The 288,358-nt window shown below is 40.1% G+C and overlaps 13 protein-coding genes across 41 annotated transcripts in view; 6 read left to right on the plus strand and 7 right to left on the minus strand.

Moving 5' to 3' along the window:
* The window catches only part of osr2 (odd-skipped related transciption factor 2), a 6,761-nt gene extending 3,439 nt beyond the window's left edge, over nt 1-3,322 (minus strand). The window contains exons 1-2 of one of the 6 annotated variants that reach the window (XM_034698813.1): nt 3,237-3,300; nt 2,742-2,813 (exon numbers count right to left, since the gene is read on the minus strand). The gene's annotated coding sequence lies outside the window, so the exon portion shown is untranslated. Of the gene's footprint in view, nt 1-246; nt 519-2,741; nt 2,814-3,236 lie in introns of those variants that run through there. The other 5 variants (XM_034698812.1, XM_034698815.1, XM_034698814.1 and 2 more) reach the window with 5 other exon arrangements.
* Nucleotides 3,323-45,873: 42,551 nt separating this feature from the next.
* LOC117823321 (potassium voltage-gated channel subfamily S member 2-like) lies at nt 45,874-53,052 on the minus strand. Of its 3 annotated transcripts, XM_034698470.1 has the most exons (4): nt 52,633-52,950; nt 49,596-49,671; nt 49,395-49,512; nt 45,874-47,768 (listed from the first exon to the last, which is right to left on the minus strand). In XM_034698470.1, exon 4 carries the CDS (start codon nt 47,764-47,766, stop codon nt 46,327-46,329), a length of 1,440 nt encoding a protein of 479 aa, XP_034554361.1. In that variant the 5' UTR covers nt 47,767-47,768; nt 49,395-49,512; nt 49,596-49,671; nt 52,633-52,950; the 3' UTR covers nt 45,874-46,326. The 3 variants fall into 3 exon arrangements, with proteins under 3 accessions (XP_034554361.1, XP_034554359.1, XP_034554360.1); XM_034698468.1 differs by lacking the exon at nt 49,596-49,671 and having other exon boundaries at nt 52,633-52,954; XM_034698469.1 differs by lacking the exons at nt 49,395-49,512; nt 49,596-49,671 and having other exon boundaries at nt 52,633-53,052.
* On the plus strand, nt 52,519-63,474 carry LOC117823322 (NIPA-like protein 2). Of its 2 annotated transcripts, none has more exons than XM_034698472.1 (11): nt 52,519-52,598; nt 57,285-57,353; nt 57,782-57,950; nt 60,561-60,620; nt 60,973-61,094; nt 61,319-61,415; nt 61,627-61,762; nt 62,009-62,097; nt 62,732-62,795; nt 62,883-62,980; nt 63,132-63,474. In XM_034698472.1, exons 3-11 carry the CDS (start codon nt 57,839-57,841, stop codon nt 63,236-63,238), a joined length of 885 nt encoding a protein of 294 aa, XP_034554363.1. In that variant the 5' UTR covers nt 52,519-52,598; nt 57,285-57,353; nt 57,782-57,838; the 3' UTR covers nt 63,239-63,474. The 2 variants fall into 2 exon arrangements, with proteins under 2 accessions (XP_034554363.1, XP_034554362.1); XM_034698471.1 differs by lacking the exon at nt 52,519-52,598 and adding an exon at nt 53,057-53,421.
* A 1,806-nt stretch (nt 63,475-65,280) lies between these two features.
* On the minus strand, nt 65,281-76,650 carry pop1 (POP1 homolog, ribonuclease P/MRP subunit). 2 transcript variants are annotated; one of them, XM_034697839.1, is made up of 16 exons: nt 76,462-76,650; nt 76,186-76,297; nt 74,816-74,956; nt 74,464-74,639; nt 73,569-73,820; nt 73,389-73,476; nt 73,107-73,285; nt 72,759-73,015; nt 72,592-72,685; nt 72,401-72,506; nt 70,684-70,803; nt 68,121-68,242; nt 67,834-68,025; nt 67,599-67,753; nt 67,268-67,483; nt 65,281-66,255 (listed from the first exon to the last, which is right to left on the minus strand). In XM_034697839.1, exons 1-16 carry the CDS (start codon nt 76,495-76,497, stop codon nt 65,559-65,561), a joined length of 2,943 nt encoding a protein of 980 aa, XP_034553730.1. In that variant the 5' UTR covers nt 76,498-76,650; the 3' UTR covers nt 65,281-65,558. The 2 variants fall into 2 exon arrangements, with proteins under 2 accessions (XP_034553730.1, XP_034553729.1); XM_034697838.1 differs by having other exon boundaries at nt 72,401-72,509; nt 76,462-76,649.
* Nucleotides 76,651-78,503: 1,853 nt separating this feature from the next.
* On the minus strand, nt 78,504-87,178 carry LOC117822654 (cytadherence high molecular weight protein 3-like). Its single transcript, XM_034697501.1, has 4 exons — nt 86,386-87,178; nt 82,579-84,012; nt 80,862-80,930; nt 78,504-80,323 (listed from the first exon to the last, which is right to left on the minus strand). Exons 1-3 carry the CDS (start codon nt 86,471-86,473, stop codon nt 80,866-80,868), a joined length of 1,587 nt encoding a protein of 528 aa, XP_034553392.1. The 5' UTR covers nt 86,474-87,178; the 3' UTR covers nt 78,504-80,323; nt 80,862-80,865.
* Nucleotides 87,179-90,645: 3,467 nt separating this feature from the next.
* On the minus strand, nt 90,646-129,927 carry ubr5 (ubiquitin protein ligase E3 component n-recognin 5). Of its 16 annotated transcripts, none has more exons than XM_034698404.1 (60): nt 129,825-129,927; nt 129,654-129,742; nt 122,836-122,880; nt 122,629-122,710; nt 120,115-120,191; nt 119,017-119,136; nt 117,982-118,276; nt 117,332-117,491; nt 117,090-117,239; nt 116,093-116,286; nt 115,750-115,866; nt 115,537-115,647; nt 115,230-115,384; nt 114,283-114,400; nt 114,004-114,188; nt 113,664-113,773; nt 110,600-110,712; nt 110,281-110,427; nt 110,045-110,156; nt 109,789-109,943; nt 109,504-109,701; nt 109,140-109,350; nt 108,681-108,807; nt 108,112-108,263; nt 107,401-107,496; nt 106,727-106,853; nt 106,489-106,586; nt 106,207-106,364; nt 105,580-105,671; nt 105,331-105,477; nt 105,096-105,214; nt 104,843-104,969; nt 104,259-104,388; nt 103,852-104,012; nt 103,495-103,734; nt 102,854-102,977; nt 101,507-101,618; nt 100,445-100,576; nt 100,057-100,089; nt 99,231-99,488; nt 98,860-99,128; nt 98,255-98,466; nt 97,678-97,911; nt 96,992-97,065; nt 96,719-96,891; nt 96,370-96,519; nt 95,838-96,055; nt 94,932-95,052; nt 94,478-94,850; nt 94,227-94,314; nt 93,992-94,136; nt 93,654-93,784; nt 93,458-93,518; nt 93,134-93,312; nt 92,914-92,998; nt 92,674-92,829; nt 92,416-92,529; nt 92,169-92,313; nt 91,937-92,022; nt 90,654-91,385 (listed from the first exon to the last, which is right to left on the minus strand). In XM_034698404.1, the coding sequence occupies exons 2-60, from the start codon at nt 129,713-129,715 to the stop codon at nt 91,173-91,175; spliced, it is 8,577 nt and encodes a 2,858-aa protein (XP_034554295.1). In that variant the 5' UTR covers nt 129,716-129,742; nt 129,825-129,927; the 3' UTR covers nt 90,654-91,172. The 16 variants fall into 16 exon arrangements, with proteins under 16 accessions (XP_034554292.1, XP_034554306.1, XP_034554307.1 ...); XM_034698400.1 differs by having other exon boundaries at nt 116,093-116,304; XM_034698401.1 differs by having other exon boundaries at nt 90,646-91,385; nt 116,093-116,304; nt 129,654-129,910.
* Nucleotides 129,928-134,698: 4,771 nt separating this feature from the next.
* Nucleotides 134,699-136,973, minus strand: LOC117823016 (tumor necrosis factor receptor superfamily member 6B-like). Its single transcript, XM_034698036.1, has 5 exons — nt 136,864-136,973; nt 135,870-136,251; nt 135,391-135,570; nt 135,213-135,294; nt 134,699-135,128 (listed from the first exon to the last, which is right to left on the minus strand). Exons 1-5 carry the CDS (start codon nt 136,879-136,881, stop codon nt 134,858-134,860), a joined length of 933 nt encoding a protein of 310 aa, XP_034553927.1. The 5' UTR covers nt 136,882-136,973; the 3' UTR covers nt 134,699-134,857.
* Nucleotides 136,974-140,270: 3,297 nt separating this feature from the next.
* LOC117823099 (tumor necrosis factor receptor superfamily member 11B-like) lies at nt 140,271-163,460 on the minus strand. Its single transcript, XM_034698164.1, is given in 7 exon segments — nt 140,271-141,442; nt 141,445-141,483; nt 141,572-141,796; nt 147,065-147,259; nt 153,677-153,821; nt 154,453-154,680; nt 163,398-163,460. Coding segments are annotated over 7 exon segments (1,233 nt in total). The 5' UTR covers nt 163,446-163,460; the 3' UTR covers nt 140,271-141,089.
* Nucleotides 163,461-216,437: 52,977 nt separating this feature from the next.
* colec10 (collectin sub-family member 10 (C-type lectin)) lies at nt 216,438-226,981 on the plus strand. The gene is made up of 7 exons (XM_034698108.1): nt 216,438-216,640; nt 218,869-218,940; nt 222,345-222,416; nt 224,829-224,882; nt 226,040-226,135; nt 226,255-226,466; nt 226,612-226,981. The coding sequence occupies exons 1-7, from the start codon at nt 216,541-216,543 to the stop codon at nt 226,870-226,872; spliced, it is 867 nt and encodes a 288-aa protein (XP_034553999.1). The 5' UTR covers nt 216,438-216,540; the 3' UTR covers nt 226,873-226,981.
* Nucleotides 226,982-228,947: 1,966 nt separating this feature from the next.
* LOC117823062 (CD209 antigen-like protein D) lies at nt 228,948-231,207 on the plus strand. The gene is made up of 4 exons (XM_034698107.1): nt 228,948-229,187; nt 229,428-229,496; nt 229,588-230,223; nt 230,600-231,207. The coding sequence occupies exons 1-4, from the start codon at nt 229,094-229,096 to the stop codon at nt 230,977-230,979; spliced, it is 1,179 nt and encodes a 392-aa protein (XP_034553998.1). The 5' UTR covers nt 228,948-229,093; the 3' UTR covers nt 230,980-231,207.
* A 3,801-nt stretch (nt 231,208-235,008) lies between these two features.
* On the plus strand, nt 235,009-238,383 carry LOC117823013 (C-type lectin domain family 4 member M-like). Its single transcript, XM_034698032.1, has 4 exons — nt 235,009-235,259; nt 235,450-235,518; nt 235,755-236,444; nt 237,585-238,383. Exons 1-4 carry the CDS (start codon nt 235,154-235,156, stop codon nt 237,989-237,991), a joined length of 1,272 nt encoding a protein of 423 aa, XP_034553923.1. The 5' UTR covers nt 235,009-235,153; the 3' UTR covers nt 237,992-238,383.
* A 1,323-nt stretch (nt 238,384-239,706) lies between these two features.
* On the plus strand, nt 239,707-247,126 carry mal2 (mal, T cell differentiation protein 2). The gene is made up of 4 exons (XM_034697861.1): nt 239,707-240,021; nt 240,975-241,145; nt 244,387-244,587; nt 245,881-247,126. The coding sequence occupies exons 1-4, from the start codon at nt 239,905-239,907 to the stop codon at nt 245,950-245,952; spliced, it is 561 nt and encodes a 186-aa protein (XP_034553752.1). The 5' UTR covers nt 239,707-239,904; the 3' UTR covers nt 245,953-247,126.
* A 4,337-nt stretch (nt 247,127-251,463) lies between these two features.
* LOC117823248 (protein MTSS 1-like) overlaps nt 251,464-288,358 on the plus strand; it is a 49,480-nt gene continuing 12,585 nt past the window's right edge. For 3 of the 5 annotated variants that reach the window (XM_034698364.1, XM_034698366.1, XM_034698368.1), the window contains exons 1-7: nt 251,464-251,966; nt 254,566-254,627; nt 259,906-259,979; nt 283,111-283,195; nt 284,660-284,751; nt 284,956-285,030; nt 286,275-286,286. In XM_034698364.1, the coding sequence (XP_034554255.1) occupies nt 251,895-251,966; nt 254,566-254,627; nt 259,906-259,979; nt 283,111-283,195; nt 284,660-284,751; nt 284,956-285,030; nt 286,275-286,286 (472 nt within the window). In that variant the 5' untranslated portion in view covers nt 251,464-251,894. The remainder of the gene's footprint in view (nt 251,967-254,565; nt 254,628-259,905; nt 259,980-283,110; nt 283,196-284,659; nt 284,752-284,955; nt 285,031-286,274; nt 286,287-288,358) is intronic. The other 2 variants (XM_034698365.1, XM_034698369.1) reach the window with 1 other exon arrangement.

The raw sequence follows: 288,358 nt of genomic DNA on the forward strand, positions 1-288,358 counted from the left end.
CGGTGTGGGCCCAAAGAAGAGATATCAGAAGTGGGTGAACTATGACCCCAAGCTTGCGATCACCATAAAGCAATGATCGCCCCTTTATTCGTGAAAGTTTACCACTTTACCAACACTGATCAATTTAAGAGTGAAAGACGCATTTTTCCTCAAATACTAAAGTTTTACAAGTTTACAAGTGAGCTGATAGATGCTGGTTTCCCTCCTGCATAAGACTAACTTAAACCCTGCCAAACAGAATCTTACCCCAATAAAAAGCTCCCCAATGTCCTGGAGAATGTCAGTAATCCACAGTAACTCTGGAGGCGACAAGCTCAAATAAAGGTCTTTCAAGTTCCAAGTCCAGTAAACTTTCATGTGGCCATGTAGTCAACTCTGAGGCTCTCGAAGCTTTGCAGAGAAGTGACAAGTTGGGAGAAGTTGTGGAAGGAGGCGAAGAAGTTCGGAGGAGAGACAGCAGCAATGTGGGAGTCCCGTCTGTTGCTGGGGCTGGAAGTGTGCGTAATGCGCACCGGTGCTGCACTTTTCAGGGCTCCAGGGCTCAGAGGCTCTCAGCCCGCCCTCCGACACGCCTCCACCCCCTCTTGTATCATTAACTTCAATGCTCCTCTTCTGTTTATTTGTGTTTGGATAGCAACTAGGGCTACAGACCATCGTAGAAGAGCGTCTTCAGCTCAACCCGCTCTCCTCTGACACCTCTCATATACGATAAAGCCAGGGCTGATATTCTTCTGGAGTCATGATTGGAAGCGCAGGAGGAAACCCTGGTCGTTTTTCCCCTCGTTTTACACCACGCTTTTGAAAACGTGCTTTTGGATACTTGAGCAGCTTACAAGATTTTTTTTTGAAACCATAGACCCCGTTTGCGAAAATGGGAGGCACATGCAAGAGTCACCACATTCAATCTCTAATTTCTGTGCGGAAAGAGTAAAAAAAATTCTGAGGTTTGTGAGTGAAAAAAAAAACATCTTGTGATCAGCGGCACGGCGAACAAATCCAAACTTAACAGCTGACACAACTTCTATTCTTCAAGCAATGGGCGTCACTTGTTTCCTTGGGTACAGAATTTATGTACATGTACACACTTTCATTTATGCACTTTTTAACAGCAGCAGGAAATACATATTTCATTTCAGATTTCAAGGATAATATAATGCATTTTTTCATTTTAATGTTATTGTATTTTTGTATAAATAACCCGTATGACCTGACAGAACAAACAGTTAGCCTACTTTGCTGTAATAGATAAAAGAGTGCAATAAAACAGCCCAATTTGAACTGTCAATTACATGAGGAACTATGCTGTTTAGATCCGCCTAGATCAATAACGTACACTTTAACAAGCTGATTCAGTGTTCAGTGTTCAGCCTCACTCTAATCTGTTTGAAGAGTTCATAAAGAATGACAGAGTAAGTGAGATTTATTACACTGATCTCTTTTTAGAATGCAGATGTAAAAAAATATACACTTTACAGAATGAATCAAAAGTTTCCGTACGGCTCTTTGTCTTGCGCAGTGTTTACGCACAACATACTGCACTGCAACAGGTTGTTACAAAGAGAAGATATTTTGTTTGGTGAACCTCCCGTCAAAGTGCAAGTCGTAGAAACAAAATCAGATTATTTATTAAATAAAAAAGAGAATTGGCTTTTAAATTAAGGGAGAACTTCCTTGATTTGGTGAAATGCCCTGATAAAACGTATCCGTGAAGTTATCAATATATATTGTTGTCTAAATGTCTTGTAATTTGACTATTCATTAGTTTTAACACACAAGTATATTTTTTATATTGTCCAGTACAGCAGGGCTGACAGGTCTTTTATTTACTGTAGTTCTTGTCTTTGGCTTCCTATAGTTTGCGTTAAGGCTGCAGGTCTGCAGCGCCGTCTATTGGGGCTTTAACAAAACAACAATCTGTTTCCTCTTCTCTTGAAATGACAGAACTCTGTCTAAGAGCAGCTTTGTTTTTAAATTAGGTACATCACTATATGACTAGTTCTCTTGAAACAATTTATATATTGAATTTTACTCATCTGAAAAAGCTAAACAGACAAATAACAACTTCAAATAAACCTCATAAAAATCAGTTCTTGTGCTTCTGACTTTAAACCTTTAGATGAGTATGAGGCCTAACCAAAAATGCAAAAGGCAATCTAGATCCAAATCCATCATGAGGCAGACGAACACCAGAGTAAATTACTAAGAAGATATGACTCCCCCCCCCCCCCCCCCCCCCCCTCACACTGCCTGATTTCGTGTTTATCTTCTGCAGCATCATCCAGTGACAAAAAACGAACAGTTTCTGAACGATCAGATTTTCTGTTGCGGAGGTGATGCCATCGTGTCAACATAATTTATTGTAAAAATCCACAGAAGGCAGATTCGTTTACTTTTGTTTGGTGGAAAAGGGCCTCTGAATCAGCAAGTGTGATTTTAAATATCTGTGTATCTGGTCTATTACATTAGTTTTATACATGCAGCTGAAATCCCTATAAATTTCACTTAGTGAGAAACATTTTAAGCGAGGCAAACAGACTGATTTGTAGAGCTTACAGCTGCTGCAGAACATGCAAATTCTGTAACACGAAGGGTAATGCTTTGGTAAAAGTTGAAAAATATCCTAGGCTAATTATATATTTTTTCTCAGCTCCATGCTGGTAGATTTGACTGTTAATCTTATCTAACAGAGAATAATAAAAGTAGTGCTGTTCCCTGCAGCCGCCACCTCTCTTTGTGATTACCTTCCTTCCACGGTTTATCTGTGCTGCAGCGCGACGCTGCTGCCAAGCCTGCACATAATGGCCGACACTCCCCTTCCAATGTCATCAAGAGATAGAGGAGAAGACCGGAAGAAATGCAAACAGAAGAATGATCAAGTTCCCATTAGAAAATGTGATATGTTAAAAGAATGCATGTTTGTAGAACACTCCTTGACATTGATTTTGATATGAAAAAGGTTTTTGATGTGAATTAAAAATGTTTAAAAGTGTAAACAGTTAGCTGTTGGTCCCATTTAGGCCTTCAACTTCAATAACGTGACAAAATCACAGCAGTGATAAATTGTTCACGAGGTCTATTCTGAGGATCAGATATTTATTTTTGTTTAAAATGACTAAACCCTCAGTTTACATGTAAATTTAGATACACGTGTCTATATATTTAAAACTGACTGAGATAATTTCAGCTGAAACATGCACACTATGAACAGAGTAAATCAAGTAACACCTCGCTATTACCTTCAACACTCACATATAGAGTCCTCGATGAAGAACCAAGAGCTGCTGGCCTGTTCTGGAACCAGACTAGGTCTGCTTGTCTGTCTGTGTCGCTGTCTGTGTGCATGATGTCAGACAGGATGTCAGGTCCATACAGTAAGAACAGGGGGAGGTAAACCTGTCACTCTTACCTACCTGCTGTGGTTTCTAAGCCCCCACATCCCCACCTACACTTTCTTCTTCCTGTCCCAGCAGCAGCTCTCAGGATGGGTGTTTTTCACTCAAAAGACCCTCATACAGTCACATTTTCCCCACATCACACTCTTTTACTAGAAAATGTGCACTTCTAGAAAAGGGGGTTAAGCCTCGCACGCCCTATACAGTGAAACACAGCTACACACATTATATAAAATTATAGTGTCTTGATTTTTAGTGTTTCATTTGAAAGATGTGGAAACGAAACATTGCAAGGACTTTTTTAAGCATGCAGGATTTAAATATTTTATTTGATCTAGAATTAATTTGAGAAAGCAGTTTCTATCATGAATAATAAATAATGACAAATAAATAAATTATGATGAATTGGTTCATTTTTTTTTTAAATAGGAAAGTGTCATATAACTCCTCATGCAGCATTGTTGTTAATACTAATACAAACTTCAACAGGTTATCTTTCAACAGTATTCAGCTCCTTTCATGCCATTGAAAAACACATACAAACTGTTTATGAATTAAAGTAATTAAAGTAACTGTGTCCCAGTCATATGTGTGCTTTTATGATTATGTGCTGTGAAAACATGATCAGATTTCTACCACATGAAATAAGAAAATTTAAAATCTGTTGTAAAGTTAATTTTAATAATTTATCTGAAGACTTTTTATAGCCAGCAAAGTTATAATGATGTCAGTGCTGGAGGTTGCATCTAGCCAAGGAATACTGATGATTAACTCATTTTAAAAATCATAATAATCAAAAGAAAATATCCTTAAAGTGACACATACTTTACCATTTCAGATAAATGGATACATGTTTAATGAATAAAAAACTCTGACACGCTGCACTTAGAAACTAGACTAAGATGACCTTTAGAACAACATCAGGTTCTTCGACATGGTATTACATACTATTGTTCAGCATGCTCAGTCCTTTCACTTTACTGTACAAGATTGCCCCCTATTGGTTAACCCTGGAATTACTATTGAAGTATAATTCCATGTTGCAGCAACATAAGCTGAATTATTATCAGTTTTAAAAGGAGGAAGATGAATATTCATGATGGGATATTAAGATGTATATAGGAGATGTCACTTTTATGAAATACAGAAAATCCTTATTGTTTTTGAGCTCTAATGAAGTAAAAAATATCTTTTCTGGATAAGTATAATATCTTACATTCATTCAAGACTTTATACATGAGGAGAAACTCCCACAGCATTTGTTTGAGTAGGAATGTGGGACTTGCAGAGTTTTGGGTATATACAATGTATTTCTATGATCTCCAGCACAACCTCTCCACCATCTGGTGTCCATTGCCACTATCTTCACTGGTCTCCTGCCATCTGTTTAACAGCGCACGGCACCTCTGCGTGACCAAATGCTTTTGCTCTCCGCAACGTCATCCACTTTGCCAGAGAGGCATAGAGAGGAAAACCGCCGTGATATCGTGCTCCTTCAACCAATAAAACCCACCAGTTAATACTGCTCAAGCTCAGCACCAAATCCCATTTGTCAGCAAATAGCTTTCCCTGTCTGTGCTGGCCAGGCGCTTCTGTACAGCTCCCTGTCATTAACATGACATCTTTAGTTACTTGTTGTCTGCATGATTCTATGCAGAGTGAAGACACACTGAAGACAAGGACCGGAGAGGTGGGTCTGTATTAGATCAGAAATGTGTCTGATAAGATCTGTGTTGAATCATCAGCTGGTTTAATTGATAGCTAAGTAGTCTCAAATAAACATTAGAAAATCCACATTAACTAGAGGGTCAATCAGACCCTTCATCAGCACTTTTCCTTAAGTTGCTTTGTTAATAAACACAAAAGGTTGGCTATCTGGAATTTTAAGACAAGGGATTGTAAAAAGGAGGCCTCACTCCATAAAAAAAAAGCTGTTTAAAATGTTCTGCTGTGCCTGTTCGGTAAAGATATCGTGGAAAGTGAAAAACAAAGATAAAGATGAGGATTAGAGCAAGCCAAATCCCTTCTCAAGCCACAAACTGTGCATGTATGTATGTGTATATATGCTTCTGTAGAGTTGGAGGAACTTCATACAAAAAGCTTAGGTCAGAGAGTATTGTCCTGCAAGCTTTTATCAAACTGTCTCAAACATGCTCTCTTTGCTATGAGCATCCTGCATTTTTATATTATTACATGTGCTTGTCATGAAAATGGTATTTTCCTAAAGTATGTTCTGAAGCTATTCATGGCTGAGCTGCAATAGGCATGACCTTTTTTGCAGTCGGGCAGGGATTCTCTGGATTCAGCTGCTCTGCTGATGTGAGGGCTGTGTTCTTTTCGAAAAGATGCCCTATACCCAGTTACCCTCCACACACTGCACCATGGCTGTTTTGCCTGTTGTCTCACTTAGCTCTGATTTAAATCCTTTTCAAATAATAACCATAATGCTGTGTTTTTCCTTCTGCAAGCAAAGGCCCTGGCTTAACTTTTTCACATACATTGGTAAGAGTTTTCTTTTGGTAGTAGTTTAATCTTTATGAGGCTAAAATAAATACTTTTACATATTTTTGAAACACATTTAAACTTGACAAGAGTGTGAAGAAACATGTCTCAAGCAGAAATCTAGTCTGGTTAAATGCATGATGAGATGATAAGTGACATGTCAGGCAGGCAGGCAGGCAGGGTACTGAGGAGAATTTGGATTGTAATAACAACGTATGATATTACACATCACAATAAAGTGAGATGTCCGACAGCATCCCAGGTGTGTGCCAGCATGTCGGCCCCCTCATCCTGGTTCACTATCCTCTGGGCCTGCTTCCTGATCTCTATAGCTTCCTTTATCCAACGCTGGTATCTGCTGCTCTCTGAGTGGATGACCTCGGCCTTTTCCTGATCCATGATGTGATTTTCTCTCTTGCAGCCATTTTTATGTTTTCTTGGTCCGCTTTTTGCTTTATTGCACATGTGTGGGCTCCAGATGTTTCTTCACACTCTTTTCTAAGTCCCCTTCTCGTGTACCAAACATCCAAGATGTCTGAGACGCTAGAAACATAATGTTCAGTAAAAGTCATAAAGATAATGTGATTTATAGTTCTAGTCAGAGATTTAAGGTATACTAATATATGATACAACAGGACAGGACATGTTTTAATATTAAACATGACACAAGCTATAGATGTAAATATAATAAAACATTAAACTTGATGATAATAAAAACTCATGCATTAATAATCCTTCTCAGTTATTACTTTGACCTACAAGAAGAGTTTAGCAGCGATACCTGCAGAAGCCCAACACTCTGTTTTTCTAATTCTATTATTTCAGAGTTTGATTCAGATATAGACAATTTTATTTACCACAGAAGGCAACAGATTTCCAGATTCACATCTCCAAAATAATTATTAAAATAGTAGAAACATTCAAAAATACCAGATGACCAGTGAAAATGTCAGCCAGGCTTTACACAGCGAGAAAACATTCTATATTTTCTATGAACAGATGTTTCATTAGGTGCAAGACCTCTTGAACTATGCAGCTGTGAAGCATGATCTTATTCCTGGTGCTGCTAAAGCTCCCTTTTCTTTTTAGCATTCAACATGTAATAAAACAGACAAAAAGATAAGGGCCTCTGTGACAACGTGTCTATCATATTCTTGTCTTTAACTTGATGCTGTATATTTATCTGATGACCTATGTAACCATACTCATAAACATCATAAAATGTTCATCTGGAATAAAACAAATGTTTAGCTGCATATCGGATAGCAAATTGTTGTGGGTTGTGGGGAAGTTTATTATCATTCAGATTGGATATTAGAAAATAAACAAATATTCATCAGCCTTCAGAGCAATAGTAGCGAGTAACAAGAACATTGATATGGATGTAGTGGAGTCAAAAATGCAGTATTTGTCTTTTAAATGCAGTGGAGTAAAAGTAATAAGTTTCCCCGAGAGATAATACTCAAATTAAGTACAGACACTCCAAAAATACTACCCACCACTGCTACCGATCCACATATACATAATAATAAATAACAAACACAACTAACTACAGTATTTAGACATCAACATATCAGCGACAACACATCAACAAATGTGAACAAGAGCAATATGAAAGGTTGCTCGGGACCTGCTGTGATGAGCTAGATCAAGTTGGAAACAACTCAAAGGAAGAAAAAGTCAAGATACTGGCAAGTATTCTTATTTGTTCAGTGATTGTGGAGATATATTCATGAAGTATGAATACTGACAACATAACAATATCTTACACACTATGCCTCAAAGTTTGGCCATCGTAGTTCCACAGGCGTCAGGTGCTGTTACTGTGTGTAAGGTAGGGTTAAATGTGTAGTGGTGGTTGCTCTTGGATGCATTGCCAGGACATCAGTGGTGGATAAAAGACGAGAGAGGGGAAGGCCGAGTCAAAGGGTGTTTAATCATTGTAGGAAAGCAATGGTAAAATTACTCCTTTCTATTTTATGACTCAAAAGCTTCAGTAGTTACCCACTCGTAAATTGTAAGTGGTAAGTAAGTAAACTTGTGTAGAAAGCTCCCATAAAATGCTCATTTAAAGTTTAGAGGTTTAGTATTAAGAATAAACTCTTAATTTATCTCAGCCTGCCAGTGAAACCTGTGAGATTTCGGGTACTGTCTTTTTAAAGCTGAAGCCTTCCAATCTGGTGTTTTAGCAACATGACGATACAGATGACTATGATTTTGTGACGTCCTGGTATTTGAAGCAACGTGCAGACTGAGCTCTGAAGACTGAGGGTTCACTCAGACATACATTAACTTTCTGATTTAAAACTTTATTTAAACTTTATTTAAAAGAACAAACAGAGAGGAAAAAAAACATTCACAATATGTCAATTAGTGAGCTAAGCGGTGCAATAGAGTAGACTTGTGACCCTGAAAACAGCCAGGTTAGCTATTTCCCCTTGTTTATTGTCGTTGAGCTAAGGTTAGCTTGTTGGTAGCTGGCTCTAGCTTTGATTTAATGTACAAACGTAAAGGTCAGTGGGCTGTTCGACCAGTTCTGTGTAAGTTGTGTCTTAAGTTAGGGTGCAAAGTCCTCACTAAACCATAGCTTGAAACTAGTTAGTGTTTCAAGCGGGCACTCATGATTATAGAAAGTGTTGTGTTAAGAGCTGTCAATCATGATGTCACATCCCCTTTTAAAAGAATAGTTGAAGTTTTGGCGTCACTTTTGTGGAGCTGTCATGTTGCCCCTCTTTTTAGACAGTCTATAGGTGGCATCATAAAAGACTGTGGGCTGGAATCTAACCTTGTTGCTCCTCCCCCTTTTATTTTCCTCAAGCTTTTCAAAACAAAACAAACAAACAAAATCAAATCATGTTTCTGTTGGATCTCTGCTATGTTTGCATATTTTTTTCTGGCCACACATGCATGCATACAAACTTTAAGGCATTTGTAGCATGCACAAACTCACACACTATATTAATGCTAAGGTACACAGGTGCAGTCTCTGGGGAGTTGTTTTTGCTCTCCCATCAGTCCCTCGTAAACACTTCTCCTCCAGCCCTGTAAACCACAATCTGTTACAGATGCAATCACAGGATACATGTTCAAATCCTGTGGCCAGGGAAAAGCTGGACCACCACCAGGAATATATTGTAAGCTTCTGCATCCATACAGTCATTCAGTCAACACAGTCATACAGTCTCAGGAAATTTTGAGTTATAAATGTCTACTTAGAGTTTCTAAAATGTATTAACGCTTTTAATAGGGTTTTAAGCCGTTTACGACGTATTGGTGAGAATGGAGTTATTGGTCAAGGGGGGCTCTCGGGCAGCTGTGGATGTTGGCAGGTTGCATAGCTTCACCAAACTGGTCCTAGGGAGGTCCCAATGACCTGTTTTATACCAACACTGGTGTTTTGTCGTAAAACTGAGAGGAAGTCAAGTCACAATTCAAGTATTTGTTTGAAGCTGAAAAAGGATGAAGAAAAACCCTCTTGTGGCAAGGCCATGTGAATATTGTGTGCAACTGCGTCTGGTGGGAGTGGAAGTGCACAGAAAAACAGGCTACTTCATCTTTACATTGACTTTAAATTGGTGCCCAGGTTCTGGTAAAACCCTTGTGATACCACAGAGGAAAGAAAGCCACGTTCCCCTCTTAAGCGTCTCCTGTAATCTTTGAATGCTGTAATTGGACGTAAAGGGGCTTGCAGAGGGAGGTGTGATGCAGTGTTAACACTGCTCACAAATCACATTTTTCTCACCTCTCAGGGCTGAAACCCTGGCTCTGGCATCCCTTGCTTCACATCTCCAATTGCTGCTGCGTTTAAAATGAACGGTGTCCTGAATGAGATGGGTGCAGAAACCTTTCAGAGTGGAGCAGTGGGTCAGCCTTGAATTTTAGATGTCACTATGACATAAAAATGTCTCTGCATTTGCAGTTTGCGTCAGAGTGATGGATGGTATAACGGTGTTCCAGGATTATGTTTTATAAAACTAAAAGGGCCCCAGGGCTGGTCTGGGGAGCACATAATCCAAGTCAAAGTGCTGGGCTGGATGAACTGAGGCTTTATTATTAAACACCTATGAGAGTGCCTAGAGCTTGTGGAGGTCCTTGCACATTCAACTTAAAGCTCTCTGGTGGCTCTTATCACACGTCCTTGCCATTTGGGCATGAAATTAAAATGCTGCTAAAGATTCCTTTTATGACAAGCATTAAATTACTAAATTACTATGCACTGATGCAATTTGAAAGAACATATTTTGACACCTTTTAAATGTGCAGTCATGTTCCTTTCTTTCTCCTATCTTTGAAGTCGTTTTGAGCTTCCTTCCAGTGAGTGAGTTTGAACTTCAAGCAGAGAGAATTGAAAAAGGTAATACTCTTGGCAACGTGTTCAAGATTTGATGGTACAATTGAGAATTGGCTATAAATGAAGCAGTATTGATTTCACATGTGGAGTAGCACTACCAGGGCTCAGGCAGGAGAGGAGGAGAGGAACATAGTCCTTGAGATGTGCATAGGGGGGCTTTCTGGAGGCTCTAGCAGCACAGGGCTTTGTTCAGCTGCTCTGGGAACCTTTACAAAATACTGTTTAAGTTTCATAATCACAGTTATTTTGACTTGCCTGATTTATTAAACTCAGGTAATGCCCTTAGTGGATGTTATGTTGGTTTAAACATTGACATAAAATGCTGGTTCCATGTTATAATGAAGGATGAGCTCATACAGGGAAAACGTTTGTAGCATCTGGCACAGTAGATTTGGTGCTACATGATGACCTGTGCATGTCAGTCTGAAACCAGTTGTAAGGCTTTACTCTAACTATACTGATGTAACTCTTTCTGTTCGTTCCTAAAGTCTGAGCCATTTGGTCTCCTCCTAACCGCTCGATATTTTCATATAACCTGATCTGATTTTATGTACACCAATATCTTTTGCATTTAAAGCCTTTCAGCATATTTTAAAACGTTGCAGACAGTTTGGTTGAGTGTCCTAAATCTTATTTGTAGCATGTAGTTTTTGGAATAATGGAGACATCAAGAAACATGCAAACAGTAGAGATGTGATGTGACTCAGGCATTTAATTTCAGGAAGGTGAACATTGGATTTTGGAGGATTCAGCATTACACAAAAGTAATCTGATTAGATAAGAAGCATTCCTTGCGTGCCGATATGGAGAAAAACATCATTGGGACATTTGGATATGAACCTCTGCCTCAGCTTAGTGTTGTTGATGCTGTTAATTATACCTGAAGCAGAGAGTATATGTCTTGATTGATCAAGCTGGTTCTTTAGAATCGGACAGGGCATCATAGCAAATGTGAACAGACTCTGATATCACTGATTGACAATGTACAGATGGATATAAAGAATTCTAAATAGCTGAAGAGAAGTAGGAGGGTAGTACATTTTTGGTTTCCTTCTTGGATAGTGACTGATTGCTTGGCCCTTTGCTAATATTTAAGGGAAGGACTCTGTTGCTTGTAAAAGGGGGCTCCTGTGGTTTATAGTGATTCAAGGCAGTTCAAGTTGGCTTGGGGATCTGTATTTGTCCAGGTGCTGTGAGCTTAGGCTCAGCCTCAGTTAGCCAAACTCTGCTTACTGGAAAATAGGGACGTCCTGATTATAAATACTCAACCATCCCTGACCCTGACCCCTTTGTGGTGTCCCTTGTCTCGTAGGTTCCTCTGAGTCACTGCTGTAGACGGCCTGCTGCTGTGGACAGTCCAGACTCCAACTGCAACTGACGAGCCAGTGGCCACAACTACCGCTATCCGTCTCACCACTATCATCTCTCTGTCTTCATCTCCCTCTATCCCTCTCTTCAACATGGTCTCAGCAGATGTGTGACTAACATGAGTCTGGTCCGGCTGGAGGTTTCTGCCTGTTAAAGGAAGTTTGTCCTTCTACTGTAACTTGCTAAATGCTGCAAAGTGCTCTACTCATGGTGGATTAAGATGAGATCAGACAAGTCCTGTCTGTAAGATGGGACTGGATCTTATCCTGTCTTGATGTTGGGTCTTTGTTAATTATAGAACATAGAGTACGGTCTAGACCTTCTCTGTTTCTAAAGAGTCTGAGGATAACATTTGTTGTGAATTGGCTCTATATAAATAAAGATTGATTGATTTACTTTGAAGATTGAATTACTTTTTGATGGTAGTTACTAGTTACTGTAAATAATTACTTATTTTTAGAAGCATGCATATCTCTGGTGACAGGGATGTTGATGTTGGAAGTCCTGCCTCTTCATGATTTTGATTGGTCAGTGAGGGAAAAAGTGACATTGGTTAGCGTAGCAGTGTTCCAAATTGGAGCTCTGTGAGTGCAATGCCAAAAAACAGATGACACCAAGGCTGTTTTGAGTTTAGGATGCTGTGCTTTGAAAACACTGAACTGCACTGGTTTTGTATAGAAAATAGGCACTGCCAGCATCACTTCCTCCCAAGTGATATTCCTTAAACAGTCAACAGATGCTGTCAAGGGTACCACAAACAGGAAGCAGAAACAAATGCTCCTCATTACAGAGCTGACTTCAACCCAGTTGCCCAGTAACAAGTAACAACTAGATCAATGTCTGTGACTGAACAGCTGGAGATAAGATGATCCTCTCTGGCTTCACTTGCACTCAAATCCAATTCCCTTTTGCTTTGATTGAAAAATGATACACTCTGGCAGCAATTGTTGTACCAAAACATGAGGGATACCCTTTAAAAGAAACTGTGCTGAAGGGTTTGTCAAGGCCACCAATGTAGCTGCAGGTACCTAACACTAACTTGAGTTAGTGTTAGGTACTCAGGCCACTATCATTTTCACTATCCTCTGCAAGGTTGCACAGACTTGAGGGATACTGACACTCCCACATGACTTTGATTAATCTAATCAAGAAAGACCACATCCAAAGTGGATGTATTTTAGTGAAACTGAACAGTTACAGTGTTAATCTTGAGCAATGGAGGATAATTTACACACGCTATGAAACTTCAAGCCCTTTATTCTCGTTGGCCATAAGACCATCAGTTATGCTTCCTGAAAGAATTCAAATTCTGTCTTCTATCTTTCCAGCTGGTTTCCACTTTCCTGTTCTGTATTAGCATTCATTACCTCAACTACATTTGTCCTTATCTTTGAAGTGCTGCAGGTTCATTCATTCATCCATTGTGTTTTAAGTCACATTTAGAAAAACCCAACATTTTTCCCAGATCTGATTGGAATCACAGAACAGTACGTCATGTCCACTTGGGTTAATTTATTAGGCCGTGAAACCAACATGAGCAATGTTCCTAAACCCAAATCAAGAGTCAGACAGTAGGGGTCTCCGGGGATGACTTGGAGCCCCTCTGGAAAGAAGGGAAGTGAAGCACAAACCTTAAAGTTCAGGAGCTGGAGCTTTGTGTGTTTACCTTTCAGATTTTACAAGTGATGTCAACACATTGTAAAAGGATACAGTTCTCGGTGGCTTGGCTCTTTGTTGCGATTTGAGAGAATAAACAGAGGCTAAGTGTATGGAGGGAAATGGAGGACTGTGTATCTGGTGGGTAGGTAAAAGGGGGCTCCTGTGGTTCATAGTGATTCCAGGCAGTTGAAGTGGGCAGTGGGGATCTGTAATTGTCCAGGTGCTCTGAGCTCAGGCTCAGCCTCTGTTAGCCAAACTCTGCTTACTGGAAAAGAGGGACGTCCTGCCTATAAATATTCAACCATCCCTGACCCTAATCCCTTTGTGGTGTCCAGGACTTCAGAATCAACAAAAACACCCTGGCCCTTTATTGTATGTCTTTAAGAGTGTGAGCTTTCTCTTTGGAATGAAATATAGAGTTAATCACATTATTGACTTCAGTGCCTGTCCTTAGCTTTACCTTATAAAACACATCTTACTCCAGCTGCTTTGGAACTTTATAAATATCCTGCTTCCACCCAAGATCCCCGCTTGCTTTCTTCTGCTCGACTGTTCTGCGTAACTCTACAGGTCATTGTGGTATTGCAATAGAAAATTCCTAAGTCAAAGCAGTGTTGTGTGATGTAAGAGTAGCTTTATGTGTAAAGGCAATGGAACAGCTTATGTTTTATGTGAGCTCTCTTGGCTCGGACAGCTGCATGGTTGCTGGGGCTGTGTTAACCCACTGCGCTGGGGGTCCCAGTCTGCACTGAAAGTGTAAGTTGAGCTAAGCATTTCCAGCCCAGCTGCAAAGTCCGGACTCCTACTCTCGGTATGTAGAAACTGTAAAAAATACTGAGACTCCAGACTGCATTTCTCTGCATCTTCTTAGCTGACTGCAACAGATGAAGCTGAATACACCAACAAAGCAGACAGATGGAATAATGTACCAAGCATTTATGTCTTTTTGTTGACTCTCCTGATGAGACCTTCATTGCCTTGCTTTGTTGCTCCCTCTTTTGTTTCAAGTCTACAATGGACTTTTATTAGCTTTTCCCTAGCCTCAAAGAACTTGGCCGGGGCAGGTCCTCCCAGGCACTTTCCCACTAATGAAGTGCACATTCTGCCAGAGCTCTTGGCTGAGCGCTGTTCCTTGGAAATCCCTTAATGGGAATTTCCCCTTCTTCAATGCATCCCTGCCTGCCTTGGTTTATGCCATTCTGGTTTGTGTGACTCCCTCCTGATCTGCCAGGGGACGTTTGATTCATAAACCCTCTCATCAGGGCCGGTTCTAGCCTGTCAAGTTAGTGAGGGCTGGTGAAAATTTTCGTTGGGCAACTTGGGCGGCAGAACTGGACAAGTGTCAAATTCCCCCAATTCCCCCTGCCAATAAGTAATCGTTAATCAGTATTAACTAATCCCATTAACACACCGCAGGCACAGCACCAGGGTCAGTTCCGGGGTTAAGTGTCTTGCTTAAGTGACACCTCGGCATGTAGATAGCAGGACTTGGGATCAAATGCCAAACCTTTCTATTCGCCTAGCCACAGATATATCACCAAGGTTATAGAATACTATCTCTCTGTGATGCCTATCAATTACGCCCTGAGCTCCCTTGTCTTGTAGGTTCCTCTGGATCTCTGCTGTAGACGGCCTGCTGCTGTTGACGTGCCAGACTCCAGCAGCTACAACTACTACTATCCGTCTCACCACAATTATCTCTCCCTCTATTCCTCTTTCCAACCCCAACAGTCTTAGCAGATGTGTGTCTAACATGAGTCTGGTCCTGCTCGAGGTTTCTGCCTGTTAAAGGAAGTTTGTCCTTGCCACTGTAACTTGCTAAATGCTGCAAAGTGCTCTGCTCATGGTGGATTCAGATGAGATCAGACTGAGTCCTGTCTGTAAGATGGGACTGGATCTAATCCTGTCTTGATGATGGGTCTTTGTTAATGATAGGACATAGAGTACTGTACTGTCTAGACCTGCTCTGTTGAGTCCTAATATAACAGTTGTTGTGATCTGGTGCCGAGGAGGTAGGGCAGTGTGGAGGGTCTGGAGGCCGGTTATGAGTTTCCCTTATTATCAGAATTTAGAAACAGTAGCTCACCGATACTTCCTCAGCTTTCGTCCCTGCTCTGTTACATTTTCCTTTCCTTCCCATGAGGTGGACTGAGACCATCATCGCCCTTAGCTGTTGCCAGTCTCGCTCTCTACACCTGTTTGCCTTTGTTTAATGAAAGCCAAGGAAGGAGTAGGTGTCTCCGTATGGAATAAGGTTCACAGGCTGGCACACTCTGTGATATTGGTGTTTGAACTGTGAAGAGAAATCTACATGCGAGTGTGTGTGTGTGTGTGTGTGTGTGTGTGTGTGTGTGTGTGTGTGTGTGTGTGTGTGTGTGTGTGTGTGTGTGTGTGTGTGTGTGTGTGTGTGTGTGTGTGTCAATGAGTCAAGAAAACTGAAAAGAAGCTATGATAGATGAAGTGATTTTCAACATGACAGCTTGATCCATACAACTAAAATGAAGTCAGACCACCGGTGACAGCACCTGTGACTGAAGGGAAATTAAATGTGACTAACTTATTTTTATTCAGTGAGGAGCATCCCAGTATGTAATAATTTGGAGTGTTTGAAATATAATCCTTGGATGTTTTTGATGCTTTGCCCAATAAGGATGACATAATCTACATTCTCTAATCAACCTTGAAAGGCCCGACTCTATCTGCACTTTATGAGGAAAACCTACAGGGAGAAAAAGCTGGGAATATTCTCTGAGACAGAAAAGGTCATGTGAAACTGTCTGCTTTCAGCCTGGCTGGATGTTTGACGGTGAGCTTCGATTCCACTGGGCTTTCCTGTCTCTGAAAGTCAATGTAATAAAAACAGGACTTCTTTAGAGAGTATGTCATAAGACCCCTGTCCACTGTGGTTTTACTGCTGCTGGGTCAACCTTTCTGATACAAAACTAAGGACTGGGAGTAGTAAAATTAGGAAGTGCTTATTTCCATAAGTTTTGTTCATATTTGAATAAAAGTATTGGAGCAGGAGATTCTCTAAAACATGTTACTCATGGGAGTTAATCGTGTCAGATTTTAGGTGTACCTTCCCGTTTCTTTAGGTTTAAGGACTCTATTGTATCCTGTGGAGTGATGGCTGTGCTTTTTATGTTTAATCTGAGTTATAAGATACCAAGCTGACAGCATTAAACCAAGAGTGCCTAAATATCATGAGCAATTCATATGTGACAATCACACCGACAAATACAAGAGGAAGAAAACACGTCTTAAATTGTGTTCATTATTACAATTTAACCACAGCATTGCTCTTCTGTCGAACGGGACACAATAAGATCTGTCATAGTCTTTCTCTTCATCTACCTCTAAAGATTTTTATTGGTTTTAGTTTTTATTTCTTGGGAAATAAAATACTTTGGTTTAAGTGCTAGCATGGCTTTACAAAGTTCATTTCAGTAAGTGTAATGAAAAGTGAATGTTTCTGTTGTGAGTTTTGAACATTTTTCGTATTTCTCACCCAACTACCTTTCATAATAAGACACAATCAGGTCGAATGTTGTTGTTTTTTACTAAATACTTTTTAAGTATTTAAAAACAAGGATGCTACTTTGAGAGACAAATTGTCTCTAACTGTTCTAAATGTATTAGGGACTCAATCAGTTTACATCAAATCAAACCCAATTGAATTGTATGGAATTGAAACTCATACAATAGTGTTCTGTCTTAATTCAAGAAACTTAACAAGTAATTTTTTCTTGCACCTTCGCAGACATTTTTACTAATTTTAATCAATTCTGTTCTATTTTTGGCTCTTAAGATAAGACGTTTACCCAGACTTGTCTGGTGTATGTGGCTTATATTAAGTCTAAGACCTTTTTTATTTATTAGAATTTTGACAAAAACACTTGCTTAGTTTTAGATTAAAGGTCTCTATTAGTATTGGTTTTGGGCTTTCTAGCTATAATGGATAATTTGATTCATACCCATCAGAGCTCATGAGGAGACATTTCACAGGTATGTTGGTAGAAGTGCGTATTTGTTTACAAGGGGAATGAAACACCATGACAAGTTGTGCAAAGGGCAACACTTCAGCCAGGAGCAGCCTAGTGTAGAATCAGTAATTACATGCGTACATACAAAATCCCTGTAAAGAGGGCCAAGAGAGAACACATGTTTGTTTGCAACAGCAGAAGGGTCACAAACAGAAAGAGTAAATGACAGTAAGCTTTGCATGACAGACATCAAAAGTGACATCACATTGCTACTTGTATTTAGCAGTGCAGCTGCAGTTCATCATTATGCTGGAGTATCACCCCAGTGTTTATAGGTTTATAGGACCCACTCTCATCCTTCACATGATGACAGAGTGCTCATGTAAATCTGAATCTCTTCTATCACCAGTAGTGCTGTTCTGTTGCTGATCTTGACCTTTGACCTCCCTGTGTGGGAGGCCAGGACGTTAGGGGATTCCCCCCCTTGTTGCTATGTCTAACTATTATCTTTAGACATCAGAGATAAAAAAGGCTTAAAAAACTAAAAAAAACATTTAAAATCTATCAAATTTCCTTTCACTGCACTCAAAGATATCAGATTCACTCAAAGCATTTATATCCAGAGCTTGTGGGTCCATCTCTTGGTTTCAAACTACAGAACTGCGTGCAGGCTTGGCCTGCTGCTAATGCTGGCTGGGTGGTCTGTGGTCTATGGAGTACGAGCCCCTTATTACCCACCTGGCTGCATTGTTTTACTTTTTGGACACTTTGACATTTCTGCTAAGCACTTGATGATTTAATGAGATCCATAAAAATTGCAGGGCTGTGACCCTCGAAAACCAACTGGCTCGGATTGACTTATTAGGAAGAAGGTAGGGTTATTACAACATATTGAATTTTGTGTGGCTGCAACATGTATATAGAACGATAAACCATTTTAAACCTCAGCTTTATCACATGTTACAGAAATTATTTGGAAAGAACAGGAGGTAAGAGGGAATTTTTTTCCCGATCTGCAGCCAAGGAATCTGCAAAATTCATCATAATTTTTCTGTTAAGGCACTTAACAGGTTCACTCCTGTTCATGCCCAGCCTCCACTGACCTATTTGAAATCTTTTCTTTACACCAGCGACCCTGTTTGATCTTGTGGCTGTTTCCTTTGTAAGATGTCATGTTGAGCTCAAAGTCACTTTTAGCTGCTTAAGAGATCCTATCCAAATTCCTGAGCAATGGCAATTATTTGTGTTCTGGAAACACCTGAATAGGGATGAAGGAAATGACGCTGTAACTTATTAAAAGTGGATGTTTTTCATCTAAACATTAATGGGTATGACGAGCATGAGAAACACAGCTTAATCAGACAATTCAGTATGGGAAAAACTGTTTCACAAAGATCTTATGAATAAGTTGAAGTGATAAACAAATGACGATGATGGGGTTTAAATGCGGCCCTTCTTCATGTGGTCAGGGCAGTTGTTCTCTGTGCTTACTGTTCTTTGCAATCCATATGCAATCACTAAAACACTCCCAGCATGAGCTTTTTTATTAGACCACATTAAATAAACAGACCCACTGAGTGTTTTAAATAGATGCAATTTGCTGCTTTGCTCCTTTCCAAGCTGCATCTTGTGTTCAGCCTGTTGTAGGTTAATTTGCCAAATCAACTAAAAAACAGAGATATCTAATGGAAAACACTGCGCTGGCATTCAAACAGCATACCAGTGGTTGTCTGAAGAATGCGGGCCCTTTCATGTGGTGATTGCATGGGTTTAGTTTGAAATGTAGTTTCCGTTAAAAGCAGCTTCTTTTCAGTTGTGTGTTTTCCTTATGTTATCTCTATTTCCTTTCACTTGTTGTGTGTATTTTTCCACAGTGCAAGCCAAAATGCATTCATTATATGATATGAACAGTGCCTTAACATACCTTTTTTTCACCACATATTGATAGTTTCTGTTCAATCCTTGTGTTGCTCCCTCCAATACTATGCCAGAGTCACAAGGTCTTGATTAAAAAACAGGGTTACTTTATTCTCAGGCCAACCTGTGAGACTGTGGAGAGACAGAGAAATTAAATAACAACAAATAAAATTGAATTATTGTTTTTACAAATGTAGCTTCCAAGCTATACAACAAAACTTCAATAAAGCAGTGCAGGCACATTAAAATACAAATAATATAATAAATTAGCCGTTCTAGTGTTTAGGCTAGGAATCTACATTTCAAGACAAGGCAACAAACAAACTTAAGAGTTTGTTTCTTAACATAACAATCATTAATAAGAATGAAGAACTTGTGGTGTACATATAAATGAGGGTTATTGCTGACTTTTTGGCCAGGCCACAAATTCCTCGCTCTGCACTCCGTATGCCTATCTTTGTCACACTTATTTGTAACACAAGTATAACATGAATTTACTCTCTCAAGGTTTTTGGAGGGAAGGAAATAGCAGGCTGAATGTAAACAAGATTAGCTTCCTCCTCATGCGGATCAGTCAGCTGCTGCTTCCTCACTGGGCCATAAATCTGCGGGGCGACCCTGCTGTGACATCTCGCCGTGTGCTGGAGAGAGAGATGTCAACTCTGACTCTGTCACTGTCTGGCAGTTCTGTTACAGATCTGTTACAAGTAGTACTCTGACATCTGACTCCAGAGGATGTGTGTTAAAACTGTAAATTATTCCACATTATGATTCATTGTAAAGCTGCCGTTTTAGCTGCCGTGTACGCATTGGTGCCAAATGTGGCTTTGTGATTCCTTTATCTTCTCTATCATGTGTCTTTCATCCTTCCATCCTTTGACCTGGAGTTTAAACCGCTTCATTTAACTTCTTGCCATATACTGACATTAATGACATATAAATAACATGAACAATATTAATACTAATGGCCTTGGGATTGCTTACCCTCCATCCTATGCTGTACTTACATGAGTAATCCCAGAACAGTGTTTTTGGTTTGCTCAACTGAGGGTGAACTATCATATTTTTTAAATGTACTGAAATAAAGTTAACGTCATTAATATGGAAGTGGTAGTGGAGTAATTTATTTTAGCCCTGGACTGCATTATCATTATCATTATTATTTTTATTATTATTTTATTATTTTATTTTTTTATTATCATTTTTATTATTTTTATCATTATTATCTAAACCATTGTTTTAACATGTATTTATTTATCTTATTTATTTATTGTGTTCATCTTATCTCGTTAACTCTACCTTATTTTTAACTTGTATTTCCACTCTTACTCATTTTATTAATTTTACTGTGTTGATTTTCTTTTCTTTTTTAAGTATTTCTTTTTTTTTTAAATCATGCCTTCTTTAATTTTACCATTGCTGCTGTTTTCTTATTGTCTGTTACTCTGTGAAGCACTTTGGGCTACAAGTTTTTATGTATGAAAGGTGCTATATAAATAAAGTTGAGTTGAGATTTGAGTTGAGAAGTGTATTTTTGTTTGGCCTCTAGGCTCTGAACCTCATTACTCTTCGCAGGCTAACTTAAATACAGAAATTGAGGAGTAATGAGATAGGACTAACCCTGATCAGAGCCTACAGGTGGATGCTGGGGAGCAGGGCAGCAGTAGCACTAGCTTCAATAGAATGCTGAATGAGATGATGTTTGGTCAGCTGATAGAGATGATGACACTATGAATCAGTGTGGCCCGAGTATCCTGCCTGAACTAGCTTGCAGGCGGTGCTGAGAAACCTTGGATGCCAACATGTTAATAGTGAAAAGGTTGTTTTATTTTAGAGATATTTAGGTGGAAGAATGGGAAAAATGATCATGGTGACATTTTACTTTGGTTTAACTTATTTTTCCCACTCTCAAAATATTCCCTCAGCAGTCGAAGAGAACACGACTTTGAGCAGAAATCAAACTCAGTCTTTGCATGGTCTCTTTCTAGACACAGCATCTTGATTTGATAATGTCATCAGCCATTGGACTGTTTGTGCGCCATGCCTTTACAGCATGCAAGCAGTGTCTTGTCAAAGTCTCTATGAAACTTTTAAAACCCATTTGATTAGACTTGCTTATGGTTCATCCTCTGCTTTGCCTGTGTTTCTTGTATCTGCTTTGCAAGGCCCTTTGTAATCTGCTAGATACATTAACATACTATAATTATTATTGTTGTTTTTGTTGATAACAATGGCACCACCCATCAAATCTCCTTTCCATCCTTTGTTCCAAAGTGTTTCTCCCTGCAGTCGCCCTCTCTCGTTCTCAGTGGGTGTCCCACCGGGAATTCGATTAGCACATTGGGTCGGCCACTCGGTGCCCTCTGTTTAAAAGGATTTGATGCAGGCTAATTGGTATAACATGGCTGGAAATGTTGACCTTGGTTTTTCAAAACAAGGTTTCAATTAACTTGTAATAAGGCCAAGCAGCCAGGCCCTTGACGTATCCTTCACATGCAGAAGGAAATGTGAAACATGCCTCAGTTGATGGTTGGCTTTTCTCTACTCTTATTAATGACTTGCAGGGTAAGCAAGTGGGAGCAGTAAAACATTTTAGAGAGTACCATGACCTCACCCGCAGCAGCAGAACAAAAGCTACCTGACAGGGAGATGTGTCAAACTCTCTTCCCTTAACTCTGCAAAATAAGGGAATTCACTTCTGACTTTAACTTACATTTTAAATAAATCTAAAACACACACACACACAGCTGTGTTGGACTTGTGTTCTTTTGGCTCAGACTCGTAGTCCTAATTACTTTCATAAAGTTTATATTTTGTGTTACATTGTGTACTGACTGTAGATCTTCATGCCACTTATCCAGAAGGACTCAGAAGGTTGGCTTGAGTTCTACATTTGGTACAGGAACTAAACTTAGCAGCCTGATTAGAGACAGAGTGAAGTGAAATTGAACTGGATAAAGATGGACCTGTTTTCTCTGCTGAGTCAGCAGTGTTTTGCGCCACAGGACATTATCTGACCTGTGTTGAATTATTGTTAATTCGAAAGGAAAGGCATATCTGCGGGCTGCTCCGCTGACAGGAAGACATGTCGATGACAAAATGGGGAGATGGACTCGGTAGATTAAACTGGATCTCAATGAAATGGGCGGCACATTTTCCCTCCTTTTCATGTCACTGGGGTATTATCAAGTTGACAGTTTTGTGTGTTTGGCTTCTTCTTCTTTTTCTCCCTTCCTCCTCTTCAACTTCCTCCCTAATTCTTCCTTCCCGCTATTTCGAATGATCATGAGTCCAAAGAATGTCTTTCTGCAAGTGTTTAACACACTGGTCTTTGAAGCACGGTCCAAGTGGCTGCTTTGTCTGTGCTTTGTTGTTCTAAATGCAAGCTGTATTAAATCACCTCAGAGCCATGGCCTGTGTGTTTCATCTTCTCCAAAACTCAATCTACATTCTCAAGCAGAAAGTTCTGTTCTGCAGAGCTTCCGCTGTGTACCAATGTTTTTTTTCTTTAAGAGAAACTGATCTCTGAAAGCAGAAAAAAAAGCTAGCTAGCTTGAGTCAGCAGTTGATAGAAAGAGAGCAAGATGCATTATTATATCTTCAAATGTAAAACGCTCCTTCTTTTTCGGCTTTTGCAACATGTGATCAATGATGCAGGATGCAAAATAGTTACATTGGACTTCTGAAAAGATGCTTCTGATGCAAACAATTTTTATGAACTTGTTTTTTTGCTTGCGGTTCCCAGAGTGCGTCTTGAAATGGATAAAAAGAGTTTTAGATACGCTGCTCCTGCAGCCTGGAACCTGCTGCAGGAGAGCCTGGGTTTGAGGGAGCTTGTCTCTTTAAATGTTTTTAAAAGCAGACTGAAGGCTCTTGAGGCAAAATGCATCAGCTTGTAGATGCTTTGACTGATTACTTTTGTTTATGAAATCCATGATATGTTGTCCTGTTTTAGAATTCAGTGTTGTTTGTCTGTTACGTTGCTGGAACATACTGCTGCCAGGACACACTTGTAAAGAGATTCTAAGTCTCAATGTGTTTTTCCTGGTTAAACAAATTTATATAAATAAATAAATGAACAAGTCAAACCAAGAGAATTCACACTGAGGACATGAAGGATCGTTTTGCACATAACCACAAAAGATCACAGTTTAACAGCGCAGATAGTTGCATAAATGAAATGCAGAGTGGCAAATGTTTGCATGTGATTCTCTTTAAAGTCAGTGTTTTCAAAGATAGTGAAGTGATGAACACTACAGAGGCCATGCAGTAAAACCCAACAGAGGAAACAAACCTTTCATTTACAGTTGGGAATTAAACAGAAGTTTATGAGTAGAGTTTTATTGCCATGCTGCATGCATGCAGGCCCACATTTCAAAAGAGGTTAGACGTGAGGTAGATTGTCTGGTGTAATGTTTGAATCATGCATGTCAAAGGCTTCGAACAATCCTGAGTGAACAAAGTTGAATCTGCTGCAATAATAATCCAGTAACTTTCAGACAAAAAAGGAACATGAATACATGGTTAAAGAAAAGTTTACTCAACTGTTCTTGTTTCTTTTAACTTGTCTTTCAACTGGTCAGAAAAGAGGAATGTTTTCATGTAACAAAGTAGTTATTTTCCACGTCCTCTCGCTCCATATTCTTATTACAGATAGGGAAGAAAAAAACTACTGCAGATAACTATCTTGACTATAAAAAAGCTCACCTCCAATTGCCTGTGGTCTGGGGAAAGATGAGCTCCTCTTATCAGCTAACTTAGTGCTTAGCCTTCACCTCTGCCTTATACAGACTGGTATCTGCCTTTTGTTAAATGGCTACCCCAATTTTATGGATTTATCACCCTTTGTGTGTGTCTCCTCACCTGTGATAGCGTTCAAAGGTGCATCCACCCTAAGATAACAGTTTACAGTAGTTAATTGGTGATTAAACGGGTAGATGCCCTTGTAAAACGTCGCTACCTGTGTTGTGGCGTTTTAAAAATGTTTTTAAAGATGTAAAACATTTCATTGCATTTTAAAGTAAACTTGTGCTTCTTTAAACGTGTTTATAGGCTTCCTGGCAATAATAAAAAGAAACTGTAAATCAGGAAGCAGATGATCTGTCGGCCTGGTTGAGAGTGCACAACATCAAGAAACACAAAGAGATTTCTCTATTTCTACTCTTCTTTCAAACTTAAGAAGAACTACTTTACGGATGTTTTTGTTTAAACATTACACGAGGCCAGGTGAGCCGTTTCCTCCTGTTTCAAGTCTTTATCACAATCAGTTGCTGGCTGTAGTCCCATACTGTATGAAATGATATGATAGTGATATCAGTATTCTAGTCCAATTCTTTGCCAGAATACTAACACATTCTAAACACATTTTTAGGCACAGTTTTCCTCTCTTTTAAAAGGTTTGGACTATAAGCAAGCAAAACTGGGCAAGTCAGTTAAATACTTTAAATTTCCCATCATTCCCTTGATTATAAGTTTTGTGGGAAAGCTGTAAAAAATCAAAGAAGTGCAGATGTTACAGTATGTGTTTGGAGCGCTAACTGGGTTTCTGTGCAGAAATCTGAGCTGGTGATAATGATGGCTAACAAAGATTATAAAGGAAGTGCACTGTGTTCTTTGGTACAGGTTACCAAATGTGGCATCTTCATCTGTTTTAATAACACCACAAAATCATCACCTTTAAATTGTGTGAAACTTCTGAGTTGCAGGTGTCAGCTTGTCCCTAAGACACCCCCACTGATCCATCACCCCTGCCTGTTCCCTCCATGCCTCTCTCTCTCCTTACCTCTCCTTCTCTCCCCTCTCTGTCCAATATTTATGGCTGATGGCAGATAAGATTATTCCAGCTTCGAACCTCTCAGTGCCAGCTGCTTCAGACCTTTGCTCACAATAAAGCCTAAGATGTGTTCCAGGCAGGGGGAAGATTGTTTTATTTGAAGCTCATCCTACGTCTCTATTGATAAGAGAGTGAAGAGCAAAAAGAAAGACACCATTAGCTTTGGCTCAGGGTACTAACAACTCTTATCTTGGGGATTTTTTTCGACACATCTAAAACGTTTGTTTTGAGCAGAGACTGAAGGCTGGGTCTGAGATGATGAGGAGGAGGAGGAGGAGGAGGAGGAGGAGGAGGAGGAGGAGGAGGAGGAATAGGAGGAAAAACAAAGATCATTTTCTGTTAGACAATAAGGATGTGCTATATGCATATACAAGTTTATTCAAGAGGATTCAAAGAAAGGCAGGACCCATTTATACTCAATATATCAACAACACACACCTTGGATGCATGGACAGTCAGGAAAGGACAACAGTGCTGTTAGAATCTTCATCCATTTCGTCAGGTTTGTCAATATTTGACAAATATAATTTATCCTGCTGCACACATCTCAGCCCAATCTCTTGTATTTTCACCCGCTTCCATCTAAACAACTTGAATCACATTGACATCCTGTGGAGGGTGCATGTCTGACCACTTAAAACCAGCCAGGTCATTTCCAAGAGTGACCTCAGCAGCCTCCCCAGCATGCATGGACATGCACCCATGCACACTTGACTGACTCAAAACAGAGAATCAGCCTGAGCAGGAGAGCAGATCTAACTCATACCGAGACTTGTTGCATGGTCATCTGTGTCTGTTTCGCCTAAAAATAGTCGATCTAATGAAATGAAAGAATCCAGGGAGCAAGTGTCCCTCAAGAGTCTCAAAGGCACTAGTTGCTTCCTCCTTGATTAGTAGTATCCACCCTCTCAATGTGATGTGTTACAACTCAGTCATCAGCTCATATCACTGCTCCAGAAACACGTTTTACCAGTTGCTCATTCAACAAAGCAAAAAACGCGAAACAGGCTTCTTAAACTGCCAAAGAATTTTGAGTTTTCGACATTAGATTCATCACACCGACGACTTGAGTTACTAACAGGGTCACATGCAAACTCTAGATAAGACTGCTCCTCATCTGTTTCTCCATTCCTGAATCATTGCGGATATGCTTCTGGAACCATTTTGTTGGCTTTAAGAACAGCTGATTTGACTTTTGAATAATTTAAACTGTCTGTAAGAGAGAGAGCTGAGTAGGCTCCCTGAGCTTTTCCTGTTAGTAAACATTGCAACCTTACAGACCGGTCCTCATCAGGCCTCCTTCTCAAATCTGCAATCCTTACAAGGAGAGGAAGAGCTTCAGGGTCCTTGTCATAAAATTTTGGAATGAGGCCTGAGTTACCAATCACATCAAAAGAGTCATGAGGGGAATAATTGCCTTTAAGAGAGACACTATTTAATCTAGACTTGGCTTCCCCTGTTTGATTAGATGTCGTTTTTCCTTTTTCCAAACTAAGTTTTACCTGCTGAGTTTAATTTTTTTATTTCCTCAAAAGCCAAGTCCTTCTTACAAGTGACATGAGCAGAGATACATAGTTATTGGACATGTTCCTGTGTGCTCCAGAAACTGACCTGTGCACACAAGAAAATTACTTGTGGAAACAAGATACTAGTGCATGCTCATGAGAAAGTTCCCCGTGAGCTCGAGAAAATTTCCCATGCGCACAAGATACCAGGAGTGCACTGGAGATAAACCAGTGCATCCCTGTCTTCCTGTTTCAATCTAAAAAATGACAGTACGGGAGTTAGCTGAGCTGTATTTCAACCTTAGGCTTCATTATAAGGATATTATGGCTTTGCTTGTACATCATCTCCACTTTATTGTCTCAGAAAGACACCTAAAAGAGATTGCGTGCACGAGAAACCTATCTTTTTGTTTTTTCTGTCCATGTGACCTTAGAGGCTCCGTACCTCCTCAGCTTCTGATTTTATTTCCTCAATCTCAGCTTGGTGTTTCAGTTTTTCCTGTTTATTGCAATCAGCAACTTTTCTTTTTGCAGTTCAAATATACCTGTGCCAGTGACAGCAGAGAAATAGTGGAAGCCCATAAGAAACTGACTCTATCATCACCAGCATTTATACGATTCTGGCAGACTATATGCCGTAGAATGTGATGAGACATGGTGGATGTCTTGCATCGCCTCAGCAGAAATGTCGGAAAAATAGGGGAAATTACAGACTTCCTTTACCCTTTGCAATTGAACCACACCAAACACTGACACCACGGGGTAATTCACAAACTACCAGAGGTCCCCTGGTAATACTTATTCCATGTGAAAAGTAGTCAATGAAACTCAAATGAGAAACATTGCTAAAACTAACAGGAAACAAATAGCTGAAGCTTCTAATTTCAAACCAGCATGTCGGTGCTTATGAAGACTTAACATGGCCAGTAAATAGTAAACCAAACCAAACACACACACACGTCTCTCCAAACAATGCCCTAATAAAGGCCAGGTGCACTGATTTAATGAAAGAGAATCCCTTTGACCTCAACAAGGAAACCCTATCCCTTCAGTAACATCAACGAGGCACAAACATTAAACTAAACCAATCTAAACATACTACAATTCATTTGTTTGGACAAGCTCCTGATTTGTAATGACCGGATTAAAGGATGTATGGCAAATAAAGGAAGAAACACCAAAGCTATACTGAAGTCCACTGATTTATTTACTTACATATACATTGATAAAGAGATGTTAATATCAGTGGTTGAAGTGGGTGGGTGTGAAAGGTGTAGTGTGCAGGTGTTGGTGAGGAGGATAAAGAGGAGATACAAAACAAGGTGCATGCAGAAAGGATTAGGGAGTGGCAGCTTTATATTGACTTAGAGCACTGAGTCCAGGTTCTCCCTGCCAGGCCAATTGGACAGCCATGACTACCAATTACATCAACCTGAAACACGGAAATAGTTTTTAATATTTGAAAAGATTTTGAAAAAGTTTATAATCCCTAAGTGGCCAAGGAAAATCTGTTCCTGCACACTTAAGAACACACTGTGGCAGATGCACAGAAAAGAAAACACAGATAATCATGACGGCTTGAGCTATGAGCTTCTGCAATAAAAAATCCCTCTGCATTGTTCGTGTCCAGAAAAGTCAGTGGTAGTTGTCTGTAATCATCAAACATTTTTTATCACATCTCTCGTTTTGTTGTCCTCAACGAGAGTTCATTCAGATAACACAAGCATTCAGAAGCAATATGAGGCAATGCGTGGTTGTGGATGTTGTCAGTCTTATCAAGGGCTGGGCTATTTGCTGAATGAGATGGGTGTGTTTTTTTTATTTTTACCATATTATCTGCAGCAGAGGGTGAGGGAAACAATACAGTGGTGCCCTCTGATTCTTAAGTGAGTCAAATAAAACAACACAGAACAAAACAAATGAAATGAAATAAAAGGGTTTAAAATGAAATAAAATGATGTCAAATTGTATGAAATGAAAAAGAAACAAAACTTAAAACGGTGGTGAGGCTTTATCAGAGAAATTCTTCTTTTATTGACTCTTTTTTTACATTCTTTCAGTTGACTTTTGCACTTCAGAAACTAAAATAAAAGAAGTTTCTAGAAAACTCTGGAGTTTTTTGTTTTGTTTATTTGTTATTACTTTTTAATTGAATTGAATTGAATTGAATTGAATTAATTTAATTTGATTGATTTGATTTGATTTGATTTTGATTAATTCAATTTAATGACATTTAATTCATTTTCTATTTTAAATTGTTCATTTATTTGTATTTAAGTAATTTATTTATTTAGTTATTGTTGCTCTAATTTATCTTGTTATTGTTTTATAATATATTATGATATAATTTTCATACTTTTATTAGGTATTGATATTTATTTGTTTTGATATAGAATCATGATTATAAAGTCCAATAATCATTTAACCAAAAGTTATAAATGAGACCTGAATGTATACCTGGAATATATTTAACCTAACTGCACAATAAAAAGATATTGAGAAAATAAATAAATAAATAAACAAAATAAAAAATAAAAATAATAATGCTGATTTAAATATGATAAAGGATACACTTATTCTAAATGATTGTTTTAATAAATAATTACATCTGTTACAATCATAAATTCTTGTTTGGATGCTGATTAATGTGATCAAATAAGGGTTTTCAGTGTATGATAAAAATGTTCATTCTTGTCATTTGTCTCTGAGCAAAAGTTCTCGTTACAGCTTAATGGTAAATGGACTTGTACTTATATAGCGCTTTCCTAGTCTTTCTGACCACACAAAGCGCTTTAATAAAATTATGCAAATACCATCTTGAATTAAATGTATAAACACAAAAGTTTGCTGTGTTTAAAGACACAGATCTTCCTGTTGTTGTGCTGTGTCAGTGTTGTCCAGGTGTATTTGTCTACATCCAGCAGAAAGCTCTCTGTGTAAACTTGTTGTGTAAACAGTTCCTTGTCTTGTCTTTACCTGCACTGTCTATCGTCTGTGGCTCCTCCTATATAACTCATCCTACCAGAGGAGTGTGTGTGGCAGCCTTTGTGTACCTCTCTGTGTTTGTATTAGCATATGTCTAAGTGCACATATGCAAGTGCACGATAGGGGAATAACTCAAAGTCATATTGCCTATGAGAGAGATAGAAACATGCATTCTTCCTTGGCGATTGAACCTCATAAGCTTGTGGCATAACAGCTGTCATTTTGACCTTACAAACAGAACTGGTCAGGAGCATAAAAATGAGCTGATCTGCACAGATGCTTGTGATAAGATAATGATAAGGACGCTATCTGGCCTCCACATCGATAAATTGACCATGACATATCATATTCACCATCTCGTGTGTCCTCTGGTGCCATGCTGATGACTGCAGTTAAAAGGTCCATTAGAGCAATGAGGCCTGCAGGTAAACTGAACGATGGACAAAGAGGCTTAAGAATATGATGTGCATCATGTTTAAGTACTCTAAGATGAAGCTATAGCTCTCAACATTGATTGTGGTGTGATAAAGACAGTTGTTATCTATAACTCCCTAATCCTTTGCATGTCAGGGACTGTTTTAACGACAGAGGACTTTTTCTTTTACAAAACATTTAAACATCTATCCATCATATTTTATTGATCTGTTTTAAATGTGTTGTTTTTACTTAATTGACCATAATATTTTTTTTAAATATGTAATGCAGCTCCCTATGGTATGGTTTCCTTATCTTTCCATTCTGCCAGTGCCATTACCAACATCAACACAGACTGCTCAGTACAAAGGTGAATTGTTTATTGGTGCCATTCTCCATCTTCTGGAAGTCACAGACGACTATATAATGAAAGCCTGACATCGGGTTTTTTTAATCTATCAGGGGGTCCTGATAGCTGGCTACCAACCCTGTTCGGAAATCTCTTATCATTTGAGATAAGGGAGAGAGTGCTGCACAGGCTCAAAGGGTATTTGAAGCAGAGCTCATGACATTCACTAAAAATCTCTGCTGCTTCGTTACCTGGATTAAAAACCTGGATTGAAAACCAAATTAACATGTTTATTATGCATGTGTAAGAGTTTTCTCATTGGATAGTTTGATATTTATTGGAATAGAAAACTATGTTTTTATAAATGCATTTACATCTTGAAAAAGCAGCCTGACTCCCAAGTGTGTCTGATTTGAGAGTCATTCAGTCAATCAGGATTTAGTCGTCTTTGCTGATTTTTTTCATCAGGATTTGTTCATAGTGTACTTGTCCTAACTTTGATCTCAAACATGGACTGAATCACTTAAACCATGAGTGATCATTGATTACACAGACAGGAACGTGCATGAAAAATACAGGCCAAGTTGTGTGCAGGGTTGCCACCTTCAGTCTGGAAAAATGAAGGCCAACCTTCCCAGCAACCCTAAGTCCTGGGTGCATGAATGATGCAAGGCTACTGGAAGCTCCTGCAAAAGTGAAACCTCATTTGCTGTTAGGTGAAGTTTAATAAGCAAATTTTTCTTTAATTTATCTATAACATTATTTTCTACGGTCAACACTAATGCAAAGAAAGAAAAAAAAGTGGAGATCAAATACTTTGGGGTAAATGGTTTAAATAGTAAATGGTAATATATTAAAGGTATAGTTATCTTTTTTAAGTAGCGTTGTATGAGATACTTATAAATTGTGAGTGTATTACCCACAGAGGAAGCTGGTCGGATTGGCCTCTTTGTCTGGAGAACCAGAACATGAGCAAGGCTATCAACGGCTGCAGAGGGGGTCATCGGACGGATCCATCTTGCAAAGCTTTAGGCTCATGCACTTGTTCCCAGCCGGATAATACTGAAACCAATAAGAGGCATTTTAGGAGAATAGGTGGTAGCTACTCGTGCAGCTAGTTGTGGTGTAAGAAATAGCTGCCCGTGAAGCCTTTGGTCTGCCTTGCAGGTTAATGTTCACATGCCTGTGCTACTGCACATTGCGTTAGACAACCTAAAATCAACTTCATCTACATTTCTAGATCAAATTACTGTCAAAGTGCGCCACGCTGCAAAATGCCATCACACACGTCACTAGTTTTCACAAAGAGTTAGAAGTTGGGTTCACTGGGAGTGATGGGTGCAAATACCCAGCTCAAAGAAGTTTGAGATGTACTTGACAATGGGGTGGACTTTGCTGATTCCATCAAGAACCAAAGGTCCCCTGTGTTTTAAGGTGTATGCTAAGGTCCAGAGCATTTTATGTTCCCATCAAATTAATGGAGCCATTTATAACTGTTAGAGCATAAAGACTGAACTTTAATCATCAGATATCATACATTATTTTTTAATAGCCCCCCAGTTTTTACAGGGTGAAGCTTGAGCTCGTGTCAGCTCAGCTAACAACTTCAATCACTCAGTTGTTGCAGAGTGTCAGCTTATCCAAAGCCTATGTTGAGCCTCTGTTTGTGTTCTGGCTAGACATCGTCTATAATTAGCGTTGATTAGTTAAATACCTTTGCTATTTCAGTCTCTGCTGCTCAGCCACCCATCCTACCAGGCTCAGCCAAGCTGCCCTCAGCCACCCTGCCACATGGGTGACATTCTTTAGAGGTGTCTGTCAGGGGACAGGGCTACTACTAGGCCGAAGGGAGCAGACATGCATGTCAAGTTTAAATAACGTATATATATCATGTAGAAATTAAAATTCTAACATTCTCCAGGCGTTAAAGAAGTGGTGCTGGCGTTCTACAACCTCTGAAGGCTATCCACATCGACTGGACCTCACCAAATGATGAAAAAGCCTGTCTGTCTGGTGATGTCGATTTGTCAATGCTCAAGCTGTATTTCCCTGAAAACCAACCAAGACTTAAGAGACAGTGTCAGCAAAGCTTAGTCTTTAACCTGGGTGTTTAATTTATTTTTTTTGGAACTGCTGTCTAACTGGAACTTCAGACAATGCACCATAAATTGTTAACACAGTACGCGCATGAAGACAGTTTTTCTAGCCCTCGTAGGATGTTTTATGACTTTCTCAAGCATTCAATTTCTGTCGACAAGAACACAAAATAAAATGTTTGTTAAGGATACTTCCCTGATGCCTCCCTTTAGAGGTGTTCTGAGCACGTCCTACAAGGAGAAGGCCTCGGGGTAGACCCAGAACTCATTGGAGGGATTATATATCTCACCTGGTCTGGGATCACCTCAGGATTCCCCAGGAGGAGCTGGAAAGTGTTGCCCGGGGAGAGACATGTCTGGGTCGATCTGCTTGGCCTCTGTGACCCGACCTCAGATAAACTGAAGTAAATGGATGGATGGATGGAAACCTGAATTTCATCTTAGTTCCACTTCTCAGCTTCTCAACTTTCCTGTTTCATTAAGAAGACTGTATTTGATTGATTTAGGTTTGATGTAAATGTCAACGTGATCACTCCAGGATAGTCAGAGGGTTGTTGGTTTCCTTGTCTTCAGATTTTATAAGCAGCTCAGAATCTATCCTCTTCATGGATGACATTATTCACAGCCTTAATCACATGCTTTGTTTGGAGGTGGTGCTCTAAAGGGGAAGAATTAAAAAGTGTTTAAGATACATACACCAATCAGCCATGACATTGTGACCACTGACAGGTGAACATTGATCATCATCTTGTTACAATGGCACCTCTCAGTGGGTGGGATGTAGACACCCGATGGTGTACGCAGCAAATATTTAAGATATTTGACTTTCTTTTTTCTGGAGTAAGTAGATGAGCGTGTAAGGTTTTCAAGTTGTCTTAATTCATTATTCTTTCCTGATTGCCAATCTATAAAAACACATTCAAGATTCAAAAACAATGTGAGGATGAAGAAGATGTTCATGTGGTATTTGATGAAAAACAGCCCCGACAGTTAAAGGTAGCATTGTCATATTACAGCAGTGGGTCTTTGAGGGTTAAGCAGTTCAAGGAAGATAAAGACTCAGAAGTAATAGCCTCTCTCTGATGCCCTTTTGTGGGAGGAAATGTAATGAAGGAGGCTACATTGGTAGCAGATGGGGCAGTTTCCAAGATCTCAGCCATGGTAGAAATACCTGACTCCCCCAAACACACACGTTAAAGTCATAAACACCTCACCCCTTAACATTTTTTCACTAGATATGAGAGATCATGAATCGAGGAGTGTATATTTCCCTAGAATCTTAGCCATTTACTTCCTCTTCTTCTTTTTAATCTGGTTTAAAGTGCTCCAAGTCCTCCTGTCTTCTCTATTTTTCTTTTAGGCAGCCTGTTTTCAGGATTCCCATCATCCACCAGTGGATACCGATGCTGGAGCTGCAGGCTGACAGATGTGATATCTTGTTGAGAAAGATTCTGGTAGAAAATAGGTTGCTGCTTACTTCTTTTTTTATAAGATGTAGTGTGTTTGTGAATCTTTGAGCAGCAGGGTCAAGGTTGTGTATGAAAGGTGTGCTTATGGAAGAGAGTGAGAAGTTATTTGACTTTTCTGTGCGTGTGTGGGAGGATGTGTTCAAGTATGTGAGCAAGGCTGGCTGTGTGTGGGTGGTTCAGCTGAATTTTGGGTGGTTGAGTTAGAAGACAGTAATAAATTACATCACCTTAAGGCCTGTTGATTCAATCTTCAATCATTTTTATTGATGAAGTGTTTGACTGAGATACCTGAGTCAAGAACAGCTCCAAGATCATTATAGAATTAGTTTAAGACATGGTGGAGGCTGGTTGCAAAGAGTGGAGGGAGGCTGAAAACCTGTTACAGAAGATGAAATTACACTGAGGATAGATGGGATGCTGGTAGAGAGGATGTGCAGTTTTAACTTACTTTAAGTCTTCCTGTTCCATTAAAGTTACTAACCATAGACCTTTCGGGAGTCTCTGAGCTCCCTTGTCTTGTAGGTTTGCCCTGGATCTCTGCCACAGACAGCCTACTGTTATCATCTCTCTCTCTTCATCTCCCTCTATCCCTCTTTCCAACACGGTCTCAGCAGATGTGTGTCTAACATGAGTCTGGTCCTGCTGGAGGTTTCTGCCTATTAAAGGAAGTTTTTCCTTGCCACTGTAACTTGCTAAATGCTGCAGAGTGCTCTGCTCATGGTGGATTAAGATGAGATCAGACTGAGTCCTGTTTGTAAGATGGGACTAGATCTTATCCTGTCTTGATGTTGGGTCTTTGTTAATAATAGAACATAGAGTATGGTCAACCATAGCAAACCTGCTCTGTTTGGAAGAGTCTTCAGATAACATTTGTTGTGATTTGGCGCTATATAAATAAAGATTGATTGATTAAGTACCTGTATATCTGTCACGGACCACTCACAGTGACAGTGGGGTGAAAATGGTGAGATAGTGTCTCCATCACTTCATCTTATTGGCTGCTACTTTCTTGCATTTGACCCTGAGTAAACAGCACCTTTCCCCCATTTGTAACCACTCTCCCTCCTCCTGCGTTCTTGTTCTGTCTCACTGTCTTACACCCCATTCACTCCTTTCCTTTCCCCGTCCTGACCCCCCCTGTCAGTCCTACTACTTCTTTACTGTTGGGAATGTTAAACATGTAACCCTGTCGATGACCTCTCTGGGAAGTCGTAAATTTACTGATGAGAGATAGTAGTATCAACACTGAGAAAGCTAGATAATGAGCAACCAATCTCTTGTTCCCACCATTTAAACTACTTCATTGACATAAAATTAACTTTAATTAAAACTGTTACATCAGATTTAACTGCAATGGTCCTGGAAAAATTCTCTGACTTAAAGTTCAATAAAGCACTTTGGTCACAGCTAGAGCAGTTTTGAAGACAGAAAGGTCATCTTGGGCCTACATGGATGCTGTAAGCTCGGGCAGTTTTTTAAATATATTTGTCAGACAATGATTTTCAATCGGAAATGATGTGGCTTTGTCAAAGAAACAGTCATTTTTCGTCTTTTTGAAGAAGTTGTGCGTAACAATTCAAAATAAAAGGACAGCAAGCCCCTATATCTTATTTTGCAGCTTTCCCATAAGCTTCAGGATACTCCCTGTTATGGAAGCCCTGAGAGGACATGAATAAATACATTTTATTTTCTCAGTTTTCCCAAGATAACAAGTTAATTTCACTTGTTTTCTCAAGATCGCAACTTATTTTTCTCGTTATCTCAAGATAATAAGCATTTTTTCTCGAGATAACGTGAAAAATAAGTAGAGACAACTGAGAAAATAAAATGTATTCAATCATGTTATTTTAGGGCTTCCGTACTAAACATGAAAAGAGCACATTTATTCATTTCAATTAAATTCAAACCCTTTATTCATGCTCAAAAAGACATTGAGGTTTCCCTCATTTCCAATTTCGTCAAGATTTATACATATGGTAACCAAGTAACTTCAGGTAATGGAAAGGCCTGTTATCAGTTTCTTTAATTATTTTGTTAATTTGTTTTTGTCACAAACATTGTAGAGAACATTTTGCCTCAGTAAGGAATAAAAATACATTTTGTTACGAGACATTTATCTCACAGGTTGAAGATCAAAAACACAAAAAACACAAAAAAAGAGCTTCGTTCTCTGTATAAAAAGAGATGAATGGTCCCATTATCACGAGAAAAAAAAGTTGAGATATTGATATTAAAAGCTTTGGTTTCTAGAGATAATGGAGTAAATAAAATGTATTGAATCATGTCCTTTAAGGGCTTTCGTACCCTGACAAATTTCATAAGACTATGTATTCAATTATAGCAACTACATATGGGGCATTGACATCATGGGTTAAATTTTCTTTATTATTATTATTATTATTATTATTATTATTATTATTATTATTATTGTTTATTTTTCCCTTCTGTATTTGTATAAGGTAATTTTTTTTCTCACACATGCTGTTGCTGTTTGTGTTGATCATTATATTCTATTTGTATTAACCTCTATACAAATATCAATAAAGTACAAATTTGATCACAAAAAAAAATTATGTAGCCAAAGGCATTTTTCAAATTTATTTTGGCCCCCGTGACCAAACGGGCAAGAGTTGGGATTTCTCATTACCCTTTTGTGATGGAGATAGGCTAACAACAAATAATAGTGAATAAAAGGCAGGAAAAAACATCCTGTGGGCTGGACCTGGCTCCCGGCCTTTATGAAAATATGGTTGATTTAATAGTATTTGTAAAAGCTAAATATTATTTTACAATTACTAACAGTTTTACATGAATGCTCTTCAATATGAACCTGTTTTAATAGAGTTAAAACTGCTAATGACTCAAAGAGTGAAGGCACCTTCAAACCTTGTAGGTCTGCTGATGTTCTTTCCACTGATCTAGACAGATCACTTGCTAACCCCGACAGATAATCTCATTTAGCAAAGCACATTGTATAAATACTTTTTTGCATGTAGTATACGTCTGTGTGTGAGAGTGCTGATATATTTAGATGGCATGAGACTCTGAAAAATGTAGACAGGCCTGTACGTAACACAGTGGCAAGCCCTCTTGACAGTCCAACCTTTCAAGCACCCATATATCACATCCAAGCGCGTTCCCCGTTTGCTCTCAGATTATGATGTCAGATCTGATAACTGAGATGGGATTAAGCAGGGTGAAGGAAAAAGAGATGCCTGTCCCTCCTCATTTGATTCCCTTTTATATCCTATCCTTTCACCCTCGTGTCTGCTTGTGCTGGCAGGACTGCAGCATTATAGACCAAAACATTTAAACTCATCTCCACTATACCCGACTCCATCAGCCACTGACGGACAGTGAAAATCCCCAGGACACCCTTCATTTTCCCTCCCCCGCTCCTCCTTGTTTTGATTGGAGCTGATGTCATTCCACACATATTTTCACAAATTAGGGGGCTAAACGTTATGGGGCCTTCTCCCCTCACTTTGTATTGGCATGTTGTGCCAGCCAGACAGGAGCTTAATCTGTACTATCAAAGTTTGGCTGTTGGCTATAGGATACAGCGGCCTCCGTCAGAACTCATCCGCTAGCCGGGCTGGAATTTGAACTGACAGAAAGTTCAGCAGCAGTGGACGCTGGGTAGGATTGTTACAAATGACTGGTTTAAGTGAGTTCAGGGAAAGGAAGTCTGAGGGATGACACAGGCATCTGATTTATTTAGGGGGTGGAGGATATACTATTATGAAATGGTAAGATTACCCTGGATTAAGTAGTTGATGTGCTGCAGGCTCTTGGCTGCCTGGAAACCAGTCGGAAACAGTAAAGTATAGTCATCCTGCATCTTGCCACAACCTATTTATGTTAACGTGCTTATTGTAGGGAGTTGAACATAGTTGAACGAGGGTAAGAAGGGGTTCGTAATGCAAGACATTTCATCTGACACATTCTTTTGGTCCCATGAAAGACCGTAGTTGTAGTAATCTTCAATATTGACTTTGTCATTTTTACAGCTCCTCTCGATGGTTCTCATGAACGTCCTGCCAAGAGAGCCTCATAGGAGGCCATACAGTTAATGGTTTCAGACTTTTACTCTCAGTGCCCTACTGCATCGGTGCCAGAACTGCCTGCGTGTGTGTGTGTGTGAGTGTTGGAAATAGCTGCCTCAGTTATTATCAGAGTAATCCTGAAATTGGAGACAGTATTAGAGTTGGGCATGTCATTCAAAGGCAAGATTACACTGTGTATTGACTACCGTCGCTTTCAATTAGACAAAACATTTCCTCAAAGCCTTGCAGATCACTTGGACTAACATGCTCCTTTTTGGATGTTCACCACAGACACACTGCTGTTGCAGCGTGAATGAGATCTCTATGTGATTCTAAGAATATGGCTTTGTCCTCCCTAACCTCCACATTTCTTCCTGCGCAATGCTTTTCCCTCCTTTCTCGTCCTCACCTTTGGCCCCAGCTGTTGTTTTCCCATGAATCCTTGTGTAATGGGTGTGAATATTAGCCCAGTCGGCCCAGTGTCGGGTGACAGTGTGGTCAGCTTTGGGCTGTGGGAGACTGTGGGCCTGTCACTGTGGCCCCTCCAGACTCTGCTGATGGAGTCATTTGTTTTTGCACATTAATTTAATTCTGTCCCCAGACCAGGGTCGGACACCTGCTTTCCATTGCACTGCAGAAACGGGGGCAGGGATAGAGGGGATGGGGAGGGAAGAGGGCAGGATGGGCCACCTGTTATTACAATAGAGCATCCAGATAAACACACACATGCAGATACATACACATTTATCGATTTTGATGAAACAATAAATTATGTGAACTTTTTATGTTCATTTAGCTGCCCAGACTCACATATTTGACTATAACCTTTCATTTAAACACAGCTCTAGAAAGCGGATGGATTTTACTGTAATGACACGGTTCAGCTCTCTCCCACTTGAAGAATTATGTCCCTGATTTCTGCTGGTAGAAGTAAGTCGACCTCTGACACAACTCGATTGTTTCGACCTGCTCACCCATGTGAAGCTATCAGGCTGTGTGGGAGGGTTCAGTGTTACAGCACACTGCCCCCCTGTGCTCAACATGTCTCCATACCAGCACATTGGGGCTGATATTAGATAACTTTTAAATGACTGACAGTTCACTGTTCAAGCTGTACAGTTTCCCCCGTTTGAAAATACTTCACGAGAGCCCTTCAGTCTGGACTTTACTTTAGGAGGACCTATAATCAGCTTCAGCAGTGAATTGTACTGTGAAAAACACGGGCACTGTAATTGAAATGGATTCAGTCTGCCTGCTTGTTTCTTTCGTGACTTAAGCTAAATAGGAAACTAAAAGCAGCCCACACTGCAATCAGCTGACTTGCTACTAGGACAGACTCAATCAATGCCTACCTGCCTGCCTGCCATCCAGATGTTATCTCTGCTTTTTTTAAGAAAGCTGTCCTAAAAGTTCAGTTTGCAAACCAAAGCTTCTGCTGGAAATGACAATTAAGAGGTAATACAGATCTGGTCTCTGCTGCACTGGGTTTTGAGATTGCATGATTAAGACCTTGAGTAGCATGAAATGGTTTCCCTTCACTCCCTCCCTTCCTTGTTTCTTCATCCACACACCTGATCTCTCTCTCTCTCTCTCAACCCTTCAGGGGTAAACTGGAGTTCATAACTACTGCAATGCCATGTGAGTGTAATTGATTGCTGCTCTCTCTCTGCTATTGCCGGCAGATTGTGTGTCAGCGGCAAATCTTCAGTGATCACAAATTAATTTCAGGCTGAGCTGATCGGAGTAGGTCAGAAACTCAAATACAGAGAGGGCCGGATACACAAACTGGATCTAAGTTAAGAAACAAATGGGGTCAACATTTAGGACACTGACTGAAATAGACCATGTTTTGATCATAGACCATGAACTTCACTTCTCCCTAGAGAAGGATTTTAAAAAGGGAGACACATCAGCAACATTATTTGTTCAGTCTTCTCTCTATCTGCAGTTTTACTGACACCAGGGAAGAAAAATATCCATGAGGTTGAACCAGTGTGACAAAGAAACTTTAGAGGGTGGCAGAAACAAAAGCTGATTTAATCTGAAGATATCTAGTACTGCAGCATAGAGGTAAAAAGAGCAGGACGTTGACTACCTGCTATATCAGCAGCAGCCTGAAGCTTGTGTCCAAAAACAGCTAAGGTCTAAAGTCAGAACATTGAATCATTATCTAACTTAAGTATTTCTATAAAAGAGGAGTACACAACATTGGGAATCCATGAAGGTATCAAGAACAAAAATATTGATTCATTTTATGTTCTTGATTTAAAAATGCTTCAGTGGGGTTGGTCTCAAGGCCTCTTCAGGTGCAGTTCTAATTATGAGCACTAGATGTGAGTGTTGCTCTAGCTGTATCCTCTTGCTTCTTTACCCTTTGAGTTTGAGGTGGAGTTGAGACCTGTGTTCAAGTTGTGCAACAGAAAAGTGTTCCTGTCAAGTTTAAATGCCCTCTTTACAAACAGTGTATCCTCATAAGCACCTGATACATGCAAGAAGAAAAGTACTTGATCCATAGCTTCTCAAATTAATCAAATCATGTCCTCTCATGCACATTACTCCTATGCAAAAGTGTCTCAATGACAGTTACTCAATGCTCATTGTCTAGCTTGAGGGAGAGAGACACAGGAATAACATAACAGATAACTTAGACAACAGCTTTTCAGTAACATTAGCTAACTGATGCAAGCTGTCGCACAAAGCTATCTGTCAAGCTACAAATGTAATGAAACTGAAATGCAAACGTTTTCTTGGCTTCAGATAAGCTGCATTCGGAAGCTCTCCAACACGAAGCAGCTCTTTGACTAAAAATAAGATTTACACCCAAACTGAACTCATAAATCTTGGAAACTACTTGAGTGGATGTTCTCTTGAAAGACTTGAATCTTTCCCGTTGGAGATAACTCGCTTCATCAAGTGAAAAGACAACCAGACAAGCTGGCGAAGATGCAGGTGGTGGTGTGAGAAAGGACAAAGGTGAGGGAGATTTATTTGACCAGATTTTGTTATGCTGCAAAACAAAAGTTTGTGGTATTTTTTTAATAGAACAACAACAACAACAACAACAATCTGTATAATAATATCTTTATGCCAGGATGCTGGGGAGTGAGACACATTTGGGGGGGGGGGTTCTGAAAGTTATCCCAAAGGAATAACAGCGCATATCACAAGTATAATAATGAGAAAGAAACAACCAAAAGAAAACTGGGGCAAGGCAAACTCACCCCCCCGCTGCAGCTGACCAGAAAGCAAACTCTCAGGGAGACCCTGGAAAAACTACTTAAGGAAACTCTAAGACAGCCCTGGGGCTTTAAGGGTGAACAGAAAATGTTTTGGTGAAAAATAGGCCCAGCAAAAACCGACTACTTTACTATAGAAACTGGAAACTGCTTTCAAACCTGCAGAAAAAGGTCTTTGCAGTTTATACTGACACACTTCGATTGTTCATACACACAGAGGGAACTGCTCACTGTCTCTGAAGGTGAGACAATGAGTCAGCACAGAGCACTGACACTCACAGGTATATATAAGATACTCACACCTGGTCTCAATCAGGACCAATCAGCCACACACACACCTGACTCTGCTCCGGGATGATTCCCCCACCAAGTAGCCAGAGTGAGGCTGTATTCGAAACCGCCTACTATACTAGCAGTACGTACTGATTTGGCCAAAATTTTGTATGTAGAAAGTAGCATGTGAACAAGTGCAAAATCTGCAGTATGCCAAAACTACCCAGAGGTCTTACTGATTGAGGAACATTTCTCAGTCTGCAGTGGACCAGTCTCCCTCACGTACTGTTTCCCAACTCAGTCGAGGCAGATGGCTGTCTAACATGAGTCTGGTTCTGCCTGAGGTTTCTGCCTGTTAAAAGGACGTTTTGTCCTCGCCACTGTAACTAGTTTAATATTGCGATGTGCAATGCTCATGATGGATTAAGGTGGGATTGAAGTTGGGTCTCTGTTCATAATTTGACATAGAGTGGTCTAGACCTCCCATGTTTGTAAAAGTGTCTTGTAATAAAATTTGTTGTAATTTGGTGCAATACAAATAAAGATTGATTGATTGATAATGCACAGCGATAACGTTATGCTTTTTTTAAAATTCTTTTTTGACAGGGGGGTCAGCATCCTGCAGACCAGATCGAACAGAACAGTCATACTACAGACTAAAGTCAAATGCAGTATGTAGTAGGCAGTACCTGCTGCCTAATACATTCGTAAGTAGTAGGCCGTTTCGAAAACAGCCAAGAAGTAGCCAGAGTGTGTGTCCCTCACAATTACTTTGATCAAGGCCTCCTCTAAAGATGTTAGCCATTCTGGTTTGATTTTTACAACAATATCTTGAAGATCTGCTTTGTGTATTTAAAATTAATCAAGCTTTAATTTTCAATGAAAAGCAATGGTAGCTTTTGCAGGTGGTATGGTAGCAAACAGCTGTCATTATCCGAAAGAAGTCCTTGTGTCTTCCTCAATTTCACACTCATTTTGAAATGAAGAGAGCTGCTTTGTTACAAAACAATCCTCATTTCTAAGCAAATGGAAAAGACGTTGCTGGTGTTGATAGGACAGAAGCAATGCACCATTTTCAGCAAAACTAAATGAGAACTGACTATTAGAACCTGAGTCTTGAACAACCCTGTCTTGTTTACTCACATAAACCAACAAACAACCTGACCTCACTCAACAGATTTCCTCAACGTCCCTAAGGAGCTATTGTTGAGAGAGAGACTGGAAAGAAAACAAGACTACAGGCAAATCTAGTCAAATAAAGGCAGAAGAAGATTGAAAGGTCAATCAGAGAGACACATGAAGAAGAAGCAAAGAGGGGAGAGGGAGCAGAACGGGAGTCAGTCACAGAAACACGTTGAGGAGCTGGAACAAACACAAGAAAAGTATTGGAGGTGAAGAATGGGAAATAAAATTGGCTACGTTGGTGTAGTTATTCATGTTGAACCAGGTGAATCACTACAACCCTCCTCTAACCTCCTCTGCTAAAAATGTACACTGTTGCTCCTGATAAAACAAACAGGTCTTAGGAAAACAACTTGTGTAACACACGAGAAAGACTTCAATCTAAAACTGACTGAAATCATGTGAACAGTAGGAGGGATGTGGGATGGAAGGAGCATTCTGTATAGGCAGACTTCATAACGTCTTAATGTATCAGATACTGCTGCATGAGCTTCCTGCTTTGTGCTCTGAAGCAACTTTAACAATTGGACACATTAGGATAATCAATATGACACAATGATTGTTATTTCCTGTGAGGAATAGTCAGCCGCCTCTTTACAGATAAGACATCAGTAACTCCTTTGTACGACACTTCACTGCAAAGAAGCTGGTCTCGTTGTAATAGTTATTGATAAGGTGATAGTCTAAGGATTGATTGCAGTTGGTGGCACTTTCTTCATTCTTCCTGATCAGCTGCTGGTAGTAGTTATTTTTTTTTTGGGCACTTTCTGCTTTCTCAACTGTAAGTTAGCTCAGCAGTGTTTGATCATGAGCATTAAGAATTCTTGATATTATATCTAGATGCATCCAACATTGAGTTTTTCGCTGATGATTAGGCTTGTTCTGTTTTACCTACCACCGTTTTGTGTTGAAAATATAAATCTTATCATCAGAGGGGCTGTATGCTAAGAAAACTACAAACACAATCGTAATGCATTGTTCTTTATGTGATTCATGGAGTGAAGGACCCGGTCCTTAGGCTGCAAACTGCTCCCTGAATACCAAGCTGAAAAAATCACATCAACAAGTTGGTTCACGAGCAAGGACAATACCATCAACAGGATGTAATTTGACAATGACTAATTGATTTAATTGGAATACAGATTGTTGAATTTCTTGCTGTAGCTCCTGGGCATGATGAACCCCCCTTAAGAGCCCTATGGATAGTATGAAAGAAAGAAATAGGAATAAAAGGGTGGGAGGGCGGGATGTGAAATCTGAAAATTTATAAGAATCTGAAGAGGTGTGATTGAGGTGTGATCCTGCTCCTGAAACTTTGCCATATAGCACCACTTAATATTGGAGGTGATGAATACCTGTACCCATGCAAAGTACCATTGATGTTTATCTGAATGTAGTGCTGTAACATGAAGGGACTCAAATGATTCTCATGTTTCTTTCATTATCTATCTCCACATTTATAAAAGGGCCATGGCTATGCATAGGTTTTCATGCAAGTCTTGTCAAAAGTAGGATCTAATATAGAACGATTTGTGTAGTGGATGGTCCCCTTAATGTAGAATCCTGCTGCATGCTTTGATATATCATTATGAAACATATAAACCAGCCACTTGTTTTTTTATTTAATGTGTTTATATCAGGAAAAGGATTACTGTATGTATGTTTTTTTGTTGTTTCCTGCTGTTTCATGGAGGATCCCTATCTCTGTCCTGTTGTTTTATATTGAGTGGGCAGTGTGCAGCTGAGAGTGTAAGGCTAGTGTGTATGGGTTTTGGTGGGCGGTAGCTCCGTTATACTGTATGTGTAGGCAGACAGGTTTGATACAATAACTTCTAGAATAAAATGTTAACCAGGATTTCCTCTCATGATGTTTCTTCACATGTATATAAAAATGTGTCAAATAAATCAACAGAGAGACACATCACATTCATAAGATGACAGACAAACCATGGGGGGATGTTTTTTTACTTTAATAAGGATAACTTGATAAGTTCTCAATACTTTTAAATGTTTTGGGATGTTTATATGTTTAAAAATGTTTTTCTTGCACAAAGACTTTAAAATTAACTGTTTTAGATGTATTATATTCGGCAGGTTTGTGATAGGTCTTGTTGTGTATTTTTTAAGAATTTCTTGGTAAGAGATTCAGTATCAGTATTGAGATTGGTGTTAAAAGTACCAATATCATATCACATTTTAAAAGTCTGGTATTACCCTTCACTATGCCATCCCATCTGTTTCCCACTCTGGCTTACAGAGGCTTGGTGACACCTCATGGACTCTTTAGCAAACTGCACTTGACACGGGCATGTCATGTGACTGAGTAGCTGCCGAATGAATTAGGGTTATTCATCATCACCATGAATTGTGCTTCATTATTATTGGTGTTTTTATTTTTTTTAACTTTTAATTTAACAAATAATATTGTGTGATTAAAGTAATATTAAAACTTAAAAATATTAAAGTAATATTATGATGATTTAAATTTTATATTATGTTAATACTTTTATTTGTACAGTTATATTAATATTTCAATGATTTTAATGTTATGAGAATATTAATAATAAAAAAAAAAATAAATAAAATAAAATAATACTATAAAATTAATATTTTTTTTACATAAATTAATATCATCATAATTGTACACCTATACTAATTTGAATATTATACTAATTTTGATTTTGTGATAATAATATTAAAATAATTTAGTTTATAATAATAATAATAATAATAATAATAATAGTAAAATTAAATAAATAACAACAATAATAATAACATAACATTCATATTGTTTTTATAATAATTGTAATACTATGATAATTTAGATATTAATCATGACATTCTTATTATTTTTGGCTGTATCTTTTCTTTATTGGAAAAAAAACATTTTTGAATAATACAATTTAAGACATTATACCTGCTTAACAATGGCATGATAGCATTATATTTGTGAGCTAATGACACTCAAACCATTGCTGTGGAGCCACGGGTATATCTGTGAGTGATTATTCTAGTTTAATAAATGTATTCTAAGATGTTCTTTTATAGTTATAATTCCATGTTGTTTTTTTCACGCCAGCTAATCATCTCTTACGTGAAGATTTTCAAATGGAGGCATAAATAAACATCAATCGCAAAACCTACACTCTGAATTTGCATCAGATTTGAGGGATGCTTTGCAACACAATCAATGAAGTGTGAGATTACTTTTTTAGATGTTCACAGATCAGTGATATTTTAAAGTATTTTGTTTGTCACCAATAAAAATACCACTTTCGTTTTCAGGCTGACTCATCTGTCAATCAGTCAGACACAGTGTTGTGTATTTTGTTTAATACAGTTTGCTTTAGCAACAGATCTGGAGGGATCTTGTCACAAGATAACATTAACACATCAAAACTGTTCAAAAGAGATACAGCTGGAGCTACTTTCAGACAGTGGATCGTAACATTTACAGCTGGAGAGTCGACGACAGCATCACACCACCGAGCACTGCAAACAACAACAGATTTCTCTGTCTTTTTCATCTTATGTTGCCAAACTTTGGTCTATGTAGATGTGGTTATATCATATTCAGACTTCAGAACAATTGCTCACTTTCTTGTTGTTACTGATACGAAGATTAACAGGTTATTGCACCGAGCTACATAGCTGCAAATGGTCAGACATCAGCGGCAAACTGGCCCTGTCATCCAGAGGTTTAAACACTCTGGACACTCATGCAGCTACATGTCCTCAGGTGTTGCCTCTACTTGCTAAAAATGTTTCAGTGTAATGATTCATTCAGGCTGTGTTCACTGGGGGAACTACGACTCATGTTTGACAAGCTCACCATGAGGGATTTGACTTTCTGTGCATAATAGTTCCTCAGGTTGACTGAGGGCACCTCTTTTATCCCCTCATTGAAGTCACAGCTTCGCATTACGATCTCCAGCTGCTTTTGTCTTTTGTAGAAGAGAGAGAATTTATTAAAAATAAGTGTGATTGGAAGCACAACAACTAAGATCCCAGCAAGGATGCATGCTGAGGCGGTGAGCTTGCCCGCTATGGACATTGGTACAACATCTCCGTACCCGACGGTGGTCATGCTGACAGTGGCCCACCACCAGCAGGCTGGGATGGTGGAGAGATCCTCACTGTCCTCTTTCTCCACTGTGTAGGCAACAACAGAGAAAAAAGATACCCCTACGGCCAGGTAGAGAAGCAACAGGCCCACTTCCTTGTAGCTGTTTTTAAGGGTGGCCCCGAGGGAGCGCAACCCCGTAGAGTGACGAGCCAGCTTCAGGATGCGGAAAATCCTCATAAGCCTCAGCACTTGAGCAACACGTCCAAGGTTGGCAAGTGCAGGACTGCTCACAACCACCAGGTTTATAAGAAGTGTCAGGTAGAAAGGAAGTATGGACACCAGGTCTATCAAATTCAACGGATGCTCGAAGAAATGAAGAACATCTGGTGCTACCGCAAATCTGGCAACCAGCTCCAGAGTGAACCAGCCAATGCCAAAGTGCTCTACAGTCTCGAAACGGGGGTCCTCTGTGGGCTGCCCCTCACTGTCTAACAGACTGTACTCTGCCATGCTGTTCATGCACATACTGGTGATGGAGCCAAGCACCACCAGGATGGAGAGGATGCTGATGATGCGGCTGGCCACGGAGTAACCAGGGTTGTCAAGCATTAACCAAACACGCCTCCGTGTGCTTCCGAGGAGCTGTTTATCAAACTTGTTTGCATCACTGTAAAACACCAACAGCTCATCAAAAGAGGAAGTGGTGCTCCCCTCGTCACTCCTGTCATCCCAATCCTTCCTGTCCTGGTCCATTTTCTTATCGTGGTAGACGCTGCTGCAACACGAGTCAATGAACAACTCATTGATGCCCCAGTACTCAATCTCCTGACTGAATGAGAAGATGCACAGCTCGGCCATGACGTGCAGCCTGCCTGTGTTGTAGAAATTCAATACGTAGGGGAAGAGCGCAGGGTTCCTGTCAAAGTAAAACTCTTTCTCTGTGTCATCGTAATCGTCGCACAGCTCCAGAATGGACTCTTTGGTCTGACACTGGAGTAAACGTGCGAGCCTCGTGTCAGGGAACCGAGAGAGGGTGTCGGACTGGAGGCGCTTCTTGAAGCCTCCGACATTGATGCAGATGGCAGCACTATCTTCTGTGTGAGCCGCACCACGCGGTTTTCGGAGGGCCTGACCTGTCATGACTGGACGCATGAAAACACAGACAGAGCCAACAGTCACAATTGCACTGAGAGAGAGAGAGGGAGGAGGGGCGAATGGAAACAGAAAGTGAACCCAAAACAGACAGACACATTTAAAGAAAAAATAAAAGAAGAATTAGAACAAAACATCAAAATTAGTATTGTCATACTTTTTAAATTAAAGACCAATCGAGGCCTTTTAGAAGATCAGTTTCCCTTGATAGACAATAACATAAAGAGTAGTGGAAAATAAGACATAGAAAAAGAGTAGGCGAGACCAGGGTTGGTTGTCTCGGGTTGGTTGTCATTGTTGTGGAAAATGATAGCTTTAATTAAGCTTATTTTTTGCAAGTGGTTAAGGTCGTGTGGTAGCTAGCATAATCTGATAGTCAAGAGATCAGTGGGGATGGTTCTCTCTCTGCTCTGGGGGTTGGCCTTCACACAGTTAGAAAATGCTGTCTTTTTCACTCAGCTACCTCTGGTCATGCTGCCCTCAAAAATCTGATTCACCCCAAATCCTAAGCTATGACTGGCTACTTGCCTCGTCAGCAGCAGGACTTACATCCAAATTTAGATTGACTTCAACATATCCGGGACTCTGAGTAATGCATTTTATCATTGAGTTATTTGTAGAAGTAAAACATGTCTGGCATGTTTTGATATTTATGACTATATATGTTTTATTTAAGTTCATAGATATGTATTTATGCAAATTGAGCAAACATGAATATACAATAAGTTTGTAATAAATAAGGCCTTACATGATTCATTTAAAATTGAAGCATATATATACATTTCCAATAATGTATAGCAAATGTGTCTGTATATGCATATTACAATTAAAGAAGTTTATCCAATAATGTACTTATATTAAGTTAAGTGAATGGTAATTTAAGTAAGAGTTAAATAAATATGTTTTAAGTAAATACACTGCTATGAAGCTTGTTATATGATTACATTTTAGCATATCTCTTAAAAGTATATCAAACATATTTTATTTACACAATTATTTTAAATTATGTTGAAATACAGAAGAATGTACCTTTAATCTCTTTTAATGCAGACTTCCAGAATACAAAATGTACTTAATACATACCTTGTGAACTTTAAGTATATCTTTAAAGCAATCGAATGCACTTTTTTAACCTTGGTTACCTTTTGCAGCACTAAATACTTTCATTTACTTAATTCAAGAGGTTCATTTTCAAAAAATAAGCATAAGCACTGAATAGATGGAAAGTTTTCTTTAGCAATCTCTAGTTTAAGCAACAAAATCGTTATCTGAAATCACTTTTTTATATTAAATTGTATTAAATAATATTGACAAGGAAATGTAAAATGCATGGTTAAACACATTTGGTGTATTTGATGATTAAACACTTGCTGTTAAAATAACTTGTAAGAGTGAATGCTTCCTTCTGGTTTGGGAATGACTGCTACATGATGCATTGACCATTAGAAATCTGCACGAGAAAAAGCGACCCCAACCCCGGTCTCCCCTACTTACTTCAGCGCGTGTCTAAATCACCCACGTCTGTCAGGAGAACTCTGTCATCAAGTTCATCCATAGCATGTTGCAGTCATACGGCCAAGTTCTGACACTACGTCAGATGCAAAGACCTGGCTTACCCCTGGAATCCAAGCAGGTTCGTCTTCTGAAGGTAGGAGGAATCCTCCATAGGGAGTCGGCACGAAGAAGAGGAGGATGCCCGCTGCGAGTCGGCGCAAATACGATGTTTCCAGCAGACTGAAATAAACTGACGATCCTTACAAAGGGATTTTTTTCCACAGGCAGATAAATTGACGTCCCCTCCTCCTAATAAGACCTACCCGAAGCACTCCTTGAAGCTGCAGTCCTACACTCCTCTTTCATCTCTCCTTCTGCTACATGTATTATTCGTTACATCTATAACAGTAGATCATAAGAGCCAAAGATGAGCCGTGCGTTCCTTTGCTTCTGCAAGGAGACTCTTCCGTCTATCCCCTTTCTTCTTTCTGTCTGTTGCTGCGCAGCAACACGTAGCTCCCCCTCTGCACCGCCCTCCCAAAGAGATCTCAGCATCACGGTGATACAAGGGAAGCACCTCACCGCACCTCACCTACCAACCCTCCCAAAGCAGCACGAGCACTGGGCGTACGTCTGGCAACTATAAACTATGATGCGTTTCAAGTGTCACTGTGCAACAACAGCTTCTCCTCAAATACCTCAGATCTGTGGGCTTAATACTGACAGTATGATATATTTTAAATCTCTATTGTTATACCATGAAATGTGATCATACCATACAGTTCCATTTGATTATAAAAGGATAAAAATGGCATCACTTAAAGGGGTACTCCATCAGCCATGATTAGTGCTCCTCTAACCTGAGCACATGTAGCCTCTTTCTTTAGTTGGTTAAAATTGTGCCTCCCCCAATTTGTGATGTAGTAAATAACCCTTGCAAGTTTGCAGTGTTTTTAGTAACAAGGGAACACATTTATACATAATAAATGATTAAGTAATGCATGACTCATTATTATTCAATGTTTGAATTAATGTGGGATGTATCATTACGTCATGATGCTCAACTTATGATAAGTCAGTGTGATCTTTATTCAGTGAGTTTGACACACACACACACACATGGAGGCCCTAGTTTCGAATAGTGAATGTGCTTGTAGCAGAGATCAGGTGAAGTGATTGTTAATTTATGGTAGCTCGCTAATTTTATTTGACCATGAATATTCCCATTGAGATACAGAGTCTCTTTTACGAGGGAGCCAAGACAGCAGCACAAAAAGTTTCATAAAGAGAGCAAGACAAAACAACAACACATAACTATTACGTCAATTAATAAATTAGCAGTGTTAAGCAGTTAAACAAGGGCACAATCTGATCAGATTATTCTTAATCCTGGTTTTAAAATCCTCCAAACAAATTAAACAATCCAGTTTTAGGTGAGCTTAAAGCTCAGACCAGGATGAGGGAGCAAAAACATTAAAAGCACTTTCACCAAAAATAGAGCGAATCTGAGGAATGACAGAGAGAAGTGGCCATGGGACCGAAGATTACAGCCACTGACAACTTTAAGTGTCAATGAAGACCATAAATAAGACGGCAGATCATGGAGTATGGCCTTATAGAGAAATACCAAAGCTTCATTCTTCTGTTGTGTAAGGAAGACATGACAACCTTTTTTATACAATATACAAGGATGTGTGTGAAATCCTAAGCCAGAATGTTTGCCTTGGTTAGCTCGCCGCCTACGTATGCCCATTTAACTTTTTTCAGAGCAACACTGACTATTTTTCTAAGGTATTCAGAGAGGGAGGGAGTGTCTTCCTCGGAGAGGAGGTGCTATTGCAGTATTAGAATAATACAACAACCAAGCTAATGGCAGAAACTGCTAATTTACTTCCTAAATTCCGTAAACTTGCAACTCTAAAATCTACACCAAAACAACCTAAAGCTAGCAGAACAATCCTAATAAACACAGCAACACTACAATATTACTCAAGTCAAAGTTGCAATTCTCAGAGTCCACTTGACTCCCAACAGTTTGCCGAACCAGCTGATGGAAGTACAGGGTTTGGTGATGAAAGCCTGCACCACATTTGTCACCAGCCACAAGATCAGCCAATAAAAAAAATAACTTGCAGTAGCCTGTTTCAACCTGTAGAGGGCAGCATCTTCAGCTGCTTTAATGAATTATTCTATATTTAGAGAATGCTTTTTGATGGGCATGCCATTACATGTTTTAAATGAAATCCTATTAATTAAAATCCTTTTTAAATTTTGAACACTTTTGATCACAAAGTAAGTTTTACTGATCTCCAAACTACCAAATCACCTGGAGATTTTTTTTTTCAACTGTTTAACCCAAACTGTTGTCAGAAACACCACAGTTACATTCAGTATTATCAAAATTGTGCATAAATGACACTATTTTAAGGGGACACAGTAATGACATGCCTTAAAGCTGCTGTGAGGAACTTTTGATTTATGTCAATTTTGGTGCCCCATTGTGGACAAAATGATACCGCTTATCTCTTGTTCTGTACATGCAAAAGTAGTGTTTTCAACAAAAACCTCACCCTGCTGTATTTTAACAGCCAGATTTAACACTTAATGTGATTATGTGCCATGAAAACAGCCGAAAAAGGATGTTTCTAAAGGCAAATGTCAATCATGTGGTCTCTGACACCTACCCCCTCTGAGTGGTTTATGGCATTAAAAATGACAACAGAGAAGGTATCAGTGTTGTTGTTTATGGTTTTGTTTGCTTTTGAAGATCATAAAGAGGCATCAATGTTGGTTTCAGTCTGTTTCTCAGCTGGTGAAAAACTCCTCATAGTGCCTTTAAGTCTGCTTCAGTGCTTATGTATGCTTAATTTCTAGTGGTATCCTATAACTACATAAAGAAAAAGTAACCAATATATAGTTTTTCACAATAGCTGAGTTAAATCATCACTGATGATTGAATTAAGGTGCATAGTGCAGCAGACTGGAACAGCTCAGATGTAATCTCTCTGCCTCTTCCTTTTTCCTTCTCTGACTCTCTCCCCTGCATTGTGTTCTTTCTTTCCAATTGTCTCCAAACAGTAGAAAAGAAGGAAATGATTAAAACTGCACAAGTGCATGTGTCCCTTTTTCCTCCGAAATCGAATAGGGTTCCAGTGTCAAGTCAGTTGCATGCTCTACATGATGTTTTAGGTGCACGTTTTGGTATTTAAAGCGATAGCTATGCTTCAAACATGTGCGTAAAACTGACTTGACGCGCGCACTTCGACCTAATTCTGACTTCGGAGCAACAGATGAGGAAACGTATTTGATTTTCGGCAGCCTGTTTGGTAAGTTATTATTAATGGTTTTGCAAACACTCACCAGCAGCATTACAAACTTCCTCTCCTGTAATGAAAGCCCTCATCCCTCTGTGTGGTGCAGCTGCATCCGGCATGCAACAGGTGACCTCAGGTGAAATCATGTGACATCCATCTCGTTTTATCCAAAGTGTAATTGCTTGCATGTTATCTTGTTTTCATTGATAGTGGCAAAAAACAAGTCTTCATACCTGCCCCTTTAAAATAATATTAAATAACGGACTTGAATAAGGAGCAAAGGGGCAGGGGCTCCCCGGTCTGTTTCTTGGGTATAATGGTCACAGGCAGGAACCAGGAAAGGATCTGACCCTCTGGTTTCTGCCGTACTTCCTACCCAAATGCAGACACACCTTGGTCAGATAACTCTTTTTCTGTCCATCAAACAAGCTACTGATATTTCAAACCCACACACGCACACGCTCCTCACACAATCACACAAGCACCGATGCGCATGTAAACATGGGCTGTGCAACACAAAACTATACGCTACCCCGGATGTGCCTTTAACTCCTTAATTACCAGTTTTCCCAGCCAGCACAGACTCCTGATCCGCCTTGCGCACTGGCGACACTGCCCCTCTGAATAAGTAGAATAAACTTGAGCGGCGAGGACGGTGGATGCATGGAATGGGGTGAGGTGAAGAAGTGAAGGAAGACGAGAAGACAGGGAAGGCTGTGATGTAGAGAGTGTTTTTTTCTCACTTAAGGGAAACATGGAGACTATAAGTCCTCCTATCACGGCTCTTAATGTGTCCCCTGCGTATCGAGCTGAGATTCTTGAGAATCCACTCCAGGTAGGACTACCTTTGTTTAACTTTGTGAGTTTGCTTAGAGGAAAGAAATAAAGAACATTTACGTGAGTGTCTCGCGGGGTTTGTGTAATGTGGCTAAGACGAATTATGGAATAGGTTTGTGCATAGGCTATAAATCATGAACACACATGTGGGATACAAAACAAATACACTTTTATACTTTGATTAGATGATTTAAAGAACTTGCTTCTATTACAGTCTTTTCCTTAGTGTGGGAAAAAGTAAAAATATAGTTTAATATCAACATCTGTAGATAATTTAAACACAAACGAAGATCATTGCATCAAAGATAACAGGAGAAAAATAGTAATATACTTACTTTATGTATGGATGGATGTATGGATGGATGTATGGATGTATAAAAGGAAGACTGGTCTAACTGGTTCAGCTTTTCGGTTTCACTCAGATAAATTAGAAAAGTTTTGATGATTTTGATCTGCCTTTATTTTTTTTTTACTTTGCAGCAACTTCATAATCTATATTCCTATTTGGAGCAGGAAGTTACACACTAAGTGCTACTCGCATTATTTCTAAGAGTTGTTTGAGTTGGTCAAAGACAAACAAACAAACAAACAAACAAACAAACTTGGAAGCCAGAATATGGTAGCCTCCAAAGCTTTATGAGCAAACTCTTAGGAGCAAAGTTTTTTTTAAATTGAACATGTTATCTGCCAAAGTCTCTCTCCTATTATGTATTCATCAATCCTTTGCTCTCCCACTTTTACACAAACACATATTTTCCTGAAGCTCACTTTTCTTTCCGTGTCTATCTCACATCCTGTCATGTTTCTTCTTTTGACAATACCAAGGGACAGGGGGGGCATAGAGAGACGTACAGCGCAACAGAGGAGGGATGAGAGGCGTGAATAATGACTAATGGCTCAGTGGTGGGTTGTGAGAGAATAGATCTACTGTAAGAGTGGTGAACAGCAGGCTCATGGTCCCGGCTCCTTTCTCTGTCCGATGCTGGCCGAGATTCCAGAGAACATCCTTAGCATACGGTGGGCGATAATTGTCTGTCTGAGAAAGTTTGTGCAGCTGCAAATAAAAGATGTGGAGACTTTCTGAGTGAATGTTTTGTTCTGAACAACACTTTGTAAGTCTGCACAACAATTATGTCTGTAGAGCAGGTGATGGTTCATATTGTGCAGTTCCCCAGATGATAAATGTAACATTTATATCATTGTGCCCCAAAAAAATAATGGCAACTTTGCCGATAATTTAAGTATGGTTTAACTGAAAAGATTTACAGGTAAACTGAAAACCCAAACAAATGAGTGATGTCCTAAATCTAATGTTCTTTTAGTCATACAGTTGTTCGACTCGTGTTATTTCTACACCACACTTCAAATCCAAACAGCTTCACAGCTTTTTTCCCATTTCAAGAAGGAACAGACCCTCATTGTCAGAGGAGACAAAGGAGCATGCTGTTTATCTGTCGATAGGTCAATGTCATAACAAAGAGGCGGACTATCAGTGATGTCAGTCCCTCTGTTAGCTTTAAAACTTGTTTAAGATCTGTTGCTTCTGTTTTTGTTTTACTTCCAGACAACAGGTTTCCAACTTAGTCTCTTATTCTGGATTTTGTCTTGGTTTAATTCCACCTTTGTAACAAAAAAAAAGTGATTAGGTGTCTAGATAGGAAACTCTCAACAGCAGATGTTGCAGCCAGAAACACAAGTGGACATTGGAGTGTTTAACTTGTCCGAACTCATTTATATATTTAACACAGACAGATTACTGTCTCTGAATTCTTTCTGTCCTTTTTCCTACTACAGATTTCTTGATAGCTCTTTTTCACAAAACAAAGAAACAACAACTCTTCTTCTATACAAACTTCCTTGTGCTTGTTCCACCTGCTCCGACTCACAGGCACTACCCTGTGGGCTAGATCATGCAGTGCATCCAATCTTCACCATCAACAGCTTCAATAATAATGCAGTAAATTATAAACACATAGTGACATAGTTAGTCCTTTTAAGACTTTTAGAATAAAACAATCTTAATCAATAATCTCAATTGATCTCTCACATAGACTTCCTCAAACACTCTCTCTCTCTCTCACACACACACACACACACACACACACACACACACACACACACACACACACACACACACACACACACACACACACACACACACACACACACACACACACACATACACACACATATGCACTTAAAGCAACAACACTGTTTCCAAACATTTTTGAAGTGAAAGATCTGCACTGAAAGTGTACTTAAATAAAACAAAAGAAGTGGTAATTAATCCTAATATAAAATAAGTATAAGAAGTACACATAATGGTATGGTCCTTCAGAGGTTTTGAACGTACTGCAGGTCCTCATTTGTTATTGATTTGGAGCTTTTGGCCTGTACGGGACTGAAACAGGAGTCTCACTGAGGTTGAACAGGTGTGTAAGAGGTAGCGGTGAGGGTTGTGACTTATTGTTTTTCTGGCTGCAACATCTGCTGCAGAGGTTTTCTTAGCTACTCAAGAAAAAAGTTAAGAATAACCACTTTCATTTGCACTGATATTTAACTGAGAAGTGGGAGAGCTGCTGTGCATCTCTGAGTAGTGGATTCTGAATTCACCTATGCACCCATGTTATTTTACTTTAGACCCTCTTTTGTTGGTCTATGACACAGTCCCTCTTCTGCCTCCTCATAAAAGCTAACAGTGTGCCTGACCACACCTCATGTTTAAACCGACATGTGCACGGATGCGTACATCGGTAGAGGGCGTAAAAATTACGGCTGCTTCAGGTGGAAAATAATGACACTTGACATGTGCACACTTTATATAGTGTGTTATGTCACATGTAAACATAAATAGCTGATGCTGATTAACCAGAAAGTAGTTCTCAAGTACATATAGGAGTACATGCTGTGTAATGCATCACTGAGAGAGGAGGAGTACAGGGAGCTGAGTGGTGTGACATCTCTCGGTTTCTCTTGAGTAAACTGTGTAATGTTTGATGAGTGAGCCAACGACACTCCCAGCTTTCCCTTCCTTGACTGCTTTGTTTGTTCTTCCTGTGACAGGAAAACTCCATTAGTCTGTCTCTCTGTTTGCTTCTCTCCCTCTCTTTTCTCACTTACTCTCTCCCACACTGTCCTCTGTATATTTGCTATTTGTTCCTACACACATACACACATATCCTGGGTCTCCCACAGATGATGCTATACCTGTGGCAGGGAGGTGGAGATAGGGTGATTTAGCCCTCTCCTACTGCTAAGTATTTTATGGTGTGTTCACAAACACAGGGGCGTATCACACCCCGCCTCCTACTGTTTATCTTTTCCTGTGTATGTCTGATCTTTGTACAGTAATCATCAGCTGCATCACTTGATATACTATAACCACAACAGGTAATCTGTGTGAACCATAGACTGTACAAAACATGAACGTGGTCTCAGTGACGTCACCCAATTTGTTTCTGAGGAGGCATTTGAAGTTTAAGTAGCTGTCACCATATTGAATTTACTGACTCAGCAACCAGAACAAAAACTCGGCTAAACAACAGCAGACACGTCAGCTCTATCATGGTGTTAGCTAATTCTAACAAACTCCACCAAAGCACTATTCTAGGTATCAAATATTTCTGTAATTTCTGCATAGCTGTTGAAAACTTTATATTTTGAAACTCTATTACAGCCTCTGTTACACAGGAGGACATTAACACATAGCTTTGCTTTTGAAGACAGTAAAAATGGAACGAAGATCTCTGTGTGTGTCATGAGATAGATGTGAAAGCTGGAGGGAGATTTGCAAGGAAATCAAGGCTTTTAGATCCAGAGTGTCACTAACCCGTGTGCCTTTTTTACCTCTCGTTCCCACAGACCTATCTTCTGGGAATCATCATCTCCATATGCGGGAATGTCCTCATCAGCATTTCTCTCAACATTCAGGTAGGTAGCTGTGCAGTCCAACTGTACTGCAGACACTGACAGACACACCCTGCCTGTAAAGACTCACTATTCGGCTCCTCAAGAAATTAATTTGGACTGTTTGCACTCTCTTTTTGCAGTTTCTACACACTCAGAGTTAAAAGTTTAGTAAAGAGCTAATAACCATATTTGTAGCTGCTAGGAAAATATGAAGTTAGTATTTTTGTTTGCCCTGTACCATGCACCTTACTGAATTTCTTATTCGGGACATCCTTCAGATTGAATACTGAGCAGCAGTGCATGCCATGGCGGCTTTAGAGTTTTGTTAAAGCCTCTTAAATGATATATTATACCTTAAATAATTTTACTTTGTTGTACTAAGGTCATATATTTGCATGTTAACAGCTGTAGAGGTATCTGTGTTTTATGTGCCCCTCTCCTCCTGACAGAAATATGCGCACGTCCGCCAGGCTCAGCGTTGCTCTAAGCCCTACTACACCTCCCTCATGTGGTGGAGCGGCGTGGTTCTCATGGGTATCGGAGAGATGGGGAACTTTGCTGCCTACGGCTTTGCCCCAGCATCACTCATAGCCCCGCTGGGCTGTGTGGCTGTGATAGGTAAGGCTAATGGGTGGGTCTTAACCTTATTCAATGGAGGTGCTAAAAAAAACCTTCAAAACCATTGTTTTCAGGTGAACCTGTCATGAAGTAAGACATTTTTATCAGCAAATAAAAACAAAGCCTGCCTGATGGGTAAACACTCTTAACACAAGTTAATTATTAAAGAGGTTTAATTCCCCCCACACATAACTCACCACGCTGGAGCTGGTAGTGAGTCATTTGTATTAATGACTCTCACATCTCAAAAGCAGGGGAGAGGTTTAAATGAAATATTGAACAAAATCACATAACAGGACAACAACATAGTAACCTGTAGAGAGCAGTAAGGCCAAGGCGTGCCCTTAAAGCTGTTGAATAGAGCTGAAGGACAAAATGTGCAGGTTGCTCTCTACCATGACCCGATCCCTCATCCTGCATGGACTCAGACACAAACAAATACATGCAGACCCTGGAATTTAATGTTAAACCCTGACCTTTTCTGCGAATAGTGAAGCTTAGAGGCTGTTCACACATCACTTCAACGTGTGGCGTTTTGAATCAGTACACCTGTGTCCAGCTTGAAGTAGGAACGTTCACACCTTGCATTGACAAAGGCCAGTGACCACATGTAATGGGATCTGACTTTAGAGCTGCAGATGCACGTTTGCACAGATCCCTATCCGCCTTCATTACACTTCAGAAAACATTAAATTATGATCACTTTTTTGCTGTCATGCTTCACTTTCTCTGACGTGCTGTTCAAGCAACAGAGCGGAGCAGGTGGCAGACTGAAGTGAAGTTTGTTATCTACAGCTCATGTCTCTCTCTCTCTCTGGTCTCCCTCCTCCCTCTGCCTGCTGCACACCTGAGTGATATTAGTAGTTAGCACTCCTCTGATATTAGCACTGAGCTAGGAGGAAGGGATTTAGAGAGGCAGAGGGGGTTGAGGCTGGCTCTTCTTTTTCCCCAAGCAGGCTCTTTTTCCCCGACATGTTTTAGATTGTTGGGTTTAGTTGCTGTTTCAGTTTGGGCTAATTGAGACTACTGCTAGTCTAGTTATTGGTCTTTCATTTTCTTAGGTTTCGTCACTGATCTTCAGTTAGAGGTTAGGGGGAGACGCTTGGAGTGGCTCAGCACCTTCCCATCCCCTTTGGTTTCCCTTGTTTTCCTATTTTTGTTTCTTGAACATTTCTGGGGGGTTAAATCTTTATATCTTCTGTCACATCCCTTTTATAAGTTTTGGTCTCCACTTTTCTTCTTGCCGGGCTCTCCTCCTGTTATCCACAACGTTTAGAGGCATTGATTGTGCATCATATCAGTATGTGCATTGGCAATCACGCCACTTTTTCCGTGACAGACAGAGCATGAAAGACAGACACAGAGGAGTTATATCTGCTCGTCTACTCTCATTAACATGAAACACTTAAACAAACTCGCTGATCACATCTGTTCCTATGTCTTCTCCTACTCTTTCCTCCTCAGTGTGGGATTGTCTCAGACTGAAAGATGAAATCCAGTCTTTCTCACTGAATAAATTAGACAAACATTAAATCAGCATATCTCTTATTTTCTGTACATCCAGCTCTAACATATAGACATTTCGGAAAAGCATAAAGAATGATAAAAAAACATGCTTTTCATGAAACTCAGCAGAGCAAAGACATGCACGGAAGCCCAATTAAAAAACAGTCCTGCAAGATGGTCTGTTACTCCACGTGACTGTTCCCTTGGAGAGTAAAGGTAAAGGAGACAGTTCTTATTATGGCCCAGGAGACATGAGCGAACTCACTGTCAGACCAATGCAGCCAAATGCCTCCCATATCACCTCTCTGTGTGTGAACTGACCAGATCTCAGCATTCATGAGCATTCACACCTGTAGTCAAAGCTTGGCACCCAGATCGCCCTTTGTGGAGGCTCAAGGATGGGGGGGTGCTAACAGCCGAGGGCAATGGGTGAAGAAAAAAAAAGGCAAATGGTTGGGTGGATAGAAGAGATGAGGTTTGATATTAAAAGAGTGGATGGTAGAGAGGACAATAATAGCTTTAACTTAATGATGTGGTTATGTGGTCTCAATTAATTTAATTAATTTTTTTATGCTTCAAGGCTGGTCTACAGACCATGTCAAGTATTTTGTCCATATATGTGAACTTTCTTATAATATATATTAGCTCAACCTTGCTGTGTACATTACTGAGTGCTTCATTGTGTGTGTACCTGAATATTATGGTATATACATAAAATGTAAAATCGGATCACTCCTTATCCATGAATACAGCAACAACTGTAGTCTGTTTACTACGCAGCTGATGCTATTATCTTTACAAAATATTCAGTGAAGTGTCTGACCTTACGAGAGACCAAACCTAATTAAAAGATTGACAAAAAAATGCCTTAACACAGATTATGTTTTTATTTTTCAAGAGCCAAGCACTGATCAATATATTTTTGTGAACAAGAACAAAAATCAGGATTTTTCAATCTACAAATTCTTGCTGGATCTGATTGTCTTCAAACTATTGTCTGAGGACAGACATGCTGTATTTCAGATAATAATTAATTGACAGAGTAATGGTTACGCTAGGTTTTGTTGGTGGTTAAACTAACAGAAATATGTTTTTAATTTGCAGCCAGTGCCATCATATCTGTGGTTTTCCTCAAGGAGACGGTGCGGCCATCTGACATTGTTGGTAAGCAGGAATACTCACACAGTCCCAGAGGATAAAATGTTCTTTCAATTTCTCTCTCTCACTTTCTTTGTCTGTATAAATGTATTAAATAGTCTGTACACGATCTACAGCTGTGAATTTGTGGATTGAGAATGTTGGGCTGAAATTCTCTAAATCCAAATATGCAGTATTTTAATACGATGATTTATTCTCTGTGTATTATTTATTGACATGTTTAAATGCATAGTTTCAGTTTAGTCAACTTTTATTTTGACTACGCAGCAACAGCAATTGTTCCAATTCAAGATAAATGAAAAGTCAATAAATCCCTCAAACCTCAATCTATCCACTCTCACCTCTCCTGATGTCATAGGTGGCACCCTGGCAATAACAGGAACATATGTTCTGGTGACCTTTGCTCCTCACACCTCCACAAACATCACAGCTCAACTGGTCCAGTACTACGCTATGAGCTGGCACTTTTTGCTCTACATGGTATGTAGCTTTTTAAAACTCTGTGGCCCAGATCTAGTAATATAAATGTGTGTAAGTAGATGATGTTGCTTCAATTTTTGGCTCTAATGTTTTTGTTCTTACTGTCACAGTGTTGAACCTCGGTCAGTGTTGGGCAGTAACAGTGCTACAGATTGTGACTTTAGATGAACTACCCAGGTCAAAGAAGTGCACTAATGATTTGTGCAATCTTTTTCTCTCAACAGTTTGTAGAAATTGTCCTCTTTTGCATTCTGCTCTATCTGTACAAGAGGAGGAAAGTGAAGCACATTGTGATTGTCATGCTGCTGGTCGCCCTGCTGGGTAGGAACAAATGGGAGACGTCCCGCTGATGATTTTTTAATTAAACAAGCTCACTCAGAATTTTCTGTTGCCTGACTACCAAAAGAGGAGCCAGTCTCTGTATCAGTTTAGGTAGCAGCTAAGTGAAGCAGGAGGAGTGACATAATCTACTGAAACATACAAGTAAGCAATTAAAAACCCCCACATGTATTCTTCTTCTGTGTTCCTGCAGCCTCTCTAACAGTGATCTCAGTCAAAGCTGTGTCAGGGATGATCACTGAGACAGTGAAAGGCCAGCTGCAGCTCGTCTACCCCATCTTTTATGTCATGCTTGTCATCATGGTTGCCTCCTGTGCCTTCCAGATCAAGTTAGTCAAGGTCTTCTTTCTACTTTGATGTACCTCCTTTCTTTTTACAGCTATAATCTCTCATGTTCGCCACACAAAAAGGTTTGCTTTCCAGTTCCTAAGCAAGCATGGGGAATCATTATTGTGCATTGTGACATTATACCTGCAGTGCACTTAGTAAAGTGTGGAAAAGGCTGCTACATAATGTCTTTATAACCAAAGGCATGCTTAACATATCTCTTTAAACTTCCTTTCTCCTCTTCATAGATTTCTCAACCAGGCAATGAAAATGTTCGATGCCACAGAAGTAGTTCCTGTCAACTTTGTATTTTTTACCGCAAGTGCCATCGTCGCAGGTATGTTAACTCTAATCAATCAATCAATCTTTATTTATATCGCATCAAATCCCAACAAACGTTACCTGAAGACTCTTTCCAAACAGAGCGGGTCTAGACCGTACTCAATGTTCAATTATTAACAAAGACCCAACATCAAGACAGGATAAGATCCAGTCCCATCTTACAGACAGAACTCAGTCTGATCTCATCTTAATCCACCATGAGCAGAGCACTTTGCAGCATTTAGCAAGTTACAGTGGCAAGGACAAACTTCCTTTAACAGGCAGAAACCTCGAGCAGGACCAGACTCATGTTAGACACACATCTGCTGAGATGTTGTTGGGGTTGGAAAGAGGGATAGAGGGAGATGAAGAGAGAGAGGGAAGTTATGAGGGTGGTTTTTCAGGGGACTGGGATCCTCTGTGGGTACTACACTTACTTTTGGAGACAGTTTTTTTTTAAGTTTTTCAAAATAAATCTGCCTTCTTGACTATCCTTGCTAGAATTAAACTGTCCAATTCATAATCACAGACTTTCCTTGATTGGTCCTGGATGATTTGTGTTTAGGATTTGCTGGGCAAACAAAGCATGTGAGATAATCTATATAGTCTGTTTTTCTATGAAATCTGAAATGTCCTTTCTTTTTATGCAGGAATAATATTTTACCAGGAGTTTGAAGACTTGGCTTTACTTAACATTTTTATGTTTCTATTTGGGTACGTATTCTTAAACACTGAGAAATGTCACTTGATATGTGGTAATTATGAGAACAGGGTATCATGTCTCACTTTAATCTCTTCCAGTTGTCTTCTGTCCTTCCTTGGAGTTTTCCTGATAGCCAGAAACAGGCCAAAAATAAAGCAGCAAGATCGAAACTTTATTGCGATGGATAAAATCCCTGGTACGTTTCTGATAAGCTTACTTTACAATCAGTGTGTATAATATGTGTTGACCCGTTCTTATGTATTATGGTGTCAGTAGCAGTTACTGTAGAAGTGTGCAGGCAGTGGATTGACTAAAAAAGTGTTAACTGAAGCTGTCTGTGTTCACAGGGAGAAGGCACACGGACACTGTGCAGCCTGAGGCGAAGACTTCAACATACGGATCACTGGCAGCAAAACTCATATGCAACAGATCCGACCAAACAGCTGATTCATAGGAGCAGATCAGTCTGCTGGGACTGTACATTTGTGGATTAAGTCTTCTAAAGGTTCTTCTTTTATGTCTTGATGTATTTTCATGTTAAAAACTGGCATCAAGTCAAGCTAGTGCCAGCAGAGCAGCAGCATTGATCACCATATTTGTGTTTGATTTTCATTATCCTGGAACAATTTCACTGTTTCTTGTTTAACTGTATTTACAGCAGGGTTGACAATAAAATATGAGAAAAACTGATTTAAGATTCAACACCTCAGAATCATAGTGTTGCATATTATACCAACTGTGGGCTGTTTCAAGGGTTATTTTTGAAATTACCTACAATGCTAGTAGTACATTCTGATTTGACGAAAATTCAGTATGTAGTATGCAGCGTAACAAAGGAGCGAAATCTACAGTATGCCAAAACTACCTGAATGTACGGATTCTCACGTACAGTTTCCCACAATGCACAGCGCTAACGTCCTTCTTCTTTTCTTTTTAAGACGTGTGGCACTCAGTTTTTAGGTGCATTACTGCCACCTACTGAGTTGGACTGTGGACTAGACAGTTAATGGCCCGTTACATTTACAGTGAAGTAATACAAAATAAATATAGGTGAATCTTGTCACCTCCAGGAATTACAGAGGTGAAAAACATCTCTCAGGTAACTGTCCATGTCTGTGAAAATCATTAGGTTAAATATAAACCACTTTTTAACTTTATAAATTACAGGTGGATGCTTAAGAAGCAGTTTCGCTATCAGCTTGGCCGTTGTTCACAACTTTCCAAACCAAAAATCCAGTGACGCCTGACCCAGCATGCTGCATAACAGATCCCACAGAACAGTCATACTACATACTAGCTTCAAACACTATATGCAATATGCAGGACTTACTGCATGCATTCTACATTTGTAGGTGGTATGTAGCAGGCGGTTACAAAAACGTCGCGAGAAACTAAAGCAGGGTCCCGAGATGTCTTCCAGAATTGTATTTTATTTTTCGAAGTAATATAAAATTGCATATTTGACCAATTATTGTAAAATATCGACAAAAGTAGTAGCTAAATTTGAAATACAACCTTGCAAATAAAAAAATTAATTTGTTTTCGGGTTAGTTCACAAAAGCATCAGTAACAGCAGGTTCATTCATTCAGCACAGGAAACACAGCCACATGTGCACGTAGGTAGACTCATTTTCCACAGACCTGCTAAATGAAGTATGAAGCATCACTTTGAGGGACAGTGGGGGGTTCGCAAGTCTTTGGCACCTATAGAATATTTTGAGGGTAGCAGGGTGCAGTGGCGGTTCTGGGGAGGGGCCAACAGGGGCCAGTGCCCCTGTAAAACTGAACCTGGACCCCCCTGTGCTCCCCCCTCCATACCAAAATAATATTATACAATAAAAAAAGCTTCGGTATCGTGCCGATGTGACAGGCGGAACACATGCATGTGGCACTTGGTTCCAGTCCCTTAGAGCGCTAAGGGACTCATGCTGAGTGTAAACAGCCAAACAGCTGCTGTCAGTCTGCATTTTATTATAGTACACAGTAATATATACTGTATGTCTAGTATATAGGGATGCACTGATGTTTTGCCACTTTGTTCTCAGCCGGTCCTCGCCCTTCTCAGTCTTTTTTGTCAGGGTTGAATGTGTACCTCTGACAAAACCCTTGGCCCCAGCCTGGCCCCCCCAGTAAGATTGGTCTAGAACTGCTACTGGCAGGGTGAAAAGTTTGGTAATCCCTGGTCTAGGCCACTGTGAATATCAGCTTCCATATGAGATGCATGTTGTGTTTCATTAATCAATTGATTAAATTTGTCTATGTGATTAGTTGAGGATGAACAAGAACAAACTTCGAGGTAGATTGCAGAGTGATGCATTCCTGCATGAAACTCAAAATATCAGAGGAGCATGATGAAAAAACAAAACACAATTTGCAAAGCCTGCCCGCCTCTTTGAGCTCTCTCTGCCGCTTGTGATGGGATGTTCGGCAAACAACTCCGTTGGGGTGACAGTCTGAAAGGGTTTCATCGTCAGCCACAGATTCAATGACAACAGATAGAAACTCGAACACATTTATTCAACTGAAAATGATCAAACTCATCATTAATCTAACTGATCCCTTCGAGAAGCATCTTTTATAATTCAGTCCAACACTGGAGTAGATGAAGGCACAATTCAAACTGGCACTTATTGATCACTTACTGATTTATATATCATATAACTTAGAGAGAGTGCCAGACCTTAACGGAACAGAAGTAGAGTCAATCTTTCTCACCTTAGCTTGAAATAAGTGCTGTTTGGAAGAATTGATTTGCATATGTTTAGATGTTTCAATCAGACCTCGATGGTCATTTTCACAAAACGGTAGTGCAGGGAGGTAGGATTGCGGAGGAGCAAGATTCCTCGGTGTTCCATTCGCTGATTGGCAAGAGTTTTAAGGAGTCCAGTAACACTGACAAACCCGAGCGCCTCCCCACAGCCTACAGACAGAGAGAAGTCACCCTGAGTGACCCAGCCTAGAGTCACACGGGAGCAGTGGGAGGTGACACTAGGCAGAGGTTCTGGCCACAGCCCAAAGATGAGGTCCGGAGAAGACTGGGAGGAGGGTTTTGGCTCTTCAGAAGGAGTGGGATTTGGTTCAGAGGCAGAGAGGAGGTGTGACATATCAGGCTCATTTTTCTCTGAAGGCAAAGAGGATTTAGTGGCTTTCTTGGAGCCCTTCTTTACGCGTTTCATCCTGCTTTTGAAGTGGTCTCTGTGCAAAGGCTCCTGGGGGCCGCTGCTGTCTCGTCCTTTATCCAGGAGCTGCAGGTCCTCTGCTGTTGGCACGCAAACCATCGCATGAAGCTCTGGTTTGCCCTTGGAGAGCATCATGAGACGCACCCACACCAGGCTCATCCTGTGTGCCGTGAGAAATGATGTCACAGCAGCGGGGTTGAGTGGTGGCTGAGTCCCAACACGGCAAAACCTTTGGCCTTTGGCTGTTGTCGGTCTGCACCAACCGGAGAGCAGCCTCAGTGATTTTCTATTCCTGGAAGGCACAAAATCAGCAAATATCCATGTATGTCATTTTATCAATAACTACAAAATAAACATGCATTTATATTGATCCTGATCATGCAGGTCTGCTCATCATACCTAAAGTCTCTAAAAGTAGTATGGGAGGTGGGCCTTCAGTTATCAGGCCCTTCTCCTTTGGAATCATCTACCAGTCAGGGTCCGGGAGGCAGACTGCTGCTGCAGACTAAGTTTGTCTTGGGAACTGACACACTTGGATCCCCTTTCTTTCCCTCCCTCTCCTCTGTCTGCCTGTCACTTACTTCGACTCTCCTCGTCCCATTGAAGTTACTAACCATAGACCTTTCTGGAGTTCCTGAGACACAACATTCTGATTCTGATACAATGGTGTTAGATCACACAAAGCAAGCTAGTCCCTCGTCCTCTCCCCAAAGCACAGACTACACGAGCTTCAGAACTGGATCTCAATCAAATCGAGATTGTGGGGCCTGCTGGACAACCGAGTCATTTCCATGGAGGCCCGCTTTACAACTTACAGGAGTTAAACGTCTTGGTGCCATACACAATAGCACAGCTTCAGAGCTCTGTGAGTTCATGTTTGTCAGGTGAGGGCTGTGTTGTGCAAGTTCACACTAAAATAAACTAGTTCAAAGTTCAGTTCATACAGACTAAACTGAACTACAATACACCAGGAAAGTCCCCTACAATAAAATGGCTAACGGTAAAGAAACATTGAACAAACACTAAAGTGAACTATTCATTCTCAAAAAGCTACACGTCCCTTAAACCAGACCAGTTTTTTAGCCCGTTGAGATCTGTCCTGATTCATTCACCTTCAAATGCTCACAGCATCTGGCTTCACGGGTAATGCATCTGGTTTGCTGGACACATAAGCCATTGCGGATGCCTGCTAGGTGCTGTGTATCTGACTTCGGCTATAGTAAATACAGCACACAGCAACTCTTGATACCTCTTGTGGCTAATGGCTGTGATTCAGAAACCTGTGTATTAAAGAAGACAATCACCTCAGTACACTGACGCAGCTGAAAGCCTTTGTTGCAGTGACGTCTCTATGCGGTGTCATCTCCTCCTCTGTTGTAGTCTCAGTGTGGCTGTCTTCCTTCTTTCCCTCTTCTTCTGTTGATATAAGCTCCCACTCCTCCGCCAGCTGCTGCCAGGGGCATCGGAAAGGAGCCAGACAGCCTTGTTTAATGAAATTGGTCCTTTTGGCAGGTGGACGCCTATAGAGAAAAAACACAGGGTTAAATCTCTGCCAAACTACTGCAGCAAGTCTGTCAATATTTTGAACAAAACATGACTGCTGACAAGCTCATCATCGCTCGGTTTTCAGCTGACCTCTTGAACTTCCCAAGCAGCTCTGCCTCCTGCTCGTCCTGAAGGAGAACACCTGAAGGGCAGTCTGGGTAATCATGGGGGAAGTGGGGGACTCCTTTTCCCTGAGAGTGTTTCAGACTCATCTTCATCCCTCCAATGCGAACTCCTCTGTACACCTGGCAGAGACAGAAAGAGCAGGAAACCGTCAATGCTTGGTTTTAAAGGGATTTGAGATCCAGTTTTTTAAATATCCTACCAGAGGGATCCAGAAAGCCATGCCCCATCCTTTAGGCAGCAGCAGGTCCCATCCAGCCCCCCAAGAGCTCATCTCATGCCCCAACTGTTTGCCGGGCTGATGAACCAGCAGAACGGGGACTCGGTTCTGTGTCGGAGTGGGGCTAAGCCTGGAGCCCGGGACCAACACCTCACTTCTTAAGCGGTTCAACTCCTGTGGGCGATAATACACAATGATAGATATATTTTAAAAAAGGAGCAATGTGTATCCTATGTAAGCATGATGGGGAATATGACACATGTAACTGCCTTCTCTGATATCTTGTTCTCAGTGACGTTGTCTCGGACCCAGCCCTCCCACAGGTAACTCTGGCAGCAGTGTTTTGGAACTCCTTTCAACATCAGGTCCCTACTCTTCTCATTGTGCACCTCTGAAACAAACAGACAGCATACACACAGCATGCTCCTTTATGAGCAACATCAATAGAGTCAGGGACGGATATGAAGCCGTCTATGATGTGTTACCTAACAGGAACACACTGATAGTCTCTTGGTTACAGATTATTTCTACTTTTTTTTCCAAGCATGATATCCGTTTTGGTGGAGCAAACTAGTTTTAATAGCCTTAATAAAATAAAAAATGTAACATAACACAGCATAAGAGTTTTACTGGCTCTCACAACGGGTTGTAAATATGACTTTACACATTTTAATTAGAGTTCCAGGAGCTGTTTGCCAGATTTTATAAAGTACAAAAACAATTAAAGCCGCAAGCGGCGATGTGCGGGCCCTCGTTCAAGCACCGCCTGATGTGCGCGAGTTCCAGATGTGCATGACCGCCTGATGTAAGCCACCGCCTGATGTGCTGCAGGTGTTGCTGTGCTGCCTAGGCTGAAACTGTGAGCTTACCTGTGCAGTTATCAGCATAGTGTACATTGCAGTACCGCCTGTCACCAGTAGGTGCTGCTGTGTCTTGAATTATGTTCTGAAGGATTGTTCATCACAGATCATTATAGAAAGAGTTGGGATCACAAGCATGTTAAAAACAAGTTCTGAGAGTAAATACTGCTTGTGTCCAATAGGTGGCGCTATTCAAATGACAAACATGTGTATGTAGATGAGTTCAGGCTGGGCCCATGATGAAACATGTCAAATTTGGAAGAGATCGGAGATTGTATGTAAATGTCAGTACCATGTATTTCCTGTGGGTGGCGCTATGGCTGTAGTAGATATATGAGTCCATAGGTGTGTTGAGGGATGGACCCTGATCATGTGTATGTAAGATCAAACAAATTGAACACTGTATGAAGGAGCTATAAGTATTTCCTGTTTCATGGCGAGACATCAGAGTTTGAGGCGTGGCCACGCCCACACCGATTGACTTAGAGAAATTCTGTCTGTTGATTTTTGATCGTCAATGTGTCTGCTTCAAAATGTGCGTGGTTGGGAGTTGATCGGAGCAAAATTGTAGGAGCTATTTACATAAATACATACTTTAGCGGTTGAAAAAATGTACTCCAAGTTTAGTGAAGTGCCACGCCCACAAAAATTGACGTAGAGAAATTCTGTCTGATATCGTTTGATCGTTAATCTGTCCACTCCAAATTGTGCGTGGTTGGGAGTTGGTGGGACCAAAACTGTAGGAGGAGTTCGAACAAATACATACCCAAAATAAAGGGGTCAAAAACAGAAAAATCAAAATGGCTGACTTCCTGTTGGGATTTCACCACGACGTTAAGAGGATTTTTTGTAGGTCTTGGCATGACACCTTCCCAAAAAAAATTTCATGCATGTATGTTGAACCGTATTATGGGGCTAGCCTTTTCAAATTTCCAACTTCAAGGGGGCGCCGTTTAGCCATTTTGGGGATTTTTTTTTCGGGACCACCAAAATGTCGAAATTTTCACCAGGCCTGGTGCATGTGCAACAGTTGGGGACTTTTGCACCGCGTTATGGCAACCAAATTGGGGTTTGAAAAGTCGGGAGAAAGAAAGAAAGAAATAATAATAATAATCCTTAGGGTTACAAGAGGGCCTCGCCGACATTGTCGGTGCTCGGGCCCTAATAATGGATCTACTGGTGTAATTAAAATATTTTCAGTGCACCCACATTTCCAAAACAGATGGAAATTGAAAATGTTTATATCAGATTTAAATTAAATAAGAATGCAATGACTCGTAAAATACTGAAACTCTAATTAATGTGGGGTTGTATATTTAAATGCAAGCTGAAACTCTTCCATGCAGAAAAGGAAATTTATAAATCAGATCCAATTTGCAAAATATTATCATTATTAAAATGTTATGTTTCTTGTGTTTCCAACTATATCTGACAGTTATTTGAGCTGATGTCATATTTATTTGAACAAATCTTAAGTTATTTTGAAAAATGGGAGGAGAAAACTCAAGAGATATTTAATTAAAATTGGTCAAAAGGGGGTAAAAACTAAGACTAAGGACTTTAAAGTCAACCCCACATGTTTTTTTGTTCCTCTTCGTTGTCCCTGAATCAGCCGTCTTCTGTCACTGAAGTCGAGTTTTGAGCACAGGGTCCTGCCAGGGTTCGAACCTGGAACATCTGCATGGCTGAGCAGAGGCCTCCTAGAGCACAGCACCAGTGATGTACTCGTTGAAACAACATCAGGACGAAAAGCAAAAACTGATTCAGTGCTCAACTTCAGAGTTATCATTTAACGCTCTGGTTTCTGCTCCCATTCACTCCAGATGTATCTTATGTCTAAGTCCATGTATCAAAACAAGCTGTACTGATTTAACAGCTGCTATCATTCTCTGAGTGATGACTTATTTATGATTAATGCATACCTGTAAACAAACTGCTTAAATCCCCCCATGTCTGGAGGGTCAGAGTTTACCTTTTGCTTGCTTTACAGAGGGCAATGCTTTAACTTTCTTTGTTGGTAAAGTCAGTCTGGGGTCATCAACGGTCAGACCCAGCACCGTACCAGGGGGTATCTCTCCAGCCAGAACGACGCCTGTGTGAATTTCAGTGATGGTTAGATGAACACACAGAACGCAGAGCAGTTCTAGATAACATCAACTGAAGGAATTCATGCGGCTATTTGGGGAGGAAGATAGAGAAGAGAGTGGAGGTTGTGCACAATAAAACATGTATTGATAAGACATATTTGATGGTAGAACTTGACACATGACGGATCATACTTATCATACATCACAGGGGTGTCTCATCCTCAAAGGTCACTGATGCATCACCAACAGGAGGGCGAGCAAGGGAGTGTTTGGATCGAGTGTGTGTATCTCTAAACGACGGAAATATCCCAGTAACTTGGCACAACACATCTCCTGAACTATCTGGAATGTGTTTGTATTTCTCTTCAGGATTTGTGAAACTGCAGCCCCATTTGGTGGGTGTTTACATGCTGTTTTCCTACAAGTTGCAACTTGTTTTTCTACGTTCTGAAAGCACTCGCCACTGCTTCAAATCAGACAACTAATCACAAAGAAGTGTGATCGACGTCAGAGCCTCCTGCAGAAAACACCGGTGGCAGCGTTGTTACACCTGCATGGTAAGCATTTCAAAGTTTACACCATGCAGATGTTTATGAACCAAGTAATAAAATGTTAATTGCACGGTGTTGGTCCACTACTACTTTGAGCCACTGGTCAAAGACAAAGCCTGCCCAACCTCACACAAATACTGCAGTGAGAGTGGGGACAATCATTAGGCACAGAAAAATGTCTAATACCTGAGCAGAGCAGGAATAAGCAATGTGTATGTTTCAAAACTGACATGCACACAGCTGGAGTGCACACACATGACTAGAAGTGGTGCTGATTGTTTGAGTCTTTTCAGTAAAGGTGTTTTGAAAAGATAGTTTACAAGCAAAACCTGGGACTTCAGCCCGCGGTCCAAATGCAGACAACAATGGTGGCACAGGAACCTTTCAGATCAGGGTAGAGTAGATCTGGGGGCTAAAAGACTCCGGAACTCTTGTTGAACTGCACCTAATATTTGTCAGGGTATTTAAATCTGCAAGAGGACAACAAATCTAGACTGTTACAACCAAAACGTCCTACTACTGTTTCCTTGTGACCGACTACTCTATTTGTGGAAAACTCTGCTCACCTCTATTTGTTTTGACAATTCATTTTGGTGCTATGTACTTTGATACAGAAACACATATATATTTGAATTTTGTATTTCATGCATTTGTGATAGATTGGAGAAGTATATGTTAATATCTTATCGTACTGTATCATACCACACGCATCAAACATATGATTAACAATACGATATCTAAATTTAAAAAAATGTTACGGGGATACATTCGAGTTCCCAAGAAACCACTTTAAATCACCGCCTGCAGGTCCTGAGGACTCAAAATCGCAAATGGGTTGGAGTGTAGAAGAAACGACCAGGAGAGCAGAATAGTTTAAATCAGAAGAATCAGATTCAACCTGAGAGAAGAAGCGCTTTGCAGCCATGTTTGTAGATAATACTTTTTAGTTACTGGTGCAGCTTGTGTCTAGATTTAAATCACAAACACACTCTAGCATTAACAGTGGTTTTCCTGTATTGGCTGTGCGTGTATTAAGACGTAAACAATTCACCTTTAAGTAATTGATAGATATCAGCTTGCTCTTCATGCAGACTCATCTTGCTCTCATCTGTGCATTGTTTGGACCACCAAAGGGAGGCTGGCTTGGATTTGTCAATCTCCTTAACACAAAAGAAAACTCAAATAAAACATTTGATGACAGTGCAAATATGTTTCAGATGCTTTGCTTATCACAGTTCTTACATTGTGATCCGTAGCTGCTGTCAAAGTGTCTGCCAGGACGGTGTAAGACTGTGGTCCAATGAGACGGAAGCGTAATACTTCCATCGTGAGATCACTGTGAACAAATCCACAAGAGTTTTAAAATACTTCCATGAACATTTGACCCTGACATTGGACGTGATACTAACTTGATAATGATTCCAGTGAAGCTGGATTTCCAGGTTACTGGTGTCGTGGGAGATCTGGTTCCATCTCCGAGGAGTTTTTTGGCTGGTGGTTCAGTAACATCCTTAACGGTTTTCTTTCTCTTTGTTCTCTTTGATCCAGTAACCCGCTTGGCTTTAGGGGTCTCTTTAGGCTGGTCTAGGCTTTGCTCAGTGGGAACGATTGAAGGAACTACAGCCTCGTTACACTGACACACAGTTTGAAGCTCAGAAAGAAGGTCCTGTAAAGTGCATAGGATTACAGTAGACACCATTGATGTTAACTCTGTGGACAACTGTAATATTTTGGATTTTCAAACCCATTTAAATTACCTGTTTAATTGTTGGATGAGCCCAAATCCAAAGCTGCCTGTGTGTTGATCCCTGTGACTGTGGTCTCCAAAGGAAGGTCACAGGGCCGATGGGCTGCAGGGGGTAAAGTCCTGCTTTGTACACCACCACACTGCCCTGTTTCTGCCCTGATAGACTCATTGCTGCAGCAAATGTAGGGCCTGAAAATACCCACCACACACACACACATTACTCCAGTTATTCAAAGTAACATGGAACTTGCATCTTCTATTACTGTTAAGTCATAGTGGGGCTTTTTCTCACCAGTCTCCTTATTCGTTAGCTGCGACAGAGAAGCCAGAAGGTTGTTTTCCTCTCCTTGTAGCTCTATGCAGCAGTAGTAAGAAAGGTCCTGAAAACGGTCACTCTTGCTTTAGTTGCACTGTAATCACCCTTAATTCTAATCTAAAATCACAACACAAGCTCCGTATCGATGGTTGTTACCTGCAGAAGGCAGTGGTTGCTCATTGCCCTGAAGCAAGGACGGTAGCACTTGCTTGTGGGTCTTTCCGCAATGCAGTAGCCCCACTTTTTAACCATGAAGAAGCGCTTGGCGTGCCAAATGTGAGTCTCCAGCCACACATTCTTCCTCTGTCGACGGTTGAACTCCAGCAGCAGATTTCCATGCCGCCGCCGGGCCTTGCGACTTTTATTCTTTGCCTTCGTTTTTGCACCGGCCTGGAGGTTCCTCTCTCGCTGAAGGGGGAAGAAAAAAAGAAATGTCATTCACCATGACGTGCCGAGTGGGACAATCCTACGCTGAAAGGAAACATTTTGACCAAGGATGTTAATTTCAAGTATTTTCCGTGATCGATCTTTGTTTCCTTCACAACACAATGTATAGAATAGACAGTATTGAAGGTGTTTAAAATGTTAAACACATGGAATATCAACGTGTGGAGCAGGCTCATAATGTCCGCGGACACACAGTCATAAAAGTGAAGGCTCAGACTTCAACAAGGGAACTGAACAGAAACATATTTCAGACTCACAGTGTCCAGTATCTGTCTACTCGTTCTTATTGAGAAAAATAATCATGTGAACACGGTCAGGTGTCAGCCGGGACACAACCGGGTCATATTCAGTCTGGCAGCAGAGAAAAAAGTGCTCATGGAGACCTGTCACTCAGCCGCAGCCCCCAGCTGAGCGTCTCCCCTGTGCACAACACCTTTAGTCAGCTGATTCACATCAAACATGCTTTAAACTTAGAACACCTCCCTGATAGCTGAACGAAATATAAGACCACATGATTATTCATTCATTCCACGTGATAGAAAACAAAAACAAAAAAATGTGTTCAAGTACGTTCTTAACAATCATCCCTAATTTTGACCCTTACCATTCGGTTGGCCACCCATCTCAGTCTGCGAGGTAGCCGCTTGGTGTTGTGGCTCATGGCCCGTCTCCTCATGTGTTTAGGCAGGGATCCAAACACATAGTTGCTGCCAGTCGTCTTTCTGACAGCCGTTAGCATGGTGCTCACCTCAGCTGATCTGGCCCTGGCAAAACCTCCAGCTGATGAAAGTAGGGAGAGTTATTTAACTTTAACAATCCGAGTGTGCCATTTGCTTTGTACACGTGAAGGACTCTAGAAAAGTATCTAATCTGAACCACATCATAATAATTACTTTGCTCATCATTTTAAGGTCTGCAACATACTTCAGAACTGCAGATTGATGGAACATGTCTACCTGTGATGATATTAGGCATCTCTGTGGTGTAGCTTCCGCCATCTTTCTCATGTCCACGGGTCCACCGTTCCTGTTGTTGAGGACTCTTTGGCTTCTCTGTAGGTTGATTGGCGTCAGTTGTGACATCATTTAAACCTCCACCTTTGGAAAGATCATCATTTTGTTGTTTAAGGGACATTACAAGTATAATCAGGATGCATACAAACATGCTTTACTAAGGGTTTTCTTGCAGATTAAATTAAGAGTTTTTAAAGCTGCGTCCACTTACAGATCTCTTTAAAAACTCAATTAGTTTCTCTCAAGTTTTCAAAAAAAAATCATGCCCATACCTGAGTTGTTTTCTAAATATGTATCTTGTAAAAGCTGTATTTAATTAGATAATGTCACATCAAGTCACTAAGAACAAAATTCTGGTAAGAGGAGATATAACTATGACTATTATTATTGTTACAGACAACCAGCTGCAACATGTTTAAGTGTTGCAAACTAAACCACAAACTTCTTGTAGCAGAGATGTCATGTCAACACATTAAGAAGAAAATATGAATGATATCACACTAACGGGTGCACACTTAACACTCTCTGGCTTGGCCCAGATGTGAGTGTAACATATTGTCACTGCATTGATATGAAAACGATAGTAATCAGTTATTGTTTTGTTCAGCTTGGTCAGACTTGCTGCTTTTAAAGAGGGAGAGATGCAGAATATCTGAGATCGGTATGCCTTGATGGTTGACTGCTTCTGTTATTTGTTGTTATAAGAGTTATTTATGAGTATGTCAGCTGTCAGTGTGCTTTTATGGTGTATTGGTGGCAGTTCTGATTGTATATTTTGGGCAGTGTTTGACAAACTTATGGGCTGAAAACTATCGGCTCTATATGGCAACACTGACTGTAAACTGTCCAGCTTGCAGCATGGCTTGTGAGAACTGATTGAAACCAGGTTGTGTCTCATTGTCTACCTTACTATGTTTGCAAAGAGGTGTCGGTCGTGTGATCCAGGAATACATTTTCAACTTTGCAAGAGTATATCTTGTTATGATTGCAGCAAGAACATGTGTGTTCCTGGCCTCCTCTACATGTTTGTTAACCTGATAGTCAGGTGGTAGAAATCAGCCAATCAGCTGGCTGTTGATGGAAAGTTGTATCTGACGCAATATACATGTAGAGACGTTCAATACTTCAGTAACAGGACTGATTTAATAATGTGTCCTCATGAGTTGAGTCTGTTTTCAAAGACTGTGTCATGTAAATCTCTGGATGTCAGACAGGGATTAGTTTAGCTGACCCTCTAAACATCTGATCACACAGCAGCACGAGGAGACGAGGGTGTGATGAATACAGAACAGGTAAAGGAGTGAGCACGTTACCAGAAACCGGATTGTCCTCTCCGTTCTGTGTGCTACAAGGTGCAAACAGCACACTGACGGGCTGGTCTCTCATCTTCTTCTCCCACTTCTTCGCTTTAGCTGAGGACATGTTCTACAGAGAACAAGGATAAATGTTACAGACACACACTCCACACTCTCCAAACCCCAACATGAGCAGAGTTATCCACTGCAATGGTTAGCTAGCTAGCAAAGTTACTTCACGAAAAGTTGGTTTTGGTTGAAATAAGAGAAACGGTAATAAAACGTATTTCATACACAACGTGGAGTATTGTTCTCTTCTTGTTCCTCCATGGTGGTAGGACTTTACAATCATTGTAGTGTTCAGAGCTCTGACTGTTTTACCAGGTAGCAGCCATGTGGGCTTCCTGCTCTTCTTCTGTGGTGATGACAGAGTAGAGCAAGCGTTCTTCTTCTTCGTTCCGCATTATCGAGGGCGGTACTCGACGTTTCGGCGCAGTACCACCACCTACTGTGTTGGAGTGTGGCCCACTTTTATTATCACCTTGATAACATATGAAATGAATATGAATATGAATATGAATATGAATATGAATATGAATATGAATATAAATATGAATATGAATAAATGAATGAATAAACAAATAAATAAAAATACATGAATGAAGGAATAAATAAATAGACAAATACAAAGATAAATACATGAATGAATGAATGAATAAATGAATGAATGAATACATGAATTAATAAGTATATAAATACAAAATCAAGAAACCTATATTCTCGGTTTCTCTTAGATAACAAAGCAAGCTTCTTACTATAAGATCTTGTTAATTTCCCAGGGTTATTTCCTCTTCCCAGATTCCTCGTGTTTGTCATTAATTGCCCTCTTTCTCTAGGGTACTTCTGTTACTATAAAAGAACAAATTTTGTCAGTGTTTACCTCATCCTGTTCGATGTATTTAAGATAAGATAAGATAATTCTTTATTGATCCCGGGGGGGAAATTCAGTTGTTGCAGCAACCCAGACATAAGTACAATCAAGAATAAGTTTCAATAAGTAAAATAAAATAAGTAAAAATAAAATAGATGAATCAAGATAGAATACAAATTTAAGATATGTACAAAGTTAGAAATGGTTTAAATAGTGGTAATTACAGGCAGTATTAAAAACGGTTCAGTAGTGACAGGTTGACATGGTGTGATTTTGGTTCGGTTATGACAGATTAAGCAATATAATAAATACATATGGGTATATAATATGATATGACTATAAGTTGTAGCTAACAATAATAACATAATATAACATAATATAATATAACAAAGTCTGACAGACGATGCTGCCTCACCTGTCTTGACGCCCCCCCCCCCCCAGCAGCCCACAGCAAAGAACAGAGCACTGGCCACCACAGACTGGTAGAGGGTCTTTCAGAAGCCTGCTGCAGACACTAAAGGATCTAAGTCTGAGTCTGAAGATCTTGCAGTAGATATAATGTTTTATTGAGTCCTGTGACCCAGTCTTATCCTTGTTGTGTTTTCCTCCTCCCTCAGAACTCATTTTATAAATCTATATACCAGGTTTCAGGGTTGGGTTGAATAGTACAAAGATCACCTGCAATGTTTTTTCTTCACCACTGTTCTTTGATATCAATCTATGATGTCAATGGAATACGTCACCAAGGAAAGGTATGTATAGGGAGTTAGAAATAGAAAAAAAAGTTTGGCGACTCCTCTTAGGCTGATTTTGATTTCCTCCATTTATTACATATTATATCCATAAAGATTCACAGATTACTCCAAATCTACAAAGGCTGTATGCTGTTCCTCAAATGGTCCACAATCCATCGTATCGTGCAAGAGCACTTCTTCTTTCTCAGGCAAGTAAACCTGAATGTGGGTAAACTCATTACGCCTCTCCCCCACTGTGTGCTACATGTCTGCACGAATGTTTTTATGCATGCATGTTTCTTACTGGGTATACAAATGGTCTTTAGCATACAGCAGGGCTATTCAGCTGCTTTTGTAACTGGGCCAGTTTAGAGGAAAAGGTCAATTAAGCAAGCTGGACATTTTCAGCAGCATTCAAAATCATTTTTTCTGCTTTTTTTAAAAACACACTTTATATAAATACAAATGGATGTAATAATTAGAAACATTTCTTATCATTTCACATTATTATCACACATTATATAATTCAAATATGGGATTCATAGTATGCATGCTGGGTTAGGACCACTTGGAGGTTGCCTGCAGGACGGATTTGGCATGTACGCTGACAATTGAATAGCCTGGCCATACAACACGACACAGTCTGTATTCAATTAAAAAAGAAGACGCTATTAGTGTGTACAACTTTATTCTGTACAAAGTAAAGAGAATTGTAGACAAAGCCCAGATAAAATAATACAAAATACAAAGAGAAATAAAGACAGACAGAAATAGAAAAAAAGAAAAAAGTTTAGACAATCTTTTCCCCAAAACTTCCATTACACCATGCACAAGATAACGTTTAATCAACTCTACATTTCAAACAAGCATGTAGTACTTAGGTTTTAAAAATCACATGTACTAGGTAGTTTTTATAGGTAATAATTTCACGAAGATAGCAGTACACTTGTTCAAGGTGACATATTATCAGTACTTAGATCATCCTTGCCTGAGAATGACTCATTCTGTCATGTTGAACCTTTGGCTTGTTCACCTGAACTCTTGTGCTCACAAAAATACATTTTTATCATCATTTTGTTTGATAACCATTTAAATGAAACAAGGAAACATGAGTTTGACTCTCAGTAATGTTGATCAGTATTACAGTGCACACTAACTCCATTTTCAAACATGCACAACGTTCCTGAAAACTTCGGGGTACAGTTGGATTGAACTCATGTGAGAGATACGCAGAAAACTTCAGGGAAATTCTCTGAGAGCGAGCAGGAGGGGGAGACAATGTTTATACCATGCAGCTGTTTTTTCTGAAGTTAGCTGCTTGTTAATGCTAAGTAGTGCTACTGTAGCGTGACTTGATGAATGTTTTTAAGTCATAAATGTAAGAAGAAGAATGCTCCCAACATACAATCACTTTACATCACACCACTTCTCTCTACATTTGCATCATCTCAGTGAGGAGAGCATGTTTTTGATCTTCTATTACAAAATCCAGGTGCCCAGGATTCTGGCTCCATGCATGTGCAGAGCCATTTAGCAGCACACTTAGATAGGAAACAATATTTGGTAGAACATTGGTGTGAAGCTGGAAGAGTGACACGTAATGGATGAAAATAACATCAAAGTAAGACTGTCTTTTCCTCGCTTCTCCTCTCCAGTATAATCTTTTTCACTCATTTCTTGATTGATGGTAGCATACGACGGTCTTCATCTGCCATCTTTTTTTAAATTAACATAACCATTGACAATAACAAGCAGTGAATTTATGACCAGACACATTTTCCAGAGGTGAAAGGGAAACAAAAAAAGAACTATAAAGTAAATCATAACATATGGAGAGTAAAATGAAGTATCAGTAGTTTCTATCTTGGGTAAGATTGCTAAAGATTACACCCTGGCTACTGCCGTATCTATTTGAGGTCACGATGAGTCTCCAGAGGTCTGCCAGGGAGGACTTCCTGACGTGAGGGGACATGTAAAGTCAAGTCAGGTGAATTTTAGGGGCAGAGCTCCTGAAACTTTAGAGGAACTTTCCGGAGTGCATGTATGAAAACAGCTCATGTTATGCTTTTAGTGCTGTCATTTCTTTGAATGAAGTTAAAACTGGAGAAAGCTGAAATCAAAATAAAGTGTAAACATGATTCAGACTATGAACCTAAAACTGCAATCTTTGTAACAGATTATGTTAGTATGTCAACACATGTGTACTCTCAGGGAGCTAATATCACTTGATTTGCAAAGGCCTGACTCTGTGGTTCCAGGCCTCACTCTGTGGTTCCAGGAACATACGGCTCAATAAACAGCTTATACAGATTCATCTTTACAAAAGTAGGAAAAAATGTGTTTAAGGCTTCTTGCATATGAATGTACCTGGTGAACAGTTTCTTTATTGCTGACAATAAGGATATTAAACTGTTTAGTGTTTGTTACTTGTTCTTGTTTTCTTCCAGTTTCTGGTAGCTGTATGGATTTTGAGATTTTGTAAGACTCTTCTCTGAAAAAATAAAAAAAACATTTGTCAGAAAACACCTGGCATCAAATTTTCTCTCTTTCTCTTTCTTTGTCTTTAAATGCTCACACACACTGATGTTGCTAGGAAGACGTCAAGCATTTCTGATGCATTCAAATGCAGAAGAACACAGTAAATATATATGTAAATATATATTTAAATGTATATATAAATAAATGTACATATAAATATATAAATACATTAATATACGTATATAAATAAATGTATACATATATATTTGAATACATTAATATAAATATATAAATCAATCTACATATAAATATAACAATAAATGATATATATTTATTTAATCAAATTGGTATATAAATATACAAAAATAAATGTTTATATGCATTTTTTTAAATGTATATATGTATATCAATAAATGAATATATATAAATACATATATATATGTATATATATATATATTCTGTATTTAAAAAATATAACAATATATACATATACATAACTATAAATAATTACATACATAATTGGGTTGAAGTGTGATTTGTTGTGATCTTACCATATTAATCCTCCTTTTTTGATTTCTCTTTCTCTTTGTTCTGTGAGGCCTCAGATGCAGACTCCTCGACTGCAAGCAGATATGTAAAGATCAAATAAATTAATTAATAAATGAACAAATAAATAAATGACACTTTATCTCAGCTCAAGCAACTTTATACATCTCTAACACAACGCCACAGAGGAGAAGGGATGCAGGAACATTCTGTCTTAACCACATCTTGTTCTGCTTAACTGGTTTGCTGGTGATCTGCTGGCCTCTGAACACTCTCACAAACTCACACACACTTACTGCTTGGTGATTGGCCTAGCATACATACAGCATAGCTTCCACAGAGCAGCCCTTGTAAAAGTTATGCAATATGTCTTCTGCACTAGACCAGTGCTCTACACGTGCTGTGGAGGGGCCTCTCCTCTCTTCCCTAAAAGTACTTTGTGTTCTTTGAGAGTCGAGTCTGGATGCAGGTTTACAGATCGTGTCGTGTAATCTAGGAAATGCACATCTGGTGGCTTAATATATGAAAATCCACTTTATGAGGGATCACAGATATTATAGTAGTTTCAGAAGTTGCTTCTACTCTTAAAGTCAGGAGGTAAACATAGAGAAGCACCGTACTTTCTGATAAATATATGATGAAATGATTAAAGCTCAACATTATTAGGCCTGGCAAGCAGAACAGTGCTAATTTGTTTGCATCCGTCATAAAGAAACTGAGAAACATCAAACAGAGTAATCCCAGACACATGCTCATTTCATGATTTCAGCTTTTATAAAATAAGTTCAACCTTCCAATAATAAACTGTGACTGACTGATCTGCAACCAGGCAGGATTACTCATTACTTTATTTATGTAATTCTATCCAGCAGTGCAAGATTAAAGTGCTGTCAATTCACAACACAGCACAAAGAGTGAGAGCTGCATGACTGGACCTGCTGAGCTGATAACATGCTCCTGCTTCCGGACACACTGAAGACAAGCTGAGCTGTTTGTCTGTTTCTGCACTACATTATCACTTCAGTTTCACAGACAACAAATGTCTGGTTCATCCCGTCAGCTTCGACCAGTGACAGGAACACAGATAGAAACATATGTTTAGAATTGGTTATCACGAGAAAGATTAAATGGCTAACTAAAAATGTGTCACGGTGTGTTTAAAGCTGATGAGTAACCATGAAGGGGCTGACGGTGAAGGCCCCTTGTCTTCATTATTACGTAGCCTTCCTTTAAATTAACTCTCTATTTTTTCATCTTTTTTGGAATGTGCTTATTTCCTTTTCACCCTTTTCTGCTTTTCTTGCACACGCTCAGTAACCAGCGCACATTTCTGTAAATTCCCCAGATGTTTTGGCCAGGGGCTAGACTGCACTATTTGGCCATCCAGTCTGTCCCGTTTATCAAGCATTCAGTATCAAACGGGTGAGCGCAAGGAATGATGTCTTACAGTACAAATTAGCAGGTCAGGTTTGTCAGGTAACGTTTGATGTTTGATCAAGTAAATCACTAGACGAGACAGCCTGACCACGTCACATTGCTCTGTTATTCATGACATGTAGGAGACTACAGATAATCTGGGTTTTGCTGTTTTCTCCATAAATCAACAGCTTCAGTGGAGATTTACTAAAGGAGGGTTATCTTTTTACAGCGTTGACAAAACAAAGAAAACTATGTGACAAGATGAGAGATAAGACAAATAGATATTTCAGTTGGTTTTCATACCTTTAAGTGCGGGTGCAGGAGCATCTGAAGAGATTTCTACACTAGCTGGTTTAGTTTCTGGAACCTCCGCCCCCTTGATTGGCTCGGCTCCAGCAGGAATGGCTTCAGTGTGGCTGGGTACCTCAGCTGTTGGAGCGGCCCCAGTAGGTACTGTTGCATCTTCAAGAGAGGTCTGAGGCTCAGCTTGGGGCTTGACTGGAGATAACGGAGGCATTTCTGGAATAGTTGCAACAGCAATCATTGGATCTATTATAGACGATTCTACTGGTAGAGGTGCTGAGACTTCACTCTGTGGTAAAACCTCAACTGGCGCTTCGGCTTCAGTTGCAGCTGCTGGCTCATCTAGCGCTGGAGCATCACTTGGTGTTGGTGCAACAGCTTCAGCTGGTTCTCTGGATTCACACGGTGCTGTTGAGGCAGGAAGTGATGCAACATTGTCAGTTGGAGCCACTACAGACACTTCAGGGGCTGCATTCACTACAGCTGCTGCCTCTTCTTTAACCACTGTTGGCTCAATTATGACAGGTTCAACAGCAGGGGCATCAACTACAGGAGTGACCTCAGGTGTCACAGCGGTTGTTCCCTCAACAACAGCAGAAACATCAACTACAGGAGATGCCTCAGGTGTGACTGCAGCCGTTTCTTCAACAACAACAGCCGGGGCTTCAACTACAGGAGAGGCCTCAGGTGGGACTGCACTCGTCTCCTCAACAACAGCTGCTGGGGCTTCAACTACAGGAGTGGCCTCAGGTGTGACTGCAGCCGTTTCTTCAACAACAGCTGCTGGGGCTTCAACTACAGGAGTGACCTCAGGTGTGACTGCAGTTGTCTCCTCAACAGCTACCACAGGGGCTTCAACTACAGGAGAGGCCTCAGACGTCACAGGAGTTGTCTCCTCAACAACAGCAGGCGCATCAACTGCAGGAGAGGCCTCAGGAACCACAGCAGTCGGCTCCTCTACCGCAGCAGGGGCTTCAACTTCAGGGGTGACCTCAGGTGTGACTGCAGCGGTCTCCTCAACCGCAGCAGGAGCCTCTGCCTGCACCTCTGCCTGCACCTCTACACTAGATTCAGCTGAGGGGACCTCCTCTGTAGACTCAACAAGAACTTCGACCTCAGGAGTAGCCTCAGCAACCACAGTCCCTTCAGCAGCAGGTTCATCCGCAACAGGCAGATCCTCAACAACCTCTACAGCAGCCTCAGGTTCAGTGGCATCCTCCACCAGAGCTACGGCCTCTGGAGACAGATCTGTAGGTTCTTGCTGAAGGTCTAACCCACAGCCAAGATCCTCCTGAGCCTCCAGGGCTATCAACACGGCTTCCACCTCATCATCGCTTCCTGGTTGAAGATCATCTGGTAGGGCAGACTGCACGGGCAGCTGCATTTGGTCCTCAATGGTTTGTGCATCTTCTGCGTTGAGTTCATTTCTGAGACCTGTCAATACAGGGTTATAAAAAAAAGAAGTGATTGAGTTTTTACAGGACATAGTTTGTTGTAAGTTCTTTCAGATAGTAGAGGATTGCAATATGCATCATGTGGGTGCAATAACATGGAATGTGCAATATTTGGATGTGTTTTTTTGTGTTTTTAAGCTTTGAATTGTTTTTGAAAATGTATCTATGTTCATTAAAAATGTTGTTTAAGTTTAAGTGCACTGTGAGGACAGACACCCAGTTTCATTGTGACTACTTTTGCACATCAATGGCAATAAAACAACAAAAGATCTATCTACCTAATAAGGCCGTGTGTGTTCACCTGTAAGAGCAACAACACTGTGGGATAGGTCCTGGACTTGAGCACTACAACACTGGTACGAGGAGCAATATCGTGCCTGGATACTCAAACCCTATCTCAGGAATAATGTCTTCATATGTTAGCTGCAGAAATCACAGCAACCCTTAATAGCATCCTTTATGTCAGTGTTCCTTAACAGTATTTCTCAGCTCTTATTTTTGCATAACACAGCAGCCAAGAAAGTCAAAGGGGTGGATAGACAGGACGTTGCAGTTGCCTGATTTGACTTGACTGTGAGAGTGATAAAGACAGATTTGGTTAATGGGCAGAAGGGAATGTGACAGCCGTGCAACACAAACAAAAACGAGACGGTAAAAGAGTGCACAACACAGGGAGCTCATGAGAACTAAAAGTTTGTAGTATTATCAAAGATGAGACAGAGTGTATAACTGTTTTAGGACATGTTTTACAGCCATCATCAACTATTATAGAGGCAACAAAGCTGCTGTCTTCATAGAAGGTCTGATCTGGGTGTGAAAGAGTGTGAATGTGTGTTTGGGTAGAGACAGAATCAGCTGCTCCAGACAGGGATGGCTCGTGTGTCAACATGATTTGCAGCCAGAGATGACAGAGATCCCAGTCAAAACACAGCTATGGCTGGCAAAAAGCACAGAGACAAGCGAGGGGCTAGACAGGGATGGGACTGGCAGCTTGGATGGCACATAGCTGGTCTGTCACACAGACTGTACTCCAATCATCCAGACACTTTTAGAGCACAATAACTGTTTTCTTCCTGGAGTGATGTAAGAGGCTGGAGAAGGACCAAAGCTTCTCCAGGTGACCAAATCTGACTGGCTGATGTGACAATACTCCGTCACAAGCATCACAGAGGAACATAGTTGAGGTTGGACATGATGCAGACAGAGAAGCTGTTTTATTTTAACTATTTATCAAAGGCCACAATCCTTATAATAAAGTATTTGCTGCAGCCTTTTTTAAATCCAAATCAAAACAGTAGGTTGATCATGTGCATCAAGGAAACTTTCCCTCCAGGGTAGTAACCGTCATTTAATGTTTATGTGAAGATGAAGTCATGAACACTCTGTATATAGCTGTGCCTGGTATGACACAGCTTTGTGCCATAGGTTAGACTCATGAATGGACAGCCATTGTGACAATCTATGTCAGGCCTCATGAAGGGTGTTCACACAAGACTGAGCAGAGTCCCTGTGGACAGCTAAACAAACCAACCAGGGAAAACACACCAACAGCAGGACTACCTTTAGACACTAAATGAGCTCAGAGCCTGTTTTTGCAGTCTCACTCGGAGAAATTTCACAGTAGCCTGAAAACAAAACAGGTATCAGTCTTCTCCTTTGTTTTGTGACTATAAATACCTGGTGGGATCACTTTTGAGAGGACTTTCGTTTACCAACTTTAGAAGAATGCAGAAAATGCAGGAGAAAGAGGAGCCCTTCCCTCAGGTCACAAATCTGACTTTTGCAGTACAATGAAAACAGGTTGGGTTGCAACTCAGGCTGCAGTTCGAGAGCAGAGTGAGAGACACTCCTCTTTGGTTTCCACTCAATGCTGCTTTAAACCAAATACATCTGAGGCAGGCTTAGTTCAAGTTTCAGAGTTCATGAAAACACGTAAAGACCCATTTTGCTCTGCTAAATGATGTAGGTAATTAAACATGATCACACATGTCAGCCCCTTCTCGGATCACATTTTTATCAGTAAACTAAATACAGTTCACAGAGTGCCATAAAGAAATCAAAGGGCATTAGGTGAGAGTGACATAAAATGAATGCCAGCTACTTTAGAGGAAATGGTTGAGCTTCAATACATTGCTCCACAAGGGCCCACAGTATCCTCTGCTGCAGAGTGAAGTGAGAAAGCACACAGTGTACTTGCCGGACCTGGAGTCACAGGCCTGCTACCCTCTGCTACACTTCAATCAGAGAAAGTAACTTCAATTAACTTATGTTATCTGAAGATATCATGGTGCATACTAACCTGAGCATTCAAACTTATGAAACACTGAAACTCTACACAATCAATCTGACTTACCCACTGTGTCTCCATTACTCTCCTCTGGCTTTGTGCCTGGCCTCTTCTCCTGATCCACAGTCTGTGCACTGGATGAGGAGCAGCCCATGTTTGGTTGAAGAGTTTGGATCAATCAAAAAAGTTGAAAGCTTTTAGAGATGAAGTCCTAGTGCTCTTTAATATCAAAGAGAGACAGCCTGGTAGTAAAAACATAGATAGCTGTAGCTCTCAAGAGTGGCTGGGTACCATTATCTCCCCCTGCTCTCTTGTGTGTTTATGCATGGCCTGCTCCCCTCTTGTCCAAGTCTATGCTGTGTTAAAGTAGCCAAACAGTGCATGCTGCTAAACTCTATCGAGCTGCCTTCTGCTCACAGTCACACTGCTCAGGAAAGAGGAGGAGGCATACATGTGCCTGAAGTGCGTGTCCTTCTCTCAGTGGGAGTGTCTAATCTGGTGGTTCACTCAAAGCTAACACTTTTAAAACGTAAGCTTTTTACATATGGTATGCAGGCGGAGCTTAAAGGACTCATTTTTGACCATTTGAAGAACTTTTTCACTTCATATTAGTGTAACAGGTCGTTGTTGATGCATCGTATACATTTCACAAAACATTAGAAGTAGTGGACTGATCCTGGGGCAGTCCTGGAAAGTTTTGAGTTCTTTAATTGACGTTATGAATGTGTTTTGTCCTGAAGAAAAATTATAATGCTATCATGCTAAGTTAGCCACTTCACTCGGAAGTAAGCTTCGTGAATCTTCGGTAATCCCCGGGCATCATCGGGCGGGGTGTGTTGGATCGATATTTGTCTTTATTAAGACTCCAAAATCATTAAGAGCAAAGCCTGCATTTACAATGACGTCGAGCATATTAAAGAAACAATAAAATGCATGACAAGCAAATAAAAGACAACCTTAAAATCATGATGATCAATTAAAAACAGACAACAATTAAAAAGCAATGTTAAAACAAAGTCAGTTAAAACAGGTGAAATCAGAGGTTAAAAAGTTTACAACTAAGGTTTTGAAATGACTAAAAGTAATCAGTGCATTCATTTTTTCCATAATATGATTATTGACATTTTTTCATTACATACAGGAACAGTCAAGAACATAGACTCCACAGACTCATTCAGCGCGCGCGCGCACGCACACACACACACACACCCACCCACACACACACACACACACACACACACACAAACACTTACCCCCTCTTCCCGTACCAAAACAATTGTGTGCAAGAAGTCCAAAGTCCAGAAGCCTGGTCTGTTCTGAACTCTGCCCAAAGTCCTTCGGATATATTCCAAGCACACAAAGTTTAACATTCAAAGGGACCTTGACAACAAACATCTCTGACAAACACCCAACAACATCCGTCCAAAAAATCAGAATTTTTGGGTATTAAATAGAATAAAATCAATCAAAATAAAACCAATCAGTTAAATAAAATAAAAAAAATACCAGAGAACTAAAATAAAAAATCAAATCAAAAAATACACCAAGTTCAAAGCCAGATTAAAAAGGAGTGTCTTTAGTTTCTTTTAAAAACACACAGAGACCTCGTCGTTTTAATGTGCAGTGCCAGAGAGTTAACAGTTTTGGTGCATTAAAACAGATTAGCTGCAGAAACTGTCTGTTTTTAAGGACCATGATTTTTTATTTTTTATTTTTTTAATATTTTGTTTGTAAAACATTGTTTATTTTATTGCTTTTTTAAAAAATATAATTTCGTACAATTTTTTTATTTGAAAAAAAGCATATTCTTGCATGCTGGAGGGGAGACCCCAGACACACACAGCTAATGTATTTCTGTTTTTTTCCACATCTTAAAGTAAAGTACCAGAACCCATATACTGTAACCTGCTTTCTCTTTTACTGCCAGAACACAATGCAGGCATAACACAAACACATATCACATTCACACACATTTACCTAGTGCAGTAGTGCCTATTAAAGCTCCTTTGTGTTTGGTCACACTGAGTCAGTTCATTCCTGGTATTATTATTTAGCCAAGCTGATCCTACATATAACACGTGGAGATCAATATGCACTCACAGGTTATTTTTTGGGACATTTTAGTCTTTATTGATAGGACAGATGAAGATACATCACTGAAGAACTGACAGCTATCACTATAACAGAATTTCTAAGGATCCTCACTTAGTTGGAAAGTTTGGATGGTTATAATTGAATATGTATCAACCAGTCTTAATTTATATTTACAAATTCAAATGTTTTTTGAAGACTCTTTACAAAGACCCAACATCAAGACATGATGAGATTTAACTCCACTTCTTATCGAGACGTCAGAGGGATAAAACGCCCCACAAATTAAAGCTTTGAGGTCTTGGGCTGTGTAACCTGTTTCCCTCTTGGGGCAGAGGAAAGGAAGAAGGAATGAATGTTGTACCCCTATCACCCACTTCTTACCTGACAGTGTCTGGATTATATACAACGTAAGGCCAATATGAGAAGAATCCTCTTCGGGGCTTCTGCTGTCAGGTGTATTGATATGTCACATCTGTGTGCAGAGAAGTCCAGTGTGGGAGGGGCAACATGCTGGAAGCTGCCAGTAGGCTCCTTAATGTTGTTGTATCACTGAAGAAGAAATACAACACCAACACTGTCCTAACAGAATATGCAAGTGAAAGTTAGTGATGGAATCAGTTAGATTATGTAAAAAAAAAAGGTCCACTTTTATTTAAACTCCATGCATTAAATAATCAAGACTCAGGACAACAAGGGGAGAACTTGCTGGAACTCTTGGTGCGTGTGCCCACTAACAAACCACCTGATCTCCTACAAACATGCTGCCCACCTCTGCTGCTTCACTGGACTCAAACTGAGAAGTGATTTTGACTTAATGAGGGAGAAAAAGATGTTCAACTGTGGCACTGCCAGCCAGATCCATGTTGCCAGGTATGCCAGAGAGCTTTGTGCAGGGAAGTGGATAGTTACAGCACACAATGAATGGGACATTTAAGTGGCAGTGTGTACAGGAGAGATGTGCTTCCTTCTAGTCAGTACTCGAGCAGTGGTGTTATGCATGGACTAGATTTTCTGCATCTTTTTGAGACACGTCTTATTTTTACAATATTGGGTAGATGAAAAAAAGGCTGTCTTGTGTGGTGAAGTTGAAAAACAAATCCTGATCAAATAGAACTCCCAGGTTCCTACAGTGGTGCTGGATGCCAGACTGATGCTATCTAAGGCTTCAGGACTTTTCATTGACATGTACAAACTGAGATTGCTCTGACAAATATGATTCAAACCAAGCTGAAGCGGGTCCAGTAATGCCAATTAATTGTTCAAATCTCTGTAACAGGATCAGTCATGTCAAATGCAGCACTAAGATCCTGACCCAGAACCTCTGTACTTTGACTGGTCAGCTCTGGACTAGATTATCCCAGAAAGTCTACAGATTTTTAAAAACAGTTTCCTGCTTTATGAAGCCTTTAAATTTCACTTTTACTGTTATGACCAGTTCATATATGATGAAAAAATATATTGTAAATAAATATATGAAAATAGTTGCACAAATCTAAAACTGAGGTTTAAGAGTTTTCTAGATCAGGACCTGGTTTTTCAGACCTTGTCACTATCCCTAGTTTTATTTTACATGCAGACATTTAAACTATATATCACACCGTTCTCTCAACCTCCAATATATCACCTTCTTGGAACTAAATATTTGAGTTTAAACTGAGTTTATGGACTCCATATGTACACAAGTGGACCAATATACAGTTGGGTGGGAAATACAATTCCTTCGGTTAAAACAATGATTTGCTGTGGTGTAATTTATTGCTCAGACGCTTTTAAAGTAATAATGTCCAAAATGAAAAACATTTTTTTTAATCCTTTTGAAATAAATGTTTTCTCAGAGTAGCTTGGTACTATGCTAGTCAATAACAGTCAAACCAGTTCACGTTTATATTCCCATATGATTCATTTTCCATTTTACAAAAAACTTGTCACATTTATACTGTTTAAAATGATTAATTTTAAGGTTAACATACCCCACATATTATTTCTATGTTTTCCAGTAAGTTTCAAATAATTAACCAGTGCAGGCAGACCCCAGATCATGACCTTCTGGGGTGTCACAGGTCCATGGGAAACGGAAACTGTATTTCCTGGTCATCATGTGATCTCATTAATTGTCTTTCAAGAAAAAGCACCTTTCCACAACAAAAAGGTAGACATGTAGGGAGAGAGAGAGAAAGAGAGGGATAAAATACACAAATAAAATAAAAAAAATAAAAAACATGAATCCAAAACTACTTTTTGCATCCAAGTTTATTTTGAAATTCCCTACTCCCCCTGTACAACAAAAACAAAGTTTCCACAAAGGCAGCAGTGAACTGTCAATGATAGTACTTGTTTAGAGAAGGGGATAACTTATAGTCACAGTGTGTCTTCTCTCCTTTTTAAATACTTCTACCGCTGTCATCTTTGGCTGGGTTTCGGCTGACAGCCCTTTGTCAAACCACCATTCTGGGAAGCAAAGGTTTTAAGCCGTTTGAGCACGGCTGTAGGCTTTATATTTTACAATGCGGATGGAGGAATGTTGAGGACTGGAAACTTCTTCATTAACATAAAAAAAACCAACAAAAATCAAAATAAAAGTAACAAGGTGTTTGTGTTCAAAACACAAAAAATATTACAGCCCGGGGAGATAGCGACGGTATTTCAAATTTCATAAAACTGTATAGGGACAGAAAATGAATCTACAAAAATTAAGCTAGGTAAATATTTCACAACAGTAAACATGTTTTCCTTATTCATTTTCTTAAATTGTCAAACCTCTACACAAAACCAAAATTCTTGGTCTTAATGGCTAGCAGGAGCTTCTGTTTAAGTATCTGTTTTGAAGAGTAGAGTGGCACGTAAAGGCGTGAGATGCAGGTATTGGCTGTGGGAAGGTGCTGGTCATCTGGAGGCCTTATGGTGATGGAGGGCATCGGCTGGAAGCCCTCCTCGCTGGCTGGTAGAGATGGGCTGGAGGTCCAGAAATATACCTGAGGACAAGAAAATTACATTCTTCAATTTCCTGTAGAGGGCACGGTCTCGTGTTTAAATGTGAGTGTGAAAAATGTGAAAGAGAAATTGTAAACAAAGATATAGGTTTCTACACAAATTATATTCTTCTCCAGTTTCTTTTTCAAACATCTCAGGAGATGTTTCAAAACATATCTCTGTAGTAAAGAAATTGTTTTATATTCGAACCATGATCATTTAAAGAAATCAATGTTTCCATAACAATCGGATAATGCATGCTTTTATGCATACAGTATGTGCTCCTGTGCAGCCAGGTCTTAGATTTAGGGTCAGAAAACTTTCATACATCTGTTACAAGAGGAAGCAAACCATCTTATTTAACTATATATTATTGGAAGATTTAATTATTTGACCACTTATAGTTCAGTTTTTCAGAGGGCCTAACAGAGAATGCTTCTTTATGCTGACCCTGAGTCTGAGCCTCTTACAATGTTCCTTTAACTTTGCAAAGCACTCCCCCAGTGCGCCCCGTTCTGTGTTCAATGGATGATTAAAGTGAGAACAGACTTACCAGGTCTTGCCTCTCAGTCATGCTCATCTTCTCCACTATAGACCAAAACCAGCGTTTAAACTGCAGCAGTTTGTCTGCGTTCTCCCCTGATGGATAAAACACAAACCTTTGCTTAGTGTTACGGGACAAATGAGCTTTAGGTTGATCTTTACATCTGGGAGTTCATGCATGCCATTGAAGAAAGAATGAGATAATAGACAAAAGGAAACAGAGCAAAGAAGGTGCATAATACCAGATTCATCATTGAAGGAGGTGAAGCTGATGAGCATCTGAACATTCACTTCTCCACAGCCGTTAACGAGCAGCCTGAAGTCTTCTGCTGTCAGGTCCTCCAGGGCGTTCTTCGGGAGAACATCCAGTAACCCTTTCCTCATCGCCTATGAACCACAAACATAAAGCATGGTTTGTTTCAGTGTACCAAAATTAAATACAGGGAGCGTAAGATATGTGAGAGTTCAAAGAGGGAGTGATTTACTCACATGGAGTGGCTGCTCAGCCACCACAAGCATTCTGTGCTCGGCGTACTTCCTGACGTACTCATATACGTTCAGAGGAGTGACCGGCATGTTGACCCCACCGGACAGAAGCTCCACCTGAACCAGGGACAAACTTTTTTTTCATTGCATGACCCTATTATAGAATACGTCACAAAATAAATTACATTTTCCAAAGTGTGCCTCCATGTGTGCGGCTGTCTTATTTTGTGTGTAGAAGATTATCACAATGCGCTCTGTTACCTGTCCAGCTCCCTCCTCTTTGCAGAGGTCGATTGCAAACGCCAGGTCCATGGCAGCAAACACGGCTTCTGCTTCACCTGCCTGAGAATGGCGGATGAGCTGCCGCAAGCTCTCATACATGACCGGGTCAAAGAATGCAAAGTCATGCCAGTTCACCTGCAGGGAACGATGATACGAAAAATTTAGCAGTTGAACTTAAAGTGTGAGAATATTATAGAAAACAGAAAGATGTTCTTTTACCTTCCTGCCGAGCAGCACTTTGATGACATGTCTGTTCAATGTGATTGGACAGAGCTCATTCTGAAGCAGACATAACCCCAGTATTCTGTAGAGAACAGACAGTATATCCATTAGTTATTTTCAAACATGCACTGCAGAACATTTCTAAACATTTTCAGGAGCTCTGTGAGGTTTCATATTAAAACAAAATTACAGATCCTTAGCAGCGAATGTTTACAACCTGCCAATGTTGCGGAAGCAGTTCAGCCTTGCTTCTGTATTCTTGCCGGGACGAGGGGAGTAGAAGCCTCTTTTGCCCGGCTGGTAGAAGAGAGGAGCGTTGTCATCCCCGTCATCCGGGTCATCCAGCTCCATGTCGACCACGCTGCGGGTTGAACCATGACGCTTACGGCTCTCTTGCTGCAAGAACAACAATCATAGGAGAGAGGGGCTGTTAAGTGTGGCAGGTTTGGTTGTTTAAAAGGTATGCTTGGTTCAGAAGCTTTCATGTCAGGTTAAATGAAACATGCTTTAACTATACAGAGTGATATTTTGAAATGTTTACTTGTGCTTTCTCTGGAGCCTCCAGGAGACCCAGGTCAAGTATGCTGTCAGCACCATTTTCCCTGAAGGAGACAGGAGATCATAAGTTTCATCATGAACAACAAACTAATGAGCATGATTAAATGACTTTTCAAAACACATTTTATACTTTAAAGACTTGTTTTGATGGAGATCAGAGTTTAGCATTTCTTCCTTACCTGCCGTGTGCAATGAGAAGCTCCATGGCCTCCTCCACTCTTGCTCTGAGAGAATCTTCACTAGCCAGCAGCAACAGCAGCTGTGCAGGGGACAGCTCCAGCAGCATGCCAGTGATTTTACTGGCAAAGGCCTGAGGAGAGACACATACAGCTTATCAAAGAAGTCAATGAAGCAGAGCAGTCTGAGAGAATTTCAACTCATTAGAAAACTTCAACGGCTTTCCTCATTTTGCTGTTTCAATATGAAAGCCCTTTTATAGCAAATCCCAAAGATAAGAGATTAATTGACCTGTTTTTAAATGGATAAAATATGATGAACAGATGCAAATCAAACTTACCGGCTGCATTGCATGAACCCGAGGGTAGAGCCTTTCACCCAGGGCTTGCCTGTGTGCTGGAAGAGGGTCAGGTTCATCACTGGGGTTTCCCTCTGATGAGGGCCTGAAAGGCCTAGTGTCTATGGAAAGCTGTCTCCTTGAGTCTCTGCAAAACACAAACATCATGATTTGTCTCATCGTCATATAACAGAAGCTTTTTTGTTTGGATATAGGTCAGATGTATGTTTTCGGTTACCTGTCACGGTCTCTCCGAGAGCCTGCACGGAGCCCTCCACTTCTTCTCTCTCGCTCCCTGTCCCTGTTCCTTAAGCGCTGCATTAGATCTACGGACACAAACACACATTTAGTGGAACAGGTTCACACCGAGCTGTAAAATTTCTGTGTAGAAAATATTTTTGTAGTTGTTGTAAAGTGATTAAAGCATCATAAAAGGACCATTGAATGTAACAATGAAAAAAAGTTAATAGTTTCTATGTTTTGTCATACATGAATTGTGATCAGGCTGACACGTACTGCTGGCCTGCATGCCCTTGCTGACACTCTGAACGCAGTCCAGATTGGGCAGCTTGTCGTTGGAGAGGAGGGCAAGGGCAATGGCTGTGTAGAAGCTGCGAGCCACTCCGCTTCCCTCGCCCGGTTCATCTTTGAAGGTGACTTTCACCCGGTGCACAGCCATGGGTGTCGTGGTGCAGCGCCTTCCAAAGTGAGTATTTAATTGACGCATGGTCTGCTGTATGAGCTGGTCACGGTCCCTGTCAACCTCTAGGGCCAGGTCACGGGACTGCAGGTTCCTAAGCTTCTCCATCTCACGACGGAACTTAGATTCCTTTACCTCAAAGCCACCGAGCTCCGTGAGGATCTGGAAGAGAAAAGGTTATTAATAAAGGAGGTCATGCTGAGAAAACTGCTTAGTTAAATAAATATTCAGAATGAAACGTACAGATCCGGGCTCAGCTCCAACATCCTCCATAAAGACACGACCAAAGAGCTCCAGTGACAGACGCCAGCGGCCAAGCAGCATGTCATGTGAGATCATCATCCCCATGAAACTACAATGAGGTCTGGATGGAGGGATGAGAAAGGAGGACAATTTGTTTTAGTTATTGCAATTCATTCGCACCTAAAAAGAATACATATTAAAACATTTGAGGTTTTCTTACAGTTATAATTTTAATGATGGACTTAAGGCAACTTTAAATTCAGAAGGGGAAAGTATTCTTTGTTGGTGACTTTAAGATCTTTACAGATAACTTAAATCTTACTCCAGACAAACAAGATCCAACATGAAACCTTTTTTATAAAGGTGTAACAGGGCTGTAAATACCCTGCCTTGAGTGATAGTATGTAAACCCAAAATACAGTGTACACACTTAAATATTGGGCAGCACAGAATATAATATAAATAAAATGAATAAATAGTATTTACTTAGTGTATTATTTCATTATTCATTAAGTTATTAATAAGATATTTTACTGATTTAATTTTTTTGTATTTTATTATCTCATTAATTCATTTTATTTTGGTGAGTTTATTGTATTATCTTGAGTTTTAACATCTTATTTTACCTCCAGTGTTTCCTCTGTTGTTCGTCAGCAACTTATTTTATTTATTTGATTTATTATAATTTTAAATCATGTTTTAACCTTGTATATGGATAGAGGGGTGGGTTTGGGCGTCTTTTTATGTGTGTTTATTTTTTACCATCATTATTACTTCTATGTACAGCAATTTTTGTTTTTGTAATATTGTTGTATAAAAAGTGCTTTATAAATAAAGTGTGATTGAAATATACTTGCAAACACTTTAGTTAAATAAACATTAAAAAAGCAGACATGTATATGATACCTGAATGACGGGAGAGGAGGCCCATCACTTTCAGTGAGGCCGATCTCGGCGAGAAGGCTGCTCTTCAGCTGAGCGGCGAGGTCATGGGGCGACGGGCCTTGTTTTGAAGTTTCCATCTCCTGCTCTGCGAGTGACTGGTTCCTTGTGTTCCCCGGGGAAGTATCCATGCTCATCACATTTTTCAGGTTGGCTGAGTAAGACATCTTCGTGGGCAGGATCTGATATGACAGGGTTCAGATGTTATTTAGTACTTATACCATGTTTGTTTGTTGATGATAATGAAAGCATTGATTGAAATGAAATTAGACACAGAGCAGATTCAAGGTTCCAATATCCAGACTTCAATTCAAACATCTCTCATAAGTATCTCTGATTTCTTGATGTCTGTTATTTCCAATGTGCTGGGAATAATACGTGGGACATAATGATCCTGGATTAGTTTTAAAGTATGTAACATTTTGATGGTGTTTAATTGAAGTGGATATTAGAACACAGCTGCCAGCCTGATTGTCATTTAAAGAGGGTGATGTACCTGAGAGGGGGAGGGTAGAGAGGAGCCCATGTTTACCTCCAGGCAGTTCCTGTCTATGCTTGCTTCAGCCAGGCCTTTGGCGGCCATATAGGAGGAAGAGTACAAACCCTGAGAGGGGCGACCAAACAGATCCTCCTTCCTGGCATTGGGCTGTTAAAGGACACGAACAATTAGGTTGAAGCTGTCGCAGCAAACATAACCAACCCTTAAATGAAAACTCAGTCTTCAGAGAGAACTATTTCCTTTTCCAGATTTACATGCATGCCTCCTGCAGACTTGAAGCCCATGCACTTTTAACTGTTCCAGGAGAACCCTTATTATCACAAAGGTGATGAGCGGCAGTTCAAACCTGCAGGAGATGGGGCTGGTCTGCAAGTGGGATGGCTTCAGCCAGAGGAACATCAAAGGGGTTTGGTGGGATACAACCCAGGAAGGTCATGGAGTCAGACCGGCGGAAGAAGGGGTGGTTCTGACCCGTTTCAGCTGGAACCGGGTCATCGTCCTTGTCCTGCAGAGTGGAACCTGGGATGATGCATAAAGGAATTAATAAAGTCCAGACTAATCATGACTCATGCTTTAAATATGATATTGCATGATACATGATTTCAGTTATCGCTCTTACTTTGATTGGTGTCCTCATCGTTTTCATGTTCAGAATCCTCATTGTCCAAACCCAGCTCTAAAATCTCACGGTTCCTGTAAAGAGATTAAACATCTATGAGAAACTAGATTTTTGTCTGTTTGCCTTTTTCAACACAAATGGTGCAGCCTTAGTTGCAAAAATGTTGATCCAGCAAGCATAATCATTTGTCTAAGAAGCAAGTAAAGCAACAATGGGATTTTAAAAAAATGATCAGAAATGTACTTTTCAATTTACTTTCACCACTTTGTTTTCTTTAGCAGTGCTCTCTCTTTACTTTATCTCGATTTAGATGGATAACTACTGATCGCTCTCTCTGTCTTTCCCATGTGGTGACTTCAGGCTGAAAATGTGACTGTGGATCAATTTGGTTTTCATAAGCTTCACAGCTTTCCGATACTATTGAACCTAAAAATATCAGAAACTGCCCCATATAGTGGATATACAAATATATGTCTATAATGACACATTAAGAGTAAACAGGCTGTTTTTCCAGTGGTTATTATTTGCAATTCAATGCAGATAATTTGTTAGTTTAGCAACCTCAAACCTAAACTTCTAGAAATGTCACTTGCAAAATGTGAAGTTGTGATTTATGAAAAAGACTTAGGTAAACTCTCAGTTTTGTAATGTGAAGACAGCAAATCCCCCTGGTTCTCTTCATTTACCTCTTTCTGTCCATTTGTGGGTTGTCCAAATTGGTCTGCTGGTTCATCGCCTTTATCCAGTAGATAAGAGCCTGGAAAACGTATGCTACATGTTTAAGCGAACACACATCCAGCACAGGAAGCACATCCGAGTGCTCATCATTGTGGGAGCGCATTAATGACAAGGCATAATTCAAGAAGTCGCCCCGTGCAGACATCATGCCATGGCGAGCCGTCAGTAGGGTCGCTGCTCTCCTGAAACAAAGATAAAATACATTTAAACACACAAACCAAGCTCATATAATAATGCAAAAACATGAATGACCTTTCACAATAGGATGTGCACAAACATTTGAACATTTGCTGACTGAACTTTGAGAACTTGTAACTCAGAGAGACTTTAAATGTGTTTGTGGCTCCTAGTATGAACCATTCTGGATTTTAGCTTTGATCGTCTCCATTTCATTTGTTGATTTTGAAGATTCACAAAGTGTTTCACAAGATGTATAACCCAACAGTTTGTATCTGATCAGACTAATAAATCTGACAAAGATAAATGGGGTTCAAAATCAATGTTCATCGTGTCATTTATTTTTACCTGCGACCTTCAATAGTGCGAAGGCTGGCCTCCTCCCGAGCAGTCACACGCTCCCTGCGAGCTGAGTGCTGGGAGGCATGGAGAGGGTGACTGGGGTGACCTGGATCACCAGCAGAGGACAGGGCGGAGCCGTATCTCAACTGGGCTTCGGTGGAATCCATGATGGACACCATCCAGTTCCATGTGGGAATCAGTTTTTCTTCGACATAGTTCTGGTGAAACGAATGGAAAACATGTTTTCAGATGAAGGATCAGGAAAATGTCACAGATTATTCTTACAATCTACAAATGTAATGTATAATGCAACATAATTACGCATCTAACAGAGTGGTAAAAAGAGTGCTTCTGGAACCTGGTTTAACTAAAAACTTAAATGATCTGGAAAAGTGTTACTGAGGTCTTTGAAAAGATATGTCATATGCAATACTAAATCTAAATGCAGAATGAAAAACAGAATCAAGATGTCTGTGGGTTGTGGAAAGTGAATGCCTGGGGATTATGTCCCCGTGGTGCAAGACCGAAATAAAAAGTCCCTCCCTTTCTCTACAAACTGTTTTACAAAACTGAATAATGGGAATGGCAATTAATTATGCTGAATGTCTTACCTGTAGGTTGATTGCATCTTGGTAGGTGAGTTTAACAGCAGCAGGGTACTGGGAGTAGACCAGATGGTTGTACTTGGGAATCAGACTCATGAGGTCTGAGATCTGCCGGATGACAATACTGTAGGCTCGTGCCAGGCTGCTGGCGGACGTCAAATAGCTACTAGAGTTGTTGGCCTCAAGAGCCGCTGCAGCAGCAGCCGCACTGGAGCTTATAGCACTAGAGCGACGAAGGTTGGTGGGGTCAATGTATATCAGTCCCGTGGAGCTTGCTGTGAAAGAAAAACAAATATACCAGGTAGAATAAATATATCAGTTCTTGGGACATTTATTCTGAGCCACAAAATTCCCCAGACAGAAACAAATCCACTGACCAGCTGGTGTTGAAGAGCTTGAAGGAGCATTTCCAGTCGCCCTCTGGCTGGGGGTGTTTCTTACAGCCCACTGCATGGACCGAGGAGCCTGGGCTGCACTGTTGCTATGTGAAGTGCTAGTTGTCCTTTCCAGAGGCTCATCCAAAAGGAACGTCTCTTGGTCGACGTCGTCGCTCTGACTGCTGCTACTGTCAGAGTCGCTGGAGTCATTTGACTGGGAGTCATCCTCTGAAAAGAAGGCAGGGACACTGCTGGCACCTTCACGGAGGAGCAGAATAAGACAGAAAGCAAAGAGATAACAGACAGATTTAAAGGTTTGTTTTATCACTGGACCTCCCTTCAGATTTATCCAATCAGCTGTGCTGGTTAGTAAATCACACCACTACAACACCCTAAAACACTAAACCCAAGGTGAAACACTTTGAATCAGAAAAACAGCTACACTCTGTTCATCAACTTCTGCTAAATGTCAACATTTGAAAGTTTTAAGTTATTTCATATGGGAGAAAGACAAGCAATATATCAGTTTACAGAAGGTTTGATATATACCGTGTTCATCAATAGAAAACATCGACATTATAGAGGAGGAAAACAAGCACACCATGTGGAAAAGCTGTAAGTTGATTAGTATGTTAATGAGGTGAAAAAAAAACAACCTGGCTACACTTGTGATGAAGGACAGTGTGTTAAAAATGGCACACGCAGTAACAGTGAAATGTGAGAAAAGGACAAACTAGACTAACTTTCAGCAGGACACTGTATGCATTTTGCAATTCACTCTTGCCCTGACATCTGTATATGCATTAAAGTAAAGAGGTGCTCATACCAAAAATAGGAAAAGCCAAGGACACCCTACTGCCTGCGAATGAAATACATTGGGTGTTCAGCCAGGGAGGATTTTGCCCGAATCAATATCTCCAAACATAAATTCCCACAACCCCAAAGCTGACTGTAACACATTAACCTGTGAGGGCAGAATTATTCTGTATGTTTGATTCTTTTTATTACACTACAGTGCAGCAAGAAGGAAAAGCAATCTCTACTCAGTGAGCCTGACAAATACTTCTGATGTAGGCCTAAACAGACAGGATGACCCCCCTCCATAAAGAGACAAACACAAAAACAAACCTCTAGAAGGAACAATATCATACGTCCAAAAAAGTTAAGAAAATCAAACAACTTAATCAGAACTCATGAAACAGGTTTTGACCAACCTGCTTCAGAGCCAGCAGTTGCTGCTGTGACGACGCTCCTGCGGCCGCTGGCGTTATCCTGATTGCTGTGGTTACTTTCACTGTCACTCTCGGTTTCAGCTGCCGCCAGCAGATCCAGCTCCATGTCGCTCCCTTGAAGCAGAAATGAAGAAAATAAATACCAATCCCAAACCAAATACCAATGGCTTAGATTTTAGAATCACGTTATTTCTCAAAATAATTTTAGGTTGGATGAATTAACCCCTAAAAGAAAAGGAAAATGCAAATCAAGTGACTTTGTTAAGACTTTGGGTCACTTAGTGAGGGGAATGGGCAGGGTGTTGTTTGTGTTGCACTACATTGTGTGTTGTGATGTTGTGCGCATGCGCGACTCCTGCAGGTAAGCGTCTCTCGCTGTAGTACTTATGCGCATGTGCACCCACTGCAGGTTAAACACTTTCACCTGAACCATCGTCAGGAGCACACAGCCCGTTGGTAAGTCACAGCACTGCCTAATAATGTCCGGATATGTGTGTACTTTAGTGTTGCCACGCGGTGTTAGTGTGGGTTGCTGCATTGAAGGGTACCAGCTTGTAATCTATAACTTTTAGCGTCCGGCTAATGACGTTAGCCGGACGGAGCACTTGTTTAACACTGGTAGCTGGCAGTGATGACAGCAGATGTCTTTGTACAGTCCACTGCAGTGCCGGGTTGATGTTGGTTATTGGTTCTTTTCAGTTTGTTGTTTGCGTGATGTGTGAGAGTAACATATTGTAATACTTTATGCATTTATTGTTTTCAGGTTTTTGACCTGTGGTCAATTCGTTTAGAAATAAAAATCAAATATAGACAAAACACGAGTCGAAACATTGTGTGCTTCCTGGCATGCCTGTTCGGAGGGCAGAATAGTAAAACATCCGAACAGACTTCCTTAAAAGACAATATTCTGAAAGAAGGTTTAAGGTAATCGAACTCTACCTGAAGTGTTTTATCAAAGGGGATAGGACAGCATCCAAAAACAATATACGTCTATCTATTAATCTCTCTATATAAATATGCATACACAGACAAAGACAGACATACCATCCTCATCGTGCTCATCATGCTGCCCTTCAGCATCAGCATTCTCCTCTCCTTGCTCTTCTTGGTCATCATGATGGTCTTCTTCTCCTGCAACTCCCTCTACAACTTCAACCTTTAAGAAGCACAACAGACCACTAAAACTTAAGGTAATGCAGAGATATTGAAAAACCAATTGCAACATGGTATGAGCTTTGGACGTGTTACAGGACGGGTTGAGACAAAAATGCAAACAGAAGAGTTATTGGGAATAGGACCTAGAGGTGCTGCTGTTATTTATGTGTCTGTTAAGAATGCTAAATGAAAAATGCTAATGTTTTGAATTTATCTTATATGAAAGTGTTAAGTTTAATGTGGTTTATAACAGAAAAAACAGCTCAAAAAAAAGGTTGAGTTAATCTTTAATTGAACTTTCAAGATGGCCGATGTGACATTATTATGCAAGCCCAACCAACCATTGCATCTGAGGGACTATTTTCTTCTTAGCTGCATAAACAGAACATTTTTAAAATCAACAAAACTGTCTTTAATCAGTTTTTAATCAAATTAATTTGTAACTTTAGTTGGAGGATGGGTTAAAAGCGAGACAAAGTATATTGGGTGAATGGTTCTGAAAAATAGAATCCCTTTGGGGGGGACAAGATCCCAACGTAGAGCAATAAGGAAGTGACCTTTGATGCTATAACAGAATCTTAATTTTAATAAACTCGGGGGTCATGAGAAAGTTTCTATGATGGTCATTGAGAGTCAACACCAACGCACTCATGCATAGGTTCTTGCAAGTGAGCGCAGTAGTGCTGGAATAAAGAGACTGTGAGGTGATTACGGATTTGTTAACGAGCTAGCATTAGCAGCGGTTTGCTTTCACCCTATTAAAGTCTGTTTAGCTTTTTGCAGACCGGTTCCAGGCAAGGGGAGAGCGCAACAAGTAGTGTGCGAGAACACAGAGTGAAACTCACTAACTATGGTTGAAGATGTATTAATTTAATAAAGGGAAGCATAAAGATAAAGGGAATATATGCAAATAAAATGCCAAGAGGATCATTGGGATAAATGAAAAGGGACTTCTCTTGGCTACTGTCCAATGCAAAGATGCAACTATCTTGCAGTAACTAGTGCAATGAGGCTCCACAAACATTAGAGTTGGAGATCCCTTCTACATTGTTGCATCCTTGACCAGTCAAAACCTGTTTTAATGATTAACTGTACTCCTTGTGGTTGTGTTTGTTTTTAAGAGATATAGCAGACATTTTAAATATAGTGCTACAAGTTTTTGTCTGTACTTCAGGATCTCTGAAGCGTAACGTACAGCCCTGTATCATCACACATTCAAGCCTGTAGATATCCCACCTCTTCGACATCTGCTGACACAATGTCGTCCTGCTCCTCATCTCGTCCTCTGACGGGCTGAGACTGGCTGCTGTGTCGGGGCTGTGGGTTCCTGATGATGTAAGAGGCAGCTGTCTGGCTGGAGCTGGAAAAATGAAGCATAACACATGAAGTTATAAGGCTAGGTATTATTGCATTCTTATTAAAAGATATGACTTAAGAAACTAGTGGGTTTATGAATGAAACACACATTAAAATTGTCTGCGATATATTTTCAAGGCTGTGTCCTTTATTAAAAGTAGAGACAGAGAGACAGGATTATTTTTAAGTTGGCTTAATTTACACAAAAATGATGCTAACGGTGCGATGTGCAATGTCTGGTGGTGTGAATTGCTTTATATTGTTAATATGGACTTAAAGTGTGTTAAATTAAATCTAAACATGGGATTAAAAATACTTTAAATTGCAATCAATCGAAATTGAAATTCTTCGAATGTTTGACAACCCTCATTTTTTCCCCTTTTGGTTTTTCTTAGGGGTGATTGAAAAAGTCATATCCCATTGGAAACAACAACATGAGGCTCTTACATAAGTAGCAAATGAAAAAAACAGAATGGAAGAAAACATGATTAAAATCAGGAAGTTCCCCAAAACCAACTGACCTGCTGGACTGGTCGGGAGAAGGTCTGGGAGGAAGCGGTTCAACAGAGAAGAGTTCTTCACTGCCCTGAACAGCATCAATACTGGTGCTGGCCAAGGTGAAAGGAGCAGTGGGTCTCGCTATACCCATTCGAACTGGAACAATCAAAGACTCTGCAACGTTACACAGCTCCTCCACGGCGTAAGGCAACAGAGCTTGGAAAACTCGACGGCATTTTCCAATAGGCTGGGGGATAAAATTGCTGTTTGAAGGGGTTGAAAAAGAGAGAAGTGAAATTAATATACATTCAAAAATTAGGCTGGGCTCATTGATTACTGAAGTTACAAATAATATCTAAGGCCTTTGACTCAGTGTTTACTTTTTTTTCTTGGATGAGGCCATCTCAACGCTGAGGATGACAAAAACCCGGGCCACTGAGCGTAGAAACCTCCTGGTGACACTGACTGCCTCCTCTTGACGGCCAGGGATGTACTTGTTCTGCAGTTCCTTTACTAATGTACCTAGTAAGGTGTCAATGAACTAACACAGGAATAAAAAAGAACAATGCGTTAGGACCAAAATGCTTTAAAAGCAGGGAGATGTCAACAATAGTAGTACAAGGATATGTGTCACCAATAATTAGATGCTATAATTGTGGTTTTATTTTGATTACGTAAGCATATGCTCTGAGATTTGGTGCGTCATAAATAAATCATGCATCAGGAAGAAGCTGATTGGTTTCCATTGTGACTGGCATTGCTCAGGAAGGAGATGAACTGGACTTACAGTGATGTCAGGAGCACACTTGACAATGAGGCAGTGGGTGAAACAGTCAAGGCGGATGCTGCCGCTCTGTTGATTCAAGTAGACCTGCTCCTCCGGTAGAAGGTGAGCAATTCTGCTACTGGCACTAAGTCTAGGCAAGGGAAAAATAAAGAGAATCAATTATTTGTTGTTACATAGCATCAATGTGTGGATCTCCAGTAAGGGTTTGATTGAGATTTTGAATCTAAGGGGGACCTCTCTCGCACCTGAAAGTTTGCTCGGATAAAAGAATGCAAGCATGCAAACGAAACAAATATAATATACAAGGGCTTCTCAACAAATTACGACTTCATGAAAAAGTTAAATATGTTCCATCAGTTATTTAAGAAAGTGAAATTATTATTTTTTTAGACTCATTACACATAAACTGAAATGTTTCAAGAAATTTTCTGTTTCAATTAAAAACAAATTTTATGAGAAAACTTGATTTTACTTTCTCAAACTATTTCAAAAAATGATTTCAAGTTTGAGTAAACAATGTGCATCTCTCAGTCTAGTTCAGTACACTAAACCACGATCATGGGGAAGACAGCTGGGATACTTACAAGTCTTTGTTTTCCTGAGAACCAAACATGATCATAGACTTTAGGGCATTCCAGTCCTGCAGGACTCTCTCCAGAGCCAGCTGAGCAAAGCGGGGAGGTTCCAAGTCATGATCCGGCATATCAGATTCTGAAATAATGGATTGGAGGATGATATACCAGATGCCCTGAGGTAATTGTGTTTTAAAAAGCCTCGAGATAAAGTAGTAGACGATCTTCATTTCCAAAGGTGAGTAACATGTGAATGAGAATCTACCTTCTGCATTAGCAGCCTTGCGGTTCCTGTCCTCTCTGATGCGTGGTGGTCTATACTGACAGTGCTCAACACTCTGCCTGGCAACAGTCTGCACAAGGAACAGTAAGACATGCTCTCCCCTTCAGACAGAAACAAAGACAGTCAGAAACAACGCTCTTCCTCTTCTACACAGCGTGAAGTGACTTCTGTAACACTATATGAAGTTCAGATGGTAAAACAACAACAAGGGTCCTACCTGCTGTTTGGCGTGGTGACCAGGTTGGTGGTTGTGAGTAACCTGTAGAGCAGATCCAACCGAGCTGCCTTTTGGCCGGCGATCAGTGTTTTACACTTACACTTCTCCCAACAGTCACAGTACGCTGTGGGGGAGGTCCTCTTCAATCTAGGAGTGAGCAGAGATTAGTTCATGATCATGTATGCTTCAAATGTTTTTCAATTAAACCTTTCAAGCTTAGTTACCCACACACTCAAAACTTGGACTTACTTGCAGTCATGTCCTTTGTGACACACCCTGGCACATTCAGTGCAACAGCAGAGGGACTCAAGCAGGCCGCAGGTCCGACATTCAAAGATGTCCTAAACACGAAATCATTGTGAGTTACATTAAAGAGCTTAAGCTTTGCCTCCTTATAATGTATGACCCACTTGTGCAGAAAACAAAGGGAGCACTGCCTGAAGTTTCTATTGGACGTGCTTTTTACACAGCTGTGTTAGTACTTGATTCTGGTTGTTGCACAAGTCAACATTTCAGAGCAACAGTCTGCTATTTCTTGATTTCTTGAATAAGCAAACCATTTGATTTCTTCAGTAGGTAGACGTGTTAAAAGCAGGATGATGCAAACACAAATCCAGGGACATAACTGCCACCATTACGGCTGTGTCAAATCCTTACAGAATTAAATGCTAGCTTTCCTGAGATTACCTTCTATGCAATTCTACTTTTAACCACAATGTAAGGAACACTGGGAAGAACAGGTAGAGATCAGGACCACGCAGAGGACTTAGGAGTCAGTCTGTTCCAGAAAAGGAACTCCAATTTTAAACAGAAACTACTTGATAGTGATCACATTCTGTGTCAGTCTTTCTGGTAATGGGTGTTTTCAGCACTAACCTGGTTGATGTGCTCTGCTCCAGTCCAAGTGAAACTGCAGGTGTCATTGCAGCAGAGAACATAAAGGGGTGAATCGTCTGGGTTGGTCTCCAAGGGGCAAATCATCTCCATGAACACTGAATCTGAGTCCTCCTTGTCTGCAATGCTTGGGTCACCCACTGTGTTCAAGACATCAGAGAAAGAAATGTATGTAAAAATGGAATCCTAAAAGTTTCAATTTACCGGTTATTAGCTGAGAAAACCATGTATGACCGAAAGCACACAAATGACTCATTGACTTACTCTTAGCCATTTTCTGAGCAGCCTCCAGCACAGTGATGGCTGCAGGATATGCTCTCCCACTGACTGCCAGCATGAAGGGAGTCATTCCACGGGCATCCCTGTCAAACAAACACACAAGCACTTTGAATAAACAGTAAACAAACTGATGAATCAAGACAATCACATTTACAAAAAGTCCACTGGTTTGGTGAACAGCAAGTATTTTATTCATAATGGCATGGAGGTTAACATGACGTACTTGGCAGACAGTAGCTCTCGGAGGTGAGGCCTCAGAACAACGCTGTCACACATCAGCTTCAGGATAAGGTGGGCGTTGGCTTTCCGGTCCTTAGATTCAACCACGGATGACTCGGTGGATGGACCTGCTTATATGAAGAAGACAAACAAAACCTCTTAGAATGTATAAACACACTGCATACAGTTCATACATGTCATTAATTGGCCTCTATCATCATTCTCTGCTGGTGCCTTTGCTCTTAAATTTTCTTAAACTTTCTGTTTTTCTCACCACAAATTGAACCCCGAGTTGTCTCGTCAATGCATAGAAAACATTCATTCTAAAGAAATGTGAGTTTATTGTTTTGAGCCAAGAAAGGAGTACAATATTCAGCTCTGTGTCTTTGTGTTTTAGTGGTTGGTAAAACAGATATCCAGCAACTGTACTGAAGCTTCCCAGATAGACACATCCTAGTGAAGCTGTGTGTGTAAAGACAAACATTAAGATCTCTGTGTTTTGTAAAAGAAAGAAGAACTAACACAAAAATACAAACTGTAAGAATTTAAATCAAAAGTTAAATATTGTTCCACAACCAATGAGGCACAATATAGTCCTTGTATTTAAAACATTATGTATGAAGTTTAGATGTATTATTGATTTCCTTTGACACAGCTCTATAATGTAGATGTTTGTACCTGGGATGGTTGAGGTGCTTGGTCCCTGGCTAGGTCCAGTAGAGGCGGTGGTGAGTGAACCCACAGCTGGTGCTAGAATGAAGTCAATGTCACCATCTGTTGAGAAAATCAAACAACAGCTCTGATATGTTACAAAGATTTGAAACCACATAACATGAACGTTAGCACATTTTTTAAACATACAGCTCCAATTCCAAAAAAGTCAGGGCGTTGCATAAAATGTTGTTAAACACATCTTTGATTGAAAATAGGGAAAAGATGACATATCAAACATGTTCATTTCAAATTTGATTCCAGAAGCAGGTTTCATAAAAGCTGGGAGGAAGGCATGTTTGTCTTTGTGTTGCATTACTTTTAACAACACTCTGTAAACATTTGAGACCAAGGAGACCAGTTTCTGAAGTTGTGAAGTGACATTTTCAAGTTGGGGTCGTAACTGCAAAGCTTTAGATATTTTCAAATGAAACTAAGTCATATTTAAAATCCAAATAAATGTGCAAACTACTAGGGTTTCTAACTGAAATGACACCAAAAGAATGGTGGTCTGTTGCAGAAGTAGGGAAAGGATTGAGTTTTTGGCTTGATTATTTTGTAGCTACGACTCGTAGAACAGTTAGGGCAATGCAACAACTTGCTCGACAGAATGTTTTTTTCACCAGTTGCCTGTCTGAAAGGAACAAAGATATATTTATTCTTTAAAAATGTACTGACCAGGATCCATGGGTGGGGGGTCAGGTACCCAACTTGGTGGGGCAATGGGTGGGGACACAGGGTCCTGGTGGTCACTTGGTGCTTGGCCAGACTCATGACGGCCGAGACCTGCCGCTCTTAAAGACCGCCGCATCATCTCTCTCAGACGAAGCCTGGGGACAAAGATATCAAATGTATATGTATGCATATATTTCATCTCTCTCTCTCTAGAGCTGGCAGGGGGAACAGCACTGCCTGAGTGCATGTCTGAGTGTGTGCAGAGCTCCCAGTGTGTTTAGACATGTGAAATCACATGCTGGAACACAAAATGATGCTACTGCAGAGTTCAATGTAGAGGAACAAAAGTGTAGTGATGGTGGAACTCTGTTACAGCGCTGTTGGGGATTGCAATGTGTAAGTGTTTTACATGTCTCTCGAGAAACAAACAGACGGATATGGAAACTGCAGTATGATGTAAAAGTAATCCTTTCTCATAGGGAGTCCCTAAATGACAGATCTGCCAGTACATACTATCCTCACTTTTATATTACTGGTGTGTGTGGCACAAAAAGAAACAACTAGTTATTTACCCTCTGCTGCTTGATGACCCAGTCCTGTTCCCAGAACTGTTGCTTGAAACCACAGAGATGGCGTTTGCAATCGCCTCCACAGCAGACAGACGCTCTGCAAACGTGTTCCTCTCTGACCTTTCAGCTTCTGTTGGGACAAAACATGATCCCATCAGGGAGAAAATAATACTTAATCCAAACTCAAATTTGAGTTCCCTTCAAATTCTTTACAAACAAAAAAAGTAATAATAATAAAAATAGTAAAATATATAGATTAATAAAAAAATTAAATTAATGCAAAAATGAAAAATAATAATTAATTATTATCAGTATTTATTTTAATAATTGTATTACTATTACTATTAATATTGCTAAGTCCACATCATTGGGATGTTGGAATACAAATATAGTTTGCAACAAGCAAATTATAAAAATGAAAAACATAAACTTCTAATTTAAGAGATCCTGAACATAAGATACCTTCTTCTTCTTTGGTCTCTTTGTTACTAAAAGGAAAGCAGACAGAGACAGCAGTGTGGAGGATGTTTCGATTCCCATCACAGCGATGGTCCAAGATGGCGCCGAGAGCCTGGCTGCCCTGATCCAATAGGAAGGCCTGCTCAAGGTTCACCAAGTACTGGCGGCAGGCCTCGTAGTCGCAACGAAGAACGTGCTGCATCAGTGTTTGTTTCTAGAAGACACAGAGATTGAAGAGACTGGTTTAGATTGTCTTTCATGTGTCACTAAAGCAGCATTTCCTTTTGGTCTTCTTGAATGATTTATGGCAACTACATGATAAAAAAAAACCAATGTAAGACAAGATAGAATACACGATCTTGTTTACCTCAACAGCCATAATAATGATAGCAGCTTTCTTTTTAATGGTGGAGTTGGAGGGCAGATTTGCAAGAGAGTGCACCCCCATTCCAAGGCTGTTTATAGGAGGAAGGTCCAACCAATCAGGGTCTCGAATTCCACCCATGCAGTCCTTGGCCATTGGGTAGATTGTGCCATTTCCATCGCGAAGGATGATTGGAGATTCCTGAGGGAAATTCAATCACAACATTATGATCTGTATAAAGCAAGGCAAAATAATAAAAGAACCACCTTTTAAAGTAGATGATCTTACCTGTCCTGCAGTAAAGATGGCCACATTGCGCTCACTCTGCCCGAGGAAGGCCAGGTTGCTAGTTGGGAAGTTATTCTCTTGTTCAGTTTTGCCTGTGGCGAGGTCAAAGATACAGTACCTTACCCAGTTGGCAGTTTTTAGGACTGCGTGGACTCCTGAAAGATGGACAAATGTCAAAAATACAGAAACAGAAAACTATGAAGAAATAGTTGAAGTCTGATGTATTTACTGTCATAAAGAGACAAAAAAAATCCACCTTTGGAGTCAACGTTCACAGCCAATATTTCTGCCTTTTCTGGGATGCAGAGCTTCTTAGGAGTTCGTTGGAAACAGTCTGGAACTTTAGGAGTCCCGCCAGTTTTGACCACCTGTCAAGACCAGAATGAGTGAGATAGAGGTAAAGATTAGTGTCAGGGAGGCTCACACCTGCAAAATATATTAACTTCATATTTTCAATTCTGAGATGTAGATGAGCAATACTGGCTGCATTACCTGGAGCTCATCTATTCTGAGGAGCCTGCAGTCCTGTAACAGTGAAGAGGGGTCGGAGTCGGTGGGAGCAGCATTGTTCTGGTTGCTAACACTACTTGATGTTCCTGGAAACTTGACAGCAACATACGCACCATCCACCTTGAGCACCTAGGACATAATACAAAGGTCATGTGCTACAAAACTGAGCTTTCATTCCATAGACAGACAGACAGAGACAGGCTAGTATTATTATTTAAAGCATGATCACAGTAACTAGAGACTGAAACAACCTCTATTATTATATTTTCAAGATATCACTAAACTTGCAGAATGTACCAACCTTTCCGACAGGGACATTTTTAACATCCTCCACAAATACCACCTCCCTTAGAGGCCACTGCTCCTCATTCACCTTCTCTTCCTCTTTCGGAGCCGGGGTGGAACGCCTGCGCTCTGCAAGAAAGACAGCATATAAACTTTAGGTCTTCTGATCGCAGTGTACTCAAATAAAAAACAATGATGTAAACACGTACAAAAAGAAAAACTGCACAAAGCAACAGTCAGTGTGTTGTAGACACACTTTAGATTGAAAGATATCAAAATACTTTCCCTATTTCGAGGGGTGTCCCTGAACACATCTTAATGCAGATTTTTCCCTAGCCTTAACTTATCTACAAATGCATTTTGGTCAAATTGATCCACAACCTATATGAAAACAAGGGGTATGAACTTTCATACAATTTTGAGATACCATACAATCTTTACTTTTTATTAATGCACTGTAAAGACCATTCCAACACATGATAACTGGCTCATAGCCATAGCCCCATCTACTGGCAAAAGCCAGTGATACACTGTTCTATGTCCTTTAAAGTGCACATTTGTGGCTGCCTCAGCTCCAACAGATAAACATTCCATGGTGACAGCACCATAAACTGGTGCGTAGTATATTTGTTGACCAATTCATCATTGTTATTCGTTTTATCTTGAAAAGATTTCTATCCTTTAATGGAAACTTCTCTCGTACAATGTCTAATAGTGTCTCCACACATGCTTTGCAGGTTATCAGAGAAATCCTCCAGCAAGTCCCTTCAATAAATGCATTAAATGATCACACCAGCATGAGGCATCATGTCTCATACTAAATATGAACCTTTAAATGTCACCGTTTGAATAGTTTCGTACAGCTGATTGTCCCTGATTCACTGCATAGGACTCAGTTTAGGATTTTTTTCAATAAGCTACATCATCAACACCTGACTCAGATATTATGAATATTGTCAAAAAAGAAGACACAAACAGGTCACTTAAAAATCTATAGTGTGCCCCCTTTTTGACATGGGTGGTACAACCAAGCGGCAACCTCCGGTTATACGAGTCCAATGCGGAAGTGTTAAAAGCTGCAGTTCATCGAGGATCCACTTGAGACTGGCTCTGGAAGTATCGGAAGTCACATACACATGAATGGGAAAAAGCCGATCTTTACAGCAGAAATAAACATGTTTACAGCCTGGTACAAAAGACCAGTGTAGTCTGGATAGCTCATTTCTCGCTGTGCTCTCACTGTGAGGGGGTGAATTTTTTTCTAATGCAGCAATTTTGAAGATACTGAGATTGCGAGTCTTCCAATGAGAGGCACAGCTGCCTGCGGGAACGCTGCAGCTGTTGGCTAGGAGGCTAAAACTCTGCCTCTTTACGTCACACTGGCTCGACAGAAGCAATATGGCTGCCGCCGCGACTGGTCTCAAAACAGCACTTCAGAAACAGATGGGTGACGTCACGGATTCTACGTCCATATTTTATACAGTCTATGGGGACAACACATCCCCTTTTGCTTGTTAGAAAAAAAAAGTCAAAAAGAACAAAACATTTCTGTTTTATAACCATTAACAGATATACATCGTCTTATCGCTGTAATTTAAATTAGAGTTTGTGAAAAGTCTTTTGTTGCGTCGTCCATGTGATCCTAACATTTGTCAGGCAGTCTGGTAAGCTGCAGTTTGAGGCTGACCATATGACCTGCTGTGAGTGGATGAGCTCTTTAATGCTGCTGATTTTGAGGCTGTATGTCTACTCTGCGACTTGTGTGGAGTTGACAACTTCCAGAAGAGAGTAATTATCCATTAAATACACAACTTGAATACACCAGCGTGGGGTTTCTCCTCTTGTGCTCTCTTTCTGAATCTGACAGCCTTCCTTAGAGGGGCACATGTTGCCCTGGATCTATACTGTTCTCTTCTTGTCGATGTGGATAGTGGTTTGATCAACATCTTGGTTTATCTTCAGAGTCCACCTTCCCCCAAAACAACCTCTACACGTATATTCTCAATGTCCTAAAGTTTTCCTTCCATTGCAGATCATAACCTCCATTCTTTTTATATGTTTTGGGATGTATCCCTGATTCAATGATGAGCCCGGTTGCAAAACTTGGAAAAATCACATCCGTGCTCCATCTTGACAGAACCACGCCATGAGTGAGCCATGCCTGTGGATCGTCAGTGTGGAAAAAAAAGTTGGAATTGATCCATTTGTAATCGTTGTCGGAAGGTTTGGAGGTGCTGAGAGTCCACAGAAGGATTGGATGTGTTTGCATTTGTGGAGAGGAGGCTGTGCAGCTCTGCCTCCATTGTTAAGGCTTAAGTGCTTTCAAATCTCTCCTCCCACTGCAGGGTTACTCCTAGATCTCAAAATACAATTTATTTTCCTTTCACTGTAGGTTTCAAGGTATCCCAGTCGAGTCTTACTCAGTCAGGTTCACAATTATTCCCCGGTGTCAGTTTGTCTTCAGCAGAGATGAAACAATCCTTGTGTTAGTTCCTCTGAGTCAGTGGTTTAGTGTATCCTTCCAAGTAATTGTGTCCAAGAATACGTTTTCAACTCCGGATTTTGGATGTGTCGTGGATGTTTCAATTGTGAAGGTATCCACTTTGTCAACTTTAGATGCGGTCTTTCAACAAGACAAAATTTTGAGATCCTGTAAGCATGACTTCTCTCTCAAACGCATCGCAAACACTATTTGTTTGAACACTCCAGAAAATACACACACATTCACCAACTGTGATATCAAAGTGAAGTTAATTATAGTGGCCGTTTGTTTGATGTAGCAATCTTATAAATGGTAAATAGACTTGTACGAATATAGCGCTTTTCTAGTCTTTCTGACCACTCAAAGCTCTTTTACACTACTCGTCACATTCACTCGCTGCGATTGATAGACGGCCGACTCTACCCACTGAGCCACAGCCACATTCCTCCCACTCCCCTGCAAATTATTAGTATCATCTATCATTTCTCTATTTCAAAAATCTAAGAACTATTGATATAAAAGTGTGAACAGATTCTCTCCCTTAAAGATCACAAGGAAAGTCAGTACATAAGTGTTGTTGAGAGTGAAGCAGACGTACTATAGGGCAGTGAAGCACTGCTAGCAATCGAGGAGGTATCACTGCAGGTAGAAGCTGGAGATGGAGGAGGACCCATTTCAGTCTTTACAAGCTCTGGTTTGCTTTCCGTCCTGTGGAGTGAGATAAAGAGAAGCATTTCAGATTCATGATATCCAAAGTAAAACTACATTCTGTCGCCTAATGGTCTAAGAAATCCACCATGACTATTATAATATATAAATACAGAAATATGAAACAATTTATATGTTCGAGTGGCACACAGCCTGCCTAATTTTATACATACATTTAAATACACACAAATACACACACAGTCTTTTCTCTTCATATAACTGGTACTGACTTGATTTCCTGGATCTTAGTGGTCTTCTCCATGTTCTTCAGGCTCTCTGGTGAGCGTAGCTGGAATCTGCAGCTGTCATTCATGTTCCAGACGGATTCCAACAGGACTCCCACTTTGGGAATCCCAGCACTGACAGAGAAGGCCACTGCACCAGCATGGTAGAGGGGGTTATTTCTCAAACACACCTGAGGAAGATAGACATTTAAATTCATTATTGGACTTTCACCATTTTCAAAGCTGACATAAATATTAGGACAGAAACTCTGAACTCTGTCTTACCTGTGTCCCGACAGTGATGTTGGGTATTGAGGAGATGCCGGCACTAGACTTTGGCTTTTTATTTTTGGCCCTGGCCTTTTCAAGCATCTTCTTCCGTTGACTAAAAGGCACAACACCCCTGCAGAAAGATCAAAGCACTGAACTGTAAAGACTTCAATAACATTTAGACCTAAAACTAACTTTTCTCCATTAGAAAAGAAAAAAGATCACTTTGAAAAATTTGCTAATTATAATGTTCAATTTTATAAAATCGTGCCATATTACTGTTACTCCCACATAGAAGCTGCAAACTGCCTCAAACTTCACATGTAAGTGCAGTATCCCTTTCTGAATGTATCATTATGCTATTTTTGCATTTGTCTTAGCACCAACGTTTGGCAAGAGGCAGGAAGACAGAAATACGTGGCCTGATTAAGTAGTTTTACACTCCACTGTGTGCTGTCACTTCATGATGAGTGCAGTAAACCATGACTTGCACTAAACCCTGACATGCACCGCACCCTAACGTGGGCGAATTAGCAAGGACTCATTCGATGCTGCTTGCAGCTTTAACGTATTATATTATTCAGTATTGTCAAGAAGGATTTATTGAATTGTATATCTATATTTCTAGAATAAGAAATAATAATTATATCTTCATTTATAATTCATTTATATCTTCTAGAGTTGGGGCGAATGTTTGCTCTTCTGTGTGCTGTATGAAAATGTCTTAACTAAAATTTGGATTTTATCTTCCTGGCCAGTGCTGTATGTATGGAAACACGACACCTACTAAAATAATAATAATAAATTATAAAAGGCAATGGCAGAATATTTATCAATTGATAATATTCCGTTTTTTTAAAGGTTTTACATTTAAACATTTATAAATGTCAATTTTGTAATTAAAGACAAAAGGATAACATTCCTATTTAATGTTGTTGTATAGAAAAACACTTTATTCTTACCACCAGAAGAGGCTATTCTCCAGCTGTGCACAGGTGTAGAGAGCACAGCAATGCAGAGACATCAGACGTTCTCCCTGGAGCTCAGGGAAAGCCTGAGCGCTGTGCTCCAGCTTAGAGGCCACGGTGCTAAGTGTGTCATCCACCCAGGTCGCCACCTAGAGTTCACAAAACTGTGTTAATATGGAATTCATTGCAAAAATATTTGTAAACATGTTACTAAAGACAAGTTAGACTGCAGCAAAGTGGTTTAACCAAGAGAAAATTAAAGTACACTTTTCTGAATTAAAAGAGAAAAATCATGATCCACCTTGTTGGTCTCTGTGGCCACGGTGGCTCTGATGCTATTGGCAGACAGTAAGGTGATCTTCTCATTGGTCAGGCCGAGGAAGGACACACGTGGGTGATGAATGGAGGGATTCTTTGGGGACAAATCAAAAGAAAAAAAGATATTAGATGTGAAAAATGTGCTTTGACTCCATTTAATAACAGCTCTTCCATTAACACAGAGTTATTTCTCTACCTGAGCATTCCTGTAGGGCTCAGGTTCGCTCCACTTCCATTGATAAAGTTCTCCTTTGGAGCTAACAGCCACCAGCTCTGAGAACATGGCCCCAATGCTCACAAACTTCACACCATCCTGAAAAGCAAGTGGGAGAGATCGGTCATTGTCTGATAAAGCCGAGATCTCAGATGAATTCACTTACCCATTGGGGAAATATCATGCAGGTGCAGAAACAGCCAAGAATACGTTAGCAAAGGTTTGTGTTTTTCTACTTAAATCTTTATAAACTTCACAAATATTTTCTATAGTTCATAAAAACCCATGGACCCCAAATCTAAAACTCTGTTTAGGCTTCTCCTACCTTGTCAGGCCACCACTGAAGCTCCTCTCCCAAGGAAACAGGGCTCTGGACTGGGATGCTCTTCTTGTCCAAGCTTGGCTCACCATCACGGCTGGTGGAGCCTCTCTCAGTTTCAAATGAGGCCCCATCAAGCCACCGGCGCTCACGTAACCTCAATACTGACTCCCGCTCACGCAACAGTTCTGAGTCTCGCTCTAAGGGAAGAAGGAGAACTGGTATGCAATAAGGTCACACCAGTGGGATAGGAGTAAGCCACTCTCTGGGAAAGACCCGTCAACATAGTTTTAAGGATAGAGAGAGAGAGATTCTTCAAAATCACTGTAATGCAAATCAAATTGCACTACAGAATAAGAGTGGGAGTTTAAATTGTACTGTTGGGTGAGTCAGTTTGCGCACTCGCATCAAAGTGAGACTCAGAGGAAGAAGTAGACAGAAACAAAAGCATGCATGTGGGCTATAGGTGGGCTAAGTAGGCTTTTAAATTGAACTGCCTCTAAGGTTCTCTGTCAAGACAAGTGGTCCTAGCGGGCCTTTCTCAGAGAGCTCACAGTATGTACTACATGCATCATACAACACCAAACATGGAAAGTCGGTTAAGCCTAACCCTGTTACAAACATCCAGCTGAACAGACGAGAGAAGAAAAACCCAACAAACAAGCAGAACCATTTTTAAACAGACATTTGTTTCAAACTCATGCCACAGCTCAGCTTACATTTAGCAAAGAGGGAAAGAAATCCAACACACTTTTTATTTAACCATGTCTAATAACAGTTTGATTTCTTCACATAAGAACTACCTTTTAATCTTTGTAAAAAGAAAATCAAAAACAAGAAAATAACAGAAGTGTTCTCTTCATAACATTTGTCTAATTCTTAGCTTTTAGAGCTCAATCTCAACAAAACAAAACAAATCTCAAGCCATTACCAGTGTTACGACTACAGCCCCTCTGCTACCCTGCCCTTCCCTAATCTTGTCAGAAGCATGATGATGACTTACCTCGGGAAGATCCCAAGCGAGACAGTGAGGAGCGTCTAAAAGACGGGTAACCAAAGTAGCTGATGTCCTCAGAAAACATAGCATCGGCGTCAATGATCACGCTGGGATGAGCTGAGTGAATGTCTGCGTCCAACAGGGACATCAGGTCCTCTGGAGAGAGCAGAGGCACACAGGGTTGCAACGTTAGAGAGTGTGAACCATTTTCCTTTCTAACTTCATGTTCTGGATTTATTATTACAAACCTCCAGGGAGGTAAGATTCGCTGGCGGTGTCATCGCCATCATCTCCATCTTCGTCATCTCGACTCAGCAGGTTGTTGACTGCAAGGTTGACATCCAGGTTGGTCCTTTGGAGTTCCCTTATGATAACACTCCTGGACTTCCCCTGAAGAACAACCTGTGCCTGTGTGAGGATGACGGATGAAAACAGAAAGCATATTTTTGTCTGCTGATTTCTAGTAACAGGGAACTTCCATCGAATGAGTGTTTGGTCTGTCTGTCTCTCTCTGGTCATTCACGATAGCATGGATAAGTAACAGGGAACTTCCATCGAATGAGTGTTTGGTCTGTCTGTCTGTCTGTCTCTCTCTGGTCATTCACGATAGCATGGATAAGGAGAAGCTTGTTAAGGAGGTGGACAAGCAATGATTCTGTATTTAATGCAGGAACTCCTCGATCTAATGCCTTCAGCTGTCTGGCTCTCTGTGCAGCACTCTGAAAACGTAGCTGGTGGGTTTTAATGGACAACGGAGCACGGAGCAAACCGCACACGCAACCAGTGGAAGTTCCCAGTATGAGTGCATTGTTTAATGTACATTTTAGTTCGGAACAGAAAGAAATTAACATTATAAAAACGTCTTTATGAAGATCAAGATAAGTTGAGGAATCTGTACCTGAGTAATTAGCTCTTCAGGGATGACAGAAGCTGGTATGACTGGCTGAGGCTGACTACCTAGAAGACCAGATCCACGATCCCTTCCCGTACGGATCACCCGGGTCTGTCTACGGGAGTCACGAGCTGCAGTTGAAGACCTTCCTGATGTGCCTCCACCTCCGCCACTACCTCCTCCGCCACCTCCTCCACCCCCTCCGCCTCCTCCACTGCTGCCGCTTCCCGCTCCGCTTCCCCCTGCTCCACCTCCACTTCCCACTCCGCCGCCTCCATTCACACCAGAGCTCCAGCGACTCCTGTTTCATACAGTGCAAGGTCAAGATTTGAGACAACGGCCAAAATCAAAGTTTGACTGAACCCCCCAAAACATTTGAGTAGAGAGGGATTCAACTTCTGTGACAACATAGAGGGAGGGGGCTGTGTCAGCAGCATTCACAGGGAAGACATTCAATGTGGTAATTTTCCTGATATTAACACATGATATGAGTTTAGGCTTTAATAAAACACAAGAAATGTACTTTCTACCTTTTAGGATAATAGTGGTAGCATTTGGTTCAGTTAAAGTTCAATAAGAGGGCTCACTAAGAGGCTTAATAATAATAATAATAACAATAATAAATTTTATTTAAAAGGCGCCTTTCTCGGCACTCAAGGACACCGCACAGATAGAAATATATATACACGAATTCACATTAAAGGAAACAAAATCAGAGTCAGAAATGAATCATCTTATTATTAATTTCTGCACACCTAAGATAAGGCAACAAGAATACATTCAATCCTCCAAAGCCCTGCAAGAAAGACTACATCTTGCAAATTCAGTGAAGAGGCAGAAAGTGACCTCTCTGTTTGATGCCATTGTGTGTGATATGTTACATGGTCGACACTTATTTAATCGATTTTCAAAGCACCCATAAGTTAATTCTTTAGGATGATGAATTGTGCGGGAGTTACACCCCTACCTCAATGCTAGTTTAGTGATGAACAGTTGACGTTTTCAGGACCATTGGTCTCTACCAACCCTACCAGAACTTACCCAAGGGTGTTGCCTGCCAGTCGGCCAAGTGTGTCAGAGCCAGACAGGAACCAGGGCGGATCACTAGTCCTGCCTGGCCTGGAGCTCCTTCCTGTCCCTGAACCACTGCTCAACTTTGAACTGAAAACAAAAGATGGGAGATCGGTTACATACCTACAGAAGTCCCAGACAGGACCAAAAAAAACTTCCATTAATTACCAGGGTGAATAAAACGAACGCACCCCAGGTCATCTTATATTGTATCCCTTGGTTCAAGATGAGTTTTCTGAACTTTATTTTTTATTTTGTGCAACAGGAGGGGATACTTTGGAGACTAGCAAGGCAACACCCTTTAGGAATCACGATTATCTGTAAGTAATTTTTCCTTTAAGGCTTTCCTTGAGTTTAAAGTCTTTAGGGTTGGGAGATGCTGCTGCTGCTTTCTGCTGTTTCAGGATTTCACTTAACTGTAAACCTTTTGAGTTTAACCAAAGTAGTTGAGATTCTGATTAAATTATACTACTCACATTGAGATATTTAAATAGTTCTGGAACAAAGGGCGGTGAAATAAATAAATAAATAAGAGAAACAGCAAATGAAAACCAACATTTACCAGGCGGACAACTCATGCTCCCTTTGTTGCAGGTCAATTTGCCATACTCATAGGTCCCTAATACTAGCAGCACCAAAAGGGCAACTGACTCAGAAAGTTGCACGAAAAATTGAGACCGTACTCCTGTTGGTCGATGAAGGTAAAGATTTGAATAAGGTACTTTTACAAAACAAATATGTTCCCATGATGCATGAAACACTGCAGGACAAGGGCTCTAAAAAGCGAGAAAAAGAGTTGGTAAAACATTAACACCAAAGCATCCACCAGCCACAGCTGCCTGCTGAAGCATGCTTTTGGTGCATTTTACAGAATATTTTTTGAAGAGTTGGTACGATATCAAATATTATAGTGTGACAAAGGGGGAACTCAGATTACAGAGACCTCCATTAGTAAAGCTCAGCATGTTCGGTGTGTTTCCTATTGCACGTCATAAAGAACATTTCCTGTCATCTCAGTTCCAAAGCAACGATACTTTCCAAATGATAGAGAATATAAAAAAGTCTTACCCATCACTGCTATCCGGTTTGCTGAGCTCCAGGCGATCAGGCTGGACAGCAAAACTGATTCTACACACACGTCCATCCTTTAAAAGAGAGGAACACATTTAACACATTTGACAAATATAAACATCCATGGAAGGAAAATATCAGACAGTTCTGCTGTGAGCTGTTTATGATGAAAGGAATTTAAAAATACAATCCCTTCTTATGTAACCCATACTGACATTCTGCCTTTAAGAGGAGCCCATGTGGTTCTTTTTGTTCACTTCACTTATTTCTGTGTAATCATCATCATTCCTCTCTGAGGTTTGGCTTACTGGAATATGTTATTTATGTTTTGGCGACATCAAACCCTGTTCCTTTAGTTACAACAGTAACATTACCAGTACTAGAAGTGGGAAGTCTAAAATCACAACTTTTTCTGACACACTGACACATTTATTTCCATGAAAATAGGGTCAATGCTGAAAATAGGTCATGAGTTGTAATGTTTTGGATAGCCACAAATTCACAAAAAAATTTCACGTGACGATGATGTCATTTAAAAAATAAACTTTAACACTTTTTGAAACATTAGTTACAGCTGCTAGAAATAGCGATGAAGTGCCATGAGGTGCAAAACATCAAATTGGAGAATTGGAATTGTTTACATTTCATAAAAAAGGTAAGCTTTCAATTATTCTACAATCATTACATTTAAGTAAAATATTTAAAGCATTTTTTTGTTCCAATTTTGATAATTATGGCTCAAAGCTAATGAAAATAAGAGATATGTTTGTTGATTTATACACTAAGAAGCATGGCCAAGGCTACTTTACCACGAATTTCAACATCAATGCGGCACGGCATGAAGCAGCTGTGTTGACTTTGCACTTGATAAAACACAGTAGACCAACACCAGCAGATGACGTGGCATCCCAAATCGTCAGCCTGTCAAATCTTCACTCTTGACTTAAAACACCTCCAATTCTGTGCCTTTCTCCTCTTCCCTCAGACTCTGTTTCTCTTGCTTAATATTTGGGAAAACAACCTCTTCCTTAAAGAGGTCTGTGTGTGGTGGCTCTCCATGTAGCGACACAAGCCTCAGTCTACTTCTTGTGAAGCTCTCCCGAGTTCTTTAATCAACTGCTCTTGAACGTCCCCTCAAGGCTGCAGTCTTCCCTGTTGCATGCACACCTTTTCCTATCCCTCTTCTCCTTCCAGTTAACTTTCCATTAATATGATTCCAAACAGCACTCTGCAAGCAGCAAGTCTTTTCAGAGCTTCTGTGGCTTACAATAAAAGAGTTTTAAAATCTTACCAATGGTCCCAGTAACTCTCTACACATGGTTACAAATAATACCTGGTTAAAAGTTGAAGTGTGCAACCTGAAGGCCAACAAAGTCCTGACTCATAAAACTGGAAGTCTCGCAGAATCTCTCATGGTCTCTCATGGTCAAATGAGACTTTAGAGTAAGCAAACATGGTGGACGACGGGATGGTAGTCAGACCAAACGTTGCCAGCTGCATAGCTATCTAGCACATCCATCAAATAAATCATTCGCAGCCAGAATAGGAAGGAAACAACTTCCCTCAGCTGTTTGGCTTTGTTGCCTCATCCACCATCTTGGATATGTTGTGAACAGAGCACTGTGACTACTGCTTCATCATTTAAGTCATTTACAGCCTTGTAAGACTAAAGGAAACATGATGCATGTTGAGTGAAAAGTGTACCAGGGGTAAAAAACTCATTGCTTGTATCTTTGTCATCATTGCTGATGATGTTTTAAGTCTATGTATGTCAGCGAAAAAGCCACAACCAGCTTCCAGGGTGACATCACTTTAACACTTGATGTTTTTTGCAGCTGTTAATCCAGTTTGGGGATATTTAAGAGAGCATACTTACAGTTTAGATCAAATCTAACTCTGAAGTGAGCTCACTCAGCTCACATTAAGTGACACAAGGTATTTTTCTTGTTTTTGGAAACACGGGAACAAATGCCTTTTTATGTTTTAATCAAAATGAATGTGTAAACTGTAGATATGTGATCTTATATTTCTTGCTGGACATGTATTTTACTTATTTCTAGTCTTTTATATTATTTTCGTGCTGATATCGACCTATGGGTCTGAAATAAAGTCTATCTATCTATCTATCTATCTATCTATCTATCTATCTATCTATCTAAGTATCTATCTATGTATCTATCAGAAATTAAGCTGCAGTTTAGAGACCAGGTAAGCGAAAGTCTATCCAGCATGCCTGTCACTTCAGGCACAGTAAGGGTCCATTCTAAAAATGTAACATGGCTCTCTTCATATTGAACTAACATATTCATTGCATTGTTATATAAAGACCAAGAACAGGGGTGCTGATGTTTACTTGCAAACCAGTTTAACATTGACTTGTGATGCCGTGTTTCGCTGTTAAACACATTACTCCCCTAGTAAGATGCCAATGAAGGATTCAAGGTGATACAGTAGTGAAATGAGCCAATACTCTTCATACCTAAAGGTGTGATCAAGCTAATATTGCATTACCTCAAGGAGAAATCCAGCATGGTTGGGACCCACGACACACTGTTTTAAGGTTTCCTGCTCCAAAAGACCAAGATGTGGATGACTGCAGAAAAGAAGAAGAAGAAGAAGAAGGCAAAAAGACCAATGAGATGATGTACACTGTAATGGTAATGATTATCGTCACAACAGCAGACTTAAGGTGCTTATACAATGTTAACCAATACTTACCTATTAAAGCTGTATTTGTTGAGTTTCTCTGAGACCTCACGGAGCCTGACAAGAAAGAAAAGACATTATTTATAATGATGAGGCCCTACAAACAAAACAAATGCAATTAAATGAAGTGCTGACAGGGAAACTTTGTAACATGTGATCACATCTTAATAATATATATTATTGCGCTGACATTTTACACAAACATTGACAATTTGAGCACATTTTACACAGCTTCTATTGGTGTCACACATTTCAATTTATCTAAGAGGAAGTTTACCCACATTTATTTAGAATATGTTAGAAGTGGCCGCCGGTCCTGTCAGATATGTCCAATTATGTGTCAATCTCAGCTTTACACACACTGGCTTAGTTCCTGACACAAACCTTTACAACACACAATAACTAACATGTGGCAGGACAGGCAAGAAAACCCAGACCCACTCGTTTCCCCAGTAATTTTCAATAACAACAATTTTCTCCAGTCATGAAAAGAAAACTAGCAGATCTAGAGAAACACTTAGAACCTGCAATGCAAGTCCTTCATATGACACTGCTGTCACCCAATGTGTCACCTTGAACAGAAACCACAGACTGTAGTGAACTTCTTCCACCTTATTTACACAGAGACTTTAAAGAAAATAACTTCTGAGTCAGTTAATGTAGAATTCTGATAAGCCAAGTCTAAATCAGTCATCGGCAAAACTACCAATAATAGATCTACAAAATGTTAACAGATAATAACAGAGGAACTTCTTCAAGCGGTTCAACAAGAGTGTGCAGTTGTCAATCACCATGGAACAACAAATAATGTGGTACTTACTCTTATAGAGCGCGACCACCAGGTTCTAAAATTAACTTTTTCCACTGTCATTTTTTTTGTCTGCCACTCAGATTTCCTTCCTGCCACTTTTAAATTATATGCGCCAATTGAAAGAAAAAAATATTTAGACATCATTTAGTTGTTTGTGTGTCTTGGATGATTCGTGGTCTTTTACAGCCTCCAAAGTCATCTTTTATGTCCCACCAACAAAAGAACCTTCTCATCTGTCCATTGCTAATGTTAACTCCTTACAGACTGAGCAGCATTAGTCCAGTGGTTCCCAAACTTTTTCTGCGGGGCCCCCCTTTGGGGATGAAAATATTTCCATGACTTTAGACAACCAAGTTTGAACACTTTGAAGCAGGTAGGGCCGTGGTAACAGATGAAAATTCCTGCAGCTGCAGCTCTGCTGAAATGTCACAGGGTAACACAGAGAGGAGGGTCTGATTCACATTGTTGTCTGTCACATATCACTCTGCTACACTAATATGTTTACCTGCCACTTCACTTCTATCACACATACACATAGTTGGCCTAGTTAGCAAAGCAGAAATAGGTGAATTGTTTTTATTAAGCCATTCCGTGCCCCCCCCCTGTCGTACCTCATACCTACAATTTCCATATCTGCCAAATCGGTGCACCCTGACGGTTTTACCCTCCCTCGCTCGCCACAGACCCGCATTTGGCGGGTGCTAATTTCAGACCCTGGCGACCACTACGAATCAATCTGAAAATAAGGTTTCATATCTCTATTTCTACACTCTGTATTTATCAGCAACGCTTGCTTGACCACAGCTGCTCTCTCTGTCTTCTTTGTCTTGCATGGTTGAGTTTTGTTCCAAGCTTTGGTACTCCCATCACAAATTCACAAGACACAGCGTTATACATTCAGAGATTGTTTTCTCAAATCACACGAGGAAAAAGATTGAAATTGTTGTCTCTCTCTGTGCGCTTCACTGAAAGCAGCCAGGAGTGGACCCAACGACCCAGCAGCTTCCCTTTACCAAGAGCTCCATTTTCAAGCCCAATGATCTCCTCCCACTCCACAGACCAACCAGCATGAGACCAAGAAACATTTCCTCTCTCACATGTTGGCTCCAAACACCCAACATGCTGTGGACCTGCTCGCACAAAAAGGACTGGGATCCCCAAACCACATCATCATCCACACTGGCACCAATGATCTGAGGAGCCAGCAGGAGAGGGTGTCAGAGTCACTCAAGCCTCCACTTACCCAGTAGCAGTGTGGTCACGTCCTCTCTGCTGTAGTGCTGCACAACTAATCCAAACGCAATCATGATGTGAGAATGTGCAATTATATAACCGCACTAAAGACTGCGATTTGCAATTTAAAGTGCTAAATGAGCAAACTAATGAGAATGTCAAAAAAGTCCTTAGTTTTCATATTTGACCAAAGCACCCCGACTAACACTCCTCATAGTTTGTCTCAGGACTTCAATTTAGCTAGACTTCTTAACGGCAAATATTAAAACCCTTTCCTTTTGTATTGCTTTTTTTAAAAAGGTACTTGCTTGAGATCTTTCTTAGGACTGTGCCATATCACACCGCCGAGGACACACCTGTATATATTTTCACGAGTCTTGTTATCAATGATATATTGACACAATGAAGTATGTTGCTCCAGAGAAGAGCAAGGCTGACCTAAATGCTCACTGTCCAAAGAGCACCAGCTCCTTGTGTTAAAGCTGATGTTAATGTTTACAGTGCAAGAGCCTCGAAGCTCATTCATGGGGTAAACTTGCCTTCTCTCCTCTCCAAGTTTGATGTAAGCTGATAACAGAAGCATCAAACGCTTGAACTGACTCTCTTTGGGTGCGTCTGGAGCACAGCAGGGACTAATATCTCTGTTCTAACTGTTCTACCTGCTTGAAGGTGTGTCTTAAATGAGGCCTCACTCATCTTAAAGCTGAGATGGTTAAAGAGGCGACTGTGGCTGTGACCGCAAATATTATATCTCTATACAGAGTTATTGACAACACAGCTGATTATAGCTTTGGGATGTATTTACATTCAACATCCAGGTAAAGGATTCACAAATATTGCCATGTAGCAGAAGTCGCTTTTCAGCAAGCTCTTGCTCATCAGCATCTATGTTGGTCACTCTGGGCTCTGCACTGCTGGATGGTAATGTGACCAACAAACATGTTGAGTGCATACACACATTGTCAAAGCCGCCGGTGGGCGTAACCAAACAGACTCAGAATCATGCAGCATTAGGTTACACATCTAGTAAGCACAGGAGCTTTGGGCTGCCTGTAGGCCAAAGTTATCATGCTCAACTCTGGCCTTCAGGGTCATGATGGCTATGGTAACAGTACTGTTTGTCAAACTCAACCAAGAGATTTACAGTGAGCCTCCCCGGGACTCTGACACTGGGGATGAAGAAGAAAGTACCCTGGTCCACACGTTCACGGAGCAGCGACTTCAATGGAATCAGACTCACAAACAACATTAAACCACACTACTGTTTGCACTGCCATCATATTGACCTCTGTTGGTCATGGGGCTAACAAAACAAACACAGTCTACAGCCTCAGTGGGAAATCTGTTGTTACAGACCGTACACAGGGCCTGAAGTTTGGTTCAGGACTGCAGGTGTGTCGCACAAAATATTCAACGACTGCAAGTCTGGCACTTATAATGCAGTATGACAGAGGACACACTGGGCAGTACCGCCTCGTCAGTCCAGGCCAGCGCTTTGAATTACTCTGGAACTGAAAGTCACTATAAATCAATACACCTTTGCACAAAACTTCAGTTGATTTGCAACCATCTTAGCTAAAGCTATTGTACCAGGACTACAGTGCCAGTGGTCGTGCATTAGCTACCTGTAAAATACACGTGGAGCAATACTGTGCTTTTTTTGACAGATGATTGTTTGCTTCAAAGTGTTTGATTAAATGAATTGGGGCTGAACAAAAAATGTGACTTCATTGCTTGTTAGATTGATCCACTAATAGCCGTCACCCACTTCTGAAACATACAGTGTTGGGAAGGGTGCGTTTGATTCATTGTACCCAGTCTGCCTTGTTTGTTGAATACCTACCATGGATGTCACTTTCACCAGGATAAGACTTAGTATTGTTCTGTAATACAGTAAATACTCTATAATTCCTAGTATTACTTGTTATACTAATGATAATGATGATGCCAGTCATGTCAGTTAGACATTAGAAACATTACTTGAAAAGACATGCATCAGAAAAAGAAAAACACATCTTGCTTTCTTTCTTTTTTTCCACTGGAGTCCTTTATCAGACACTGACAGCGTTGAGAGGCTGTAAAATATACAGAAAAGGTCAATTAAGTCTGTTTAATAACCAGCTAAAAACTCACCAAAGTGTGTTCAAGCACACTATTAAAATGCAGATAAGTCAAAGAAACCACTGGCATCGTATGGAGTGAATCCGACTCCATCTTCATGCCAACCCCTTTTATTGGGTCAAACTGGACCAAGATGGAAGCACTTACGTATATGGTTTGACAACTGCAACCTCCTTCATAAGGAAGGAGAGGGACAGGACACACAGCAGCACATGGTGGCTTTGGCATGCATGCATGGTTGGGGATCAAACGACAGACAGCAGATAAAACTGAGCTTTACTTCATGTCAGACCAAGCCACATCCTGGTCCTCTTTTTAAAACACACTTTTTAAAATGGGCTTTTACTTCTTCACTCATCACTGACTTTTTGATTTCTGCATGGTTTATATAACGGTCTTTTACTTAACTCATTTTAGTTCTCGTAAACCATTGTCATGTGCTTTTGTGTTCACTCTGCAAAGCACTTTGTAAACCTGTTATTAAAAAGTGCTATATAAATAAATGTATTATTATTAAAGCTTGTTTCTTAGAATCCATTATTACACCTCTCTGAAAAACAAGCATTAAAACACTCCTAGCTCATAACAAATCCTTGATCCCAAGGTCTTTTAAAAAACAGGTTTGACTTCAAGTAAAGTTAATACATCACAATCTGCTACAGACTAATGACAACTCATTATATTTGCACGTACAAATATTACATTCAATGTTATTCTTACTGGATGCATGTCAGCGCTTACAGTTATATCTGTAATGTATCACATGGCAACCCTTTCTTTCACATGTTAGAGACCTGCAGACTCTGCTGGACTGAGAGGTGTCTTATTTTCTTTCAACATTGCTGTATTCCTACATTTGTGTGCGTTAATTTCTGCTGCTGAGCTGGGCTGGGGAGGAAGGGGTTCTTTTTCTTTTTGACTTCTGAGACTGGTTTATATTTGTATAGTAAATGTGTAGGGGGTTCGGTATTTATGGACCTCTACAGGTACATAATGATGCACCTTGTTTCTCTTGTTAGGTGTGTCGTTTTCCCAGTCTTACTGTTGTGTTTTTCTTTTCTCCATTTAAATGAAAAATTTAAAAATGTAGACTTGTACGCAAATTACTGTCATTTACTTTCCCTCATTAATAGGACTGGCAACAAACAAAAAATATCTGTAATGTAAGTATAAGAAGTGTGAATGTGTAATATGGCTATTAAGCATTCAGTTATGGTGAACTGAATATAATTTAATTCAAACATGTGAGCATGAGGGGATACCATTAAATATGTCCCCTTCAGACACCTTACTAAAGTAGATAACAGGATTAAATTAACTGTTGCTAGCAGTGCTGCATTTTCTATTTTAGGTGCTTGATATTATTTCAGTGCACAATGTTCAACTTGTTTCTTAGAATTCATTATTACACCTCTCTGGAAAACAAGCATTCAAACACTCCTAGCCCATAACAAATCCTTGATCCCAAGGTCTTTTGAAAAACAGGTTTGACTTCAAGTAAAGTTAATACATCGCAATCTGCTATTACAGACTAATGACAACTTCTCATTCAATATATTTGCACGTACACATATTACATTCAGTGTTGTGCTTACTGGATGCATGTCAGCTATATCTGTAATGTAAGGTTTGGTTACTTTATTTGTACCCGTAGGTAAACTTGTTATGCAGCCAGTGAGATGTTAGGTCAATACAGAGTTAGAAGGCAGATGTCAGACAGAACAAACTACTTAATGTGCAAAACATTCAAAAATACCCTAAAACTAATCGAACACATTTTTTGATTTGATTAACAATAATAGATTGTTAGATTAGTGTGTGTTCTAATACTATATATATATAAGTATACGAAGTATAAATGTGTAATGTGGCTATTAAGCTTTCAATTATGGTGGATTAAATATGAATTAATTCAAACATGTGAACATTAGATGATACCATTAAACATGTCCCCTTCAGACGCCTTACTAAAGTAGATAACAGGATTAAATTAACTGTTGCTAGCTGTACTGCAATTTCTATTTTAGGTGCTTGATATTATTTTTCAGTGCACAATGTCCAACTCGTGTAAGTTTCATGACTAAATATCACAAAACACTGTGACACAAACTTCACTGAGACGCAGATATAAGGCTTTGTCAGGAGCGTGGTGGGCAGCGGATCCGCTTGCTAGTAGCAGCAGTTAGCTCTCGGTTAGCTAACATTCCTTCGTTGATAAAGATAAACTGTGAAACTTCCACAAACAATAACACTTTTCAACACTATGAATCTGTAAATACAAGATAAAATGAGTGAAATGTCGTCAACTGTGTTTTAACGGCTTCTCTTTCCCTCCCTTTCCCCATCCCCCAACCCGCATTGTCTGCCTCAACTTTGACTATGAGCCAATCCTTCCGGAACACCAAGGAAACAGCGAGCTAGCGTTAGCTCCCCTCGGCCAGTTCATGACTACAGCAGCAGTCATTGAGGGAGCTAGCGGAAGGCTAATGAGGACTGTTCAAGATGCTGGGCCTTGATTCAATCGCGTTCAAATTAGTCAAATCCGGTTACAAACGCAAGGCAATCTTTGAATAGCACGCCAGTGTAACGTCAAACACTGCATATCACACCCAGCACACAGCTATTGATTCTTATTCAGCTTCACTACGGGCCGCAACGAAAATACCTGTCATTGAGCTGATCCTCGGTCCCGGGCAACGGGTGAACCACGAAGTGTATAGATGTCATGGGGTCAATCAAAAATCACCGACTCGTCTGTTAAAAAAAGTGGAATCTGTTGTTCTGTCGATGTATCTGTGTGTGTGGATTTTATAGCAATCGTGTAATGGCGAAAAACCTCGACTCAGATCCCAGGTTCATCACAGACATGCCGCCATCTTAACTCTAGCCAGCTTCTTTTTCTGTGTGTTGATCAGTGCACATGCAACGCATCTGCTGATTGGTCGAGAGCAGAAACAGGAAGTCGGGTAAACTGGAGTTGATTGGCTGTCAAGAAGAAGGCATGACGAGTGTTATCGATGATTTCATAGGCTTTCAAACACCAGTGTCTTTGTCTCACCCGGCCCTGCTCATGTATCTTTGTCTATAAGCATTTAAATGCCCCACAATACATGTTGAGTTCCATGGCTTTCAAAGCATTAGGAAGTAGGATTTAAAAACCAAGACATGGATGGATTACAGAAATTTTACAACGTGAGACTTGAGAAAATCAGATTCTACCTGAAAGGTTCTCTACAGACCTTCCATAAAATCTGGCAACCCTTTTTATGTCATATAGATACCTTACATATTGAAGCTGAAAACCAATGAACTACTGAGTTGTTTACTCTGTTTTTTTTTCTCCTCCTCTTCCTTTTTCTTTTCCACTCTGCTCTATTATTTCTCCACCTGTTAATACTTTTTGACAATTGATTGTATTGATTGTATTGTCTTGTCCATTTTGTCTCTTGTGGTGTGAATGGGTGGGGTTGAATGAGTTGTGTAAGTTGTGTAGTTGTTTATTGTTGTGCATCTAAAATGTCCTTTTCCTGTACCCACCCGGTAAACAGAAAAATTCAATAAAAATATTTGACAAAAACCCCCCAAGACATTACAGTTTGAATAGTTTTAGTTTTAGTCATTATGCACCACTGGAACAAACTCCCTGAAAACTGTAGGTCCGATCCAACTCTCACCTCTTTTAAATCAAAGACTAAGACTTTTTTATTTGCCACTGCCTTCCTATCTTAGCTTATTTTAACTCGCTATAAATGCAACATTTATTTTTTAATATATTTATAATTTTCTTTTCTATGTTTTATCACGTTTGTCATTTTAATTATGCTCTTTAATGCTTGTCTGAATGTTTCCAATGCTTAGTTGCCCTTGTGTATGAAATGTGCTGTACAAATAAAGCTGCATTGCCTTGCATTGCCCTAAGAAAATAGGCTTTAGGTCAAATACAACTAGCTTACTGTACCACATACAGTATACTTTTAATTGAAAAAGCTTTTTATGTGCATCCTCAAAGATGCAGCATTTTTCTGGACAACATACCTGCTATATCTATTTGCATATACAAATTAAACTACAGTCTAATTTCTTGCATTTCAAAGACTATTTGAATAAATGACATTTTAACCTGCATACAGACCTAAACTTTGGTTTGAGGATACACAGAAATGTGTTGTATCATGGTTGTATCTAGCCTATAGCAGAAAAAAAACTGTCAGTGACAATGCAGGTGTTTTTGTTTGTTTATCCTTAATGCAAGAAGATGGTGTGCAACAATAACAATGACCAACTTAGTCTTAATATTATATCTCTGGATCCTCAGGTTATGATTACAGGGACAATTTAAGCATCACATTATCGTACTATACGTGCCCCAGTAATACACTTGTTCTCTTCAGAGTGAGATGAACTGTTTACATTTGAATTATTTCTTAACACTAAGTAATGGGTTGCCTAAATGTTTTTAATCCTAGTTTCAAGTCACTGAAATGTTTTGAGCAGGAGACATGCCAGCATGCTATCCTAATTCAGAAATAAGGAAAGATGGGAGACACAGAAATGAAGAACTGAAGCTAACCTTGTAAAACGAACTAACAACATGTTGAGCATTGATCATTCTTGGCTACTTCTTGTCCTGGATCTAGAGAAAAGAACTTAAGATGTTGTAGAGGCTAACAGACATTAGAGGAAGAGCATGAGATCCTCAAACAGCATGTATTACATAGCAACATACAATTGATGACTTTTGTATTTCAGAATCAGAATAAAAAATACACACAATACGTTTACACAATAAGTAAGAATGTCAAAAAATATGAATAGAAAAAAGTAATGAAATAAGACATAAATCAAAATACAATGTTAACAATAATAATAATAAAAGTATGTACAGAAGTGAAGAATAGTTTAGAATCATATAATTTATTGTGCTGATTATGTGCAAAAGGTAAATATAACCCTTTGAAAAAAATACCTTCACTGGGTCATTTAGGAAAATAAAAACACAGTCCTGAAGTTAGAAAAATATAAATTTAAGAATGAAAAGAATATGTCAGTCTTTATTTATCTGACTGATGTACAACATCACCAAGAGATTTTTAATTTTACACCAGCAGATGTCAGTGTTTGCTTCTAATATTCAAATCAGAATTAGTTCAGTCAGGAACAAACCTCTGTTTTCAACCAGGGTTTCTGGTTGTGGACGATTGTGATGGATCTAGTAGCAGTGACATCCTCCACACACCAACGACAGATGATGAGTACAACTGCAGGTCCATGCTACCTCATCTGTTGTTGCCTCTCTGAAAATCTGCCAGTGTGGAGCCAGCATGAGGATATACAGAGGAACTGACAGAGTGAGAGACTTATCAGAAAAGATTACATTCAGTACAATTGTGAGAGAGAGAGAGAGAGAGAGAGAGAGAGAGAGAGAGAGAGAGAGAGAGAGAGAGAGAGAGAGAGAGAGAGAGAGAGAAGCTTTTGATGCTGGTTTCAAAAATAATATATATATAGTGGGGCAAAAAAGTATTTAGTCAGCCACTGATTTTGCAAGCTCTCCCACTTAGAAAGATGAGAGAGGTCTGTAATTTTCATCAGAGGTACACTTCAACTATGAGAGACAAAATGAGAAAAAAAAATCCAGGAAATCACATTGTAGGATTTTTAAAGAATTTATTTGTAAATTATGGTGGAAAATAAGTATTTGGTCACCCACAAACAAGCAAGATTTCTGGCTCTCACAGACCTGTAAGTTCTGAAGCCCTTCTGTCCTCCACTCGTTACCTGTATTAATGGCACCTGTTTGAACTCGTTATCTGTATAAAAGACACCTGTCCACAGCCTCAAACAGTCAGACTCCAAACTCAACCATGGCCAAGACCAAAGAGCTGTGGAAGGACACCAGGAAGAAAATTGTGTACCTGCACCAGACTGGGAAGAGTGAATCTACAATAGGCAAGCAGGTTAGTGTGAATAAATCAACTGTGGGAGCAATTGTAAGAAAATGGAAGACATACAAGACCATTGATAATCTCCCTCGATCTGGGGCCCCACGCAAGATCTCATCCCGTGGGGTCAAAATGATCATGAGAACGGTGAGCAACAATCCCAGAACTACACGGCGGGACAATGACCTGCAGAGAGCTGGGACCAAAGTAACAAAGGCTACCATCAGTTACACACTACGCTGAGAGGGACTCAAATCCTGCAGTGCCAGGTGTGTCCCCCTGCTTAAGCCAGTACATGTCCAGGCCCATCTGAAGTTTGCCAGAGAGCATATGGATGATCCAGAAGAGGATTGGGAGAATATCATGTGGTCAGATGAAACCAAAATAGAACTTTTTGGTAAAAACTCAACTCGTCGTGTTTGGAGGAAAAAGAATGCTGAGTTGCATCCCAAGAACACCATACCTACTGTGAAGCATGGGGGTGGAAACCTCATGCTTTGGGACTGTTTTTCTGCAAAGGCGACAGGACGACTGATCCGTGTTAAGGGAAGAATGGACGGGGCCATGTATCGTGAGATTTTTAAGCCAAAACCTCCTTCCATCAGTGGGAGCATTGAAGATGGAACGTGGCTGGGTCTTCCAGCATGACAATGATCCCAAACACACCGCTCGGGCAATGAAGGAGTGGCTCCGTAAAAAGCATTTCAAGGTCCTGGAGTGGCCTAGCCAGTCTCCAGACCTCAACCCCATAGAAAATTTGTGGAGGGAGTTGAAAGTCTGTGTTGCCCAGCGACAGCCCCAAAACATCACTGCTCTAGATCTGCATGGAGGAATGGGCCAAAATACCAGCTACACTGTGTGCAAACCTGGTGAAGACTTCCAGGAAATGTTTGACCTCTGTCATTGCCAACAAAGGTTATTAGGTTAGGTTACAAAGTATTGAGTTGAACTTTTATTATTGACCAAATACTTTTTTTTTTTTTTTTTTTTCCACCATAATTTACAAATAAATTCTTTAAAAATCCTACAATGTGATTTCCTGGATTTTTTTTTTTTCTCATTTTGTCTCTCATGGTTGAAGTGTATCTCTGATGAAAATTACAGACCTCTCTCATCTCTTAAGTGGGAGAACTTGCAAAATCAGTGGCTGACTAAATACTTTTTTGCCCCTCTGTAGAAATGTACAAAAAAATTGCATGAAATGTTAAAAGCCTGGTGCTTGGCTGCTTATGCTTTTGTGTATGGTGTGAGGAGGCAGAGGAATTATTAAATTAAGATGATGAGGATGGTGATAAAGATTAAGAGCCAAAAATCTAAAATCTGAAAAAGTTAAATTTCAAAAGCTTTAATCAGAAAGCAGAAAAAAAAAGTGAATGTATAAATAGTTAAAAGCCTTGAGGACAGTTCAAAGGGTAACAACTAATATATAAATTTGAGTACCCTGCTGACAAATTACCCCTCATATTGGTACAAATTTATTATTAATCCTTTTAATTCTTAAAGAGGTAGGAAGGCGACATCTTGTGGTGATTTTGGTAAATTACAATAAAATATCATTTTCAAGCAACCAACCACAGCAGAAACATTTTTGACTGCTACTCATAAGAGAGAACGCTTGGATTGTCTATTGAAAACATTTAGAAGAATGTATCTTTTCATTTTTACATGTAATGAATGTTTCCCCAACAAAAGTCTGTTCACCTCTTTTTTCATATTAGTCTGAATAGGCTGTAGTGTGATTTAAGATGAAGATACACAGCAGAGCAAGTGATTCATGAAAGTTTGAGCATTTATTTTATTCATCACAACCTTTTTATATTATCCACATCAACCCATACATTGAGTCAACACTCCTTTGATCAGTTTTTACATTAAAACTTAATTCTAAGATTCTATCATAAAATATCTGTTTTCAGAGGAGATATGTCAGCTATAAGAGGTGGTCATCTGTTGTATTTGTACCCCGGACTCTGTCAATTGAAAAAAAATACTGAGGTAAATGACAGTTTTGACTTTGCTGCCTGATCTCTCTGAGTCTCTCCTCTAGTTTTTCTACCACAGAGTTAAACTGTGACTCCCTGAGCATCCTCGGCATCTGTATCAGCTGCTCTTGATTTGCATTTTCCAGCCAGACTCTGATGTGATCCCTGCGGGGACCTCTGCGCCTGAGTCTCTTGCCCTCTGCTGACCTAGAAATGTACCTGTGGGAGGAAGATAATGAGGATATTGAATGCATTCTAAAGTGAATCAACAGGTGAGAGGAGAAGAGGACAGAGTTATCTCACCTTGAGATAAATTTCCTAATTTTTTTCACAGGCATTTTGGGTGTGTTGAGCAAGCCTATGAGGAACCTCCTGAGTGTCTCATCTGAGGAACAAAGATGGGTGAGTTTGAAACTGAAACACAATCAGTGATGACATAAATCATCTGTAAAAATCAGAAAAAATAGTAAACACAACTCACCTCTGTTTGCAAGATCCTCACACGTGCCACACACTGTGTCATGGAACCTCAACCCAGACATGAGAACAGTCTGTTCGCCTGTGCACGTCTGGTGGTCCATGCACTCCTCCAGAGCAGAAGACGAGTTTGAGAAGGTTCCCTCAGGGCATCTTCGACAAATGGTGTCCTTACGTGAAGTACCTGCAGAGAATATTTACAGGTTTGTGAACATGGCACTTTTTGCAGTTTCTGAATGAATGCTGAAGGTAGGTCTCTTATTTTTCCATCTTTGTTCCACTACACTTTCGTGATGATTCCTTTTGTAATGCAACAGGCCATTGTGCATGTTTCAGTAGGATTTTCAAAAGCAACAAGAACATTCATTTTTATGTTTTTTTCCACTGCATTCCTTTGATGCACAGCCTATTCAGAATATATATTAATATAGACTGAACAATTTAAGCTAATCTTATGTTTAAAGGATCTTTCTTATAGCCTACCTTTGGTGTGAACTCCGTATCCGGGTGCGCACTCTGAGTGCCTGACGCAGGTGTCATGGGTCATATAGTAGCCCTTTTTGCACCGACAGACCCGGTCACTGACTACAGAGCACTCTATCTCCACCTCCATGTTGTGCATGCAGTAGGTGTTGCAGTACAAACACCTGGGCAGGTAGTTCCACAGCTCGGTGTAGTGGTTGCTTCTACACGGTTTACACTCTGTGGGCGAGGTAGCAGTGCAGTGTGCTGACATATGCTCGCCGGGAGGGCACATGGCACAGAGGTGGGTTTCACCGGTTACCGGGTCATGGCGCTCATAGGTGGGGTCCGAGGAACAGCAGGGGACGGCTGATGAGAGGAGCAGCAGCACCGCGATGATCAGCTGAGGGGAGAAGCCAGGTTATTGAAGTCACTGTTTTTGTATTTAACTGGTTTCTATTCTACTACCATTACTTTTTAGCTATATTAACAAATGGTTGTGAAAGAACAGTTTTACTGTAACCAAAACTCAAAATGATTTTCTCCGTTGTGGTATCCTTCCTTTTGTCTGATCTCTACTAACATTTAATTACTTAAAAGACTCTTAAATGCCCAACAAAGACTTTCAGAATTTTTCACATCTTAACTATAACTTGCAGCCAAATGTGACTCTGAATATGATTTCTAATATTGTTTCACTCAAACGATAGGCTAACTTTGTCGTATTTCAATATATAAAAATAAATTAAGTCACTGTTAACATATGAAAGAAGTCCCTGATAAGAATGATGGTTTAAAAAATCTAATGTCACACATTCCTCAATATAGATTTAATACATTTTTAAAAGATACAAAATTGAGGGTTCCTTGTCAATTTTCTGTGAAAATGGAGGAGAATTTACATGAATTAATTTATTTTAAAAGAATATCTCTGAAGGATCTTGACTGCCTCTACATCAGATGAAACATTTCTCCTATCTGAAGCTCACACAGTGTTTTCATACAGAATACTCACCAAGCTGATGCTGTGCATGTTGTCGTTCCTGTTTGATGCTTTGACAGTGTGATCAGCCTCATTTTATATTCTACCGTTCCTAAGGAACCATAGTGTCTGTGGGTGTGTTTTCGCTGCTTTGACAATATTGGGTTTACTATGAAGGTCAAACCACTTCCACATGTATCGTGACACTGAATTAGATTTAACAGAAATAAAAGTGATCAAAAAAGCAGATTTTCTGAAACAGAAAGGAAACTGATTTCCACAAGCTTCTCATTTACTGGAACGTATTGAGTGTCCATTACATGTGCAAGAGACCTGAATCCCCTGGTGCCTCGATGGTCATTTATTTTAAACCATATAGCTGCAACACTTCTTGTTAATCTTTTGTCTCCTGCCATCATCCTCCCTGCTCTCTTGGTGTATGTGCTGTCATTAAAGAGAAAATGACACAAACAGCATTTTCTTCCAATAAATATCTCCTTAATTTAAAATGAATGTCCACATTTAGGAGAATAAGATGTCAAAGGAACTTAACTGCATAAATATCTTCAATTTTGTGAGGTTAAGTAAACGCAATAGTTTCTTTTTATCAATACATGTCATTATGTTCTGGTACATCCATTTAGCATTTACGGCTAAGACACGTTAAATTTTCTTCCAATTTATTCCTACATTAATCCAGGTACATCAATTTATTCTCAATGAAATCAATAGTTCTACTACCGTGTAAGCATGTACATCATGACTCACAGGTGTTGACATTGTGAACTTTATTAAATATGAGGAGAATATATTCTTTTGAAAATGTGTCTTTGACTCAGTGACTCATTAAATGGTGTTTCAATTCACCAGTGAAGCAAGCATGAACTAAACACTGCAATGACACATACAGTAGTTCATAAGTCTCATCACTTCCTCCCTTTCCAGAGAATTTAAGATCACACAAAGCCGTTATACAAATGGAATTACTCAAATGAACTTAAGACAGGTTTTGGTTAATACCCGACTTAAAACAGAGCTTTCGAAATCTGTCACCTTGTCTTTTAATGTTTATGAACTTTATACAATTATATCCTGTGTCTTGAAGGTCTTTGTACTAACTTTGCCTTGATAACACAGTTAAATGATCAAAGTCAGGATGTTAAAGTCAAAGAATACAATAAGTTAAGAGTTGAAGTAAGAGTTGGTGCCTAAGAGTATTATTCACATTCCTGGACATTTGCCGCTGGAAATATTGTTAGTAATAAAAATGACAAGTTTTACAAATTGGTTAATTTTGAGAATTTAGACCAGATACATAAACACACATCTGTAATCCTGCTTCTGCTGTACTGAGAAATGAACATTATGTTGTGAGCCAAACTCCATTTGAACCCCCCAGGCTCCTGGACAGGAAGATATTTCAAAGCCAGAATATATCATGATAAGTCAACATGTGAAATCTCCTCTGAGGAGCTTTCAGTATAAGTTTTGCCAGAACTTAAACACATTACATGAAATTGGATCTTGAGGTCTTTTGTTTCCTTGCCCACAGAAAAACCGATGTAGCTTTAACATTCTTAAACCTTAACCTCAAACATCTCAAACTTTAAATGACCCAAATCTTCCAACGTCAGACTAAGGCATTTCAAGGCTTTAACATAGATATAAATATAATATTTGTATGTATAACCTCTTTAGATTCATGTGTAAGTTTTGGTTTGATGGGATGGAAAAAACACCAACCTGAGGAGAACTGGAAGCAAGACACTCATCCCGCCAGTAATCTAGAAAGTTTAATCACCATCCTTGTCATGGTATGAGTTTGAGCTTGACATCCATATCAGAGGAAGGGTCATGAAATGGACAGAACAGAGAAGTTCCTGTTGGATACAGATCTTGAACCTTTAGTTTTAATTAATATAGCCACATCATGCACTGAAAACACACTTTTATAAGTGGAAGAGCCCAAATCTTTCAAATCTTGTGTGAAGCTCCTTTGAGGAACTTTTGGTGTGTGTGGTTTTGATCTTTATATGAACATGTTAGTTTTCTGACAACAAAATCTGATCCTGCTGTCCTTTAACTGTCATATGCATCACTTACTTGAATCTTTGCTGAGAAAAATGTGCACTAAGGCTGTTTAAACAACATACTGTAACTCATCTAACACCTACCCTGCAGAAGTGACCGCAAATTCAGAATTACAGAAATAATTTTATTCCTGATGGCCTTGTTTGCTTTTGTAGGTCACATAGAAGCATCTGTATTAATTTAAGTCTGTTTCATGACTAGCTAAAAACTCCTCACTGGAGCTTTAAGCAAAAGTATGCACACATTATCACCACACAACACACAACTTATTTAACTTCACTGTTGGTGTTCCAGCTGTATGAATGTTTTTGGTTTTTTTTTTTACCACTAATATATAAACTATATATAGTGTATAAGTTTAAATCTGCAACAATGCATCAAACTTTACATGAAAGTCTCATGTTTGTCGGGTCGCTAAGGGAACAAAATCAGAGCTTACTCCCCGACTCTGTGGAACTCTCTCCATCCCGACATCCACAGCGCCCCAACCCTGGACAGTTTTAAAAAAGTAGTCAAAACGCACCTTTTCCTCAAGGCCTTTCCCCGTTAGCTAGTGTTGTCCACACCTACCCCCCAGACCTCCTACCTGACCCTGTGAAGCAACCTTGGGTTTCTTGAAAGGCGCTAAATAAATCCCAGTTATTATTATTATTATTATTAGAGCTTAAAACCCCAATAAAGAGGGAATAAATGAATATACATACATACATACATACATACATACAAAGACACACCTACATATACATCTTAAAAGCTAAAATTGTATTTTTGTATTTTTATTTATTTTTGGGGGGCTTTTGCACCTTTTACTAGAGAGGGAAGAACAGTGGATTGAGCTGGAAACAGGGAGAGAGGGGCGAAAGAAAGGGTCCACAGGCTGGAATCAAACCCGGGCCAATGCCAAAAAATTTAATTTGATTGGAAAAGTAACTATACAGTAAGGACAATGATTCAATCAGAGTGACCAATCAACCTGTGAGCATGTTTTTGGACTGTGGGAGGAAGCCGGAGAGAACCCAATCACGCATAGGAAGAACATGCAAACTCCACAGAGAGGTTCCTGCCCGACCAGGGATTCAAATCAGTAACCTTCCAGACAATGAATCATAAAATATTAAAGTAAAAAAGTTATTTAAGAGCAGTATTTGGACAAAGGTTCTGAGTTATGTTCAACCGCAGAAAAAGACGAAAGAACAGCGATCTCTGAGTGCTCACATAAGAAAGAACAACATATTTTAAAAACTGATTTTAATCAGATCATTTGGACATTAGTGTTCACAAGTTATACACAAGCTTAAAAAGGACCAGTCAGGCTTACTATATACAATAAAGACTATACATTTCATAATATAAAAGTGATCAAACAAAATGTAAAACAAACATCACTTCATGAACTTGCAGCATTTGGAATCCAGTATTTCTGATAAAGTAATAAAAACAAGCTTTTACATACTCAGAAAGAAAAAAAATATTTTAAATAGAAAACACATTGCACTCCTTTGTACATTCATAGAGCTGACAGTTTCAAATAATCAGATGAGCTTTACTTGCCAGCAGTCCAGAACAAACCAACAAACAAACAAAGGAAAACTGTAGAAAATATTTCATTATGAAACCAAATCCTTCCTCTCAGTTAGCGAGAAAGCAATAATAATAAAAACACAACATCTGCCAGTCTTTCTTTAATAAAATAATGTGATATTTACATCTTAAATAGATTTTATTCATCTTCACAGAATCTAGTCAAAAAGTCCCAAGGACACTTGAATGTTTTTGTTTGTTTGTTGATGTGTATTCTGTTTGAATCCTGTTAATGCTTATTGTTTCATCTCTGTAGACAGATATTATAGGCTGTGGGTGAGATTATTTTAGCATCCCTTGTTACCTCTCATAAACATTAACACTCTCATTTTAAAATAGGGGTTTTGCCTTTATTTACAGATAGAAAAAATACATCTAGGCACTTATTGTGTAGCTTGATACCGTATGATGAAATCTTAAAACCTGATATTATCATTTGACCCATTTCGTGTAACTCTTTCACATACATTTACCCCCTGCTAACTAAGAGTGTGTCTCTTAATGTTTGTGTTTTCACTATTTGATGATGCTTTAGTGTCATTGTACAGTTTGGGTCCCGTGTATTCCACTTTGTATCTTCCAGATCTCTATTCATTCAAAGGTTTATACGCTTTAAAACACGACTCGTCCTGAAGCATGTTAACAAACATCTTCTCGTACATCTTGTGAGCGGATGTGGTTCCTATAATGCGGCTGATCTTCTTCAGGCCTCTCAGCAGATGGCGTGGCGCCCCCTGCCTGCGCATTTCCCTCAAACTATGAGACAGACCTTTAGCTAGATCCAGGTCATAGTTCACTGTTTTCCAGAGGTGAAGAAGCTGCAGGATGTACTGTCTGGGGAGGCACGTGGAGACTACGGTTCGGATGTCCTCTTGGCGAATCTTGACCCCTGGCATGCTATCGGTAACCATCAGGAGGTCATCTAGTGTCAGGTTTTTAAGCCATTGCAGCGGGACACTTTCCTCTCACAGTGGTTAACACCTGGTGGAGCAAGATGCAAGCTTTAAAACACAAACTCGAGTTAAATAACTCAATTATACATCGGAAAAGCTTTTTTTTTTTTCAGTACCTTGTATGATACCATACAGCTTGTCTTGGTCCTTGTTCTGCTCCCTCCACAGCCGCAGCAGCTGGAGGACCTGCTGCTGAGGTGAACAGGCCTTTTTCAGTCTCTCGAGACTCTTGTGATCCACTCTCCGCCCGGGGAGGCTCTCCAACAGCCGCTCCAGGGGGACAGAAGACAGCTGCAGTGAGGAGAGGGACTGGAAGACTGCCTCCTCACACAGTGTCACATCTGAATGGTTTGAGAAAGACAGAGAAGACAACTTAACAAAAACATTATCACAACAGGAAAATAACGACTTCAGTCGTGTCTCTGTTGAGATGTGACTGAAGCAGAGAGAAGCAACATATTTCAGTTAATCAGTAATACAATGCTCAAAACAGCACACTCAGAAGTTGCCTGTGCGTTTCCTGCAATTAACACGCCATAGTTATCTCCGACCATGCTCCTGTCTCAGTTAATATCAACTTTCCTCACTGTAGACCTCCGAGCAAATTATGGAGATTCAACTCTCATTTACTGTCTGAACCTAAATTTAAAGATTTTCTTGCCTCTCAAATACAGTTCTTTTTTTGAAATAAATGATACTCCAGATATTGGCAGTGACATACTTTGGGAGTCCTTTGAAGCTTACTTACGTGGACAAATTATTTCCTTTATCTCCAACTTAAAAAAAAATGAACGCTCCAAACTGAGGGAGATATCTGATGAGATTCTAAGTTTGGACGCACAATATTCTGTTGACCCTTCTGAAACTCTGTTTAAGAAACGGTCACAGCTTCAGACGCAATATAACTTGTTATCTTCCTGCAAAGTTGAGAGACAACTGCTGCACACAAAACAACGGTTTTCGAGCAGGGTGACAAAGCTGGCAAACTGCTGGCGTACCAGGCGTGGGCGGCAGCTCCTCTAGACTCATACCCATGATTCAATTATCAACTGGACACACTTCAACTGACCCCACTGAAATCAGCAATGCCTTTTCTAATTATTATTCTAAGTTGTACACCTCAGAGGCATCCCCACACCATTGCAACGGCCCTAACCCCCTTGACTTGCTCGACTACCCTCAAGCTGATAAGACGGTTTCTTCAGACCTGGGCGCTCCAATCGCTGGACAGGAAGTTAGAGAGGGATTGAAATCTCTGCAGAGTAATAAATCTCCGGGGCCTGATGGTTATACCTCAGAATTTTATAAGACATACGCTACAACTCTCGCCCCAATTTTGGTAAGAGTGTTCAATGATGCTCTGAATAAGGGTTGTCTGCCACCTACACTGTCAGAGGCCTCTATTACTTTATTATTCAAAAAGGATAAAGATCCACTTCTCTGTGGCAGCTATAGGCCAATTTCTCTCCGGAACGTGGACTTTAAAATATTGTTAAAGGTCCTGGCCAATCGTCTCCAAAGAGTCATGCCAGTTTTGATTGACCCGGACCAGACAGGCTTTTTATGTCTGGAAAGCACTCTTTCTCTAATACTAGGAAGTTACTCAATATTCTCCACTATTATTTGCGTTGGCCATTGAACCTCTGGCCATATGGCTTCGGAGTGAGAGAGGGTTTGAGGGTATTGCTCGTTACAGCCTGTCTCATAAGCTTTCCCTTTACGCTGACAACCTTCTATTGTACGTCTCCAACCCTGCTTCTAGTCTCCCTATAATTTTAGATATACTGGAGAAGTTTGGAAAATATTCAGGCTACAAACTTAACCCAGGAAAGAGCGATTACATCCCTGTTAACTCCGCCGCTGAGCTTCTTCCTCCGCATTTCTTCCCATTTCGGAAGGCCTCAGATGGTCTTAAATACCTTGGTATTTTGGTGACAAAATCATTTAAAGATCTTTTCACGAAAAACTTTGGCTCTTTGCTCGTACACTGTATATCTGATCTTACTAGGTGGTCCTCTTTCCCTCTCTCCCTAATTGGGCGGGTTAATCAAATAAAAATGACAGTACTCCCACAGTTTCTTTACCTTTTTCAGTACATTCCCATTTTCGTGAGTAAATCTTTCTTTTCCAAGCTTGACCGTCTAATCAGTTCCTTCCTCTGGGGTAATAAATGGGCATGAATTAGTTTAGCTACCCTCCATCTTCCTAAATCCAATGGTGGGCTGGCACTCCCAAATTCCCGCTATTATTATTGGGCTTGCAATGTTAACAAGCTTCTCTTCTGGAACAATTACAAGGCATCTGTTGAACATCCACAATGGGTTCAGCTTGAAACTTGCTCCTCACGTCTCTCGCTTTGGTCAGTGACTTGCTCTCAATTACCTATGGCAGTTAAACAAGTTAGCCCCAGCCCTGTAGTAACAAACACTTTGAGGATCTGGAACCAGTTCAGGAAAGCATTTGGATTACACTCACAATCAGGACTAGCTCCAGTTTTCCGCAATCACCTATTTCTCCCATCCTGCTCGGATCCTGTATTCAAGACCTGGTCTAATAAAGGCCTGCTGACTTTTAATGATCTTTTTGTTGATGGTACCTTCCTCTCATTTGCAGACCTGTCAGCAAAGTTTAACCTACCGAACTCTCATATGTTTCGCTTCTTTCAGATTAGGCATTTTTTAAAATCTCACTTTCCCCATTTCCCCAGTCGCCCCCCAGATTCAGCGTTTGATCAATTCCTAATCTCAATATTAGGCAGAAAAGGCTTGTAGCAACCATATACAGCTACATCCATGGACTGTCGCCATTTCGTTTGGGCTCCCTGAGGGCCACTTGGGCCCAAGATTTTGGGATCTCCTTATCGGACGAACTGTGGGAGCAGATGCTACGCAGCGTCCACACTTCCTCGATATGTGCCAGGCATGGCCTTATACAATGTAAAATTTTACACAGAGTCCATCTTACTAACGCCAGACTGGCCAGGATTTACCAGAATAGATCAGACAGTTGTAATAGAAGCAAACAGTCTCCTGCTAACTATATGCATATGTTCTTGCTGTGCCCACGGCTGTCAGGGTTTTGGACTGAAATATTTGTTACTCTTAGCAAAGTCTCAGGCTGTACTGTGGACCTTGAGCCCCCTGCTGCCCTCTTTGGAATCTCTACCTCACCAAATACGCCTAAATCCATCCAAAAAAATCATTGCGTTCTCCACCTTACTTGCTCGTAGGCTTATTCTCCTTAAGTGGACCCACTCCTCTCCCCCTACTCATAATTCATGGATCCAGGAGATACTGCGTTGCATTTCATTAGAAAGGATTAGGTACTCCCTGAAAGATTCTCTAAATACATTTTACCAGCAATGGCACCCCTTCTTAGATTATATTGACTCCCTGGCTATGTGCGCAGAAACAGACAGCTAACTGAGCACATTCTTCCCTTTACTCTGTTTTATTTTATGTACGTAGCTTCTCCACTTTATTTATTTACTCCCCCCCCCCCCCCCTTTTTTTTTAAAAATTATTATTATTTCTTTTTTTTAATCTTTATTTTTCCGTTTATTGAAAAAAACAATTAATCTGTGTCACTTGTATGTCTTTGCACTCTACCTCTGCCTCTGAAGATTGGAGTGACCACATTATACTAGCCTCTTTTCAAGTAATAATCAACTTGCTGTGTGATCTTGCTCTCCCTAATGTATTTAAACAATATTGCTTTTTTGTAATTGTTTTGTCTGTCTACCCCCTGTTAATGTCGGTATGGATGTGAGATGTGTGTGAACTGATCAATGTTATGGGACGGTTGGGATCTTAAGGGTGTTTTTGTTATTGTGTTTTGTAACATCATCCACAGAACTCTGTCCCAACTATTACATGTCACAAAACCTATTGTTTGTCTGTCTGTGCATAAAAAAACCCATTACAGAAACTTTGGAATAGAAGTTGCCTGTGCCCATTTTTCATGTCTGGGTATGCCTAACGTACGTTAACGATGCCTAACTTATGACAGAAATTATGTGTCACTCACTTTCCTGACTCCGCTCTTTGGCATCATGGTTCGTCTTTAATAACCCATTTAGAGTCACTCATGGTCAGAGTGGCTACTGTGCAGGAAACGCTACAAAATTTCACTTCCGACTTTCTTTCTATCATGAGAGCGACTGCGGAACAGACTCTTTACAGCACTGCGCAATTTATTGCATTTTATGCACAGTATATAAAATGCATCCACAGAGCGCTCACACATGTGTCATATGTCTGGATTTGTTTTCACGTTTGTGTGTAAAGACCTTTGGCATGTCATTTGACCACAACAGAAATAAGTATTTCCTCTTTTCTGTTCCCTGTTGATGGGATCAGTCTGGCTTGAGAGCACAAACTGCACAATTTAAGCTAATTCAAAGCGGCTGTGCTGCTCATCACACACCACCTACACTATTTCATTATTGCAGGCCTTAGATTTCTGCACACCAAGTTCTTCTGGGGCATGCGTTTTATGCAGAAATTTTGCAGAGTGAGTTTTCTACATTTTTTTTTTTCCAAAACAGGAAAACCCTAAACGTAATAGTGGTCATTACTCTCAATTCTTACCTGAGACTAGTTACAGTGCAGAGCCACAGCAGCGTGTTCTTGTCCATGTAAGAAATATTTTATGATCGACAGCAGTGAATAAAATCCTTTTTCTTAAACTAATATTGCACTAAGATTGAATTGACTGTTTCAGGGGGTATTAGGCTCGTTTCTATGATGTCTGGATCTTTAAGTGTGGCTTCCCCTATAATCCACATTGACATGCTGGTGCTTTCTCCAAATCACATTGAAACTTTGGGAATCCCAACTGCTTTCAATTTCACATTATTTGTTAAAAATCTGCTGAACTGTTCCAGGATCTGTTTCTGTGGTTGTGTACTTCACAGAAAGACAATTTGTGAATGAATGTTTGAGGAGAGCATCACCCTCCCCTGAGGACAACAGCATTCTGTGTTTACTTTTAAGTGTGCATGAGTGTGCCAGTGTCTCCACATCTGCATGTGTGTGTTCTTCAGTATCTGTGGTTTCTCTGACTTTGGGAATTCATTCATATTTGAGGCAGATACTCTCAAATTAATCATCAACATCTGCCATAGTTGTACTCTGAGTAACAAAGACTAACCAGCTCGTCTTGTGCTTGACTCAGTTTCCTTTGTTATTGAAGTTGGAGGATATGACAGTTTGACGAGTAATTGATCCATCATGGGTCGTTATGAGAGTAGTTGCTGTAAACATCCCATTCAATCCTTTGCTCTGGCTTTACTCTCGAGTGTTGGTGTTCAGAGACACGCAAGAATTTTGGAAAAGAAAGGAATCTGGACAACGAATCTGACCAAGGAAATCCCCTGCCTCCAGGAATGAAAATGACCACATTGCTGAAATAACTCAGTTCTGACTGATTTTAACTTGTTGACAATTGAGGTTTATTCCAGAAAGCATTACATGTGTGTATGTGAATGCTGTGTATAAACTCTGCAATCTGCTCCGTCTTTCTATCCTGCATTACTCCCCAAACCTCCCATACAGTCACTGATAGCGTTTCCAGTGCTTAAAGCTTACTGCAGTGTGTTTATATCTCACCTGTGTGGCACATACTGTGATGCTGGGAGCAGTCCTGCACACAGAGGCTGTCTGAAGTGGACGTGCCCCATCTCAGAGTCTTCAAGCCTGAATCAGAGCAGTTCCTGTGGGGCTGACACGGCTCTGTGGAGGAGCCGCCGATAGAGAAATGACCAGGGGGACAACGTTCACACACAGTGTCACTCTGTGGTGTGCCTGGTAGAGGAAACACAGATAATAATCAGGGATTTGTATAGTATAGAGATTATGCGACATTGTATATTTAAAAAAAGTTCAGTCTTGTGAACGTTGCCTGCTGCACATATTAACGCTGATCAAGCATCAAGATTATGAGATTCTAAGAATTGCACCTTTGACAGCGTGACAGATCATGCAGGCAACAGATGACTGTGTGAGACTCACAGGATGACTCATTCTTAGTTTCTATAGCATGATTCTGATTGGGAAGTCCCACAAAGGTCAGTTGAGGTTGAAAACGAAAATGAATACTACAACTAAGATGACGTGACTTTAACCTCAGATTGGTGCGAGCAATCAGCTGAGCCTTGGACTGACTCATAGAAAAAATGAAATGTCATTTAGTTTTTTGGGCTGAATTGTCAAAAAAAAAAAAAAAAGAAAGGTGATGGTCAATGATCAATATACACTACCAGTCAAAAGTTTGGACACACCTTCTCATTCAATGGTTTTTATTTATTTTCATTTTTTTCAACATTGTAGTTTAATACTGAAGACATCAAAACTATGAAATAATCTGATTTTGCCATAATATGGATTACAACAGTAGTCAAATAGGGCTATCCATTGTGTCCTAACCCTACCTCTGAACAACACAACTGATGGTCTCAAACACATTAATCAGGAAAGTCCTTCTACAAATGAAGTCTTGACAAGGCTCATGTTAATTAAAAACCATTCCAGGAGACCACTTCATGAAGCAGACTGAGAGAATACCAAGAGTGTGCAAAGCTGTCATGAAGGGAAAAGGGGGCTACTTTACAGAATCTAAAATATAAAACATATTCTGTTCTGTTTAACACTGTTTTGTTAATTAAATAATTCCATACATGTTCTTTCATAGTTGTGATGTCGTTGGTATTAATCTACAGTGTTTCAAATAATGAAAAAAATACAAACCCTTGAATGAGAACGTGTTTCCAAACTTTTGACAGGTAGTGTATTTGGCTCTTGGTGCAATAGTCTGATGGATGTATGAACTGTGATTGCAGGCTCATATGGTACCGTTGCCAAAGCCGAATCTTTATCCTCTTTATTTGTTCAAAAAACCTTCGTATCATTTAAGAAAAAATCTGAATGATGTAATATATAACCATAAAAAATGTCCCTTTTTATTTCACAGATCACAATTGGATACCCCCACCCCCTGTTTCTGAGACAATTCTCTGTATTACAACAAGGTATGACAGAAATTACAGTAAGTGACCTCCCACACACACACAGTGTAAAAACATGAAGGTAAGGAACTAGTGTTCATCACATCCCCATTATCAGTATAGTGTAGAAGTGAGAGCGTGTGGGGTGGAACACATGTGCCGTATCAGATTTAACCTTTGATGAGTTTCTCACTGTCAGGGTACAGTGCGTCCTTCCATTTGTCATTAACATGAAAACATGAAACCGCTGATTTGCATACAGCAGCTCTGATGAACATGAGAATGTCAGTCTTGTGTGACATGGTTTCACACACGCTCTGGTTAATCTGTTTTTCTCCGAATTTACTGTCTTTGTAGGAAATCTGTGTGTTAGCACTTTACTATCACAAGAAACTGCATGCTACACGAAATGAAAAACGATAAGTACTCTACTTTGTGTTTTTTTTAACATACGTACAGGTTCTTCAGTTTCAGATTCTTAACTGTGAAAATGTGCAGTGTTGTCATTTTATGATGAAATATAAATAATATTAATCGCTGAGTTAAGCCCATTGCAAACCATAAATGATGCAGCTTTAGTTATTGGCTTTGGTTAAGCAACATTTTGTGGCTTTGTGTAGTCAATTATTTTTTATCCCAAATAAATGTTAAATTCTTTGAAATAGCCTCGTACTTTAAGCTTGGGAAATTTTGAACACCAATTTTCACCAATTTGCTGACATTTTCTGAAATGATGATCAAAAACCCCTATAATATTTTGGATGACTTTTTGATTCAGCTCTTATATAAAAGAAAATATGACTAGCATTGTTTCATCTATGAAATTTATGAATGCTTTGTTTTATTGGGTCTTTCCAAGTTGATACCTATAAAACATGGCTTACAAAAAAGCCCTTAAAACCAGCTGGAAATAATTCAAACAATTCATTCATAGACAGAAAGAATCACAACTAGAAGCAGACAAATAAGCAAATGAAGGGAACAGAAGGATTGTTTGGGAGACTGAACCATCGGTTTTCTAACATCCTGTGGTCTTAGGTCTTAACCACAACTCAAAACATTACATAATGAGTCCTTCAGCTTCAGAGAGGGGAATCCCCTGAAATGCTGCCTCATGTCTGCAGAGCTCCATTATGCTTTCAAGTCCGAATGTACATGCACTTTGGAGGAATTTACGGAAAATGTTGTCTCATCTTTGAAGCAGGGTCAGCGCTGCAGGGGTCAGATAATAACCACACTCCATGGAAAATGTTGTTTCATCCAAGCAGTGGCTGGATTCAGGTCTTAGATGAAGTCATGAGAAGAGTGGTGCCAGTTTGTTCTGTGGTTTCAGCAGAAATATCAGATTCTGTTGACTGGAATGTGGAAATTCAGCATCTCTGAGAGCTGCCCACAATCACTAATGACGCACCGAGTAGAGAATTTGTAATGAATTCAAGGTCAGAAATTCAATAAGATAATGTTACCTTGCTTTCATCTAGCATACAAATGACTATATTTGGAGCTCTATGGTGAGGAGAAGGGCCCTGCTCTGAAAGGAACGTTATAATGTTTCTGTTTACACAAAGAAAAGAAACCTGTCACTCCCAACTAACAAAAAAAATATAACACAACACAAATCTTTGTGATCCATTTTAGAGAATGTGACGTTCAAGCTTTCTCCTGTATCTGTATGCATTCTGGACCCCTTAATGCATGTCATTACCCTGATGTTTGCTGATCTTCTGGTTGTTTAAGATGCTTAATTCTGATTGGTCATAACCCCTTGACAATGGTTATTAACTTTCATTAACATGATCAACACCAAGGGAATTCTGATCACACGTCATGTCAAATAAATCCGTGGAAAACAGTACCGGCACATTTAGCTTCTGCTTGTTGACACCATAGACTGTAGGGTGATGAAAAACCGTTAGCTCACGTTAGCATCAAAACCCTGTGGCTAAAACATTACTTTCGGTTAGCATGCTAAATCGGCAGGCTACAGACATTTTTGTATTGAATCCTGTCCAGCAATATTAGTAACAGGTGAGAGAAACTTTGAGTAACCGGTTTCTACTAAGAAATTTAAACCATGAGCGGTGGTGATGATAGCAGCAGGGTTCAAAATTGTGACATTTGTTTATTTCTAAAGGTGTGTGAACCGCAGTGCTCAGAGTAGAAGGAGAGCTGAATGAGGACAGTTTCATGTTAAATCCACCGCAACAGGCAGATGAGAATTCATCGCCATGGAACCCTAACTGATGTGGAATCACTGGGACTGTTTTCAGTTAGCTGGGTATTAAGCGGGATAATGTTTGGCTAGCAGGTAGTTATTGGAAATAGAATCCCGACAGGGTGAGACAAGACTCTGACGTGAAGCCATACATTATCCCTTACTTACTAACTTTGTATCTCCAGGAGTGTTTGTGCTCCCTTGTCTTGTAGGTTCCTGTGGATCACTGAGGACCACCAGTTGCTGTGAACCTGTTTGACTCCAACTGATACTATTATTATACTTATAACATTTTTATAGTTGTGCTAAAATTACGTTTTCCACGCCACTGTCGCCAAATGTCTACTCATGGGAGATTAATATTGGTGTCTGAAAGTGAAGCCTATTGTTGGTGGACGCCATGTTAAAAAGCTTACTCAATCGATCTTTTGGCCAACTTAACTTCAGGCACAGAGGTGGAGTTGAAGCGGGTCTTTAGCTTCTTTGCTAGCAGCTACATTGTTGCCCCCGTCAGTCAAGTCAGCCATGTCTTTCAATATGGAATACTCGTAACATAATATTTTCTAGACTAATAAATACACCAGTCAAAACTTTGGAAACATCTTCTCCTTCAAGGGTTTGTATTGTTTTAATTATTAAAGACATCAAAACTTTGAAAGAACATGTATGGAATTATTAAATTCACAAAAAAGTGTTAACAAACCAGAATATGTTTTATATTTTAGATTCTGTAAAGTAGACCCCTTTTCCTTCATGCAGCTTTTGCACACTCTTGGTATTCTCTCAGTCTGCTTCATGAAGTGGTCTCCTGAAGGTTTCTAATTAACATGAGACTTGTCAAGAGTTCATTTGTAGAATGACTTGCCTTCTTAATGTGTTTGAGACCACCAGTTGTGTTGTTCAGAGGTAGGTTAGTACACAAATGGATAGCCCTATTAGACTACTGTTGTAATCCATATTATGGTAAAACCAGATTATTTCATAGTTTTGATGACTTCAGAATAATCTACAATGATGAAAATAATTAAAATTAATAAAAACCTTTGAATGAGAAGGTGTGTCCAAACTTTTGACTGGTAGTGTATGTAAAGAAAATGTTAGTACCATACAATGTGCAGTTAAGGAGATTATCTATTAAAATCAAAATTGTCTTTTGTATCAGGCTGTAAACACGTTTATTTCGCTGTAAAAATGAACTTTTATGAATGGGTGTGTATGTGGTTTCCAGTTTTTCTGCAGCCAGCCTCTAGTGTTCATTCGAGGAACTGCAGTTTTTAACACTACCGCTTAATTACTAAATCTTTCAAGGCCAGGCCTTGCAGCTTTGCTAGAATCCATTTCCTCTCAGTTAATTAAAAGTCAAAGCATTTAATATGTAATTCATCTGCAACTGACTTTTTATGTTCTTGAAACAGACCAACTATAACATTTTTTTTTTTACTTTTTTGCATGATTGCAGTGCATTTCTGTTGTATGTGATTTGTATCACTTTCTGTGTTTTTCAATTTGAAAGGCTTTTGCAGCATGTTTGCCCTTAATAACTACTGTGGTTAGTGCATTAGGAAGAGGTACTTTATTTTCATACAGTGACCTATGATGCGTTGACAAACAAGTCTTTATAGTGGGTGATATGTATGTGCAAGTCAGGCTCCAACAAATGTCAAGAGGAACCTCGCTTCAGAAATGTAGAGGAAGGGTCATGCAGTTGAATAGGACTAAACAACATATAGTTTCCTCTCTAATTACAGCATTGTGCAGTAAAATATGCAGAGTCATTTATGAAGAGGAAGCACATATATACTGAAATGACGTAAATAAAAACCATGCAGCAACCTCAGGCTGCGAAAAATGAAGCCAATGAAGCAAGCACACAAGGAAGTGCAACTGTGACACAGAGAACACGTCATAGCTTCTGGTGACATGGGTCACTTTTCACAGATTCATCACGGTTGAAAGTAAGTTAAACTATTTCTGCTAAATGATGTCAGATGATATGTGCATATAGTTTAAAGAGCTGACAGCATCAGATATGTATACCACTCATCACATGATGACTACAGTGACGGAAACTAATCATCAGTGAGGTCATTTTGATGCAACTTTCCCATAAGAATGACTGTTTCTCCAGAAATATTCAGCCTTGTGTTTGACCCTAAAAGGAAAATAAAGTTTTGTGTTTCAAGGTTAATTTTGTCCGAACTTATCTGATGTCAGCAAACTATGTCTTCAGTTTGAACCAATACCTCTCAGTAAACCATGCCAGGTTGATTCCTTATTCTAACAAAGGGACTTTGGAGATGCATCTATCTCTATACAGCTACAATAAGACTGGGTATGTATCTGACTCTCATACATCACTCCCAAGTTAAGAGCAACACTGCCACGATTCAGAGCAGGCCAGGTGTTGAAGTGCAAGAGAGACATTAGTACAGGTTTGTCATACTGTATGTTGTAAATTAGAAAATGTTCTCTTCTCATAATAGAACTATTACTCCCAAGGTAGTCTGTGTTTGTTCTGGTCTGTAACTCAAAGAGAGAGAAAGAGAGAAAGTTTTGGAGAAGGAACCAGAGACGGTTAAGAAAATTTGGTTCTGCGAAAAGCGGCATCTGCATCTGGAACAGATCTGATTCACAGGGTCAGAGGGACACGGAGAAAGGAAGAGGGACTTCCAGTGACACATCTTATTGTGTAACTGATGAGTGTCTCTGCTTTCACAGCACAAGTTCCTTCATGGCTGTCATTAAAATCACTTTTAGATTCAACTTATTGGACATGAAGTGAAATTGAGCCAAGCCTTAAAAAAATGATTCAAGGAAAGATAACTTGTTACATAGAGCAGTCTCTAAGACACTTTTAATAACTTTCACTTTTTTACTCCAATTTACACATGCTGACAAATAAACAAGAATGCCAAATAATATCTGGTTTTGTTTTTTATCATATCTACTGGTCTGCCAGTGCAATTACCCAATCATAAATAAAGGATAATCTTGTAAACTCACCTAAAGCTGTCACTCCATGGCCAGGTGGACAGGTGCTGTGTGTGATGCAGAACTCCACCACTAGATGGAACCCTGGAGCGCACTCACACAGCTGGTCGTGGGTGCTGTTACACTGCTGCTCCACTAGTTGTCTCTCCTTGCACACCTAAACACAACAGTAACACACATAATGATGCATAATGTGCTGCTGCATGTGCACAATGACATTCAGTACAGGCTGTTTTAGAACCATGCTCTACCTTACATTATATTCCTTATAAGACCAGTATTTGTAAGTGGTATTTTGCAGCTCTAGAAGCTGTTTTTTTAAATAAAGTATCTTGACAAAAATATATATATTAGATGGATAAAAACACTTCACATTGGACATGTAAATAATTCAATGTGAGGTCACTCTACGACATCATTTACTGAGGGTGTCAAAGGGGAAACATCAAAACTCCTGGGGAAGATCTATGCACCGCAATGAGCACACACAAACTAATTTTTGGTAACAATAACTAAAGAGTTTTAAAATAAGACAGAAGCTACTCCAAATGGTAAAACAATACCATCATGCAACTCCAAAAAAAAACATAAGAAAAACCTCAAAGTGTGGCATTAAGTTAAAACATCCTGACCATTATTTAAAGTCAAATCTGACTGATTCACTAAAGTCTAAGGGGCACGTGAAGAAGACTCTTGTGATTTGCATCTTATTCACACTACTCCTCAGAATAAAAAGAATGAAATGCAGTTTAAGAATGAAGAGGAGGGTCTTCTGGCTCATTACTTACCGAGGTGCAGTATTGACATGTGTCCCCCCAGTGCCAGTTTTCAGCAAAATGCTTCTCAGGACAGGCCTGGCACTCTGTGGGCATGTCAGCTGTGCAGTGTCGTTTCACAGCTGTGCCAGGAGGGCACTGGTTGCATAGCAGGAGGTCAGAGGTCACAGGGTCGCGGTACTGGTACTTTGGCGGTATTGCCTGCTGCTGGAAGGCCCAGGAAAAAGAGGCTGTGAAGAGCTGTGAGGAAAAGAGAGAAAAGAGCTTTAGAACTGAGCCCACAGCTGTGACAAAAATCTGTAATGAAACCCATCTCGTGCACAGCCTCCTTTTTGGCTAAAGTTTCAAATATTTTCATATTTTGGAGCACTCGCCAACCCAAAGCTTCCAGTAAGAGAGAGTTGAAAGAAAGGTCAGAGCAGTAAAGTTGATGCTCCTGGTGGACACACAGTCCTAAAGAGATTTCCTCTGCTTTATAGAGCACAATTCAGGAGACAGAGGGAAGGTTTGAGGAGACTGGATATGGATTCAAGCAGAGGCAACTTTTTACAAAACAATCAATGTTATTGTATGCATTTTCGCAGGAGGCAATAGTTTCCCCTTCACTCTGCTTAAAAATATTCCAAATTCAGTGAGACGGTTGATCCCAACTATTACTCTTGATTAAGGGATCAAATGTATTTTATTGCACTTGTGGAATTCGACTGTTTTCCAAACTTAAAATGATTTCAGATGTTTTTGTGAAGCCAGTTTTCCTGCATTTAATTAAACTGGAGTGTATGACACAGATTACAGACGATAATTGTGCAGACATGTGATGTCTGACTCACCAGCAGTCTTTCACCCATGTCAGCTCCGTAACATCAGCTGCTTTGAGCTGGAAGAATCTGATGTGATGCTTTGCTGATCTACAGCTATTTGAAGCTATCCTGGAGCAAGAGCATGCTGCACTGATATAGCTCCCTCCCTGCCCATCCGCACAGACACACCATGAAGTGTTGGGCTGGAAGCAACCTGCTGAGACGGACATACTGTGGGCTATAGCCTCAGAAACAAGCCCCATGTTCATCGCCAGAGGAAACTGGAAAAGCTTTGGCCTGACCTAAATGTGAGAATATCAGTGCAGTGAACATGTTTGACATGCAGCCATGCAGCTGGTCGAGGCCACATGCAGAACCAGATGTCCAACATCTGGCTCCTCTCAACCCTGAAGTCCCTCCACATTGGCTCTGCGGACTTTCCCGTTGGCCGGGATACATCCTCACTGCTTGGACAAACTAACAATAGGCTGTCCTTGCATTGTGTGTGTCTCTCTCTCTCTCTGTGTATGTGTGCGTCTGTGTGCTTGCATGTGGTTTTCTGCTTTCCATAATGTTTGTGTGTGCATCTTCAAAATTGAATGAATTCATACAATAAACAACGACAAAACATCCATGCATGTACGTGCAGGAATGTGTGCGCTGCTGTGTGTGTGTGTATATGGTTGCCGGTGTTCATGTCTTCCTCGGTGTGGCTCTGTGGTCTCCTCTCCTAGCTGCTGCTCATACAGAGAACTGTTGGAGGTTACTGGGCTTTCCCCATTCACCACCAGAGTATAAAGCACTCACCCGTTCTGTCCCACACTTAAGCCGCTGCACAACACTCCTCTCCCTGCTGCGATCGTGTATTGTTTACACTCTCTCCCTTTTACCTTCAAACTTGCACAAAACACAATGTACACTGAACTATGTGAATGCATGTATAAAGTATGTTATTTTTTCACTGTGTGGCAGCTTATGCTGCAACTACTTGGATCTGTATTTGTGTTCTTCCTAATCTATGAAACTTTGCATTCAGTAGAAAGCCTGCTTATGGTTATCCATCTTGTGCACGACAGAGAAACATTAAGGTTTCTGTTCTTTACTTCAGTGAAGACCATTGAGAAAGGACAGTAAAAATAGATTAATGGGTTGTACACACCATAATAGAAACCTCAGCTTCAAACAGAGCGGCGAGTTCAGTGGTTTTTCCCCGTCAAATCCAATCGACCTCTGAGCCGAGCGCTCGGTGGAAGGCTTTCACATCCACAGAGACGTGCCGAGCCGAACCCTAGCTGCATGTGTTTGTTTGTAGCATGGGTTGGCCCCAGCGGAATCAAACCCATAATCATAGTCTTGCTCTTCAAATTAAGAATGTATACACACTATTAAGCCGTGCGACCGACATCGAATCAATTTAGAAACATCAGGAGGGGGAGTGAACCGAGCGAACTGACTGTCAGACGGTCACCTGGTTTCTGTGAATGGGGGTACGGTTTACACTTGTTGCTTCCACTTTAATCTTTGGTTGGAGGCAGGATGAGTTTACTGGCAGTACTGATTTATCTTCAGTCGCGAGCGCACAGGAGCCAGAGCACATGTGGACTTGGGTCTGTATTATTTTCACTGACTTCATGTATGGTGAAGTCGTATGGCAACACTCCAGCTGTGTTACACGGAGTAATGTCAAAGGGATCACATGTTTGTTATTACTTTAAGAGACTCACAGCACATAGTTGTACAATGTTTTTTGCAAACTATGACAATGTACGTGCCCCTCTAGCATCAGTTTTGAATATGCAAGCTTTTTCTTTGTATTTCCTATAATAATGGTCACTATTTAACTTTTTAATATAAAGCTTTCTGACTGATATTTCATATTTAATGATTCTTTAACATCCAACATGTGAGATGGTTGCAATTTGATAGATTTTGGCACCAGAACTGTTAGGTTAATTTGGGATAAATCATGGGTTCTGTAAGTATGGATAGTGTGTTGCATATCTACCACACTCAACAGGATTAGGCATCAAATGACCAAACAAGCTAGCTCTGGTCTGGCAAATCTGGTTTAGAGGGAACATAAAGCTTCAGATTTTGATGCCTTGGACCACTCTTCAAGCTACCTTTTGGGATAATCGAGAACAAGCTGCACACTTAGACGTTGTATATACTTACAACCTTCACTACTGTGTTTTAACCATAGACTGTATAAATAATGGACTTAGTATCCTTGATGTCACCTATCTGTTTCTGAAGACAATCGTCGGCGGTTAGCCATATTGGAAATGCTGAAACTCAACCAAAAGAGGGTGAGGTAAAGAGGCGGGGTTTGAGCTTCCTAGCCAACAGCTATGTGTTCAATCATGTCCTTATTTGGGCAAAACTGTAATCTTGATATCTTCTGAACCGCCACTTGGTTTCACTTGCTCATAATTCGTGTACTATTAAAACTCAAAGAAAGAGGTAATCGATGAAAGCTGTAGTTGTCTGAAAAGTAATCATAATACTTTATTCTAACATCTCGCTTTGAGATCTTAAACTTTATCTCGTCAAACATTGTTGCTTATGTCCAGGCCGAGGCTAGCCAGCCAGTGCAGTGCAGTAGCCTTCAGCTACCAAGGCAGAGAAGAAACTCTCCTCTTTTTAAGAATGAATTAAATCGTGAACACGTCCTGTGGTGAGAGTGTGAGTTTATCTATCAGCAGCTTAAACAGATATTGAACTTTTCACCCTCCTTGTACCCTAAGAAGTGCCATCTGACACATCATGGACGAACCACTGGGAAACCCAAATTACACAGCAGCCAGGGGCCACTGACAGCTTAATTATACCGTTAGCATCATCAGAGCCCATGCTCAGTGAAGGCATATCCTACATGGAGCGCAGCCAAGACAGAGGACAGGATGGTATGACTGATAAAGCTCTATCTTTCTTAGCCAAATGCCCCGGAGCATCCTCGAGGTCTTAAAAAAACTTTGCATCCAAATCAGCTTCATCTGATAAAGACTGCTCACACTGGTCCATAAATCCTGTTTTGCTGTCAGATTTGTTTATTGAAAGCAAAGAAAGATATTTTAAAAAGCTTTAAAAGTGAACATGTGTTTTTTTAACAGATGTTATTGCCTTGAAACAGACAACAGCCCGAGTATACTCTCATCTGTCCCCAGAAAGAAAACAATCAAGAAAAATCCAGGCATCACCACCATCACCATCACTCTGTGGATAGACTTTCTCTTGGCACACTCGCCAGATCTCTCACATTCAAGGGAATCTTAATATACTGAAAGTCCCTTGATACCACATGGTTCCAAGACTTATGAGGATCTTGTCCTGACAGATTGCTTCAGTCCACTTTGAGAGCTAAATGACAGACGAGCTGAGTTCAGACACCTGACAGAAATAACTCTAAAAAATGATCACACATGCTCTCCAGAAAGCGACATCCACGGAAATGAGGATTACTGGCTTTTACACACATAAGGGTCAAACTGGTTTGATTGGAATGAATAATCCTGAGCTAAGGTACTTATCGAGAAGTATAAAGTCGCAGCTTGATAATGTTCGATAACAACAAATTGGCAAATGGAGTTAGATTTAAATTTCTATCGATCTTGATCCAAAGGGTAATTTAAAAACGGACTTACTGGAAAAAAGGGAGCATCTGTTAGCAACCAAACTCGGTCCAAATTTTAGTTTGAAACAGTAAGCCTGCTCTCCTTTGTGTTTTAGTGGAAATATCAAAATGCTTCCAGGATAAATTAGTTGCTAAGTACCGTTGAACAGAGAGCATTCAGACTTCGAGTTAAAATAATCACGGAGTTGAATGAAATGCAAAGAAAGAGGAGAATCAGAGTTTTTAGAGCCTGAGGTCAGTTTTAAATTTATGGCATGAGGAGAGGAACTATGGCACAAGGGACCAGACCACATGTCACTAGCTTATCCAGCAGGCACATGGCTTCAGTTAACTGTAGCATGCAGGTGGTCTGAGGGGGGATTCCAGCTCTGCCTGTGTGTGTGTGAGAGAGTGTGTGTGTGTTTCAGTGTATATGGAATCTGTCTTTTATCACTCTTACAGAGAAAGAGAGACTATGGGACATGCTGTCAGGCAGCATCTAAAGGAGTCTGTCATCACTGGGGTTTCATTATGTTGTAAAAACAGGTTGTTGAATTCTGCAATAAGGCATGACATGCACATGAAGTCCACTCCTGTCACCATCGATGACAAAGACGCGTGATTCAAATGTTCTGCTCTCGTGAGAAAAAGATAAGTTACCGATGTGTGAGCACATGTACGCTCACTTAACTGAACTAAGAAGGTCTGCTTCTTTACTTAACACCAAGCACAATCTGTGAACAGAGTCATCATGTTGATAAAAGGTGATACAGCAAGTTGTCTAAGCATTATATCAACAAATACATTCATCAGCATCTTTCCGACATCTGACTTTGTTAGTCCTTGAAGCAAAATAATTTGTCCCAACTAGTCAGATGTGATGTTTGCTGGTATTGCAGGTCAATATGTGAGTCTGGGATCTGTTAAATTTGCAGAGGGGTTGTCAAAAATGCATATTTAATTAAACATTAATCAAGAAAAGACTTCATCAATGCAAATAATCTGTGGCAGCAGTTTTAATGTTGATCAACTAGGGCATAAAGACTTTTTACACATTTTCTTCAGTCCACAAGCTCTGACTTTATTTACATTAAATATTTCATTCATTTAAAAGAGCAAACAAGTAAGAATCACACAAATAAAGTTGAGGTTTTTCTCTTTAGATGTTTTGCTACATCATTTCAGAATTTGTTAATGCCCTGTTGTGTTTTATACAGATTTCAAATCATGCAAAAAACTAGAGCAAAGAGGAAAGAATTAAAAAAGAATAATTAAGAATATTGTTTTCTTTACTTTTTGTGGATCCTTAAATCAATTTAAGTCTTTTAATTCTGTCTTTTTTCAGTCTTTTTTTATAACAATACATCCTGCTAATCTCATTAACAGGATTAAAATAAAATTATGATTTCTTTGTATTTGAAAAAAAAAAAAAGAATATGTCATATTTATTATTTTACCTTATTATATTTCAGTATTTTTACTGAATCTATTGAATCACAGAAATAAAATTTCGTTTGAGTTTTTTTCTTATATTTTATGGAGAACACGTCAACCATACTTACAGCCAGATAACTAAAATGTATAGATATGGATCTAAAACACAAAACAAACACAAACTGCATGAGCACTACCTTTTAAATTGAGAACCTGTGAATAAAAGGGTGTACACATGCAGAGTGAGATCAATTTTTACTGCAAAAATTTGCATCAGATGAGTCATCCTGTTTTTAATATGACTCACACAGCTGTAAGATAAAACAGAGATGCTAAAATAATAACCATGTGTCTCTTGCCTGCACACTCTCTGCTCTTTGTGTCTGTTACTCACTGAGTAATCACACACACACACACTGACACACACACACACACACACACACACACACACACACACACACGCACACACACACACACACACACACACACACACACACTGGATCAATGAGTTCATCACACCAACACGCCCACACACATGTATTCACTTCTGCTATCATCACTACTGTTGATGGAAAAGAGGAAGTAAGGTGTGTGGAAGCAACTTCCAGAGGTGGTCGTTGCTTTCTGCATCAACCTTTGTGCTTGTTTGTTTTAAATTGATCCTGTAGCTTCACACACCTTCTTTATCCCTCACCCCGGAACACACTTCCTCACCCTTTCTGTACTGTTTGTCTATGAAGAAAAGAGAAAAATTTGGAGTTGTTTGGGCTGAGTGACCTCTCTGTGGCTTCTACTGTCTGCTTGACTGCCTTCTGCAGATTTAGGGAAGTTGGAGCGGCATATGACAACGGACACACGGGGGACAGGAGGCATAAAGATAAAGAGAGCACAGATAAAAGATAATGATAGAGATGAGATACAGCAGAAAGCTTTCCTACATGAGGATCAGTGCCTGGATTATAGGCTAGATAGATGGATGACAAGCAAAAAAAGAAGGGAAAAAAATATTTCATTTGTATCATTCCGTCCACCAGAGCGTCACTCCTCACACTCAAATCATTGTTTACATCTAGAAACACATGTCTTCTTCATAAAGTCTGAAAGATAACCTCATTTTGTCCAATGTCCAATGACATCATCTTGGGCAAGGACCCAAACAAAAAGTGTGTGTTTCCAGCAGACAGACCGCAGCCACATGTGTTGGATGCATGCTGGGAAAAAGGAAGAGTACACAGGTGCTGGAGGTATATTTATCCCTGACCCTCTAAGCCTAAACAATGTTTTGGACACAAAATTGTAGAGTGTCCCTTAACATAGAATTACGTACAGACAGACTGAGTGGCTGGTTGTTTGGCGTGTTGACAGGCAGATAAACAGGCTGATGATTTGGGGGATTCAGAGGGGTGAAGACTGACTTTTTGGCTGCATGCTGGCAGTCCAGAATGACTCATGACTTGTTATTTGGCTAAGTGAATGCTTTCTTTTGGCTGGCAAAATGACTGACTGATAAATGAAAGGGGGATAAACACAAAAACGCTGTGTCAGAAAGTGTAGAAACAAGATATTTGCCTATTTAGGAAATTGCTGCGTGTATACTTCTCTACAGAAGAGGAAATTAACAATGTATGCTCACACATTTGTTTGTATTTCAAAGAAGCAACACATCTTACAAACAAAATTAGCATCTCTCGCTCTCACAACACAAAGACATACAGGCCACAATGACAGACAGTGCTTTGTACAGGTACAATGTGTGATCTGTTGCTGCCCTGATACACATCTGTGAATGAACATATGCAAAACCTGCAGAAGGCCCCAATGCAGCACAGCATGCAAAACACGGCAAAGAAAAAATAACTGGTCTTAGTCGCTCTTAGGCATGCATTTAAACCCCTGTAGGACAAATTAGTCCAACGACAAACTTACGGTAAACAACATCTGCTGGCAGCGAGCCATGTCTGTAATTTCACTCTGAAGTTTCATTCATTTCAGGAAAAGGAAGCTGAAAGACCCAAAGTAAACTCTGAGTCAGTGATGAAATGTAGGTCCATTATGGGTCTCAAGTATTCAGCAGTATATATAAAAAAGAAAAAGTTCCAAAGATCATTTAAAGAAAATCAATAATTTATTGCTCTACTGCATTGTCAATCAATATGAGTTGATTTGACTCATCTTTGGTGTATTTAATCTTCATTTAACACCAGAATTTAAATATATTCTGCAATCTGTCAACATACTGAGCTGAACACATTACACAGACAGCTTAAGGATGATTTAATCCACTATACAAACAACACAAATGACAGCCTTAACTTGGCATCCCTCCTCAGTCTGTCAACAGGACTGATTACCTGTACAAGTTTATGTTAAAGGGCTGTCTATGTCCCTGTTTTTACGGTCAGCTGTTGTTTTGTCTAGTCTACATCATTATTATGTCAGCTCTTAAAAACTGGATTTGCTTGTATTTGTCCTACATTCACTGCCTGTTCATTTCACAGCAGAAAAAAATAACTTTCCCAGAGAGACAGAAATCCATTTTCCCGATGAAAGTGTCATGGAAGTATACTATACAAATATCGCAGGCTGAAGTGGAGGGATTCCCCCTCAGGAGCTTTTAAATGCTGTACAAACAACATTTAAATAGATCTCATAGTAAAAGAGGCACCGCGCAGAGGAAACAGGCTGTTTAACTATAGAAACCCCACATTATGAGGTTATCCTCAGAAGCAGTGAAATATAAACTTATCCTGATACCACATATAGTGAAAACGTAAATCCATTTATAATGACTGCTTCGGAGACACCGCTGGGAAAGCGCACTGCGGATTATTGGCACCTGTGACAGGTTTCACATTGTCCCACTTTACAACCGCGTGCAGCATGATATGAGCAAATACTCAGCTTTCATTTAAAAATAAATCTGATGTAAAGTAAATGCCTGCCTTAATTTCCCTGTATGTGAAACCACGTGTTGTCAAAGAGCCTTGTATTACGCGTCTCGCAATTCTTCGAAAGAATAAAAAAGAGCGTTTCCCTCAGTACTACACTTCCCTTTACTCAATCACACCAGCGGACAGCACTGAAGAGCTACAGACAGTCTGCGTACTCACCAATATCAATTTCATGGCCGGGTTGGATTTGGGTATCCGAGCGCTCATCTTCTCTGCGTAAAAGTGAACTGCGGCGTGGTGGGTTCTCCATCACTGAACTGCGCTTTTATTGTGCACACAGAGAGGGAGCGAGAGAGAGAGCATGTGCCCACCCACCTCGGTATCCTGTGCTCAGCCCTCTCCGTCTCTCCTCTCAGTCCTAAAAATAAGTTCTTGCATCCTCACGAGTTGTCTTGCGATTACTCAAAGTAGTGAATTGTGTAAGCGATAGCATACAATGTCTGAAAGAAAGGGAGCATCCAGTTACATCAGATGATGTGGATTCATTCATAAATTTAAGCAGATAGGTTTTGCCTGACTTTAAATATTCCCAGAGAAACCTCTAGATAATTGTGGAAAATTGAGCAGAAATGTGCTTCACATTCATCAGCAGATGGAAGAGAAAAGGGCACACTGGAGAAGTTTGAGTCCTGTAGAAACTGCAAAAATGTCTTTCTTTGGTGGGATCATATTTTCCTGAGTCAGACTAACAGTATAACTGTGGTAAAATAATACTGTAATGAAGAAAAACTCCAAATGAAGTATTTCCATCCTCCTACCATGCAGATTCTTCAGTGTGAAAAATGTTGTTTTAAGTATCTGACAACCAGTTTGTAACACACCCAACCTGTCAAAGTAGCTTTAATCAGTGCGAATAGAGAATCCTATCCAGTATAAATGTTTAGAGTCCTGGTTCGACAGCATGTAAATACAATGAATGACAGCTGTTTATTTGTACCAGCCAAAACCATTTACTGAGACTGGTTATGCTTATTTGAACATCCGCTGTTGGAACTTGGAAATGTTGTCTCAGTGAGGATGGACAACACTGTACATGTGCTGACATGAGCAGTTTTAGGAACTGGAGCCACACAACCTAAGAACCACTCTGCAAAATACTGTCCTTGTTGAAAGTGAGCCATCAGCATCTTAGAATTAGGCTGTGTTGTCTGACTAATGTGAGGCAAAAGCAGAGAATATTTTCAGTTGTCTGGCCCAAAGATTTCAGTCTTTCTTTTTTCCTTATGCACCATACACTTTGGTATCTTGATGGTATCTTCCAGAGAAGTGTGTTTTTGCATGTTGGCTTTGTTGCGTCATTTTAAAGTAACAAATATTTAAATCTGATCAAAAATTATAAATATATGTGGTGGGATCCATCCATCTATCCACAGGGCTGGTCACAGTGCAAGCTCCCTTGAGGCCCCTCCACACAGATTAGATGTATTGTACCTGCAGCAAGATCTGGGAACACTTCTCAGTCTCCTCCCAGTTGGACATGTCGGGTACGCCCCAAGAAAGGCACCCAGGGTTCATCTTCACAGGATGCTTGACCCACCTGAGCTTGATCCTGTTAACTATTGGATATAAAGCCCCCCCTTACAGGACAGGTCCCTCTTCAGCATGATTACAATGCAAGTATTACTGCTGCACTGAACCTACCCATTTGCTCAGGCAGTTACCCAATCCAAACCAAAAGAGAGCAATCCTCTATTTAAGTCTTCTGCAAAAAGCAAAGTTAAAATCCTGAGATCCCCAGACCAGACACTCTCCTCTAATCATCTAATTGATGATGAGGGCCAACCCTGGTGGAGGCAACACCCAAACAAGAATGCGTTTGACTTGGTGCAGAAGATACTGTCTGAGCCAGTACACCCAAAATACATCACAGTACACAGTTATACCTGAAGGACAAACTCCCATAACCTCAACAGTAACCCTGCCAGGGTAAAGAGCTGCTCCACTGCTCCAAGCAACACCAAAAAGGTGCATCAGCCAAGAACTGCAACAGTTCCTAGAGTCTCCAGCACCTTAGTGTAGATCTGATCCACACAGATGAGCTGCCCCACGGTTTTTCCCTACTTCTGCAACCACTGCAAAGGATGATGAGACTTCTGCTTGCTCTAAAGACTCTGCACTCTCAGATGACCTATTGGTTGGTTAAGAAGTTGTCAGAAGCGTGAAAATCCAAACGAAAACCTTTCTCCGCAGCCTCCCAAAATTAGACCCATCTGCTGATTCAAGAGACCCTTGAAGAACTAACCAAGCCCAAAATTCCTTCCTCCTTCACCATGTCCAACAGCAGGTTCTTGGGGTGCTGGAATGACCAACATGAATAGTCTTATTGCCTTAACTGAAGCACACAGAGTTGGTCTCTCCATGATTTGCAGTGATTCGAAGGTAAGCCACTCTTTTGGGAAGATAGTAGATAGTATTCTCTCACCTGCCTGAAACATCTCACTTTTGGCAAATCCCTGAAAGCAGACAGTCCAGTCCCTCTCCGGGAATTTGGATCCAGTGCTGTGAATGGATACAAGCCAAACTATTTCTGGCTGGTGTTGCACTACACCCTGGTCTAAGAGGTGAAGCAGTGCTTTCTTTCCCCTAGAGAGGTAGAGTTTCACGTTCCTAGACCCACTCTACAATGTAGAGGATTAGCATGTCCATTCCCTACTTTTGTTTCCCCAGTGGCTTAAACTTCTCTCCAAAGGGGAGCCCTGTTTCTCTTTTCTAGAGAGGTGGCACAGATTAATGAGGTTTTGAAACCACTACCTGACTTGGGTTTCCCTGGAACCACTTTGCCTTGGGAGACACTGACCTGAGAGTCCACAGCTCCGTGTGAACCACTTCACCATGTTATGGTTTTATTTCTTGATAAGCTTTTATACACTCAGGAAATAGATGACAACATTTAGCAGCTACATTATTGCAACAGCTACAAATTCTCCTAAAGAGTAAAGAAAGTTAAATCTAATTACACATCAATGTTCTCAAGGCTTTCATTGGACTTCCACCAGATCTGTGTCTGGTCTATCTTCCATCCGCTGCGGTCAGGCTCTGTGCACTCTCATCCGCCAACACCCACTGGCTGCGTTTTCAGAATGCAGCACGGAGCAGGACTGCCGGACAGATGGAGTCATGTGACCGAGGTTTTCCCACGGTAATTACTAAATCAAGGATTCTCCTCCTCTTCTCCTCATCCATGTTGTCTTTATGGTCCTCTGAAAACCTCTGACCTGTTGACTCCAGGTCTGGCTCTGCTCATCATGACGGTTTGTTGTTGTAGTTAAGTGAAATACAATCTGGTGATAACACAGAGTGTTTTATTCTGAAAATTAACCGAATGTTTCCTTTTTGTTTTGGTGCCTGACTTCCTGTCCCGCTCCATCTGCTCAATTGAGGTTGATGCGTCGTGCGTATCTGATCCGGAGGGCTCCAACTTGCCAGGTCAGCGACTGAGTGGATCCAGTGGAAGTAACTCATTGACTCGAATAGAAACGTAGCAGATCCTGTGCCGTGATGGATCAGAGATGGACTGGTAGAATTTGGGCTTTACTGGCTGACTTAACAATTTCTACCCAATATGGAGTCAACTGTGCAAATTCCTTCCACTCATGACCTTTTGATAAAGATCCACGCAAAGTGAAGAGTTCAACTCAGAGGACAATATTTGAACATCAGGTCAAGGATACATTTGACGCTTTATTTCCTCATTGTTTGGAATAAGTATGAGAGACCTAGAAAAATGTTAGCTCTTTCCAGTTAAGCCAATCCCTCAGGTGTCTGTGTCCAGCCTGACTAAAGTATGAGCATTCTGGATATAAACAAGTCAGTCCAAGAAATATTTTCCATTTATCACTAACACACACACACACACACACACACACACACACACACACACACACACACACACACACACACACACACACACACCACACACACACACCAATATGTACTCTTTATAACTCGGTGAAAGAGGTGAGTCAGTGGGCCAATCCAGTTACATTGACCAGAGATACTTTGGGTTTGAAACTTGTTCAAATGTTGGTTTTCCTTCTCTTTCGTCTGCAGTTAAATGCTCCGGATAAAGTACACCAAAAACTTTTAGCACAGTGACTGTAACAGCACCTCAACTCCCACATGGAGATCAAAATGGACCATGAGTGAAGGACGACGCACATAGTAAACGCACAAGCTCACTCCCACACTGTGATCTCAATACAAGACCTCTGACGTCAAAGCTCCTAAAAGAGATCTGAACTTCCATTTTTGGAAGAGGCATGACAAAATGTGACAGCCAGCTGACGTTGAAGCACCAGAACTCAACATAATCAGCGAAAGTACATACACTCATCCACCTTTGAGCCGGCAAGCGTGTGAGGAAACTCTCAGTGGTGAGGTCACATCTCCCCACAGAATGACTGAACAAACACACACAGGCATAAAAACAAAAGCCCAGAAAAATACACACAAGTCTTTCAGCGCTGAGGTCAGGATACACCACGACAATGGTCCAACGGCAGATGGACATCTACCCACTCAAAGACTCACACACACACAAACAGCAACACACGCACACACAAGTCTATTTTGATGTGTTAGTTGGCGGTGAGACTGGTAGCGTACGAGCAGGGAAACCGTGGGTGTTAGGAGGTAAACCAGATGCTACTAGGGCATTACTCTTTCACATGTACACACACTAACACACATTTGAATAAAAGGAAAAGTACTCGCTGACTTTCCATCCATCCATAAATTGTTAGCTGGTTTTGGCCTGTCAACATTGAAGCAATATTTTGACTTGTTTGAGTCGAAATTGTACATTCAAGGCCGTCCCCTCAACCGTAGCAGATCTAAAATAATACCACAGGAAATACAATAATTTGGGCTAACATACATAACACACGTGCACAAAGATGCGCCTGCTTACGTGTGTTCTCCATGTTTTGCATATGTACTCTATGTATATATATTCCTTGGGCATGAACAATACACCCACTATGGAATCAAACAACACCTGCAGGGATAATAAAGGCTTTTTGTCTATCAAGTAAAACAACTGCACACAATAAAGGGACATGAAAGGTAAATATATAAAATAATTCCTGATTGAAATCCAACTGCACAGATATGAGGAGATTAGTTATTTGTAGAGCTTGTGCCATCTTGTTTGCATACTGCACAGAGTTATCAGATCCCTTTTCACCATAGCCTATTATTGTGCAGATCCATGGTAACCATTGTGTACATTCACATTGTGCTGTGTAGTTGCGTGTTAGTCAAGACTCTGTGTGCATGTGCTTATGAGCTGTGTGTGCGCGCATGTGTGTGAGAACCCGCCCTGTATCCCTGTCCCACTCATTTACATAACAGATCTCATAAACGAACAAATGGAAAGGGGAACTCACAACTGTTATGCTGATGGTGACCTGAGACAGTGAACGGGGAAAGACAATGAAAGCTCTTTTTAATCTTTTGCAACCCATGCATGCAAATAACATATATTTGCAATTTAGGAAAATGTTTTGATAGATTCTGGTTGGAAAAGAGTGTTGTGCATCATGTATCACCAACTGATGATGTGGCAAGGACTGTGATTTTCATTAGGTCCTTGTTGAGCTGTATATGTCAGACATGCCTGTGGTTGTATTTTTACAGGCCAGTTAATGGTTACTGTTAGAGCGACTTTCGAACATTTTCAGTGCAGTGGTAGATTGTTTCTTTTGTTTCACATTTCTGTATCGATGAAGATGTTTGTGGAAGCATGTCCTTGGCAACAAAAGCTGCCATTTGCCGTAGATCATGGTGAGATCAAGCTATTAAATACAACCATTCCTAAACGGTGTTATTCAAAGCTCCTGTGGAGAATTTTTAACTAGTTATATGATAGACTGTAAGGGTCTGTGTCCACGATCAACTTATTTGGGCAGCTAGCTTAGACTGCCGGGGGAAGTGAACACAATGGGATCCCCTCTCTCCCACCTATCCATTACTTTAACTCTTCCTGTCCCAATAAAGTTACCAACCATAGACCTAGAGTCCCTGAGCTCCCTTGTCTCGTAGGTTCCTCTAAGTCACTGCCGTGGACGTGCCAGATTTCAGCTGCTACCCACGTACCAGTGGCTACAACCACTACTATCTGTCTCAAAAAGACTGAACTGCATTTGTTTTCAATCAATCAATCATCAATTTTTTTTTATATAGTGCCAAAACCCAACAGTGTTATCCTCAGACTCTTTACAAACAGAGCAGGTCTAGACCATACTCTATGTTCTATTGTTAACAAAGACCCAACATCAAGACCGGATCAGATCCAGTCCCATCTTACAGACAGGACTCAGTCTGATCTCATCTTAATCCACCATGAGCAGAGCACTTTGCAGCATTTAGCAAGTTACAATGGCAAGGACAAACTTCCTTTAACAGGCAGAAACTTCCAGCAGGACCAGACTCATGTTAGACACACATCTGCTGAGACCGTGTTGGAAAGAGGGATAGAGGGAGATGAAGGGAGAGAGAGAGAGATGATAGTGGTGAGACGGATAGTAGTATTTGCAGCAGCTGGAGTCTGGCACGTTCACAGCAGCAGAGGAACCTATGAGACAAGGGAGCTCAGGGACTCCAGAAAGGTCTACAGTTAGTAACTTTATTGGGACAGAATGAGTTAAAGTAAGTGACAGCTAGAAAGAGGAGAGAGAGAATGACAGGATCCCGGTGTGTCAGTCTAAGCCTATAGCAGCATAACAAAGAGCTGGTCAAAGCCTGAGCCAGCTCTAACTATAAGCTTCATCATAAAGTAAAGTTTGAAGCCTATACCCTTAAAAGTAGAGAGGGTGTCTGCCTCTCAGACCCTAACTGGTAGATGATTCCAAAGAGGTGCCTGATAACTGAAGGCTCGACCTCCCATACTTCTTTTAGAGACCTTAAAATGAAACTGCAACTCACTGAGCCAAGCCTTACAGCTGGAGTCTGGCACATCCACAGCAGCAGGAAGTCTACAGCAGAGATCCAGAGGAAGGAACCTAAAAGACAAGGGAGCTCAGGGACTCAAGAAAGGTCTATGGTTCATCACTTTAATGGTACAGGAAGAGTTAAAGTAATTGGCAGGCAGACAGAGGAGAGAGACAGGATCCCAGTGTGTCAGTTCCCCTAACAGTCTAAGCTGAAGGAAATGTAAAATCTATTTTAATAAAAGCAAATATTAAGTGAACAGAATAATTAAAACAGACTTTACAGTCACTACCGAGGAAAGAGAAGGGGGTACTAGAGAACTTTGGCAACCTGGCAACAGTGAGCACCAGCAATGAGCACTCTACAAAAGCATCAGCAACAAGGTTGACTTGTTTTACACAGTTATTTTAAATGTCTAACAACTGCAGGTCAATGTCAGGCCAAAAGACAAACAGCAGCCTTTCTTTAGAAGGCTAAGATACACAGTGAGTATGTTTTAACAAAGATATAAGATGTATCACTTTGTCAACAGGGGCATCAAAGTCAACACAAAGAAAGTTCCTTACAGTAGCTGTAAGTTGTTGTGCCCATTTCAAGGACAATCTAGTTTGACAGGGTCTGTGGCGTCTCTGTAAAAAGAATTCAGACCTTAGTGCTGAAGGTTTTTCAGGGAACTCAGGCCACACCACTTTATTATGTTTTGTTACAGACAGAAGAACCATGTTGCCTTGTTATGGCTCTTGACCTTCTCAGTTTCTCCTGTCTGCCTTTCTGCGGTCCACCTCAGAGTTCTTGTTTCAGGATATTTTATATATCTCTCAGTGCCTGGGGCCCCTTAGATGGAAATCACAGTGGACAAGTCTTTATTTTACCAAGTGATGAAAAAAGCCTCAACAGGATACAGAAATTATCGATGTGGGGCAAAGATACCAAGAGAAAATATGGAGGCATTGAAGGGCGTCAGATGAGAATCGTGCACAGTGAGAATGAAAGGGTGGTGAATCTGATGAGAGCGTGTTAGAGACATATTGAGAGAGTGTAAAGGAGTTGCAGTCAGAAACAGAAAAAGGCCTAAAAAGCGGATGAGGGGTTTAACAGACCTTGTGCCCAGTGTCAGAAGGTTTGCCAGTCAAAGCAGTGACTCACATAAGACCTTGAGAGAAGAAATAACAGCAGAGGGATCCCTGGACTTCCACTGCAGCTGATGTGGTCACCTTGTTTTCTCTGGTGAGGTTTCTGAAATGATTTAGGGGAAACTCTTCTGGACTCATAAGCTGCGTGGTGTTGAGAATGACGCATGCAACAAGGCTCATTCATAGGAGATGTTTGCATGCCTGTCTGAAGGACAAGTGTCATTTTCAGAGGTATCTGAGAATGACTTTCAAAAAGGGGTTTGTTTTTGTTTCAACCAAGCAGGAAAGATCGGCGACTAGTTGAATAATCTGTCATATTATTACATTATATATATTATTATATCATTATAACTCCAAGCACATGGTGAGGTATTTTAGAGTTTTGGCTATCATCTTTAGAACCAACCTACCGGCATAAACCAAAAATATGTCTGAGGGAACCATGTTCTTATACAAGAGAATTCCATCATTCATTTCTGAGACAAAAATATTTCTCAGTACAGTCCATCCCCTTTAGTTCACCTTTGTTAAATGTGTTTATGGGATACTTTGATGCTTTTGAGGTGGGGTTGTATGAGGGACTTGCCGATAGTAGGCGTATTCAATCAGACTGGAGAACCAGAACAGAAGCTAGGCTATCAATTGCAGCAGACAGGGTCAGCGCTACCAAGTCATTGAGCAAATTTTGATGAACTTTGACCCAAACACTGATGTCTGTGCACGTTTTAGAAAGTTTTCAGCTCTTAACTTGGCGGTCAGAAACCCCATTTGGTTTTGCATTAGTCTCAAATGCAACACATACATGCTTTCCACCTTAATTTCACAACAACTTAAAAACATTTGTGAAAAAGTAAATTTTAGGTGTCAAAAGTTATATTTGAGAACTTAAAATCAATATAGAGATTATGTTTATTTGCAACCTTACCCAAATTAAGATGAAAAATTAACTCCTTCATATGTTTATCTAAGCATAGCGTTGGTTCAGGCAGGCCATGAAGTCTAGCTCGGCCCACAGAACATCAGCTGCTCTTTAAGCCAGCCTCATCAGCGGATTACATCTACGCATCCAACTGGCGAATAGCAAACGGCTTTGCAACCCACCTCCACACCAGCTCCTCCTTTATGCTGTGTCTGATTTTACCAGTGCCATATGTATTGTCATTGATGCCAGCTCTGTTCTGTACCTTGGCTGATGCTCCCCCCGCCTCAGGCTTTGGCATTTGTCGTGGCCACGTGGCAGGGAGCGCCAGAACAGAGCCATACTGCCAAATGTAACTTATTGCATGCAAAAAAATTATTATTTTTATAGAGTGGTCCTGACTGAACTAGTAATACTGCATGTTTTGTTTTTTTGTGCAAACATTAAGTACAATGAATGCATCATTGATACCTGAAATTTAAAGGCTCTTAGTACCATTCAGTGGAACACTTTGACATGATTGCTACCAAGAAAGTGGGAGCAAATGAAAAGCCCTCCACTCACAAGTGTGTCTTAAATTTTAATGTGAACATTCCCATGCCCACTCTTGAGTCACAGCTTCCCACCAAATGGGACACATGTACCTTACATTTAAGAAATCAGACTTTGGCAGAGTATTTCTCATGTTTCCAGTTGACCTTCACAGCTCAACTGACGTAATGCACAAAATAAGATATCTTTCACATTCCTGCCACTGGTTGACAAGCTAATAAGGGCCTCCTGGCAGTGCAATATATTAAAGAAATCAAGGGCCAACAGTGTTTCATAATCAAGTCTAATCAGGCAGTAGACAGAAACTGAGACAGAGAGAGAGATTGCATAATGAAAGGAGATTGTAGTTAATGTTGCTGAAACAACACATGTATTGTTTTGAAATGTGAAATGTGAAACTGAATCTCATAGCCATTATAAACGTTGCTGCGAAGTAGACCATGGACTATGTGCCAATAGGAATTTAGATTCCAGAGAAAAGCAGTGATATTTATAAGGTCCATAAAGTCAGGTGCACTGTAGCATTACAGGTCACAAAAGGTAGTGGAGTAAAGGGTTTCCTTTCAAAGAATGAACAGTCTGTTCTGCAGACAACTCTTTGCCAGGACACACATACTGTAAAATGCATCTCAAATACAGTAACAGTTGAATTACAAGTATGTGTTTTACAGTGCACAGATTATTTTGCAGCCAGCAAGGGGAAAGTGACGGTCGTGGAAAGTCAACAGAGGCAGCAGCCTGCGTCCCTAATTTGTTTCATGAGAGGAGCGCTGAATGTGTGTGTTTGTGCCGAATGTTTGCCGTCCCAAACGAGCGCGTGGCAAAGAAGTTCTTACTCACTGGCCACAATGTACAGTGGCATTGACCCAAAGCAAAGATGGCCTTACTGTGCAACTACTGTACTTACAGTGTACACTACAAGGCCTCACCCGTTGTGACCTCAAATACACCTCCGTAAAATAACCAGAGCAAAAATAAATCACATACCATCAAAAAAGAGGAAGTGGACTTTGGCTGCAGGCCTCTAATCGGACACATAATTTTTGAATATTTCTGTTTTATTTGAAAATATTTGATACTCCCCACAGCAAAACCAGATATTCCCCAAGGCAGAATAATAACTGCACATGTAGAGAATTCTGGAGCCCCTGCTATGATACACTGTAGATATATTCAACACAGTGGTGATAAAAAAAAAGGACCTTTCTTTAGGACAACTTGTTGGACTAAAGGCTGATTTATACTTCTGCGTCTCCCCTATGCAGCAGGAGCTGACGCGAACGTGAGCGCCACATACTTGTGCGTTGATATGTCCGTGTTGCGCAGAAATTCCCCACCGAAACGCTTGAGGGCAGTGTGGTCTCTCTGATAGCTGGTCCCCTGCTTCGGGCCCCGCTACGATCTCTGTTTACTTTTCCGCAGCGATTCAGAGCGTGTTATGATAATCTACAGCTGATACATGTTGCTGTTTATCATACAGACATGATAACATGAAGAATAGAGAGGAGGAGATGAAATACACGGACGATGTGCGGCCGATGTCCGGGATCCCGGAAGTCCTGTAAATGCAGGACAGACAATGCCGCCGAGCGGACCAATCACAGGGCTTGCAGTCTGCGTCGGCTCTACGCGTAGTTACATTTTGGAGGAGGTGCACGTCAGCTACGTGTGTATGCCTTGGCGTAGGTACGGGAGCTACGCGGACCCCCGGCGTAGGGTACGCCGTCAATTCGACCCAGGAGTATAAATCAGCCTTAAGTACACATCATAACAATGAACTTCAGGTCCAAATTATTTGAGTTAAGCAGCAGATTGAAAAAGCAACAACCTTAGATCTTCAGGTGAGCTTGCAGACGTTGGGGCTACCTGTGAAGTCAAACACAGTAAAAAGGCTTTTAGATATCACAGATTTTCCTCTTTGTTTGGTAATTTTTTTTTCCTTTACAATATCTCTAATAACAATCGGGCACAAACAACCCCAACTAAATGAGAGTCTGGATAATATTCAAAATGTTCATAAAAACAGAATTGAATGGTTGGGAAATCATTTAAACCCTATATTTAATTGCAGGGGCTTGTCTGCTATTGTGTTGCACCACCTATTCTTTTAAAAATACACAGTTCAGGGTCTTCTTTGTCATACAGTATTTTTGTGTCATGATGCACCAAATGTTTCAATAGGTGACAAGTCAGGAATGCAGGCAGGCCAGTTTAGCACCTGGACTCTTCTACTACGGAGCCATGCTGTTGTAATGTATGCAAAATGTACTTTGGTATCTTCTGTCTACTATTATGTAAGGTCTTCCCAGAAAAAGGCATTGTCTGGATGGCAGTAAATGTTGCTCCTAAACCTGTTTATATTGTTCAGCATCAATGTAGCCTTCCCAGATGTGTAAGCTACCCATGCCATGGACACTGAGGATCCCCCATACCATCAGGGCTGCTGGCTTTTTAACAGTGTGCTGATAACAACATGGATGGTCCCTCCTCTCTTTAGCGCAGAGGATGTGGTGTCCATGATTTCCAAAAAGAATGTTAAATTTTGATTTGTTAGTCCACAGGGAAGTTTTCTCCTTCACCTCAGTCCATTTCAAATGGGCCCAAAGATGTCGCTGGTATTTCTGGATCCTGTTCATATATGGTTTCATATTTGAGGCAGTGGTTTTTGGATGTGATTTTGAGCCCATGCAGTGATTTCCACTGCAGAGTCATATAGAGTTCGAGTTTTTACTGCAGTGAAGATCACGACCATCCTGTATCAGTTATCGGTCTTGCCCCTTTTGTAAAGAGACTTCTCCAGACTCTCTAAATCTTTTAATGATATCATCAACCATAGTTGGTGAAATCCTCAAATACTTTGCAATTTAAACTCCGGAGCATTATTCTGGATTTACTGAACCAGCCTCTCACAGAGTGGTAAACCTCTTCCCATCTTTACTTCTGGGATAAGTTGAAGATTAATGAGCAGAATAATTCAAAATGACAGAATCAAGATTTGACAATGGGGCTTCCACTTGCGTTGTATACTTCTGCGCTGTTGTCTATTTCCATTATTATCTCTGAGAGTATTTTCCACTGGGAAAATCTCCTGCCGTCTCTGGTTACCTTGGAAAAGATGACAAACAGGCCAAACAGCAGCATGCTTTCCTGCTCTCTCACCAGGATGCCACAGACTTACATGCAAGCCAATAGGATTTACCAGCATCGGGCACTTAGCTCTGGTCTCAGGAATGGCCCGCCTGTCTGCATGCAAGCCTGTGTCAGTGAGTGTTTGGGTGGGCGTACGTGCTGTGCATGCAATCAGTGATGCAGATACTAACCAGAGAAGGTACATGTATTGATTTAAGAACAAAGAAGCGTTTAAACCCTCATCTGTGCTGCCTTCTCTGCATGATATCTTGACAAAGAAACAAATTAACATTCGGGTCTGTGACGCCGAATGAAGAAAGCTTATATCTCTGCATCCTGGAACATCCCTTTGTAGTCCTTGAATAAACATTACAGCAAAATTGCCCCATGCCCCAAGCAATCCAAGGCTTAATATTCTTATAATAGCTGTGATTAAGACTATGACGGGAAGGAGTTTGGGGGGGTTGGATGAATGGAACTTAGAATTAATTGCTTGGTTGCCAAATTTGGCAAATCAAGAAGTTGAGGTTCTTTTTAACTTCCAGAGACCAAAACAGAAGCAACCAGACATAAACAGTTAAAATGTATTTTTAATTAAGGATTACTTTATACAAATAAAGTGATGTACAAAGGTAACAATGCAAGCAAAATCATCAATTCCAGATGGGTGGAGTGACAACGCAGTCAGACATCTATGAGACATTTAATGAACCAGTGACGTGTCTAATATTGCAACAGAAATTCTTACAGTAACAGCATTGTTTCATTTGGTTGAGTCACACACCTAATAAAATAAACAGGTGGAAAATGTAATGACTTTCAGGTAGTCCTGTTGACATCATCGGAGTCACCTGACTTGACAGAGAGACAGTGCTGATACACTGTAAACACAAAAACAGATGTCTACAGAATCAAGCTTCTGCAATGTGCACTAAGACCAAACCAAACAAACAGGATATAGTTTCCACGAGGACAACAACAGGCCAAAGTCTCAATCAGTCAATCAGGGAAGATGAGGAAAGTTTCAGGGATCAGGCTGAAGAGCAGAAATCCAAATGTGTTTGGCATGGGGAGAAAATGGTGGAAACTCCACGGGAGAAACTAAACAGACAATCAAGTTTGGACTTATAAGAGCTACTTTTAAATGAGAGCCAGCTAGCTGATATACTTTAAATGTATCTTTATGTTTCCATTTATCATAATTTAGCAATGTATTCTACTGCTTAATGCTGCTAGTATAACAATTGCAGCCTCATGGCTATGACCAAATCACAGCAACACCTAAATTTGGTGCATTTACCTTTTTTTCCCCTCCATATGTCACTGGCCTGATTTGCACATCTTCCCTAGGACTTCAGCCCGCGGTCGAAACGCAGACAAAAATGGGGGCACAGAACCTTTTAGTTCAGGGTAAAGTAGTTCTGGGGGCTAAAAGACCCCCGAACTCTTGGTCGAAATGCACCTAAAGTGTTCATTATGGATATGAAGAATAGTGTTGTAGACACCTAAAATGAAAAGCCTAATTTGCATGAATGACAAAAGTCACATCATTTGTACTAATAAGTTTGACATATTTGTGAAATGCTTATTTCCACCAGGATGAATTAAATTATGAATATCTTCTATAAATATGGAGTCCAGCCTTTCAATATTAAAACTTCTAGAGTCCAGTCAGGCACCTTTGGTATGAGCATGAGGTCAGATGAGAACCAGGAGGCTGCTGTGTAAAATAAAATGAACATTAACAATGAACTGTTTGGCATCATAAACTGACTTTGTTTTCTATCCCATGAACAAACAACAATAGGGGGCCTTTTTAAAGTGTGGTTCATTTTTTGAGTGTACGTGCTGCTTGGCTTGTTGGACGCTCTCCTTGCGATGTCGTCACCTTCCCAAATCTCAGCAGTTAAGTTGGTGAGTCAAACATTAGCAGGACCACAAAATAAGTCCCTGGTTGTAGAATAATGCTGATTTCATTGCCCGTTTCTACAATTGTTTATGAATTTAGGAGGCCCAGGAGGAGACACAGGAGTTCCAGTCAACCACTTTTGGGTCATTTACAACACTTGTTTAATTTTATAATGAGACATAGAAACTCAGGCTGATTTTACTGTGACCCTTTGCTGTGTGGGTGCAGAACACTGCTAGATTGTGCTAAATTGCTTGGACTAACAGACAGCAAGACAGACATGTGCTTTCTAAAGGAGTGTGAGCTATATCTACCAATGGGCTTATTACCAGTAAAAGGGTGTCAAAAAAGAAAAAACTATTTTTGTCTGAGTTGAGGCCTGGCTGACTGGAAATGGCACAGAGGAAACCCTTGAATCCTACAGGAGAGAGAAATTGATAGGTGCAAGGATGGAAAAATGCCACAAAATGAGAGAGAGAGGGATGAAGAAGTAGAGGGACAGCAAGGGGTTAGAATAAATAGAGACAGAGAAGTTAATCTGATACAAAGATCTTGACTCAAAGATGACAAATAAGGAAAAGAGAGATCAGTGGAACCAGGGAATAAATAAATATCAATGCATGTGTTCCTGTGGACTTTCACCACACTGTGCCATATTTGTTCAACAGAGGTTGTCGGGAGAAGAATTTTCTTAAACTGTGCCCCATCCATCCAGGGGAGGCTACGTTTCACCAAGGTCTCCCTCTCTAACCACGGCCGTGGTCCGCTGACGGTCATGCTGCGGCCAAACCCTCGGGCCGCTCGACTTTCTTGGAAGCGTCATCACAACCACATAAGAGGAAAGAGGGAACACCATATTGTTCAGTTTAAAGAAGAGGAGGACCTGTAAGCATGTGTGCATGGCAGGCCGGCAGGAAACATTTACACACACTAAACCTGAGCAGACAAATGACCTCTTACGCCAGCAGAAAGGAGTGGGCTGAGAATCATCACCAGACCAGCTGCCCACTAGGAATAGTATCACCACTGTGTGTGAAAGAGAAAGAAGGGAAGAGGAAGGATGCACGTGATCTTGTCTCTGGATTGTAACTAAGCTGCTTGTTTGTCTGATTACTGTTATTTGCTCTGGTACTCTCAGTGCCTTTGCTAATGGGTCTAACTGGCGACAGATGTGAAACTCCACCTGTTTTCAAAGAAAGAAACTAACAAAAAAAAACCAGGAAAAAAAGGTCAACCGTTTTTATCCTATGGTGCTGAGCATGTGACTCATCACTGGAGTCAGGGAGGAGGACCACTAGAAAAACCAATCAAGGATAAAGTTTACAAAGCGTTAAAAGACGTCACTGCAATCTCATATGACCTGAAGTGACCTATGAAGCATGTCTTGCCAGGGTAGATCATAATTTGTACCTGCTTCCTCTCAGCCACATTATCAAGAGATTCAAAGGTATTTCGACCAACATGTGAGCAATCTAGTCCACTCCTGTTTATACCAGCTGAAAAACATTGCTAAATTTAGGCCCATCATATCCACAGTCCAGTTGTAAATTATCATACACGTACTTATTTCCTGCTTGCATTATTGCGATTCACTCTGCAAACATCCCTCTCTACACTGGCTTCCCATCAACAAGAATTCATTTTAAGATTCTCATTTTTACCTTCAAAGCCCGGTATGGACAGGCACCAGTCTATATCAAAGAGTTGTTGCAGCCGTATACTCCAAGCAGGTCTCTGAGGTTGTCTAATCTGAGTTTGTTGGTCGTTCCGAACTCCAGGCTTAAGACCAGAGGAGACTGTACTTTTACTGTTGTAGCTCCAACTCTTTGGACCCCTCTGCCACTCAGCCTGTGGATCTGTGGACTCAGTTGACACTTTTTATAAAAACAGCTGAAGACCCATTTCTTTAGACTGGCATATGCTTAACCTGCTGTATACTCTTGCTTGCCTTGCCCATGCTCGTGTTATTTCTGTTTTTTGACTTCATTGGGATTAGATCAGGTCATGTTTGTGATGATTTGTTTGTGTATTTTTCTTTGTAAAGCACTTTGTGACCTTGATAAATAAACATATTATTATCATGGTAACTTATGCTGAACCCCTAACCTGGTTATATTCAGGATAAGAGATCATCTCCTTCATGGTGGACAAGACCTCGAAAGAAAGTAAGTAACTTCACCTTGATAAATATGTACTGGGAGGAAATAATATGAGTTGGGGGAGCTACTCAAATAATTGACCTCAATTGCATATGTGACAAAATCTAACTCAGCAGGGGGGAGTTTATCTGCAGGGTGGCTGGGGTCCTTTATGATGAAGGAGACATTGTTCATGAACATGCAGGTGGAAATGTAGCTGTTTGGTGGTCACCATCTGTGCCAACTTCCCCATCAGGTTGACTGGATTGAAATACACATTGATGAGGTAAAAGAAGGGCAAAGACTGCAGATGTTCTCATCTTCCTACAAACAAAAATGATAGCTGTATTGTTTCAGTTCACGATAATGTCCAATATTTTTCTCTCGACAAAGTTAGATTTGATGCCTCACATCCCGTTTGATCTCGACTGTGTTTATCTTGGAGCATTTCATGAGCAGTGACACCGTCTTTAATTTTGTGTCAGACTAAAAGAAACTCTGCTTCAATCTCAGTATTTTGAACTTGGGGAGTGGTGTAATGAGACAGCTGTAATAACTATAATGCATGATTGAGTCAATGCAACAATTTTAGCTATGTTTATTTCCAGGCTTCCAGACAGGCTCGTTTTACTTATTTGTTTTAGGACACATGTTTCAGATTATTTGTCTCATGCCTAATACTAGAAATAACCTGGAACACATGTCAGAAGTGAAGGCGTTGAACTGTTACAGCACTGTACCTAACATTTAATTATTATTCACATACAGTCTGATACATTATGAAGCCTTTTTGTGTATTATTGTGTTGGCCTTTTCACAGAACACATACTGACAAGTACCAGGAGGAAAGGTGTGAATAATTCAACTTTGATAGTGTCAGAAGTTAAAATGAGTCAAGAACACCTTTGTAAAAACATGCACTACACTGCTGCTTGATACAAATACCACAGCATGAAATGAACCGTCTACAACTGTGTATTTTTATACTCTGGCCTCGTCTTTCCTCGACTGAAACGAGAACTGACAAATCAAATGTGACTTCAACAAATACATTAAAAAACCATCAAAATAATCCAGCTCCACTTAATCAAACACATATGTCGACTGATGTGTCTCGTCAGTGAGAAAACTTGAATTCAACACTCGAGACACCAAACTCATTCAGAGGATCTATAAATTTAGAGACAGAGGTCATAAACGCTCGGGCTGCTAACGCTTAGTTTCACCAGATTTTATGTCTGGGATTTAATCAAATGTGTGAAGGCCATGTGTTTGTTTGGACTAGCCACAATTGTTACCATACTTCCAGATAGTTTCTGTGTGACCTTGGTTGTGAAGGTGAAAATGTGCCTCTTTATTCAGGTTTGTAAAATGTGTCTCACCTGTTCATGAGATCTTCATTTTTCAGTAGTTGCACGAATTCTCCGTCCACACCAGATAAACAGCTGTTCTTCTCTCTCTTAAGGTTAGGATTAATATGAGGGTCTTGAGTTACAGTCAGCTATTTGGGGTATTTCCCCTGAATTGGCCTCTCTGCTTTTATTAAATATTACCAGTCTGATTATGTGCTCAAGAGAGAAACTCAAGATCCTTTGTCGACATGGAGTGGGTTTGACACATCATTTTATGGAGTCTAAAGACAATTTGAGGTTATTTAAAGCATTCTTTTTTTGTGGTTAATCAGTGTAATCTTATTGTTTTACCATCCACCCTGTCATCTCAAAGAACCACTCACAGAATACAAATGATGCTGGGAAATACATTTCACTGTGTCAAAGTGTAATGTGAGCCAGTTATGACATTCCTCTACACATTTGTCATGAATTTACTGTACGAGCTTTGGGTTTTAGGACAAATTTATACTGAAACTATTTTGTTTTTCTCTTCTTTGTTGCCCAAAAGTGATGTCAAACAGAACGGAGAAAGAAAGGAGAAAATGAGCTTTGTCGGATTATATTATATCGATACATACACTCAAAGAGCATGTTCGTGATATAAAAGTGTTCCCCTGTAAATGCAGCCTTAGAAGCCATAATCAGCAACGCTCGGGTGATGCCTCTAAAAACAGTTTAGTAATCCCTGACTGGTCGGAAACCATTTATTTCTCCATTCAGAGGCATCAGGAAACACACATTAATGTCCTCCAGTTGGTTTAACAGTGGCTCTGTGCTGGGAAGGAGGTGTGGGCCAGCCAGGATAACACACTGGTCATGAATTGGTGTGTGGGCCAGCCACGGCTGCTGCGTGTAACGTGGAGCAATAGGTGGTCGAGTGGTGGGAAGCACTTATGCGTTAGCGGTCCATTAACAGTGAGGTTTGTTGATGTAATGTTTGGCAGAAGTTCTCACGGTAAGAAACACCTTAACCAGCTTTAACACATCGCGTTAACAAGGATTAGAAAGGAGAAACCCTCAGTAAAGAGCTTTTTATTCTTTACTGGTTACAGTGCTGTCATGATTGATAGAGAAGGACTCAAGTGCAGATGATTACACGCAAACCAAGGTGATATAAGGAACAGGAGAGATTAACAGGTAAGCTATCTGGCAGACAAATCCATATTCCTCTATTGGTGGGCATCCATGGATGAGTATTTCATTCTGTCACATCTGATATCTCCAGGAAGAAGGAAGGATGATTAGGACAGGTAAGAAGGAAAAATGGAGAATGACAGGGAAGGCAGGAGTCCAAAAGCAGATAGTCTACGGGCAAGGCTGAGGTCGACCAGGAACCCTCATGCAGACTGGTAGGAGATGGACCAGAAGAGCTGGGCCTTGCTAGAGGACAGGTTGAAGGTTGACCAGACTAGCATACTCTCTGGAGTTACATACACAAGACCGATCTAGGAGTCAGAGATGGAGAAAAGACTGCTCTGTTGTTCAACATGGCGGCTGACATTCTGGCCCAAAGTTGAGGCAGAATGCAGGATGGGTGGATCTGGGAGCCTGTGGAGGCACAAAATAAAGAAACTGCTGAAGCACTGCATCCAGAAACAGGAGTCTGTTCTGCAGCTTAGCAGCAGGAACAGGACTTGGAGGGAGGACTTCTTTGACACTGAAGTGGTGGACAACCTCAGCTGGCTGCAAGCCAAACTGTCAATAATAAAAACAGATTATTCTTACAGCAATCCCTTCCACCATATTTCGTTTTGGCAGTTTGCTTTGTTTTCAGGAAAGGCGTACCTGACAGGAAATACAAAGGAATGAAAGGTATTTTTTTAGTACAATAACAGACTATGATTTTAAGCAGAGTAGTAGCTTGTTTAATCAGCCTTAAAATACTGCTTGAGTAAAAAACCTCAGTCTAAATAATGGGCATTTCAGAGTGGGGCCCATAAAACACAGTGTGGGCACTAGCTGGCCTGGAAGCCCATAACTGACAATAACACTGTGAAGGTAAGCTTCAGTAAAAGGTGATTAAACTGTAGTTTGCTACTGTAAAAGCTGGCCAACCTGCAAGGCCAGGATCATATTTATGTTATACAGTTCCTCAAACCAATAAAGGTACGCCACAAAAATACCAGACTAAGTTAAGTGTTGTTCTCTACAGCACATTTTACCTCTAGAAGGTTCTCCAGACAGGCTTTGCAGGAATAGAGTCATGGTACACAGATGCAACATATTCGGCGTATACGAACAGGGTGGTGACTGGAGTGCTAAAGGATCTGATCCCAGTGCAAGATTAGAATATCTGGGTGGGAAAGCTACATTAACGAGGGCTTCACCTCCCTGGAGAGTAAATGTCAAACTGCTGTTGATCCTATAAGCCTGCAGTCATAACCAACAGTAAGACACGAGCTGTATCACATTCACTCCTGAGAAACTGTGTGTGTTTTGGGCAAAGGTTAAATACAAATGAAATATTGCAATCTGATTGTAGCGGCTGTTTCTTGTGAGTTGCTAAATTTGATCAAACATGACAGAAGGGATACGAAATGATATTCTATGGTTGACTTTTTGTGTTTTCACAAAGACAAATTGTACAGACGGGTTTGTTTTAATTTCCTTACTAAAGTACTCATCTTTCAACTCAATTCACACAAACTCCCAGACTGAAGCTGAAGCAAAAGTTCAGCCTAAAAGACTATTTTTTTTACATTTCTGCTATCATATTCACACCCTGATTTTAATGTCATTGTCAACTGATTTTGCAGATGTTCTCACAACCTAATTGATCGACTATGTTGCTTGTGTGTTTCATAATATGACTTTTAAATTGTCCTCAGTAAAGTCTGGTTTGTACTTCTGCGTTGACCCTGCACAGCAGTTGCCAACATGAACCTGTGCACTACATAATTGTGCATCGATGTATCCCTGTCACGCAGCAATACTCCAAAAGGCCTGAGGGCAGTGTGGTCACTCTGATAGTCAGGTCATTTGTTTCTGGTCCTGCTACGTTTTCTGCTTGCTTTTTCACAGCAATCCTGAGCGTATTCTGTTCATTTAGAGCTGATACATGTTGCTGTTTATCATACAGCCATGATTTCAGGGAAAAATAAGTCAGAGAAGATTACAGTTACGGCTGATGGACGGCGATTCCAGAAGTGCTGTAAATGCAGGAAATACAATGCTGTTGAGTGGACCAATCACAGGACTTGCGGTCAATGTCGTTTCGATATGTAGTTACATTTTGGAGGAGGTGCATGTCAGGCTACGTGCGTAGGCTTCTGTGTTGAAAAGAGTTGATCTAAGGTGTAGGCTACAGCATACAAAAGTTAAGTATAAACCCGGCTTAAGGTCATGCAGTCATTATGTGCCATCTCACTGTGCAGTTATATAATCTTTGCTTCTTCGTTTATTGTTTGCTTGTCAATGTTTTGCTTCTTTTAATGTATTTGTACTCCTTTTTATAACGTGATTTTTGTGAACTGTCTGAATTATCTGGTGCAGACCCCAATGATTTCAATACCTTTCCTCATACCTCTAACCTCTACAATCTCAAATCATAAAAAAGCAGTTGCATTTCAGGTTCACGCTCACTTGTCCGAAAATAACCTTTACAACAAATTCTAGGCTAGTTTCTGCCACAACCATAGCACAGAAACAGCCTTGGTAAAAATCACTCATGACCTCCTCACGGCAGAGGAACTGGTTTAATCTTTAACATTTCCTGTCACCAGTGTTCCTCAGGGTTCTGTCCTGGGGCTCATTCTGTTTATTATCTATCTACTTCCTCTTGGCCATCTCTTTTGCAAATTTAACATTTCCATTGACATGCGGATGACATCCAGCTCTACCTGTACACCAAACCTACCACATCCGTCCTGCACACTTCCCTCTCTGATTGCTTACAGGAAATCAAATACTGGCTCTTTTGGCACCAAATCCAACAGAACAAACCCTTACTATCAATAACTCCTCAGTTTCTTCCTCGGCCAAGGTTAAGAGTCTGGTTGTCATCCTGGACAGCACGCCATCATTCCAAACTCTCTGTCTGCATTATTCCATCTATGTAACATTAATCCCCCTGTCCCAAGGAAGTATACAGTATTTCATGCTTCCTCGTCTGCTGTCTTATGGTTAGTTAGGTTTTATATATGGCTTTTTAAAATAATTACTCAATGATTTGACATAGAACCAGTAACAATGTGGAAAAACCTTCAAGAGATCTTCTGGGAACTACCAGGTCAAGCCCTCCAAACAGCCACATACCCAGGCTCCTTTTCCTACCACAACACTACTCTAATGACCACAGTCTGAGTCAGTACCTCAGTGCAGTACCTTTCACACTAAACATAGTCTCTGTTATATTTTTGTTATAAAAATTGTGTGTGTACTTTTAGCATTTGGGTTTAGAAAACATTGTTTTTCTACCACAAGTTGATTGTAAACATGAATAAGTGCCTTTTCCTAATTTCATTAACAGGCAGAGAATGTTTATGATGCTAATTCCAGCGAACGTGGGCACTGTTTTCACTCGGTTTTACGAAGACTGGGCATGCTGTCACACACCATCCCTCCTCGGCTCACGTCCGCTGAGGGAAGCTTGACTCACAGAGCTATTACCTGAGCCCTAAGCCAAAAATGATGCAGCATTATTATACAGCAGCCTCTCATCTGAGGGATTAGTTTGGATTTAAGACGACTGTAAGCCACTAACTCTGTGGTGTAATTTAGTTGTCTTTTTCTCTTAGTGTATCAGCATCCAGCAGAATCATTCTCTGGATACAGTAAATGTACACTTTGATAACTGCAGACATGTAGAGTTGAGTCTTGAGTATTTAATCTGACTGTAAAATATCGGGGCTTTTGACTCCATTTGGAGACTTAAATATTGTAAGACTTAAAAAAACCTGAAGACTTATTTAAGAATTACTCATAAGACAGGTTTGCTCTTCTAGCAACATCAAAAAACCTACAATATGGCAGCTTAATTCACAGCAAGGGAAAAAAAAAAAGGGACTGAAAAGATTTTCTATACTTCACGTCGGTTCAGACAAAATGTACAAACACCTACATATGTGAAACTGTATAAATGCATGGTTGGATTAGTTTTTCTATGTACATGTTAGGGATAATGTATGGTAAGCAGGTAGTTATGGGAAATAGAATCCATTGGGGTTCAAAAACATTGATTAAAATATTATTTTATTGATTTAAATTATTTATGTATACAGTCTTTTAAAAATAGTCCCAGTGATTCCACGTCAGTTAGCGTTCCATAGTGATGGATTCTTATCTCCCTGTTGTGGTGGATTTAACATGAAACTGTCCTCATTCAGCTCTCCTTCTTCTCTGAGCTCTGCGGTTCACACACACTTAAAATAAACGAGGCAAATGTCACAACTTTGAACCCTGCTGCTATCATCACCACCGCTCATGGTTTAAGTTTCTTTGTAGAGACTGCTAACCTAAAGTTTCTATTACCTGCTCCGCTGCCGTTGCTAATATTTCTCTAAAAGATCTGATACGAAAATGTACATAGCCTGCAGATTCAGCATGCTAACCAAAGCTAACGTTTTAGCCACATTGTTTACCAATATGATGCTAACGGTAGCTAATGGTTTCCCCTCACATTACGGTCTATGGTGTCAACAAGCAGAAGCAAAATGTGCCGGAACTCTTTTCAGCGAATTGATTTGACATGACGTGTGATCAGTTTGCCTCTGGCGTTGATCATGTCAGTGAAAGTTAATAACCAGCGTCAAGGAGTTTTGACCAATCAGAATCAAGCATCTTACACAGAGAGATGATCAGTAAGAGAGTGGGGTAATAAGTTAATGTAATTTACTACACAAGCACACAGGTGTCAACTAATTGGTGCATCTCTGCAAGTCACTAAAAATAAGTTTACCATAATGTCACACTATTTCACATCGTCAACCAAATGGATGCAATGTTCCCAAGTCCCTGAACCTAATGCCTCATTAATAGCACTAAGAGGATGAGTTAAACTGTAGGAGCCAGATATAGAAACTTGTGGCGAGTGCATCAGTATGTAAAATCGTCAATTCATATCCCCCCACCTTTAACAACGTCATTAAACACAGAACAGCTACAGGCTCTGTATGTGTGTTAGGGTGTGGTTCCTCCAGGGTGTGAAAACACAGGCGAACCAAGTGGCATGATTCACTGACAGAGACACGCGGATGTGAAAGTTGTCTATCTATTCTGTCTCTGAACCAAAGCGGGCAGGATATCCTTGGTGTATGACTGGACCGAGACGCCACATATTTATTGAGTGAATCATTGGTTTCTCTGGGGCTGAGCATTTTCACACTGTGATGTTAACTGATCCCTGTTCCTGGTGTTATTTCCCAGATGTCGTAAAACTAACAACATTAGACTGGTAGTCAGAACAACAGTGCCAAACACCACTTTGTTCAATTTTCTGTAAATTCTTTAAACTTGCTACTTATTTTGATTTCACATGTTCATCTCATTTCGGGATACCAATACCATTTAAAAGAATTCCTGCAGAGTAGAATATCAATTTTCAATTCCAAATCAATTCAAATTTGCTTTATTGGCACGAACAACAAGATTTTATTGCCAAAGCATATAAATTCATACAGTACATTATATATATTCACAACACACTACACTCCCCATATATACATTAATCACACACCATATTCATTACATATTATGTTCATCACATACATATCAACCGTATATTACATATTTTATATGCATTAATGAACGATGGTGTCACCTATACAGCATATCTCAATGTCCTCATCCGATGCGGCACGCTCACAAAACCTCCAACCAAAATCAAACACCATGGGATGGTGCGTCCCTCAGGCTGTGACAGGCAGACACATATTTAGCAGCCAGAGGAGCTGCTGACCCTTCCCCCAGGAGAACTGACAGTTTCTCTTTTGGGGTTAATGTTGGGAAGTTTGGTACCATTTTAGTAATGTCCCTGTAGTGGGAATCTCTTAGTAAAGAGAACTTGCTGCAGTGGAGGAGGAAGTGCATCTCTGTCTCTATGTCCCCTGTAGAGCAGTGAGCACATAGTGAGCCCATAGTGAGCACATATCAATATCAGTGTTTCCTGTGCTTTACAGTATGAAGCTACAAACAGGGATAGTTGGGCTAAAAAGCAGATCGAAACAGTTGGCCTTGCTCAGTTGAAAAGTAACAGACACATGCCAACCCGTACTTCAAAGCTCACAGAGTTACACAATGAACCTTTTTTGTTTAATTGTTACACAAACAGAAATGTATAAATGACAACTTGTGGTTTTGGAGGGTTTTATATGAAAGTTTTATTGGCACACAGCAGTGACTTCCAGGAATCCTTAAGTGTGGTGTGTAGAACATTTTGTTTGTCAAGAAATAGTAACAACGTCCTTTACTTGATCAGATTGATTTGTCCATTCAAGACAAAACTACTTAAAATTACTGAGGGTGGGAAAAGGGGCTTATGGGATAGTTTCTGGTAAAGAGCAGGAAAACACCCTGGACTGACTCCCAGTATGTCACTACATTAAAAATGACCTCAACAATGATGACAGATTTAGAGTGTCACCTTCAGCTTCCTCTGGTCAGCTAAAAAGAAACCACAAGCTCATAGGAGGGAAAAATACTTTTATGCCCAATGATTTATCTGACTTGGTTCCCTTCACCAACTCTGCCGTACTGAGAAGGTTGATTGAATCGAAACCAAGCTGCAACTTCCGTCTGCGAGAAATGAAGCTAATGTAGAAGTGGTAAAAACTGCAGTTCCTCGAGCGTCCACTTGGCGCCAGAATAAACATGCAGAAAATAAATAAACATGTTGACAGCCTGGTACAAAAAATGTGTTTTGTCTGAATAGCTCATCTCTCTTAGGCACACACTGTACAGCTGACTTGACTGACAGGCGGCTCCCTGTAGCTATTATCGAGGAGGCTCAAAGCCTGCCTCTTTACCTCACACTAGACAGATGTTAGGTTGAGTCAGCATTTCCAATAGGCTTCAAAACAGGGCTTCAGAAACAGATGGGATATACCAGTCTTACTCACGGGGTTATCATTACTCAATAAACCTGAAATCCAATGTTTATTGAATTCTACAAATGAAACAGTTCTCTAAAACAGTCCTCTTGGACAGTCTTGAAGAATTTGCTTTCCATTTGCTTTCCAAGGTTGAGGTTAATTTCTGAGGTAGTCCAGTTTGTGACGTTTTGCTAAAACTATGGTAAAAGACACCAAGTTTGATCCAAAAGGTAACTCAACTCAGGGCTTTTCTTCTGTTCTGTTCATGGCCTGGATGACTACCTTCACAGATATAGGTTACAAGATGTATAGGGACCTGTTGAAAACGGACAAAACTGTTAAGGGTTCATGTTTTTTGGAAGGATATGTGGCCCTATACTGCAAGGATAGATGTTTTCCCTTAGTTCTCGTCACCGTTCATGCTGCTGCATTTGGAGAAGCGGAAAGAGTCTTTGAAGGCTTATCATAACATCCTCATGATAGGGAAATGTAATTATGCAGCTTGCAATGACTAGATTTCTACATCCTTTTGAGTGAAGTGGAGTCTGATTCATGCAGTTAAAAAAAAAGATTTCCTTTAAAATGTGTTTTTATTCAGGAGTTGAAAAACATCCTGATCAAACTCTCTCAGATTTCTTACTGTAGTGCAGGTTGCTCAAACAATACCATGTAAGGCAGGTTTATGATAACATAACATACATCTGAGGTGTTCAGGGCCAAGCACAACAACTTCAGTTTGAATTCTGAGTTAGTGGACATTTCTGGTAATCCATGACTTCATGTCTTGGGCATGCCTCAAGTTTATTTAGCAGCTTTGCTTGTTTAGCTTTAGTGATAAGAATAAATTTGTATCATCTGCATAACAATGAAAATTTGTGGAGTGTCTCTTTGAAAATGCCAAGAGAAACACAATATCGATAGATTAGGTCAAAGCAGCGTACCTTGTGCAACTCTGTGACCAAATTTGGTACTACCAGAGTCTAGTTCATTAGCGCATGCAAACTGAGCTCCACTTGGTACATTGGATTAAAACCTGCTACCCCTGCAACCTTATAGAAGGTATGGATGGATGTCGAAGATGCTCTTTAGTGTTCCTGGTCATATCTATTGGTAAAAGCTGCACTGAAGTTATCATGCAAGTAAAAATCCTTCCCAAAACGACTTTGTTAACGTGCAGGTGACATGCCAACATATAAATCACTGTTTGTTTACATCCACCTACAGAAATAAACTTGATCAAGTGAAGGGGCATTCCCTGCTTTTTGCAACCTGCCACACTACAAAGAGCTTTATTCAACCGGGCCTCGACCATCAGCCAGCTGCACTGGGCCTCTGAAGGCAACATCAGAGAGCTGAGTGTGGTTGCTAGTGGCTAACCAGTAACCATATTATGAGCTGAGCTCCTAAGTCTCTCTAAACCTTCTAGAGGTTCAAAGCAGCGGTGAGGTTTGGGGAGAAGGCCACTCTGTCATGCTCCCATTCAGATGGCTGAGTATTGTGGTCCAGTGTGAGTGGATTGGCCAAATCGGGTCCATAGTTTATCAATGAACATCTGGAAACTGGCTCTGCATGTGGATGTAGGTTCAAATGGTCAATGATGGACCAAGATCAATCCCTTCTCATCTCTGCAACAATGAATGAACAATGAATGTATATTTTTGACATTACTGAGCACATGAGGTAAAGAGTAACAAATAAGTGATAGTGTCTGAGCTCTGTCCCTTTATCTGGAGCGTCACTTCACAGATTTCATCCACTGTTTTTATCTTCACAGATTTTGTGTTTTGCTTTGCAGCTCTGCACAACAAAAAAAAACATGGAGGCGTTTTTTTGTGTGTGCGGTGAAAGCTTTGTTTTGTATCTGAACTCAGGTCACCAGAAGCGCACTGTATTATTACCTTTAAACAAAAGACCAACCCTGGTTTTAGTGTGGAAACATTACCAGTAAATACTGACAGATACTGGTCTGCATGTGTGTCTGGTTTTAGGCTCGGCCCTTCTTTAGTGCTTTTTAAGATTAGAATTCTTGAAATTAAAAGAAAATTGAAAAGCCCTTCAAGGTTAGCCAGAAACTCCTCCCTGAGTCTTTCATGTCATTTTCCCTTTGACCGCCACTGCCCTTTACTTGGTTTAAGCTCTCCTCTTTAGGCCAAGACAGTAATAATCATATAATCATCCAGTTAGAGCTTTTATTGTTAATACAGTTTCTGGTAAATGTAAGGGACACACATCATGCCGCATGTGGTGCCTCTGCCAGTATGTGCATATATGTGTTTATAAGTTCCCATATTCATATCATGCGACCGCCATGTGTATTTCTTTGAGGTTTTCTGTAAATGTTATGGTCTCAGTGTGCGTTCCTGTGCAAATACACAGGCTTCTGCCAGTGTGTGTTTTAAGTGTCAATCTGTGTAGTATGATTCTGTGTCTCCATAGATCCCCATCCCTTTCGAGAAATGTGGTTAGGATGTCTCTGATTCCTGCCACTAGGTGACTTCGTTCCAAGTTTCTGCTCAAGCAATTAACCGCACTCCTGAGACGGCGTAATAGGATTGAAATAGCGAAAAAGGAGACATAAATATTGTATAATTTAAATTTTCTCAGTGTGTGTATTCTGGGAAGTCAGTATGGTTGATGTGGTTTGAGATCTGTCATGGTGTATAATTGTCATAGTCCTGCCTGTTCATTTTAAAATGCCGTACAAGTGATCAGACCTGAGAAGTTGATGATAGTTCAAACAGTGTTAGTTGCCTCAAAATTACTGGAACCACCTCAAAGAATAAAAACTAGCGCTATGTCCCAAAAGCTGCTGCATGAGATCTACCTGTTCAAGAGACAGATCCAGAGACTTCTTCAAAGTAAGAAGCTGAAAGCGAGCGGGGAAATTGCATTCCTGCAGCTTCATGTGTGTGTCACACCCCGCTCACCCTGCACCCTGTCTGAGCAGCTGGCCAGCTCGCTTGCGAAAGAGGCGCTGCCGAAACCCCCTTTTGTTTTTCTGGCTTTCCCCTTCTTCTTTTTAGTGGGGCATATTAAAACTGTCTATGGCCTTTCTGTGGTCACACAATGTTCCAATTTCCTCCTCTTCACTTAAGTCCTCTTCTCTCCTCTCACTGTCCTTATACTGCCATCACATCAAGGAGCCGCCAAATTAGACGTCTGAAGTCAAAGCTCTAATCATACTAAAGGTCCACTCTCATTGGGTCAATTGGAAGAGCAGCAGAGTTGCTTTCTCCAGACAGTTATGGGAAATCTGGGTTATAAATCCATGCTGCCCCGGGCCTGGATTCAAAGTAGGGATAGAGCTATAAGGTCAAACATAAAGGTGTGTGTGTTGGAGAGAGAGTAAAGAAATCCTCCGTTTGTTGTGGTCCTGGTTTTAGTCATTTCTATCCAACAAGTAGTCAATTAAGGAGAAAAAATAGATATTTCAGAGTTTGATTTCTGATGAAAACAACACAGATGTGACACTGAAGCTGCATAATGATGATAATAATTTGTCCTGACTTACCTCTGTGGTTTTGTGAAACGAAACTGCTGGGAGGAGAACAAAAAAAGACACTTTGAGTACCATTAATGTTTCTTTTATTATGTATTATGAATTTAGACAGCAGAGTGGAAAGATTGTAAGCCAAAAAAATATTCTAAGGGTTTAACACAAACGGCATGTAAGCCGGGTGTTCTTACTCCTTCCAGATTCTGAACACAAACTGTCGCATGTTGAAATAAGGCCAACAAAACTCCACTTTTTAGCAATACAGGACAGCTTAGTGAAGAACACACACTCAAGTACAAAATTTCACAGGTAATTTGCAATTAATAAGAAAAATACCCCCTTTTTAATTCTGCCGTGGTGGATGATTTACATCTTCATACTCTGGTTTATGAATTTAACCCTTTTAAAATAGCACTAAACTTTCCCCTACATGGGTTTTACAAAGTGCAAAAGACTACCGCACCCTCGAATAAATCAAATTTAACCAAAAATACAAAAACATACAACATGACAATTAGCCAAAGCAGTCCCAGGCCTCAGCGATTTAGATGGCGTGAAAACAAACCCATAATATTAAATGAAGCTTTGCATGTCAGGCAAGAAAAACGCAGCAGATTTATGGTAGTTGCAAATTTCTTTAAGTGTATGAAATGTGACAGACGGATTCATCCGGCAAATGGTTTATGCATTTCTCAGTGTTTCAGCATGTAAAGTGTGTGTGTGTTTCATCGTGGATGTGTGTGGTGTGTGTGTGTGTGTGTGTGTGTGTGTGTGTGTGTGTGTGTGTGTGTGTGTGTGTGTGTGTGTGTGTGTGTGTTTGGCTGTGACAGGGGAGTTTCCAGACTCCACAGACCCTGATGAATGGGTCACTCTGTGTTCATGTGTGTATGTGTGTGTTTGGTTGACTCTAACATTTACACACTCGTTTTCTCATCAATGCAAAATATTCTCCTGAAAATACTGATCTTTCTCTCATCGCATCACCACCAAACACTCATGCAAACACACACACACACCTCTACTCTCCTGGATGTGACACTCCTATCCACTCTCACTTTATGTGTGCCGTGTGATTCACCAGAGTTTGTTTTTTCACCTGCCAGATGTCCCCCGCTCCTATTATGCCATGGATCATTTTGGAGCCAAAACACCAACAACCATTCATTTGGTTTATTCGATGACTCACACCCACCTACAAGTGGCAATCCACTCAGCCTCCAGACACGCGCCCATGACTAAATATCAGCAGGGTTCCAAGCTACTGTGGCTACCCAGATTTACAGTCTAAGACTGGCAGACGCACTCAAAGCCCCGTCAAATATGATGTATTGGTGCTGAATATTACCACAATGGTTTCTGCCCCGAAACGACTGTCATTGTTCTAAATGTGGACCATGAATCTGTCTTTGATCCTTTCTGTAATGACCATAACCAGGTTCACTTGTTGCACTGCACCAGACCTAATTTGTTCCAGCACATTGGCCAGAGTTCATTAATCTACAGCAGCAGTTCAGCACATGAAAGTGGAACCCTATCTTTTACATCTGACGCAGCATTAGAGCTTTACTTTATTCCCTTAGTTTTGAAAACACTGGAAGATTCATTTTGGTTGCAGGGATGGCAAATTGGAAGCTTGGAAAATAGCAGAGAATAACTAAGGAGAAAAATTGTAATTTAATACGTTCATCCAGAATGAGTAAAGTTTCATGCATTTAACTCAAGGACTCAGAGTTTCTTAAACCTCCTGTGAGGAACTTTGTTGTTCTCATTGATTGCTAAAGCTGGGGTTGGTAGTCAGATTTAGATACACTTTTTGTTATATTGGTTAAAATTATCTTTATGTTAGACGGAGTACTGAGGAAATGCTACATTCAAATTCATGCTAGCTTTCCGTGACTACCAACCCTTGCTTTAATGTAGTACATCTTCTCTTTTTGCTGATCTTGTCCTACACATTTCCTTGGGTACAGTCCTCACAGTCAAACATTTCAGTCACAATGAATTATTGCAACAGATAATGTAAACAAATAATGTTTCAGCAGGACGCTGTGACTTGGTTCGTCCAACAACTACCCTGTGTCAGTAGCTACAACCACTAAAATGTACAATATAGAAATCATTAGTGTTGTTCCTGGTGGTTTCGTTCACTTTTGCTGGTCACAAAGAGGGATCAGTAGTAGTTTGAGCCCCGAATCAGGTCACGTTGCCCCCAATCATCGGAGATGGCAAATCCGGCCCTAAATCTGGCGTTAAGATTGTCCAGTGTTTGGCTAGCTTTAGCTTGCTTAACTTTTGACTGAATCAGCTGTAAACAGTTTTTAGAATCATTTTGATGAGCTGTTGTCTCACCTGTTTTAGTTTCAGTCTCTTTCACAGTTAACATTCAGTCACCACAACTGGATTCTTAAAAGACAAACAGCTACCTGTATTTAACAAGCTAACGCTGACTGGTGATGAAATACCTGAAAACTGAAAAGTATCTTCAAATGAGGATTGTTTCTAAGCTACAAAGACAGCATATCTAGCTCCATCTCTACAGGAATTACTCAACTAACACTGTGTTCTAACTGCTGCAAGCATCAGCTATCACATTGTATAGCACGACAATAGATGCATGCTGCCCACACTGCATGTTCCAATTTACAATATGCATAACGCTATATCATGTTATATTTACGTCTTCTGTACATGGTATCAGCTAAGAGGAGAAGACCAAGAGTATTTTGTGACTGCTGCCAATGTGAACAATATGAACAACACCTGCTATTAAGGCACAGAGTCATGGTTTCCCAAATGTGAAATAAGTTTAAGTTTTGAATACAACGTTCGACTTTGACGTCTTTCCTCAGATGGAAAATGTCCATCTCTGGTTTCCTCAGTTCTTATTTTGTGAGTAACTTTAAGTCCATCCTGTTTTTCTTCTTCTCACTGGAGCAAGGTTTTGTTTGTCCCTGAGCATCCCGGGTACATCTTAAGTGACCTTTCTGCTCTGCTTTGACGACATAATGTTTTCTTGCTCACAGTCCCTTTTCTCCCAGACAGCCTCACTGTAGTGTTGCCAGCACTCTGTCTGCCCTTCTCATCAGAACCAGTGAAACCAGAACACAGTGACTCTCTGTCCTCCTGCTCTGTTTATTTCTCTAACAGGACAGTGACAGATTTAGCCCATCAGACAAGGAGAGAGGGAGAGGCCGGCTGGCAGGAGAAATGAAAATACGTTTTACAGGAAGACAGCAGTGAGATGGTAAAACGATAGAGGCAGAAAGACTGAATGGAGGAAAGTTATTCTAGCTCCTGTGGCTCTAATTTGTCCACTTCCAGTGAAGCTTAAAGCTCCTTCGTCAATTCAAATGGGCTGAACGACTGCTTTGAGTGTTGTTTGAGCTACAGTGGTGATGTCATCAGGTCCTTGTCTCAGACATGAATATGAGAACAAATCCCACAAGGATATGACAGTAAAAAGAAAGCAGTGCATAGAATAAAACTATATATGTAGGGAATGGAAAACAGATTATCTCAATGGGCTATTTTTCAAAGAGCAATGAATATTGCCGTCCATCATAAACACGATTAACACTCAACCTGGGAAAGTTTGAAGTGTTTCCAATATGAGATTTCTCTCTGTTTTTTAGTATGTTTTTTTTTTCCTGTGGTTTCATTTGTGTATGAATATTAAGTCTTTACACTTCAAGTCCAAATGACCCTAACAAGCTGTACTTGATTCTTTAAGAGCATAGGCATACAACTAAAAATAAAATACAATGGTGAACACTTATTATTATTATTATTATTATTATTATTATTATTATTATTATTATTATTAAATAATAATAATAATAATAATAATAATAATAATAATAATAATAACAACAACAATGGTGAATGAATAACTTTAAATTACTTTTACCAGATTCTTGGAAGAGCGAGGTGTCCAAACACAGGTACATAGAATATATAACGGTGAACACAATAATAATAATAATAATAATAATAATAATAATAATAATAATAATAATAATAATAACAATAACAATAATAATAATATATACAAATAAAAAAATTATAAATAAATGAAAAAGTATAAACTAATACTAATTACATTAATAATAATAACAAGAATTATAATAGTAATAATAATGATGGTAATATTATATAAATACAAATCTTATCATTAAAAAGCATGTTTAAAATATGAGATGATTAATTGAAATCCTATGACAGAAAGTTGGATGGACTGTGGCTTGTATCTTCTATGTGGGGGCAGAAGTTGTTTTTGTTACTAAATTCAGTTTAAATTCTAGCTTTTGTCTTCACCTTTAACTTTATATAACTTTTATACTGATCAGATTTTTGCACATCCACAAGTTACCTGAAGGGAGCAAAGAGAATCCTATCATGGTAAAGTCCAAATAACATAATGTAAATTTTGTCTCAACAAAGATCAATCATGTTGAACATTCTCAAAGACAAAGTTCCAAAGGAAGTCTTGGCTCAGCTTTTTAAACAGCACCGACTTCCTTCAGGTGGTGAGTGCTCTCAGCACAGCATGTGACAGAGATTTATAGTCAAAAATCACATTACCACATGTTGTGGTGAAAAGTAGCCCAAGATGTTTATGCGTCAAACAGCACACGCCTCTGCATAAAATGCGACACAACCACTCAAGTATATGAAAATCTGTTAAAAAATGAAACTCACAATCTTTTTCATCTAAAAACTTTTTATATAAGTCAAATAAAACACACTTTATAAGCAGTGTCTGATTTTTTAGCACAAGTCTGGATTTCTACTTTAAAGCAGTCAGAAAAATAAGGCGAGTTGGTCTCCAATATGCTGCTCATGGTGATATTATGAGGAGTGTATTGTAGTGATGCATGGTGTCAGCATCCTGAATGACTGCAGTAAAATCCCAAACCCGAGCTGACAGCATGGATGAACATTTATTTGACGGCTCCAATGTTCCATAAAATCAATCATCCACCCCAGTCCCCTTTTCGTCTTTCCCCTTACCCCTCCCTTCCTGCTGAGCGCCGTATCATATGTTCCACCATATGCCCTGGGGAGTGAGAGTATATGCAAACTTTCATCTGTAAGTGACATGTTGTCATCACTTCTTGGGGTGGAGGGATACGAAGGAATGAAGAACAGAAAGATGGAGAGAGAAACTGTGAGAATCAGGCCAAGTACTGTCACAGATGCCACCTCTGTTTAGGTGTGGTGGATAAAAGACGTGATATGTTTTGTGGGGAAGCTGATATCAGATCAGGCTGAGACTACAGGAGTTTGAGGGATGTAGAAATATCTTTAGATCGCACTTAAAAAGAACAAAGTTCAATAGATTTTCTTCACACTTTATAAGATGAAAACAGCCATCTATCACTCATAACAAGACATTTTCATTTTTCATACATGATCTTGTTTGGTTTATCGTGATCTCATGGAGAATATGTGAAAAGATCAGGTAGTGTTGTGTGATTCCTGGGCCCAAGTATAGTTTCTTAATGGGAATATTTTTTACTATATATACATATTTTTATATCACCATGTGTGTATATTTGTCAACCATTTGTGCACTTTTCTTTTTTTATGCATATACAATCGCCAATTAAGATCCAACCAAGCAAGGGATCTTTTCTCTGCCCCTCTCTGAACGGAGAGAGAAAGAGAGAGAGAATTGTCTGCTAACATGTCTTGCCTTACAAACATGAGTTGCAGTTTGATGTTCGTTGTTAAATTTGCTATTATTATGCACTCTCTTACATCGAACTTCCACCACATCCGTGTTCGGTCCGTCTCTGATCCACTGCGGTCCGGTTCCGTGCTCTCTCATCCGTCAACAGCCACTGATTGTGTTTTCAGAACGCAGCACGGAGCAGGACCGCTGGACAGCTGGAATCATGTGACCGAAGTTTTCCCACGGTAATTACCAATTCAAGGATTCTCCTCCTCCTCCTCCTCTCCTCATCCATGTTGTCTTTATCGTCCTCTGAAAACCTCTGACCTGTTGACTCCAGGCCTGGCTCCACTCATCATGACGGTTTGTTGTTGTTGTTGTAGTTAAGGGAAATACGATCTGGTGATAACACAGAGTGTTTTATTCTGAAAATGAACCGGATGTTTTCATTTTGTTTTGGTGCCTGACTTCCTGTCCCGCTCCATGTGCTCTGTTAAGATTGATGCGTCATGCTCCGGCATCCGGCAAAAATAGAAGTATCTGATCCGGAGGGGTCCGACCTGCCGGATCAAACACACAGTCGGAACGCAACGGAACGGATCCAGTGGAAGTTAACACATTGACTAGAATAGAAACCTATCAGATCTGGTGCCGTGATGGATCGGACCGGACACGGATCTGGTGGAATTTGACCGTTAGCTTCCTACACAAAAAGCTCACCCCTTATGAGAATGGAATCACAGGTGAAACTGGTGCTTTTCTGCATTTGCAAAATATTTCAAGTTGTAATAATATTGCTGGTTAAATGTCATTGTTGCATTAGCTCCAGGATGTGAGGGCATCTTGAATGAGATCTGCCACAAACATGATCCAATCTAACATTTCATTAACTCACTGCCATTCAGTGTTCAGAGTTTTGTCAGTAACATTTATCTTCAGCAGGATTGAGTCTTGATTTTAAAGAGAAATGTCATTATTGTAAAAGTTTCTCAGAGTTTCAACACGAGGATGCTTCATGAATGCGGCCCAGGAGTCTCAGCCTGCCCTGAGGATGACTTTTCTTAAGATTTAGGGCTTAATCATTCCCTGTTGTAAGCTATCAATATCACTAAATTGTCCTGGAGCTGTACTGACAAGAGGACAATTGTGGTCACTGTATCAAGGTTCATACTGGAGGTGGATAAGAAGAGTCTTTCTACAAATTCAGCTATTTTTGGTGCCTTTAGGTGCTGGAGGGTGGGGGCCCCGGGTTTGGAAAGAGTTGCGGTCGCACACTTTGACATTTTGACATTCTGGAGGCAAGGATGTGCACAAGTTAATCCAGGAATCTGAAATCTGAGCCAGAGAGCTGATGGAAAGAAGACAGCGGAGAGCAGAGATGAGCTGAGAACATCATAATAATTATCCTTACTGCCCGATGACCTACCAAGCTCATGAAGCCTCTGGAGAAACAGTTGATTCACTACAATGATCCTGAGCCAGGAGTAAAGAATGACAGCATGACACCCTGATCTGAAAAAGGCAGCTCAACGTGGCACATCAGGCCACGCAGCCCGTCTGCTGTAACATTTAGAAAGAGAAGAGAACTACTGTAGTGATTGTCTTCAAACAATAAATTCTTCACACAATCACTTCTGTACCCCCACCATGAACAGCGTCTGCCCAATTATGTTTTAATCAACCCGTCATAAGCACAGCAGGCCTGGCAAGCTCTGGATTCTTCCAACAAACCAAAACTATTTGCATGTGACTGAAGTGACACGCTGAGCTTAATGACTTCTGGGAGGTTTTTTGGAGCCTTTTTCAAAACTAAAGAAGAGTTTAGGTATCAGGAAAGGCTTTGCACACATTTAATTAACTGTCCATTTTTGTCTACAATAATTAAACTCACGGAAAAACATTAGAATAGAAGTCCTGTACGAGCTGGTCTTGCCATTAACTACACAGCAGACCATATTAATTATTCAGTATTTTGATGAGTCTGGATCTGAAGTCATCAGATACCAATATTATTTTACTGTCCCACAAGATAGCAGCTTTTTATTCCTTTCTATAGTATGACTAATGAGACATGGTCTGTCAGGCATTGAACATACTTGGTTAGGTGTATATATAAATATATATATACACAACAAAGCATTGGTATTTGACTACATGCAATAAGCACAACCTGGAATATTTAGTAGGAAATATTCTTTTGGAGTCTCGGAACCCATAAACAAGACCAGAAGGTAAGACCCTATTAGTTCACAAGTGGCAGAGAGTAACATGAAAAGTTTATATCTATGTGGAAGAAAGGAATAGAAATGGGTTTTAGCACAAGGCTGTCAATGTATTTATTTATGATACAAAGTTGGGACTTTTTAATCAATCAATCTTTATTTATATAGCGCCAAATCACAACAAATGTTATCTGAAGACTCTTTCCAAACAGAGCAGGTCTAGACCGTACTCTATGTTCTATTATTAACAAAGAACCCAACATCAAGACAGGATAAGATCCAGTCCCATCCTACAGACAGGACTCAGTCTGATCTCATCTGAATCCACCATGAGCAGAGCACTTTGCAGTAGGGATGGGAATTTACCGTAATCCTTGCAATCAATTACTCAAATTTCCTAATAAACGATTACTCGAGTACTCGCAATTATTTATTTTTTTTAACCATAAACAAAAATAGATAAATAAAAGTCCGTCGCACACGGACCTACCGGACCAGAATTGTAGTAAGTTCTGCTGCCTTTCCTTCAGACATCTTTTCCACTCTCCGTGATGGTAGCTTGTACTCCTGGTCGACTAACGCGATCAGCTCTTTGCAGCCTTCTCCTTCCACAAAACTTAATGGTAGCATATCTCCAGTCACCATTTTGGTTGTTATCAGGCTAATCTTCTCCACTCTGGTTTAATCACAACGACGTGTGCTAACAGGGCGAGCACATTAACTTCATCGTTTTTTCAAAGTACTTCCAGACATCACTTTTTTTAACTGACATGCCGCAGGTGTCGCAGAGGGTTATGTATTTGTTGTGCTTTCGCTTTCGATTGAATAACGTGTTCCTAAAGTGTTGCCATAGCTGCCGTAAAACAGTTATTTTTGCTGAAATCTGTCTCGGTGTGTACTAAAGCCGAAGCCGTGGCCGGAGAAGTCAAACGTTTATATCCCTTTAATTATTTTCCTACCAGTTAGACGAACACAAAAAGCACATGGTCACACATGTAACGCTGTATGATTTCAAGTTATCTTGCCAGGTGCGCGAGTAACAAAATGCTATTCGAATAATCGGGTCAATGGCGGATACCCGAATAATCGTACCCATCCCTAAGTTACAGTGGCAAGAATGAAAAGTTCTTTCAGACATATTAACAGTATCTAAGAGGGTGATCAAACTCTAAATGACACTGATTTAAAAGTCCTATAGAGAAGCTAACAGAGTATGTTCCCTCAGACACCAACACCAACAAACCTGCTGCACCAGCTAGTCAAAGGTCAGCCAAACTCTAAACAACTTTCCTCAGGGATGGGGAAGGTTTGGGTCATGATTAAATAAGACACACTTCAACTTACAAAGCAAACAGTGTTATTCAAGTCGAGTCAAACTTCTTTGCATGGGTTTGGCGCTGAACTAATGTCAGAGTGGAAGGTGAGTACAGACTTATACTTTCCACCACTTTTAATTGGCAAACTGCTGCTCCCTACTCCTCATAACCCCTCTGTGGTTGGGAGTGTTTATTTTCTTACTGTGTGTGAAAAAGCTGGTATCTTCTAGTCAGTCCACGTATCTAATAACATTTAAAGGACGTACACGGCAGGATTAAGGACAAAGAGACACAATAGATCACATGACGTCTTATTTAAACTGGGTTTTATGAGTTATTAATGCTCTGCCTCTCATTCAAATCATGCTATTTTTGTGCAGCTCCATTTGAATAAACAAAAAAGCAATACAGGTGCACTTAAATCATCTTATACTATAAGTCAACACAAAAGCATTCACTGTGAATAGATGTATCTCAGCTTGTACTTTTGCAAAGCTTTACGTGCAAACTCACATGCACACTTGTTTGCACATGGATTACTTCTCTGACACATAACACAACCTAATGCTGATTTATGTTGCTTCATCTCTCTGCAGTCAGGAAAAGTCTTCCTGTTTCATCAAAGAGGAATTAAATGGGAAAAAGAGATATTATAGAAAGAAAGAAATTATTATTTTGAGCGACTGATTCATGCTTTGGGGTCTTAAAAGAAAAATGTGTTGCTGTGTTCTCAGAACCATTAGCAGCAGAATCAGATTACTGAGTTTAAAGAATAGTCAGAGGAGATATTGCAAATTAAACAAGGCATTATATGACTTTTTCTTTTTGGCAGGTGAGTCCCAGGAAAACCTTCTTGTAGTAAAAATGTTAAAGGATTGGCGTTTCCGTCATACCATGATGATAAGCCTCTGAAGCTGCATTTAAGTCATGGTCATGAGGAAGTGTATCGTAGGATATTCAAATACTTTTTAAAGTTTGGTAATGCGGCTCTTCAATTTGACATTGAAAGGAAAAACAGCAGGTTACAGAGAAGAGGAGAAAACAAAGAGAGAACCCGATTCAGGTGCTTCAGTTGGCAAAGTGAAAACCTGTTTCTATGATTACGTTATTCATCATGGATCAGACAATGACTACAGTGACTAATATTAGATCTTTGGGGCCCATGCCTCATCAAACCAGTAACATGGCCAGAGAGCTTTTCCTTTCAGTCACTGCATCATTTCCTTCAACAAATCTCAATCAGAATCGATTCGTTTCAGACACGCTCCATCAGGAATTTGCCTCTCCACCCTTCCTCTCATCACTGCTTAACATTTCAACTTTTGGTAGGATTTATCGGGTGACTGTGGGAACAAAGAACAGAGTGGGTCTTCCTTGCAAATTGTCACAGACATGGATCCATATTTCAAGAAGCCTTTAAAACCACACATCACGATCCCGGCCCACACATCATGCTCCTTACTTTGCTTCATTCTCCTGCAGCTAACTGAAGCCGTCAGTGCAGGCGTTAACGCTGTTTGCATCTCCTGTATCTTCAAAACAAAAACGGCAAATAGCTTGAGCCGGCTTTTATAACTCGGAATCCCAATAGAGGACATGAAATCCATACTTGAGATACACACACACACTTCAAAACACAAACGCAGGACGAGCCGTGCCTAAAGCAACACTAGTGGCTCCAACCTCAGCCTTCAAAAGGCGCTCCAGCCTTCTGTTGTCATTCCATAAGTCATCCACCACAAATTAAATTTTCTGTGTCAGTGATTTATGCCGTGAAGAAAAAAGCCGTAAAAATAAAGATCTCTGTTTAAGTCCAAGGACTTCTTGAAGTCTCGTCTGAAAGTTTTATTGTTTTATTCTGAGAAATCACAGAACAGAGAAGTCAACCGACATCCAGACGTGTATTTGTAACATCCTGTCATGTTGAAAGCTTGTATTCTGAGTGAAAACAATTAAAATGAAAGACCCAACTTTATTTAACTCTGATTATTTACGACAACTGTGACATTACTTCATAGCTGAGTCAAATTGGACAAGAAAGAGAGATAAAAGCATGAGAATCAGGATTTTAAACCGTTATTAGAAATATTAAAAAACACAAAATGTTTACTTAAGATGGGAGCAGCTGTTCAATTAAGCATAATCCTGATTCTGTGACACACTCAACACATGGATCTGATGTTCACAGATTTCACCACATGAATAGTTCTCAGACTTGGCGCATGGAGAGATGGTTCACATCGGAGTCCAAGAATTGATTTGGGAAAATAGAGAACATTTATAGTCTGACTCAGAGAGGAGAGGATGCTTTTCACTGCTGCATCCACTCTACATTCACTTCTGTAATCCAGGAGTACTTTGCATTCATAGTTTAGATTAGTTAAGTACTCTTATTATTTTGATTCCCTTTACCTGAGTGCTTCCATTTTCTGCTACTTTGTCCCACTGATTTTGTAAGACTTTATAAGAAAAATGAGCACCTCTGACTTCTCTCCATTTATTGTCACAGCTTTGAAAACTTGTTTTTCTTTCCATTCACATTTGTATTAATTCAAGAGGATTAGGGCCACTGGAAAAAAAATAAGGTGCCATATATTTTATTCAATTCTGATATTAAAGTCAGAATTCTTGGATAAGGTGACGTGTCCATTGCCGCCGGCTTTTGGCCTAGGAGCAAATCACGACCTCAATTTCAGAGCGCTTCTCACCAGCCTTTACTGATGCTAGGTTACGAAAATATTCTTGCTTAAGTTGTGACCATAAGGTCTGTTTTAAAATGCTCCGTATGCTTCATACTGCTTTCATTCGATGGCTTTTCAACAAGACACTGTTAAAACTATTGATATAAATTGTGTCATAGCATTAGCAGCTCTGAAGTCGGACATTTTACCACGAAAGAAATGAGTGTGATAAAATTTCTCCTCTGTACGGACTTCTGCCATTGTTGTTGACAAAGCTGATTTCAGAAGCCCCGCCCTGCTTGATTCTGATTGGTCGGTGATCAAGAAGTGACATTGATGAGCATGGCGGTGTTACAAAAATTGAATTTTTTTTCAACAGTAGCCCTAATCCTCTTACATATATTCAGACTTCTAAGAAACAACTGGTAAAATAATAAGATATGATGTGATTTGACAATAATAATCATCATTTTATTTGTAGAGCACTTTTCAAAAACTAAGTTACAAAGTGCTTTCCATCCACAGCAAGATAAAACAGGCAGTTCATACAATTACACAGGTCCAGATAAAGAAAGAAAACACTTTAAAGACTTCAAAGTCCCCTATAAAAACTCTAAAGGAATACAAGTCTTATAAATTATGTCTTAAAACGGTTAAAATGAAATTAAAAAAAATAATAATAAATACAATTCAGATTAAAGAAAATTTTGATAAAGAAAATTTTAATGACAAGATTAAAAGAACAAGCTTTGCCGTCTTCCTGAAAAATTTAATTAGATCATGCAACATAAAATAGTTCAAATAGCATAATTTCTACCGTTATGATAATTGACCAATAAAAAGACCCTCAATCTGTCAGGAGCCACCACCACTGTCTGAGAGCTCTTTTAAAACTGTCCTTAAACACTACCTTTGATATTGCTCTAACCGTAACAGTGTGTTTACCACTTTCAGTCAGAGATCTCCGTTGCACTTTCTCTGCTGCTTTTTGCAGACATAACAGACTCAAGATGTAAACTCAAAGGTGAGCTGAGGTCTCCTTGCAGTATGTTTGTCAGAAGTGGTTATACATAAGTGCCCTGTGTGTTTGTGTGTGTGTGTGTGCGTCAGACAAATCTATGTTGAAACCAGTCATTCAGTCACCCTTCAAAAACTCAGGGTGAGACAAACAGGCTGTACTGCCAAGACACTGATGTAGAAGACCGGGAAGCTCTTTAACTGCAACCAAACCACTTTCACAGCATGTTCGAGGGAGCGAGGGGAATTCTCCCAAAGACTGACTCGTCCACCGTGACATGAGAGTGCCATGAAAGCTTTTCCATAATCTTATTTTCTGTTTATTCCATTTAGCTGTAAAGTGCATGAGCTGTGTTTCACAGACTGTTAAAACGACCAAAGTGACTAAACGCCTGAATCAAACCCTGAAGAACTTTAACCCCGACAACAACTACACTTGAGTGCGAGTACTAAATTGAAATTGCAAATGCTGTCATAACTCATGTTTCCGGAACAAAATTAGAATATAATAAGTGGATTTATTAAACGTTCCCGCAGTTGCTCAGGACATGCTCACACAAGAGAAGTCTGACAGGAAGACGGCAAAGTTTGTTCTTTTAATCTCATCATCCAACAACCGACAAAGTGATTAGCTCAAAATCTGTCTGTGTCTCCGGCGGCCGGCTTCGTCTGGTGTGCACACTGCAAAATGTTAAGTAAACATAAGAGGGGTTCGCATCATCCATAGGTGAGACCACGTCCATGTTGATGCATTTGGAGGTAAGAATAAAAAAAACTGTATTTACCTAAAGTATGAAATTGGAAATGTGCAAACTTTGACATATTTAAAACACAATTTTATCACAAAGCAAATTTTAGTCAGTGTTACTTATTATTGTGCATGTCAGTAAACACATACCAAGTATACAGAGAGAAGTCAAGGATCCAGGGGCTAAATCGTCTATATTAAGGTATTAAATGAGAGGAGGAAGCCATTAAGCATAATGGGAAGTGCGATCAACTGTTGTTTCCTTAACCAGGGTTATTACCAAACTTAGAGGTGTAGTTCAGACAAACACACAGGAATTCAAGCTTAAGTCAATCACGGGCAGCAGGAATGGTTTTCAATATTTAAGTGGAACCACAGGTCTGGATGAGGTATACTACAAAAACAGTGTGACACCCAACTCTGCGAGGGCGAGTCGTGAGAAATGCTGAAGACTCTAGATGGTTTTCTCAACACCCATCTGACTCATATTATTCAATATTCCCTGCTACTTGCACACAGCAATTTGTGGCTTACAGCTCCCTATCTAATCCAGCATTTCATCGAGAGTGAGATAAAGGCATTTGCACAACTGGTCTTCACTTGAAATAGCGTCTTAAATGGTAACAGGTTACAATAATAGGGGTTTGAAATCTGAGTGGGTTCAGGACTTGATTAAAAGATTTATGAGGATAAATATGGAGTATCTCTGTGTTGTTGGTATTAGCCAGCGTTGCCTCATTGTTTGTTGTCAAGGAGGAGGAAAGCGTCAGATATCTTTGATTTGTTACTGGAATGTGGTTTTATGTTGGCGCTGCCTTCAGTGTGTCTTTAAAAAGTTGTCTGTTACTTCAGAACATGTATTAAATAACCAGAGCTATTTCTGTTTTAGAAGTAGACCAGCCTCTTTTCTTCACAAGAAGACGTTCAAAGAATCAAAGTCGTTATTAAAATATTCACCAAAAGGCTGCTTCAAATCTCCTGCGGTAAGGCTGGTGAACACAAAGCCGGTCGTGTCAGTGCCAGGTCTCAAAGCCAAATAATGATGCTAGTTTAATTTGTGATTCATCCCTGCACATGCTCCTTCACTTCTCCATAGTAAGAGTTTTTATCATCGACTATGAGCTCCTGTCTCCTGTATATTTGCCTTTCAGTCTGAGCATTATTAATCTGTGTTTTATTAACCTCTTCTCTTCACAGATAAATAAAATCCCTGCATACACACAAACACTTTGATGTCTAAAATTGACTTAGCATCCATTCATAGTGTTCAGGGAAGCTGATCTTACTTCCCCAGGGGGACTTTCACCAGGAAGTTGCAGCTCAAAACAATTCAAATGACTGCAGGTCGGCCTCACCGCAGGACGGCACGCTATAATGGTTTTAACAACTCTTTCACACATTTGAAGCGTACATGTATGAGCAGTTATTCATCTGTTTGGTGAAGACATGTCACGCATGCACTAACTTGACAACAACAAACCTTTTACTGTTGACAAAACAGGAAGTAAAGTAACATTAAGTGTTGACAGTAGTGCAAGCTTTAACAGGAAATTAGTTGTGATTTGAGTGCAGGTTAAAATATGTTTATATTATCTAAACATTTAACTATTCACGTAAATGTTTACAAAAGTTATTATCTGTGTGTTAACGATGTTACAATCATTTTTACATGGAGCATGGTCATCCCAGTCTCTGATTGGTTGGTTCTGTGACATGTGATTGGGTGACAAGGAAGTGATCGATGAGGCTACAGTAAAGTGCTCTTATAAGTTATCTGTCTTCATTCTGCTGTTTCCTATTAATAGAGTGATCCAACCACTACGTAACGAACCCTAATGAACTCTAACGTTACAGTAGCTTTGTTTGGTTTGAAATGTCATGTAAACACTGAAAGTAAAATAATTATGAACACACACAAAGCAAGCATTATTAGATTTTCTCTTAAACAAACATAGCTATTGCATCCAGGTTCATAATTTAAATTTAAAATCTAATCTCTACTTAGTACGGTACATGAACATTTTTAAAAGCAAACTCAAGACAAACCTTTTTAGTCTCGCTTTAAATTACTCTAATTAAATCTTTATTTATTTACTTATTATGTATTTCATATTTTAATCAATTTTAAAGTCATATATTGTCTTAATTTAAATTATTATTGACATATATATTAATTATTGAGTTTATTTTTAATTTCTTTTTTTTTATTGTGGATTATGTCATGTATAAGGTTATTAATTAGCTCTTATCATATCATGTTTTTTAAAGATTACCTCTCAGAATTTCAATATTTTATCATTTTTTTACTTTGCTGTATTTACTATTATTGTATAATCTTATTTTCTTTTACTGCTTTAATATTTTAGTATTTTATAATCTTATTAATTATTTTTATTTTGGGGAGTTTAATTTCCTGTCAAGTTTTAACATCTTATTTTACCAACAGTGTTTCCTCTTTCAGATATCATGACAGCATTTCCTCAGTTTGTCTGCAACTTCTTTTTAAAATTTAAAAATTTTGTTATTTATTATTGTTATTTACATTATTATTTTTTATATCCTGTTCTTAACCTTGCATATAGATTGTGGGTTGTTTATTTTTTTGGGTGGTTTGGGTCTTCTTCTTTTTTAAACGTATTCTATTTTATTACTTCCATTATTTATTATTTTTATGCCCAACCCTTTTTGTGACAATATCATTGCATGAAAAGTGCTTTACAAATAAAGTTTGATTGATTGAAAGTCGGAAACAGAGTCCTGATTGATCATATCTTGAAGTTAGGTGCTTTATTTCAAGAATTCAAAGACAGAAACACCCCCTTTTTTAACAGCTGGCTTTGACATCTTTGACTTTGTGCAGAATAATTTTAGATACTATAACATGTTTATGTTTACCTGATTTAAGTCGGGCACTGTGCTATTATGCAACTGTTATACTGAGAAGTCATCCATGTGTCACACTGTCAAAGACTAGCAGGTGAAATGATGGTTACCGCTTAAAACAACTTTGGTTGAGGTTAGGATTAGGTTAAAGCAATAGAATTTCACTTGAGGTTAAGAAACAAAACAGTTTATTTAAAGTCTGGGAAAGCCACTGGTCATGGTTAAAAAAGACCAACCTGTGCCTAAAATTGAGACCTTTTTTCAGTTAAACTCGTCCTGGAGGAGCTGGCTGTGGAACAAAAGTCTGCAGATGTAAACAGCCATCCATCACCCAAACCACACCACCATGACTTTCCATCACTCCGTTTCCATGTCAAACAAATGGCGGATTCTGTTGAAGGAAAATAATCTTTTGAAGCATTTCAGCTTTCATGCAGGTTACACATCCTTACTTTTTATGATAGGAATTCTTAAAATACATCTGTGGTCATATAAAGTCATAACCTGTATGTCTTGGTGGAATCTGGTGTCACTATTAATGCCAAACTTGCATCTAAAACCTCTCTCCAGAACGATGTGGATTTCATCAGTGAGAACAAAGCCTTTAAATATTAATTAACACCCTTTTTACGATTAAAAAAGCTCAAAATACATCTTTATTGTTAAAACTCGCATTAACGTATTTTGACTTTGTTACTGAGACAAGACCAGAATTAAATGTTTGTGGTGAGCCGTCTTATCTCCAACAGGGATTCTAATCTGTGTCAAAATACAAACAATGCATCCCTGTGCGCTGCATTTATAATGACCCCTCCCAACACGAGCAAACCCAACACTTACACCATAACTAGCTAAGATAGCTAACGGCACATTCAAACCGAAATTGGTACCAAGTAAAGTGTTTCACATCCTCCGATTTGCGTCACATTTCCTGCCAGTTAGCTTGTTTTTGAAAGTTTTATTGAGCATGGCTTCTTTGTTTTTCTCTGTTTTTTGGAAGCCATCAAAATGAGTAAAATGGGAAAAACTTCTGTGGGAAGGGTGTTTCATGGGAAAAGAGAAAGAGATGAGTTTAAGCATACAAGGGGGAAGTGAATGTGTTGGTCTAGCCACACTGAGAGGGTCTTTCCACGATTAGCTCACCAGCAAAGCCCACGCCACAACAATGGGATGTTAAAGATTTGATAGATAAAAAAAAAAGGATGTTGAAAATCAATGAACGCCTGCACAGAAGGGGATGTTGGGAGTTTATCTGACTGGATAAGACTGGATGTCCTGATGGCTGAGGAATAGGAGAAAGAGAGGTAGGAGGTACAGGTTGTAGATGAGAAAGGATGACATCGGGAGAGGGGGTCAAAGAGGACACAAAGGGTTAACAACATTTTCAAGTGATCTGTGAACCTGCTTCTCAACCTTATTTAACCGTTTAACTGGCTTAACGCTAGATATGAGGTGTAGAAAACTTTCACAAATGCATCCAGTTAAGTTTGTTTGCTGCATTTGTAAAAATGTGGTTCTTTTTACATCAAGATGCATCAGATAAGCTTCTTTTTTTCTACTCCTGAGCTGCACAATAGTGTACACAACACCTTTCTGTAAGCTGCAGGGCCTTGGCTCGCCTGGAACCTAATTACCGTTTACTGAGCCAAGAAATCCCAGTGGAAACACATTCTCAAGACTACAAACTGCAGCTTCCCAAAATTCAATTTTCTGTACCATTCCAGTATTTCTGTCAGCGTATTTGACAGTCAGTGTTTAAAAACACTAAGTACAACATTATGTCATTAAGCTTTTCTCTTGAAGTCTCTTAGAGGAAGCACTACTGATTACCAAGACCACCAGCGCTGATGGGTGACTATTTGGAAGTTGTCACTGCATGATGAAAAATTACCGTAGCAAACTGAATCATGAGTGTAATTGATTCCTGGTGAGGATCAGTCAATAATGGTGAAAAATCATCTGACTCATTTCCTCAGAAAAGTGAAATCAAACATCAGAAATACTTTGGCTGGCAGTCATCCGTGTTTGTTGCCTTCCTCATAGCTTTCCAGGGAAGGAGCGTTTGTACCCTGTTCTGAATCTGGAGTAAATACCAGGAAACACAGGCAGAGCAGTCAACAGCGCTTCAACAGCAGTCACTTGGCCAATTATGACATCAACACTCAGCAGTAAATTCATGTGGTTCAGAGCAGAGGTTAGGTAAACATTTTATATGCTGAAGTTGCTGTTGACTGATTTGTCACTGACACATTTGTGGGCAGTTTATGCATCTTCGACTCTTTTAAAATACAAATGGTACTTCCAGTGTTGTAAATGGTTTTTTAAGGAGCACAGACAACGGGGCTGTTTTGTGGTGTGGTTACCACTATGGAGTCAACCCTTAAATTCTAAAGTGTGAATCACACTCTTAATTAGAGAACACAATCTGAACCACATGTGAAAATTAGCCTTTGGGATAGCATAGCAGAATGTGTGTGTGTGTGTGTGTGTGTGTGTGTGTGTGTGTGTGTGTGTGTGTGTGTGTGTGTGTGTGTGTGTGTGTGTGTGTGTGTGTGTGTGTGTGTGTTTATTGTGCAGACTCAGGGTAGGATAGCCTCTCTTCCTGAACTTGACTGATACATTGTGACAGAGAAAGTCCACAAAAAAATTATTGGCTGTGGTTGCACTTAGCCGGTGATCTCCTGCCAGATGAGATGGATAATTTCTCCAGCACACCCTTGATCTACCTCAGTGTTTCCTACCTTATATTTAACATTATATTATATTTAAACCCTTTAAAACAGCTCCTTTCAATGCAGATTAGCAGCTGTACAACTTCTCTCAAGTACGCCAGGCAGGTCTAGCCAACCTGAAGGACAGTCACTATCAAAACAATTTCAAGGCACTGTTATCAAATGGAAAAAACAGGCCAAGGAGCCCTGAGAGAGAGAGAGAGAGAGAGAGAGAGAGAGAGAGAGAGAGAGAGAGAGAGAGAGAGAGAGAGAGAGAGAGAGAGATCTTTATCTTTTAATTTAATTTAAGAAATCTTTATATTTTAATTTTACATTTCTGTAAATAATCTATAGTCATCTGTAAAAGATAAATGAAATTATTATTGTTGTTATTAGTATTATTGTTGTAATTATTATCTTTGTTGTTGTTAGTATTATTATCTTTGTTGTTGTTAGTATTATTATTTTTGTTGTTGTTAGTAATATTATTGTTATTTTTATTTTTATTATCATTATTATTTTTATTATTCATATATTTTCTTTCTTCTATACAGCTCTGTTAGTTAGTTTAACATTTAATCTTATTATTCTGTAATTGTTTGTAATTTTGTGTTTTATTTCTTTTTAAGCTTTAGCAATGATTACATGTTTTCCATGCTAATAAAGCCCTTTGAATTGAATTGAATTGAATTGAGAGAGAGAGAGAGAGAGAGAGAGAGAGAGGAAGAGAGAGAGGAAGAGACAGAGAGGAGAGAGAGAGAGAGAGAGAGAGAGACAGAGAGAGAGAGAGTAGAGAGACAGAGACTGAGAGAGAGTGGAGAGTGACAGAGAGAGAGAGAGAGAGAGAGAGAGGGAGATTTAAAATAGAGACCAAATAGTCAACGTGAAGGGAAATTGAAAGCTGGACAACAGTTATTAAGATTGAGAGATATACGAAATGTCATCAAGGAGAATATTCAAGATTGATAACATAAATTGCAGTTTATCATCCATCCATCCCACCATTATCGATATCAATGTTTTTCAAAGTGGGGGTCCTGACCTCCCTGGGCAAGGGGTGCCAGGAAGTGTTGCTGGAACTTGAAGGAAAGAGGCGGGGCTAGAGCGATTAGTTCACTTCTTACAGTTACCATCATCTCTATTTACAGACTCTACATAAAAGTGAAGACTCAATACGCAGGGGTCTGGATTTTAATCATGGGAAGTGTTCTGAGTAGTATTTATCACCAGCCGGTTGTGATGTCTGCAGGAAAAACAGTGGATGTGGAGAGCAAAAACAGGCAGAACGCACATCACCGCCATGACATCCCGGCTCCTATTGTAGGTAATGTGTGTAAAATTTTCTTTTCACTACAAAGAGATATGTTCGTGCAAGTGCAGCTAACAAGCTTTTTTATTTGGTGATTTCAGCATGAGCAATGGATCTGCCTGCCACGAGGAAAGTTTCTAATACTAATAATCTTTATTATAGCACTTTTCAAAACAGGGGTACAAAGTGCTTTACAATTAAGAAAGAAAGTAAAAGACAATAAAAGAATGGAAGGAAATAAAACAATGTCAAAAGATAAAAGATGAAAAATCAGAAATATAAAAAACACGACGTAAAATTAGAAGCTAAAATTATAAAATTATGCCAGTGATACTGCCTAAAAAAGAATAAAAACCTCTTGATTAAAACAGGCTCAGGTGACATCTCCTGTAAAAGCACATCGATAAAAATTTGTTTTTAAAAGAGGATAAAGAAGTTGCCAATCTGATCTCCTCTGGGAGGTTGTTCCAGAGGGTGGGAGTTCAGATTTCCTGACGCCCTGGAATGTATCATAAATGATCGATCTGTCCTCTGTAAACAAACAACCAATTAAAGAAGTTGTTTTCTTTTAGTCTCCAAGTCAGATAGATAAGGTCTCTATCATGTTGTTGTTATTTCAGCAAACTTAAGACCCGTGAAATCTGTAACACACAAACTCACCACAGGCTCCTCTCCCCTTATCAGGACCCAGTCAAACAATAAATAAACACCACAAGCTGTTGATCGTCGGTATTAGCCTACGAGTGTTCTGCTCTTAAAAATGTTAGAAACACAAACACATTTTGCTGCTTTAGTAGTTTCTTTTCAGCTGTCAGTGAACTAGCCACACTATCTCGCAAGTTAAAGCCAAGAACACCAAAAGCCATAACCATAAGAGAGCTCTTTTACCAAAATACACTGCTCTCAACGTCAACAAATTCCTTCGTAGCAATGATAAGTTGAGAATGGAAGCTTGGTGCAAACAAGGGTGAAAACAAAGGACACATTTTTAAACTGATTGATTGTTTGAGGCTTGAAATGCTTTAAGAAAGTATGTGTGGTTTGAATTGTGTTTTAAAAACATCTTTAAAAATACACATTCTCCTAATCAGCAACAGGAAGTGATTAATGACCTCTCTGACCTCACATCAAGCAAACATTACATCCTTTGAAAAGCATTTGAAACACTGCATGTTGTAACTTCACTGCAGAAAAAAGTAAAGCCAAAACATTACGATCAGTCAACAACAACACAGACAACACATTACTGAACTCCTCTCCTGATATTGGCTGCTCTCAAAGCGTTGACTGACCCGCTCTATCCCTCAGGAAACAATAGACGGGCCCTGATTAAGATGAATATCTTTGTTTTTCAACCAATATCTTCCGATAACTTCAGCCCCTCCCTGGACATCAAAAAGCAGAACACCCCGATGATTTGTCTTACTGATGGAAAGCTTGAGACATCCCAGCTCTTGAATAAGGAACCCCTTTTTGTGCCAAGACATGTGGCTCTGACTACACTCTCTTTATAATTTGTTGCGCCTCACTGCTGCTCGTTCTATCTCCTGTCTTTCTGTGTATTCTTATGTAATCATCCCTGATTTCTTCTCACTTCCTCATCCTATTTGTGTCCCTCTTTAACTCCTTTCTAGTTTCCTGAATCCAATTTTCCGCCTCCTCACTCTGTGCATGCACGCTTGTAGTTGTGCATGGACGTTCTTGTGTCTCACATGTTTGTGGGCATGTCCATGTGTGAATAAACATACTAAACATGTGTGTTTGTGTTGACGTAGAAGTGTCAGCCTCTCCCTCTAAATGGTTTATGGTGTGAAGGGTGGAAGGAGGAATGAGAGACAAGAGGAGGTGGGAAGAGGCTGGTCCAGAGGTTGCTACTCCCTTGTTGATATGAAAACATTGCAGCAGCTTGTGATTCAGCCGTGTTTAATAATACACAAGATCCATTCAGCTGAAATATTTAGTTTTTTTTGAGTGGATCTAACAAAATCTTGTGAATTATCATCATTATGGACATATTGCAAATCTATCATTCTAACAGACATACCGCAATACATGGTGCAATTTCCCTGACTTTACTGTGAGGATGTTGAAATAATAAGGAGCACCGTACTGCAACCATAGACTGTATAATAATGAACGTATAGTATCCGTGACGTTACCCATCTGTTTCTGAAGCCCTGTTTTGAAGCTAATTGTTGAAGGGCAGTCATATTGAAATGCTGAACCCAACCTAACATCCTCAGAGCTAGTGTGAGGAAAAGAGGCGGGCCTTCAGCCTTTCGCTAACAGCTACAGGGTGCTCGCCTGTCAATCAAGTCAGCCATGCCCTTATTTGAGCAAAACTCGTAAGTTTAATATCTTCAAAAATAATGAATTATAAAAATAAAACACCTAAATTGTTTTTTGTACCAGGCTGTAAACATGTTTATTTCTGTTGTAAAGATCGTCTTCTTTGAATGGGTGTGTATGTGGTTTCCAGTGTTTTCTGCAGCCAGCCTCAAGTGGACGCATGAGGAACTGCAGTTTTTAGCACTTCTGCATTGGCTTCATATTTTAAGACCGGATTTGACTGCAAAACGTAGAACAAAACAGCAAGTTGCACAAAGAGTACACATGCAGTAAAATAAAGCTTTTATCACTTTGAAATAATTAATTATAATAAAGAACGTTAATCTTGACACAAACTACTCTTCTTTTGATTTCTCTGTACCATATCTAAATTGTGTTGAAACTCCAAGAGCAACTTGAAATACCAAACACAGAGAAAAAACAGGAATGCAGTACTCTGTTAAGTGTTGTTTGACATTATGACAAGTCACTGATAAGATCCAATAAACAAGTGTGTGTGTGTGTGTGTGTGTGTGTGTGTGTGTGTGTGTGTGTGTGTGTGTGTGTGTGTGTGTGTGTGTGTGTGTGTGTGTGTGTGTGTGTGTGTGTGTGTGAGCTTTTTCCATAAACACCAGCTCAGGTCTGTTCTGAAAGTTTTTGCTTTACTGATCATCTGTGTTACACTTCAAACCGTGTGTAGGTGCATACTGGATCTTTACATGAGAGACTTTACGTTGTTGAAAACATAAATCAGGATCTTCTCCAGAGGTCAGTGATAAGTGGACGATGATGAGACTACTGGAACTTTTTGTGTTTGCAGCTGTCTTCAACTACATATCTGCTGCTACAGAAGTCTGCACCAATTCCCTTCTACCCGGGGCGAAAGGTAACGCAAGCCCAATAATCTCTTCCTTGTTTTTAAGTTAACTGCACAGATTTAAGATGGTCAAAGATAGCTTTTATGAAAGAGCTTTACATATCTCTTTGGCCTCAAAATATTTGCCGTTGTTTCTTCATATTGTTGGAGATAAAGCGTATAAAGTTTATGACCTCACTGTAAATGTAAATGAGCTTTAACCACATTTCCTTACAATGCAAATGTACCGATACCTACATATGTGTCAAAAAGTCGAGGTGGGAAAATCAGAGAAAACACCCCTGAAATGCTTCATGGTTTACAGCGCTGATGATAAAGCTGCAGAGCATGTAATGTCCTGTAGTTTATTAGCCTGCAGTCTGCTACCCCATACTGTTTGGAGGGAATGCCTCCCTGTGTGTGTTTTCCATTTTATGACATCCAGTAGCTTGCTCCCCCGCTGCTTCAGACAGACAGACCAAATAAAAAACACAGTTAAGCTGAGTGGCTTTTTTTTTAAATTCCATACTAAACACGCTTTTTGTTGAGACAACAAAGGGAGTTAGTGCTTCTTAGTTATACATTCGCTGATAAAGTACCTACCCTGACCGATATAGTTAGGGGCTAACATGGTTCAAGCAGTAACATCACATACGCTCAATAAGAAACGAGCAGACAGTTTGTCAGCGCTTCTCCAAATTTCCGGCACAAGTGAGAAAGTCCCGCAGTGAGTGTGTGTGAGAGTGTGTATTTAGACAGCTGCCACTAAACTGAACTGATTATTTGTACTAGACTCATCTCAAATTCAACTGACCACAGAGTCGGCCTCGGAGTGTGTTTTCTCATGTCTGCGTGTTTGAGTGGGGGATGGACGAGCATTTTTGTGTTACTTGGCCTTAAGAAAAAAAAACACATCTATTGTTCTTGTGTATTCAGACTTTCCCAACATTCCTTTATTGCATTTACTGGTACACTTTGAAATCACTATTCGGATAGAGTCTTCAGTATGTTGTTTTTATTGAGACATAAGAACATGGGACTGGTCAAGATATGAAACACAGCTTCTTCCGATGAATTTATCATCTCTAACTCACGTCACATAATGTGCCCCTATTACATACTAACAAGATAAATCACTGCAAGAATATTTGGTAGATATCACAGGGATAAGTGCCTTAATACTGAATACTTAGACATGTAAGTCAGTCCTTCAGCTGGTTCCAGGAGCCTCTGTAAGGCAGAAACATGTGAAACTGCAGCGTCCTCCCATTCTGAAAAATTGAATAATCACTTTTCTAAGTACTCCTCCAGGCTAAATAAGGGGGGTTGTTACAATCCTTTATTTCAAAGCACAGTACTTAAAAAGATACAAAGTACTGTTGGCATCAAGAACTGGGGCAAAATTACAGCTCTAATAGACACTCTGAAGCTTCTCAAGAGTTCTTTCCAAGAGCTCTACAGCAGCGGACCCACCAGTGATATTTCTTCCCTTCACCTCGTTTGTGCTTTCCACTCTGAAAGCTACGTTTTGACTGTAATACCTTAAAGGATCTAGTATGTTTGAAAAGAGAAACAGTTTGAAATGAATGAAGATGGAATATCTCTCCCTGTCCCACTAAAGTCACTAACCATAGATCTTTCTGGAGTCCCTGAGCTCCCTTGTCTCGTAGGTTCCTCTGAGTCGCTGCTGTCGATGTGCCAGACTCCAGCTGCTACAACTACTACTATTCGTCTCACCACTATAATCTCTCTCCCCATCTCCCTCTGTCCTTCTTTCCAACCCCAACTCAGATGTGCCTGTTAAAGGAAGTTAGTCTAACATGAGTCTGGTCCTGCTGGAGGTTTCTGCCTGTTAAAGGAAGTTTGTCCTTACCACTGCAACTTGCTAAATGCTGCAAAGTGCTCTGCTCATGGTGGATTAAGATGAGATCAGACTGAGTATTGTCTGTAAGAGGGGACTGGATCTTATCCTGTCTTGATATTGGGTCTTTGTTAATAATAGAACATAGAGTACGGTCTAGACCTGCTCTGTTTGGAAAGAGTCTTCAGGTAAGGTTTGTTGTGATTTGGCGCTGTATAAATAAAGATTGACTGATTGAATGTGATCTATACACAGCATCACATGTTTTGAACATGGTTCTTTTGTACAGAGCTGTGCAGACAATATGAATGCGTACTTGCTCTCCAGTGCACATAACTTTGGGACTTAACCAGTTTTCTGTAACACTCCTTATTGCTGTCTTTCACTTTTAATCCAGGAGATCAAGGAGAGACCGGGGAAGAGGGGGATCAGGGGAGACTGGGAAAGAATGGACCATCAGGACCTTCAGGTATGTAGCATCCATGTATATGTTATGTTATGTTAAAATTAGCATTACGTTTAAGGTCATGCATGACTTGTGCTTGGTGGAGTCCCCTTTTATGGCCGGTGTTATCAAACTGTGGTGGAACATGATTCAGTGGGACAAATATTAACACAACCACAGTGACTCCAGGTCTCTTCCAATGGCACCCACAGAGGCTGGATGACGCTGTGAGTCAGTCCAATCTGACATGACTCTGAAAAACTTGTATCCCTGACATAGACCAGCTGTCAGTGACTTTGGTTGGTGTTCAATGCTGTTGTAATTATTTCCATAACAGGATTCATCGACCAGTGACAGGTTTTATAAGTGGAACTTCTCTGTAAGTTTATTAATAAGACAAACTAAGCCTCTGATTAATCAGTGTCCACGCTGCACATTACTGAGTGACCTCAGCTGCATATACGTCCGCAATCATTCATTTCATTATTTACACATGAGCCCTCACTAGTTTGTTTTGGCTATCCAGCAAAAATCTCATCAGCAATTAAGTGTGCTTTGCCTTCATGTCACACAGCGCACAAAAGCCCACGTTGAGCCACACCTGCCTGCTTCATAAATTTGAATATATGTAAAGTTGTTAGAAAGATGTTTACCTAAAGAAAACCTGCCATCTGTACTTCTTAGCTTGTATGCAGCCCAAAGAGTGGGTAGTGCTCTCCCCTCATAAGCACCAGGCTGCCCTCTACCATCTGTAATTCAAATATATCATTAACATTTCTGCCATCACCTGCAGACTCAATCGTGCCTTACTCTGCACTAAAAACTGTCAGCTGTTCACTTTTTCCTGCTCGAGACGGCTCGCTTTCTTTTGCTTCGCATTTGAAAGAGTAGCCTTTTTAGCAGAAAGACAGACATTCGTTCGGACAGACAGACTGCTCTGCTCTTTCTGTGGAGATAGTACACTTGTTAAATGCTGGTGAGAAATGATGGCGTCCTGCTCCCAGCTAGGCTGAGAGACCGGCAGGTCAACCAACTAGCCATATCTTACATGAAAACATACAAACACTGTAAGCACAAAGAAGGCAGATGTGCATATAAGAACACACAGTTCCTAATTGGGCGAACATGCACACCCTGGACCCTGGCTGCCCTCCCGCTTTCTGCAAATGTTTGTTTTATTCAACAACTTTGCACGGAGGCTGTCTCTCACACATACGCATGAACACACTCTTCTCTCGTCAGGCTGTGTAAAAGACACAGCTCGAGTCCTTTTCGACAGAGCACAGAAGAGGAAGTACATATATATATATTTGACCCGTCTTCAACTTTTCAACTTTGCAGATATTTTGCAGCAGTATAGCGTACCCGGTCATTATGGTTTTTCTGTGTATGCTTACTGTAGGAATGAAAGCAGGTTCCTATGATGACTCTGTAAGCATGTCAACAGCTCAGCGGATGACGCATGTATTCCCTGTCTTAATTTAAGCCTTTTTACAGGAAACACTTGGTTAATTTTGGAACATTAAAAGGGAATACATGACTGTGAATTCTCCGGAGGGCAACAAACTGTTGCTCCAGGCGTATTGACGTCAACAAACACTCTCCTTAAAAGTGTTGGAGTTCCATATTTGTTAAATCAGCTTTTCACCCAGCTTCAGTGTTACACAGAGAAGAGTTAGGAGCTGGCAGATATGCATAATAACCGCTTACAATTAACTCTTTGTACGACAAATGGAAAATCTGACACTGAATTTGTGTGACCCAGCTCTCTCTCTCTCTCTCTCTCTCTATGCCCATCAGGCTGCACAGAGCAGACAAACCAGTATTCATGTGTACCTGTTATGAATAAGCAAACAAGTTGTCATGAGCAATCTGATTTAGCGTCTGTTCAGCATTTCAATAAATGTACTTTTGTCTTCCTAAGCCTCCAAAACATCTCGTCCGTTAAAGCCAGTATGAGCGTTTTTGAAGTAGCTTAAGGTTATTTCAAAAGTTTTCACTGGAGGCTGTAAGATTAGAAAGAAAAATGTGGCCCTCACCCCTTTCATGCTCCAGCAGCTGGAGAATCCAGACGTTAAACCAGTTGGAGGGGTTGGCCAGTATAAAGAACGACTGCAGTGATAGGAAGGACTGTTATCTTGACGTCTGGAAAGACAGTTTAACTGGCAAGCACAAGTGCTGCAAAAACAAGATTAATCTGCTTTTATGGACATAGACGGAGTAATAATAGAGCAACAGATTAACTTTACACACAGCTATCACCTTTAAAATTGCTGATCACAATCAGCTCTGGGTTAGTGCTGTCAAAATATTAACTTTAACATGACTCTCCTTGAGCATTCATGCTGAAAATGAGGCAGAAATTGCAGACAGATTATTCTGAAACTGTGACATTTCCCACAAGCCAGAGCTGCACAGAGTAGAGCGGACCTCACACAATCCATAAGACCTCACACCTTTCGCCAACACTTCTCACAAATCATCGAGTCGAATGTCCACATGAGAAAGTGGGAAATAGAAAGGAGTAGCAGGCCGTGAGTGTGTGTGCAAGTGTGTGTGTGTGGCAAATCCCTCTAATAGCTATAGGCCTCTCTAGTGCGTCAGTTAGTATTTGAAACGCCATCAATTTCCAGTTGAATAGTTTCCTGAGGAAATACTCATTCAAGTGCTGGCAGAGAGCCTCAGTCTGCTCTGAAGTTTTCCCATACTCTGTCCCTCTCTCTCTCTCTTTAACACACACACACACACAATCTCTGATATTCTCTGTCCTTATGCACGTTCCTCAAAACATTCTGCGTTTTTATGATTGATGATTGCAGGGTGACAGGTATGAGATAACAGAGATGATTGCCTACATTTAGGTGACAACAAACAAGTTCAGAAATAATAATAAATGCTGAAATGAACTCTGTGGACCAGAATGTGTCAATCTTCACTGCGCAAAAGGTCTTCAAACCAAAACTACTTAAGTTAGTTCCTGAATAAATCAGCAGTTCTTCCTTTATTTATCCTCTGGCTTAAAATTGAAAACAATAACAGAATCAATTTTAGATCCAAACTATGCAGTGATTGTAGGAAAACACCCTCAGGGCTGGCACACATGATCTCTAAAAGACGAGTCAGGAGCATGCAATTATATTGATTATGCTTGAAAGAAGGAAATGGTCAGAAAACAAAAAGAAAACAAGGAAAGATGGACGTAACTTTATGAATTGCAGATTGCATGTCTGATTTGACAGTGATTTATATTATATTCACGTCAAATCAAATTCAGGGTTTTGGAAAACGGCGCCCATTGTTTCTGTGTTTATAACATATTCTGTGTTGGACCGGGAAGTTATAATTTGAAATCGAGTTGATATTATTTCTCAAATACCTTTAAACCTCTTAACGCAATCTTCATCCTCTGTCTTTCTCTTGTTCCCCAGGAGTGCCAGGAGAAGAGGGGCTCAAAGGAGGGGCAGGCCAGGCAGGGAAAATGGGGCCTATCGGAGACAAAGGTAAAACAAAGATGTGACACATCAATTTCATCCAGTTATTTTAAAGCTACACTGGAAGAAAATGTCTCATCAATTTCATATGCATTGTTATTTGAATACACTGCATAAAGACATCAAATGAAATAGTGCGACAGAGGAAGAGCTTCCAATATTCAGTGTGCTTAAGGTTTATTTGACAATACTACAGACGGTTCAATGAACTTTAAACTATAACGTCAACAACTAATAGAAAAAAGAGAGAGTGTGTACCCTGGAGGTTCTTCAGCGCCTTAATGTCTTTATAATTGCCTGAAAGAAGAAATATAGTTTCCTGAGCTCCTCCTGAGGAGCACAGGGAGCAGCGCCATAACCACGGCCTGAAAACATTTTAATAAGACGAGTGGACATTTTTTACCCAAATCAGGAAACCTAATTAGTCCCACTGCTAATACACACAAGATGGAAATGCAGCAAACCAAATACAGTCTTTCTTAGAGAAAAGTTGGTTCTTTTTTTGCATTTTTTTCAAAGTTCATTTATCAAATCTGAAGATAGAGCAAACGTAATCAGGATGATATCATGCAGTTGCTTTTAGGAACAGTTATGCTCCCCTTGCCTTTTTATGTAGCATTCACTTCTCTCAGGATTCATTATGTTTAATGCACTTACAGGAAAGTTGCTGCACATCAGCCATCTTAGGCAACTGAGTGAGGTCATAGGTTTGGATTTTCCTTGATCCTGAGCGCCTGCAGCTCATAAAAACACCTGGAAAAAAACAGTTTCAGGGCAGTGGAGGCTTTAGCAGGATCACAAACTACTACTAACTTAATCCTTCAGAGGAGTTTGTGTCTGCTCTCATGTGCATGTTTGAGTATGTAAAGAGGTGATGTATGACTCCTGCAGCAGGGCAGGTGGAGTGTATGTTAAGTCTGCAGCATTGACATTCATTGCATATCTGGTATCATTTTATATTAATGCTCTGTGAAGCTGCAACACTGGCAGTAGGAGAATGAGTACCGTGACACCACGATTGCCATTTTTTATTTCACATAGTGTTTTAAACTGTAACAGTGTACACCAGGGGTGTCCAAACTTTTTCAAAGAGGGCCACATTTGATGTTGTCAGAATACATCAGGGCCAGTGGCTCCTACTGAGACTTAGTAATCATAAAAGTTATATATGAAATAACTATTTAATAACAATTATTTTCAATAATTTGTCAATAAATCAGTAACTAGGTAGTCCTCAGTTCTCCACAAGCCACGTAAACATTAACAGACTATCTTCTTCTGGAGGAAAATGTTTTTCATTATGGTCGGGCAATGTGGGAAAAATATTCTCATTATTTTTCTATGGCAGGATCACGATCTGGATTTCATCACACTTTTTTTTCATGTTGTTTTTAAGACTTTTCTGACCACCAGACATTTAATAACAAAATAATTATTTTCCTGCATTCTGAACAATTTTTCTGCACCAAATTTTGCCTTTTCTGCACAATTTCATAATTTTGATCTTGTCTTGTGTCCTCTTTTGTGTCTTCTGAACTTTTTGTGTTCATCAAGAACATTTTCACATCATGATAAAAACATTAATATGAAAACGTGTCAACTTTAAGAGTTCTTGTGTTTCTTCTTTATTGCCATCTTGCAGAATTCCCAGTGCTTTGGATTTATACAAGTAGTCCATATGAAGCTTTTTGAGACATTTCTGGAGTGACTTTAGTTTTGTTTGTGCGCTTGAAAGAAACTGCAAATGCACAAATGATTCAGAATGTGATTAATTTCTGTGCTATAAATAACACTTTTTAAGATGGAAGCTTGGGGCCATAAATAAATGGACCATGGGCCAGGATTGGCCCCCGGGCCGTACTTTGGACATGCCTGGTGTACACCATCCAAATCATACCAAACAGTCAGGTGTATCCGAGTCAACGGGTACAATAAGTCACTGTTCTAGCTCTACCTCATATAACAGTAGCCTACTGTGTTGTTTGTGCTGCAGCCTACTTCCCCAAAAGTCTTAACCGTCATTTATTCCCTGAGTAAAGCTCAGGCATTAATGGACAGCATCTAGATTACATTTGATCACAACACACTGCATTTCAAAAAAACATTTGTGTTATTTTGAGGTCTGTTTGGGAAAATTTAGTCAGCGTTAGAATTTTAACTTGAGGAAATCTATACCTTTGTGCAGCCATATCTGAAATGTTGTGTGTCTGATGCAGCCATCTTGTGGTGGTTTTGCAAAACTACACAGCATATTATTTTTATAACTCAGAAATCAGTAAGTTCGATATTTTTGAATGGTTAGTTAGCTCACTGTAATCAGTTATGTATTAATCCTTTAAAAAATAAGGGGAAAAGAAAAAAGTGTTAAAGGTGACAGATTTCAGAATGCACACCTTCTCACTCATGGGATTTTTATTGCAGGTGACAGGGGTGATGCAGGATTGGAAGGGCCTGATGGTTTAAAAGGGAAACCAGGTGAGTAACTCCTGCAGAACAACACCCACATTCTAGAAACTTTGCATTTCACAGATAAACAGTCTGGACGAAAAGTCAACAGTCAGTCTAATTTGTGGGTGTGAATATAGAGCTGAGCAAACAATAGTTCAGTTTATTACTTCAGCAATACAATAAATATTTGGTTGTAAGTAACTACTTCTCATTAAATGACTCTAGACATGTTTGTGTTCACTCCCTCCCGGTGAAGTGCATGAAAAATACTGATCTTTCAGAGAGTGTTAGGATGGTGATGTTTGTCTTTGTTTTGGCCATGCAATCCAGCACACTAGAGTGGATTTAAATGCTAAATGTGTGTATTAGGATGCCATTTTTTAAATATAGCAGTTCCCCAATTCAGTGACAATAAAGCCATACAATAATTTTGTAACACAACGTGCTGTTCATAAAAATAATTATGGTAGTAATAAAATAAAAGTAAATAAATTAAATATGCACAAAAAAACCACCACCAATCCATATGCAGGGTTAAGAACATGATATAAAAAAATAGAAAATAAAAATACATTTTAAAAAAGACATTGTGAACATCTTAATTAGGAAACACTGGAGGTAGATGTTAAAACTAAAGACAGCAAATTAAGCTCACCAAAATAAAATGAATAAATAAGATAATAAAACCAGGAAAAGAAACTTAGATGCTACACGAAAAGTAAATACAGCAAAGTAAGATATTAAAATAACGAGAGGTAATCTGTAAAAATCGCTGGAATAAGATGAGATCTAGTTGATAACTAATAATAAAATAATCCACAATAAATAAATAAATGAATACAAATAAAAAAAACGTAATAAATATTAAATTTATACATGCATCTATGGTTATTTGAAATAAGACAGAATATGACTTAAAATTGACAAAACTGTCAACTAGATAATAAGTAAATAAATAAATCACTTGTTAAAAAAAAAACATGCTGAAGGCAGACACCCTGACGCTAGATGTTTTGATTACATGGTGTCCATAAAAGCTTGTAAAGAGCATCACGTTGTCATTTAATGGTTTTCAGTTCATTTGAATAACCCAAGGTTAGCGTGACTGCAAGAGTGTATACAGACACAGCAGGATTTGAAGGACAAATTTAGCTTCCTGTGCTGTTCTTTGTTTAATCCTTCAGGCACAACTTGTGACTGTGGCAGGTACAGGAAGGTGGTGGGACAGCTTGATGTCAATGTGGGCAAGCTGAGGAACGCCGTCAAGTTTGTGAAGAAAGGTAATAAATAGTGGTTTTGATTCTTTTTTATTTCTGCTTTCAATATATTATTGTTTGTTTTCCTTCATTATTATGGACAAAGTGTACGTATCCTTTGACCCCTGACTCTGCTCCTGCAGTCCTTCTGGGCCTGAAAGAAACAGAGGAGAGGTACTACCTGCTGGTGAAGGAGCCCAAGAGGTTCAGAGAGGCCTCAGTGAACTGTAAGCTACGAGGAGGCAGCCTGGCAATGCCGAAAACCAGCAACATCAACGGGCTGATGGCAGACTACATCAGTAAGGCGGGACTGACGGGGGTTTATATAGGAGTACAGGCCCAGAGCGTGGACACGGTAAGCAGTTCCCGTCAGTTTCATTGCTGTTATTTTCTAAAGTAGGTTGGGTATTTAAGGACGCATTTACCTGAAACGTTATCCTCCATTCAAAGAGTTCCCATTATTGAATAACTTCTAAATGTATTCTGTTTCTTAACATCAGAACGGAACAGGCAGCTATTTATACACAGACTCCAGCCCTCTGCAGGGTTTTGCAGCTTGGAGCCAAGAGGTGGTGCTAAACTCCACAGTATCTCCCACCACAAACTCAAGCTGCGTGGAGCTGCTCAGCACTGGAATGTGGGCTCACGTGGAGTGTGAAGCCACCATGTTTTTCATCTGTGAATTCACAAAGAAGAGCAGAAGAGGAGGAGGAGGAGGAAGAGGAGGAAGAGGGAATCTACAGGGCTCTGTAGCGTCATGAGTTAATGAGAAGACAAAGTTATGCATTTAAAGTTTCTAATTCATGTGGAAATGGAAATGTATGCAATGAAAGAATAACTGAAATTATCAATAAAGTGTTTTTTTCATGATCATTAGTTGTTGCTCTGTCATTTGGATTAATTGTGATGGGAGAATCAACAAAAAGCAACAAATGTCAGCATCATGTTGGCGGTTAAGAGTCAAAGGATCAATGACGTCAGGGGGACTCATTGGCAATCTGTCACTTTATCCAGAAGGTTTCGTTTCAGGGCCGGAGACGGTATAACTCTTGTTTTCTGAAGCAGCACTTTCAGGAAGCCAAACTATGTCAGTCACCAGAGTAGAAATGCTGACACAGCTTCACTATTTTTAACTTAGAATCAGGCAGAGAGGTGAAGACCTTGCATGCCACAGCAAGAAGAAACCAAACTCCATGTATTACAACAACATGGCTCTGTAGTAGAAGAGTCTACTGGCTGCAGTCCATGTGGTCTGTTAGGGAATGTTTGCAGGTGACGGAATAAATCAATATCTGTAGCTCCACATTTCCCTTTTCATCTCCCTTTTCAAACTGCTAATCAATAATCTACACAAAATCCATAACCTGTCTTTGTTATGCAACTTGAAACTAGCAGAGAGTTGATCAGGTTGTTGATTGTGGCCTGTGGAGTGTTGGTCCGCTCCTCTTCAACATGCCATGTTGCTGGATATTGGCAGGAACTGGAACACGCTGTCATATACGCTGATCCAGAGCATCCCAAACATGCTCAGTGAGTGACATGTCCAGTGAGCAAGCTGGCCATGCAAGAACTTGGATGTTTTCAGCTTCCAGGAATCGTTTACAGATCCTTGCAACATGGGGCCATGCATTATCATGCTGCAACATGAGGTGATGGTCGTGGATGAATGGCACAACAATGAGCCTCAGGATCTCGTCACGGTATCTCTGTGCATACAAATTGCCATCAATAAAATGCACCTTTATTCGTTGTCCATAACATACACCTACCCATACCATAACCCCACCGCCACCATGGGCCGATTCACAACGTGGACATCAGCAAACCGCTCACCCACACAACGCTATACACGCTGTCTGCCATCTGCCCTGTACAGTGAAAACCAGGAATCATCCGTGAAGAGAACACCTCTCCAAAGTGCCAGATGCCATCGAATGTGAGCATTTGCTCACTCAAGTCAGTTACGATGACGAACTGAGGTCAGGTTGAGACCCCAATGAGGACGACGAGCATGCAGATGAGCCTCCCTGAGACAGTTTCTGACATTTTGTGCAGAAATTATTTGATTATGCAAACCGATTGTTGCAGCAGCTGTCTGGGTGGCTGGTCTCAGACGATCTTGGAGGTGAAGATGCTGCATGTGGAGGTCCTGGGCTGGTGTGGTTACGCGTGGTCTGCGATTGTGAGGCCGGTTGGATGTACTGCCAAATTCTCTGAAACGCCTTTGGAGGCGGCTTATTGTAGAGACATGAACATTCAATTCACGGGCAACAGCTCTGGTGGACATTCCTGCAGTCAGCATGCCAATTGTATGCTCCCTCAAATCTTGCGACATCTGTGGCATTGTGCTCTGTGATAAAACTGCCAGCCTAAGGCACACCTGTGCAATAATCATGCTGTCTCATCAGCGGCTTGAAAAGGAGAAGTGCTCAAGTACACAGATTTAGACACATTTGTGAACAATATTTGAGAGAAATAGGCCTTTTGTGTACATAGAAAAAGTCTGAGATCTTTGAGGTCAGCTCATGAAAAATGGGAGCAAAAACAAAAGTGTTGCGTTTATATTTTTGTTCAGTGTATTTGAGGGGATGTTCCTCTTTCCCTTATTATTATATCCTGTTTCACTGCTGCTGTTTCTAGCATGTGAGGTGAATATGTTGGGGGTACACTTGTTGATTTCAAGAAGAAAAGGAGGCAACTCAACAGTAAGAAGATGCTACTTTAACTTTGTCAGTAAATGTAACTTTTAATCTTGCGAATAAATATAGAGTATAAAAATAGATTTAAATAATGCTGATATCAACAACAACTCAGAGAGTGTTCCAGTACAGGTCATTTCTCCCTAACCTCACATGACCTCACATGTATTAGCAGTCTCAGCAAATCACAGATCTCAATAAATAAAGTCGGATGCATCATTTGGAAACTCTGTGACTGAAAGAAGACCTGAAGGGTGAAAGACGCCAACAGCACATTTGAAGGATGTCCACAACATTTAACGACATGCCGGAGGAGGTCAGAGGACAGATGAGCATTGATGATGGATCAAGGAATAGAGGACGACCTCAAAGCTTAGGTAAAGATTCACACCTTTTAGCACACATACAGTACATTTATTGCATTCAATGCTGGTCATACGTGCCTTAAATTGCCCCCCCCCCCGGGGACAAATCAAGTTTTTTGAATTGAATTGAATTGAATTTATTGTGACATATGATGTGATGATATGTGTATGATGACTTGCCGATGGTGAAAAACAAAGGGGATAGAAATTTTGATTTTTTTTTTGCTTGTTTGTGTTTTTTCATTGCCGCAGTGTGGTGGATCGGAGCTGCTGTTGTGTGTCTGGTGTTTCATCTTCTGACTGTGATCTTTGTGGCAAACAGTGAGTACAATATTTGTTCAATTATGAGCCTAAGTAAACAGAAAAATCTGAGATGTTTGATTTCGATTGGTTTCAAATGTTTTCGTTGCAGATACCAGTGCTGTAAATCGTTGGGACACCAAGTCTGGACACCTGATGTGCAACCTTACAAAAGACAGAGATGCTTTCAGAGATGAAGGTGAAGCTCTGAAACAGTTGCAAAAAGCTCTGAAAGATGAGCTTGACCAACTGAAGACTCATTACAGTGACCTAACTGAGGAAAGAGACAAGCGTGATGCTCTAAATAATGAGCTTCAAGATCTGAAAGTTGAACAAGACAGACTGAAGACTCATTACAGTGACCTGACTGAGGAAAGAGACAAGCGTGATGCTCTAAATAATGAGCTTCAAGCTCTGAAAGTTGAACAAGACAGACTGAAGACTCAGTACAGTGACCTGACTCAGGAAAGAGACACTCTTAGAGACAAGGGAGAGGCTCTGAAAGACGAACTAGACCAACTCAAGACTTACTTCAGCAACCTCACCAAAGAGAGAGACACTCTCAGAGCTGAGAATGATATTCTGAAAAATGAGCAAAGTGCTCTTGAAGTTGAACAAAGTCAGCTCAGTATTCAATGCAGCAACCTGAGCAAAACCATGGATGCTCTGCAGAGCCAATACAACAGTGTGATTGCAAGTCGAAACCAGCTCCAAGAGGAAGTCAATGTGCTTAAAGTCAGACCAACAGGTAAGAAATGCATTTTGCTAACAAATAAAAACTTTTTTTATGGTTCAGCTTGCATTGGATTCAAAGCTGAAATTAAAAAGGGTTGTGATGATCAACTAATGAGGCTAAAACTAGTTTAATGAGCTAGCTTGTGCTGATAACTCTGTTTCTACTTACAAGTCAGTTCATTCAGACCCATTAGCATTTATCAATACATTTACATTTTGTTAAAAATATTCCTTGTTGATCTGATATGTCTTGCATGTGCTCTTAAGAATAGCCAACCTTTGACTCCATCTTGAGTTGTTTTTATAAACCTGACTCATTGATTAAAACCAGTCTTAAATCTTATCTTCAGACCACCAAAACTCACTTCTTTATTTACATGTTTCTCTAGCTAGAACTTGCTCCCAAGGATGGACCATGTTCAACAACAAGTGCTACTATTTCTCTCCCAGTGGAACGGCAAAAACTTGGGAAGATAGCAGACAAGATTGTTCTTCCAGAGGAGGACAACTGACGATGCCAAAGACAAAAGTTGAACTGACTTTTGTGAGTAGAAATAACAAACGCACCTGGATCGGTCTGTCAGACAAGTCTCAGGAAGGCAGGTGGAAATGGGTGGATGGGACTGATAAAGTGAGTCAGGGATTCTGGAAACAAGGGGAGCCAAATGACGCTAATTCAAACGAGGACTGTGCTGAGGTTTCACAGGAGGAGGTGAAATTGAATGATGTACCTTGTAGTGTAAAATTTGCATGGGTGTGTGAGGCTTAAGGTTGAACTAGAGGCAGTGGTATGTATCAGGACTTCTTATTCTGTTATAAGATATATCACTGTAACATAAAAAATTACACTGAATCATCACAATACTTTTTTACTGTCCTAGCATGCTATAACCACTAATATGTAGCTGAATGTAATATCTTGTGTGTTTTTACAAACTTTTTTCATCTGATTTTAACATAAACAATAAAAGCATGAGTGCTGAAGAAAGAGCTGCAAGTATTCTGTTTCCAGTTTCATTACTCAAACATTGCAAACAAATACAGTAAAAGGACAGACTCGGTTTATCTAAGGCAGAATCCAATGCTACAGATGACTGTGTGGAATATAAAGACCCAATATGCTGTGGGAAGCAATGTCTGCAGGTTAAAGTGTTACACCCCTGCACAGTGTGCTGTAAGGGGAGAGATGGGAAAGAAAGAAACACACGCTGTTGCTAGCTTTCATTCCACAATGTAATGAAGTCAATGCAGAATAAACAGACATTTAAACATACATTTCTTTAACAGTGCCCTGCATCATATAACTAAATTGCATGTATGTCTCTAACACCATGCAACTGCTGATAAAAACATGAGCATCTGTAGTCACTTCTATAATACAAACACTAAAATAACCTAACTCATTCGACTCTACATGGAACTATCTGACCACATACATATTTATTTTAATTATGATAACAGGTGTATAGTTTTGTAAATGTTTTTTTTTTTGCACTTTTCTTACCTGAGGAGAGAAATGGGAAAGAATGAACCGCAGGCTGTTGTTGGCTTTTATTCCACAATATTATGAGCAGCCGCAAGGAACAGGCTCCCCCTACTGGCTAAAACCGGAAGTGTCCAAAAAAAAAAAAAAAAAAGTTCAACGTAATCAATAGATTACATTTTAATCCTAGCGAAATTAATTAATATTTTAACAGTTAACATATTTTAAAGATGAATTTAGACTGTTTATACCACATACTCTTATTCTAATTATACTGTTTTTATAACATGCTTATAACAGTGTTTTAAACCTTTTAATGTTGTTGAATCCAGGTTAGGACCCACAGTACAGACACAAAATGGGGGCAAAGATGAAGTTTTGAAAACAGGTTTTAATGAGAGAACTTGCAGGTAGGGTTTAGGTTTCCAGTGTGCGTTATGGATGGTGAGTGGCTGGCTGTGGTTCTGGAGCTGGGCGTTTGGGTGTAGAAAAGTTGCTTGGAGATCTGGTCACACGTCACAGGGAGAGACAAAGTTAATTTCTTTCAAGGAAGAAAGGAGTTAAAAAAAACACAATTCAATTGGGCCTGAGCTGAGTAGCTTGCTTGGTAAACAGATGATCCAATTGTAATAATTTGACATATCATGCCCATACATATCATGTTGACACTTAAGTACATGTGTTGCTATTAATCTAAAGTACTCAGTTTCATTAAGTTACATGTGTGTGTGGTGCAAGCGAAAGCTGATGAAAAACTTTGCACACTACTGTAAATAGACAACACTGTGATGAATAAAAAAGTCTTCATGTATTTGACAAGTCTCAAGAGGACAACTTTTGGAGTCACAAGTTTTGGCTTTTCGTGTCAACAGCCAATGAAACACAGATATAGTCGCTATAACTAGCTAGCATCAGGCATTTGGAGTGTGCCTAAAGTGTCTTAGTCTTACCTCTTAGTATTCTTTCCAAAAATGTGTTTCTCAAAGTTCCTCAGGGTTTAACTGAGGTTACCAAGAGACTGTGACGTCTAATGTTAAGTTCCAGGAACAGAGCTTGTTCCTCTTTTCCCTTGAGGAATGACATATATATCTGTCCCATTTCACTGCTGTTGAGGTTTTAATGTCTGGGCATGATCGGTTGGGAGCGTGCCTATGTTCCCACAGCCCTATGTTCCCATATTTCTAAGATTGTTTTCAAAATTAGGCCCTGTGTTCCTACATTTCCTTTTTCATGAATTTGTATCAGATTTTATCCTCCTTTCTCCCAATTTGGTAGCCAATTACACCCAACCTATTATCCAGTAGCAACATTTAATGTAAGTACACATTGTTCTTTTAAATAAACAAACACAGAGGCCTTAAATTGAATGGAAATGTAGGAACACAAGACTTAATTTGAAAATGTCCTAGAAATGTGGGAACATAGGGCTGACCCTGATACGTCAAGGTGGTTGTAATTGTTAGTTTCTAATAAGAAGTTCCAGGCTCTTGGAATTTTTACTTTCATAATGACATAAACTTGCATCATTGTCAAGTTTTGGGTGTTGTTCATCTCTCTGGCTCCACAATGAGAGACACTGATGGTGTGCAGTTCAATTTAATTAAAGCTTTCATAGATATTGTATGACCAAAAACTGCTGTTGCTATATTATATTCAACGAAAAGAATAGTTCCTTCTCCATGTCCTCTCTTTTTTATCAAGGACCATTGGATGTTCTGAGTTTTTGTCTCTCCCTCTGTTAGTGTCCCATTTAAGATGTTTGATCCTGTCCCACTTTGTCCAATACCTCTTTTTGTGTTCGCGTGTCTCTCCCTTTGTATGTTAGTTTTCTTTGTGCCGTCTCTATAAATGTTTCTCACCATAGAAAGAGACAGACTTTAACTTTTTCTCTATTGCATGTCATTCTGTCCTAGAAGAGTGAGCCTCCTCTGCTGCTCTTCCTGAAGTCTCTTCCAAGTTTTACCCTCGGAGAATTTCTTAGACGGTGCTCTTTGATCGTAAAGACCTGACAGGGAAAGCTTACATTTGTCTAAATAAATACGATTGACTTGGAATCAGCACATGTACAAAAGTGCTCACATCCTGTTATTGTACACAGGAAGTAAAAGCAGAGATTTTTTTGCTGACTTGGGCTGTCAGTGGCGCCATCCTTAAAGTCTCTGTCTACTATGCAACCGTTTTTTTTTTGAGTGCAAGCTGAAAGAAATACAGAAGACACAAAGTAAGATATGACCTGACGCTACCCAGTGCAACGCTAACATTATAACATTACAGCGAAACATTCAATTTTTACCTTAAAAATCATCAAACTTATGCAACACTACACTAAATCAACATATTAGGAGATTAAATAAAACATGACAATAAGTATTTGCAGACAAAAAATCTGATTTATACTAAAAACAAACTGATACTTGTAGGAAAAAGCTTGTTCAAGACGTGTGAGTGTGTTTGTGCCAAATGTTATCTGAAGTTTGTCTCCCTTTGAATTTTAAATAGTCGCCAGGAAGCATATTCTTAATTGACTCTGCGTCCCCTTTTCAGGAAAAGGATCTGGTCCCAAAGCTCTTCAAGGTCCTTGCTCCACGGTTTGAGACTCCGTCAAATGGCTTCATCCTGGTTCCAGTGGTCCACATGCTCAAGTGTTTTTGGACAAGACACTGAACCCAGAACTACTAGGGGCGATCTCCCTCCTGGTGCCCTTATGTTTGAAAAAGCCCAACTTTGTTTAAACGAACCCTTCACTGTGAATAAATCAGGAATTAGAAACACTGATCAATGTAATCTCTGAGCCACCTATTGCCCAGATTACCTTAAATTAAATCAGCCAACTCTTTTCACAGGCTAGAATCAGGCTTGTCATGCAACTACATTTTACAGATGTCAGTAAAAGAAAGAAGATGGAGGAGAGTCAACAAAGAGTCTTCAAAATGCCCTTGGTACACCTCTGCCCTGTGTCATAGCTAGCAGTGTGTGAATGCTGATGGGCACTTAACATTGCAGCCTCTGCCATCAGTGTATGAATGTATGTGACTGGGTGAATGTGACAAAATGTAAAGTACTTTTAGTGGCAGGAGATTTAAAAAAGAAGTGCTGCAGAATACAGAACATTTACCATTCATTTGTGCATATAAAAGAAAAGGGAAAAAACAATGTGGCAAGTCAGAGGATTCAAGGATAGCAATATAACTATATTTAGTTTTCATACACAGAATGTGAAAATGGATTTAACTGCTTCTTAGATCCACTGTAACTCAAATGTTGTGTCATATATCTCAGATATGTGCGTTACTATTAGAGACTCCACCCTATGTGTTATTTCCCCAAAACCAAACGTGCCCTAACATGTATTTGCAGAATCAGCGAACTACTGATCTCAATAAAAACAGCCTTCTGCAACAATTGAAACTCTGTGCCAGAGTGACGGCTGGAAGGGTGGAAGACGCCACAAATCTGACAGATGTCCTCGACATTTAACGACAAAGCAGGGGAGTTTGGGGGAGATACTCGGTACCTGATGAATATTGATGATGGGTCAACAGGGGGAAGGCGACCTCTGGGTTTAGGTAAGAAAACAAACCTGATTACATTTTAACCAGCATGCAGTGATTGTGACAGAAAAGACTAAGAGTTGCATGATGAAATGATAAGACAGAAAGAGAACTAACTATTGATTATTTAACCCTGAAGAATTTGGATTCCTATGTATCCTTTGTTGTTGGTTTTCATTGCCTTAACATATAATTTCTTCTTCAGTGGGGTGGATCGCAGCTGCTGCTGTGTGTCTGGTGCTTCTTCTGCTGACAGTGATCTTGGTGGCACATAGTGAGTACAGCTTTAGCACAATAAGTCAAAAGTTTTCAACACTGAGTCTAAGAACGAGCAACATTATGTGATCATTTTGTTTTCTACAAATTTGAGTGCTTTCAGAGCAATATTTCCTCTTAACTCCCTTGGAACAGCTTAGAAGGATCAGTTTGAAACATCATTTTGAATCTGTCCATCTTTGAAAACAAAAAACTCAGTAAGAATGTCCCCATCATGTTTGATTTTTGTTGCAGATACCAGTGCTATCAACCGTTGGGACAGCAAGTATGAAAACCTGATTCACAACCTGACAAACCTGAGAGACAAGCAAGATGCTCCAAAAGATGGCCCTGACCAACAGAAAATAAGTCCCAGCAACCAAACTCAAGACAGTGATGCTCAAAGAGAAGATAGAGAGTCTGTAAGAAAGGAACTTGAGGCTCTGAAGGAGGAGAGACCAGCTCTGAAAGATGAGCGGGATCAACTGAAGATTCTCTCTGGCAACCTGACCGGATTCATAGATGGCCTCAAAGAAGAGCGAGAGGCTCTTCGAGGTGAGCGAGGGGCTCTCATAGCCGAGCGAGGTGCTCTGAAAGATGAGCGAGAGAATCTGCAGCTTCTAACCCTCAACTTGACCAGAGAAAGAGATGCTCTGACAGGCGAGAGAGGGGCCCTGGCGGCCGAGCGAGGGGCCCTCACAGCGGAGCGAGGTTCTCTGAAAGATGAGCAAGAGAACCTGAAGCTTCTAAACCTCAACTTGACCAGAGACAAAGATGCTCTCACAGGCGAGATAGATGCTTTAAGAGATGAGCGAGACCAACTGAAGACGCACAGCAGTAACCTGACAGCAGAGTTGGAGGAGCTGCAGAGCCAGTACAACAGAGTGGTTGGAACTCGTGACGTGCTTCAAGAGCAGCTCAATAACCTCTTACTCAATCATACAGGTAAGACATCTACTTCAGCACCAAGAGAGTTGGTTGAATCATGAAATGCATGAAAGACTGTTCCATTTAAGACAAATTATACAATGTGAGCTGAGGTGAAATTCTCTGCTGGTCTTGGGTACTGATGAATCAGGCAGCTCAGTGAAATCCTCTCCTGTCTGTTAAATGTTAAACAGAAGTCCCTCTATGGAACTTTAAACAGATGACACACTTTTTGTTTCCACAGCTCACGTGTTTAAACTCCTTTACTCTTCTTGCAAAAAGGGACGATTTAATGTGTGCAACTGTTCAATTTCACCATTCCAAAATATTCTGCACAGCTTTCTAAGAATCATTTAACTGAGCACACAAACGTACCGTATGATACTGGAGCTATGAGTAGATACAGCCTGTTGAAGCTTCATCTCAAATGTTGGAGTAAAGTTGCTGTAAACATGTGAGAGCGATGTTTGAATTTAGACCCTTTTTGTTCACTTTTAGTTGTAGGTGTTTGGGTGGGGCCACTTTGGTGAACTGGGGTTCCGTAGAATAACCCAAATGTTATCCTCAGACTCTTTCCAAACAGAGCAGGTCTAGACCGTACTCTATGTTCTATTATTAACAAAGACCCAACATCAAGACAGGATAAGATCCAGTCCCATCTTACAGACAGGACTCAGTCTGATCTCATATTAATCCACCATGAGCAGAGGACTTAGCAAGTTACAGTGGCAAGGACAAACTTCCTTTAACAGGCAGAAACCTCCAGCAGGACTAGACTCATGTTAGACACACATCTGCTGACACCATGACCTCCACTTTACAAAGACTTTCAAAAACTTCTTGCACGCCCAAACGGGTAAACTTTTAATTTTCATTTATTCCTTATCAACTTGGAATAGTGTTAATTTTTTTGCCCCTGCATTGCTTCCTAACTAAAATCTTAAAAATTTGTGTTTGCAGAGAGGAGATGGGAAGCCTACTTTCAAAGCTTTTATAAAGCCTCATTTATGATCTCTGGTGTTTACAGAAAGTAAAGGAATGCCAATCTTGCCAGGCCTAGTACCAATTTGTAGATTCTGTAAAAAGCATTATCTAATAATGGAAATCAACCTAGGTTTAAGCTGTCAATACTCACTGCTACATTTTTTTTTTCAACAGTCGAAACTTGCCTCCCAGGATGGTTATTGTTCCAGAAGAAGTGCTACTATTTCTCTCCAGAAGGCCAGCTTAAAACCTGGGAAGATAGCAAACAAAACTGCAAATCGAAAGGAGGGATTCTGGTGATGCCGAAGACAAAAGCTGAACTGACATTTGTCAGCAAAGGTAACAGCTATACCTGGATCGGCCTTTCGGACCGGGCCACGGAAAGCAAGTGGCTGTGGGAAGATGGGACTAATATGGAGAGTCAGGGATTCTGGAAAGATGGGGAGCCAAATAACGCTGGGGACGAGGACTGTGCAGAGATTTCCCGCAGTGAGATGAAACTGAATGATGCACCTTGTATCAAACAGTTTTCATGGGCATGTGAGGCTGAAAGCCTGGTCAACAATCCCAACCAGTCTTAAAATATCCCACTGTCAAAGCCCCCACCCTCACCCCCTCAAAATAAACCTGATGGATGATTAAATTACTCTCTCTGAATATGTATGAAGTGATAGAGTCATGAAAATTGCTTTTTGGATTTCAGATTTCTTGTTCTATTTTTATACATTGATAAAAGCCGAGCTCTTTGAATATATTTAAGCTGTTGAGTTGCTTCTTCTCTTTAATGTTTTAAGAGGGGATGTATTGTGAAAGATGACACTGAATGAGTTCCCTTTAACTCTCACCGTATGGCTTATTGAGAGCATTTCTGCATTGTCCTGTAACACAATAAGTAAATCAAGTCTTGGGGTATTATGCACAATGTTGTATCTTTTTTTTTTTCATTGATTTTGAAATAAACAATAAACATGTATAACAGAACAATGGATTGACACTTTTAATGTCACTTTTCACATTTCTAATTGCTGAGCTAGAAGATTCAAAGAAGACTAAAACTGAAGAAGTTGATTTATCAATGTTTTATGAGACTGATCTTTATCCTGATGCCCTGAAAAGTCTTAACAGATTGAAAGTTTAGCTGTGCTGCAGGTTTTCAACAGTACTCTGTCATGATGTGGAAGGATACATAGCATTTTAAAGACTACTTCTAACTGCCAGCCACACTAAAGTGAACTAGGCCTGTCCCCCTATCTGAGGTTAAATCAACATTGTTTCACATAATCCAGGCCCTTGCTAAACATTAACCATGGCTAACCACAACAAACTGCTCTTAACAAATTTTCCGACACAGCCCTGCACCATTTGATCAAAAGCCTGGGAAAGGTTACTCCTTATATTTGATTCCCTGTTTGAGAACCAATCTGTTAGATGTTGCTGTGTCTGTTTGGAAATCACTACTCCTCTCTCCTCTGTGGTTAAAGTAACACTTAAACAAATATTTACTTTTCAGTCAGCCTGGCTCGCGCACTGGGAAGGTTAACCAGTGCACACACCATTGTTTCTTAGCTGTCTTTTGTAACAGTGTTCAAGAAATCAATGGTGTTAAAGTCAAAACTGCATCTTTATTTCTCTCCTCAGTTGGGACTGTAGTTAAAACAGACAGACGAAGTTAATATAAGACCGCTGCTTTCAGTGGAAGTATACTTAAGTACAAGATGGAGACATAACCTTTACAAAGTAATTTATTGTGGGGTTATCAAGAAATGACAGTTAGGGTGTGGAGCGCATAAAGGCCACACAAACAGCCTTAGGAGTAAAGAAGCTACCTATCAAGTATGTTGCATCATTGTAAACACACCTTGAAGCATTTTATGACATACTCGATATTCTCTGTTACCACATGTGATGCAGAAAGCAGATTCACCCTGCAAATAAAGTCCCCGTTATCATGCAAATGTAATATATATATATATACAAAACATTCGTAATTATTCATTATATGCTGATAGGTATTGTTTTCGCTGCAACCCTCTACAAAGAATTGCATTTTATATTTTTCAAAAGTCCACATTGCATTGTCAATCGTATAGAGGTTTGATCTCTATAACTGTTCAAAGATGCTAATTTTCTAACATTCATATTCAATATTAGCAGATCCATATTAATTTAGTGATTCCAATCCTCACTTCAATAAGACAGTAATACAAATCATTTGCAGTATAGGTGGTTTCACACACCACCAAATGCCCTACAAAAATAGGGAATCTGAGTTGTGGAGCTTCCGTGATGTCATTGAATGCACCACAGGTTTCCAGGGAGTGGCGCCTGCACCTGTCCAACCTGTTCGGGGGACACATGACTCCCGAGGAATTTCCCCCCGCTGCTCCCGTCCTTTGTTGAACGGCGTCTTTTATTTTTTTCAGAGGGAGACAGAGGGTGAGAGTTAGAGGAGAGAGGGGGAGACCGAGAGAAGAGAGAGGGGGATAATATAGAGATGTCGGAACCAGCCGCCAATCCCGCTGCCACCTCGTTCCCAGCGCCAACTATTTCTCTACCTTTGGGTCTGGAAGTCCTGAGAACTTACACTGGAGTGCTTGTCTGTTTAGAAATAGTAAGTGTTGTTTTATTAGAATGTAATCAACTACGTTTAATGCTTTGAATGTATCAGTGACCTCTGCTGTGCTGCAGGAGAAACCCTGCACAGTAGATAATGTACTGTATGAATAATTAATGGCATGTTAGACTTTAAACTGTAGGAACCATTCCCCTTCTGTTGCTGCTCAGTATTTCACAGCTACTAACACATCGTCCCTGAGATTGCCTGAGGCAGGGTTTATTGAGTTTGACAGGCAAAGCAAGGGCAAATGTGGCCTCAAGCAATATGCTGTCTAAACACCTGTTACTTACAGGCATACATAAGGGCTGTAAAAACTATTAAGAGCATCCTTATATCCTGTAATGATATAAAAAAGTGTCTTTCTCCCGTTGCCTTTCCATGTTAACTCTTAGTTTATGGTTGTTTGACAGCTTATCTCTGAGCTGTTTGCAGTTGAAGGCCTGTGCAGATAGGCCCTCACATGAAAACACTCATTCAAATGCAGAGTTGACATTTACAGCCTGGATCCAATGTTGGAGCTTTGCTCCTAACTTTGTCTTCAGCTGCCTGTAAATAGTGTTACTTACTACCAAACGGTAAACAAACCCAAATATTTAGACCATATAGACCAAGACTAAGAAAATGTGGCTTAAATCATGGTTGTAAGCTTTGAAACAAAAGTTGCTTTATGCAGGAAGACCTTTGAGAATCAGCAACATCTTGATTAAAGCTGGAGAAAATCATAAATATGTTTGAGTTGTTGATGCAAATATACCTCACAGTTAGGTATGCATCTGTCAAATAAGACTGAGTACTGTTTCTTTAGAGGCAAAGAACACCATTACAGATCAAATATGGTAAACTGATGCACCCAACTGCAGGTTTGCAAGCCTGAAAGAATACAAATATGGCCCCTGTTTAGCAATTTCATAAATGTGATGAAATGACTCATTTTAAACATATTTCAGCTGTTTGGTGGCCTGGTATGGATCCTGGTGGCCTCCTCCAACGTGCCCGTGCCCCTGCTGCAGGGCTGGGTGATGTTTGTCTCCATAACCGCCTTCTTCCTCTCCACTGCATACCTCACACTCCTCGTCACTGGCCTGGCTGATCGCATCAACACTGACTGGAACTTTTTGGTAAGTTGTAGATAAATTAGCTGATCATATCACTCATCTCATTCTTTTCTCCTTGTATCTTTTTGTTTAGCAACTAAGTGTTGACAGCTGGCAGGCGAAAACATGGCGCATATTAAAGCAGTACAAAATATATTTGCTCCATCATGCAACTAGAGGTCTAAATGTACAGGAGAACCATTTAAGATGGCATGCAAACACAACGCTTGTGCTATATAAAAGTTGCAAGTCAGTAGGTTCATCAACCCAAGCAGCTAAAACAGAGTCACCATGTATGACAGGTCACAATATTTCTTCCAGCATATGACAAGTGATTTCTTGTTGATATGACTGCTAAGAGATTACATGACATTAAAAAAGGTTTAATGGTGAGTATTATATGTTCCACTTTGAGGAACAGAAAGAATCTTGTGACTCTACTCATCAAAACACAGCACTTCTCCAAGTGTGAGAAAACATGCTGAGAAAAGATGTTTGGTGGTAATGTGTCATTATATGACTCACAGCATCATGAGAGAAAACAGTTCTTCTTACACAACACATCATTTTTCTATCAATCTTACATTGGAACTCATAAACTGCATCAGAAATACTATAAAGATCATATTACTGTATGTCACTGGAGAAGATACACACATTTTCAGAGAGGACCACTGTATTTACATTTCTAACGTCGAAAACAAGCTGGAGTTGTGATTCAAAAGATGTGGTAGGATTTTGAAGCTTAACATTTCTTGACATGATTCAAACAAACATTTCTAAGTTAATCTAAAATGGTAGCTTTAAAGACATCCAGTACGTTAGAGCTTTAGATGTTTGAAACTTACTCAGCAATACAGGCTTCAGTCCTAATAGTCCTTTAAAGTCTTAAAAACTACCACACTGTTTTTTGATTAGCTAGATCAAAATTTAAGGCAGGAACCTGATTATAATGCATCAAGTGGACTAGAGCTGCAATTATTAGTCACTGCATTGGTTGTGTTTTTAACATTTTATTAATTGTTGAGAATAGGAAAGAAGAGTTTTGCAGGATTCTCCTTATTTGATATTGTCAACCATGGTACATGTACAATGTTACTCGTTCAATAATGCTACCATGGCACGTGTACCATGGTGCAATACAATGGTTCAGGTAGCATGGGACTGTCAAAAAAATGCCAAAGTTAAATGTAACTATGGTACTCCTACCATAGTGGTACAATAGTTCAAGCACCATTGTGCTTCTTTGGTACGAGTGCCATGCTACACTTAAACAATACTATGGTTACAAAAGTAGGATACACTCCCAAGTCACACTAGCACCTGCAGGCTAGATGACACTGACGTAGTGATCTGAATGTAGTGGCTGAAATTCAGATAATGTAAGAAATATTATGTTTCAAATGTTATAATATGAGTCTCTGCTGGCTGCATACTGTAGTTTTTATAAGGTGTGCAAATCATAGACTGTATAAATAATGGTCGTAGTATCCGTGACGTCCCCCATCTGTTCCTGAGTGCTGTTTAGAAGCCAATGGTCGACAGGAGCCATATTGGTAATGCTGAACTCAACCTAACTAGTGTGAGGTAAAGAGGCGTGGTTTGAGCCTCCTAGCCAACAGCTACAGTGTTCCAGCCTGTCAGTCAAGTCAGTCATGTCCTTAAATGGGCAAAACTCGTAATCTTTATATCTTCTGAACTGTGGCATTACAAAAAAATTCAACCCCTGTCCAGTGTGTGCCGATAGAGAAATTAGCAACGTAGAGCCAAGCCGTTTTTTGAACCAGGCTGTAAACATGTTTATTAATGCTGTAAAGATTGTCTTTTTTGAATTGGTGTCTATGTGGTTTCTGGTGTTTCTGCAGCCTCAAGTGGATGCTTGATGAATTGCAGTTTATAACACTTCCGCATGGGCTTCATATTTTGAGACTGGAGGTTGCCGCTTGATGCAAATAGAGAAATTAGCTATTCAGACCATATTGCATTTTGAACCAGGCTGTAAATATGTTTATTTTCATGGATGTATGTTTGTGGTTTCTGCTGCTTCTGTAGCCAGCCATAAGCGGACGCTTGATGAACTGCAATTTCTAGTACTTCAGCGTCGGCTCATTTCTCATGACCGAAGGTTGCCGCCTGGTCACCTCCAATAATTCAGACGGCACGTGATCGGCTGATCAATGGAAAATGTGTCATCAGGGTGTAAAATCATTGTACTGCTGCTTGAACACTGCACAGAGTTTCAGTGAAAAGAAGGTAGCGTGAAAGTAGGACATGTGTGCACGATGGGCATCAAATGCAAATATGAAGACAGTTTAGTCTTACATAATATATGAGAGTGGGAACCATGTGAAAAAGCTGGTACAATATTTGGCTTAAGGAGGTAATGCTGAAATGCTACACATTAGCATGGGGATTAAGGTGATTTGTGGAAATCAAGAACTGTATTTTTGTTTCCATGCACATACATCTGGTAAAAATGATCCTAGGCCATACACTGTTGAGTTATCCCTCATCATTTCTTCCGTATTGTACCCTAGCACCTTCATGTTGTTTACATACAACATGACATCACAAAACACATATTTAACTAACAGTAATAACATTTAGTATGATACCAGACAGAAGTGTGTCCCATGTCCCATGTTGTGTCTTTATTTTGACCCTGTGTTGAGTCTGGGCTCTCAGACAGAGCCTTCCTTGCCTCAGGCTCCAGGCTCTGCTCCCAGGAGTAGTCGGGCGTGTGGGGTTGTTTGTTTTCAGCCGAACAATGAGTGACATGGATGATGAGCTCACACTGAAACGCAACAAAGGCCAGCCTGTAGTCCTGGCAGGCTTGCACAGTCGACAACACAAACTCTCATTAACCTTCCTCACTTTCTGAGACGGCCCCTCTCTCTCTCTGTTCCTTAAATCCCTTTCTTCATCTGTCTGTGCTTTCATTCTTTGTATGAAGCTTTCACTTATATAACATCTTACTCTCTTGCACTTTATTTCTCTCCTGATCTTTTCTTTTCTTCAATATTTGAAGTTTCAACCATGTGATCCATTGCAGTTATTGCAAAATGTTATTACCTTGTCATATGAATTACAAAGTGCAGGTATCTGCAGGGACCAGTACACTTTGTTTAGCATCATGTAAACTAAAAGTTGTTCTGCAAGTTTACAGGAAAAACACATTTTCACAATTTAAATGTCTGTGCTTGTGCACACTTGCAGACATAAATTCTTAAACTTGTTTGTAACGCCTCTCTTTCTATCTTCTCAGGACGTGTTCTACCATTTTCTGGCCGTGCTTTTCTACTTTGCTGCCTTTGTGTTGGAGGCAGCAACTACAGCAGCTAATGGAGGAGCCCACATCAACCAACTGCCTAACAGCACAGAAACTGTCCTGTGTATTACCTACCCTCGGGGCAACATATTCACAGTTCTGACTGACCATCAATACAGTATTAATGTGGCAGCCACGGTGAGTGCTGTAGATGACTACATCGTAGTATTGGAATCAATATTAGCATGGCACATCCACAGTTATGACTAAAAATAGATCGACCCATGAGAAACATCTTTGTTCACTTTGGCTGAGAGAGGACAGTTTCTAAAATGCTGCATAGAAAAAAAAACTACCATGCATTATTTGATGGCATGTAGCATGCTGTCATGACTAAACAACAAAATGTAAACATGCTTATAAGGTATCCTGCTATTAGATAAGAACCTGAGGTCAGACACAGTGTATGCTGTCTGCCTTCACATGCAGTTTACTCTATTTTGGTGGAGTTTACCCAAATGTACACTACCAGTCAAGTTTGACACACCTTCTCATTCAATGTTTTCTATTTATTTTAATTATTTTCAACATTGTAGATTAATACTGAAGACATCAAAACTATGAAATAATATGTTTTTGCCATAATATTGATAACAACAGTAGTCAAATAGGGCTATCCATTGTGTACTAACCCTACCTCTGAACAACACAACTGATGGTCTCAAACACATTAAGAAGTTATGTGTCCAAAGTTTCGACTGGTAGTGTATGTGCTGTCCTCAAATATGGCACTTTTAAAAAACAATTTAAAAGACACTTACTCTGATTTTGTTTTATTAAGTACATTTGTTGCAGAAGAGCTCATTTTGATGAAAGATGAGAGAGACTATCATGCATAAATATCAACCATTTGCAGGATTAACTCTGTAGCCTTCTTAAAATGAGCTAAACTGGCTGTTACCTCTCAATATAACTCAACACTTCTTCTGATGGTGAGGTAAAATAAGGTGAGCATGGCCGCATAAATCGCCAACATCGTAGCCATTGACATTTTACTTATCTTTCCTTAAACACCACCAAACTGTTGAAGAGTGTACATGCGACATCTTCAATAATGAAGATTTCTCTGTTGCAGCCTACAGTGTGTGTTTTACCTCTGCTGCCTTTTCTCCACTGTTTTTCTCACGGTTCTCAGTTTACCTACCGTAAACAAAGCAATGTCAAAATGTCTGTGCACTGATATAATACTGTTAGTCTACTTAAGAGTATGAGATTAGAGCCGAATCTCCAGCAATGATCTCCATTGCAATGGCCTACTATCTAGAAGTTGAAGACCATTGCTTTGAAATGTTTCTATCTGATGCCTGTTTAAAAACAAATACTTAACACAGCCTTGCAATAATTTAGTGACTCGACTATGTAAAGACATTTGACTGTACATTTTCTGACCATCTTGTTTTTGCTTTCTCTCTTTTTGTCTTCATGCTCCAGATATTTGCATTTGTGGTGACACTCTGCTACGGCTGCAGTTTGGCGATGGGCTTCAAGAGATGGAGGATGTAACCAAGGAAACAAGCACAAACTAGTTTTTATAACTGCTTCATAACATGAATGAAACCATCAGGCACCCCACCTGGAGCTCCATGAAGAGAACTGCTCTTTAGTTTAGTTCAGGGAAAAAATATAGATGACAGGTCTGATGTGTGCTTTTGAAGATATTTTGATAACAGGGTAAAATAAATGAACTGTGCCCAGGTGTATCTGGCTCCAAATGAAGTTGATTATTTGCTGCTTACCAGTGATCTCACTGTTTTAAAGCTTTCCCTTGCCTCTCAAGAAAAGATCTTCTAGGGAGGTGTAGGAAAGTTGTAAGGGAACTTGTATATGATATAACACTTAAGGCTGTACAGGGTTTTTGCAAGATGTGTGGTTTGGTTTTAGTACCACTTTGCTAATCGTAAAAATATTGCCTAATTTCCTGAGTAACATCCTCACTGCAGGGAATATTTCCCATTTCCAAAACCACAAAAACGTGCCTACGCCTGCTGCTAGTAAGTTATGCAAACGAAGCATGTTGATTAACAGTCCTCGTGGTACCTCAGTGCCAAGAAGCTGTAAACTCACTCTGGATTTAACACGAGTACATAGTGACATTTTGATGTTGGCATTATTTGAATATGGATCTGATATTTTTGCTTTGAGCACTTCCTGTCGAAATGATTCTATATGTCCAACATGTTTTATTTTCAGAAAGTTGTACAAAATGTACTGTTTCAGTCCCCTCAGGTACTTTTAACTGAGAACGTTTAAACTTTCAGAGTTTAGTTCTGTGGATAATTGTTAGCTATAACTTGAAGACATTTTTAACAAACATCTGGCTGTTGAAAAAGTATAACAGCTTTGAGCCAACTACAGTAACTTTAAATACAAAAAATGTTATTACATTCTTTATCTCAAAAGATGATTTTTATGTACTGATCTTTAATGTATTCATAGAATTCTGTTTTCTAGTTTTTAACCCATATTTTATTGGTGTTCCATAAAATTGTCAAAACCGCTAATCTCTTATATAATATGTGATGTATTAGGCATATTTACTGTGTTCCTTTTAAGCACCAGGCCATTAAAATTGTATTAATTTACAATAGGTTGCAGTGAATGTATGTCTTAGAAACCTGCTATTTTTGACAGCAAAAAGATGTGTTGTAGAACTACAGAAATAAAAGTTTAAAAAAGAGGTTTGCATCATTACATGATATTGTCACTGGTGTACTGTCATCTCTGGCTTATACCACTTGATGTCGCCAGAGTCAGGGGAGCCCAAGCCTGAGTGATGAGACCATCTGAAAACAGGGACCAAAGCAGGGGCATCTACCCCAGAAGATCCAGTCTTAATCCTTCATGTCCAAATGAGTTTAGATGCTCTATGAAAGCAACTACAAATCATCTTTGTCTTCTGCTTAAGCTGCTATCTTCACTGTTGGTGAATTTGACCATTCCATCAATACAATTTGAGATCATCAGCATCTCTAATACATATGGACATTAGCTCTGTTTACACAGATACTTACCATGAGTACGAATTTATCTTGAGGATGTAGGACAGAAATGTAATTAGTTTAACATCAAACCAGTAACTACACTTTAGATGTACTATAAACCAGGTGTATGGGCTTTTTACACCTCTAAATGTTGCTGATCTGGAGCATTATTCTGTAATATTCCAGTTAAAACATGCATCCTTCAGCATTAAGTATGTATTTAAAGATAAGATTAAGAAAAGATAAGATAATATTCTATTGATCTGCAGGGGGTAATTCAGCTGTTGCAGCCATAGCAGGTGGTACAAGAATAAGGGGTAGAAAAAATAGAGTACAAATAAAGAAAAAACAAAAAAATAAATAAATAAGTATAAGAAGACTACTACTAATAATAAAATAAAAATAGATTAATAAAATAAAAATACAAAGGCATGTCCAAATGTTACACATGGTTAAATTTGTTAAAATTAAACAAACAGTTTGGACATGTTATGCAGGAGTGACATGGCGACATGGTGTGATTAAAGTATGCATATTTGGTGGGGGAGACTGAGTTGGTTGTCACATTTAGCACTTAGCGAGTATATGTGGCCTGGCCAAGAAGGTGGCAAAGGCAAGGACAGTCTGCATGACATTAGATGTAACAGGTTGCAGGGGGGCGCCAAACAAGGCCAACAGAGGGTAAGTCTGCAGTGTATTGTAAACATGATTGTAACCCAACTCCACCAACAATCACATCACATATACACTTAAAGACAACTGACATACAGCTTTATGTTTGACCATTTTCTTATTTTAAAAGAACATTAATAAAAAGGTAATAACACTGATATTAAGCAGGATTTTGACAATTTCAAAATACTTAATTTAATAGTAGTAGAATGTATTCAGTAATTATATAAAACAATCATTTTCAAAGTACAGACACTTTGATTAAAGCCACAGTAATGTATTAAGTGATGACTGGAAATGCATAGCCAGAATTAAAATGCTTATATAAGCGTAGGCTACATTTTCTATCTAATTAAGCTACGCGCTTCCAAAGTGTAAAGAAAACAACAACAACAAAACAAAAACAAGTAAATCATGAGCAATTATGGACTTCAAAAACTGCTTTGGAAACCCTTTTTTTTTTTACAAACCCAAAGGTAAATCAAGCTTTTAAATGTATGCTGGCATCACTCCACAATTTAACCCCAAATTATATTAGAAGAAACAATATTATATTTCCTGTCGTCTTCAAATTTTCTTCCTCACTCATTTAGGGGACAAGTGGCGCCCCCCTAGCAATACTGCTTATGCCACAGGCCAGCCCTGCATATACATCTCATAGCATCTCTCAGGTGGTTCAAATGCTTCAATAGTGACAGGCAATAAATTGATGCTGATGGTAAACAATCTATTCAGACTATGTTCTTTTTGAATGAAAGCATCATGGATTATGTCTCTGAAATGACCGATTTTTCAGCATTAGTGAGATTATCAGCGAACAAACTAACTAAATATTTCAATTTCATTGTGCTTTACATAAAATAGACCTATCTCAACTTGCATGACAGTTCAGTAAATGAATGAGCTATTATTGAAAGCAGCTGCAGGGATTTTTTGTGTTGTTATTTCATATTTCTGCCACTAGATGTCATCAGTTACTTTCAAGAGCTCAACTCTTTCTCTTTGGTCAGTGTTTGAACAAAAATAACAAAACTTTGACATCAACAAAAAAATAGAAAAGTGGCGCTGGACAATGTTGTGCTTGCTTAATGTGGCCTTTGTCTGTCATAACCATCAGACAATCAAGGTTATTGAGAAAACAACATGCTCTGTTTTACATTGACATAGCCTAGGTCTTTTTTGTTTTACCTGCAATGTCGATGTTCTCGTTTCGCACAGTTTTTCACCATGATAGGGAGCCAAAAGACAACATCAGGTGACTTTATATGACCACCTCTGCAAGTCCACTAAAAGGCAGGTTCCACAGAATATACCGGAAAGACGTTGTGTCTTCTTTCACAATAAAATTGTACTTTTAATAGTTATGGCACCTAAAGACCAAGGGAACTTATAATAGAACAAGTTCTGCACGCTGCAGCAAAACAACATTTCAGTGGGAAGAAAAATTAACAAGAGAAATGTAACTTTCGTAAGTACAAATAAAAGCTCTCTGAAACCGCTTTCAGTACTGCAGAAAAAAAAATTGTGAAATTATTTGACCTCATGGATTTTAAAAGTATACTAATAATGTTTAAGGCAAGGAAAAATCTGCTGCCTGGACACATCCAAAGAACGCTCTTTGAAAACGAGGGGGGTCATAACTTAAGAGGGGAGTTCAATTTAAAGATAAGGAGTGTTTGGACAACAAGGAAATTTTTTTGTATTTCAATCTATGGAGTAAAACTGTGGAACAGACTCAATATGGAGCTACAGTGATGCCAAAACATAATCAAGTTTAAGAATAAGTATAAAGAAATGATTTACATATACAGGGAGGAAGAAATGCGATGAAAATCATGAGGGGGCTGCTTTAATTGTTTTTTCATTACTAAGATAAATTATGAAGATTTGTTTTGTGAGCATGCATTCATATAATGCCAGACAATAGTTAATAAAGGGAAAGGATTAGATAAGATAAGATAAGATAAGATAAGATATTCCTTTATTCGTCCCGCAACAGGGAAACTTACAGTGTTACAGCAGCAAAGTAGATAGTACAAACAGTAAAGAGCATATTAAATAATCATTATAAAGAATATATTAGCAAGTAAAAAAGTTAATTGGCATGTTCTAAGAAAAGTATGTACAAAACTAAATAAGTAAATTCACAATATATTTACAAAACCAGTGATACAAGAAATGTGCACAGAAGTAACAGGTGAATAAAAAACAGCGTACAGAACTAAGATGGGCAGAAAACGTATTGCACATGTTTAGAAGTGAGATGAGTGATTATTGCACATTAAAGAACATGAACATGTAAATTGAAAAGTTTCAGTGCTTGCTGATGGAATTGATTGATTTTGTTCTTTTTTTGTTATTTCTTCTTTGTACTTGTATTTTTTTTTGTATTTTATTTTAAATATTCGAATTACAGACAATGAATCAAATCAAATCAAATATTTCAGTTTATGTACTAACATGCCTTACTACCGATTCATAAGATAGAGGTTTAGAAGCAAAAGCAAACTCAAGACCGACCTTTTTAGTCTCGATTTTAACTGAGTTTCATTCATTCTTACAACAGTTTTATTTATTCATTTATTATCTAGTTCAAATTTTATTCAATTTTATTCAATTGTATTTATGTATGTACTTATTGATTTTATTTTTATTGTTTTTATTATTATTATTGCATATACTGTGTTCTTAACCTTAGGACTGTGGGGTGGGTTTGGGGTTGGGGTTGAGGTTGGGATTAGGATGGGGGGGGGGTCTTTTTTATATCTTTTTCTTTATTTATTCTATCTTAAGTTGTTTTTATGTACAGCACTTTATGTTACAATGTCATTATTTGAAAAGAGCTTTATAAATTAAGTCTCATTGATTGATTGATTGATTGATTGAAGTGTACATAGTGTACATAACTCTTATATTGACTATGTTTTATTTTATTTTATTAAATTTAAGTGTTACAGCAGCAAAGTATACAGTGCAAAACAGTATAAAGCAAACAAGAGCATATATAGCAATTGTTAAAAAGTTATTAGCAATTAAAATTAAAGATGTAAAAATAAGCATAACTTACAACGTGCATACACCACTAAATAAGCAAATTTAATTACTATTAATATTATTTTATTTTAATTATATATATATATATATATATATATATATATATATATATATATATATATATATATATATATATATATATATATATATATATATGTTAGTAAATTGTTGTATTCTCCTGCCCCATGTTGTAAGCTGCTGGAACAAACAAATGTCCCCCAACGAGAGAGCAATAAATTATGTCTATTTTATTTTGGTGAAAATATCAAACCGGAAGTGTGTGGTGTGTTCAGGGACGCGTCTTGTTTGTTTCTCGTGTCGGTTTTTCTTTGAGTCAGTCAGAGCTGAGAAAGCAACGAGAGCAACTGCTTGTGTCGGTATTTACCTGTCAAGAAACGGAACTACGTTTGCAACCTGAAGTCTCGAATTATTTCTAGTTTCCACCAACAAACTGTGAACAACTTTAGTCCCGAAACAGCAGCCATGGGTTTGAGCGGGTCGGCGTGGAGGAGAGAGGGGGATTTAAACCTCTTCGTTTGAAGTGAACGGTACACCGGGAGCAGGACCCAGCTGTTGTACACACAAAAGAAGTTACTTTACCGTCGAGTTACTGCAGAGTCGAGCACACACGGGTTTGTTCGGTATTTTTGGGGAGTTTTGGTTTTTCCTGGAGAGCGGAGAGTGGACTTCTGGAAGCGGCTCTCTGAGTCGGGACTGACCGCTGGAGTTGGTCCTGAAATGGAGGCTGTTATCGAGAAGGAATGCAGCGCGCTCGGAGGACTCTTCCAAACTGTTATCGGAGACATGAAAGTAAGCTGAAAATCTGTGAAGTATATCAAGAGAGTTGAATTTGTCTCATTTAAATCCTAAAATTCCAGTTTTTGTCATATATGAGGGTCAACTTATACACTTTTTGACTTTACGTTTAATGTAAAGTTGGGTAACGGTCATTTATTATCCGATTTCTGACCTGAAAACTCAACCTGTTTTTATACATTAACCCTCCTGTATTATGTTGCTTTTTAAAGTCTATATTTGGTAATATGTGCCTTACAAACCAGATAAATGCAGCATAAAAATCTGGGCAATATGTGACAGAAGAGGTGTCGTGTTTATTTATCAACATCACTTCATAAAAAGATAAATAAAATCAAAATGTAAAATAAAAAAATAAACAAAAATCAATGTCAAGTAAAACTATTGTATTATATATATAAGACTTTCTAATGCACACTACCAGTCAAAAGTTGGGAAACACCTTTTCATTCAATGGTTTGTATTTATTTAAATTAGTTTAGATTAATACCAAATACATCAAAACTATGAAAGAACATATATGGAATTATTCAATGAACAAAAAAGTGTTAAACAAAGCAGAATATGTTTTATATTTTAGATTCTGTAAAGTAGACCCCTTTTTCCTTCATGACAGCTTTGCACACTCTTGGTATTCTCTCAGTCTGCTTCATGAAGTGGTCTCCTGGAATGGTTTCTAATTAACATGAGCCTTGTCAAGAGTTCATTTGTAGAATGACTTGCCTTCTTAATGTGTTTGAGACCATCAGTTGTGTTGTTCAGAGGTAGGGTTAGTACACAATGGATAGCCCTATTTGACTACTGTTGTAATCCAGATTATGGCAAAACCAGATTATTTCATAGTTTTGATGACTTCAGTATTAATCTACAATGTTGAAAAATATTAAAATAAATAAAAACCATTGAATGAGAAGGTGTGTCCAAACTTTTGACTGGTAGTGTACATTAAAAAAGTTTGAACATTAATTTAAATGAAAAAGGAGTGAGTTATCCTCATTGAACCATGATCTGAGAATTAAAGAACACCAATGGACTAAATCTTGATTAAAAAGGTTAGAAATGGAGTTAAAATTAGATTTAAAAAAATGTGTATTGGGATTTTTTTGGGTTCTGCCACTTTTGGATAATTGAATATCCCCCGGGTCAAATTGACCCAGGAACATTATTGCTGTTCCAGATAAATGAACATAACAGGAGGGTTAAGAAGTTGATAAAAAATAAAGAATATTATTTTTAAAAGTAACAATAAAAGTGACGTATTAATAAATAAATACATAATATTTAAATAAATATTACTTTTTTTAAATTCAAAATTTATGCTAGCGCGAATGCTAAGACAACGATAAATAGCCTTAACCATTGTTTTTGTCCCATCTCAAAATGAGCACAAGTTAGTTTAGTGTTCATGATCTTACTACAAAGCATGTTGCTGTGGTTTTGTGACTGCTATAATTATCTCCATTCCTTCTATTGATCAAATGAATCTCTCTATAATGCTCACGTATAAAGTGGAGCAGCCTAATGAGAGCTAAATAGGCCAACCCTAACCCTGAAAACCAGGACATCTTATTTTGAAGAGTTATTTTTTTTAACATCTTGGCTGATGAGACAATTAGGAGATTTCCCAGCTGTTGTACTTGCCTGCAGGAATGCAGGGAATGTAGCTGTCAGTATAGAAAATGACCTGCAGCTTCTGAAGGCTCTGACATGTGTGGGTCAAATGGCCGGCCAGAGGGTTTACAGAGTCAGAAGGTTTGTTATGAATACTGTTCAGACATTCAGCACTTGTCAGAGTCCCATTTCTCACTTGACTGGGTGTGATCCCACGATTCTGTGTATTACTATGTTTCCACAGATGGGGCAACAATATCTAACATTCAAGCTGAAGTAGGTGGGGCTGCTGGGGATGATCCTTTCTAAGAATTTAGACTCCATGAGACCTCATTGGGAAAAAGGAGAGGTGATTTAGGTAGAGAGGGTTGACTTAGTTGTTGGGTGTAATGTTTGACAGCACAACATGACATTCCTCAGGCCCCTGACAGTAGTAGCACATCACTGACAAACATATGCTCATGCTTTACCAACTCTGAACACACTTTTCAAATATGACACTTGTATTCATTCGGTCGTCCTCCCACCATGTCATCCTCCTCTCTGTGATGCATCAGGCCACTTGTTCTGATAAAAGCCTCTTCAACTATTTTCAGCACAGGACCTGAATTAGGTAAATTTAGAGTCCCATCAGGAACCAGGCTCATTATAACGTAGTACTGAAGCTCCAGAGATCGGTAACCTATTTAACACAAGCAGGGCATGACGGTGGATCTGATCAAATGTTGAAAAACAAAGCAAAGTTTTAAAGTAAGACGTTCTTTAGTCTCATAACACCCACATTTTCTTCTTCGATCCCTTCAGAGTTTATGGGAAAACAGGTCTTTTGTTGTGACACCACTGTGACATGTAAAGTCTTAGTTGTGTAAAGCCCTGCAGGTGAGGTGAGGCAGCAGGGCGGCCTCGTGTGTAGTAATTGTGGGAATAGTCAAATCTGTTCTGATGATGATTATGTAATAATGTTTGTCATCTCCCCCCACAGAGCAGCTACCCTATCTGGGAGGACTTTACCACCAAGGCCGGCAAACTGCAGTCCCAGCTCAGGTAAGAGTCTGTTGGAGTACGCATCCAATACCGTTTTTATTTTGTTTGTGTTCTGCTTTTATGTCTACATCAAAGACTGTATAAATAATGGACGTAGTATCAGTGACGTCAGCCATCTGTTTTTGAAGCGCCAGTTGAGGCCAATTGTCGGCGGGAGCCATATTGCTGCTGTCGAGCGATTGTGATGCAAAGAGGCGGGCTTTGAGCCTCCTAGCCAACAGCTACAGTGTTCCCTCCTGTCAATCAAGTCAGCTGTGCCTCTCATTGGAAGACTTGTTGTAGGAGCCATGAAGGATTTAAGTGTTTATTGTATCTTATTTTGAGGTTTAGGGTAGTTTATTGTTTGTATATTTTTTGTGGTGTTATTTTTTGTTGTTTGTTTACAATATGGTTTATTGTGGGGTCAGTTGGGGTCAGGTTAGTTACGGGTCCTGTGTTTGGGCGGGGATATTCAGTTCATTTAGGCCACCTGTTTTCTTTTGTTTGGAGGTAGAGAGAGGGGATGAGCTTGGTCTCCGTACTTTTTGTTGACCGCTTATTATCTCTTGTTTTCGCTATTTTGTTTTGTGAACTTTATCATTAGTTGATTATTCTTTTTCGGTAAGAAAAAGTTAAACTTACTTTTTTGTGCATTAGTGATTTTTGCTTTTAGTGCCTTCGACCCTTTACTAGGCCCAACTTCAGCATCTCAGCAGCTTTTGGCTCTTCGTAGTCGCTACTCTCGTAATCTCAATATCTTTGAAATTACCGCTTTACGAAAAAACTCATCCCCCCGTACAGTGTGTTACGATCGAGAAATGAGCTATCCGGACTACACTCGTCTGTTGTACCAGGCTGTAAACATGTTTATTTCTGCTGTAAAGATCAGCTTTTTTGAATTGGTGTGTATGTGGTTTCCGGTACTTCCGGAGCCAGCCTCAAGCAGATCCTTGGTGAACTGCTGTTTTTAGCACTTTGGCATTGGACTCATACTTTTTAGACCGGAGGTTGCCGCTTGGTCTACATTTGATTGCAACCTCGTCTTTTTGCATCCCTTGCGTCTTGCCACAGGTCGTGTCCTTTCAGTCCATGTCCCTCCTCCTAGTGTGCGCAGACTAACAAGCAATGACACTTTACACAAAAGCCTAATCTAGCCTAGTTCTAACAATACTCTCCAAATTTTATTATGTGTCCCTCTCCCTCGTTTAGTCTTCTTTAAGCCTGATTTAATGCTGTAAATGTACACACCTCCAGCCAAGATGATTCCAAGTCTTCTGCTGACAAAGGATGCCAATCCCAGCCACCTCTCCTAGTTGGTTTTAAGTGGCCACGTGTCAGAAGACAAACAACCTCTGACAGCTGAAATAAAAGCTCATTGTCCACCAAGTACTGTAAATATGAATGTCCGAGAGTCTCCATTTTTCTTTGATTAACATTGCATGGCAGGTCTCCGGCCATTTAAGTGTCCACGTGTCCTGGAACAGACTCGTACTGACAGGTCTATAAAGGCTCAAGGACTTAACAATACTTTCCAGGGGCCACTCGGTGTCCCATTCAGCCACTTTCTGACTATTAAGGCTGATTAATGGTGATATGTTATTCAAGTGTCTGCATCATTCAGGGGTTAAATATGTGACCCTGCCATGCCAACACGCAGGGGAGTATTGGTGGCTGTGCTGCTAATGACTGCTGGTTTGACAGTGGGACGTGCGTGTGTGTGCGTTTGTGCGTGTGTCCATGTGTGTGAGACTGCGGCAATGATTAAAGGACAAATGTAGCAGCCATTGTGCCGGTGACAGGTGAGAGGAGGAGGTTAGTGGCAGCTTGATGACATAGATGAGTGTACCGTTTTCCCATGATAATTTACCTGATGAGCTGTAGGTGTTTGTGGCTCCAAGAAGGTTTCCTCCTGTTTCATTTCTGTCAATTGACTACTGTTGTTGTTGTTGCCGCCTTTAACTTGAACTATAAAATTAAAACTATAACTTGATTAATAATGCACTAAACGTTAACCTGTGTGTATTTAACCCCTTCAGATCAGTCAGTTATTGCTTCCAGAAAAGATCAGTTCAGGAGTATCCGTTGCCTGATGCAGCCTGGTCTACGCCCTTCTCCCGGCTGCAGCGGTTGTGGCGTATGGCTATTTGCTGCTGCAACACTAATAAGCATGTGCTATCTGGGTTTGCTAACAGTGACCTACAAAGGAGGCTTTTTCCGTCTACTTTAAAGCCCATCTCCAGCCGCTACAAATTTGGCAAAACTAGCCCTTTGGTCTGCAGCATAACCCCCCCCCCCCCCCCCCCCCCCCCCCCCCATCCCAAGGCCCTCTGTAATCTGTTTGGGGACTGGGCTAGATAGAAGGGCGCACATGCAGAGTAAAACACAAACACACCCACCTTCCCTCCTCGGCCTGGATAAGTGACTAGCCAGCAGTGGAAGCGGGCATGTGTGTGTGTGTGTGTTTGTGTGTGTGTGTGTGTGTGTGTATGTGTGTGTGTATGTATGTGTGCGTGTGTGTACATGTGCGTGTGTGTGCGTATGTGTATGTGTGTGTGTGTGTGTGTGTGTGTGTGTGTGTGTGTGTGTGTGTGTGTGTGTGTGTGTGTGTGTGTGAGTAATGACGTCCTGAGGCATGCTACTCTGTAATTTAGACCCTCTGTTCCCCTCTCACAAAGCAACAAGGAAATCAACCAATTACAGTGTTGGGCTTGTTCTGTCATTTTTGGAGTGAATATGATGTTTTTTTCCGACCCTTTCTGGTTTCAGGCAGCTATCACATACACACACATACTCACACACACATGCACACGCACACACGGAGCTTTGAAGAAGGAGGGCAGGGCAGAATATAGGCTAGCTGATTTCTAATCACGGCCCTTTTTAACTCGTCAGTGTTTGGTCTGTTTGGTGGGGCTTGGTTGATGCAGCTGTGTCACCCAGGCCGCCCTCCTTTTGGCCCAGAGACCACCTCAAATCTCCAAATTCAGCTTATGAACTTAGTGGTTGTGAAACTTATTTGGGCTCAAGAAGGAGCTTTAAAATATTTAGACAGTGGTTGGAAAAGTAGATTCATCCCAAGACAGACAAATGCAACACTCGTTTATGTAAAGAGCGCTCAAAACCATCTCACAGGATTCGATCTGTTACTGAGATTAATGCTGCATCTGAAACAAACTGAGTTAAACACAACCTCTTTCTATGATTTAGATTTACTACACATTCCAGTTTCTGTTGCACTAAGAATAGATGAGGGTAGCAGTGCTGAATGTATCATTGTCAGAAAAAGCACACCACTGTACTACGCCCGGGTCCGTGGGGAGTTTAGATTGGCTTGGCCATGGCCTTGTGGAACAGATATGTTAAAGTCGTTTGTCTTGACTCCAGGACGGGGGTGCTTGCAGATTTAAAGGCCGGTGGTAGCAGTCGGGTCATGGTTGGAGAACTGTGCTGAGCTGAAGGCTTGTTACTGAAGTCTGGAGGATTAAATCTGATTATCCGCATTTACTTTGTAATCAGTGTGAACTGTGCCAGATAAGTTTTTAATGTTTAAATTCATCTTTTTTATGATGAAATAAAAACTGTGATTGATTCCTCCGTCTTTGGCTGTTTGTGTGGGTTCTTCCAAGGCTGTGCTGGACTCAAACGTGTAGCGAACAGATGAACAAGTTAAAGCCTCTGGTACTAAAACAGCCTTCAGTTAAAAACCTTCCCACACAAACCTGTTTTATGAATACGTTCAAACCTGACTGAACACGACTCTGCTACTTTTAAAATCTGCTCTGTTGGATCCATGGACCCAAATGTTGATGGTATAAATTAGTGGGAGCAGATACTAGCTGGAGGTTGCTCTGGTGTTGCACTGGGCTTTAAATAGAAAGGAATCCGTGTGTGCCTGTACGTATGTTTCTTTTTCCATTTGCAGGACACACCCTCGGGTCTTGTAGTGGGCTCTGTATCAACAGCACTTATTAGTCATTAAGATTTTAGCGTGATACAGGATACGACTGCCCCGTCATTAACTGATGCAAAGACTTGAATGAAGGAGAATATCCAGGCTGATCGCTGAGTTCAGATGTTCTGTTTATCAGTTCAACAGACATTGAAAGTGTAACTTGCTCAAACCACACAGTTCAGTCTTAAGACAGCTGCAGGAAGACCTTTTTAAAACACACTCACTGAATAGTAAAGCCTCTGTCTATTTAAAGTCTTTCTCTAATGAAAGTCATTTTTAAACTACGACGCAGCGCTGAGACTCTGCTGTTATCACTGGTGCTGGGTTTGAACCCCTAGGGTGCTCCAGTTTCTTCCCACCAAAAACATATGCATTAAAAATTAGTCCAAAGACTGAGCAGCTTTTAACGTCATCAGACCCAACAAAACACAAACCTTTGTATAACTCAACACGCTGCCCCTTTAAGTCATTCTACAGTGTCTGGAAGCAAGGTGTAAAAACATACTAGAGTCCCCATACCCTGAACCCAGCCATTGTTTTGCCCAGTTATGAAAGCCACCTGTCTGGACTGTTTATGGAAACTCCCAGGTCATGTTATGGTGGTTTTCTGTTGGCCAGTGGAAGATAACAAGTGTTTACAAACCGAGGAGCTCCCTGTTAGAACAAATATGCTTTTGAGGCTGAACATGCAGTGGAAAATTCCCGGATTGCGTTTCTTTTTTTAGCATGTACGACAGATAGGCAGTCCTTTCTTTGTTGGGGACATCTGATATCACAGACTTGCACGTGCTCCAGGAGTCTTTCATCTCGTACCTGTGATCTTAATCATAAGAGGAGACAAGTCAGCTGGCCGGACTAATCATAAGTCGTACTTCCACTACTTTATGTCAGGCTGTGTGTAAAGAAAACTTCATACTACATTTTTCATCACTTGATAAACCATACAAGATTACCAAGAAGCAGGTATGAATTGTGAACACGCCACCACCTCCTTCTCCACTTCCGAGATGAACACAGTAGATCCCACATAGATCCTCTCAGCGACCTGTAAGTGTGACAAACTTAGCTGCAGAGCTGCTGAGCCGGACAGATTTCAACGGTCTCTAAGTAATCACATAGACATTCCTCGCTCAGCGGGGCATGTTTATGTTTACGCACATGCCTGCAGTACTTAAACTTCATCGTGCAGACTTTCATTTCAGGCTGATTAGAGGTTCTTTTTCTGAATCGTACCACACGTGCATGCATCAGATCGTTTGTCTCTGCCTGCCAACACATGCATGTAAGTTGATCAGCCACCTGAGTTATGTAACTTTTGACTGATTTGAAGTTTTCTTCTTCTTGCAGGGCGACTGTCGTTGCTGTGGCTGCATTCCTGGATGCCTTTCAGAAAGTTGCCGACCTGGCTACCAACTCACGAGGTAGGAATACGTATGCACACTGATTCTGAGGTTTTGATATCTGAACACTCAGATATCTGTTCCCCATTACTGAAAGGCTTCAGTGTTCTTATTCTTCAGTCTTGATGTGTCCCTGTTATAGCACAGCGCTGACAGGGTTAAATCAGTTACCTCACTGTTAAACAGTCTGAGTCTGGGCACCTATGTGTTAGTGTGTTTGTCTGTGTAGCCCGACTGTGCACGTCCAGTCTTTCACCCCACTGTGCTGAGGAGGTTTGTGGGTTGTTTGCTTTATCATATAGGTAGTAAATCCTTCACTATGCTGTTTGAAGCTCTGCTGCTGGCTTTGTCTTCGACCTCTACCCCCCTTTTCCTTTGCTTCCACCCCCTCACCCCCACCTTCACATATACACTCCACCTCTGCTACATCTGGACGCTCTGGAGCTCTCTATACAGCGCTCTGTGAGAATGAGAGCAAAAAAAAAGAGAGGGTGAGAAATCTCGCCGCTCCTGAGCTTTGACACCCTCAGTCTTGCTCTTTACTATTAATAGGAGCTGAGACAGACACACACATTCATCACCTCACTCACTGCAGAGAAAAGACAGAGGGGGGGAGTTGAGCTGGAGCTGGAAGAAGAAGGAGAGAGGGAGAGATGGAGGAGTACAGGGAGTCATCATACCCTCTCCGTCTCTGTCCGACTCACACAGTGTAAATGTTTGCCGTGGAGTTAGGTTCAGTCAGCTGAACAGCATTGCGTCATCCTTCATCTGCTCTTTCATCACTTTCTCTCCCTGTCCCCTCTGTGTGTTGTGTTGTAGGTTAGCAGTATCGCATGACATTTTAATGCTCAGTTGCTTAAGTTTCACTGCACACCTGGACTCTTCAGCATGAAAGACGGCATGGATAATGAGTTATACATCCCTGTTAGATAACCACTGCACACAGGAATGAGCTGGGTACTGATCATAGATTGTATAAATAATGAAGGTAGTATCCGTGAAGTCACCCATCTGTTCCTGAGCGTTGTTTTGAAGCCAATCTTCTGCAGGAGTCAAATTGGTAATGCTGAACTCAACCAAATATAGTGTGAGGTAAAGAGGCAGAGTTTGAGCCTCCTAGCCAACAGCTATATGTTCCCGCCTGTCAATCAAGTCAGTCATGTCCTTATTTATTCCGGTGTTTCTGCTGCCAGCCTCAAGCGGATTCCCGATGAATTGCAGTTTATAACACTTCCGCATGGACTTCATATTTTGAGACTGGAGGTTGCCACTTGGTACTGACAGAGGTCCTGATTATGAGGATTTTAGGCTTTTTATATCATATTGTGATCTTATTTACTATGTGAATTATTTATTATCTTTAAAAATGGTGGTCAGACTAGTTTGTCCCTGTCAGCTGATTTAATCATAACATGGATGCACATGTTCGGGCACACACTACGTGTCTACGCAGTGGTTTTCTGATAAGTCCTCTGATGGTAAAGATGTGTTAGAGAGAGAGATGATAACTTCGGTTTCAGTGTAGATGTTCTTTCTTGAAGTTTTGATGTATGAGCACATGAAACAGTTAGCAAAGTTCTCCTCATTACTTCTAAAGTTAATTTATTTTGAAGACATGAGTCAATGTTTTTGTGTCCCAGAGGCATGATCTCTGCATCCTTATTTACTCCGGAACCATTTGTCACCAAACTACTCTGTTATCTCAAACTACAAAAATGTTGTCATGTTCAAGTAATGACTCTTTCAAAGAGCCCGGGGCTGTGATCTCTCTACTCAGGCAAGATATCACTTTACTGTATTGTTCACCTACAGAGCCCAGCCTGTCTGTTTCTCTCTGTGTGTGTGCGTGTGTGTGTGTGTGTGTGTCCTCCGTGACTTTGGTGTCCACCAGCATCTGCATGGTTTAGTGACTACATCAGATTAAGAACAAACTGACAGACAGGACACTTTCTGTTCGCACGTCAGCCTCTGCCTGAGGCTACTGACATACAAGATGACAACTTCTTCTGGTGTGTGTGTATGTGTGTGTGTGTTTCAAGGGGCCAGAAGTAAGTAAACAAGGCCCTCTTCATGTCTGTGAAGGTTCTCAGTCATCCAGGTCTCGGTAATTCAAAGCTTGATCTGTAAGGCAACTGGACTGGTAGAAATTCTTGAAGACGTTTCACTTCTCCTCCAAAAACTTCTTCAGTTCTGACCAGACTGGGGAAGAGCTAGAGAATATAAGCCCTCAAATTTACTAACATCTTTTATCCATGGGGTCAATTTGACCCCAGCAATTTAAACCTCCAGAAACTGATTGTTACCCAGGTACTTTGTTTCTTTGTTGACGACCTATATAGCCCTCATATATTTCAAGCATAAACACAATTTAAAGCATTCAGAAGGACTTTATTTGTAAAACAGAACATCAAACTGCTTCGAGTTTGTCAAGCTCTCGTCGGCCCTGCCTTGTTTGTATGTTATTTATTTATTTATGTGTTCTTGTGTCATTGTGACGATTTTTGTAGGAGCAGGTAACATGTGCAGCACTGATGTCAAAGACAAATTTCCCTACGGGGACAATAAAGTACATCGTATCGTATCAAAACATACGACACAGGACAGATCATTGAATGTCTTTAGAGACATGATGGCTGAAAATATTATATCACAATCTAAAGGTTGGTGGCTTGATCCCAGCTCCTGCAGTCACATGTGGAAGTGTCCTTGGTTATATTGACCTCAACATCATCCAAAACAACCAAAACAAATGTGTGTAAATGTTGATATGTCTTATGTTCCATTAAGTTAGGAATAGTCATGAAATATGAAGCCAAAAAAAAAGATGTTGGTCGATGTTGGAGACGTTAAACATTGAATGGGGTCCAATTGACCCCAAGGGTAATGGGAGGGTTAACAGTCGTGGGTGTGTCCAGGTAGTCACAAAGGTTCCTAAATAGGGTCGCTCTTGGGTTTTCAAAAAATCGGTCTGGACACTTCTTCTATTACTTCTTCAGGTAGGTGTGAGGACAATTCCTCCCTTTGCTGTTCCATTTTGGCTTTCAAAGCGTCAATAGTAAAATGGATCTGTCGAATTCTCTCATTGAGCAGCTGGTTAGCTCTTCCCCAATCTGGTCGGAACTGAAGAAGCCTTTTGGAGGAAAGGTGAAACGTCTTCAAGAATTCCTACCAGTCCAGTTGCCTTATGGATCAAAGCTCTTTTGATAACAATAAAAAGTGACAGTGCTGGTTCCAAAGGTTCTGTAGTCTCGTAATCAGGAGAACAAGGCTGTCGGCCGCCTTTGTAAGCAGTCGCTTTAATGTATAGTCTTGCAGAGATTGGCTGTGACGGTTGCTCATAAAACTCACAGGTTGATCAGTGGACTCTGCAGGCTTTGATATGAGACGTTAACTGTTGAACAAGGCTTTGAACTCCTATTAAAGGACAAGTGCATCTTTTGAAAATGAGGAACAAAGAGCAGTCGACTACAAATAAAACATTAATTTGAAATCATGTCAAAGGTAACTAAAGCAGAACAGGAGACTGACACTGCTGCTGTTAGCTGACAGAGCAGATATACACTACCAGTCAAAAGTTTGGACACACCTTCTCATTCAATGGTTTTATTTATTTGAAGTATTTTCAACATTGAAGATTAATACTGAAGACATCAAAACTATGAAATAATCTGGTTTTGCCATAATCTGGATTACAACAGTTGTCAAATAGGGCTATCCATTGTGTACTAACCCTACCTCTAAACAACACAACTGATGGTCTCAAACACATTAAGAAGGCAAGTCCTTCTACAAATGAACTCTTGACAAGGCTCATGTTAATTAGAAACTATTTCAGGAGACCACTTCATGAAGCAGACTGAGAGAATACCAAGAGTGTGCAAAGCTGTAATGAAGGAAAAAGGGGGCTACTTTACAGAATCTAAAATATAAAACATACTCTGCTTTGTTTAACACTTTTGTGTTCATTGAATAATTCCATATATGAAGTTTTGATGTCTTCAGTATTAATCTACAGTCTACCTTCTTCACCCCCAAGTCATGAAAGACAGATTATGCCTTTCGGTTGAAAAGCCTTCCCACTACACCAAACAAGCCTCTGTAGCAATACAGAACTTTTGTACACAAGCAGAGCTGTAGTTGTTGATGCAAAAACACTGATGTCTCCAAAGTAAACATCAGTGAATGCTCATTGCATGATCTCATCATGTGGTTCAGCGAAACCCTTTGACTGAGGTCTGGAGATGGTCCACCGAGATGCAAGAGCATCATTTAATAATCAGCTGTGGCATGCTGTTTGTGTTTCTGTATTTGTGTAAGTAATTTGTTTTAGCTGATATATGAGATCCAGATGTTTCCATCAGGACGAGTAGAGGAGGTGAAACCTGCAGACTGAGTGTACGTGGACATTTTGCATGAGGTGGACCGGGTGGAGAACACCCAATTAGAGCAGAGGTAGGGTAAGAAAGTAGAGGATTAGTATGTGAGGATTGAGTATGACTAAAGCGAATACACAATAAGAGACATGCATTTGCTTCTTTTATTGACGGGATAGTGAGGGTAAAGCCCGGCTTAGCAGTTTACAGTTGAGTGAAATCAAATAAGTGGAATGCAGAGTGGAGAAAGTTTGAATAGAAGAAAGACTTAAGTTCACAGACAAAGCCTTTCTTTTCTCTCTGCTGTGCTCTACTTTTTAGAGTTTATTGGAGCTGATAGTGGACACACACACATGCGCACACACACACACACACACACACACACACACACACACACACACACACACACACACACACACACACACACACAGCCACATATATGTCAAACACTGGAGTCATTGACTTGTGCAGAACATTCAACAATTATCAGATAAATTTAGGAAGTATGCAACACGCTGCTACACCTGTGGCTCCTTAGTTGAACACCTCTGTACACTAAAATGTGTTCATTCAAAGGTATGTACATTCTTGGCAAAACACACACACACACACACACACACACACACACACACACACACACACACACACACACACACACACAGGATTAGCTGAGAGCACCTGTTATTCCCCGCTCTGTTGTGTTCTCTCAGGATTTGGCCAAAGAGCTAACTTTGCTTTGTTGTCTCTAACTTGGAGAACATTGAAGTATGCTTTGGCATCTCTTTATTTCTTCTGGTTTATACTTCTTACTACAGCTGCCTTTAATTTTCTGAACATAGTGTGTACATATTATTTATTCTCTAAACGCTGACTGTGGAAAGTCTTTTATGTTTGTACTAAATGTACGGCTGTGTTGTCCACTTCCATACCTTTTACCCCAAATAGATCTGTGTTTTTTCCTGAACTTTGAAAGTGACTTTACGCCAATATTTGTTTCCTTCCTTACTCATTGTGTTTTCAGCTTTGTTTATTCCCACAGAAGGTGCTTTGTGGGAACAGCTCGGCTTTTGCTCCTCCATGAAATATGAAAATGGAGATTTTTTTTTTAAACATTCTGGTTTCTGAAGAAGAAGAAGAAGAAGAAGAAGAAGAAGAAGAAGAAGAAGAGGAAGAAGAAGAAGAAGAAGAAGAAGAAGAAGAACGTTTACTATATTGGTTAATAATTGGAAATGCATTTTTGCATTGACACAAAGCCTCTGAGTAATGTTTGTGCTGTCAACTTGAGAAACAAACATTAGTAAACAACATAATGAATATAAAACGTTTGTTAGAAAGAGTGATGCAGACAGTAATGTGTCGTATCAACAACAGATTTCCTCAATATTTATCCCCGAAGGCAGCTTATTGAAACTTTAGGCTACATCATGTGTTTGTGTTTCCTGCAGCAACTCTACAAACACAAGATTAGGAAACATCCTCATGTTTGCTGTCTGTTCACTAATCTTGTGATTAAACATCAACCATTGAACTTGTCTCGGGTCTAGCATTAAGTATAACTCGGACATCAGGTCACATGGAACAATGCCTAAGAGACCGGCAAACAAGATGTCAAAACAATGTGTTGACTTCTTTTCATGGTGTCCAGAGTCAAGCTTTCATCATTTGGGGATATACATATCTGGTTTTAGCAGAGGGAATTTGTCCCAATAGGATAATTTAACCAAACTAGTTAAATGGACAGACTGGCTTTTATTGATCCACATCACAATCCATCAGTAGTTTCCTAACCTCATTAATACTCCACGTAATAAAACTCTCTTGATATGGAAGTAACCAATAGGAGAACCCTCTGAAATCTTCAGTTTGTTTATTCGTTTATTTAGTTGTTGTCAGTATTTTGTTGTAGATGAGACAGTCAAGTTTTCACTTATTTACCCCTGACCCTTTAGGCACCTCAGTGGCTCAGAAAACATTTTAATGCGGGAATCAGATCATTTTCATTTCATCTGAGTAACTTGAAACTGCACAGATCATCAGTAAAGATGAATTATTAGATTATTGAATCTTCACATCGACACAGAGCTAAATTGAGAACAGGCTCCACTTCATTTTCCACGTAGATCCCCTCCCTCTGTTTTGTATCAAACTATAGTTTCCTTCTTTGTATAATGAGCTCCTGTATGTGTCTGTTTCTGTGCGTCTGAGTCTTTTTATAGCTCGTCTGCGTGTGTTCATACTAAGTTGTGGCAGTGCTACCGCTTTGTGGTATTCCATTCATTGAGTGTGAGAGTGACACAGCGGCTGAGTAGTGAGATTTACTCCGAGTCAGACACGGTGAAACAGCTGACGGCGACCATGCTGCATCAACAAAGTTTATTCATACGGCAGACAAGACAAGGCTAGCACTGAGTATGATACAGATCGGACTGTGTTTGACTTTTAATTACTTTTCATTATTCATATAAATTAACTTTGATAGCAGCACTTAAGCCTGAAATCACATCTTACCTTACATTATAGTTTCTGGTATGCGGATACACGTGACTTCCCTGTCTGCTCAGAATAATAGAGTCTGGTTTGGTTCACAAAGGACAAGTTTGACCAGTTTTTAGACATAATTACACATCATCATCCCCTCTTTAAATCCAGGAGTCTGAACTATCACAGGAACAAACAACATGACTCAAGAGCTTCCTCTGTGAGCTGTCAGGTGAAGAGCTGTGAAGTAGCTTTGAGGTTATTATGGGGATTGGTAGATCATACTGTATTTTATAGTCACTTTGTGCTCAGAAATGCTCTGACATCAATAAAAACCCAGCACAGAATGTCTCACATCACTCACAGCATCAAAGTGTGTTCACAGTTTTAAAAATAACCAGGCCTGTGTTGGTTAGCAGCTGTAAGGACGCTGTCCCTGCATGTAGAGTAAGTATTTGTGTGTAATATGCACATCATGTCCGTATGTCACACAGTGTGTGTATTTCAGTTTGTGTATATATAATAATCCCAGTGGCTCTGTCAGCAGCTCCAGTGTTTAGTCTGTTTGGACATGTCTGACTCCGTAGAGATGAAATGGACACCTGCCACAGAGTTAGCAAGTAGAAGCCTGTTAGAGCTATTTGGACCTAAAAGGATTGTTCAGATGTACCAACGTGTTATTAGAGCTGATAATTATATGAATCCCACAGCAAGCAAGCTAATAACTCGGGTTAGTTTGTGTAAGGATGATTAATTATCCATGCAACATTATTTATATTGGAATAGAAATGTTAGAAATAGCATTTAACTTGCAGTTTGCATTTCATCAACAAACAGCATTTGAGTCTCCATGACAAATATTTGACACGAAAGATAAAGAAAATCGATGATCCTTCTGAGAACATCCACAAAGTTAAAGAAAACAGACTTTACTTTTAGACAAACCTCTCAAGTCATGCGTGGTGCTAATCATAACCTTGGTATTGTTATATCTCCTCGACAAACACATCATTCACCATTGTGTCTGTATGAATTGTTGTCATCACTGCAGCCTGATGTCATTACAGGACTTGCTGTCATCCAGGCCATGCCTCTCGTGTTTGACCTACTCGCGCGACTGCACCTTTGTTTGATTTGAATTCATCACACAGAGGCTGTTACAGTCTTCTTATTCCACCTGGTCCAGCTGCTAAAAACCAAAACCTCAACGAAACCTAAACTCCAGCACCATGTTGAGGGGGGCCAGTGGGTCTGAGTAAACTGCAGCCTTTATGAAGCTTTAATGATTCTGATCCCTAGGTCATCATAGAGACGAGGATGAGGCTTATGTAATTGTGTTGAAGTCGTGGGTGTGATGCAAAATCCAAACATGTGTCTTTATTAACTGCAGCCATTTCTGTGAACATGTGTAAGGATGTACACTACCAGTCAAAAGTTTGGACACACCTTCTCATTCAATGGTTTTTATTTATTTTAATTATTTTTAACATTGTAGATTAATACTGGAGACATCAAAACTATGAAATAATCTGGTTTTCCCATAATCTGGATTACAACAGTAGTCTAATAGGGCTATCCATTGTGTACTAACCCTACCTCTAAACAACACAACTCATGGTCTCAAACACATTAAGAAGGCAAGTCAGTCTACAAATGAACCCTTGACAAGGCTCATGTTAATTAGAAACCATTCCAGGAGACCACTTCATGAAGCAAACTGAGAGAATACCAAGAGTGTGCAAAGCTGTCATGAAGGAAAAAGGGGGCTACTTTACAGAATCTAAAATATTAAACATATTCTGGTTTGTTTAACACTTTTTTGTTCATTGAATAATTCCATATATGTTCTATCATAGTTTTGATGTTTTTAGTATTAATCTCCAGTGTTTCAAATAATTTAATTAAATACAAACCCTTGAATGAGAAGGTGTTTACAAACTTTTGACTGGTAATGTATACCTCAAAAGTCTTCCAGTTCTAAGTTTGATCATACTCCTGCAGCGGTTCTGGACATCCTCTCATGAGATGCCACAAAGTTGCCGTGCTACATCTCTCTGACCTCCATACACTGTCTAGCTTCAGCTCATAGCACAACCCCTCCTATTAACATCAATGCTGCCCCTCCTTATGGAATAGCTTGGTTCCACCAAGGCCATGTGTGCCGACAATCAGTTCAGCTCCCGAAAATAACTTTCAATCTTGAGATCTTCTTTTTGAACTATCTTTGTCACACTTCCAAAATATTCTCGAATAAGATGTCTCTGTGATGGCAAATGAACATCTACAAACTCCAAAAGCAGCACATTACAAGCACGTTGTATGAATTGTTCATGCTATGCTGCTGTTTGGTAAATAGTCAGTGAAACGAGGCTGTAAAACCCAGATGTCTTCAAGAATTCACCCTCTGCACTTTCCAGTCGTCTGTTAATGCACTCGGTGCCTCCGTTGATCCCAGTCACAACTGTTACCTGTTATCTATGCCTGTCACTGTTAGAGGCATGGATAACATATTCACATTTTATCACTCTTTTAACTCCTCAGCCTCGGTAGCTGAGGTTTGAGGATGATTAACAGCTGAGTTAATGTGCATTATGCATGGGGATAAATTAAGTTGATTAACTGACAGCTCACTGTGTGCGGTCTAAATGTGAAATAGAGGGTTAGTAATGAGTTTCTACATGAACTAGATACTGAAGGACTGTTGTCTTTTAAGTCCTTTGAGGGTGTGAGTGTGTGTGAGAGAGATATCAAGTGTGTGCTGACTGTCATGTGTGTGCAGGGCCTGAGTAGGTGGGTACATACTGGAGAGCACACGCGCCCTGGTTGTTTCTCAATAAGGCCTCTGTGTCCTGACTCTCGGTCATAGAATTACTCTGAACCAGATGACACCAGTCCTTTTGGGAGTCACATAAAGGAGTGATCCAGGTTAGGAGTTTAAATAAGATGACACTCGGGTTCTATCATGCCCTTTTCTATTCCAGCTGTGTACAGGAACTCAAGATAATCCAGTATGGTTTACCTGAATGCAGACTTGACATTTGAGTGACTTTTTCTGTTGAAAGATTAGAGACACTTTGGCTTTGTGCACCCGTCATGGAAGTCCAGACTGTTGTGGAGCAGACTAAAGTATAATTCTGTCAGTGTTTGTCTCATGTCTCTAAGCAAGCTCTGTGTGCTCTGCCATGGACAGAGCGCCACACAGGCACTTTCCTCTCTGCCTCTGAGTTCATGGCTTGGCCTTTTGTTACAGAGCAGCTTTAGATCCTGAACCAGCCCACTGTCTCCATGCCCTCTCTGAAAGGGCTCTGTCCTCTTTTCCACTCTCAGTCCAAGACCGGCTTGGTCGTATACATTTCCTGTTCGCTGTCCGGCCCAGACCTAGATCCCATCCTCGGACAAGCTTCGTGCCTCTCAATCCCCTCTCTGTTCTCCTCTGTTCACCCTGACCCCATTCTGGGAATCTCACAGATCACTAGAACCAGCAATTACACCAGTAAATGGGTCAAATACTCACTCTTGCGTGGACTCATAGATACTCAAACTGCATATGAGGAGCATAGCCTTACAGAAATGTATCTGTGTGTGTGATGATCTCAGGAATGACGTCATCCTGTCTTCAGTCTAAAACGTATGGAGAAAAATCTTGTGTCTCATGTTTCGACTCACTTGCCTTATCATTTAATTAGCATAATAAAACACATTGACATCAGAAACACAAGGAAGTGTCTTAGAAAGATTTATCCCCAAACATCTGCCTTAACTGGAATATCTGTGCATGGAGAGTGAAGGTTCAGAGTGAGGTGTGACATAAATAAGGGGGCGTGTGTTTGTGTCTGTCTGTGTGCATTAAAAACATTTACTCTCCCGGGTTGAGAGAGAAACTTGTGTTTCCAAACACATCAGAGCGAGCTGAACACCTGAGTATGTTTGGGCTGGAGAAGCAGCAGAGAATCATCTGTGCACTTCACTTTGCGTGTCGTGCAGTGTGTGTCCACTCTAGTGTTTGTGTGTGTTTGTGCTGTTTGCTCTGTTTTTGTTCAAACATAAACCCGGTTGGACCGGTGAGCTTTGGATTTGGAACAGCTGACATGCATGCAAAACTAAACTCAAAATACATTTCTTTTGCAAATGATCACTGGACTTATGTCTTCCTGAGGTGGTTTGATAAGAACTTATTAAGCAAGTTGTCTACAGTGTGTGTGTGTGTGTGTGTGTGTGTGTGTGTGTGTGTGTGTGTGTGTGTGTGTACTAATCTGTTGAGTCTTTTTTTGTGTCTCACTCACAAGCGTATATGTGTGCCTGTTGTGGCTGTGCTAAGTTTAGGATTCTCTCTTTACAAGTTAACACTGAACACTTAACACAAGACCACTTCTCTGCAGCCCGGCTGTGACCCACACAGAGCCATGCACACCCTTATAGACCCACTTTCACAGGGATGTTGGAGCTCCTGCATAAACTTTTATTGTACCACAGATCTCTTTTTGATAAAGACATCCTGGAAGTTAACCACATGATTGTATTTCACAAGACAAAAACAACTACATTTCCAGTGTGTCATAACTATTAGATTAGTTTCCCAATAAGCAAAGTCATCCAAGGTTGTTTATCTGTTTGCCTTTGTCCCATCCCTCTCTCTCTCTGCATATTGTTCCTCACCTTTATTTTTTAAACTTGATTTCTCCTTGTCCTCCCCTCCTCTGCGTGCACAGCCTCACCTCCTGTCCGTGTCCAGGCTGTCAAGGCCAGGTGTACACACAGCCGGTCTGTGACAGCAGCGCCCGACCACTTTCTGTTTGTCACCAGGAACTTTGTGCTCTGTTGAAACTCCCCTCAAGGACAGAGGAAGAAATCAGAGGACTGTGTGACTCAGATCTAGCGTGCAATGAGAAGTAATAGAGCTAAAAGGCATATTTGTGTGCTTTAATTGTCCTTTAATTAATGATTAATACTTAATATTTCAAAACTTACAGAACCAAGCTTGCACAGTGGGACATCATCATCAGCTTGTGGTTGTGCTACTTGGCAGGTGAGCCATCTGCTGCATAGAGGCACCATCTGAGCAGCAGAGGTGATATTGAATGAAGTGTTTCCTCATTAAGCCTTCACATATTTGAGAATAAGATCGAGTAAAACGGTGCTACATGTGTCTCAAATGTGAAGACGGATGACGATTTAAAGCCAAAGGTCACAACTGTGTTTTAAAACAAGCATGTTGTCCTTTCTATAGATTTATTATACCTGAGTTTATCATGAGTGTGTGAGATAATACAGCCGTTGTATGGACTGATATATACTCAGTCTGCGGGTCGACTCGGTGAGCGCTCAGTGTCTGGATTGTTCCCCACTGTCCCAGAGACACTTCATAAAACACTTTGAATGAATGACGTGTTTGTGTGGGGGGTTACTGTTTGTGCGTGGGCGGGCGAGTGGAAAGAAGTGGGGTGACTTCAGTGTGGAGAATGTCCCCTCACTAACTCTTTGACTGCATATGGGGCTCTCACACATACACACACATAAGTATATGCATGCAGAGGCTCTCACACACACACACACACACACTCACACACACAGTAGATGTAATCTGGTGGTCATTATTGCAAACAAGGCGGTGTTGTGTCGCACTGACAAACAGTTCAGTCTCTGCAGTGTCGGCCTGGTTTGAATTATCAGCAGTATCTCCAGCACTAAAGGCCTCTCAGCCTCTCTCCCTGCAGGGGAAGTAGAGGTCACACACACACACTCAGACTAAGTGAGGAAGGTGAGGAGCCAAATGCTGCAGATATTTCTGAGCCTTGCACGGCTCCAAGCTTTTCCAAGAACTTTCTAACCTTGTCTTAAATATGAAGATCATTTTAGTGATGTTGATTTCTTATCACTTAGACATTAGGCTATTTTGAGGCCTTATGTTGCAACAGAAAGGATTCAACCATCTATTTATAGTTCATCAGGTTTATGTACTTGACCTTAATAGACGAAGACAAATATTGACTCTGTTCCCTCTTTGAATGATGTAACCTTCAATCTCCTGTCTTGTATTGTCAATGCTACAAACCTTCATACTTATTGTTCAAAATAGATTGTTGAGCAGAATTTTGGATGTGCGTTTTCATTATGTTTCGATGGACACTAACTAGCATACTGTGTGAACTTAGATGCACATTGTCTATACATGCACAGTACATCCTAGTTTATGTATTAAGAATGGGTCATGATTTAAGTTTTTCAAGTAGTCATTACTTTATTAAAAACAAATCAAAGGCTGTTTTAGAAACCCCCTGCTACACACTACGCACAAATGCAGTATGCAGTGTGTACTGCATACTGCATTTGAAGGTAGTATGTAGTATGACTGTTGTGTTGGATCTGGTCTGCAGGATGCTGGGTCAGGCATCGCTGGATTTCCGGTTTCAGAAAGTGGAAGTAAACAACGTCCAAGTTGATAGATAAACTGCTTCTTTAACATTCACTTATGATTTCAAAAGTTAAGAAGCAGTTTATAAGGAATTTAACAATTTTCACAGCACCTAAAAACTGAGTGCCCTCCGTCACATACGGAAAAAAGAAGAAGTATAACGTTGGTGCTGTGAATTGTGGGAAACTACATGAGGGATTCTGTCTGATGCACACTGAGAAATTTTCCAGAAGAAGTACGACACCCGGGTAGTTTTGGCATACTGCAGATTTTGCTCTCGTTCACATACTGCACACTGAATTTTGGCCAAATCAGAATGTACTGCTACAATAGTAGGCGGTTTCAAAAACAGGCAGAGAGTTCATGGACTATTTTCTTATCTCAGAAATAATGTTGCCACAGTTCTAACAGCACCTGGTTCTAATGTCTGCCATTAAACAACAGAAGAAGAAGAATTGATCAACTGTATTTTTGCTTGTAATGCCAGATTATAGTTAATAGATGCTATTAAAGTGTTATCAATATCAACAGTGATTTCTGTTCTCTTATCTTTTCACTTGGTAGTAAATCAATGATCTATTTGACGTATCTGATCCATATCTGATAAGCGTCAGATCCATTTATTCTTGAATAAATCCGTTCACACTTCGCCCTCAGGCTGATGCAGAGACAAGAATAACAGACTCAGTGCTGCTCCGTGTGCACACCCAAACCAAAACATCATGGTTTCAGTTCAGATATCTTCAAAAATGTGCAGTAGCTTCCAAGTTAATCTTGCATAATCCCCTTCTGACAGTTTTGACTTACTGAACTGGTCTCTCTGCCTTTTTCAAGATTTTGTATTCTGGGCATGTGTGCACAGGATCCAAACTCTGTCTGATTTTTAGGAAATCATCTCCACCCTCCTTACCTGAATGACCTGTTTGACTCTGTCTGATTTACAGTCATGTTGTAACAAAGTTTGTTTTTGAAGTCATGTTCATTTGGTGCTACTGTAGCATTGCTGCTGTTTACACCTCAAAGCTGACTGTAATGTCTCCGTCACGTTCACAATGTAAAGAATTCCCAAAGTGCTGTTTTAGCTGAGTGTGAGAGTGATGAAGGTGACTGGGGCTGTGATGTTAGTCATGTATAAAGGACGACGTGACTCAGACCTGTGACTCAGACCTCAGGTTGTTTTGTTGTTGTTGCATAAAATATGACCCTCTGTCCCCTTCCATGGAAATGATTAACCGGAAAGTCAGACTTTCTGCACGTCCTAACCACGTCTTGTGTAATTCTGGTCTGCACTGTTCACCAAAAGTTTCTATTATGGTGTTGTTGTTCTTTTTGGTGAAGAATCCCTTTAGATGAGGGATTCGTCTCTAGTCCAGTTGCCTTTTGGATCAAACAATGATTTACCAGGATCACTGAGAACCCTCAGATATCTTCTATTGCATGTTTTATGTAGATTTGTTTTTTGTTTGATAGTTTCGTGAAGTCTGTGTCTGCCCTTTAAAAGAAAAACACACAAATGTTTCAAACTAACTCAGACTTCCACCAGATCCGTGTCCGGTCCAGTTGCACCAGTTGCGTTTCAGAACGCAGCACGGAGCAGGACCGCCGGACAGCTGGAGTCATGTGACCGAGGTTTTCCTGCGGTATCACTCTCCTCTCCTCATCCATGTTGTCTTTATGGTCCTCTGAAAACCTCTGACCAGTTGACTCCAGGCCTGGTACCGCTCATCATGACGGTTTGTTGATGTAGTTAAGTGAAATACGATCTGGTGACAACACAGAGTGTTTTATTCAGAAAATTAACCGGATGTTTTGGCATCCATCGTGCTCCGGCATCCGGCAAAAGTAGAAGTCTTGTGTATCTGATCCCTTGCGTTCCGACCTTCTGGATCAGAGACACAGCTGGAACACAATGGAGAGGATCCAGTGGAAGTTAACACATTGGCTAGAACAGAAACCTATCAGATCCAGTGCTGTGGTGGATTGGAAACGGACCAGACTTGGATCTGGTGGAATTTTGCTGTAAGTTTTAGGGGCTCCAGAAGGCCAAAGTAGATTGGACATTTGGTGTCGGCTCAGCAAAAGGTATGCTTTAAAGACATAAAGGTGGAAGTTTGGATGTAGCCATGGTGCTTTATACCACAAACAAGGATGGCAAACAAAAAGCCCTGAATTCAGTCCATGGATAGAGGTCCTCTAAATCCTTTCAGTCTATCTGTCTGTGGAATGTGTGTCAGACCAGAGAGAGAGATTAGAGGAAAAGTGGGGCACCAGAGCCCGGAAAGAGCAGGAGTGGGATCTAGGGTAGTCTCATCTCTCTCGCTCTCTCGCTCTCTCTCTCTGTATGGTTATCTCTTATGATTCCCCTTCACCCCTCTTTTGGGGCTTCATTTGTTTTGATGATTGGAGACTTATGTGATGTGCTCTGGAACAATAAACAGTCGTCAGCTTTTAAAAGCTGAAGCTCCATATTTCATATCCATTAATGGTTGTTTGTGTCTTTAAGCTTCCACAGTTTTATTATTTAATGTTATCTGTCATCTTCAGACATCCTCTTGCTCTAAATGTTGCCTGTATTATGTTTGAATTCTTAAATATAAATGAAGTCTGAAGTGTTGTGTTTGAGTCCAGCTACGTCTAAGCATTCAGATGGTGTTAATCACCATACCTTAAAATGCTTTTTTCCATCATGTGTTTTCCCATGGGACTCCTCTTTGAGCACTTATTTTTGTCTTGACTTTGACCGCCCACTGAACTTGCCGACTGCTTACTGACTGGATTAACTCAGGCCCCGTGTTAACACTGTGGTACTACATTCACAGAAACATCACAGACATGAGTCGGGAGCAGGAAGACTGAGCCCGCGCAGAAAAAGTGACAAAACTTTTACCAAGCACGGAGAGATTTGAGGGCACGATGGAGAACCAGATCAGAGTGGGAGCAGCTTAAAAGAGAGAATCAAAGGAATACAGTAGAATAAATGGGAGGGGGAGATGAAAGTCCTCCATGACCTACATTTGTATGTTAATCTGCAGCTGAAGCCAGTATGTGGAGCTATGACATCGCAGTGTAAGACTACAGTGAGCCAGTTATCATAAATTAGCATGTTAAGTCTGCCTGGAGACTGTTTGCTGGCTCTTACTTTTCTCCTGATCCTGTAAATTCACTGATTGTATGTTTTTTAGGGGCTTGTATCCCTCATAAGCCTCATTTATTTATTGTTTTTGGGGTTTCTTGCCCTCAGTGTGGTCTCCAGAAAGTGAACCACCTGCTCAGACGGACTGAGGTCAGACCACTCAGGAAAAATTCCACAGTTTGGCTGTAAAACACTCCTTGTTTGTGTAAGCTGTGTGTCCAGGATGGGTGTTCTGTTCTATTGTCCCTAAACTCCTGGTCATCATTATATAAAAGAGCTTATAATGTAAATAAGTTGTAGCAGCAAGTGTTGCAAGAAGGCACTTTCACAGAGCAGGGGACCGAGTGTGCAAAAGCAATGAACCTCTGCTATCTTAATTGGTTCCCATTCATCGCCTCAGTGTCCCTTCAAACTGCAGCGCAGGGAGACAGGCACCGAACGAATGGAGAATAACAAGAACAGAAGAAGGAGGGAAGATACAGATTCTCCTGAAGCATCCAAATGAGAGAGAGAGGTACACAGAGAGCAGCTATCTCGTTTATCCGCGGCCTCAAGACCTCGTTAGCATTCACTCTAGAGAACCACACATAGGTGACATGCTTTCCCTCTCAAACACTCTGAATCTGGATGCTCTCGTTTACTTTGAGTTTACACCCAAATCCTTCAATTCAACTCCAATGTAGTACCTTTTTCTGTGTTCAGCTCTTCTCTCCTCTTCCACTCTAATTCACACATCTTTCCGGTAGCATCATGCAAACACACTAATAACGCTCGATTGTTGTTCATTAGCAGTCAAGCTGCAGCTCTACTGTGGCACACTGACACACTTATCTGTTCCCCTGCTCAGTCCGAAGCTTTGAGGGGTTCTTTTAAAGCACCGACTCTCTAAAACATCTGCTTACCTCATTCTTCATCCCTGTAGTGAACCTCTCTGCTGCTATTACTGATGAGACATGACAGAATGGAGAGAAGGAGCGACAGAAAGTAGGTAAACATGGATGAGAGATTTTAAAAAAGTAAGATTATTGCAGATGGAGGAAGATCCAGCCTTCAAAGGAGGAGAGCAATGTAAAGGAGAGAGGGGTTATGGGAGTCGCATGTATTGCTATTCAGGATGCATTTCACTGCATTGCAGAGGCACACTGACACACATCCACACCTACATTAAATGATCTCTGTTCTGCTCCTTTAAAAACGGAAACATGTACAGTACATATCTGTGTAAAGTCCCACTCATTACTGCTATCCACTACATAGTTGGCTCAGTGCCAGAGATGACGGATAGTGTCGTAGAGCTACACACCCTGTTGTCACTCACTACCTGCGTAACCACTCGCAGATGTCGTCCCACAGTTGTTCAGGTGCGTCATTTGATTATGATGCAAAGCACTTTCAAACAAATGATCCGCCCTTCCCTCGTCTCTGCTCATCCCTCTGTCGTTATTCTGTGAATATGGAGCCCTGTCGTAAGAGTTACAGGGCTGTTAAACTTGAATGGTTTGTACTTTACTGTCTCCACCTTTTCCATTCCTCTTCTCTCTCCCCCGCTCTCTGCTCGTCTCTACCTTTCCTCTCTGCACTTCCTGCCTCCTCCTGTCTGAGGGTGACAGCTGCTGGGAGATGTAGTCAGACGGTCCAGAGTTTTTATTTTAGTGTGTCAGTGATGGTCACACTGCAGCAGGTGCGTGTGCTTTTGCTCACCCACACGTTCGCATGTGTTGATTCCCCATAGAGGCTAGACCTGCTGACTGTGAGTGTGTGTGTGTGTGTGTGTGAGAGAGAGAGTGTGTGTGTGGGTGGGTGGGTAAGCAGACAGACAAGCTGACTTTCTGTCAGCAGCTATTGATGATTGAAGGGATGGCTTTGGTTCCAGGCCAACTACTAGAGCAGACTATTATAAGCCCTTTACCTTCATCCCTCCTTCATCAACCCTTTTTACATCATATTCAAATTAACATTAGGACTTTTTTTCTCCCTTCCCTCGGAGTAACGTTTTCAAAAACAAAAAATAAAATAAAATAAAACCATACATTTCCACAAAGTGTAATGTTTATTATGAGATGTAGCTGTAAAGGTTACTGTGACAACCTGGCTGATGGAGCAGGATATAAATCAATGAATGAAATGTTAGCCTGTATCTGTGCTCGGTGGGTGGCTCCATCTGGGCATGCCAACTGCTAAGCTTGGAGAGGAGTGTGTGTGTGTGTGTGTGTGTGTGTGTGTGTGTGTGTGTGTGTGTGTGTGTGTGTGTGTAATCATATTTCTGTCCATGTGTGATATGTGTAGAGAGACATATGATACAGACAGACAGCCAAAGTCTGTAAATTGATCCAGGTTTTATTTTTGTTTGGAATAGTTTTCTTTCAAAACAGAAAAATTACTTTTATTTTTATTCGTTGACTAAAACAATTGATTTCATCGACTCTACATTGTGAGTATAAATTAAAAATGACCCTTGTTGCCTCATGTTGTGTTTTTTTAAAGTTTTTTAAAAAGTAAAACATCCAAACTGAAACACTGATGGATCTTCTTCTGTTCTCAGACACCTTAATAAGAATAAAATAGTGATTTAAAAAAACACAACGCAAACTGTACTTCTTGAACTTTTACAGTGAAACAGTCTACGAGCTAATGATAAAGACTGTCCACAGGCAAAAAAACAAGCCTTTTAAGATGACCGCTTCGTAGCTCAGTATCATGTCAGTGTGTACCGACACTTTGATGATCAACAGCTTTGTCTGTTTAAAGACCAACATGAAGAAGATTAAATTTAGTCAGCTTAGTTTGGGCGCAGCCTTGATGTTTGACTCAAGCTCTCTAATTAGCTGGTGAACGTCTCCCTTATCTGTGTCCAGCTGGTTGAGTGCATGTGTGTGTTTAATGTAGTGTGTGTTTGTGTGTTAGTGTTCTGGGGGGGTGTATCCAGCTGTATGGTCTCCAGTCTCTTATCAGTGTAACCACTGGCCCGTGGTTAATGGCAACCATCTGGTGCCCATACAGAGTTGGTTTAAGCCAGCAGGCCTCTGGTTTTTACGTGAGGGACTCAGCGGCCAAATAACTCTCTTTCTTCACTTTACCTCCTGCCCTTTTGCTTTTCAGTGTTTACTCTTCCCCTCTCTCTCTCTCTTCATATCAGCTTTCCCTCCATCCCCTGATGACAAGCTGAGATCTGTGTTAGGAAGCAGACTAGCACAGAGTGTACCACATGTTCCTTAGTGGGTTTACAAGAAATACACCAAGCATCACTACATGAGAGCCATTTGGTCCGGTCTAAAGTTGTCATTGTGTTTCGATAGCACTGAGGCTTATGGAAAAAAATGTCTACACTCATATTTTCAAATAAAAGCTGATGCGAGCAAAGGAGGGAGAGCAGCAGTGGCCACCTGACTAAAGAAGAAGTGAAGACAGGGTTTGTGTTATGGGTAAATAAAGTGATAAAACTTTCTGTCACAGCGGTTAAGCTTTATTGAACTTAATAGGAGTCCACATCTCTGTGCAAACATGCAGCTTTCACGAAGACCCAACCTTAACGATAAAGTGTTCTGATTCACAGACCAGCAAATACCAAGGTCCTTTAAAGTCCATCTCAGAACCGTGCACGTGTTTGGTCCGAGTCTGGTGCAGACAGACAGAGAGCCGGGGAGAGGGGCAGCTGGACCCTGTGTGTTTTCTGTTACTCCTGACCTGTGAACTGTTGAATGCAGCTTCATGCTGCACAATGATTGATGATATAAAATGCTCAACATAAGAAACTCAGCAGATACTCACACCATCCTACACTTCCTTTGGCTTATGATAACTAATAATTCTGGTAATCATAAGAACCTTAGTCTGGACACTATAGAGGCTGCATGTCATTATGATAGCTACGATGAAAAGCACTTAAATTAAGTGCCTTTAAGCTTTATATACCCAATACATTAATACCTTCTGATGTAATCTGCTGTGCTTTCAAAGTGCCTCCTCTCTAATGCTCTCTGCTGCATCCACACACAGACGGACACACTTCTGTGTCAGCACAGTGTGACATTCCAAGGAACAATCTGGAAGGGGGCTGAGGACACAGACGGACTTGGCAGCTCCACATCAAATTGCCATACACACACACACACACACACACACACACACACACACACACACACACACACACACACACACACACACACACACAAACTGTCACCTCTGTCACAAATGTCCCTTAAGACTACTGAGACCCTTTTTCCCATGGACGACCCTTCAGGGAACGCTCACCTAATCATGCTGTAAACTCATTGTTCCAGTTATTCATCAGTTTAGCAGTATTCGTACACGGATTAACCCAAGATTGTAGCCTAAAGTGTGTGTGAGTGTATGTGTGTCTTTTTTTACCTGGTTAAGTGTTGCTGGTGCACGGATAATTACAAGCCTCAAAAACAACCGTGTCACACAGCCGCTATTTCTACTGACAGCCAGCTATGCCACCATCACACACACACACACACACACACAGCAGCAGTCTGGCCTGCAAGTGAAGCAAATGAGGCTTGCTTTCTTGTGTCTGTGTATCTATGTGTGTGTGTGTGTGTGTGTGTGTCTCTCTCTGTGTGTGTGTGTGTGTGTGTGTGTGTGTGTGTGTGTGTGTGTGTGTGTGTGTGTGTGTGTGTGTGTGTGTGTGTGTGTGTGTGTGTGTGTGTGTGTGTGTGTGTGTGTGTGTGTGTGTGTGTGGTAAAAACTGGAGTGGCCAAAGCTGCTATTTCTGTCTGGGGGTCAGTCGGTGGCAGACAGAGTCGATGATATGTGCTAGCAGCCACTTTATCTTGAGAGCAACAATACAAGTGTCAGGTTGACCTAATATCATCTTTGGGCTGACTGCTAACTGCATGTTCTATATTATGTGAGCTTATTATGGATGGTACATGCACAGTTAAACACATCCAGTTTCCACACAGTAATGGCTGTCTCACAACCTGCGGTGAAAGGGAGAAACTCATGCCTCTTTTGCACATGTAGCATGTAGTATCATTTAAATAAAAAGTCAGTTAGCGTTTGTCTGTTAATGCTCAGGAGAGTTCTTTGCCGTACCCACATCTTGCTCTTCTCATATTCCTAGAAACAGATTCAGCAGTGTGGGTGGGGTGTTGGCAAACGAGTAATCATCTGAAACCAAACTCTCTTTTTGACAGCACAGGCTAGAAGTCTACAGTAACCTTCTGGTGAAAACGCTCCCAGCACTATCTGTCTTTTCCCTCCTTTTTGGCCCTGTGGCACGGAGGCATCTGTCAGCCACACCCTCTGCAAAAACAAGCACTCACAGTGAGCAGGAGGATGGAGGGATGGATAGGATGACTAAACAAGTCAACACAGGAATGAATGAGCATTGTGGTGTTGTACTACAGAAAGGTCTTTTACGGCGAGTAGTAGCCACACCCTCTGCAATAACAATCACACACAGTGAAGCAGGAAGGGACGCATGAATGGATAGAGGGAAACATTTCAGGTCAGTGGGACGGCTTCCAGAGCTGACTTTGTTGAAAGGCAGCGGAAAGTTGTGATATTTTACCTGTCATGGAGTGGAGAAGAGCACAGTGAGCTGATTCAAGACTTTGAGAAGAGCAGGATGGAAACAGACGGTCTGACAAACCAGTTCTTAGGCAAACTATGAGTTCATCAGTGTAACGTGTCGTCACACTGATGTGCTTCAGGTCAGTGTGGCAATCAAACAAATGTTCCTATCTTTGTCACTTCTCTTTGGAGAGGAAGAGGTGCCTGTCGCATTTGTTCTGATTGGCCCAAAAGACAAAAAAATGTGTGTGTGTGTGTGTGGGAGAGAGAGAGAGAATCTAATTGTGATTGTGTGTGAGTGAGTGACAGCTCTCTGTGTGTGTCTCTGCATGAAGCAAGGACTGAGCTGACAGCAGAATGGCTTGCTCTGTTGGAGGGGATTCGCACTTCACATCAGATCATCGCAACCAAACTGTCTCATGCACACTAACATCCACACACACACACACACACACACACACACACACACACACACACACACACACACACACACACACACACACACACACACACACACACACACACACACACACACCAATACAGTCAGTATCCCTCTGTGAAGGCTGCAATGAACAGAATGTCACAAGAACTCCACCAGTTTCATACAAGATCTCTCCGCCCCCATTTTTTACTCCCCCTCTCTTTCACACACACACACACACACACACACACACACACACACACACACACACACACACACACACGCACACACACACACACACACACACACACACACACACACACACACACACACACACACACACACAAGTGGCTGAACCCCACAGAGAAGCCAGGGATTCATACTGAGCAGCCAGACAACAGTTGTGTCAATCACTGTCAGGTCCCTGTGTAGCTGTCAGCCTGAGGCCTCCAGTGGACAGCTAGTTAGCCTGTGTGAAGGAAACCCACATTCCCCCAGAGCACAGTTATTAGACTCCAGCTCCAACTTCCCATCACTCCTCTTGACCTGAATATGAGTGCAATTCGTATGTCAGTGTTTCCAGCTGATTCCCACAGCGCTCTGCCACAGTGGGGTCAGTGGGTGTGTGAAAGATGTGACTAAAACCACTTTCTTTCCTGCAGTTTCACCTCAGTTTATATTTCCTGCAGATCGATTTGGTGATGCTCATTAGAAGTTTGGTGTATGATGAGTAGCAACAATCACACTTCAAACTCGTGCTGTAATTTCCTTCTTCTTCTGTTTTTGTCTTCCAGGTGGGACCAGGGACATCGGGTCAGCGCTGACCAGGATGTGTATGAGACATCGCAGCATAGAAGCTAAACTCAAGCAGTTCTCCATGTAAGTCACAGACAATGCTGTGTTATTGTCGGCTGTTTGATCCTTTCTTTGCTTTCAATGTTGTTGATGTTTACAAAAGTGCAGGACCAGACATGATATATCACTTTTGATGAAGGCTTGGCTTGGATTTAAGAAGGATTGGGTTTGATGTGAGAAGGATTGGCTTGGAACAGGATTTGATTTGAGTTACCATGCCTTCAAGCCTCTTCACTGTGGTTTGGCGGAGCTAAAAAGAAAACAGTATCAAGAGTTCATACCTCCCAATAAAACCTGCTCTTCACACAAACTCAAACTGAACTCTTCAAATGATGAAAAAGTTACTTTTGATGGGACAAAATGATCAACATTTGAGTTTGGTTTCAATTTCCTTTTACAATGTTTCCCATCCACGCCTCACAGTTTGTGTACTTTGACCCTAGCTGTTGTCCTCCATTGAGATAGTTTGTATTTGAAGTGTGATCTCACCATGTCTTGATATTTTGTGTGTGTGTGGGTGAGAATGCCTCTTGTTGTGGAATGCAGGGAAAGAGACGATTTGTCTGGCAACACAGCATCTATACTGTTTCAGTGTTGTCTACACCTCACAACCCTCCCTCTATTCCTCTGTCTGTCTTTCCATTACACACACACACACACACACACACACACACACACACACACACACACACACACACACACACACACACACACACACACACACACACACACACAGACATGCACTCTACGCAGACAAGGGGCGCTCTAATTTCGGGTGGCATTTCAGCAGAGATTCCTCTTGGATCTCCATAGCAGGGGCTGGACACAGGGGGGCTGTGGTCACCACCCACCCACTGACACACACTCTGGAGAAATGTCTGCAAGAGGGAGAGGTCTAATTTTAGTAGCATGCATTAAGCCTGCAGCTGCCTTCTTCTCATACTCACAGCCTCTTTAACACTCTCTCAAATACAAGACGGGCACAGTTGGGTAATGATTGACAGACATGACTGCTCAAGCTTCTTACTTCCTCCTGTGACACAGTCAGAAAAAAGCAATCTCCTCTCTTCTCACAGTCGCTGTTTTTCTCCCTTTCTCTCTCCATATTAATGATTGACAGAACAGACCATACAGTGTTTAGACAGAAGGTCCAGACCTAATGATTTCTATGTCTGACAGTCTGTCTGCTGTTTTATAATCAGGTGAGAGATTTACTGACAAACCCTGCAGAGGTCTGTGAAACCTAATTAAAGTATTCAAAGTTTGTTGCTTGTGATTTACATTATCTACACTTGCAGTACATGTTGATCAATAGATTCAGAGTTGTGCTCTGCAAATATAACTTTTGGTTTAGTTTAATAAACTTGAGCAGGGACTTTCAGAAATGTAAACTTGCAGTGACAGTTTAGTTCTGAACAGTGAAGTCTTCAGGATCCATCTATCACTGTTGTGTACCACAGATAAGAAGGATTGTGCTGTTCTTTACAGGGGCTTCCTGGAGGGTCTGATCAACCCGCTACAAGAGCAGATGGAGGACTGGAAAAGAGGAGTGAACGCTTTGGACAAGGACCATGCTAAAGGTAGGATCAACACTTCATCATAGAGGACTTTCTCGAACATTTTAGAGCCGTGACACGATGATTCTTACATCTTACAAGTTAGCATCTGATTATGACTGAGCATAGCTTTGCATTCAGGGTGTCATCCTTTCTTTTGTCGAAGAGTACTTTTACAATTTGTTTCACACAGTTGTTAACTTAAACATCTTTTCCCTTTTGAACCAGAGTATAAAAAAGCACGGCAGGAAATAAAGAAGAAGTCCTCAGACACCCTGAAACTTCAAAAGAAAGCAAAGAAAGGTACGAAAACACAAAATCCATCTCTCATCCAAACACAACACGTATGGGAATTATCAAAACAGCACAATCATACTAACAGTGTTTTGCTAAATCATGCACCTTTAGAGGACCAAAACCAACAGCACAATAAATGTACAATCTATACAGTCAAGACACAAACACTGAGTATTGGGGTTACGTATCTGATGACTTGATGATGTCTGCCAAGCCAGTGAAGATATCCATCCCAAATATGTTTGCAGAATGAGTCCAGATTGAGTTCTTGGATAGAAACCAGTAAAGGCTTTGTTTTCCCCTGATACTCTGCAGCTTCATCAGAAATCTTGAAACTTTAATCTTTTACTCACCTCATGCAAAAAAAAACAAGCAGTAAGGGCTTTTCTCTTAGACGCCTTGTGTCTGCTGTAACTTGTAGACCTACCTGTGAGTAAAATGGGGGTTTATTTGCAGTTAGATAATCTGTTTATACATAAGCTTTGATTTTAATTCAGTTTACTTTGATCAAAGTCTTAATAAGACTAAGGATCTCTATCAGCAAAACGTTAAGGAATCAGTGATGAACCTGATTACTGAAGTTATAAAGGGTTCAGTCATAGAAGTCGTGGAATAAGACGCTCTCTTTGGTTTCACATGAAAAACCTCCAAACAGTACAAATAAGATTTTCATTAGACAGCAGGGATGTGTATGAAAGGAGTTTGTCCTTGCTTAGATGAGACTTGTGCAGATCTAGTGCGGATAAACATTACCTTACTTGGTAAACACCCTGAGAGGGAAGGAGCTCTTTTCCTCCTGCACTTCTCTTGGCTCAGGTTCTACTTACACATTCACCCACCTAGAGAATAAAACACACACACAAAAAAAAGGAATTAGGTAAATATGCTTTTAGTCATGTTTTGAATAACATTCCGAACAGATGTTCAGGGGAAGAGTTCATACTCCTCTTAAGCGGTGGATTTAACCTTCGTATATATCATCTCTGCAAATAATGCTTCATAAAACCTGAGTCACCCAAACACAAAGGGTATCTGTGTCAAACACTGGTCACGTAACTTCTTTCGGAGCATATTGGATGCGTTAATTTGGCTTTACATCACAATGCTTAAGAGACATCCATAGACATCAGACCGCACCGTAAGGTGATGGATGAGTGTTTAGCTAGCACTCTCTCAGTTGACTTGGATCTTTCTCCTCTCCTTGTCCCCATGTGTGTCGGATACATCCTTCTCCTTATGCTGCACTGCAGCTGATAATCTAGGTAAGTCTGTCCATGGTTAGACACTCTGTCCAAGTTTGTGCATAGGCTATCATGTTTAACGAAGCATCATGGTTGAATTGTGAGAAAATCATTTGTCCGTCGTAGATATAGCAACTCATGTTTTTAGTCGGTAGTTACCACAACATGTGCACATTTAAGATATGTGGTTTGTGAGTCTGTGGCCATCAAAGTTTTTTCATAAAGGTTATGAAAGTCAAGGTTCATCTTTTTTATATCGTCAATCTCTCATTTGCTGTCTGCAGTTCTGGAGTAAAGCCTCATGTATGTTTGCTCATAGAGTGATGAAGTGACCTCAGACAAACAGAGGTGTGCTCGATAACTGAGCCAAGGCTCTGACCTACTTGTGCATTACAACACAAAAAAGAGAGAGTTTCATTGCTGACTCGGCTTTAGAGTCACAGTTAAAACATGCCATAATGCTGAGACAGAAAAGCTCAGGTGAATTAGAGGAAGACTGGAGATCCAACAAATTCTAAGTGATCGTGTCTGCTTGCTGGTTCAGTCCTTATCTGTCTCTATAACCTCTTTGTTCTTTGTGGTCAGCTTTCTGTGTTAGTCCACCTTTAGTGTGGCTTATTGGGCAAGTTTCTATCTTTGCTCTTCTCACACATGCACACTATGTCTCGTCTTCAGTCAGTGACAAGCCTGAATATTTCTCTATTTTTCATTTTTAGATTTCAAAACAGCAGTCAGGGTAGGAGCACACTGCAGAAAACTTTCACAGTGATTGATACAGTGGGCTGTTAGAGAAAGCAGGGTGCCTACCTAAAGAACAAGATCAGCAAAAAATATTTAGTGTAAGACTTTGTCCACAGGGGGCGCAACAAACAAAACAAAACAAACGTTCCTCATAGTGGCTTTTTTTTTCCAAATCTTTGTATTGAAAAAGTAGTATGACAATGACAGTGAGAAATACAATTCACTTTTTTTCCCCCTTTCCTTTTATAAATATGCATATGCAGGCATGAATACAGAAACATACTTGTGTGTAAACACATAAATATACCTACACATATATACAGACACACACGAAACAAAAAATAAATAAAACAAATCAAGTCATTAAACAGATTGCAAAGAACAATGCATAACATAAATCCCCCATCCCACCCCAACTCAGCTCGACATAACCTCATAGCGGCTTTACCATAAACTTAAAATAGCTGTTTAGAATCATAGCATGTAATGGGCCCCTTGCCAGTGTAACATAAGGCCATGAATACAGCTGTTTCTAGAAGCCAGTTGACCAGGAGGGATTCAAATTAGTTGACGTGGTTATATTTTATAAATTAGGACTAGTTTCATCTTGTTTGCTAGCCATGTGTCATTGCTCCTCCGATGATTCCCCCCTGTTGCGCCCCACCCAATGGCGACACTATGTGGCTAACAATAATTCTATACATGACCAATATTACAACACAAAAACACCTTTAAAACGCTCTACAAAATAGATTTTATATAAAATGACTTAATAATAATAATAATTAACTATTCAACAAAGATCAACTAAATTCTAACATAAAAAAACACAACAAAAGAACATGCAAATCCCCTGAAGGAGAGGCAGACGGCAAGCAGTCTCCAACTCAAATGCCTCTCCTCTACTACAGGCAGCAGTGAACTTTAAAGGGTGAACCTCATTGTCTTAATTAAGAGGAACCTGCAGGGAAGACAGTGACAGAGAGAAAGGGAAGACAGAACAATCATACAGCCGTAACACCCCAAAGATTAGTGCAATGAAAACTTCATCTGACTTTATCACACCATGTCTGGTTCACTCAAAGTGTCTGTGAACTCATTCACGACTTTATTACTGAAATACACTCATCAACACTTAAAGTCTAGGAACAGGCTGGTTCTTTTAGTCAGAGCGCTGTAACAAGAGCCCTCTCTTTACCCACAGACATAACAACTCTTCTGTCAGCCCGTGTGTATCTGATGCTTGATATGGGTCTTGTGAGGGTGTTTTACTGAACTATGACATTACCCTCACTAAGAAACAGCCTGTGACTGCAACCTAATGTAATCATTGGTCATGTGAAGACAGGAGC

This window comes from Notolabrus celidotus, chromosome 12, assembly GCF_009762535.1.
Source record: "Notolabrus celidotus isolate fNotCel1 chromosome 12, fNotCel1.pri, whole genome shotgun sequence".
NCBI classification, from domain to species: Eukaryota; Metazoa; Chordata; class Actinopteri; order Labriformes; family Labridae; genus Notolabrus; species Notolabrus celidotus.

What these genes read in the sequence shown, in the direction of transcription:
- LOC117823016 (XM_034698036.1), bottom strand. An exon ending in ATACGGAGTTCACACCAAAG is followed by an intron (nt 135,571 to 135,869) that starts GTAGGCTATAAG and finishes TATTCTCTGCAG; the next exon opens with GTACTTCACGTAAGGACACC. An exon ending in TGAGGATCTTGCAAACAGAG is followed by an intron (nt 135,295 to 135,390) that starts GTGAGTTGTGTT and finishes TTTGTTCCTCAG; the next exon opens with ATGAGACACTCAGGAGGTTC.
- colec10 (XM_034698108.1), top strand. Translation starts at nt 216,541, where the DNA reads ATGATGAGACTACTGGAACTTTTTGTGTTTGCAGCTGTCTTCAACTAC. An exon ending in CCTTCTACCCGGGGCGAAAG is followed by an intron (nt 216,641 to 218,868) that starts GTAACGCAAGCC and finishes CTTTTAATCCAG; the next exon opens with GAGATCAAGGAGAGACCGGG. An exon ending in AGGCCCAGAGCGTGGACACG is followed by an intron (nt 226,467 to 226,611) that starts GTAAGCAGTTCC and finishes TCTTAACATCAG; the next exon opens with AACGGAACAGGCAGCTATTT.
- LOC117823322 (XM_034698471.1), top strand. Translation starts at nt 53,341, where the DNA reads ATGGAGACTATAAGTCCTCCTATCACGGCTCTTAATGTGTCCCCTGCG. An exon ending in TTCTTGAGAATCCACTCCAG is followed by an intron (nt 53,422 to 57,284) that starts GTAGGACTACCT and finishes TCGTTCCCACAG; the next exon opens with ACCTATCTTCTGGGAATCAT. An exon ending in GCGGCCATCTGACATTGTTG is followed by an intron (nt 60,621 to 60,972) that starts GTAAGCAGGAAT and finishes CTGATGTCATAG; the next exon opens with GTGGCACCCTGGCAATAACA.
- pop1 (XM_034697838.1), bottom strand. Translation starts at nt 76,497, where the DNA reads ATGGAGGAACAAGAAGAGAACAATACTCCACGTTGT. An exon ending in TTCACTGGAATCATTATCAA is followed by an intron (nt 72,686 to 72,758) that starts GTTAGTATCACG and finishes ATTTGTTCACAG; the next exon opens with TGATCTCACGATGGAAGTAT. An exon ending in CTCTGTAAAGCAAGCAAAAG is followed by an intron (nt 68,243 to 70,683) that starts GTAAACTCTGAC and finishes TGTTTGTTTCAG; the next exon opens with AGGTGCACAATGAGAAGAGT.
- LOC117823013 (XM_034698032.1), top strand. Translation starts at nt 235,154, where the DNA reads ATGTCCTCGACATTTAACGACAAAGCAGGGGAGTTTGGGGGAGATACT. An exon ending in AAGGCGACCTCTGGGTTTAG is followed by an intron (nt 235,260 to 235,449) that starts GTAAGAAAACAA and finishes TTTCTTCTTCAG; the next exon opens with TGGGGTGGATCGCAGCTGCT. An exon ending in CCTCTTACTCAATCATACAG is followed by an intron (nt 236,445 to 237,584) that starts GTAAGACATCTA and finishes TTTTTTCAACAG; the next exon opens with TCGAAACTTGCCTCCCAGGA.
- mal2 (XM_034697861.1), top strand. Translation starts at nt 239,905, where the DNA reads ATGTCGGAACCAGCCGCCAATCCCGCTGCCACCTCGTTCCCAGCGCCA. An exon ending in TGCTTGTCTGTTTAGAAATA is followed by an intron (nt 240,022 to 240,974) that starts GTAAGTGTTGTT and finishes AACATATTTCAG; the next exon opens with CTGTTTGGTGGCCTGGTATG. An exon ending in GTATTAATGTGGCAGCCACG is followed by an intron (nt 244,588 to 245,880) that starts GTGAGTGCTGTA and finishes TTCATGCTCCAG; the next exon opens with ATATTTGCATTTGTGGTGAC.
- LOC117823321 (XM_034698469.1), bottom strand. Translation starts at nt 52,774, where the DNA reads ATGCAAGCAATTACACTTTGGATAAAACGAGATGGATGTCACATGATT. An exon ending in GGAAGTTTGTAATGCTGCTG is followed by an intron (nt 47,769 to 52,632) that starts GTGAGTGTTTGC and finishes TCATGCGTCCAG; the next exon opens with TCATGACAGGTCAGGCCCTC.
- ubr5 (XM_034698401.1), bottom strand. Translation starts at nt 129,715, where the DNA reads ATGACATCTATACACTTCGTGGTTCACCCGTTGCCCGGGACCGAGGAT. An exon ending in CCATCTTTACTGCAGGACAG is followed by an intron (nt 109,702 to 109,788) that starts GTAAGATCATCT and finishes AATTTCCCTCAG; the next exon opens with GAATCTCCAATCATCCTTCG. An exon ending in CAAGGCTGCTAATGCAGAAG is followed by an intron (nt 104,970 to 105,095) that starts GTAGATTCTCAT and finishes CCATTATTTCAG; the next exon opens with AATCTGATATGCCGGATCAT.
- LOC117823062 (XM_034698107.1), top strand. Translation starts at nt 229,094, where the DNA reads ATGTCCACAACATTTAACGACATGCCGGAGGAGGTCAGAGGACAGATG. An exon ending in AGGACGACCTCAAAGCTTAG is followed by an intron (nt 229,188 to 229,427) that starts GTAAAGATTCAC and finishes TCATTGCCGCAG; the next exon opens with TGTGGTGGATCGGAGCTGCT. An exon ending in GCTTAAAGTCAGACCAACAG is followed by an intron (nt 230,224 to 230,599) that starts GTAAGAAATGCA and finishes ATGTTTCTCTAG; the next exon opens with CTAGAACTTGCTCCCAAGGA.
- LOC117822654 (XM_034697501.1), bottom strand. Translation starts at nt 86,473, where the DNA reads ATGGGCTGCTCCTCATCCAGTGCACAGACTGTGGATCAGGAGAAGAGG. An exon ending in GAGTAATGGAGACACAGTGG is followed by an intron (nt 84,013 to 86,385) that starts GTAAGTCAGATT and finishes CTGTATTGACAG; the next exon opens with GTCTCAGAAATGAACTCAAC. An exon ending in TCCTGCACCCGCACTTAAAG is followed by an intron (nt 80,931 to 82,578) that starts GTATGAAAACCA and finishes ATCTGCTTGCAG; the next exon opens with TCGAGGAGTCTGCATCTGAG.